Raw genomic sequence first — 288,358 nt, forward strand, 5'->3', positions numbered from 1 at the left:
TCACTGTATAAATTAAACAGTTTAATCCTTATTAAAGCAGTGAGTGATGTTTCTTTGTCTTTTGTTGTTTAACATTATGGACACAGAGGGCAGCAGGTTTATTAGGCTGCTGTCACTTTAAGAACTAATGCACGGATCCAATATACTGATACACATGCGTTTCTTTCTCAACTGTTTATTGTAGCGAAATTAACTCAAAGGGGAAATATTAATAATTATTCATAACTCATTATGATTATTAATTATGATTAATTATGAATATGTAAATCCGTTAATCGGATTAACTGGATGTAGCTACATTAAGATTAATATTACAATCAATTAACCTGTTCGTCCAGTAAACACTCAGTGTTGATTGTTTATTAATTCTAAGAAATGTTAATTTCCAGGTCATGGAAAAATAACATTCTTATTGCACCGTATCTAAATCGGGATCTAAATCACTTAAGAGGCAACTTATTAGCAGACAGAGTCAGAACCAAACATGTATCGTGCACAATTTTTATTAACTAACTCACAAACACATAACTAAACTAACAAACACATAACATAACATACACAAAGGGTCACACACATACGTAGGTCAGAATGAGTAATGATAGAGTTGAACCGGAGGAGGTACTGTTACTAGAGCTATAGGAAAAGTCAAAGACAATCTGGAAAAGAATCATCAGTTTCCTCAGTAATAAAACACCTTTGCTGACAAAGGTAAGTTTTAAACATCAATACTAAATTGCTATTTAGTGTTCAAATGTACGATACTTGCAAGATGCCTTTAGGCTGAGGAGCATCGGCTCTGCCATCTGAGGAGAGATCTTGAGGATTCAGTCCAAAGTTGTTGCCAGTCTTTTCTATGTTGGATGATGAGCACATGGCTGGGTTGTAGGCCGAGGGCGGCCTAGGCCTGCGGCAAAAAGGGTTCAGTTTAGTCGTCCAAAACGCAAGGAAAGAGAGGGAGTGGCATTGCTGTCTAGCTTTTAACCTCTGGTCAAAGTCCAACCTCTAAAGGTTGATGCAGCCAATGAAGGTGCTGTATTTCCGGGTGACCACGCACCCCTCCTGTCAGGGCTTTTACGACCAAGAAAGATTAACAAGTTGAGTTTTTTTAATAAGAACTATTAAAGATTCTTGTAATACTGATGTGTTGCGCAGGTATGGACAAACCGCATACCCAAGCATTTAAATCTTCCCGCTACAAACGCATAGACACTAAACATGGCATGATTGAAGTTACCTTAAATGCATCATAAACATACACATAAATACGTGAATACAATGATTGTAATACAGCAACAGTAATAATGGATAATATTTCATTTCCTGGGATTGTGCCTGTTCATTCATAGAACAGTCTGTCTATACATTAATGCAAGAGAGTCTGTGTTATGTGTGGATAATGCAGGAAAAATGCACATTTTTGTGTGTCTCTTCTCTGCTCTCCATGGGGCATTTATTGGTGCAATAAAATTGGTAACTGAGAACTTCTCGGGGGATGGGGACAGTCGGATCCCAGAGTGAGCTTAAAACTATTGGTGAACTAACAAATAATTGTGTCTGATTTGTCTCAGTCATTACATTATGTTCACTTAAGACATAACTGAATATGTTTATGAAGATACTCACCAATACAGGCATTTTCAAGTGTAAGAAAAGACGTGAAAGAGCTCAGTTCAGTATTTGTGTGCTGTCTGTGTCTCAGTTCCCGTCTGCTATGGACTCCATTTCCCATAATCCTCCCTGGCCCACACCTACACTCGCTCCTCCACTCTGTGCTCACACACACCTGTCACCTATCATCATCCACTCATCACCACAGCCCTAATTAAGCACTCCACTCACCTCAGTTCACTCTCCGTTCTCGTTTGTACAAAGGACTTTCCATGTTTGTTCCCAAGACTTCCAAGTTGTTCTACTCCAGCGTGTTTACCCAGTGTCCGTGTGATATCTTCTATGTGTGAGTTCACCTACCATCTCCTACTGTCTCTCCAGCCTACCAAACTGCAACCATCCACTTTCCACGAACCTGTATTCCTGTGTCTACCCTGCTGTTTGTCAATAAACCTCCATCTGTTTGCATCCCTGTTGTCTCCTACCTTTCTGTCTGTAACAGTCTGAGACACAGATTTCTGAGACACAGATTTCTGAGACACAGATTTCTGAGACACAGATTTCTTCGCATCTTCTTGCTTGAACATTTCAATTGGTAAGGCTTAAACTTTCGTGACGATGCAGCGCTCATGTCCCTAAGTGACCAGTGACCTCTGAGTCTCCAGCCTGGCTTCTTAAACCAGCACCACCCTGGTTCCCTAAACTGCCGGCACCTCCCTGGGCTCCTGAGCCGCCTGTACTGCCATGGGGCCCTGCACTACCGTTACCATCATCATGGCTTCCTGAACAGCCATTACCTTCCTGTGTTACCGGTGCCATCCTGGAGGTATCTCAAGTCAACCACCTGTCACTTATCCAGGACACCCACTCTGACTGGAATCCCTTTTTGCATGAGGTCGCGCCTTCTGGGAGGGGAGAATAATGTCACCAGCTCCATTCACCATGCCTGCCTCCTCAGCATTACACTTCCCAAAATCCTCCCTGCTCACCACCTGCGAACACTCCTCCATCACCCATACCTGCCAGCAATTACCCTCGTTATCTCACCCTATATTAGCAGTCACCATATATGCCACAGTTGTCTGTTCTGCGGATACCTTTAAGGAGATTGTGGGCAAAATCTGCTCCAGATCTGTTCTGCACCTGCTCCAGTACCATGCCAGATCTGGGCCAGCTCCGGAACAGATGCAGATTCCTTTAAGGTGATTTGGCCCAAATATGGGCCAAATATGGTCTAGATCTGTTCTGGATCTGCTCCAGAACTGTGCCGGATCTGGGCCAGCTCATTTTGTACACAAAAAAAACCACACACACACACACACACACACATGTACACACACAAAGAAGTATACAAATCTAAATTTAAAGTATCTGCTATTTTTACATGAAACATTTTTACAAGTGGAGTTTTGTAGCTCCACCCCTGTTGGCTTTATTCTCGAGGGAATAAAAGTCTAAACGCAAGGCTCGGATCTCACGCTTGCCGAAGCAGCACGTGGATTGAGTTTTCATTAAAGAATATAGTTCGGATCTTGCGTTGCCGAGGCAACGCGTAGATTAAGTTTGCAAGAATGAATATACGGCTCGGGTCTCGCATTTGCCGAGGCTGTGCATAGATCACGTGTCCGTAATTATATATATATATATATATGTATTTATATATTGAGGGATCTTAGTAGACGGGAGTTTCCCTTTCTCTCTTTCCCTAAAATACCTTGCGAATTATTACCAGCTATAATTCTTTTTTGTATTCTAAATACATTCAGCCTGTTCAAAAAAAAAAAAAAATATATATATATATATATATATATATATATAAGAACTGGCTGCATTTAATTTGAGGATTAAATGAAATATTGAATACATTAAATTCTGAGGAATTTAAAAGAAAATAAAGGAGACCGTTAAAGAGCCAACCCCGCCACCTCGTGTGCTTCAGGGCGCAGTGGCTTCCAGTGTTCCTCCAAGAAAGAGGAGGGTTGTAGAGCAGTCAGTTCAGATGTTCCCTACCGGTTCGCCATTTCAGGGCACTGGTCTGACCGTTCATCCAAAGAAAGTGTCGCCACCCGTGCTCCCCCGCAGAAGGCTTGGGGACAGGGACAGGCGACACAGCTGAAGTCTTTGTGGGGTAAGACCGATCTGCGGACTGTTATTATCACCAAGAAGGCTTCGAGGAGGTCCTGACGCCAGTGGCGCGGGACATTGGAGGGCAGCCCCCTCCAGAGAGAGTTGGGTATTAAAATACTTGGTACCCATCTCTCTTTGGCGCCCTCAGGGGGCCGTTCTGCTAACCCTGCCACCCAGTGTGCTTCAGGGCGCAGCGGTCTCCACCGACCCTCCGAGGAGGGCCGGTCATCACTTGATTCGGCTGTTCCTTACCGGTTCGCCGCTTCAGGGCACCGAGTCAAGTGCTCAAAAAACACCAGAGGCCAGTCTCGAGAGACTGGTTCCCTTAGTAAATTTTCTGGCAGAATGGAAACTTCTCCCAAATATTTCAAAATGGGTGCTGCTCACAATAGAAAAGGGTTACAAAATCAGGTCTCACCTGCCCCAGTTTAATGGGGTCCTTCCAACAGTGGTGGCCCCCGAGCAGTCTCTGGTAATGGAACAGGAGTTTATGACGCTCTTGCAAAAAGGAGCTATATAAGGGGTTCTCCTACCAGCAAGCTGTCAGAGTTTTACAACCAATGCTTCATTGTTCCAAAGAAGGATGGAGGGTTATCCAACAGATCAGGTCCGAGGACTGGTTTGTTGTGATAGACCTGAAAGATGCTTACTTTCATGTATCCATCCATCCTCAACACGGGAAGTTCCTCAGGTTTGCATTCGGGGGCAAAGCTTACCTGTACAGGGTTCTTCCCTTCCGACTTATCACCCTGCACATTTACGAAATGCGTGGATGCAGCTCTGGCTCCACTGAGACTCCAGGGCATCTGCGTACTGAACTATATCGACGACTGGTTGATTATAGCTTAAACAGAACATCTGGCAGTTCAACATCGAGATGCTGTTCTGTCACACATGAAGAGGCTTGTGCTGAGGCTCAATGCCAAGAAAAGTGTGCTGGTTCCAGCTCAAATTACCATCTACTTAGGGGTAGTTTGGGACTCCACCACGATGCAGGCACATCTGTCTCCTGCTCGTGTGAGTTCCATTCTCAATGCCGTGAATGGGGTGAAACTAGGCCATTCACTCACTGTCAAACAGTTTCAAAGACTGTTGGGTCTCATGGCAGCTGCGTCCAATGTGATAACCTTTGGCCTTCTGCACATGAGACCCTTACAGTGGTTATAGGACCAAGGGGTTTTCTCAGAGGGGAAATCCTTTTCGCATGATCAAAGTCACGTGTTGATGCCTTCATGCTCTGGTCATGTGGAAAAAGCCTTCGTTCCTGTCCCAGGACCCGTGTTGGGGACTTCTCATCGTCGCGTAATGCTTATGACGGATGCTTCCCTCACGGGCTGGGGGGCGATCATGAGTGGTCGCTCAGCTCAGGGTCTCTAGGAGGACCATCAGAGTTCCTGGCACATAAATTGGCTGGAAATGATGGCTGTATTTCTTGCAGTAAAATACTTCCTCCCAGACCTGAGGGCATCAAAGTGTGGGAGCAGACGCCCTGTCGAGGCAGGGGCCGAGGCCCGGGGAATGGAGACTCCACCCTGAGGTGGTGGAGCTCACTTTGGAAAACTTCGGTCGAGCTGAAATCGACCTATTTGCTTCAGGGGAATCAACCCAGTGTCCACTGTGGTTCTCTCTATCTCATCCAGCACCATTGGGTCTGGATGCCGTGGTACAGACTTGGCCGAGTTCTGGAGAAAGTACGCCAGGAAGGGGTCAGTCTAATATTGATAGCCCTGTACTGGCCAACCAAAATATGGTTCTCAGACCTAGTGTCACTTCTAGATGGCTCCCTGATGGAGCTTCCTCTCAGGCAGGACCTCCTGTCTCAAGCGGGTGGCATGAATAATTCATCCACGCCCAAAACTATGGAGACTGTGGGCCTGGCCTCTGAGGGGGCCAGGCTCATAGATGCTGGTCTCCCAACTGAGGTTGTGGGGACCATACTCCACTCCAGAAGCTGTATGCAGCCATTTCAGCCATGCTCCTCTGGGGGATTCCTCGGTAGGTCGAGAATCCTTTTTATATTGCTTCCTCCGTGGTACTCTGAGGCTGAGGCCTGGGACTTGGCCGCGGTATTAGAAAGGTTGGTCCCACTTTATATTAAGTGGCCTTAACTACTATGTACTTACATCAAAAAATAAGTACAATGTACTTATTGGGTTCATATTGAATTGCAAAACACTTCGCTGCTACTGAGGTGTGATATGGGTAAGGTTAGGGGAAGCTCTGGTGGTATGGGTAGGTTTAAGGGTAGGGGTAAGGGTTAAGGGATGGGTCAACAGTGTAATTATAAATGTAATTACAGAAATTAATTACAGATGTAATTACATGCAGGTGTTTTTAAAATATAAGTAACAATGTAGAAACATGTATGTACACAATAAGTGCATTGTATCAAATGATTAATTTAAATGTAAGTACATAGTAGTTAAGGCCACGTAATATAAAGTGGGACTGAAAGGTTAGCTAAGGCTCCCTTCAAACCACTAGAGGAAGTTTCAGAGAAATTCCTCACCCTTAAAGACACCATATTTCTACTGGCTATTTCATCTCTTAAAAGAATAGGAGATCTTCAAGCACTTTCAGTTGCTCCTTTGTGTTTGGAATTAGCACCTGGAATGGTCAAAGCGTTCCTGCACACTAGACCAGGCTATCTGCCTAAGGTCCCCACCAACGTCCCAAGTCCCAATTGTACTTGAGGCCTTCTATCTTTCTCCATTTACAACTTCGGATCAGGAGAAACTCAATCCGCTCTGCCCAGTGAGGACTTTAGATGCATATGTCCACAGAGCTGCCCTGTGGGGGAAAAGAGATCAATTGTTTGTGTGTTACGGGTCTCCTAAGAAAGGAGGCCCAGCATCTAAGCAGAGAATGAGCAAGTGGGTAGTCGAGGCTATCTCACTTGCTTATGAGGCGGCCGGACAGCCATCTCCATTAGCTGTCCGTGCCCACTCTCCTAGGGGTATGGCAGCTTCAAAGGCCTTAATGTCAGGAGTATACATTAATGACATATGTGGTTCAGCTGGATGGTCATCCCAGCACACATTTATTAGGTTTTACAACCTGGACGTAGGCAGACATTTTTGATTTAGTGTTAGTCTTTAGCTTAAGAAGAAAATGCTCCTTAGTCTTAGTCACATTTTAGTCATTTTAGTCATTTCGTATTTTAGTGTAGTTTTAGTCGACGAAAAGTCATCAAATTTTTGTCAAGTCTTAGTCAGTACTTTTAGTCAAACTACAGTTACCAACATTAATTTTGATAGCTATTTTATATGTAGTCTTTAGACAAAATAGTCATAATTTTTCTCTTTAGACCAATTCATTTAAGATTATGAAAAATTTGAATTAAGGTAAGAGACTGCACTGACATTGCACTCATTAGCAGTAGCACTTGTGCAAATGTACATATCCTCATTCAGTGGTTCTCAAACTTTCTAGTGTCGTAACCCCTGAGGGATTTAAAGGTGCCCAAGAATGCTTTTTCACAAGATGAAATATAAGTCTAAGGTGTCCCCTGAATGTGTCTGTGAAGTTTCAGCTCAAAATACCCCATAGATTTTTTTAAATAAATTTTTTTAACTGCCTATTTTGGGGCATCATTAACTATGCACTGATTTTTACAGCGCGCCGGCCCTTAAATTCGCGTGCTCCCTGCCACACGAGCTCTCGATTATATTACAGCACATTTACAAAGTTCACACAGCTAATATAACCCTCAGATGATAATTACAAGATGTTCGTCATGCATGCTGTATGCATGCTTCGAATTATCTACATTCAGTCTATGTCTATATTTGTTCTTCATGCTAGTAAGTGCCAAATCCCCACTTTCATAAAGGTAACGTTATATTGTCGAGAACAGCACATATGTAGTGCGATGCTGGCTTGTGTGGGTGCAGTCAGTTTTGACCGTGAAAGATGAGGCAATTTGATTGAATGTCGTGTATATACGACATTTTACCTGCTAGAAATACATGTTCAGTTTTCATGTTATTTTAAGATGGAGTAGATTAAAATGAACGGCACTTTTCGCGTATGTCAGTTTGAGAGCCACTGCTGGATATCAGCCTGCACTTTGGTCCCAGATTTAGTCAGTAAACAAGCAGCGCAATATAGACACTTTAATTAACGTAGAAAATCTCAAATGAAGAGCGCTGAACTCCAGCTTACTTGTGTTTTCAGATCATCCGCGCTTCAGTGTAGAGAAGGCTCGTGTGTGGGGTTGCCAGATAACAAAGATTAAGTAAAACGTGTTCTTTTAACAGAAAAGCTCTGATAGGGGTTTAAATTCTGGAAATCTGGCAACCTTAAGCATGACTGCTGGTGAAGGCAGTCTGTAATGTTTTGTCTCTTTTATTCGACAAAAACAAAAAGTGATTCCAAAAGAGTGATTTTGGTCAAGTGTTTAGTCTTTTAGTCACATTTCAGTCTCGTCTTTTTTTGTCAACAATATTGCACGTGTAGTTTTAGACACGTTATTGTTAAATTAAATCGGTGTCGTCTCTCATCGTCTCGTCTTAAGCCACGGTCACACTAGACTTTGAACGTGCGAAATTTTTTCGGATGCTGTAACGGTCGTGATATGACGTCACGGTATACAGCGTCTTTTTTATAAACATGAACACATAACTTAAAGTAATACATTTAAATGTAAAAATATAGAACCTACTCGACTTTACTGCAAAAATATAATTCTTTTCATTCAGCCAAGAGGTCATGCTGTGACGAATCGATCTTCTACTGGTCGCACGTCTTCACGTGATGCGAATTCGCAGGTCAGAGTTCACCAAACTTGAACTTTGGAACGCAGCGAAATGCGAAATTTTTCCGCACGAGCTTGCGTTTCCGGTCTGACGCATTCGCATGCGTTTGAATGGAAGTCAATGAAACGAAAAGTGCAGTGTGACCGCACCTTTAGTCATGGAAAAAAAGGTCGTCAACGAACATTTTTCGTCATAGTTTTCGTTAACGAAATTAACACTGCTCAGTTCTGTCTACAAGATAACAGACAGGTCCTTGGTTCTACGGCATAGTTGGGGCAGCGTTCCCATAACGTCATATGACGTAGCGTCGACAGTTCCCATGAAAGGGAACGTCTCGGGTTACTTGCGTAACCCTGGTTCCCTGAATAAGGGAACGAGATGCTACGTCACGTTGCCGTACCCCCAGCATACCTGTGAGCGTCTTGCTTCGGCCATAATCCAGAAGCTAGTGTTCTTTGTTCTGGGTATGCTTTATAGTTTCCTGGTCCGTGACGTCACTTGCCTCTGACGTCTCGTCACATTATTGGTTAGATACAAGAGTGCTTCACGACGCAATCACGCAGAGGGTTCCAATAAGGTCATATGACGTAGCGTCTCTTTCCCTTATTCAGGGAACCAGGGTTACACAAGTAACTGGGGTGACATCTGGCGAAAGCAGGGGCGCCGTGTAAAAAAATCCTTCAAACATTTTTAGATTGCTAAAATGTCTACAAATTATTATTTATTATATACCATCAATCACTGATTTGCAGTTTGGCGGTTTGACATGCGAATCATGATGCGACACAAAAGATTCGTAACGCTCCGAAGCTTCCTGAAGCAGTGTTTTGAAATTGGCCATCACTATATAAGTCGTTATTTTGTTTCTTTGGCACACCAAAAATATTCTCATGGCTTTATAATATTATTATTGAACCACTGTACTCACATGAACTGATTTAAATATGTTTTTAGTACATTAATGCTATGCAGGCCTCACTGAGCCATCGGATTTCAACTAAAATATCTTAATTTGCGTTCCGAAGATTAACAAAGGTCTTACGGGTGTGGAACGACATGAGGGTGAGTAATAAATGACATTATTTTCATTTTTGGGTGAACTAACCCTTTTACATCACTCTGCACACTATGTAATAGCGTACCTCCAGCATGCAAACAATTTCAAAAATGCAGTTTAGTATGTGAGGATGCCAAGAAATAATTCTGAGTGGAAAAATAGGTTACATCAAATAATTATTACAATAAGTTAGGCTCCATTGTGTAACAAGCAAATTAAAATGTTACACATTTATTATTCACAACATGGAAAAAGGAAATAAAACATAGTTAAGAGTCATAGTTGTCATTAAGAGCATGACTCAAACATGAACTTATTGTTTTTATTCTGTTTTTGCCATATTTCAGACACACACACACACACACACACACACACACACACACACACACACACACAAAAAAACAATGCTCTCATTGTGTCATGGCGCCATCATGTGGTCAACATGTGAAAATTATGTAATGAGTGGAACTTCACTAAGGTAGTCATATGAGCAGTGCCTGGGGCATAAAACGGCTTGGATAGTGCTGCTTAATGTCATTAACTAGCATGATGTAGCATTTTAAAATCTAAATTAATTTGTATGTGCACAAATTAATGCTTTACCATAAGTGATAGAGCATTTTTACGTTATTTTTCATTCATTCGATCAGCAGAATTGTCTTGAAAGCTTGAGCTGTAGAAAACTGATCCAGGAAATGGTGTAATTATGTGTTACTTATACCTCAAAAGGAGGTTATTGATATCAGCATTTGTGTAAATGTGCGTTTTCCCGCGGTGGGTGAAAGTTTGTGCCCTTTGTCTCGATCATGCCCATTTAACACCACCCACGAATTACGCAATAGTCAACATAAAAACCCCTGCATAGTTCACACACCACACACTGTCTGCTGCACAGCAAAGAGTTTAGAAGTGTCACTTTATTTAGTGAAAATGTCTGGGAAAGTTGTGTTGCATTACTTCAATGGAAGAGGGAAAATGGAGTCGATCCGATGGCTTTTGGCCACAGCTGGAGTCGAGGTTTGTTGCATGTCTAGAAAAGATTTACATCATGTCTATGCAAAAAAAAAAAAAAAAAAAAAAAAAAAAATAAATTTTCCGAAGGATGTGTAAAAAAAAGGATGTTTGTATGCATATGACAAACTATCAACCAGATCAACACGTTTTTTTCGCATTGACTTTATTTTGGTGTTGTGTTCACAGTTTGAGGAGGTGTTTTTGACCAAAAGGGAGCATTATGATAAACTGCTGAATGGTATGTTGACTATTCAGTAAATTCATCATCAATCCTCTCTTCTTGTTTTCTGAACCTATATATTAATGTAATCCCTGTGTTTATTGCAGATGGAGCCCTGATGTTTCAGCAGCTGCCTTTGGTTGAAATAGATGGGATGCAGCTTGTCCAGACAAAGGCTATCTTGAATTACATCGCTGGAAAATACAACCTCTATGGAAAAGACCTGAAAGAACGGGCTTTGTAAGTATCAACTTTTAATGAATTTCTTTTGTAACCTATGAAACTAGACTCCAGTAATCAGTTATTTTAAATAAGATTCCAAGTAGCCTTGTTTTTCCACCACACCTAATTAATTATCACTGTATTTTGTCCTGAAGGATTGACATGTATTCAGAGGGTATGATCGATCTAATGGAACTTATCTTGCTGTTGGCTATTGCGCCACCTGAAGACAAGCAGAAACAGCTCAGTAATATAGAGCAAAAGGCAAAAGAGCGCTTCATGCCTGTGTTTGAAAAGGTACTGATAGCTCTGACTTTTCATTCCTCCCATTATGAAGCATGATTCTCCACATTGGATAAATGAAATCATGCAATTTCTGGTATGACTCTTTTTAGGGTCTTGCAAACTCTGATTTCCTGGTGGGAAACCAGTTGAGCCGCGCTGACGTTCACCTTCTGGAGACCACTCTGATGCTGCAGGAGTTATTCCCTACAATACTGTCAACCTTTCCCAAAATCCAGGTGCTGTTCCACATTTTCCCACACAGACCATCAACCCCAAAACTGGACTTAACTTGCTTAATACTTTACAGTTTTTGGTCACACTTAAGAGGTCAACAGTGTCATTATTGATGTAATCACAGAAATTACTTACAGCTGTAAATATAGCTGTGAGCAGCAATAGGCTACATGCACGGTTACTCCTGGTTGTGGTTAAGCCAGCTCGGGCATTTCCGGTGAACTGTTAGCTGTTCATTCTGTAGTCGCTGTACATCGACACAAAACCATCAATGGTTGAATTTTAATGTTGTATTCATATTTTAATGCAGTTATCACATTTTCCTAATTTGCCAATAAACCAGTTTTATTGATTGCAATAAAGACGAAGCTATTGGGACCGTTTAAAAACGCTGTCTGTAATTAGACACATGCACGCATTTTCTTCAATTGTTATTTTTAATGCGATGACCACAAACATTACTTGTTCATACTTCTGAGATTGTCCCCATTGTAAAACCAAACATTTAAAAATGTAGGAAATTCGACATTTGATAGAAAACACTTATTTAAAAATAAAAAGACAATAATTACCACTTTAACCAGCAGGTGGCAGCAAAATAGCATTTATTCGTTAATTGTTAATCTTTTTTCACTTCCTTTTTGACTAAATATTAAACATTATAAAATAACTAGATTTAAAAATACATTTTGTCAATGTGAAGTATGAAGTACTCAAAAAATCTCATGAAAAACAATAACTTTTCTTGTGAATGAATGACACAGAAAGCGATCACAGCAGCTGTCAGTCAGTGCAGCACAAGATCAATGATTTCAGCACACTTGTGAAAACACACATTTTATTCAATTAATATAACTAAAGTGCACAATAAATATTTTATTTTGGAAGCTTTTTTTCCCACATAAAAGTGTGAAAACTGATTCTCGAATTGAATTTAGCTGAGAAGGAACACTGAGGTACGTCTTTATTTATTTATTTTTTATGCTGTCTTACGTTTGAATACGTAAATTAATGCTATGCCTGACTATTTAAGTGACTATATTCTGATTATAAACTATTACACTACTAACGTTCCGTGCATATAGTCCATTATCGGGGTTCAAGCACTTTAAGGCTTTTAAGCACGTAAAAAAGGTATTATATTTTATTTAGCAAGCATGTAAGCACTTAGATCATAGTTGGAAAAGACAATTTACAGCCAATACAGGCAATTTACTAAGGAAAAATGTTTTTTTTAAAGGTTTTTTGACAGTTATAGCACCACCTATTGCCCAATCTCCACCAGTGTTTTGGGGTGTCCTCAGAGTGTGTCCATACATATGTGTGTCAAATTTAGTGAAAATATCTCATTCTGTTTTGAATTTATAGAGACTTATATATATGAGAGCATAAAAAATTACCCATGAGCGACTTTGATTGGATTTTTTTGCCACTTCCTATCAAAATTTTGACATTTAGGCAATGACATTGTTAACGAGCTATGGTTCCGTATTTCCTACGTTGGTATTGTCTTGATCAAACTAACGGTTTCAAAGATATTCGCAAACATTTTTTTAAGCGCTAAATCACAGTTGCACAAACCATAAACTGAAACCTAGCATGTTTGGTATCGTTGGACTCAGCAAGTATTCAAGTGTCTAAGGACATGACTCCTGTGAAAATAAGTCGACCACACCAAAAGTTATAAGCATTTGAAAATTTTATTTTACTACTAGGTGGCACTGGCTCGAAACTTCTTGTTCCGAAACTTTTTGTTCCGATCGGCCTCTGTTAACCTTGTCTAATAGGTGCTCAAACTTCACCAAGTGCTCAATCGGTGCAAAGATTGAGCCCATACACATGTATACCAAGTTTGGTGAAAATATCTCATTCCATTCAAGAGTTATAGCCTTTTTAGTAAAAGTGTCCCTTCCCATTTTGAACGTTTTGATGCCCATTAGCGACTGAGAATCAAAATTTCACCTTTTTTTTTTTTTTTTTTTTTTTTTTTTTAATAATTATTGATATTCAGAGTCCAGAGAACATTTCTGTATTTCTGCACTGGGTTTTGACTGGGTGAAAAACCTAGGACTAGTTTGTAAAAGTAGGTATTGGACATAATCATGAATATTTAATGAACTATTTGATTGACAGCAGTTGTTCAGTATGAGGAGATCTATCAAATGATATGCATATTGTGTGGAAGTGTGAAACACCACATGGCGCCATCTAGTAGATGATTTCTTTCAAAATTCTTACAGACCTCTGGGCCCATGTGCCGAACATGCCCAACGAGTTTTGTTTTCCGATCGGCCTCCGTTAACCTTGTCTAATTGGTGCTCAAGATTCTTTGGCCAATGGTGGCCATATTTTTCGAGATACGCCAATGTCCTCAGAGACAGTAATGGCTCCTTGGATCAAGACACTGCATGCCAATTTTCACATCAATCGGACTAACGGTCACATAGTTATAGTGTTATAGTACCACCAAGTGTCCAATCGGCACAGTTTTTTTTACTGTGACCAAAGATTGAGAACATTTCTACACAGGCTTGGTTCAGATTGGGCAAAAAAGTTTCAAGTCTCTAGGCCTTACGGTTTGGTCTGCACAACCAGTTTTAAGGCAGAAGAAAAATAATAAATTTATCATGGAAATTTTGTGGTTTTTTTCACCTTTAAATCAGCGCCACCAATGGCCCGATGTCCATAAAGTTTCACACTTCTTTAGAATCATGTGACCCATGTGCACACCCGATCTTGCGAAGTTGGACGCAAATCATGCAGGAAGAGGGCTACTTTCAGTAATTCCTCTGCTACGCACTTGAACCCCTTTTAGTAGGCTATTACAATTTATTACAAAAACTCTTTAAACATTGGTGTACAAACAAACAGTCAGAATAGAGTGATATTAAGTTTCATTAAACATTCAAACTCATATTCAATACAAATAAAAACACAGTTCTGATTGTCGGATATACAGTAGGGAGTGAGAGAGTAATCTGGTTCAGTTTAGTGAAGCTGTGTGTTGTCTGAGCAATTCGGTCCATGAATCAAACCGATAATTCCTGTGACAGTCTCTATTTGAGCATCATGATTATGAATTTTTTCACAGGCGTTTCAGGAAAGAATGAAGGCCTTACCAAGAATCAGCAAGTTCCTGCAGCCCGGCAGTGCAAGAAAACCTCCGACTGATGAGAATTTGATAAAAACCTTGAAGGAAGTGTTGAGCCACCTCTTTAAGTAGAAGGACCATGGAAAACCAATTCTTCAAAACATTTCAATTATGTTAATCACTAATTAATTTACAAGTGTCCTTATTAAAACTAAAATTGGCAGATTTATTTGGAACGTACAAGATGCAGTTTGAATAAAGTGACAATATTGTGATATGAAGATTGCAGCTGTTCAGTACATGTTGTCAGGAAGTGTTTGTCTGTCCATGATCTCTCAAAATCAAACATCTCAGAACCATCATGAGGTTCTGAAATAAGAACACAGTCAGATTGACCATCAGAATAAACTCTCAGACAGATTATCATCATCATGCCACATCTGCACCTGTCAATCTGATTTAACATAGAGTCATGGTCAAAATCAGAACTTAAAACTAACTTTTTGCCACACCTGCCAATGGCCGATGACTTTACCATTTAAAATTTACCAGCCATGAAACTGCTACTAATAAAGTAATCAAATGTAAAATAACACTGCACAGTCTTCACTGTATAAATTAAACAGTTTAATCCTTATTAAAGTTACAAAGTTATTCAATCAAAATAAGTGAATGATTTTTATTTGTCTTTTGTTGTTTGATTAATATTAAGGACACAGATGGCAGCAGGTTTTTTAGGCTGCTGTCACTTTACAGGGTATCCGCGGGTCCTTAAAAAGTCTTAAAAAGTCTTAAATATATTTTTCCTAATAAAAGGCCTTAAAAAGTCTTAAAATGTCTTAAATTCAGATTGGATAGGTCTTAAATATTTTTCGTTGCATTACCGCAAAAATGTTTTATGTACAGTATGTTTTATGTTTTCTAATACGTCCCCGACGGAATGGGCCAGAGCTGGAGAGCGCAGCTCATGGTTGCTTAGTAACGGAAGACGCTACCGCAGCGCCCGAGCGCTTTGGAAAGGAGAAAGCGGCGCCGACGCGTTTTCCATGCGTTTTTAGACGCGACATATGAACGGTTCCTAAAAGAGTTCAAATGGGTCAACGTGTCAAATGCGAGTAGAATCAGCGCTGAAATGTGTTCGGTAACTTTTTATGAATGGTGGTGGGAATTTAATATAGGCCTATAATTTGCAACGGCTGTGATGTAATTATATAAATAATAGTCTGAAGGTGCTGCATGTTTGCTGTAGCAGTGGTGTTTTCATTTTCGATTCACTGTAAATGCTACTTTGTTTGTGACGTTTAAATTTGCATTTGGGAATGCAATATTAGTCATTAAAATCGTTTATAATTCTGTTGTTGTTTAAGAGAAGTTTCAGTGTCACATGATTCTTCAGAAATGCTGATTTGCTGCTCAAGAAACATTCACTATTTATATTATTAAGGTTAAAATGCAGTTTTTGCTGCTTAAAATTGTTGTGGAAATCCAATTTAAACATTTGTGGTAAGATTTAAAAAATAGAAAAATTAATACTTTATTTCATCATACTTTAAAGTGATAAAGTGAGTGAAGAGCGAAGACATTTAAAATGTTACAGAATATTTCTATTTAATAAATACTTTAATAAATAATATATTTGATAAATACATGTAATATAATTTCAAATAAATGCTGTTCATTGAACTTCCTATTTTTCAAACAAATATCACCATTTCCACAAAAATATGAAGCAGCACAACTGTTTTCAACATTGATAATCAGAAATGTTTCTTGAGCATCAAATCAAATTGTAATAATTTCTGAAGGATCATGTGACACTGAAGACTGGAGAAATGATGTTGAAAATGATCACAGGAATAAATTACATTTTATAAAATATTTTTTATAAAATATAGAAAACGTTTTTTATTTGTAAGAATATTTCACAATGTTGCTGTTTTTACTGTATTTTGATCAAATAAATGCAGCCCTGATGAGCAGAAGGGACTTATTTTAACATCAATAATTGTTTCCAAACATTTCGCAGGTACTTTAATAATAACAATTCTATTAATACATTTAATATATATGTATTAATGTACAATAATTATTTAATATACACGTGTGTATATATATATATATATATATATATATGTGTGTGTGTGTGTGTGTGTGTGCGTGCGTGCGCGCACGCGCGTTTCCATCGCATGTTTGGTCTTAAATTTCATGTAAGGTGGTATTAAAAAGGTCTTAAAAAGTCTTAAATTTAACTTGTTCATATCTGCAGATACCCTGCTTTAAGAACTAATGCACGGATCCAATATACACATATGTTTTCTTTCTCAGCTGTTTATGTTCACTTAAGACATAACTGAATATGTTTATGAAGATACTCAACAATACGAGCATTTTTTTAAGTGCAAGAAGACGTGAAAGAGCTCAATTCAGTATTTGCGTGCTGTCTGAGACATGGATTTCTGGGCGCATGCTTCAGATGTTTGCGCACAGAAAACTTCCCACACAGTGATTAACGAATTAAGTTCCCTTTCGCATCTTCTTGTGCTTGAATATTTCAATTGGCAATGCTTAAACTTTTGAGACGATGCAGCGCTGGCCTGTTAACTGTCCCAAGTGTCGTTCATGTTCACGTTCTCACAACATTGCATTTTTAAAATTCATAAAAATGTTAGCAGTCAGCTGGCCAGCCAGAAATTTCTTTATGAAGTAAATGTTTTTCACTAAGGGTGTACTCACACTAGGCAGGAGCAAGTTTGACACCTCAAAGCCCGGTTTGTTTGACAATTTTGAGTGCTCCGTTCTGGTGCCCTGGTTCGATTCGTTTAGCCGGCCCTGGCCCACTTGGAAGAGGTGGGCCAGAGCATGGTTCGGTTGGGCTCGAGCACGGCTTGCATGTAGTGTGAGCGCAAACCGTGCCTGAGCACGGAACGGCTACTACTTTTGTGTGCGCAACTGTCGTCATTACGACGGCAAATGTCTTTATTACTAATCTGATAGTACACTGATAGTACTAATACTATTGATTCATGTAATTAATTCGAGTGTGTTCGAGTTTCGGGATCGCGCTCGGGATCGGTTCAAGGCAACTGTGCCTAGTGTGAGTACACCCTAATACATGTTGGCCACAATTAATGGCACTGTAACGAAGTTCGTAAATGTGGGAAGAAGGAGGCGGGAACCGGCGAACATTCAACGTAACTTTAATGTACTCCTCCCCTTCATGGCAGACGGCAGCAGGCTCCGGCCCACGGCAGACGGCGGCGACTCCTCCGCAGGAGCACAGCATCCGGGTCTCCGTCCCACCTTTCACAAGGCTCCAGCACCACCGCCTCGGGCAGCCTCTCGCGGTCTACACACACTCCCGCGCTGCCCGAACTCCGCAGCACCGCGATCCCCCTCAGTAGCGAGGGCTCTTCGACAGCATGTCCCTCCTTCCTCCCGGGTTTCGGCACCAATGTGTTCCCTTTCGTGGGAACTATCGACGCTACGTCGAATGACGTGATGGGAACCCTCTGTATTTTGTGTTCGTGAAGCACCTCTGTATCCAACCAATGAGAAAGACGTGACGTCACGGATCAGGAAGCTATAAAGCATACCCAGAACAAAGCACGCTAGCTTCTGTTGTCTTCAGCAAGCGCTATCTGTATCTTGTCTGTCTTATTTACTGTTGTATTGTCTATACACACACTGTGGTCTCTTCGTCCGAGGACAAGAGTTCCCAAACACGATAAGACACACATATATTCACAAAATGGCGGAAAAGCAGCAATTTAAGAAGTGTACTCCTCCCTGCCCACGTTTCATTGTGACAGGAGATACACACGAAATGTGCGTGAAATGCCTGGGGGTTGAGCATGCACAGGCGGCTCTCGAGGGAGCTGTCTGTGTACACTGCGATTGGCTCACCCTCAGAGTGCTGCGATCTCGCCGGGCGCTCTTTGAGGAGGGTGTTCCCCGCGGGTCTGGTCCCGCTGCTGCCTAGGCACAGCGAAGGCTGCACTCGTGGGGTTCACAGATGGATCTAGCAGAGGGGGAAGAGACGGGCGCTGCCCTATCGCTTCCCTTACCTGCTAGACCCAGTGTCTCTCCTTTGGTGGCGGAAGCACGCGTAGCGGTTTCTTCCCCCCGAAGGGAGGCACCGATGCTCAACATATCTTCCTCCGAGGAGGTTGATGTGGAGAGCGTCGATGAGGAACCGCCATCCTCATCCCCTGCATATGAGGAGCTATTAGAGGTAGTGACCAGGGCAGTAGAAAAGTTAAATATTGACTGGCCCGCAGAGAAAGCTGAAAATAAACCTAAGAGCAAGCTTGATGAGAGGTTTCTTCCCGCGCGGTCACTGCCTCAGCGTCGGGGTCTGCCGTTTTTTCCCGACCTCCACACTGAGGTGTCGAGGTCGTGGAAGAGACCAGTACAATACAGACTGTACAGCCCGCAGACATCACTATATAGCAATATAGTTGGGCTGAAACGTCACGGCTATGGGGCGATGCCTCGGGTCGAAGAGACGCTTGCGAGCCATCTCTCACCCGAGTCTACATCATCCCTTAAGACCCCGACGCTGCCCACCAAGCTCCTAAAGACAACTTCCAGCTTGGTGGGCAAGGCTTATTTGGCGCAGTGTCAACTGTCGTTGACAGGTTTCAGGAGACACGAAAGCAGACAGCGGCATTCTCTAAGATCATTCCCCGCCGCTCTCATCCCCCAGCAGCCTCGGCCGACAGTCAGCTCCTCAGCACACAGGGTGCAACAGAAAGCCAGTGTTGCCTCCCGTGCTCCCCCACAAAGATCTGGGGGACCGGGGCGGGTGACACAGGCGAAGCCTTCCGGAGGTAGGACGGATCTGAGGACGTCATTATCTCCCGGAAGGCTTCAAAGAAGAGGTCCTGACATCTATAGTGCAGGATCTCGTGAGGGCAGCCCCCTACGGGGGGATTCAGATATCGGTGCCCTCAGGGGACCGTCCTGTCAACCCTGCCACCCAGCGTGCGTCAGGGCACAGCGGTCTCCGCCGATCCTCCGAGGAGGGTCGGTCAGCACGTGATTCGTTTGTCTGCCGGTGCGCCGCGTCAGATAGACGAGCCAAGTGCTCAAAAAACACCAGAGACCAATCTCGAGAGACTGGTTCCCTTAGTAGAATATTTGGAAGAATGGAAAAGTCTCCCGAACATTTCGAAGTGGGTGCTGCTCATGATAGAACAAGGTTACAGAATTCAGTTCGGTTCTCCACCGCCCAAGTTCAATGGGGTGCTTCCCACAGTGGTACCCCCAGAGCAGTCTCTGGTGATGGAACAGGAGGTTACGACGCTTTTGCAAAAAGGGGCTATAGAAAGGGTTTCCCCTCCCAGCAAAATGTCGGGCTTTTACAGCTGCTACTTCATTGTTCCAAAGAAGGATGGAGGGTTGCGTCCGATCATAGATTTACGTGTGTTAAATCGATCTGTAAGGAAGTTGAAGTTCAAAATGCTTACACTCAGACAGATCATCCCTCAGATCAGGTCCGAGGACTGGTTTGTAGCAATAGATCTGAAAGACGCATACTTTCATGTATCCATCCATCCTTCTCACAGGAAGTTCCTCAGGTTTGCTTTCGGGGCTTACCAATACAGGGTTCTTCCTTTCGGCCTATCCCTCTCACCCCGCACGTTCACGAAGTGCGTGGATGCAGCGCTGGCTCCGCTGAGACTCCAGGGCATCCGCGTGCTGAACTATATCGACGATTGGTTGATACTAGCTCAAACAGAACAATTGGCAGTTCAACATCGAGATGTTGTTCTGTCGCACATGAAGAGGCTTGGGCTGAGGCTCAATGCCAAAAAGAGTGTGCTGGTCCGGTTGCAAACTACTTCGGTGTAATCTGGGATTCCACCACGATGCAGGCGCAGTTGTCCCCTGCTCGTGTGAGTTCCATTCTCGGGGCCGTGAAAGGGGTGAAATTAGACCAGTCACTCACTGTAAAACAGTTTCAGAGACTGTTGGGTCTGATGGCAGCTGCGTCCAACGTCATTACTTTTGGCCTCCTGCACATGAGACCCTTACAGTGGTGGCTCAGGACCAAGGGGTTTTCCCCGAGGGGAAATCCTTTTTGCATGATCAAAGTCACGCGGCGATGCCTTCGTGCTCTGGTCATGTGGAAGAAGCCTTGGTTCCTTTCCCAGGGACCCATGTTGGGGACTTCTCGTCGTCGCGTAATGCTTACGACAGATGCTTCTCTCACGGGCTGGGGGGCGATCATGAGTGGTCGCTCGGCTCAGGGTCTTTGGGAGGACCATCAGCTCTCCTGGCACATAAATCGGCTGGAGATGATGGCGGTGTTTCTTGCACTGAAAAACTTCCTCCCAGACCTGAGAGATCACCATGTGTTGGTCCGTACGGACAACACTGCGGTGGTCTCGTACATCAACCTTCAGGGGGGGCTTGCGGTCTCGCCTATTATCAAAATTGGCCAGTCGCATACTCCTCTGGTCCCAGGGAAAGCTCCTCTCGCTGAGAGCAGCTTACATTCCCGGGCAGTTGAATGTGGGAGCGGACGCCCTGTCGAGGCAGGGCGCGAGACCGGGGGAATGGAAACTCCACACCGAGGTGGTGGAGTTGATATGGAAAACTTTCGGTCGAGCTCAAGTCGATCTATTCGCCACAGAGGAGTCAGCTCAGTGCCCTCTGTGGTACTCACTTCAGCACCCAGCACCTCTAGGGCTGGATGCCATGCTACAGACGTTCATGCGTTCCCCCCAGTCTCAATGCTCCCGGGAGTTCTGGAGAAGGTTCACCAGGAGAAGGTCGACCTAATATTGGTGGCCCCTTACTGGCCGACCAGAATATGGTTTTCGGACATAATGTCACTACTTCACGGCTCTCCTTTGGAGCTTCCCCTCAGGCAGGATCTCCTGTCTCAAGCGGGTGGCACGATTCTCCATCTCCGCCCAGAAATGTGGAAACTGTGGGCCTGGCCTCTGAGGGGGCAAGGCTCATAGAATCTGGTCTCCCAACCGAGGTTGTGGAGACCATCCTTCACTCCAGAGCTCCCTCTATGAGGAAGCTGTATTCATATAAATGGAAACTGTTCACTACATGGTGTGGACAACGTAATTTGGACCCTGTCCAGTCTCCTATCAGCTATGTGCTACAGTTCCTTCAAGAAAATTTTTCAGAAGGTTTAACCCCTTCAACACTGAAGGTTTATATTGCGGCCATTTCGGCTTATCATAATCCTGTAGGGGGCTCTTCGGTGGGCCGAGACCCCCTAGTTATACGCTTCCTCCATGGTGCACTCAGGTTGAGACCTGCGGTGCGCACAAAAACCCCGACCTGGGATCTGACTATTGTGCTTCAAGGGTTAGCCGAGGCTCCCTTTGAGCCAATAGAAGAAGTGTCAGATAAATTCCTGACATTAAACCATCTTTCTACTGGCCGTTTCTTCCCTAAAAAGGATCGGCGATCTACAAGCGCTGTCAGTCGCTCCATCATGTCTAGAATTCGCACCTGGTATGATTAAGGCCTTCCTACACACTAGACAGGGCTATGTTCCAAAGGTGCCATCGAGGGTCCCAGGTCCCATCATACTTGAGGCGTTCTGCCCGCCTCCATTCACAAATCCAGATCAGGAAAAGAAAAATCTGCTTTGCCCTGTGAGGGCACTGGATGCTTACGTCCACAGAGCTGCCCTGTGGAGGAAAACAGACCAATTGTTTGTGTGTTATGGGTCCCCCAAAAGAGGGGGCCCAGCATCCAAGCAGAGGATGAGTAAGTGGGTGGTTGAGGCCATCTCACTAGCATATGAGACTGTGGGACGCCCATGTCCCTTAATAGTGCGCGCTCATTCCACGAGAGGTATGGCTGCATCTAAAGCTCTCTTGTCAGGAGTCTCTCTGGACGACATATGCGGTGCGGCTGGATGGTCATCCCAGCACACCTTCATTAGATTTTATAATCTCAACCTGAATGTTACTCCGGGTGCCAGAGTTCTACAAGATAACAGCCAGGCACTCGGAGACACGGCGTAGTTGGGATAGCGTTCCCATCACGTCATTCGACGTAGCGTCGATAGTTCCCACGAAAGGGAACGTCTCGGGTTACGAGTGTAACCCCTGTTCCCTGAGTAAGGGAACGAGACGCTACGTCACGTTGCCGTACCTCCTACATACCTGGGGCGCTTGCTTCAGACATATTACAGAAGCTAGCGTGCTTTGTTCTGGGTATGCTTTATAGCTTCCTTATCCGTGACGTCACCCGCCTCTGACGTCACGTCTTTCTCATTGGTTGGATACAGAGGTGCTTCACGAACACAAAATACAAAGGGTTCCCATCACGTCATTCGACGTAGCGTCTCGTTCCCTTACTCAGGGAACAGGGTTTACACTCGTAACCCGAGACGTTTTCTTTAGGGTTCAGGTCAGGGACTGGGTTGGTAATGGCAGAAGATTAATTTTATGCTCAGTGACCCATTTTTGTGTTGATTTTGATGTTTGCTTTGGATCATTGTCCTGATGGAAGATCCAACCATGCCCCATTATAAGATTTCTAGCAGAGACGGTCAGGTTTTGATTTTTTTTTTTTTTTTTTTTTTTTATCTGATAGAATCCATGATGCCATGTATCTGAACATGATGTCCAGGACCTCTGGCAGAAAAATAGGCCCATAATTTCAAAGATCCAGCAGTATGGTGTACTTTTTATCCCTGTGTGCACCAAACCCATCTGGTGGGTTTGCTGCCAAGAAGCTCTTTTTTTAGTTTCATCTGACCACAAAACCCATGTTTCTCCATGTTTTTTCATTGTTTGTTCTACAACCTGGAATCCACCTGAAAGACACAAATTCTCAGTTTACCGTTATATCTCATTTGCATATGCATCTGATACTCATCTGTTGTGCTTTCCCCCTGCATATCGCTCAAAAATGGTTAAATTGCCATCTGCTTCTCTCTCTCAAGTCTAGTTCCATTACAGAGGACTAGATCATAACATCTGCGAGTAAAGATGAGCACAACAAACACAGATCTGTTCCAGGAGATTGTGGACTCCCTCCACCGTATGCTCACATTGCCAGCCGTCATGCCCATTGCCACACCATTCACCTCTTCATCACCGCCTGTCATCGCCAGTCCCATGGTCCCAGCAGTGCCTGGTTCAGCGGAGGATTGCAGTGGATTATACTCCAATACTCCAGAACCAGTAGAAGAACATCTGCAAGTGCAACAAGAAACAAGATTTCAAACAGAAACAAGATTATTTTTCTTTCCCCATTGGCAGATAATTTTGCTCATTTTAATCAAAAACTTACTTCATTTTGATTTTTTTTCTTCCAGAAAACAAGAAAAAATATCTGTCATTTTACTTATCTAGTAATCTGGATTTAAGAATTGTTAGATATTTAAACTGGAAACAAGACAAAAATATTAAATAAGAAAAGCATTTTTTGCAGTGTACAAATATTTTCGATAGTTACAGCTGTATTTTTACGAGTCAGAGTTATAAGTTAGAAAACTGGCTTGCGATAGTACTGTTTAATGTCATAAACTAGGATGACGTAGCATTTTTTAAAATCTAAATTAGTCTATACATGCACAAATGAACGTTTTTCGGTGCTCAAGATTTTTACTTTATTTTTCATTCATTCGATCAGCAGACGCTTGTCTGAAAAGCTTAAGCTGTAGAAAACTGTTCCAGGAAACGGTGTAATAATATATTTACTCAATAACTCGAGTGGGATTATTGATATCAGCATTTGTATTCACAAGATTATTTGTGTAGATGAGTGTGTTAGCAGGACGGTAGGTGAAAGTTTGTGCCTTTTGTCCTGATGCCCATTTAGCACCACCCACGAAGTACAAAACACCCTGAATAGTCAATACAAAACACACTACACAGTGCACACACTGTTGCATAACAAAGAGTTTTGAAGTGTCACTTTATTTAGTGAAAATGTCTGGGAAAGTTGTGTTGCATTACTTCATTGGAAGAGGGAAAATGGAGTCGATCCAATGGCTTTTGGCTGCAGCTGGAGTCGAGGTTTGTTGCATAAAGTCTAGAAAAGTTTTCCGAATCTACACAAAAAAGAAAAAGAACAAAAGTGAGAAGGAATTTACTCTTCACATACATGTAACTTTTCCTGAGAATGTGTAAAAAAAAATTTTTGTATATTGATATGACAAGCACAAAACTTTAAGAAATTGAATGTGTGCATTGTAATGTGATCAACACGTTTTTTCGCATTGACTTTATTTTGCTGTTTTGTTCACAGTTTGAGGAGGTGTTTATGACCAAAAAGGAGCATTTGATTGAATAAACTGCTGAATGGTATGTTGACTATTCAGTAAATACATCATCAGTCATCTCTTCTTGTTTTCTGAATCTATATATTAATGTGATTCCTATGTTTATTGCAGATTTGGTTGAAATAGATCGGATGCAGATTGTGCAGACAAAGGCTATCTTGAATTACATCGCTGGAAAGTACAACCTAAGATCTTAAAGAACGGGCTTTGTAAGAACAAACTTTTGATGAATTTCTTCAGTAACTGTTGTGAAACTAGACTCCAGTAATCACTTATTTTAAATACGATTCCAGTGAACAAGTAGCCTTGTGTTTCCACCACACCTAATTAATTATCACTGTATTTTGTCCTGAAGGATTGACATGTATGCAGAGAGTACCCTCGATCTAATGGATCTTATCATGGGGTTAGCTATGGCGCCACCTGAAGACAAGCAGAAACAGCTCACTAATATAGAGCAAAAGGCAAAAGAGCGCTTCCTTCCTGTGTATGAAAAGGTACTGATAGCGCTGACTTTTCATTCCTCCCATTATGAAGCATGATTCTCCATATTGGATAAATGAAATCATGCAATTTCTGATATGACTCTTTTAAGGTCTTGCAAACTCTCATTTCCTGGTGGGAAACCAGTTGAGCCACGCTGACGTTCACCTTCTGGAAGCCACTCTGATGCTGCAGGAGTTATTCCCTACAATACTTGCAACCTTTCCCAAAATCCAGGTGCTGTTCCACGCTTTCCCACACAGACCATCAACCCCAAAATAGGATTTACCTTGCTTAATACTTTACCGTTTTTGGTCTCACTTTATATGTCTTTAACTACTATGATCTTACATCAAAAAAGTACCCTCGTTATGCGGAGGGCTCACGGCCGGCCGCACACCCTGGCCGCGTGCAGCCCAAATTTCAAGACCGCGCGGACAGTCCGTGTGCAACAGCGCATGCGCAAGCAGTATAGAAGAGTCCACTAGGTGGCAATACGCACAGTATTGAGCACAGTGTTCAGCCATCGAAGAAGAGCGGTTTAAAAACAACACGCTTGAAAAAACAGAAAAACACGACAATGGATGGCGAACTTGACCAGCGTTTGTGCGAAGAGATTAGAAATACCCACATTTGTACAATTCATGTTTGAAAGAGTACAAAGACGTGTTTAGGGCGGCAAATTCATAGAGGAAGATAAGTAAAAAATATGGGAAAGGATGCACTACTTTTCTTCTCCGATCACGCCCAGTGAATGTCCCGTTGATGACACGACTAGTGCTGCCCTCCGATGTCTGGTAGAGCATAGAAAAAAACTGTACTGTGCATGTGTCGAACGCGGTCATCCGCGCACATCCGTTGTGCAGTATACTTTGAAAGTATCGCGGACACGACTGCGCGCTCGACGCGTCTGGGTGCGGAAAGTGAAGTATACCCAGGGCTTCAGGCTTAGCAGGTATGATGTGAACAGTCACTTTCTTGGCAGGCATGACGTGAACAGGCTCTGGTTTGGCAGGCCTGACCTGGACAGGCGTGGCATGAATAACTCCAGACATGACAGTAGAGGCATGGAGATTCTCTGATGTGGCAGACGTGACAAGACTTTGGCGTGACAGACATGATGGTTGAGGGCTTTGGTTTGGTAGAGACTGGGGAATTGCAGGATTTCTCTTCCACTTTCCCCACAGTAAAAGTGGATCCACTTAACAACAAGGCATAGTCAATATATTCCTCCAGGGACCAGTGTATTTTCCCCCTGTAAGCCATAAACAAACAGGTTCATTCAAACCCACATGAAAAATGTCCTTGACGGCTATATCATTAAAGCCCACTAGATCACAAAGTCCACAAAAAGTCCTCCACATAATCCTCGAAAGCCTGGTCGCCTTGACGGAGACACAAAAGACAAGAAAATGCTGGGTTCATATTCTAGGTCTAACTTTCTGAAACATGGTCCACTGGGGCAAGCGTAGTGAGAACCCAAGTGCAGTTTATTTAATCCAAGATGTGAACAAAATGCAAAATAAACAAAGACTTGACTAAAAATTACTTGACTTGACTTGACTTGACATTACATAAACTAACACTCACGAAACAGCAGGTTACACAAACATCAAAGCTAGACAAGAGAACAATGAAAAACAAGGGCTATTTAAACAGACAGACTGATGACAAAACAAGGAGCACACGTGAACAATCAAGACAACGACCCAATCACAAAACAGAAAACTAAATCAACCAATGGCAACATGACACATTCACAAGGGGAGCACATGGCAGGACCTAAAACTTTTTGTCACACCTGCCAATGACCGGCGACTTAAGAAAATTTACCGGCCATAAACATTTTTTACCAGCTATAAAACTGGTACAGAAATTAGAAATAAAGTAATAAAATGTAAAATAATACTGCATAGTCTTTACTGTATCAATTAAACAGTTTAAAGGGGGACTCAGTAGTATTTCAAAAACACTGTTTAGAAGTTGTTGGGCCAATACCAACAACAAACGTGTAACCAATCAGCATTAGGGGGCGTATGACAGTCGATGAGAGAGAATGAGCAAGATCTGTCTGGAGGAGGCATAAAGGGGCACTTACTGAGGAAGTGATTGTCCGATCTGTGAGCCTCTTTACAAAGTGGGCAGGACTTCCCAGTGATGCCAGCTTCTGTCTGTTAGACATGGCTGAGCGCATAGCTTTGATGACTTTAGCGAACGCCAGAGGGCCTGATTGTAAAGCTTTGCTTTACAAGCTTTGGCAAATCGCTGTGTATAAGGTGAAGCCAAGTGAGAACGATGAAGTTTTCTAGCGCAGGGGAGAGCTCCTCATTCTCTACAATGTGTTCACCTCTGTGAGTAATGCCAGAGTGTCTGGGTAGTAGATTATCTTCAACAAAAGCCAATAATCTCTGGTACAAATACTCTGGTCCTTAATTAGACTCAAGTTTCTTAGCAGGAAAGTCAATGAAATGTGCACCAGTCAACTGGAATCCATAATGACTGGGCAGTGGTTAGCGATTTGCCCCAGCATATACTCAAGCATGCTGACCTTTTATTGGCATGTGTTCCGTTGCACCGTGGGAGCATCCACGTCATCATCGGTAAAACCTCTGAATGGTGAAGCCCTCGTCTTTTTTTCCCAGTGCACAGCATCAACTAGAAAGGGAGCAAACTCAGTGTCCAAAGATTAAAGGTTCTGATCTCGAATGAATTCACAGTCCCAACTTTTGTGAGACACCATTGTATCGGTACTCTGTATGTATTTGCCATGGTTTAAGTCTCAAGTTTCATCAGCGGAAGCGTGAACTGATCTCACATGAGCTCACCGGACAGTTTGGGAAGTGAATGTGATAATGCTGCCACCACGCCAGTGTGTAGATGAGGCAATGAATCACTGATACAAGATGACACAGTTTAGTCAAGCATTTAATGGCGACCAAATACACAACAACAAACCATAGCACAGCCGCATGCTCTGCCCAGGTCTGCAGGTCCAACATGAAGAACCACGTCACGATCCACATACTGGTGCTGGGCGATATAACAAAATATGTTATATTTTGGATCAGGTGGTATAAATTATATAAATGATACACTGTTAGAGATTTAGCTATAGCCTATTTTATTTAATTTATCCAGCTGATAAGTCAGTACCATGTTTTGTAAGCAGGACTGCATGAAATTACTGGCATTGCAAAGGAGATTTATTTTCTATAGGCTGGTAGCAGACTATATTTTCCGCATGTCATGCAGGGGTCCGTAATAGTACATCATTTATTTAGGCTTCTTTATTTTTCCATTAGGATCGGTGGATAAGCACAGACTCAGGATTTTATAGAAATGATGACAATTCACTGTATTTCAGTAAGGCATTCGATAAACCCCGAAAGTGTGTATGATTTTACATTTTAAAGTAAAACCACAGTGACAATTAATCAGACAATAATAGGCTTTCAAAAGCTATAGCAAAAATGTATATTTAAGAAATAAAATTTCATATCACTTCTCTGCTGGGTAGCCTATTTTAAAGGTCCCGTTCTTCGTGATCCCATGTTTCAAACTTTAGTTAGTGTGTAATGTTGTTGTTAGAGTATAAATAAAATCTGTAAAATTTTAAAGCTCAAAGTTCAATGCCAAGCGAGATATTTTATTTTCGCCTACATCGAACGGCCAGTTTGGACTACATCCCTCTACTTCCTTCTTTAATGACTTCACTAAAACTTAAAACTTCACTAAAACAGTTTTTTGACTAACCTCCGCCCACAGGAATACACAAGAGTTGCGTTTGTAGAGTGTGTTTGTCGCCATGTTGTCGAAACGCTGTTATTTTCATCCCGCAGTCCAATCACCGGGTCTGATTCCGGCTCAAATTGATAGGGTAAAATTAAAGACATGTTTACAATAACACTGAGCGCGTGCATCTCCACGTTATGGTAAGAGGCGTGACCTTTCCGGGCACGGTGCGCTCAGAGCTGTCAAATCACAACACAGGAACCGCTGGCACAATCAGAACTCGTTACATATTTTTGAAGGAGGGACTTCATAGAACAAGGAAGTCATCAGCCCGTTTTTATGACAGTGGAAACAGCGGTATACAGATAAGTAAATTATGTGAAAAATACTGTTTTTTTACACGCGAAACATGAACACATGTTATATTGCACACTATAAACACAATCAAAGCTTCAAAAAACCACGAAAAACGGGACCTTTAAATATATTTTTCAGGTCCAGGCGTTATATAGCACAGATTTACAGCTCCACCTGATTTTTAAGTTATGCAGCTATACAGTGATTGTTAATATTTGAAACTATTTTCATCCTGTATATGCAGATTATGACATGCACACACAATGCAGGGGTGGATAAATAAATAATAGGCCTCCCTGATGTCACAGTCACAGATAGCCGTGCATGCTAACCCGTTGACATTTATTTAGCCCTACTATAAAATAGGAACCTTTAAAAACTATAACATAGGCATAGAGACCCAATATATAGGCCTACATATTTTATTAACAGGTAAACAAGGAAACATGAGTTTACCATTAAACATTTTATTAGCACTTTACCATGATGGCAGGCCTACTTAAAAACATAGGCTATGGAAATATGAAGAAGTCAAATGAATGAAGTGCTAATGTAAAACAGCCTGAAGTACCCACATGAAAAAAAATACTATAGTATTTACTATAGTAAAATATATAAAATGTAGTACACTGTATTATATTATTTACAACACTGTTAATGAATGCTACAGCATACTGTAGTATTAACTATAGTGAACTGATCAACTGTAATGTACTGTAGTATTTTAGTTTTTACTGCAGTAAACTGTGTATTCATAGTAGCCTATAGTTGTAGAAAACTTAGTATAGCTATTGGGTAAAGTAATTTGTTTACATTACTTTAGTTGGTATATTACCACAACAAATTAATTCAAGTATTTTACTATAGTATGGTTCAAAAACACTGTAATATTTACTACTATTAAATTACTATAGTATTTTCTCATGTGGGTACCCAGAGGTGCTGCCACCAAGCGTTCGTTTATAAACAATAACTTATCCATTCTGTGTCTTAAGTACAATAAAACAATAGTCAATATATCCTACTAAAATACCTAACAGATAATAAAATACGATTTCTGTGATAAGGCCAAATCATTCACAAAATCATACATAAAGGAATGCGCATGCTCAGAGCGGTTAACCAATGAAATTGGAAGTGTGCCGCCCCGCCCCATATCCTCCACTGTGGGACAGTGTTGCCAAGTTGCCCCAAGTTGAAGCGACTCCAAATAACATCATATTTACCCCCTGGAATGCGAATTTTACCTGGGAAAACGTGGATTTTTATCCCCCCGGAAACGCGATTTTTACCAGAGAAAACGTGGACCCGCGATATGGGGTAGTTTTGAGTAGCACTTGGGCGGAATTTATTGTGAAAATCTGGCAACCCCGGTGTACTAGGAAATGTGGGCAAATATTCTTTCGTTTCTTTTTATAAATTAAAGTTATAAGTTATAAATTAAACAATTTGTGCACATATTTTCATAAAGCTTCGGTTTTACAATACAAATTATATTTTAGATAGTTACAATTGTATTTTGAAGAGTCACGATTATAATTTGACTAGTCAAATGAAAAGTGAAGCATAGTTATAAAACGGCTTGCGATAGTACTTGGGCCATAATTTAAACTAGCATTTTTCATCTAAACGTGCACAAATGAACCTTTTACCATCCGTGCTTTTTACTTTATTTTTCATTCATTCGATCAGCAGACGCTTGTCTGAAAACCTTGAGCTGTTGAAAACTGATCCATGAAACGGAGTAATTGTGTTTGTTTACTAAATACCTCGATATCAGCATTATGTGTTCACAGACATATGAGTGTTAGATTGTGCATTTTGTCCCGATGCAGGCAGCGCCTCCCACGAATACTGCGTAACACCCTGAACAGTCAGCATAACACACACACACACTGCTGCACAGCAAAGAGCTTGCTTTATTCTGTTACATTTTATTTTTGAAGTGTCGCTTCATTTAGTGAAAATGTCTGGGAAAGTTGTGTTGCATTACTTCAATGGAAGAGGGAAAATGGAGTCGATCCGATGGCTTTTGGCCGCAGCTGGAGTCGAGGTTTGTTGCATAAAGTCTATGCAAAATAAAATGCAATTGCAAAAAGAGGAAAGAGATTGGCACTTTACATATATGTAACTTTTTTCTAAGGATGTGCAATAAAAATAGCTTGTATGCATATGACAAACAATCACAAAACTTTAGAAACTGAATGTGTGCATTTTGATCAAGTGTTTTTTTCACCTTGACTTTATTTTGGTGTTGTGTTCACAGTTTGAGGAGGTGTTTTTGACCAAAAGGGAGCATTATGATAAACTGCTGAATGGTATGTTGACTATTCATCATCTCTTCTTGTTTTATGAACCTATAAGCAGAGCTACATGCATGTTACCAGATTCCAAAAATTAAGTACTTGTAATTAGATTTCAAAATACTCGTAATTAGACTACTGATTATGTTATTCTCAATATTTCAGTAAATTATTCATAATTCAATGATTCTACTTCTTTGTTATACTATTAAAATTTCTTTTCTATAAAAGTCTACTGCTTATATAAGTTCATAAGTTTTTTCAGGTTTGTGTAACACAGACCAGCCACTAGTCATGTGACTGTCACAGAAAACTGAAACCCACAGCTTTCTGTTTGATCACTGGATTTACAGAAACCATTTCACTCAACACTGCATATCTGATCAACTCCTGACGAACACATTAATTATTATTTGAATCATCACTCAGTGAATCACTTAACCACGTATTAGTGTCTTTGGGAGGCTTTTTTGTCTTTCAAACACATTAAAATGTACAAATTTACAGCATTTCATATTTACATGCAATGCAGGGATTCCCCAACTTTTGTGTCAGCTGGACCTCTTTGACCTTATATATTTAGTTAATGTAACACCTGAGACTTTAAGTTAATAAGTTAGGTCAATAATAAAATTAAGTTATTACTTTAATTTGATTGCTTAATAGCTGTCTTTCATGAATCCCTGCAGTTTCATCGTGAACCCGTCTGGGAAACCCTGACATAATGTAATATTTAATGCACTTTATGTTGTTGATAACAAAGACTGCAATATATTTTCTTTCTCTTTGTATTTTTATGGCAATATTTTGTCATGTAATTTGGAAGAAGTAATCTATGCAGCACTGATTATAACAATGTGATTCCTATGTTTACTGCAGATGGAGCCCTGATGTTTCAGCAGGTGCCTTTGGTTGAAATAGATGGGATGCAGCTTGTGCAAACAAAGGCTATCTTGAATTACATCGCTGGAAAATACAACCTCTATGGAAAAGACCTGAAAGAACGGGCTTTGTAAGTATCAACTTTTAATGCAAGTTGTTTCTCAATTTTTAAATAAGATTCCAGTGAACAAGTAGCCTTCTTTTTCCACCACACCTAAGCAATTATCACTGTATTTTGTCCTGAAGGATTGACATGTATGCAGAGGGAACCAGCGATCTAATGGATCTTATCATAATGTCTGTTTTCGCGCCACCCGAAAACAAGCAGAAACAGCTCAGTAATATAGAGCAAAAGGCAAAAGAGCGCTTCCTTCCTGTGTTTGAAAAGGTACTGATAGCTCTGACTTTTCATTCCTCCCATTTTTAAGTATGATTCTCCATATTGGATAAATGAAATCATGCAATTTCTGATATGACTCTTTTAGGGTCTTGCAAACTCTCATTTCCTGGTGGGAAACCAGTTGAGCCGCGCTGACGTTCACCTTCTGGAAGCCACTCTGATGCTGCAGGAGTTATTCCCTACAATACTGTCAACCTTTCCCAAAATCCAGGTGCTGTTCCACACTTTCCCACACAGACCAGAAAACTCTTTTTGTGAACATGTCCGTATCTTTAAGCATCGGTGTATGAACAAACAGTCAGAATAGAGTGATATTAAGTTTCATTAAACATTCAAATTTATATTCAGTACAAATAAAAACACAGTTCTGATTGTCGGATATACAGTAGGGAGTGAGAGAGTAATCTGGTTCAGTTTAGTGAAGCTGTGTGTTGTCTGACCAATTCAGTCCATGAATCAAACCGATAATTCCTGTGACAGTCTCTATTTTAGCATCATGATTATGAATTTTTTCACAGGCGTTTCAGGAAAGAATGAAGGCCTTACCAAGAATCAGCAAGTTCCTGCAGCCCGGCAGTGCAAGAAAATCTCCGCCTGATGAGGTGTACGTGAAAACCGTGAAGGAAGTGTTGAGCCACCTCTTTAAGTAGAAGAACCACAGAAAACCAGTTCTTCAAAACATTTAGATGATGTTAATCATTAATACATTTACAAGTGTCCTTATTAAAACTAAAATTGGCAGATTTATTTGGAATGTACAAGATACAGTTTGGATAAAGTGATAATATTGTGATATGAAGATTGCAGCTGTTCAGTACATGTTGTCAGGAAGTGTGTGTGTGTCTGACAGAAACTCTCAGACAGATCATCATCATCATGCCACATCTGCACCTGTCAGTCTGATTTAACATAGAGTCATGGTCAGAATCATGTCCTAAAACAAATTTTTTTGTCACACCTGCCAATGGCCAATGACTTTAACTGCCATAAATATTTTTTACCAGCCATGAAACTGATACAAAAATTTAATAAAGTAATCAAATGTAAAATAACACTGCATAGTCTTCACTGTATAAATTAAACAGTTTAATCCTTATTAAAGTTACAAAAGTTATTCAGTCAATAGCAGTGAGTGATGTTTCTTTGTCTTTTGTTGTTTACAGTTTTTTACAGACGCTAGGACACATTTCTCAATACTTAGGTCACTTTTGCAAAACTCTTCACACAGTGAGCACAACAGAAGTCTATGTGGGCTAAACTGAGGATCAATTATCATTGCTTTGGCACAAAATGCATTCAATGACTACATCTCTTTCATTCATTTCATGAATTCTTTTCTCACTCAGACACAACAACTGCCAAAACTCTTTGTACGTACAGGCCAATTTGCACATGCTTACATACTGTTTTCAAAACTGTTAAACTTATGTTCAAAACAATAACATAATACAAAACTGAATGAGACAGCAATTTGCTACATTTCTACAGTAATACTGTAATGAAATATATGCTGAATCTAAAAAATTAAATACTATCAAAGCAATTAGATGAAACTGAACACCTACACATGCATTCGTTTTTCAATTTCATTATCATCCATTCAAAGAGGAAAACTTCGGAATACTTTTGTTCTGTTATGTAAACAAGGTTCATGTAACAAACTGCAGTGAATTATAAACAATAGACGGTGTTATTCTTGTTTTGTTAAGAAATTTTACAAAAGAAAACATTGTACAATGATACCTGATGTTAGTGTTTTTAGGTCAGTATTTTATGACTGACAAAGTGTGTTTGCTGGGTGAAAACCTTTGCTAGTGTTCTGGAAAAATGAGTTGATTTGAGACATGAATGAAGTGTTTTGGTAGATTTAGTGCATTTTGAATGTGAAATTAACTGCTGTGCCAAGATGAAAGTTGGTTAGGAGAACTGTGTGAAGAGTTTTGAAAAAGTGGCCTTAGTATTGAGAAATGTGTCCTAACGATTATAAAAAAAAACTAACATTATGGACACGGAGGGCAGCAGGTTTATTAGGCTGCTGTCACTTTAAGAACTGCACGGATCCAATATACTGATACACATGCGTTTTCTCTCTCAGCTGTCTTTCGTTATGATGCAGCACTGGCCTGTTAACTGTCCTGAGTGTCATTCATGTTGATTCACGTTCATGTTCTCAGAACATTGCATTGATAGAATTCATAAAAATGTTAACAGCCAGGTGGCACCATTTCATATACTAGCTAACACCAATTTTTACTCATATTTGGCACCTGGTGAGTCTCATTTTAGGCCCTGGTCAGAATTATTGGCAACCTTGTTAAATATGAACAAAGAAGCCTGTGAAAATAAATCTGCACTGTTAATCCATATGATCTTTTATTTAAAAAAATTACAAAAATCTAACCTTTCATTGAAGTAAAAAAATTGAAAATGGAGGGAAATATCTTTATGAAATAAATGTTTTTCTCTAATACATGGCCATAATTAATGTCACTCTTCTATTCAAGATATTATACGTGCGCTTGTCTCAAAAGAGAGCTTACAATGAGATACAAAGATACATAACAGCTACGACTGTATACACTACTCTATATAGGATAAATCACTATACAGGATTTACCCTATTATACATTATCGACACAAATTGATGGGTGAAACAACAAACAGCCACCCACAAATAGTCTATAAACAAAACATCAGGCTGTCTTTGAGTTCACATGAACAACGGTTAAAGTTAATCGTCAGGCTACAGAAGAATACCAGAATTCCTCCGTTCATTTAGGTCTAATACATCGAGAGTCACGGAGACCTATAACAATCCAGCCACAACACATAATTGTGAATAACGTGCCTCACCTTAACACAGGCCTGGGGTTAGCTTCCTTTGCTGTTCGAGTTAACGTGTACTAAACATGAGTGGAATTTGAACCGCAGCACCCCCACACCTTGATGCTCATGACAAGAATATCATGTATAGTTATCTTTATTGAAGTCAAGTCAAGTCACCTTTATTTATATAGCGCTTTTTACAATGCAGATTGTGTCAAAGCAGCTTTACATTGATAACTGGTAGATAATTTGGCTGCACAGCAGCTCTTAAATAATAGTGTCAATGCAGGCAGATCAGAAGCACTGTTGAATAAATGTCAAGAATACTATTGAATATCAAATGTCAAGTGTCCCCAACTAAGCAACAGCGGCAAGGAACCCAAACTCCATCAGGTGACATCAGGTGGCAAACAAGTGGCAAATAGGTGTTAAAATGGAGAAAAAAAAAAACCTTGGGAGAAACCAGGCTTAGTCGGGGGGCAGTTCTCCTCTGGCGAACAGTGCTTTGTTACAATCAGGTTGCTACCATGAATCTGATAGGATCGCAACAATCAAAGTATTTATTTCAGTTCCATCCAGTTGAGGATCGTATTCATCACGCCGGTATGGACGGTCTGTTGAGGAACTGTGCTACTGGCTGTCGTGTCGATGATGTCTTCACAATGGATGATCTAGTTGACTCGATCTCTGCTGATACTTCAGGGCTGCGTTGTGGTCGTGTCAAGGCACCGGTCCTCGGTCTCATCTGGATACGGCCCGGATCCGGTTGACTACGGTAAACCTCGGCATAAACAGAAAGACTAATATTAGCGTAGATGCCATTCTTCTTCTGATGTAACGAGTACATCTGGTGTTATAGGAAGTGTTCCCGGTTCTGGCTGACCTAATTTATGCAGCCTAATAATCCTTTAACGGATTTGAAAATATAAATTGATAATGTGTTATGTGTATGCCAGGTTAAAGAGATGTGTTTTTAGTCTAGATTTAAACTGAGAGTGTGTCTGCTTCCTGAACAATGCTAGGAAGATTGTTCCAGAGTTTAGGTGCCAAATAGGAGAAGGATCTACCGCCTGCGGTTGATTTTGATATTCTAGGTATTATCATCTGGCCTGAATTCTGAGATCGCAATAAACGTGAAGGACTATAATGATTGAAGAGCTCGCTCAGGTACTGGGGAGCTAAACCATTTAGTGCTTTGTAAGTAATTAGCAAGATTTTAAAATCTATATGATGTTTAACAGGAAGCCAATGCAGTGATGACAGAACTGGGCTAATTTGGTCATACTTCCTAGTTCTAGTAAGAACTCTAGCTGCTGCATTTTGTATGAGCTGTAGTTTATTTATCAAGCGAGAAGAACAACCACCCAGTAGAGCGTTACAGTAGTCTAACCTTGAGGTCATGAACGCATGAACTAACTGTTCTGCATTCTTCATTGAGAGCATATGTCGTAGTTTAGATATATTTTTCAGATGGAAGAATGCAGTTTTACAAATGCTAGTAACATGACCTTCAAATGAAAGATTGGTATCAAAGAGCACACCCAGGTTCCTAACTGACGACGAAGACTTAACAGAGCAGCCATCAAGCGTGAAGAAGTTTTCGGTCCAAAAATTAGAATCTCTGTTTTTCCTGAATTTAGTAGTAGGAAATTACTGGTCATCCAGTTTTTTATATCAGCTATACATTCTGTTAATTTAGCGAATTGGTGATTTTTGTCAGGGCGCGAAGAAATATAGAGCTGAGTATCATCAGCGTAACAATGAAAACTAACGCCATGCTTCCTAATGATATCTCCCAAGGGTAGCATGTACAGAGTAAAAAGCAACGGTCCTAGTACTGAGCCTTGCGGTACTCCATATTTAACTTGTGATTGATATGACATCTCATCGTTTACTACTACAAACTGATAACGGTCAGATAAGTATGATTTGAACCATGCCAATGCAATTCCACTAATGCCAACATACATTTCGAGTCTGTTTAGAAGATTATTGTGATCGATAGTGTCAAATGCAGCACTAAGATCCAGTAACACTAATAGAGAGATACAACCACGATCTGATGATAAGAGCAAATCATTACTAACTCTAATGAGAGCAGTCTCAGTACTATGGTACGGTCTAAATCCTGACTGGAAATCCTCACAGATACTATTACTTTCTAAAAAGGAACATAGTTGTGATGAAACTGCCTTTTCTAGTATTTTTGACAGAAAAGTGAGATTTGAGATCGACCTGTAATTGACTAATTCTCTAGGATCAAGTTGTGTTTTTTTAATAAGAGGTTTAGTAACAGCCAGGAGGGAGGGTCTAGCTAGCCTCTGTTTTGTTTGACAACACTTCGAACATCAACAGAAAGTTACTCCGCCCAGGATCACTTAGAGCACCTTTAAGGGGAGCCGAGCTTCCCCTAGCTCCCACATAGTTCGCACCTTGATTGTCCTGATTGAAGATCCAAGATTTTTTTATCTCTGTGTGCACCAAACCCATCTTAAGTGTTTGCTGCCGGACTTCCGGTGACGTCACGGAGATGGCAAACGCTTGAAAGTTAAACTCCGTCGGATTGTTGTAATAAATCCCGATTTACATAATCAATTCAGGTATAATCAGAGTTTTTAGAAATGAGTACGACTACAAGACACAAGAATGCTTCTAAAAATGAAAATTCGAGAGAAAGAGACGATAAAAAACGATCACCTAGCCCTAACAGACATGCTAAAGCTAGCCCGCGTGCTCCTGAACTTTCTGAAGTGATGGAAGAACTGAAATCGTTAAGAAAAGAAAATCAAGAGGGGCATAAACAAACGAAAATATCACTGACAAAATTAGAAACCTCGGTTGAGGACTTAAAAGGCCAAATAAATAGTTTGGAGAGCAGAATCGGGGAGACGGAGGAACGGATAAATGTTGCTGAGGAAACTGAAATGAGGCACGAAAGAGCGCTCCGATATCTCCTGGAACGTGAGGCGGATCTTACAGGTAGATGCGAAGACCTGCAAAATAGACTTCGTCGGAATAATCTGCGAATATATCAAGTTCCCGAGGGCAGCGAAGGAGAAAACACAGCGGAATTTGTTATGGAGTTGCTCACCACAGTTCTACAGCTACCTCCGGATATGGATATAAAGATTGAAAGAGCACACAGGGCCCTCGCAGCCAAACCAAAAGACTCTAACGCACCTCCGAGATCGATAATAGTGAGATTCCTAGACTATGCGGTTAAGGACGCAATTTTAAGGCAAGCCTGGTCACAAAAGGAGGTCCTGTATAACACAAAACGGATAGATGGATTCCACGGGGAATTTTATAAGGTATTTGTGAATGAATTGGCTCCTAATTTATGTAAGGTGTTTAACTATGTATTACAAAACGAAGACCCCCCGCACTCATGGTCTGATGCAATTATCACTGTAATTCATAAAACTGGAAAAGACCCTACGCAATGTATGTCTTATAGACCAATAAGTTTGCTTTGTCAGGATATGAAAATTTTAACTTCAATACTAGCAAACAGAATTCAAAAACATATTAAAAAATTGGTTAAACCAGATCAGACTGGATTTATTAATGGACGTTATGGCACAAATAATATAAGAAAAGCTTTAAATCTACAGCAAATTGGAAAAAACAGTAAAACACCCTCAATGCTTCTCAGCTTAGATGCCGAGAAAGCGTTTGACAGAGTGGATTGGGTGTTTCTGGAGCAGACTCTTAATTATATGGGATTTCATGACATTTTTGTTAAATGGGTAAAGACTTTTTACAAAAATCCTTTTTTTAAAAAATCCAGAGTTTTTTAATTTAGGTAGGGGAACTCATCAGGGAGATGCAATGTCTCCAGTCTTATTTGCTCTTAGCATTGAGCCACTAGCGGGGTTAATAAGGAGCAACCCCAGAATACAGGGGATAATAGATAAAGGAGGAAAAGTCCATAAGATATTGCTATACGCAGATGATGTATTATTATTTATTGAAAACCCCCTTTCATCAATCCCAGCCCTTTTGGAGTGCCTTAGAGACTATGGCTCAGTTTCCGGATACAAGGTAAATTCTGAGAAATCTGAGGCAATGATGATTTCAGGACATTGGCCCACTCAGTTAGATAATGAGGTATCTTTTCGATGGTCTAGTCAGGGCTTCAGATATTTGGGTGTCATTCTTACACCTATGGCATCACGTTTATATCTAGCTAACTATACACGGCTTTTTGAGATGATAAAAAAGGACTTGGCAGGATGGGCAGTACTACCTCTCTCCATGTTTCCTAATCTTAGATATTATTATTGGGCTGCTCAGCTGAGAGCTATGGCTGCTTGGCTTGGTATTGATAAGGAGGCAGAATGGGTTAATATTGAACAGAATTCACTTCCTGGAGTTTCTCTGACAGTTCTGCCATTTATGGATTTATACACAAGAAAAAAGTGAAAATAACAAATGTATGGATACAGCATACTGTTAAAGTTTGGTCCACCATACAAAAGAAGTTTAGAGGAATAATAGCCTTATCACGTGCAATACCTATTAAAGGTAACCCAGGTTTTCTTCCTTCTATATGGGATGGTGTCTTTAGTAGATGGGAAGAGAATGGTTTAAAGATAGTTAATCAAATTTTTGATGGTGAAACCATAAGACCCTTTTCTCAATTATGTGATAGGTTTTCGTTGAAATCTAATGATCTCTTTAGATATTTACAATTACAACATTATATCACAAATTATAAACATTGGGACATAATCAAAAGAACTCCAACAAATGTTGAAAAATATTTTATTAATATTATTGAACATGGTTTACCTACTAAAAATCATATTGCACATATTTATAGGAAGTTAATGCAGGACCAATCTGATGACACATCTCATATCAAAAGAAATTGGGAATTGGAGTTAAATACAGTAATAGAGGATGAGATGTGGATAAATATATGCGCTGGCTGTCATAAAGGTATAAGTAGTCAAATGTGGAAGGAGTTTGATTGGAAAATGAAGATGAGATTTTTCAGAGCCTCATTAGTGGTTGCCAAATTTGACGGTACATCGCCATTATCACAGTGTTGGAGAGAATGTGGAATGGTGGGGGACTATGTGCATATATTCTGGGAATGTCCCAAAGTATTATTGTATTGGCAGGGGGTTAAAAGGGAAATTAGTAAAATGTTAGGAAGAGATATACCAATGCTCCCAGTTTTTTTTTTGCTTGATGGTTTCCCCTTGGATCAGTTCAGTAAATCCCAGTTATTTGCATTACATATATTATTAATGGCAGCCAGGAAGATAATAACTGTAAACTGGATGAAGGTGCACGAACCTACTGTGACAGAGTGGACGCAAAGACTGAAACAGATATACATATTTGAGAAAATGACTGCGGACTTGCAGGTCAAATCTGACTTTTTTCGACAGAAGTGGGCACTTATTGAAACGTATTTGCTGGAAGGAAATAGTTCTAACATATATTAATGTATGAATCATGCAGGTAATATACTGAAGGTTATTTACTAAATTGCTGTCAGTTTTTTTTTTTTTTTTAATTATTATTATTTATTTTTTATCCCTCAATGTTTGTTTATTTATTCATGTATTTGTCAAGTATTGAGTTGTACTCTGTTTTTTTTCTTTTTTTCTTTTTTAAAGTTTAATAAAGACACAGTTCAAAAAAAAGTGTTTGCTGCCAAAAAGCACTTTTTTTTTTTTTGTTAAATCTGACCATAGAAGCCATCTGATCATTTCCAGTCCCAGTTCCAGTAGTGTTTTTCAACTGAATATGCTGAATATATGGTTGTTTTTGGATAATAGCAGAGGATTTTTTCTTGAAATCTTCCCAAACAACATGTGGTGATGTAGGTGCTGTTGTGAATATATTTTTAGGCTTTCTGACCTCAAGACTATTTTCTGCAATTCTCCAGCTGTGATCCTTGTCTTTGGCCACTCAAACTCTCCTCCTCACTGTACGTTCTTAATTTGCGATAAATTCAGTTAATTAATCGACACTGTCATAGATAGACTGGGCTCCACCGTCACTCCCTCACAATGCTCACTATCTCCAGAATTCTAATCACCATCACCTGATACTCTTCTGCAAGCTCATCACCACTGTATATAAGCACACACCCCAGTCACACAGTCACAATCTCCTGGAATCCTCCTGAAAGACATAAACGCTCTATTATCAATTTCAGCTCCAACCTTCTGAAAGGCAGGCCAAAGTCTCTGTCCTGGACTACCGAAGCCATGGAACGGCTTATGAAGGCCTTCACCAGTGCACCATTCCTTGTCCATCCAGATCCAGAGAAACCCTTCATTGTGGAAGTGGACTCCTCCACCACTGGGTTAGGAGTGGTGCTCTCTCCACAGCAGGGTACACCACCAAAACTCCATTCTTGTGCTTTCTTTTCCAAAAAACTCACCCCAGCAGATAGAAATTATGATATCAGAAATCGGTCCGGCCATCAAACTCGCCTTAGAAGAAAGGAGACATTGGTTAGACCATTTACTGGTCACAAGAATCTTGAATACCTCCAGGAAGCCAAGAGACTTAATCCCCGATAAGCCTGGTGGGCCTTATTTTTCACCAGATTCAATTTCGCCATATCCTATCGCCCTGGTTCCAAAAACACAAAGGCTGACACCCTATCTCAAATGTTCTCTCCCGGTGAATTTCCAGAGTCTGCCAAACCAATCTCTAGCCTTATTGTCAGCCCATTCCAGGACACCACAACACCTACTCCTCTCGCTGCCCTTAATTCAACATCCTTAGTCACACCTAGGAGTGGACTTCATCACTGATCTACCCCCCACCGAAGGTAATACCTGCATACTACTAATTGGTCACCGAACCTTCTGTCATGGTCAAGGTCAAGGTATCTGTAGAAGAGGAAAGTCAACTGCGCCATCTTCTGGACACTTTTAGGCATTCAGGTTAACAAGCATCCAGGCCACCATAGTTATCATGCACTGATCACGCAAAGGGACAGCCGATCAAATCACCGCATTGTAGGGTGACTGTTAAATAGAATCGTAAGTTTCGTTTTTGCTTAGTCAGAAAGAGATGGTTCGTGTGTTGTTTTTCTGCCGATTCCTGTCGAAGTTGTGTGCGTTAATGACCAAAAGTAAGTGTATTCATCTTGTACAGTGTTGTTAATGTTGATTAAGATTATTTGTCGAGTTGTTTATAAAAGTAGACGGATGCGCAGAAGACCCGCGGTCTGCATTAGCGATCGTTTATGTAAACATTAAGCAGACATGGCCATTCTACATGTATGTAGAATGATAATAATTCAAGTCATTAATGCGATTGTGAGATATTTCCGCCTAATTTAGAGAGTAGTTAGTTCAGAGGTGTGGTTAATTTGTCAAATTTATACTTAATGTATACATACTTTCATTTATGCTGTTCAGTTTCTAAAGCTTATATGTTTAATGATGCACATTATATATGTATATATATTGCATTACAGTACTGCTTACAGTTTACATCCAATGATGTTATCTGATAGTTTACACATGATAATCTTATCCTGTTTGTTCCAAATCACTTAATTTATGTAATTTTATTTTTCCTTTCCTTTGTTTAGACCACACTTAAAACTATACACAACCATGCTCAAGACTGTATACCAATGTAACCTATGAAGAACATTAAAGTAACCTAACTGGACTTCCTGTCTCCGTGTCCTTACCGACACCCCATGGCGATGACCAAGTTAACCTAAGAACTAGCACACCTTCCCTACAATATTGGTCCTTCGAGCCGGATACAGGTCATTACCATGGCAACTCCAGAGTCTGAAATCTCCAAATCAGCCCCTGCCTCATCCCAACGTCCACGCAGAGCAATCCAGAGGCCTGGCTACCTAGACGACTACGTGGTCAACTATGCTGGGAACCCAACAGGACAGGCTTTTAAACCAAAAGAGAAGGTAATGGTGACTTCGACCCCCATCTCCACTCACCACCCATTTGGAACAGCTGGTTCATCAGAGGACTTTATGCTGCAGATAATGGAAATTACAAAGCAACAGAGCGAGACTGCTAGACGCCAAACAGAACTTTTAGAGAAAGTCCTGCTACACAGCACTCCCCAATCATCTGCCCACTCCTCACGAGCATCATCCCGGCATCAGACACCTAGGACCCAGATCCTGAAATCAGTGGAGAAGGGACAGCTGAAATCTGATGCCAGCCCTGATGATGTTACCCCAGATCATCATCCTTGGCCACAGACTATTAAACACGAACCCACCTTTGTTGAGGAGCTTTCACAAGTGCTGAGAAAAACCCAAATCAGAGACGCTCATTTCCAGTCACCACCTCCAGTGAGCAGAGAGACTAGCCTGTCGACACACCATTACGCATCACCATGCTGCAGCCAATTATCTGATCCAACTAGAACCCATGTGCATACCAGTGCAGAGCCCTGGATGAAACCATTACCTCCTCTCCCTGAACAGAGAAAAAGCCAAACCACTCAGCTCCCTTTCTATCAAGTATTACCCCCGGAGCCTTATCCAGCCCACAGTCAGTATGCTCCAGAGACAATGCCAAGAACTTCACAACCAGTTACAACATTTCAGCTTAGGGCTGATGCTGTGCCCTACACCCCCCATCACTCATCATACTGGCTTCCAACCGTAGAAGGTCCCACCATCCCAGATTTCATTAAAGAGGACAGAGCCCAATACGTGGAACTTAGGATTGCTCTGGATAACCTACTCCACCCCCAATTACCAGAGCATTATAAGTACTCCATCCTTCTTAAGCATGTGAAAGTCCCTAATGCTCACAGACTGGTGTTGGCACATGCAGAGTCAGTTATGCCATACACTAATTCCCTGCAAGCCCTTGATAGAAGGTATGGTCGGCCCTACCAGTTTGTTCTGAAGGAAATAGAGGCTTTAGAGAACCTGCCACCTATCCGTGCTGGTGATGAGCGAGCATTCGATGACTTTTCCATCCGAGTTCAAGCTATAGTCGGTATGCTCAAAGCCCTAAAGGGGGATGGGATTGAAGAACTGCACAGTGGGTCAAATGTAAAATGCCTTCTTAACCGTCTTCCTCGTTCACAACAGACCCAATTCAGGAGGCATCACCTCAAGAGAAACCCAGATAAGACAAAGTTCTCACTCCTCGAGTTTGCGGAATGGCTGCAGCTAGAAGCCAACTGTATGGAATTTGACCCAATTGATGAGACAAGAACCACAAAGCGAGATCCAAGGGTGGCAATTCGTGGACAAAGTAAACAAACCACCATACTGCATGGCGTGGAACAAAGACAGGTCATGGAATCACTTACCAAAACCAAGGCAGTACATCCTAAAGTACATCCAAAGCCGAAAGCCATCTGTCCATACTGCAGTGCAGAACATTACCTCAGCCAGTGTACAGCATTTACAGCATTAACCAAAGAGCAAATGGTTGGTTGGATCAAAGATAATAAACGGTGCTGGAAATGTGCATGTTCCCACATGGCCAAAGACTGTGACCTAAAAAGGCCTTGCCACCTTTGCCAAGCCAAACACCTGTCCATACTCCATGACATCAACCAAAGAAAAGGTGAGGTTACCAGTGAGAGCAATAGCCTTTACAACTCTACTACAGAAACTCTTTACTTAGACCAACCTCGCTGTGGTGGGAAAGTGTTCCTGAAAGTTGTGAAGGTTACCATCCATCACCAACACAAAGCTTTGGAAACATTTGCTGTACTTGATGATGGCTCAGAGCGCACCATATTGCTCGCCACAGCTGCACAACACCTCGGATTAAAGGGCAAACCAGAACAACTGAATTTACGAACGGTGCATCAAGACATCAGGACACTGCATGGCACTTCTGTGAACTTCAGCTTATCCACCCCAAGTAACCCCAGGAAAAGGTTTAACATTCAGGGGGCCTTTACAGCAGATCAATTTGGACTAGCAGAATACACCTACCCACTGAGTACCCTGCAAGAAAAGTACAGACACCTCAGAGGGATACCAATCCCACCTTTGCTTAAAGCTTGTCCCTTACTGCTTATTGGTTCAGATCACACTGAGCTCATCACCCCAATTGAACCAGTGCGACTGGGTCCACCTGGGGGTCCATCTGCTGTCAGAACTCGTCTTGGCTGGACCTTACAAGGGCCTTCCAAACATCTGCAGGATCAACTCTCAGTCTCGCAGTGTTTGTTAACGTCTAACTGCTCCCCATCTGCAGAACTATTTCGTCAAGTTGAAAAGTTATGGCAGATGGACATCCTGCCTTACCGCAGTGAAAAGACGGTGATAAGGTCACAACAAGACCAAGAAGCACTGAATATGCTGGAGACACAGACAGTGAGAGTGGAAGTAGATGGAGTTGAACGATATGCCACCCCGCTTTTGAGAGTTAAAACCATGCCTTTGTTACATGCTCCAAAGGATGCTGTGATGTGTCACCTTCGTAACACTGAACGACAGTTAGCCAAGGACCTGCAGTTAGCTAACAGGTACCAAGAAGAGATCGAAAAACTGGAGAAAGCAGGTTATGCCACTAAAATACCACCTCAAGAAGCAGGTTTGTCTACAGAGTCATGGTATCTTCCCCACCATATTGTGACACACAATGGGAAACACAGAGTGGTGTTCAATTGTTCATACACCTACAATGGGGAAAACCTAAACAAGCAGCTGTTACCTGGACCTACGCTGGGACCCTCTCTCCTTGGAGTGTTAATCCGCTTCAGAGAACATCGAGTAGCCATCAGTGGAGACATAAAAGGGATGTTCCATCAGGTCCGCCTGCTCCCTAAAGACAGACCCCTTCTAAGGTTCTTGTGGCGGGACCTAAATCCTGGAAACCCACCTGACGTTTACGAGTGGCAGGTCCTTCCATTCGGCACGACCTGTAGCCCCTGTTGTGCGACATTCGCAGTACAGCGACATGTTTTCACCCATTGCCAGCAGGGTGATAAGTTACGACAGTCAGTTGAACGCTGCTTTTATGTCGACAACTGTTTACAGAGCATTGCCTCCTCGGTTGAAGCCCGTGAGCTAATTGATGGATTAAGGTCTCTACTGGCTTCAGGTGGGTTTGAAATCCGTCAGTGGGCGAGCAATGAGACCTCAGTGGTTGGTCATCTTCCCAAAGAGGCTAGATCAGAGAACACTGAGTTGTGGATTTCCCGCAGTCAATCAGACCCTCAAGAAATGACATTGGGATTAAACTGGCATTGCGTACCAGATACCCTCCATTACCGCCATCGATTGCTATCCTACCATGAGGTAACAATGCGAAACATCTACCGGATCCTCGCCAGCCAGTACGACCCCTTGGGTTACATAATACCTTTCACAACCAGGGCTAAGATCCTAGTAAGACAACTGTGGGTGAAGGAACGAGAATGGGATGACCCCCTTCTTCCTTCTGAACTGCTGACAGCCTGGCAAACATGGGAAGCAGAATTGGAACATCTACCCCTGATCAACCTACCCCGATGTTATGTGTCAGTAAAATTAGATGTCCCAGAGGTGGAGCGAGAACTTCACATCTTCTGTGATGCCTCTGAGGCAGCCTATGGGTCAGTAGCATACCTCCGTACTGAACACCAAGGTCAAGTTGAGCTTTCATTTGTCCATGCCAGGTCTAGAGTATCTCCAAAAAGGCAACAATCAATGCCTAGGCTTGAACTATGCGCCGCTCTCACTGGAGCACAGTTATCCAAGCTACTCCATAATGAGCTCTCACTGGAGATCAGAAACACATTCTTGTGGAGTGACTCAACAACAGTACTCACCTGGCTGAAATCAGAGTCCTGCAGATTCAAAGTTTTTGTAGGAACCAGAGTAACTGAGATACAAGAACTTACTGAAGGTCATTACTGGCGCTATGTAGATTCAGAAAACAACGCTGCAGATGACATCACACGTGGCAAAACCCTTCTTGAATTATCCCAACCCAATCGATGGTGTAACGGACCGGACTTCCTCTACCTACCACCTGAATCATGGCCAGAGAGTCCTGCCATTGTACTGAATGAGGACCCAACTGAGCTTCGTAAAGCAAAGTTTTGTGGCCTCACTTTGACTGATCCTGGATCACCAATGCCAGACGCTACCCAGTTCTCAACCTTTGAGGAACTTTTGGAAGCTACTTGCAGATCCATGCATGGGGCGGCGGGAGAAACAGGTGACCCAGGAGCACTGGAGTACCAGCAGGCAGAAACCAGTTTATTGAGGCACGCCCAATTAGATAGTTTCCCCACTGAATATCAGGCTCTTACAACTGGTAAGCCGATACTTTCATCCAGCCGTTTGCTCACATTGTCACCAGAAATGGATGAAACGACTGCACTCATCCGTGTAGGAGGACGACTACGCCAAGCGTCCCACTTGAGTTACAGTACTGCACATCCCATAGTTTTGGACCCAAAACACCCTATTACCCGCCTCCTCATAAAGCAATACGATACCAAACTCTGCCATCCTGGGCCAGAAAGGGTCTTTGCAGAAATTCGAAGATATTATTGGATCCTCAGAGGGAGAGATGCAATACGGCGCCATCAACATTCCTGTGTCGAATGCCGAAGGTGGAGAGCAAAACCTAACATTCCAAAAATGGCAGAACTTCCCCCCACCAGACTTCGCCTAATGAAACCAGCCTTCTATTCCACAGGGGTAGATTGTTTTGGCCCATTCCTGGTAAAACGAGGAAGAAGAGATGAAAAGAGGTGGGGAATAATTTTTAAGTGCATGACTACCCGCTGTGTCCACTTAGATCTACTGAGTAACATGGATACAGACTCCTTTTTGATGGCTCTTAGGCGCATGGTTGCTCGACGTGGAACTCCTTTTGAAATCCTAGCTGATCAGGGCACCAATTTCTGAGGGGGTGATAAAGAACTACAGACAGCTTTCACTTCCATGAGTCCACATCTTCAAACCCAATTAGCAAAACAAAAGATACAGTTCAGTTACAACCCCCCAAATGCCCCACATTTCGGAGGTATGTGGGAGCGTGAAATCCGCTCAGTTAAAACTGCCCTGCATACCATAGTAGGATCTCAGACCCTGACAGAAGAAGTCCTCAGAACACTCCTTATAGAAGTTGAGGCTATACTTAATGCAAAACCACTGGGGTATGTCTCTTCTGATGTAGCGGATCTAGATCCGGTGACACCAAACTACCTGCTGATGGGGCGGCCAGATGCATCACTACCGCAAGTGATTTACCCAGAATCCGAAATTCTTAGTCGGAAAAGATGGCGGCACTCACAAGTATTGGCAGATCAGTTTTGGACAAGTTTTATTAAGAATTACTTGCCAACCCTGCAACCACGTCAAAAATGGATGCGTGACACCAGCAACCTCACACCTGGGACTGTTGTGATGATAATTGACCACCAACTTCCCAGAGCACTTTGGCCCGTCGGCAAAGTAGTAACCATATACCCTGGATCAGATGGGCGTGTCCGTTCTGCAGAGATTGAAGTGAAGAACAAGCACTACCATCGACCAGTGTCTCGTCTCATAACACTACCCGCCATCTCAGATTATGACCATGCAGCAGACTAAACAAGGAGGATAAAAAGTACATTTGCATAGCAAATGTAGGGGCGGCTGTAGAAGAGGAAAGTCAACTGTGCCATCTTCTGGACACTTTTAGGCATTCAGGTTAACAAGCATCCAGGCCACCATAGTTATCATGCACTGATCACACGAAGGGACAGCCAATCAAATCACCGCATTGTAGGGTGACTGTTAAATAGAACCGTAAGTTTCGTTTTTGCTTAGTCAGAAAGAGATGGTTCGTGTGTTGTTTTTCTGCCGATTCCTGTCGAAGTTGTGTGCGTTAATGACCAAAAGTAAGTGTATTCATCTTGTACAGTGTTGTTAATGTTGATTAAGATTATTTGTTGAGTTGTTTATAAAAGTAGACGGATGCGCAGAAGACCCGCGGTCTGCATTAGCGATCGTTTATGTAAACATTAAGCACTCTAAACCAAATACATGTATGTAGAATGATAATAATTCAAGTCATTAATGCGATTGTGAGATATTTCCACCTAATTTAGAGAGTAGTTAGTTCAGAGGTGTGGTTAATTTGTCAAACTTATACTTAATGTATACATACTTTCATTTATGCTGTTCAGTTTCTAAAGCTTATATGTTTAATGATGCACATTATATATGTATATATATTGCATTACAGTACTGCTTACAGTTTACATCTAATGATGTTATCTGATAGTTTACACGTGATAATCTTATCCTGTTTGTTCCAAATCACTTAATTTATGTAATTTTATTTTTCCTTTCCTTTGTTTAGACCACACTTAAAACTATACACAACCATGCTCAAGATTGTATACCAATGTAACCTATGAAGAACATTAAAGTAACCTAACTGGACTTCCTGTCTCCGTGTCCTTACCGACACCCCATGGCGATGACCAAGTTAACCTAAGAACTAGCACACCTTCCCTACAGTATCTTTATTAGTACCCGAAGGTAAATTTGTTGTGCAGACAGGAGATTCAGCAATCCATCCTTAAGACAATCCATGATGGTGCGTTCACACCGGACGCGAATGAAGCAGTAAGCGCGAGTGATTTACATGTTAAGTCAATGCAAAGACGCGAATTGACATCCTCCGGCGCGATTCGCGCGAATGACGCGGCGCGAATTGAGCGATTCGGTCGTTTGATGCGTGATTCGCGCGAATTGCGCAAGTTGAAAAATCTGAACTTTGGCGAATTTCCGCTCCGCGTTAACCAATCAGGAGCTTGCTCTAGTAGTGACATAGCGAGCTGAGGCAGAAATTCGAAACAACAATGGAGGACAAAATCATTGTCGCTGTACATCTTCATACATTTATAGAAACAGAAATAAAAAGGATCGTGTTTGAAAGAAAGTGAGTGAGGAGGTCGGATAATCTGTATATATATATATATATATATATATATATATATATACAAGCCAACTAAAAACGACCAATTGAGCTTATTCGCTGTAATTTACAATTATTTCCCCACTGACAAGTTGTGTTTATTCAGAGGAAGTGTGCAGAAAGCAGTGGGAGAGTCTGGGACATATAAAGGAGCGGGAGAGCCCCTCTCATGATGCGAATTCGCGTCTGTTGTGAAGGGATTTTCACGCGCGAATGAAGCGAGTAAACTCAAAATGTTCAAGCGTCCAACTACGTGCGAATAGCGCGATTTATTCGCGCAAGTCACGTCTGGTGTGAACGCAGCATGAGACATCAAAACATACAATAACTATAAAATCTAAAAATAAATAAATAAATAAGTCATGACAATGTGCTACTACACACACCCTTGACACCTGCCTAAAATACAAAATGGCCACCAGAACTCCTGGAGCCGGTAACTTGCCTGGGCCGAGTACGCTCAGAAGTCCCTCCGACAGCCCTGGCAAAAGGTGTGGCTCTCCTTTAGAAACATCAATTTGCATAGGGACATCAAGTTCCTCAGGACAACCTGGTCTGTTTTGAACTGTAACTTTCCACAGAGCTTGGTCCAGTGGAGGAACCCCACCCCCAAACCCGTGGAGGAACAGGCAGATGGAGAGGAAGATACAAGAGATTGGTCAAGCTCAGTATTGGCCGGCTAGCCCTTTAATGTTATGAAGCGACAAGAATACTTTTTGTGCGCAAACAAAAAACAAAAATAATGACTTTATTCAACACCGGCTCAGTATTGGCCGAGCACGTATCAAACTGCCAAAGTCTCCCAGTGGTGAACCATTGAAATTTCGAAATGCTTATGACGTAACAAAGCCTTGTTTACTGAAATCACGTGACTCTGGCAGTTCGCAAAGCTTCAAAGCTTTTGAAATCGCTCATCACTAGATATTGTCGAATAAAGTCATTATTTTGTTTTTGTTGGCGCACAAAAAGTATTCTCGTCGCTTCATAACATTAAGGTTGAACCACTGTAGTCACATGAACTGTTTTAAATACATCTTTAGTAGCTTTCTGGGCATTGCAAGTGTTAATTGTCTTGCTGATAATGCAGGCCTCACTGAGCCATCGCATTTCATCAAAATATGTTAATGTGTGTTCTGCAGATCAACAAAGGTCTTACGGGTGTGGAACGACATGAGGGTGAGTAATTAATGACAGAAATTTCATTCTGGGGTGAACTAACCCTTTAAAGAGTTTTAGAGTTATCCTCAGATTTGAAATAAATCATAGTCAGAACAAAATTAAAGGATTAGTCCACTTTTAAATAAATTTTTCCTGATAATTTACTCACCCCCATGTCATCCAAGATGTCCACGTCTTTCTTTCTTCAGTCGAAAAGAAATTAAAGTTTTTGATGAAAACATTCCAGGATTTTTCTCCTTATAATTGACTTCAATGGGCACCAAACAGCTGAAGGTCAAAATTAGTTTCACTGCAGTTTCAAATTGTTCAACATGATCCCAGATGAGAAATAAGGGTCTTATCTAGTGAAACCATCACTCATTTTCTGAAAAAAATTGAAAATTATATAAGTTTTAACCAGAAATGCTCATCTTGAACTAGCTCTCTTCTTCTTCTACTCTATTAGAATTCCAGCAGTGTAGACGCTGCTAAGCCTAATACTGCCCTCCACAGGTCAAAGTTTGAACTAATTTTTATATGCAATATGCTAGTTCAATAGTATATAACAATTAGTTAGTTCAATTGCCCATGACTTGAACGTTAAACTTAGCCGCTCTCTGTAAAGGGTGGGCCCATTGTGGCCTCTGCTTTTAAAAAATCCTAGATCTGCCAATGATTAGAAGAACTGTTGAGGTAATAATAATACAACTGTTCCGTGAAACTGAGAATCTCTAACTACAAACTAAGCTTAAAGGTGCTGTAAGTGATGTCACGCGTTTTTAGGCCAAAACATTTTTTGTCACATACAGCAAACATCTCCTCACTATCCGCTAGCCGCCTGTCCCCTGAACACACTGTAAAAAACGCGGTCTCTGTAGTCGCCACAAGCTCTGAAAACAGACACAAAAACAAACGGGTGCAGCCTGGACCACGAATCATAATAAACATGCTCCAGCCAATAACCGACAAGAATTATTTTAAATGTGCGTTCATGACTGTTTCAGGAAGCACGGAGGGGAGGGGGAGGAGGAGGAGGAGGAGGGAGGGTCTAGCTAGCCTCTGTTTTGTTTGACAACACTTTGAACATCAACAGAAAGTTACTCCACCCAGGATCACTTAGAGCACCTTTAATAATTGTTCACAGTATAAAGTGTGTAGTTTGGGTGAAATAACTTTGATCAATAAAATGTGCATCATAATTATGTAAATGCATGTACGTTTTTCAGAACGTACTACTACAGATTTGCTGCACTCAAGGAGACACACACTGATTTTCACTTGTTCTCAGGGGCTAAGCCCCTAAGACTCAAATATCTGTGAGCCTCACCTCTTCAGTCCTGTCATGGTTTCCCTCGTGTGGATCTCACTACTCACCGGCAACTGAGGTGTGTGCACTCCATCTCCCTTGGCTATCTCTCATCAAAATCTCCTGGAATCCTCCTGAAAGACACAAAGACTCAGTTACCCATTATATCTCTTTCCATTGTGTTTGCATCTGCATCTGATTCAAATATGAAATTTAATCGCAAGCTTAGCAAACAGTTTTGGAGAATTTGATGTTTCCCCATTCAAAGAGATAGGAACTGCACTTGCATGCCCGAGAGGTGTTTCAAAGATGGTCGCCAAGTGAAATGACTTGTCCTAAAGTCCCCCTGAAATCAAAATGTAAGTTTTTAGCTTTTTCCATGAATATGTTAGCCTTAAAGTTATGAATAAGCTAGTGTGTTCCAAAGCAATGACATAATTCACATTTAGGAGATATGAGCATTAAACATTTACAGTCTCTCATTTCCACTAAAATGGATCAAGGATTTTCATGAATTCACTGCGGACATCAGCTTCTCATCAGATTTTCTGTCTAATCAGATGCTCTCTAGAATCTAAAGCATCCTGCCCCCTACATTATAAATAGAAGCGGCTGAAATCAGTCACTTGTTCACACATTTAATATTTTCTACATGGAGAATGGGTACCCTTTATAGGATACAGGGAACGATTAAGACAGTGTAAATATGCTTTCCATTGAGGCGAATGAAGTCTGGTTTCACATTATTGTCACATGAAACGCAGCACACGCAGTCCAGAGACACAATAGCACAGAGCGGATCATATGCGCAAGACCAAAAATGCTGAATTCTGCACAGTATACTATATTTTACAACGATATGGAGGAGAAACTGAGGTTTTACAGAGCTCAGCGGGTCTGGCCGAGCTGTGATATAAATAAAACACTATTGGCTATTTTTTATTATTTATTTTTTTTAAAGAGGAGGAGCTGATCAATATGTCCCGCCCTGTCTTCCCGTTTCAGTTGAAATTGCATCAACACATTGAATAATGCTGCACGTTCCAAGGCACTTCAGTGGGCCTTTGATATCACTCAATAAACCATCGCTCAGCTAACTTACCATCTGCTTCTCTCTCTCAAGTCTGATTCTGTTACAGACACATCATGTAATTAATTAGAAAAATATGTAATTGCTTGACTGCACTACTTTAAAGTTACAATGAATTTTTTAATTCATTTTTTAATAAAGTTTTCATTTTTATATTTTCCATTTTCATTTTAATATTAGTAAAAGTTTTAGTAATGTTTTTTATATTTAATATTTTTTTGTTTTTTAAATATGTCTACATAGCTTTTATATTTTAGTTTTAAATAAGTTTTTTAAGTCAAGTTAGTTTTTTTTTTTTTTTTTTAACTCAAAAGAAAGGCAGACTGCCACATGCAGTGCCTCATTTGGATGTGCTTGAAGTCTTGGAGCTCGACTTCCCTACGTTTCTCCTACAAATGGGCCTTGAGCTTGTTTGGAGGTTCTAGCAGGGGAGTGCAGCTACTTCTATACCAACGATGCTCGTCCGCCGGGGGAACTCGTCCTCTTCAACCGAGCGCGGAGCTTCGGGAGGGACACACATGGAGCGGTGAGGGAGGAAGGGGACACCCGCCTAGCCAGCCAGATCAGCCGAATCAACCCTAGCGATCAATGGGGTGACAGATGTCGCAGCCAGATCGCCCTCACATCCGATAGCAAGTGTGCGTTCACATAGTATATATACCTCAGACTCGACCGTTGCTTCTCTTTGACGGTAACAACAAATTTAAGATGCGATCTTAACAACTTTGATATACTTACGCGATCAAATATAGATGTATGAAACACGATACGAATATAAATTCTACGTTTATTTGTTTATTAGATTCTTTTAAATCCAAAACAGTCGGCATTTCCCAGAATGCTTTGCTGCTATGCAAATACACAGCGCTGCTATTGGCGTACGTAATGATTGCGTAAACTGAAAGTCACGATTACTAAGCGGAAGAAGATTCATTTGGCCTCTGTGAATTTAGTTTATAAGTTAAAGAATTTGTGAACATATTTTAGCACGCGTAATTTTCATTTAAACCTTTTGGTTTGACAAAACAAATTATATTTTAGATAGTTACAACTGTATTTTGACGAGTCACAATTATTTTGATGACTAACCTTAGTCATATAGTCCAAAACTCATAAAGTTATAAAACGGCTTGCGATAGTACTATTTCATGTCATAAATAAGCATGATGCAGCATTTTTAAATCTAAATTACGTGCGCAAATGAACGTTTTACTATCACTGGTCGAGCTTTTCATTATTTTAATTGCTTTTTTATATACTTTATTATGTTTTTTGTTTTAATTCAAACACAAATAATAATCCAATTATACAAATGAACATTTCCTTTTGACATATTTTTTTTAACAATAGTTATTCCTTATTTTTCATTCTACTTTCTCTTTCATTCTACTTTCTCTCTCTATTTTTCATTCTACTTTCTCTCCTTTTCTCTTTTTTTTTTTCCTTTTGTGGTAATACCACCACCAACACATAAAGTAAAAAATAAATAAATAATAATTAGAACAATAACCAATACATACATAGCCTAATTAAACACTTTTACGTGTGAAAAATACAGAAAAAAGAAAATAAAAAGGAAAAAATCATACACAAAAAAGAAAAACATCCATATATATCAGACTATGATGACACTTAATTCCTTATAAGTAATTCCAATAATAATAATAAGTAAATAAATAAAATAATAAATAATTTAAAAGGGAGGCAGGGTATAAAAAGGTAATTAATATGATCTGTATTCCTTTATTTTATAGTATACTTTGGTGTTAGAGGTGCATATCTTTTCAAAATGTATGCCTTTTTGCTCTTAATTTCATATGTTATCCCCTCCATAGAATTTACTAACTAAATTTAAAACTGGGGACTCTTGCCTTCTCCAAGATATTGTTATTGCTTTAAAAGCTGTAATTTTAAGTATTCTAAATAAATATAACTCATCTTAGTAACATAGGTCCAAACATCCATTTTCCCACATCCTAAAAAATTATATTTGGAATATATTTCTGGTGTTATAAAATATCACATTTTAATTTTCCAAGCATATTCTTACCAATATGGAGATTATGTAGTTCTTAATTTTTTTTAAAACTTTGTTTCAAATCTCCTGTTATTTTATTCAATTTCCAATTTTGTTTTAATATTATTTAAACCCGTATCTTTAACTATTTATTCATCCTATCAAGTTATCTACTCTATTAATTTTACTAACTTTAATCATAAAGTGCAACAGAGTATAAATATTATCTAAACTTTGTATTTAAATCCTCAGACTCGACCTTTGCTTCTCTTTGACGGTAACAATAATTTTAAGATGCGATCTTAACAAGTTTGATATACTTACGCGATCAAATATAGATGTATGAAACACGATACGAATATAAATTCTACGTTTATTTGTTTATTAGACTCTTTTAAATCCAAAACAGTCGGTATTTCCCAGAATGCTTTGCTGCTATGCAAATACACAGCGTACGTAATGATTACGTAAACTGAAAGTCACAAATACTAAGCGGAAGAAGATTCATTTTGCCTCTGTGAAGTTAGTTTATAAGTTAAAGAATTTGTGAACATATTTTAGCACGCGTAATTTTCATTTAAACCTTTTGGTTTGACAAAACAAATTATATTTTAGATAGTTACAACTGTATTTTGACGAGTCACAATTATTTTTGATGACTAACCTTAGTCATATAGTCCAAAACTCATAAAGTTATAAAACGGCTTGCGATAGTACTATTTCATGTCATAAATAAGCATGATGCAGCATTTTTAAATCTAAATTACGTGCGCAAATGAACTTTTTATCATCACTGGTCGAGCTTTTCATTATTTTAATTGCTTTTTTATTTACTTTATTATGTTTTTTGTTTTGTTTTTTTAATTCAAACACATTTAATCCAATTATACAAATGAACATTTCCTTTTGACATATTTTTTTTTTTAACAATAGTTATTCCTTATTTTTCATTCTACTTTCTCTCCTTTTCTCTTTTTTTTTCCTTTTGTGGTAATACCACCACCAACACATAAAGTAAAAAATAAATAAATAATAATTAGAGCAATAACCAATACATACATAGCCTAATTAAACACTTTTACATGTGAAAAATACAGAGAAAAGACAATAAAAATGAAAAAAATCATACACAAAAAAGAAAAACATTCATATATTCATATCAGACTATGATGACACTTAATTCCTTATAAGTAATTCCAATAATAATAATAAGTAAATAAATAAAATAATAAATTTTATAAATGAATAATGAAAAAAAATAAATGCATAAAGTGCATCGTAAAGTGTGAATATCATCTAAAGTTTGTATTTAAATCTCATCCTTTAAATAACTTCTTATTTGAAGATAATTGTAAAATAATTTCCTAGACAATGCATAGATTTTCCCTATTCACTGCAGATGATTCTTCTCCAACATTTAAATGTTTCACCTATAATAACTAGTGTTCACCTTTTTCTTTCTCCCACAAAATATGAATGTACTAATTGCATCAAGTGACCCAGTTTCCATACATTTCCACTTTGATATATTATCCGCTTGCACCCAACTCAAAATTGGCTTAATCTGGGCTGTGTAATAGTAATACTCCAAATTTGGCAATGATAAACCCCCCATTTCTTTACTATTTTGTAAAACCTTAAGTTTTACTCTTGGTTTCCCCTCATCCCGGATAAATTTTCTAAAAATACTTTGCCACTTTTTTAAAATTACTATGGTGTATATAAACAGGGAGATTTTGAAACGGACAATCTTGGGAGTATAATAATTTTAATAGTACTTATTTTTTCAAACAAAGATACCGATAATATTTACATGATGACTCAAGTGATGTCAGCATTTGTATTCACCATCAATTTTTATGTAGGTGTGCATGTTAGTGGGACGGTGGGTGTGTAAGATTGTGTCGTTTGTGCCGATGCAGCAACACCCACAAATTACGCAACACCCTGAATAGCCAACATAAAGCACCCTGCACAGTGCACACACACACACACTGTCTGCTGCACAGCAAAGAGTTTAGAAGTGTCGATTCATTTAGTGAAAATGTCTGGGAAAGTTGTGCTGTATTACGTGAATGGAAGAGGGAGAATGGAGTCGGCCCGATGGCTTTTGGCCGCAGCTGGAGTCGAGGTTTGTTGCATAAAGTCTAGAAAAATTCTGGAGATTTTTTTTTCTAAGGATGTGTAATAAAAATAGCTAGTATGACAAACAATCCCAAAACAGACACTTTAAAATTATATGTGTGTTGCAATGTGTTCAGTAGGCTACGTTTCTTCGCCTTAACTTTATTTTGGTGTTGTGTTCACAGTTTGAGGAGGTGTTTTTGACCAAAAGAGAGCAATATGATAAACTGCAGAATGGTATGTTGACTATTCATTAAATTCATCATCAGTCATCTCTTCTTGTTTTATGAATCTATATATTAATGTGATTCCTATGTTTACTGTAGATGGAGCCCTGATGTTTCAGCAGCTGCCTTTGGTTGAAATAGATGGGATGCAGCTTGTCCAGACAAAGGCTATCTTGAATTACATCGCTGGAAAATACAACCTCTATGGAAAAGACCTTAAAGAACGGGCTTTGTAAGTATCAACTTTTAATTGATTATTTTAAATAAGATTCCTTGTTTTTCCACTACACCTAAGCAATTATCACTGTATTTCCTGAAGGATTGACATGTATGCAGAGGGAACCCTCGATCTAATGGATCTTATCATAATGTCTATTTTCACACCACCTGAAAACAAAGAGAAATATTTCAGTGATATAGAGCAAAAGGCAAAAGAGCGCTTCCTTCCTGTGTATGAAAAGGTACTGATAGCTCTGACTTTTCATTCCTCCCATTTTGAAGCATGATTCTCCACATTGAATAAATAAAATCATGCAATTTCTGGTATGACTTTTTTAGGGTCTTGCCAACTCTGATTTCCTGGTGGGAAACCAGTTGAGCCGCGCTGACGTTCACCTTCTGGAAGCCACTCTGATGCTGCAGGAGATATTCCCTACAATACTGTCAACCTTTCCCAAAATCCAGGTGCTGTTCCACACTTTCCCACACAGACCATCAACCTCAAAACTGGACTTAAATTGCTTAAAACTATTTTTGGTCACACTTTATATTACTTATTTCGTTAAAGTACAACACCTGGAAATGGCAAAAACTGCTAAAATTTTGCAAAAGAAAACTCAAAATATCTCACTTCCTGTTGATTTTCAGATTTAGCTCCAAGAGACTTTTTTGTAGGTATTGCGCTGTTACATGCGTGTACCTGTACGTGAAACGTAGCGCGAGGGGCACTTCGTTTAATTATTGTAGGTGGCACTGTTGAGCCGTTTTGCCACTCCTATTTCTGAAACCCATGTCAGACGTAAATTTTCACCACTTCTGATGCATGTGCAAAGTTTCATGAGTTTTTCAGCATGTTTAGGCCCTCAGAAATGTGATTCATTTTGGAGAATAATAATAATTGACAGAGCATTTACAATAGATTCCTCACAGCATCGGTGCTCGGGCCCTAAATATCCTGGCTCTTCCAAGCTTCATAATGGGAGCGAATACTAACTGAGATTTTGAATCCCAAAAAAGTGCATCCATCGATTACTTTTATGATGGATGGATGCACTTTTTCCAAAATCAGGAGCGTCATTCACTACCATTAAAGCTTGGAAGAGCTATGATATTTTTTAATATAACTGTGCTTATGTTCATCAGAAAGAAGATGTTCATCATATACACCTCTATTTCTAATTCACAACATGAATAATATGTAAGGATTATTCAAATCAATTTGATGGAATTTTATTATACTATCTTAAAAAAAGGCTTAATTTTTTTGAGTGTACAATGCAAAAACATGGAAGCATGCAATAAATGCATTGCATCAAATTATTAATTTTAATATTATAGTAGTTAAAGACACTTAATATAAAGTGGGACCACATTTTTGATGATGTTTAGTATTACAATTTATTACAAAATAAGTCTTTGCTAATATGTCAGTATCTTTAAACGCTGACATATGAACAGTTAGAATAGAGTTTTATTAAATTTATATTTAATACAAACAGACAAAACAGTACTAGCTGTTGGATATACAGTGATAAACAAGAATATCCAAGCGGATAATTCCTGTGACTGGTTCGGTCTCTCTAATAAATTTTATATAACCTTTCTTCACAGGCGTTTCAGGGAAGAATGAAGGCCTTACCAAGAATCAACAAGTTCCTTCAGCCCGGCAGTGCAAGAAAACCTCCGATTGATGAGGCGTATCTGAAAACCGTGAAGGAAGTGTTTAGCCACCTCTTTAAGTAGAAGGACCGACATTTAGATGATGTTAATCACTAATTCATTTACAAGCTTCATTATTAAAACTGAGACGCTAAAATGGACAGATTTATTTGGAATGTGCAAGATACAGTGATAATATTGGGATATGAACACTGCAGCTGTTCAGTGCTTGTTGTCAGGAAGTGTGTGTGTCCATGAGCTCTTAGAAGATCAGAATCCGGAAAACCATCAGGAGGCTGAAATAAGAACATGAATAAACTCTCAGACAGATCATCATGTTATATTGATGTTTATTACTATTAATGGATCTATTGGAGCATATAAATAAAAGAAAATATTCAATATCATTCTTCTTTGTGTTCATTAGTAAAAAGCAGCAATGTGGGGAAAACATGATATTGATATTTATATACAACAAGCTAGATTTTCACTGCATTTTACATCTTGCATTAAACACAACTGCGTTGTTCCAGAGCAAATACACTACACAAATATTAAATATCATCATGGGTGAGAAAACACTGCCATGTAATTGTTTTACAACTGTAAGGCATTAACAACGGAAACAACTTTACAAACACTTTTACCTCAGTCCTGCCATGATGCCGGCAGGCATTAACTTTCCTGATTTCCTGAATCTCATTCCCATCACAACTGCCAGTACACCAGCAGACACTAGAGTAAAAAGAAACAGCGATAAAAGAGAAAGTTCAAAACTGACATATGCCGAGTATTTCTAAAGTATTTTTATACTTACTCAGAGAGGTCCAGTAATCCTGTGGGTCATTTGATATTCGAAACGCTCCGTATGCAGACACACTTCCAAAGAAGAGTCCAGCGATCAGTGACACCACACTTCCTGCAGAGGTCAAGCGTTTAAAGCATTTAAATCTAGATAGTATGGTTTTGCAATTGCAGTACTGTAAATGGCCAAAAAAAATAGTATTACCTGGTAATATAATAGTGCTATTTTGTTAGTGATACTGTCAAATGTGTCCAAAAATGGTATTACCATGGTAAAATGTTCAAAAAACATGGTACAATCATAGTGGTATTGTGACAGCAATGCAATACAACTGTCAAAGGTGTCCAAAAACTATATTATCATGGTGTAATGTTCTCAAAAACATGGTAAAAATTATATTTGCATTTTGTTAGTGATGCGATACTACTGTCAAAGGTGTCCAGAAATGGTATTACCATAGTATAATGTTCAAAAACATGGTAAAATCATAGTGCTATCAGAAAATGGTATTACCATGGTATAATGTTCTCAAAAACAAGGTAAAAATTATATTTGCATTTTGTTAGTGATGCAATACAACTGTCAAAGGTGTCAAAAAATGGTATTACCATGGTATAATGTTCAAAAACATGGTAAAATCATAGTGCTTTCAGAAAATGGTATTACCATGGTATAATGTTCTCAAAAACAAGGTAAAAATTAAATTTGCATTTTGTTAGTGATGCGATACTACTGTCAAAGGTGTCCAGAAATGGTATTACCATAGTATAATGTTCAAAAACATGGTAAAATCATAGTGCTATCAGAAAATGGTATTACCATGGTATAATGTTCTCAAAAACAAGGTAAAAATTATATTTGCATTTTGTTAGTGATGCAATACAACTGTCAAAGGTGTCAAAAAATGGTATTACCATGGTATAATGTTCAAAAACATGGTAAAATCATAGTGCTATCAGAAAATGGTATTACCATGGTATAATGTTCTCAAAAACAAGGTAAAAATTATATTTGCATTTTGTTAGTGATGCGATACTACTGTCAAAGGTGTCCAGAAATGGTATTACCATAGTATAATGTTCAAAAACATGGTAAAATCAGTGCTATTCCGTTAGAAATGCAAAACAACTGTCAAATGTGTCCAAAAATGGTATTACCATGATATAATGTTCAAAAACATGGTACAATCATAGTGGTATTGTGATAGCAATGCAATACAACTGTCAAAGGTGTCCAAAAACTATATTATCATGGTATAATGTTCAAAAACATGGTAAAATCATAGTGCTATTCCGTTAGAGATGCAATACAACTGTCAAAGGTGTCAAAAAATGGTATTACCATGGTATAATGTTCAAAAACATGGTAAAATCCAAGTGCTATCAGAAAATGGTATTACCATGGTATAATGTTCTCAAAAACAAGGTAAAAATTATATTTGCATTTTGTTAGTGATGCAATACAACTGTCAAAGGTGTCAAAAAATGGTATTACCATGGTATAATGTTCAAAAACATGGTAAAATCATAGTGCTATCAGAAAATGGTATTACCATGGTATAATGTTCTCAAAAACAAGGTAAAAATTATATTTGCATTTTGTTAGTGATGCGATACTACTGTCAAAGGTGTCCAGAAATGGTATTACCATAGTATAATGTTCAAAAACATGGTAAAATCAGTGCTATTCCGTTAGAAATGCAAAACAACTGTCAAATGTGTCCAAAAATGGTATTACCATGATATAATGTTCAAAAACATGGTACAATCATAGTGGTATTGTGATAGCAATGCAATACAACTGTCAAAGGTGTCCAAAAACTATATTATCATGGTATAATGTTCAAAAACATGGTAAAATCATAGTGCTATTCCGTTAGAGATGCAATACAACTGTCAAAGGTGTCAAAAAATGGTATTACCATGGTATAATGTTCAAAAACATGGTAAAATCCAAGTGCTATCAGAAAATGGTATTACCATGGTATAATGTTCTCAAAAACAAGGTAAAAATTATATTTGCATTTTGTTAGTGATGCAATACAACTGTCAAAGGTGTCAAAAAATGGTATTACCATGGTATAATGTTCAAAAACATGGTAAAATCATAGTGCTATCAGAAAATGGTATTACCATGGTATAATGTTCTCAAAAACAAGGTAAAAATTATATTTGCATTTTGTTAGTGATGCGATACTACTGTCAAAGGTGTCCAGAAATGGTATTACCATAGTATAATGTTCAAAAACATGGTAAAATCATAGTGCTATTCCGTTATAAATGCAAAACAACTGTCAAATGTGTCCAAAAATGGTATTACCATGATATAATGTTCAAAGAACATGGTACAATCATAGTGGTATTGTGATAGCAATGCAATACAACTGTCAAAGGTTCAAAAACATGGTAAAATCATAGTGCTATTCCGTTAGAGATGCAATACAACTGTCAAAGGTGTCAAAAAATGGTATTACCATGGTATAATGTTCTCAAAAACAAGGTAAAAATCATATTTGCATTTTGTTAGTGATGCGATACTACTGTCAAAGGTGTCCAGAAATGGTATTACCATACCATGTCCAAAAACTATATTATCATGGTATAATGTTCAAAAACATGGTAAAATCATAAATCATGCTATTCTGTTAGTGATACAATACAAAGGTGAAAGGTAAGACAACAATAAACATACATTTTAGATTTAGAAAGTTATCAGAAGTTATATTTTATAAAACAATTATTAAGTGAATATGGGTTTCTATTAGATCCATTTAAAAGGTGCATGAAAACAGCAGCTCAATTCACACCTTTTCTTTTATATCCCATAAATCCTCCCAGAGCCAGAGCTGCAGCATAGGCAAAGCCCCACCAGTCCACTGCCATCTTGAGCTAGAAAACTGAGCATTCACACAATGCCTGAATAATAACATATTTCTACAAACATAAGAACACATCACATTAAAATGAAGCTGCATGACAAATCAGAAACACAGACAGCAATACATTACCAAATATCGCGGGTGAACTGCAGGAATGTGTGATTCAATAGCTGGAAGTTAGCGTGCAAAAGTTGTGCATGTAGTGCAGGGCTGCTGTATTGATAATCAGCAGTCTGAAATCTATGCTGAAGTCCATAACAAGGAACTGACGTCATGATGACGCGAGGACGAGGAAGTGAGTCAAGCTCTGTGGCGCCAAATCAGACAGCGTGAGCGTATAACACCGAGATATATTTTAAACAACATATTAATCCTTACAAAATCCTTTACATATAAAGATATATTCATCAAAACAAACCGTTTTCTTCTGCACTGAACTGCGTGCGTGTGTTAATGCTGCCCTGGTCATATGTTTTTTGTGTTGTTGATACAGCATTTTTGGGGAAAAACGACAACATCAAATGAAAAAAGGTGCTTATCAGTATATGGATCATTCTACAGAACTGGTTCAAAGTCAGAGTTGTAAACATCTTGAAAAAAAGGTGTCTTTTTCCACAATTTTTGTATGTGTAAATTGTATAATATATCCAAGGTACACATTTCTAGTAACTGTGCAGTTAATTCTCATATTGTATTTTCAGAAAGTTTTGGAATATGTTTCCTCTCCCCAAATTTGTCACTACCGAAACACAATCATAAATAATTTAATAAGAAGGGTCACATTGACCTATTATGATTTTGTTTACATCTACCTTGTAAATATATTTTTTGCTATTTTCTAAAAATGTTTTCACATGTAAATCAATAACAATTACAATTTTAACAATATTTCTAGTGTAATTTATGAGATTCTTTTTTTTATTTTTATTTTTTTTATATCCAATCTTTCTTTGTAAAAGACTTGGGTAAAGTTGGTTTTATATTCGCACATTCGCACATCCATATTCAATAGCCTTGTTAATCACACTACATTGGACATTCAGTGGACATTCACAAGTAAATGTGCCATTAAAACAATACTTGCCTATTTTGATCAACTATGAAAAATGTTGTAAGTTGACAATCGTCGGTTGTCAATATCATGTCGCTGCTTAAAATTCGCAAACATTAATTTATTGCACATTTATTGGAAAGTCTGAATTTATCAGAAGTCCAAATGTGCGAATATAAAACCAACTTTACCCAAGTTTGTAAAAGGCATAACGTTTATCACACTGATTTCAAAGTGAAGGATTCATTAGTTTGAATAAACATTGAACCAAACACTATCATAACATCTTAGTTGATCATTCAATATACTTTATTTTTAACAAAACGTCCCATGTTTCGGTCATGACTGCACATTTCCAGTAGTGACAGTAATGTGTTGGTAATGACCACAGAACATTACAGGATTTTAACTCTCATACTAAAACATACTAAAACATATTAAAATACTAATGATTTGCATAACTACCTAAACACTGATGTCACTACCGAAACTTCACCATATGTTTCGGTAGTGACAATTTTCGATATTTTTGAGCTCAAAGATGATAATCAGCACATGGTTATCTCGCACAGTTCTGAACAGTTTTACACGCATAAAAACTACATTTTATGGAATAACACTCAAAAAAGTTTGCTTAATTGCAGAAAAAGGTGAAAGTGAAGGATTCATTAGTTTGAATAAACATTGAACCAAAAACTATAATAACATCTTAGTTGATCATTCAATATACTTGATTTTTGACGAAACATCCCATGTTTCGTCGTGACTGCACAATTTTGCTAGTGACAGTAATGTGTTGGTAGTGACCACATCACATTACAGGATTTGATCTCATACTAAAAAAATAAAACATATTAAAATACTAATGACTTGCATAACTGTACTATTTTTTTTTTATTATTATTTCCCCCAAATAAATGATTATATGTTCCCTTTTGTCACTACCAAAACAATGATGTCATTACCGAAACAGTCACGACCGAAACATGTGGTGTCTGTTTCGGTAGTGAAACTTTTCAGTACTTTTGAGCCGCTCAAAGATGATAATCAGCACATGGTTATCTAGCACAGTTCTGAACAGTTTTTCACAGAAAAAACGAAATTTTATGGAATAACACCCAATAAAATTTTGATTAATTGCAGAAAAATGTGTTTGGTAGTGACGTTCCTGAAAGTTACACACAGATTTTCAGACATTTGAACACATTTAACTCGATGATCGATATGATGATCTATCTACTGTGAAAGAGAGGCTGTGAGAGGGAGGAACACAGGAATATTTCCTGATCAAAACTGTAGAAGTGTGTTAAAATCAGTGTCGGACAATGCACTAAAACACACACTGTTTCGGTAGTGACGTGAACATGCGGGACACATTTTTTTACATAAAAGTTTCATGATTTAAAAATAGAAATTTTAAATATTTTTTTAGCTTCACTTTTTAAAAAAATTCAAAATCTAAATATATTTTTAAAAACACGATGGGAAAAATTGCAAAAATTATTTTAATATCATTTTCACAAGTTGAAATATAAGGGTTCAGGACAGACACCTCCCAACTGAAAGTACCCAATAAATGATGATTTTATATATATTAAGTTTACTGATATTTTAAATATTATTGTGGGATTCAATAGATAATAGAAGGATCTTAGTAAACATCTAACATTTGAATACTTAAACACTTTTTAAATGTGTTTTGTTGGTTGTGGGACAGCAGTTTGCACCAATTCTGTAGAATAGCCCATATACAACAAAAACTTAAAATCACCATGAAATGGTATTGTAGTATTTATTATGAATAATTTATCCATGCACAGCATTGTTTTTTTGTTTTTTTAATTCATGTTCCTCATAATCTTGAATCAGAATATCTTCTCCCTCTTGCAGCATCTCTTCTCTTCTCTGATCACGAGGGCGGGGCAACCTGTCACTCACATGAGATCCACCAATAGCAAACCACAACCATCCAATCAATTCCCCACAGACAAAATCAAGCCCCGCCCTACATTTGTTCTTGTTCCAGAAGCGTTCCACTCAGATATTTAGGTCTAGTAGACTCTAAATGAACATTGAAACTCATGTTGACTACATCAAAAAGAAATGCAGTAAAACTATGAGATGTACAAACAATCAATGATCGCCATATACTGTACTCTTCTTCAGTCTGTTGTAGACTATATGGATGCATATATGGATATATGGATCTGCATCACTTAAAAAGTCAGATACAGGTGCGATTAAAACGACTGCAATCTCAGCAATGCAAGTTGAGCCAGGAGAGTCTCCATCAGACGTCTAAAATTATCTGTAGCTAACTGGATCAATTTACAAGTGCATAAAACAGAACAATAATAGTGGAGAGTTGAGAGATGACATTGTGGATTGTGTTTATAATAGCAAAATATGTGGGAGAGCATTGCTATAGTGTGACAGTATTGTATTACAATAGGTAGCACATTAATACCTAATCAAAAAAACCCAGGACACTTAAACTGAGCAGTTTAATTTAGGAGACTCAAGGACTTGGCCTCATCCAGCATACAAACTGAAATCACCTCACACGCACAGGAGGGGGCGGTATATGCGCCTAAAGGCTGGTGTGCGACCCGCCAATAAACCCACAGAAGAAGAAGCCGTTCTGTTCCTTTACAAAAATACTCGATTCCTGCAAGGATTTCTGTAAGGGTTCATAGCGACATATCATTTACCAGTTAATTTACTTTATAGAGCTTTGATTAAAAAAAAAAAGCGTGTTTTTTTCTACCCCAACCACTGGGTTACACATATTGGGTCATTGCTGGGTTATTTTTACATTGTTGGGTTATTTTTAGTAATAACCCAGCTGTTGAGTTAAATGCGACGGAAAACATTTTAACGGTCCAGCAGAAGCCTGAGTATAAGGTAAGTCGTATCGTTTTATGGTGTATATAACTCTTAAAACATTAAGTATTGTGTACGGAAACATTTCATATCTCTGATTCTTGAGTTAAGGGACAAACATTTCCTACACACAAATGTTAAAAATAAATAAATCCATCTAAATAAAAAAAATAAAAAAAACTATATCTAAATGACTTCTGGATACTTCATTGCTTTTATGTTTAAATAGTTTTTTAAGTATAATTTTAAATACATGCTCTATATTTGGAAAATACATGTAATTTAGCCTGTCCTCAGCATGAGGTCACGATGTAAAATCGTCAAAAAAGTGTTTAAAATGCAACAAATTAAAAAAAATAAATATATACATTTAATTTGATCTATAATATATCAAACAATACAAAAAGTAAGTTTTGAATTATATTTTCCTTAAAAAAAAGCCTATCAAAGTTGTGTCCTGACTGCATCAATTCCATCATTTTTTTTTTTTTTTTTTTTAATAATAATCCTGAATAATCAGGCAATGTCATGGTCATCTTGAGGACCCCTTTCCTTTTTTCCTGCTCATTGTGGATCTCACAGTAGGACACATAGTCCTGGAAGTTTTATATATTTTTATATTTTATATAAACAATGTTAAAGTCTCTGCGGTCACAGCTTTAACATGTCAACTCCATCATCCTGGTGTAATAGTTTCTGTAAATAGGTGTGGGATAAATCTTGGCATTTCAACTGAGAAAGAAAATGTGGTTAAGGTGGAAAAAGATTCAGTTAGATTCAGATTCAGAAACCAGACTCTGTCAGGTTTTATAGTTGACTTGTAAGCTGATGGAGTTGACAAGTGCTAACAAAAACTCTTATATATATATATATATATATATATATATATATATATATATATAATTTGCAAATGGGGAATTATTCTAATGTTGTTTCATGATTTTATTTACATTTGGCCTGATTTACTGATTTACATGCCTTATATACATAGCATCTTTACATCTACTGTCACCATGAAATCAAAATCGATTCTTATTTATGGAATATTGCATTTCTTATAAATAAATTATTTGTACACATCTTTTTTTTTTTTTTTTAACCTGTGACTCGCATGAGATCACAGCAATAGCAAATCCTGATGTAATGGACTTCATAGAGGGCGAACATGCCAGTTTCCCACTACTTAAGATGCAGTTCAGGCACAATTGAAATGTACGTAATTGATGCCGTTTAAAGGTGCCCAAGAACGTTCTTTCACAATATGTAATATAAGTCTAAGGTGTCTCCTGAATGTGTCTGTGAAGTTTCAGCTCAAAATACCCCATAGATTTTTTTAAATTATTTTTTTTAACTGCCTATTTTGGGGCATCATTAACAATGCACTGATTTATACTCGGCGCCGCCCCCTTAAATCGCGTGCTCCCTGCCACACCAGCTGTCGACTATATTACAGCGCATTTACAAAGTTCACACAGCTAATATAACCCTCAAATGGAGCTTTACAAGATGTTCGTCATGCATGCTGCATGCATGCTTCGAATTATGTGAGTAAAGTATTTATTTGGATGTTAAAGTTTTATTCTGAGTGAATTTGAGGCTGTCCTCCGTGGCTAACGGCTATTGCTACACTGTTGGAGAGATTTATAAAGAATGAAGTTGTGTTTATGCATTATACAGACTGCAAGTGTTTAAAAAATGAAAATAGCGACGGCTCTTGTCTCCGTGAATACAGTAACGATGGTAACTTTAACCTCATTTAACAGTACATTAGCAACATGCTAACGAAACTTTTAGAAAGACAATTTACAAATATCAGTAAAAATATCATGCTATCATGGATTATGTCAGTTATTATTGCTCCATCTGCCATTTTTCGCTGTTGTTCTTGCTTGCCTAGTCTGATGATTCGGCTGTGTGCAGCTCCAGACGTTAACTGGCTGCCCTTGTCTAATGCCTTTTATAATGTTGGGAACATGAGCTGGCATTATGCAAATATTGGGACGTACACCCCGACTGTTACGTAACAGTCGGTGTTATGTTGAGATTCGCCTGTTCTTCGGAGGTCGTTTAAACAAATGAGATTTATATAAGAAGGAGGAAACAATGGGGTTTGAGACTCACTGTATGTCTTTTCCATGTACTGAACTCTTGTTATTTAACTATGCCAAGGTAAATTCAATTTTTGAATCAAGGGCACCTTTAAAGAAACGCTTCAGATCTTTTGGATTCACATTAGGAAAATATTTCTGTTGCTGCTACAGGGCAGCACATAATGACCCAGAATGAGATGTACTGTATCGCTAAAAGGAGACACTGTCAGTATTTGTCAACTCCATCAATATTTTTCAACTCCATCAGTAATTTTCAACTCCGTCGGTATTTGTCAACTCCGTCGATTTTTGTCTACACTGTCAGTTTTTGTCTACACCATCGGTTTTTGTCAACTCCGTCGTCAACTCTGTCAGTATTGGTCAACCTCGTCGGTTTTTGTCAACTCCGTCGTCAACTCTGTCAGTATTGGTCAACTCCGTCGGTTTTTGTCAACTCCGTCAGTTTTTCTCAACTCTGTCGGTTTTTGTCAACTCCGTCAGTATTTGTCAACTCCGTCAGTTTTTGTCAACTCCGTTGTCAACTCTGTCAGTATTTGTCAACTCCGTCGGTTTTTGTCAACTCCGTCGGTTTTTGTCAACTCCGTCGTCAAATGTGTCAGTATTTGTCAACTCCATCAGTAATTTGTCAACTTCGTCAGTATTTTTGTCAACTCTGTCTGTATTTGTCAACACCATCAGTTTTTGTCAGCACCATTGGTATTTGTCAACTCCGTCGGTATTTGTCAACTCCATCGGTTTTTGTCAACTCCGACAGTATTTGTCAACTCTGTCTGTATTTGTCAACTCCGTCGGTTTTTGTCAACTCCATTGGTATTTGTCAACAGCATTGGTATTTGTCAACTCCGTCAGTTCTTTGTCAACACCGTCAGTTTTTGTCAAATCCGTTGGTATTTGTCAACTCCGTCGTCAGGTCTGTCAGTATTTGTCAACTCCGTCGGTTTTTGTCAACTCCGTCGGTTTTTGTCAACTCCATTGGTATTTGTCAACACCATTGGTATTTGTCAACTCCATCAGTTTTTGTCAACACCGTCAGTTTTTGTCAATTCTGTCTGTATTTGTCAACTCCGTCAGTTTTTGTCAAATCCGTTGGTATTTGTCAACTCTGTCGGTATTTGTCAACTCCGTAGGTATTTGTCAACTCCATCGGTATTTGTCAACTCCGTCGTCAACTCTGTTGGTATTTGTCAACACCGTCGTTTTTTGTCAACACCGTCAGTGTTTGTCAGCTCCGTCAGTTTTTGTCAACTCTGTCTGTATTTGTCAACACCGTCCTTTTTTTTTTAACTCTGTATTTGTCAACTCCATCAGTATTTGTCAACTTCGTCAGTATTTTTGTCAACTCTGTCTGTATTTGTCAGCACTGTTGGTTTTTGTCAACTCCGTCGTCAACTCTGTCAGTATTTGTCAACTCTGTCAGTTTTTGTCAACACCATTGGTATTTGTCAACTCCTTCATCAGCTCTGTCAGTATTTGTCAGCTCCGACAGTATTTGTCAACACTGTCAGTATTTGTCAACTTCGTTGGTTTTTGTCAGCACTGTCGGGTTTTGTCAACTCCGTCGTCAACTCTGTCAGTATTTGTCAGCACCGTCAGTATTTGTCAACTCCGTCAGTTTTTGTCAACTCCGTCAGTATGTGTCAACTCCGTCGTCAACTCTGTCGGTATTTGTTAACTCCGTCGTCAACTCTGTCGGTATTTGTCAACTCCGTCAGTATTTGTCAATTCTGTCTGTATTTGTCAACTCTGTTGTCAACTCTGTCGGTATTTGTCAACTCCGTCAGTTTTTGTCAACTCCATTGGTATTTGTCAACTCCATCAGTATTTGTCAACTCCGTCGTCAACTCTGTTGGTATTTGTCAACACCGTCGTTTTTTGTCAACTCCGTCAGTTTTTGTCAACACCGTCAGTTTTTGTCAACTCCATCAGTATTTATCAACTTCGTCGTCAACTCTGTCGGTATTTGTCAACACCGTCAGTTTTTGTCAACTCCATCGGTATTTGTCAACTCCGTCGTCAACTCTGTCGGTATTTGTCAACACCGTCGGTTTTTGTCAACTCCGTCAGTATTTGTCAACTCCGTTAGTATTTGTCAACTCCGTCAGTATTTGTCAACTCCGCCGTTAACTCTGTCGGTATTTGTCAACACCGTCAGTTTTTGTCAACTCCGTAGGTATTTGTCAACTCCGTCGTCAACTCTGTCGGTATTTGTCAACACCGGTTTTTGTCAACACCGTCAGTGTTTGTCAGCTCCGTCAGTTTTTGTCAACTCTGTCTGTATTTGTCAACATCGTCGGTTTTTTCAACTCTGTCTGTATTTGTCAACTCCATCAGTATTTGTCAACTTCGTCAGTATTTTTGTCAACTCTGTCTGTATTTGTCAACACCATTGGTATTTGTCAACTCCTTCGTCAGCTCTGTCAGTATTTGTCAGCTCTGTCAGTATTTGTCAGCTCTGTCAGTATTTGTCAGCTCCGTCGGTTTTTGTCAACACCGTCAGTATTTAACAAAGTCAGATGAAGGGTTTTGTTAATTTTGAAAGAAATATTTTATTCCTTTTTTCATTTATTGTGCTAAAATATTAAAACATCAACTGAATTACATGATATCACATGTGATTTGCATAAGAACATTGGTTATATATATATCAGCCTTACTAGCAGAGGAAACACAGTTAAAAGGAGAATTGTTTAAAATACTAGTGTGTTGGGTTTAAAATGGAGACAAGAAAACAGCGAATATCAAAAAAACAAATATGTATTTACACCAATAGAAATGACAGCGAACTAAAACAAGATATATAAAAGAGTCCTTAGACTGGTAAAAGCATAGAGTTCATCAGTTCCATACCCTAAAACAGTCCATAGGAAGCTCTGTGTGTTGATAGTCCAATGTGTCCACCCGTGTATATACAATCCAATGTGCAATAATCCAATGTGCAAGTCTAAGAATGAAGTCCTGGAGTAGCGAGTGTTCTCAAAAAGGTGCTCCACAAACCAGGCAACGTTTTGACCTAAGTGATTTCAGGCCTCCATCTTAGGCCATACTGCTCCTTTTATAGTGAGAGGCTACTTCCTACTACCTGTCAGGTGATTGGTCACATGACAGGTGAAGTCTCAGTTCCTAAAGACAAGCACACACATTTTTAAGAGGAGTAAAATGGACAATGAAACATGTAAAACCTATTAAAACTCTGATACACAAATATACAGTTATATACAGAGTTAAAACATGTTCATTATGTGGCAGTGTCACAATATATGTTTAATATTAAAAAGGAGGTTAGAGAATTAAGGAATTTAGGAACTGGATTGTTCATAATAACTCTAACCCAAGAAAAAAAAAATAGAGAATTAATTTGTTTCACTTATCTCCTTTACTGAACACCATTATTACATAATTGAAGACTTTTTTTGAATGAATCAAATTATAATATGCTTTTTAATGCATCTGACAGAGTTGACACAAATTAAGTTCAGAAGTGAATAAATGTATCAGTTATAAATATATCAGTTTAAAATGTATTATTAAATAATAAAAACTAACTTCTAAAACATGTTTTGTCCCTTATCTCAAGAATCAGTGATATATTCTAAAACTAAATTTTTTTTTTTTTTTAATTAAATTGTAAGTCAGTATTGTTGTCGTCTATCGATTGTAAATGAATACTAGCTATCCCAGTAATAATAGAGTAATTAATTAGTAAAAAAAAAAAAAAAGACCAGCGAAACATTTTAGATATTAACTAACATTAATAATAATAATGCCTGTTTACATGTATAGCGATAGACTAAGTTAATAATATTATTATCTAGCATTCTGCCTGTTTTACGGTGTTTGAGTTTTCATTTGCATTTTCTCAAGGCTCCGGACTGCTATTTCTTTCATGCTGGTGCGATTACAGAGTTGCAAGTGTGAAACATGAAACGTCAAACACAATCATCTACATTTATCTTGATTTACTGTAGTAAAACTAACTGTAACTGGTATTTTGGCAGGAATGTGGTATATTAAAATCAGATGTTGTTATATGAATATAGTCATGCATGTAATCTATTAAATGTTATAGTCTCTAATTATAGTTATTTTTTATAAAGCTATGGCAGTTTTTGCATTTATATTAAACGTTTTGTAATAATTGTATGTTTGTTTTAGAGAAATGGATTCATTTGTTAAGGAACGACTAGAAGAGTGGAACCTCAGCCATTTAATTGAAACATTTCAAGGTAAGCCATTTAAATTAGTGATACATACAAGTTGAGTTGAGACTTGTGTAATGCTTCTTTTTCTCATTCATTTTAACACAGAGGAAGGAGTGGATGAAGAAAGTTTTATGCTGCTGGATGATGCCAGCATTGCTGCTCTAATACCAAGAATTGGTGTCAGGGTTAAATTCAAGAAATATCATTCGGAACTTTTGGAAGTAAGTTTACTCTGACTAAACAATGATAGCTTTTAATCACATGTTTCAAGTCAGTTTCAGGGGAAACAAAATAATTTTTGCACATTCAAGTTTGATGGCATTAACACTTCAGATTGTTGTAAATATAGCTATAACAGAACATTCAATTAATTAAATGGTGAAGTAAACAACTACTTTGATCACTGATATTGTAATTAGCTTGCAGACCACGACAGTGGCTCTTTTGCATCGACTTGGTCACTCAGATCACCCTGATGATCATTTTGAGAGAGCAGCTGAACCATTGATGGACTTAAATTCCTAAAACAGGGATTTTCATTAACCCAGAGACTTTGCAGTGTCCAGGCTTGTCAAATGTCCAGCGTTTGGATGCATTTACGGGTAGTGTGAGACAGATGGCAGTCCAGGACACCTTTCAATATGTTCCATTTCAGCATGTTACAAAAAATACCAGAAAGTCCTGGTGCCATTGAAAAACATCCTTGCTCACAAGCAAAATGAAGATCATGACCTTGTTGATTACATGAGCTCTACAAAACCAGCCCCCTGTTTTCTAAAGAACTCTCCATTCCACTTGTCCTGTATAATAATTATTGTAAAATTGTAAATCCTGTTGGTTCCAAGACTACAATTCACAGCCTGATCCTAATGTACTTCCAGATTTGATGTTTACCGTCTGAGCTGCTGTCTTCCTTGTCAGCATGCTTTCTGTTGGCTGTGTAAGTCAGATGATGTTAAAGGGATAGTTCACCCAAAAATGAAAATTATCCCATGATTTACTCACTCTCAAGCCATCCTAGGTGTACATGACTGTCTTCTTTCAGACAAACACAATCAGAGATATATTTAATATCCTGGCTCTTCCCAGCTTTATAATCGGAGTGAATGGGGGCGTGTTTTGAAGCCTCCCAAAAATGTATCCATCCATCAAAAATACAGCTCCATAGTACAGCTCCAGGGAGTTAATAAAGGCCTTCTGAAGAGAAACAATGTCTTTTTGTAGGAAAAAAATATTCATATTTAAAACTTTATTAACTATAATAACTAGCTTCCTGCAGTCAGCCGTACGCATCGTTTCGCAGCAAAAGCGTAACCCTTATACTGATACATGACGTAATGATGAACGCGGAAGCGCAGAGGAGAGAGTTGAGATTTGCTGTTGTTCCTGACCAAGTTTTGGAAGCACTCAGTGTCAGTGAACTGTATATTCTCACACTATGGGTAGAGTAGGGTAAGAAAATACAGGTGTGATAATTGGAAAGAGTGAGACCAATTTTGCATTGCTACACTGAAGAATCTTTATTATATCTACATATAATTGTCGTAATTATTATTTTAGTGCTTTTTTTTTCCTTACAGTCTCTGGGCCATAACCCCGTCAACAATCAGTCATGTCCCAGTCAATCACCAATAAGAAATGACCCACCGACCCCAACTGAGTCAGCAGAGGAAAGCTGCCCAACCAGAACAACAAGCGACTCAACCTTTGTAATGGCATTCTTTTGATACACTTAAACTTGAATTTTAGGCTGTTATTTTATTAAATTCATAAACGAATTGAAAGGAAAGTTTTTAGTCCATGCATTCTTCTTTTCACAGGATATACGAGAAATACTCCAAAATTCTGGAGGATCAGCGTTAATAACATCTTTAGACACAGACATGCATCTAAGCCTCAAGGAGCGACATAAGATGGTGCGGTTGTTGGTTTCTCATTTAATGGAAAGGTTTGGGGAAAAGTGAGTAGAAGCATTAAACGATAATGAATTAATAAAATGAATTAATAAACTGGCCTATATGAATGAGTCAATTGCTTGTTTCTTTCTGTAGCCCGACAGCTGAGATCAAAAAGGAGATGGCTTTGGCAATAATTGACCAGTTTCCTTGTCTGAAAAGCAATGAGGGACACGGATATGTAAGTTGTGCTGACACATTAAGGGATGATAAAGTGAATCAGTCACCACTTTATTTTGACAGTGATTTCTTTATATTATTATATTTTTTGTTGCAGGAGGTATGGTATACACCTTGTCGTTCTCGTCACCCTGCGACTGGGTATCTAGAAGAAAGACTCCGCAACGTGAGGAAACGTCTTAGAGCCCCACAGAAACGGCACAGCTATTCACACCCATTTCTTCTGCCAGGTTAGATCTAGGGATGGATATATGTATATGATCAGTATCACACGAGTAGCCACGCGACATTGCTGTATATCAGTACGGCTGTGGCCGAGTGCCGTAGGCAATCACAGTGTGCTGATATACAGCCATATTGCATGGCTATGAGTGTGATATTGCGTTTATACAACAGTTCGACGGCACAGACTCAAATCTCAGGCTGACAGTTTAACAGTTGAGCCCAAGCCTCCGTTATTAATTCTAAAACGTCACTTTAGAACTTGTAACGAAGGAACGTTGAGTCGCTTCAATGAAACTCACTGTAATATGTAGAGTATTATGAGAGAGTGAGTGTATTACCTGCATCTAGCTGATATTCTTCAGGTCAATCTTATATTCATAATCACAAAATCAGTTTGAATGTCCGTTGAGGAAAGCGATATCTTTGTCCTTTTAGTATTTAAGACATTTCCATGACAGCGCTAGTCAATGCATTAGTCAGTTGCGTCTCGTAAGAGCCGGTGGCAAATTCCAAAAGAATTGGCCAAGAGGAAGCTGTTCTCTGCGGGTACATGAGCGCTGAACGGTCACTGACGGCCTGGAGCTCACATCTCCGAAAGCGTCTACACAAATTTTCAAATACGCACTATGTTTACAACATTTAAATCGCATATCTGAGGTCCAAACAACTATATCCTCGCCTAAAAAACTCTTAAAGCTAGGGCTGGGCGATATATCGCATGCGATTCTCACGCGCATTTCGTCAGTAAAGCCGGTTCCCTGATTACCGCTAAATCGCCATCACCTGCTTTCAAATGGTGCGGCATTTAATAGACAGAGCCGTAGTTCACTGATAAGCCACGCAAATATCGCGTTCTTTATCGAAGGCGATTCATCTGCGATATGAACGTGGCTTATCAGTGAACTACGGCTCTGGCTATTAAATGGCGCTCCGTTTGAAAGCAGGTGATGGCGATTTAGCGGTAATCAGGGAACCGGCTTTACTGACGAAATGCGCGTGAGAATCGCATGCGATATATCGCCCAGCCCTACTTAAAGCTACATTCAGTTAACAGTAGTATCTATAAAAATATCGCTGTGAGAATACTGACAGCGGAGTGATTCAAACAGAGAAACTGTTCCCGTGGCGGTACTGGTAGAATATTGCATGGCTGGAAAGACCTCTCAGCCAATCAGATTTGAGAACCAGAAAGAACTGTTGAATAAATATATATATAATGATGACTGAGGAAACTAAGGGCTTAAATAAACAGACAATACAATCAACAGAACAAGGAGCAGGTGCAAGACATAGAAACTATGGTAACAAACAGTGAACTAGAACTCAGGCAAAAGAGTGACACAGAAAGTGAAACTAAGCAGGACATGGAATAACAGTTTTTAAATAATGGATTAAAAGTATAATTTTTCCAATAAATATTTTTACATTTTAATAAGTAATTCTTTTTGGATTGGGAACTCGGAATTCCCGACATCAGAGTACAAATGGGGAACACACCATAACAAGCTGATAAGTTGAATCAGGTGTGTTTGATTTGATTAGAGACGTGTGCAGTGCAGTGGAACTCCAGAGCCAGGTGCAGGGCTCAACGCTAAGGACTTTTTCTACTGGCCCGTTGGGCCAATGGTTCAAATTTTTACTTGACCCGCCAAAATTTTCACTTGCCCCACAACAAAAAAAGAAAATGGGCCTACAAAATAAGCCAAGTTATTGCTTTCGTTGTTTTTGATACATGTAACCTACCAAAAGCTACTAGATTAACTCACTTAAATTTTAAATATTGTTAGATAAATAAACAGCAAGTAATAAAATGGTAATAAATAATCAAATTACGAGTACTAGCACAAATGAAGACAACAGAACAAACATATAAATGAAATAAACAATGCTTTTCATGTTTTTCATGTAGGTTTAAACAGGAGATTTTCAGGTACAGAAATTGTAATATCTATAACTATATAATTATAGATATATAATATAACTATATAACTTTAGATTAAACTTTATTAATCACTCGAGAGCAGTTACAGATGCATAAATAATGTTTTGAAATGTTGAAAATATAAAACGTTAAATACTGTTATTTGAAATTATTTTAAAAATGAAAAGACACTTTAAACCTGAAATTAAACCCGCCAGTAGGAGGCAGTGTTAATTTCGTTGACGAATAATTTTCGTCATAATTTTCGTCAAAAAGACATTTTTTCACGGACGAAAACGAGACGATGACTAAATAAAAATGCGTTTTGAATGACTAAAACTATGACTAAAATCTACTCTAATTTTCGTCAACGAATAAAAACGAGACGAAAATGAAAGAGAGGGACGATTTGGGAAGATATCCAGTCAGAACTGCTGTCCTGTGTGGAAGATGCGCACATTTGAATTGTAATGTGCTGATCTAACCGTGGGAAAGGCGGCGCTGTTACGCGCTCTACAGGCCTGTGCAGCAGCAGCACTTTAGACTGCTTCACAATTAATGAATAGCGCACATTTATGCCAAGCGATTGCTTATAAGCTAATGTTGATAAATTACGACAATGTTTACTACACGATGTTTATATGGTAATATGTTTTAGACGGTTGTAAGAATGCATATTTATCTCCCTCATGAGCAGCCTGCTACAGTGCAGACTGCAGACATTTCAGAATAAGAGTCACGGTGTATTTCGGGATGGTTTATAATTATTATTTTTTCCTGGACATTATTGTTATTTTGTTTAAACAATAAACTGTATTTAATTTAATTTCTGTTTAATTCATAGTAAACTACTGTATCTTCTGTCACACAGGAAGGAAAGACTAAGAACATTATTTGACACATTATTCAATATATTTTACAAGTATAAGGGTTATTATTGTTAACTAAACCTAAAACCAAAGAAATCTTCATTACTTGAAATAAACATTAACTGAAATAAAAGATAAATATGTAAAAATGTAAACTTATAAAAATGTAAACTTAATAGTTTCTACGCTTTAGCTTAACCTGAGGTATTAAAATAAACAAAAAATAAAAAGTTATAGACATTTAAAAGCAAAAAACTAAAAGACATAAACACAAAAAATTATTAAAACTTTTAACTAAAATTACAATGAAAGCAGGAAAAACTAAAAATCAAATCTAATAAAATTTTTGAAATGAAATCTATAATAGTAGCCTACCTCAATGATGTCAATCCCTGAAAAGTACTGAATTTTGCTCTTTCACGTGTTTTTGCACTTGAAAGGTCAAAAACCGTCCGCTTTGGTGAGCAAAGTACAGTTGGGTGAACATAAACAGTTTGGGGAATATCAGATGTACCTATATCAGTGTATTGGATCTGTGGAAGCATTTTTATTGGAAATGCTTAATGCTTACAATTTAACTAAATTAGATTTTAGTCGACTAATTCTACTGTAGATTTAGTCGACTAAAATCTTATGATATTTAGTCGACTAAAACTAGACTAAAACTAAAACAATTTCCGATGACTAAAATATGGCTAAAACTAAATGGCATTTTAGTCAAAAGACTATGACTAAAACTAAATTAAAATTTGCTGTCAAAATTAACACTGGTAGGTGGCAGCAAGTCCCTGCTAATGAGCGAGTCATTAAGATTTAACCGGATTCAACCGATTCATTCAAACGGCTGATTCATTCAGGAAGTGTTGCTCAGAGACACAAAACAATTCTGTGGACTTTGTTGGTTAACTATATTAAATGATATAAATATAAAAGATATACTGGGGCATTTTTGCCCCTTATCTTGAATTCTGGGACATTCTAAAGGCATTTTAATAAAGTAAATCGCGCGCAGTGAAAGCATACGCGCACAAGTCTAACTGTTACTAGACTACGTCACGTAGTGCATGCGTGCACTCAATGCGTGTGTTTTTGTTTGGTTTTGTAAATTGAGGGACATACTCGATAATTTCAGATCGTTAAATCAACAGTTAGGATATCATAGACATAGACGATATATATCGCACACCCTACAGCACTGGCCCGATCGGGCAAGTGACCGTTCCATCTACTGTCCCGAGCGTCGTTCACACTGGCCCCGGGCAATCGGGCAGTCCTTATTGTCGAGCCCTGAGGTGTGGGAAACACTGAGGTAGAGTTTATGTTTTTTGTTTTGTTGTTGTTGTTGTCTTCACTCATTTTAATGTTTTAACTTCACTAGAGTCTGAGTTGTCTTCGACTGACATTCAAACAATGCTTGAGTGGCTAAAGAACAATAGAAGTACTCACAGCCAAGTCCAGGAGTTCATGAGTCATCCAGCACCTCCTCAAGGAACCTCTGGAACAAAAACTATTGAAGAAATCAATGGAGAATATCCTAGATTTATCGACTTTTCTGGAATGGTGAGTATAATAATGTGTGAGAAAGGGTTGTCCTGGCCTGTTGTAGTAATCCTAAAATGCTTCAGCTTATTCTATTGTTATTTTCAATCCAGTAGCGGCCTTTGCTGTGTTTCACACAGAGGGGGCCTACATTTGCGCTTGAAAAAGAGCCCCGCCCCCCAACATCACAGCGCACACACACCTGGAGCAGAAATTAACTGGGGGTTTAGGGCAAAAATACCACCAAAATTAATAAAAATGCCCCCAAAATTCAAGATGTAATGCAAAAAAATGTCTCAACAGTTCAGTAAACAAGACTAGGTTAGTATTAGGTGACTTATTTTAAATGCCTTCCACATTACCAACACATTTAGTCTTAACTGGTCTTGTTGGCAAGTTATGTATTGCTCAAGATGTGGCGGCAGCAAAAAGACTGGGTCATTGGCAGAATTGCACAATGCACTGTTTTAGCTAGTAGGTATTCATTCAGCAGCAAGAGCAAAATTTGGCCCTGGCGCGTAAACTAGGATAACTGTTATCTGTCTAAATTCCCATGGCAAATAGTATGGTCTGCAATTCATAATGAATTGAGCAGTGTGTTTCACGCACTGTGATATTCTTTGCCCACTTGCTTTTGACAAGCATGCACAGTCTTCCTCTGATAGTTTTGGTTGACTTGGCACTGTCACAGTCCAAGCGGATTACTGAGTATCCGTCCAAGTTTATGTTGTCAATCGCCTCCGTCAGCCGTGTTTCTGTAATGCAGATCAGGTCAGATCTTTTGAAGTCTCTTGTTATATTTTTCCAGTGCTGTAATTTTGGAGGGAACCGACTGCTGCGATTATTTAAGTCTGTTTTAGTGTTCCATGCTCTAAAATCGATGTATTCAGTTTCTCTTTAGGCTTCCTTTCAAAATTCCGAGACTGTGCATGCAAACATACATCTCAGTACATACAGTTCTCACACTATGGGTAGAGTAGGGTAAGAAAACACACACGTATGATAATTGGAAAGGGTGAGACCAATGCTGCATAGCTACACTGAAGAATCTATTACATCTACACATAATTGTCCCTGTATTGATGATAATGTGATATTTACTTTATTTTTTACTTTCTTTCAAACAGTATCTGGGCCAAAGCCCCGTCAACAATCAGTCATGTCCCAGTCAATCACCGATAAGGAATGACCCACCGACCCCAACAGAGACAGTAGTGGAAAGCTGCCCAACCAGAACAACAATCAACGTAGCCTTTGTAATAGCACGTCTTTTGATACACTTGAACTTACATTTTGGCAGTTGTTTTATTTAAGAACAAATTGAATGGAATGTTTTTAGTCCATGCATTCTTCTTTTCACAGGATATACGAGAAATACTCCAAAATTCTGGAGGATCCGCGATAATAACATCTTTAGACAGAGACAGGCACCTAAGCCTCAAGGAGCGACGTCAGATGGTGCAGTTGTTGGTTTATCATTTAATGGAAAGGTTTGGAGAAAAGTGAGTAGAAGCATTAAACGATAATGAATTAATAAACTGAATTAATAAACTGGCCTATATGAATGATTCAAATGCTTGTTTCTTTCTGTAGCCCGACAGCTGAGATCAAAAAGGAGATGGCTTTGGCAATAACTGCCCAGTTTCCTTGTCTGAAAAGCAATGAGGGACACGGATATGTAAGTTGTGCTGACACATTCTGATTAAAAGATAATCAAGGGATGATAAAATGAATCGGTCCCCACTTTTTCAAGACACTAATTTCTTTATATTGTTTTGTTGCAGGAGGTATGGTACACACCTTGTCGTTATCGTCACCCTGCTACCGGGTATCTAGAAGAAAGACTCCGCAACGTGAGGAAGCGTCTTAGAGCCCCACTTAGACGACACAGCCAACCACAGCCATCCCAGAATTCCTCTTCCCGATCCAGTTTTCCACTGCCAGGTTCGAGCTAGGTTGATGCATATGAATTTAGAAGTGCAACCTGCAAAGGGTTTTACACCAATCAGGCATGACATTATGAGCACTGACAGGTGAAGTGAATAACACTGATTATCTCTTCATCACGGCACCTGTTAGTGGGTGGATATATTAGGCAGCAAGTGAATAATTTGTCCTCAAAGTTGTCAGAAGCAGGAAAAATGGACAAGCGTAAGGATTTGAGCGAGTTTGACAAGAACCAAATTGTGATGGCTAGACGACTGGGTCAGAGCATCTCCAAAACTGCAGCTCTTGTGGGGTGTTCCCGGTCTGCAGTGGTCAGTATCTATCAAAAGTGTCCAAGGAAGGAACAGTGATGAACCGGCGACAGGGTCATGGGCGGTGTCAGATACCACAGCACACCTTCAGGGGTCTAGAGGAGTCTATGCCTCGACGGGTCAGGGCTGTTTTGACAGCAAAATGGGGACCAACACAATATTAGGAAGGTGGTCATAATGTTATGCCTGATCGGTGTATTTCTTTAGTGATTAGAAATATGATTTATTGCATTGCTCATCTGAAGCGCATACGTGCTGGAACGGCACTCTTCAAAGAGAGAGCACAAACATCATTTAAATCACCATATCACATTTAGTTTTAGTAGTATGATTATTCAAAGCATTTTAGATGGTTTATTCTTATTAATCTTGTACATGTAGAGCAGAGGCGGCATAACGAGCACCAGGAGAGTGGAGAATGTGTGTGTGGCTTGTCTGTGTAAGAGATCAAACGAATGCCTGCATTGAAAGAGTTTCAGTGACATTACTACACTAAACTTCTATATATAATGTTGAATATTATGTATAATAATGCAATTGGGGAATATTGGAGGGTCCTGGTAATGACAAACATCTGATTTTACCAGTAAAAAGGGCCTACATTATTTATATGTAGTCAGTGAGAGATTGCAAGCATATGTGTGTAACATAATTCTGGATTTTCAGCTTCAGAATCATGGATATTTTTATTCTGGTGTCAGAATTGCCCTGTGCATTGGGGACCAGGACCAAGTCCAAGCCAATTCAAGTCCACCACCACAAATTTCAGCATTTAAATCAACTGTACATTTTTATTAACTATTTACCATATGTCTCTAAAGTAATTATAAATAATAATAATAATAAAAAACCTCTTATTTATTTTGGCTTAAAATATTGCAATAATATCGTATTATGAATTGTATCGAATTGTGATGTGAGTGTATTGTTACACCCCTATTGGTTTTATAAAACAGTTACTATGTATTCCTGGCAAAATTTCATAAAATATTATTATTATTATTATTAAGCAACAAAAAATTTATAATTTATTGATAATAAATAATAATCCTTCCGCCAAGCAATGCAATTAAGCAGAATGGTTTCCAAGCAACACAAAGACACAGTGGTGCAGTAATACTGATGTAATGAGGTCACAGGTGTGTGTTTATAGAGTATTTTACAATGGCTTCATACATAGCTTAGCCAATCATAATCAAAGGCTTTATAATGTGGCTTGAAACACGACATGTCCACAAATAGAGGTTGGATAGTACTGTGTGCACCACTGAGTTTGAGACAGACAAACAGAAGTGCTAATGAACAATATATAACTACTGTTTCACTACTGTTGATGCTCTGAGCATCTCATGGTTGTTCCAGTTCCTTGTAGATTCCCAGTCGGAATTCCGACTTGAGGGGATGTTCCAGTTAAAAGTTCCTAATGGGTACTCAGAGTTTCCCACTTCAGAGTACACACTATAACAAGCTGGTATTCAGGTGAATCAGGTGTATTAAATAGAGAGACAACATGTTATGTTGGGTGAACTTCATAACCAGGTTTGGGAAACGCAGAGATAAAAGTTTTTTTTTATAGTTATCCTCTCTCATTTTAATATGTTTTAACTCCTGTAGAGTCTGATTTGTCTTCGGCTGTCATTCACAAAATGATTGAGTGGCTAAAGGACAATGAAAGCCCTCACAGCCAAGTCCAGGAGTTCATGAGATATACAGCACCTCATCGAGCTGCATGGATTCGATCCACTGGAACCAAAACTATTGAAGAAATCAATAGAGAATATCCTAGACTAAACGTTCCTGGAATGGTGAGTAAACGATGGAATTTTCTGAAGGGTTGTCTTGGCCTATAGTAGAAATCCTACATTAATTTAGAAAACTAAAATGCTTCATCATTCTATTGTTACTTGCAATCTAGCATATATTAGCAAATTAATAATGTTTTTTTTTTTTTTATTATTTAGATATTACAGGACTTTGAAGTTATATTCCCTGACCATGCTGACCGCCTTTATGAATTTTGGGCTCCTGTCTTTACTGACCGGATTTTACTTTTTGCAAAAAAAGAACCCAAAGCTTCTGATGTCCTTCCAGAGAATCTGGAAACACTGCCAATAGGTAGGACATCCTGTTAAAAATCACACACAGAACACCACATGTTTACTGCAGCACCCTAAAAGGCATTGTTCTGACTGGTTGACTGAGGTCCTAATCAGGGCTTAAAAACGGAAAAAAAATTCAATCGTTCCACTCCGAGCAGAATCGGTATTTTAACGTTTCTGTTCCAGCGTTCCTTCCTATTATAAACGTTCCGAAACTGGTTTGATAAGAAAAAATAACGGTTAATAACGTTATTTTTATTTATTTTATTTTTTTCTGCGTGTAGTCTACTTAATAATAATAATAATAATAATAATAATACGTACTGCATTTTATTTATTAAAAAACAAAGATAGTGTATTTGCCGTCGTAGGCCTACAATTATCTTTTATAACAAGATTCTGTCCAAATGTAAACCTATGGTTTATAAATTAAAGTATTTTTTCAAGATGTTTTAATGTTTAAAATGTTGCTGGTTTAATGTTTAATGTTGCTGGTTATAAATACCGACGCTATTCCTGAGAGGAAAAAAGTTGCATAGGCTGCATTTTATTATATTACATTATTAGCCTACACCTTTTATAATGTTTGTAAACATAAATTATGAACAAAACTGCCCTATATTATTTATGTACTCCACAACAAAACCTCTAAAATTAACAGTTGGACTATTCAGGCTAGGCTATATAAACGTCAAGCAAAAACAAATTAACAAAAAAATTATATTTACTTTTTTAACGCCATTCCAGCTTCTATTGCTATATTCAAGGCGGGAAACAGGTTTATTTATTGGAAATAAAACTAAATATGATGCAAAACGAATTCATTTAAAGTGAATGTAGCCTACCTTTCTCATTCGGCATGAATCCAACTGTTTTCATTTTCGAGACGAATGCTAAACTATTATTTATTAGATGAGCTTTGTACTTCACTCACATTATCGGTGTAAAACATCATTCTTCACATATAACAGCACAGTCAGGCGGTGGTCACGGGTGCTAAACGGCAGATTATATTACAGAATTGAATTGAGCAGTGTAACGTTTGGTTGATTATTTTATTTTAATATTCAACAGCTGCGATATCAAGTAAGCAATGCAAAAATTAGTGTGCGCGCGCGTGAGGCGCCGGCGCGAGCACTGGATTTGTTTTCCTTCTATAAGACAGTAAACTGTAGGTCTACTGCGTAATTAATGGTCATACAGGTAAAAGCAAGACATAATTCATACATTTACAAAAGACACAAATAACGAAAACAAGCAGAATGTCTGTTTCCTTTTCTAGATCTTTGGAGTGCGCCACAAATAACCACTTTCGCTTTGTTAATCTGTAGACCTAATTATTTAAGTGAAATATTTCGCGTAGCCTATAGGCTTAAATATTCCCTTTTATTTTATGTGTGTTATATAGGTAGGCCTATAGTTTTCTCCGTTCACAGAAGCGCTGCGGATCATGATGTGACGTTGAAAATTGTACTCGCTGGTACAACAAGCTGCATATTCCTTGACATTAATTTTTACTTAATGTAGGCCTAATACTTGACGGTTGGTGACATATATCATTGGAAAAACTAATGCCAGCATTGCCATTGTGACTTACCTAACCAATGATGACTTGACAGCTGAGCCTGAGCGCGTCAGCGCGGGTATCTCACTGTAGAGCATGAGCGCAGGCATTTCACACACTTTGGATGCGTCAGCATCACGTTTGCACAGGCTGTACTATTTGAATTCGTGATTGGTTGACTGCCAAATCAAAATATTAAACGGAACGATAAAATAACGTTATTAACCGGTTAATGGGCATTTCAAATTACCGTTTCTGTTCAGAACGATTAAATTTGATTTCGTTTCCGTTTCTGGTTACGTTCCAGTCAAAATTTCGTTCGTTTCCGGTTTTCATTTTCGTTCCTTAAACCGGTTCAGAGCCCTGGTCCTAATGGCTCTTTTCCAATGAGCAGTGCAGTACGGTACGCAATTATTTCTTTTGATTTTCAGAAGTTGTGAATGGTACCAAAATACCGAACCGTACCATACCGCATTTTTGGGACCCTTTCGTTGAGGTACCTAGCACAGCCTTGAGGCCCATTTACACCAAGAACGATAAGTATAAAGATAACGATAAAGTTTTATTTAAAATTCTAAAAAAAATATAGAAGAATACCACTGTCCTCACCACAGCAATAACGATAACGATGTAGAGAAGTTAATCGCCGAGGTCCATAAAAATCCACCACTGTTTGACAAGTCAAACCCCCTTTTCAAGGATACTTTAATGAAAATGGATCGGTCATACCTTCGGAATAAATGGTGAGAAGTATTAACGATGAGATCATTATGTCAGGTTAGCAAACAGTGTAAAATAAAATGACCTCACATATCCAGCGCTAGTTTCAACAACATTGTCTTGCTTCCTTTGAAGTTGCAGTGAAAAAGACTAGGTGTTGTTTTTATTCCACTATATTGACTTCGTCAGCTAAATTCACTGTTAGATTAGATCGATTACACTAGCTATACACTCGAAACATAGCATGCTGAGGACATCTGCTGGTTAAAGCCTTGTAAATGCAACAAGAACAGCAAAAATATGTGGTACACACTTTGAAACCGCAGGGCGTGAGCTTAGAATAGACAGACCGTTATCATTCATTAGTGTGGAAGCAAATATAGTTATCGTTCTTGGTGGGAACAGGCCTACCACAGCCAAAAAAGTTTACCAAGTAAATAAGCATGACTAATTAGATAAAATTTATTGAATTACTTTTAAGATCTACAGGGAGTGCAGAATTATTAGGCAAGTTGATTTTCTGATCATATTTTTTTCCCAAGCACATTTTACCAATTCCAATCCACATCAATCTTAATAACTACTATTAATATTGTTTTTAATCATTTATAAGTGATATATAATTGTTCATGAAGGCTGGAAATGAAAAATGCCTTATATTCAGGTGTGCAGAATTATTAGGCAGGTTTTCTTTTACAGGCAAAATGAGCCAAAAAAGAGATTTAACTCAGACTGAAAAGTCAAAAATTATTAAATACTCATGAGAAGGACGCAATACTAATGCAATACTAGAAATTGCAAAGTTAAAGCATGACCAAGGGACAGCAAAATGCTCATTGGGTCAGCGGGGTCAGACAAAAACAGGTGGAAAAGAAAAGACACATGTTAACTGCAAAATAATTAAGAATTATGTGTGAAACCATCAGGAACCCTTTAGTCTCCAGCGCCACCATTTTCCAGAACTGCAACCTACCTGGAGTCTCCAGAAGTGCAAGGTCTCAGGATCTCAGAGACTTAGGTTAGCTAAAGAATCCTAAAAAATGACCTGCACTTGATAAGAATCACAAGCTGAAGTGTTATAAAATACATGAAGACTGGGTTTTAATAGGCCTTATAAACAGACAGCTTGAGAGTGACTCCTGAAGGACCAGCACCACATCCTCTTGTACCACTGTTTGAAGAATTTATCTTCCAGAATCTGGCAGTAAGTTTTGGAAGATCATTTTTAGTCCATCTCTGCAAGACAGACATTTCAGGATAAGAGATGGACTAAAAGTGAACTCAAACACCTTACTGCCAGATTCTGGATAAATTCTTCAAACAGTGGTACAAGAGGATGTGGTGCTGGTCCTTCAGGAGTCACTCTCAAGCTGTCTGTCTATAAGGCCTATAAAAACCCAGTCTTCATGTATTTTATAACACTTCAGCTTGTGATTCTTATCAAGTGCAGGTCATTTTTAGGATTCTTTAGCTAACCTAAGTCTCTGAGATCCTGATACCTTGCACTTCTGGAGACTCCAGGTAGGTTGCAGTTCTGGAAAATGGTGGCGCTGGAGACTAAAGGGTTCCTGATGGTTTCACACATAATTCTTAATTATTTTGCAGTTAACATGTGTCTTTTCTTTTCCACCTGTTTTTGTCTGACCCCGCTGACCCAATGAGCATTTTGCTGTCCCTTGGTCATGCTTTAACTTTGCAATTTCTAGTATTGCATTAGTATTGCGTCCTTCTCATGAGTATTTAATAATTTTTGACTTTTCAGTCTGAGTTAAATCTCTTTTTTGGCTCATTTTGCCTGTAAAAGAAAACTTGCCTAATAATTCTGCACACCTGAATATAAGGCATTTTTCATTTCCAGCCTTCATGAACAATTATATATCACTTATAAATGATTAAAAACAATATTAATAGTAGTTATTAAGATTGATGTGGATTGGAATTGGTAAAATGTGCTTGAGAAAAAAATATGATCAGAAAATCAACTTGCCTAATAATTCTGCACTCCCTGTATGAAAAGCACACCCTTTCTCATACGTTGTTGAAACAATAATATAGTACATTCTTTCAGGAATACAGTACAGGCAAAGCCCAAAAATATATGGCTAATCAAACAAGAAACGGATGTGGGTTGGGACTTGATTTTATCCACTGGTTGTTGATTGGACTGTGTAAAGTGGGTGTTCTATACCAGAATGGAGAAAGATCTGAAACAAATTTGCAGTTAATTGGCTTAAACTGTAGTGCATTCTTTCAAAAAATTAAGCATTTACATTTATTCATTTAGCAGAAGCTTTTATCCAAAGTGACTTACAAAAGAGGAAGAACAGTTGAAGCAGTTCATCCAACAAAAGGGCAACAATATATGTGCACAGTGCATGCAGCAAGGATTTAAATTGTTTTATTATTATTATTATTATTAATTTAAGAAGGTGAAGGTAAGGTGTTAGTGTTAATGGGTAAAATGTTCACAAAAGAGATGTCTTCTTTCTTGAAAACGGCTGTTCAGATGGAATTAGGCAGGTCATTGAGCAGGGAAAAGTGCAGGTAAAGGTCCATGACAACGACTTTGTGCCGCTTGGGAATGGCGTCATGTGGTTCCGTTCACACAGAGAATGCACGCTTCTGGAAGGCACATAAGCCTGAAGTAATGAGTTTAGATATTGGGGTGCAGAGCCATTGGCAGCCAGTTCAGTTTGGTGAATAGAGTTGTGACATGCACTCTCTTTGGCTTGTTAACCCTCAGGGGTCTGAGGATTTTTGGGACCCTGGAGAAGTTTTGACATGCCCTGACATTTGTGCTTTTTTCAGTTGTTCATAAACATATTAATGGAAAAAGTGTCATTACACTGTATTCAGCACAAACTAGGCTACCATAATATGTGAGGAACATGTATGTACATGTTTGTGTTTTTGAAGGAATGACGTTTATGCGTGGTTATTGAAAAAACAAAAAACTTAAGTCACTGAAATAAAGCCAAAAAATATATATTAAATCTTTGTTCACAAGACTTCTGGGTATTTGAGGTTGTAGACTAGAGTTTTTGCTTCAAAATGAGGTAAAAAATTATGCTGCCTGCTTGTTCATATAAAACAATAGATTTAAATTTTCTAAAACATCTTTGGTCAAGAAACACAGTATGCGTGGAGGTGTGAATAATCATGAATAATGGGTGATTCTCACCTGAGAAGACAAAAGAATCGCATAAAGAGCTCTAATGAGCTGCATAAATAATGAGCTCTTTCAGTCATGCAGAGGAAGAGAGGTACATGAGCCCATTAAATTTAAGTCATTTGTTAGCTTGGTATTCTGTTTTGCCGATTTTGTCACCCAATTTTCCACAAATTTAACAATATTTCATAGCAGAGCAGATGCTTTGAGTTTATAATTGTAGTATCCGTTATTCAACTGAACGAAATGGGGTTTTATTTCTCTTAAAAAGCAAAAAGACAATAGGGCAGTGCCATGATGGGCAAGTAATGTAGGGTAGGGCAGAACACTGTAACACCAGCAGCACTAACTACCGCAGCAAGCCTAATGCATGCATGGATGAATCATTCACAATAAGACCAGTGACATGAATTAAGAAAATAAATGGGGTCTGTTTTGATTTCATACAGACTTCAACAGATGCCTGGCTGACTGTTTTTTTGCAAAAATGGTCTAGGCTGTTTCTAAGTGCATATGAAAGTAGGTCCACACACATGTTGAAGGGATGACACAACTGTAAGCTTAACTTAACTGACATGTTTGCTCTGTAAACTTGTCGTTCAAAGAGGTTCGTGGAGAAATTGCCTTGAAAACCCTTCCTGTCATCCTGCCATCATCACCATACCGCACAAATGGGAAAGTTGTGCGTCCGACATATGGTGAAATGAAGCGCGGCTTCATTGACATTCAACCTGTAAGTAAAAGCAACACTGCAAAATTGGCTGTTAAATTACATACATATGGATCCATTCTTCCTCTTTCCTTCAGTGATTGCCTGTTAACAGCAGGTGTCATGACTAATGTTCAGTCATCACTTTTAGAGTGAATCTGTTTTATTTAATTCTACAGCACTGCTTGTTTTACTTTTACACTGTAATGTAACACTGCTGACTTTGCTTCGATTCATATATTGTATCCATGGGATGTCGTCACAATGTATGCCAACTGAACTCTATTTATTCTTTTAAGGTTGGAACGAATGTGGTAGATTACCTGAGCAGTGACACGAGCCAGGATCCACATGTCTTGGTGCTTGGGGACAAAGAGAACTCCTCCCAAGTGTTTGTCATTTTCAATGGAGAGGCAGTTGAGCAGGAGACCTTAATTCAAGCAGTGGATTTATGTTTCAAAATGTTTTATGTCTATGACATAACCTACCCAAAGCCCTCTGCTCCTATTTGGGAGTTTTTGCAGCATGCAATCTTTAAAATTCCTGGAGGAGTTCCTTCAGCACACTGCTGCCTCCTTAAAAACTTTGTTTTTAGTGTTATTGACCATTAGTAGGTCCAGTAGTCAACAGATGTATTTGTAGTTTTATTACTTTATTACTACTATATATTTACAGCTCAATGCATACGGTGTACAGTGTAGCTTTTTTAATTAGATCCTGTAAACTGAAAACTACATTATCTACTAGAGCCCCTCAGTGTTCATCCTTTATCCTTTGAAATATACAATGAAGATCCTGTAAATAACCAAAAAGTAATCTTGGGAATTCTGTATTTATCTGTAAATGAGGTGAACAACATTAAACAAATAAATTCAGCTTAATCTGTGTTCTTAATTTTTTCTAAAATGCATATTTATGGGTGTGGCGTCGTCAGACAACCCCCCCCCCCCAAATTCATTCAGAATCAGAAGTAAACAATATAACAGTATACTATACTCACATAATCCGATGCATGCATGATGAACACTTTGTAAAGATCAATTTGAGGGTTATATTAGCTGTGTGAACTTTGTTTATGCACTGTTCAAGGCGAGCTGCGTGGGCGGGGAGCACGAGATTTAAAGGGCCAGTAGCCCTGAATCGGCGCATTTCTAATTATGCCCCAAAATAGGCAGTTAAAAAAATGAATTTAAAAAAATCTATGGGGTATTTTGAGCTGAAACTTCACAGACACATTCAGGGGACACCTTAGACTTATATTACATCTTTTAAAAAAAAGTTCTAGGGCACCTTTAACATGCATAAGCAAATAAAGTGGTCATCATATGGAATCCATATTAACAACATAAACATGACAATCCCTACATTTATCCAAGACAGCACATATTTATAAATGACTTTAGGTAATATTTTATTTGCTTGATTAACTTTTCAAAACCATTTTAATACATACGTTTTGAAAGTCTCGGAAATGAAATAAAATACTGTATAAAAAAATACTACAGGTCTAAAAAGTCAAATGAATTTGTAGCGATTCTTGTGTTTCGTTCAAAATCAGTTTTCCTGTCTCTTGTGCTAAAAGAAGGAAACGACACGCAGACAGACACAAGACAGAAAAGAGTGACTGAATTTGATTTATGATTACATTTTAAGGGTGTGTATGTGCAAATAAACATGGAAGTACCCCATATGTCATTGGCTGAGAAAAATTCATGTCTGTGAGTATATTGGTAGTGATTTACAGTATCTTTGGATGGATGTCTTTCAGAGAACCGTCTAAAACATGAACATGCATGTGCACCTGCACACACACAGACAAATATTACTTTTGAACAATCATTTAGAACACAATCACGTAAAATGATGAAAAAACATTGTAAATAAAAAAAAAATGCAAGTATTGATCCTGTCTATAAATTCGTCTATATCTTAATGACATTCAAAGTTCTTTTGTAGTCTTTTCTGCCAAGGAGCAGATAAAGTTTGCATCCTCTATGCAAAAGATTATAAAACACAAATTTGTCAGTCCAAAAAGCACACTTTTGAAACATATAGAAACATATTAAATAAAATGTTGCATCCATGTTCACTGAGATGTCTGTGTTTGCCAAAGATAATGTGCGACGGCATAAACTTTTCCCTTTCACCATCAGCTGTCAAATTCATATTAGCTCTATAGGAGTTGTAAAGTAAAAACTCTGAGAGACTTCTTTCCTTTCTTGTTCTCTCATTCTTCAGTGATGCTTTTTCATCATTGCAAAGTTCCCAGCAACACAAACGGCAAAAAAGTCAGAATTTGTCATCATTCATCAGTTGCTCTTCATTCCCCTTCTTCTTACACAAGAAAATGCCAAATGTTCATCTTTCCATCACTTATGGATCATTTTTGGACATTTTCCGAACATCTTCAAGTGAGAATCTTCCTGTTCTTTCATCCATTCCAATGTGCTGAAATTAAATGTTGAAGAAAACGTTTTCTTCGCTGCATCACTGTTTAAGATATGATGACTGTTTTTCCACAGTTTCCCAGTTTTTGTTATGTTGCATGAGGTCTTATGTTTGTGCTAGAACTTAAAAGTGAAAGCAGGTCCTGTAAGGACCAGGAATAACAGAATCACACATAATACTCCTTGTTTTTGTTTTTCTTGCTCTTACTGACACAACTGGTACCGTCCATGGGTTTCTCCTTTACCACCGATCCATTTGACTGGGCTGAATTGCAAATGTAGTTGCGGCTCTCATCCACGTGGTACGATCCCTCGTCACGGTTGCGGTATTTGTACATGGCATAGAGAAGAATGAGGATGCAAAGTGCGGCAGCGACCACGATGCCGACCACCATGCCTGTGGTACTGCTGGACTCACGGAAAACATCTGACTGACCAGGATAGCTCTTCACCACGGGGCCTGTAGGGTTAGCTGAAGAATAAAAAACACCAAGGGTCAGTTATCCCCAATAACCCAACTATTACACTAACAGCTGTTTTTGAAAGAAAAGAGACAAGCAAATCCCTGCCTTTGCCAATGACTTGAGTTTTCCATATTTGTTTAACAGCAAAATTAAATTCAGGAAAGTCTGGCGGTCTGTTGTGGTATCTTCAAGTATATATACAGTGTTAAAGTCAAGCACCCTCTAACTAACTCTCACTTAAGATAATATTGTCTGCAATGAGTTGTATCACCAAGCTGGCATCAACACTAACTCATTGTGTACTGCACTTCTCATTTTCCTCTACCCTGTAACGTTTCCAGTCCTTCTAACAAAAAAATGTTCCCATTTTTGGCTTTTATTGTTCCTGGCCTTTTGGTTGTTGGAGTTCACCCTGAGACTTGGAAGTCTGCTGACTTTTAATAAAGTTTGGGGCCTGACACATTTTGGCACAAATCTTGTTGGCCTCCATTACAAAGGTGAAGATGAAGAGGAATTTCATTTTTCGACAAGAAAGAATAACGCCAAACACAAAACTAAGTCAACAAAGGAATGACTTCAGTAGAACAAGAAAGTGTTGGAATGGCCCAGTCAGATCCCAGACCTAAATCCAATCAAAAACATGTGGAATGACTTGAAAAGGGTTTTTTTTTTTAAGAAAATGAGCCATGGTTTCTCTAGATAAGACTCTTATTCCTCGTCTGGGATCATGTAGAGCTCTTTGAAGCTGCACTGAAACTGACATTTGGACCTTCAACCCGTTGAACCCCAGTGAAGTCCACTATATGGAGAAAAATCCTGGAATGTTTTCCTCAAAATCCTTCATTTCTTTTCCGCTGAAGAAAGAAAGACATGAACATCTTGGATGACATGGAGGTGAGTAAATTATCAGGACATTTTAATTCTGAAGTGAACTAATCCTTTAATAACAAAAGGTGCTTCAACCAAGTATTAGTTGAGGGGTGTGAACACTTGTGCAGTCGGGTTATTTTGGTATTTTTGTCCCTTGAATTTTGTATATTTCGATTTAAAACTAAATCAGGGTTTAAAAATCCTCTGAAAATGATGTCTTGTCAAGAATAATTGGCTGCTGACACACATTACATCATCAAGCTCTTCACTAGTGGCTATTCTCTCACTTGTCAATTTGTACAAAAAACACAATCATCCACTAAATGTGCCTTAGAGTAAATTGCCACTGCATGATACAGCATATAAACAGAAGCAAAAATAAACATTCAAAATCCCATGTTATAAAAGCAGAATAGAGTTAAAGTAGTGTTTGAAAGTCCTTTACAGTGGTAACAACAGAGATTGCTGTGTTTTAATGAAGGAGCTCTGGAGGAAGGTTCTTCAAAGAAACATGCACATTTACAAAGCTCCACAGATGCAGTGGGTCTTCAGCTGATCACATGCTTCAATTAACAGCTGTTACAAGTAACAGTCACTAGACCTTGTGTAAAACATTAAATGGAGCTCAACATTCTCGGGGGCAGCAAAACTAAAACCACTGAGGTGAAAGTGAGGACACAGAAAGAAAAGGAATAATAAAGAGATGACTAACCTAACCCACCTGAGCTCGGCTCGCACGGGTCAATGTCCTCATCGTCGCTCGGGCACTCGGCAGATGCCACCAACAAGTCATCGGTAGTCTGGGAAACAGATGATAAAGGAAAGAGGCTGAAAAATATAAAATGAATCATTCCCTCACTGCCAGATCTAACACTAAATTCAGCTGTGAAGGAACAACAAGGCGCCGCTCGTTCAGTGACCTAAACCGGCGGTAGGAATTAGACGCTTAACAGCTTCACTTAATTGCTTATTATGAAACAAATCAGAAACCTGTGTAAAAATCAACCTTGTCCGTCCCAAAAGATGAAACTGGTGCCATGCATATAAGAGTGTTTTTTATTCATTAATCAAGAATTAAAGATTTATTTTCTCATTCATAAAAGCATTTACTCAATAATTTGTAGTCTTTTAGCAACAATAACAGCCTTGAATATTCTTGATAACATCATTCTAATCAGATTTGATTCCACCACCCCCTAAATTTGACATTTGTTTTGTATTAGAATGAACGGATCATGAAAGCCCAATGGAAATCTAGACAGTCTGAGAATCCTTTCCTCTTTGGCAAAGGAAATGTAAGGCCAGAGAAACCATGCAGCTCATTGCTTTGCTGTTTTGAGGGCTTTCAACTGTTCAAAGTCATCAAGGGTAACATTTTGATAATGAATTTAGGAAATATTTCTAATTTAAATGATTGATAAGCCAGATTTTACTAAAAGGTTATATACCAATCATTTTGAGTGATTTTGTCATAGCTCTGGAGTTTAGTCCAAAAACAATTACATGTTTTCAGAAACAATGTCAAGTCAAGTCAAATCACCTTTATTTATATAGAGCTTTTTACAATGCAGATTGTATCAAAGCAGCTTTACATTGATAACTGGTACATAGTTTTTGCTGCACAGCAGCTCTTCAAGAATAGTGTCAATGCAGGCAGATCAAAGCACTGTTGAATAAATGTCAAGAATTCTGTTGAATGTCAAGTCAAATGTCAAGTGTCCCCAACTAAGCAAGCCAAAGGCGACAGCGGCAAGGAACCCAAACTCCATCAGGTGACATCAGGTGGCAAACAAGTGGCAAATAGGTGTTAAAATGGAGAAAAAAAAAACCTTGGGAGAAACCAGGCTTAGTCGGGGGGGCAGTTCTCCTCTGGCAAACAGTGCTTTGTTACGATTCAGGTTGCTACCATGAATCTGATAGGATCGCAACATTCAAAGTATTTATTTCAGTTCCATCCAGTTGAGGATCGTATTCATCACGCCGGTATGGACGGCGTACACAGGAATGTGATGCACGACTCAAAGAATGTGAAGCAAGGAAGGCTATTTTGAATGAGTGTGTATTCTTCAAATGAAGAGTCAAATAGGGCTTTTCACTATTACATTTTCTACAAATTGAACTTTCTCTGTTTGAAGAAGCGATGTTTGTAATTTATTAACAATCAAACAAGCTGAAAATCATATCACAAGTTGAAAACTGCATAATATCAGAATTAAATAGAACCCATTATAATGAGTTATACCGGATGCAGCACACTTCAACAATGGACCCGCTTGTTTAGGGGTTCAAGAGCAAAGCACATGCGTCAGAGTCATCGGCCCTGGCATAAGATAGGACATGGGTGTGGCAGAAGAGAAAACAGCTGGGGTCAGTAAGTTTTACCTACAATCACCAAACTCTGTACAGATATTGTTCTCATCAAGTCAGAAAACTTTCCAAATTACAGTCATTAGCTCCGACCAACAGGAAGTCAGTCATTTTAATGTGGATTTTTTTTTAAAATAGCAAAGTCTGAATTTTAAATACCCCTCCTAGGGGATTCGCGTGATTCTCAGCAAACCTGCACTCTAAAAAATGCTGGGTTAAAAACAACCCAAGTTGGGTTGAAAATGGACAAACCCAGCGATTGGGTTGTTTTAACCCAGCAGTTGGGTTAAATGTTTGCCCAACCTGCTGGGTTGTTTTATTTAAACCAACTATTGTTTAAAAATTGCTATATGGCTAGTTTAAAATGAACCCAAAATAGTTGGGAAATTAAAAAACAGATGCAATTAGAGGCAACAATAATAGACAAAAGGTGAATGTTTATTAATAAGCTTTAATATTTTATTAATATAAATTTAATAGTTTATTAATATAAATTTATTAATAAGCAATTTAATAAATGTTTACTGTTTAATAATTATTCATTGAACATTAATAAATGTTCATTTCCAACATACTTTGGGTTAATTTTAATTAAGCAATACAGTAATTTTTAAACAATAGTTGAGTTAAATAAAACTACCCAGCAGGTTGGGCAAACATTTAACCCTACCGCTGGGTTAAAACAACCCAATTGCTGGGTTTGTCCATTTTCAACCCAACTTGGGTTGTTTTTAACCCAGCATTTTTTAGAGTGTGGTCAACATTATATGGTTCAATGGAATAACACCCAAAAAAGTTTGATTACAGAAACAGGTGTTTGGTAATGACATTCCTTAAAGTTACACACAGATTTTCAGACTTTTGAACACATTTAACTCAGAATGATGATCTATCTGCTGTGAAAGAGAGGCTGTGAGAGGAGGAACACAGGAATATTTCCTGATCAGAAATGTAGAAGTGTTAAAATCAGTCTCAGACAATGGACTCAAATACACACTGTTTCGGTAGTGACATGAACATGCAGGACACATTTTTTTTACATAAAGTTTCATGATTTAAAAATTAAAATATAAAATGAATATATTTTTTAACTTCACTTAAAAAAACAGCAATGGGAAAAAATGCAAAAATTATTTCAATATCATTTTCACAAGTTGAAATTTAGGGGTTAGGGTTCAGGACAGACTCCTCCCAATTGAAAGTACCCAATAAATGACAATTATATATATATTGAACTTGCTGATATTTTAAATATTGTTGTGGGATTCAATAGATAATAGAAGGATCTTAGTAAACATTTAAGATTTGAATACTTAAATGCTTTTTAAATGTGTGTGTTGTTTGTGGGACAGCAGTTTGCACCAGTTCTGTAGAATGGCCCATATAATCAGTGCCACTGAGTCCAGTGAAATCCCGATGGGATGGGTAGAACAAATAAATGGGAAAGAAAGGATGGAGGTCAGCTAGGGGAAGGAGTAGAGTTTTCTGACCTGCTGGGGTTCTCCTGGTGTGGTGTGTTTCATCTGGAGCTTGGAGGTGGTTGTGGTGATGATCTCCATAACTGAGGTAGAGGTCTCAGAGCGATGGACCGTAGCGCTGGACTGTGGAGTTACGGAGGAAGACTGCGCCTCCCCAACCAGCCTCACGCTGCCTTCGATGCGGATGTTGGGATCTCCTTCCACAGCCATGTTAAAAACTTTCAAGCCATTGTAATAGAAACCAGACATTTGGCCCTGGAAGGCACGGCTGTGGTCTCTTTCCCAACCGCCGATCTGGATGGTCATCTGGCTGTTGAAGATCGTGAGCTGGCGGCCTGCGGGAGAACAAAGTTACTGCGATACAACAAAACTTAGTGCAGATTGAAGAGACAAACAATGGAGCAATGGAAAATAATCACGCCTGAGGAAAAGACGGATTATTCAGGTATTGGCCGATGTTTTTATCATCGCCGGTATGAAGGGGTGCTTATGAGACACAAATAAAACAACAGAACAAAACATTGGTAATGCATTTGCTAAAAGGCTCTTTAATAAATACAATCTGTTGGTTTAGTTCCAAGTGATATTTTGTAAAGCTCAGTACTGTACAGATTCAGCTCTCAGAAATCCTAGAGGAAAACAGGGGAAAGAGATTATTTATTGGCTTCTGTCATCATGGAGATGAAAATATATCCATGGCAGATGTTTACAGCTAACAGAAGGCAACGTGTTGACGTTGTTGTTGTGTAGGTGTGCGAACACAATAGTAATATTTACAAATGAACAACTACGTCTGCCTTTTAGCAAGAGGAGTTGGATTGGATGCAAAGGTATGGTCATGAAACAGAAGAAGAATGAAGAATAATTCAATTAAAATCAACAAGGAAAAAACAAAAACAGTGGCACATTTCATACAAAAAATCAAATGATTATACATGCACATCAAAATGATTTTATTTCAATTGATATTTTGTCATTTTCTTAACTGCATGTAAAATTTTGTTAAAGGGACTCATGCTAATTCATATTTTATAATTATTATCTAAATACTATCTATTTATTTTTTATTACTAAATATTATCTAATTACTGTGCCTGTCTATTTATTCATCATGACAAACGTGTACACATATACACATGCTACAATTAAAAAATATAGTTATACAATCAAAATAGAGTCCCTTTAACTGAAAGTTATGACATTAACTAGTTAATACAGACTAATACATTAATGCAGTGTCCAATTATTGCAAGTTACATTTATCTATTTAAACTGCTTTAATTTAATGTTTAAATGAATGGTTTATTTTACATACAAAATACGACTTTAAGTTTTATCAGTGTTTTTACCTTTGTCGAGTAGCCATTCGTCAACTACTCGACCGAGTCGATATGGAATTCGCTGTCTAGCGATCGCCAGCCGTTCGCTATCAATGTTTCCTTTAAAGTTTAAAGAGACATTTCATTGGTTACAATCCAGGATCAAAGGTTAATTTAAAACTTATTATTTGAGATCTTCAAATAAAAAGATTTTAAATCTTAAGTTTAAAGTTGAGATATTATATTTTACACTCAATTTTAGTTTATATACTGTGTATTTATACAGTTGACTGCATGTGTGTTTATAAACCCCATGCAGAATTTATACAAACATAAGAGATATACATTAAGATCTTATTTTTTTTTATTTAGTATTGCCCTTCAGAAGCTGCATAAGATATTTTCATGTTTTCTACATGACAAAATAATTACAATTTACACCAATCATCCTGTTTGCATTGCCTCGGCTCCTAATGTAGCATTGTTGCCTTCCTTTTCATCAATTAATGTTTGCACATTTTATAATAGCTCGCTGAGACCCTCAACTGTCCTTAATCATTGAGAAAGCCACACACTATAATAAAAACAAAGGGGGTGAAAACTTTTGAACAGGGTAATGTGTGTAAATTCAGTTATTTTGTCATACGATACACAGTATTACCGGTATGTATGAAACAGCTTAATCAGGGCAGTACTACATATAAAATGCAGTTTTATATACTCTATTTTTAAAAAAAAAAATGATAAACAACTACTGTACATACACACACTGTTTACATTAATGTTATACATTATAACACCTAAAGATTAATTTGCAGCATGTGAAAATAGGTTAGTGAAACCAACCAATATGCACAATTAAATGTTGCACTCCAACATGAAATTGTGTATGTGCTTTGTTTCTTTTGTTTTCTCTTTTACTTTAAGTTAATCTTTTTTTGCACATTTAAAAAAAAAATTATTATACTCTACATACGCTAAAGTTTATTTTAGTGATCATTATTTTAACAAATTAACAGATTCCCATTACCATTTTTCGAACACAAAAAGTCACATTATGCTACTAAAATATCAGAGACCATCAAGAATAGTAGTATTTTTTCACTGGTTCACCTGACGGTGTGTCTGTAGCCGACACTTTGACCCAAGAGCATCTGATTGCCTGAAGCCCGTATAGCAGGGGTCGGCAACCTTTATGGCACGGAGGGATAATCACAGGCGTGTGACTGGATGGTTTGTCAGCGGGGGCGTGTTTAGGTTATTGGGGGCCCTAAGCAAATCTCCGGGAGGGGGCCCCGTGATCGTATTAGTCTAGTCTAGTTTTTTGTAGTGAGTGTACTGTGATTTTTTCCTCCCAGCCTCATACTCACCAGTCCCAGAGCGACACTCCATTAGCACCACCACCACACTCACTATTGCATATAGTATGCATCTGATCTAGGCTACATGTAATTGAGAGCATTCTGAAACAATGCGTATGTGTTCTTTATCAAAACGTCAATTTATTATAAGCAGCACAAGACTTTAACAGCCAATGACATTTACAGCAGAAGAGACTGGACTGATTTTCTACTGTTTATTGTCAATCACCATCTAACTCAGCCTACATGTAGCCTTAGATGTTATATGAATATGGTCCCTGGAGCATAAGTTTTATCAGCTGGCAATTTTCAATGCACATTTAAGAGTGAAAGTTGCAACTATTATTAACAATAATGGAAAGATGAGGCACAATATCACACTGTTTGGACTTTGTTTTTCCTGCCCGTTCGTCATCATAGCTATGCATTTTGATTCACAAGTTTGCAATTCAATTCGATATCAGTTATTTTGGATACTGTATATCAGGTACAATACATGGCAAATTTTACTAATGCTGTATAATATACATGGGAATCAGTTCGTACTACATTAATATTTAAGGTTAAAATGAACTGATTTCTATACAAACTTAAAATCGCTGGGGCCCCCCATGCCCTTGGGGCTCTACGCAATTGCGTGCTTTGCGTGGTGGGTAAACACGCTACTGTTTGTCAGTTAGAATAGTTTTTATAGCTCCCAACTTAATAAAACAAGCTGACTATGAGGAATGATTACCTCAAAATATATGCAAGTTTGAAGCACTTTATTTAAATGAAATACATACACCTCTTTAGCTAATGTCAGTGATTATCCCTCCGCAAGCCGATGTTGGCAGATTTCTCTTCTTCAGGAAGACAGTTTATCTGTCTGTGCTTTATTTGGGTTAAATTATTGCATTCATTGTGTTTCAGTGACCCAAATTAAGTGGAATTATTATTATTTAGGGTGGAAAATGATGGCTTTTTGGAAGTGTTCTTAAGAGTGAGGACATGCATGGTAAATTCGGCATGTACAAGGTGCACTTGAATGGACTCATTGAACCGTCCACAAGAATCATCTTCTTTTCAAAGGAAGAAGGGCAATCAGCTGTCCCCTGTCGCTCTACTTCTGCTTTTGACAAAGTGCCGCATGAGCTAGAGTTTTGGGGATCCGATGTTAAACTCGAGGCTTTGGAAAGTGAGCAGACTGCATGCCATGTTTCAGATGACAACAGTAAAACTGTGAATTTTGGATTCGCTCATGCTCTACACAATTATGCGCTTGAAGCACGACCACACCATGATTACAACAGGATGTGCCCTATGGTGCATGTTGGGCCCCTGGCCCCCTCATGTTGAATTAGGCTATTCATTGTACCATTTTGGGTCGAGCTAATGTCCCAAACAAAGAATCATGCCAGACCTTTTAAGTGGATCTGCCTTGCTTTCCTTGGGATTCTGCTTTGTCAGTTCTGCTGCGTTCTGTGTTTCAGACTACAATAGCTTATCTGTGGGGTTTTGAAGAGCAGTCTTCTCACACATGCACTGCACAATAATGCCCTTGGAGCACAGGAGTTGTACACAACCATAATGTCAGGGTTATGACAAAGTGTGCCTCCATGGTGCATGCTGGGCCTCTTATATTGAGTTAGGTGACACAGGTGTTAGGAATTAGGAAGAGTTAAAAAATGTCTACTGATGGCGTGACTTCAAGAACAGGAGAAATGAGTAGGCTATTATCTGAATCACTGCTCTAGATAGTAGTGAAAACAGACCAGAATAGCATGAAGAATAGCCTCCAGTCTATAGAATCGAATAAATGTGTGCTGACTGCTGTGCCAATTTCTTGCATAGAAATGCCTCTAAATAGTGCCCAGGATGTAGCCATATATCTCTAGTAGAATGAGCTTGCAGTCCTCCTGGGGGCTCTAAATTCATGTTATTGTAACATAACACAACAGCCTACAACACTTAGTGGGAAAGGCATTGACGGGTTTCCCTTGTTTGAGTCAGCCCAAGAGACAAATAGGTGGTTGCTCTTACGAAGTGTGCGGGTTCTTTGTACATATGTACGCAGAGGACGAACCAGACATGTACAGTGTAACCACTCATCCTCTGGAGATAAAGATGGTGGATGAAAAGCTAGCAGATCCACTGATGGAGCTGAACCAGCGTGATCACATATTTTAGGCACAAATGCTGAGTTAGTTCTAAAAGTTACTTTTTGAGTGAACTGATAAAGCACACAGTTCGCCCACCCTTTTTGCTGTAGTGAGAGCAAGAAACAGAGCTGCCTTTAAAGAAAGCAGCTTTAAGGCAATGTTATCAATGGGCTCGAAAGGGGCTTCAGAGAGTGTGTTCAGGACCACGGACAAATCCCAAGATGGGACGGGGCTCTTTTGATACTGGTTGTAGCCTTTGTGCTTCTCTCAAAAATGGACAGATGAGAGGGTGTTGGCACTTGAGTCAAGACTTATATGACATGCTGAAAAGGCTCTACCCTTATCCACAAGATCTTGCAGGAAACATAGCACATCCAAAACCGAACACAAGTATTGGATGATGTTGCTATCTACCCATCCATCCTTCCGCTCCCTGTTTGAGATTATATAAAGAAAGTTTAGAGGCAGCCCTCGCATTCTGAATTGTCTCAATCACTTTCGGAGGTAATCCAGCTGCATTCAGATTCAACCTCTCATAGGCCATGTCCAGAGAAACAGTTTCTGATGGAAGGGGTGTAATATTTCTCCGAGCTTGTGAAAGGAGACCTTTTCACAACCCCCAGTCTCCCCGGCCAGTATGGTGTGATCAGAATCATTACATGTCTGCATTCTCAAACCCTCCATAATGTCTGCTCAATTAGGCTCAACTAAGGTAACGTGTAAAGTAACAAGTCTGGCCCACCCACCAGAGAGAAAAAACAGGGATATTACACATTTTCGTGCAATGCAAAGAGATCTATGGCAGCCTGAGGATCACTGGGGGTGGAATCTCCATTCCCCATACAGAGGATTCCCTCTGGACAGTAGATCCGCTCCCTTGTTCATTATTCCTGGATCATGCATCACATGCAATGACAGGAGGTTCCTGCTCCCCCACATAATTAGTTTCTTTGCTAACAAGTGAAGCTTGTGAGAACGTACTCCTAAATGCCGATTTATGTAAGCACACCATTGTATTGTCCATCCTGACCAAATATATGATGAATCCTGAGAAAATGGACAAAATGTCTCAGAGCTAAAAACACTGTCAGCAGCTCAGGAAAAATGATGTGATTCTCTCTCAGTGCAGGAGACCAAACTCCGCTCACTGTTCTGCCCTCGAACACTGCTCCCCAGCCCGTGAGAGATGCGTCTGTCATCACCACTTTTCTCAACAAAACAGGACCCAGAGGGCAACCTGTCCCGAGAAAAGACGGGGCTGAGACACACACTCTGTGGCTGAGATGGCTCTTGGGGCGAATGCCCTGTGGCACTGTCCATTTCTGAAATCCCCTCATCCGCAATAGTCCCAGAGGATCCACTGACAATGTTGAAGCCATCAGACTGAGTAACTGATGAGACATCTTAAGAGAGACTGATCTCTCTTGTTGAAAAAGGGAGAGGCAGCTGTGAAATGTTTTGATGTGTTCCTCTGATAGGAAAGCTTGAAACATCACTGAATTCAACCTGAGACCCAGGCAGACTATCTCCTGTGACGGAGTCAGACAACACTTTGTCTGGTTTAATTTGAAACCTAATCTCTCCATTGGAATTACTCTTATCACTGCTTTTCTCATTAAGGAGGATATTTTTTCCAAAGCCTGAGCGGATTCCCCTTGGACTACTGATATTACCACTCCATTCAAAACAGGGAGCTTTACAGCAAATTGAAATCTGTATCCACTGTCTTTAGTGGTTAAAACCCAGGGATGAATTGCGCAAATGTGCCAGTTCACTGCCTGAGCAACATGTGGGCTCTTCCTGTCTTCACTCAGTACTGCTGGAGAAGGGGGAATACAGCTCTACACTGCGTTCCAAATTATTATGCAAGAGCCAAATCAGTAAGATTTCTGTACAATAAACATTCAGATTTTAGTTTTTCTAAGAAAATGTTTGTTCGTTTATTTATCCATGTCTTTTTAGATAACTGGTATCAATCTCAGACAAAATAATTTGCCAGATCTATGGAAACCCTACTCAGAGGTCGTTCCACATTATTAAGCAAGTCACAGTTCTCATGCAATATGGGGAGGAAGAAAGATCTTTCTGAAGATAAAAAGCATGAAATGGTGCAATGTTGTGCAAAAGGCATGAAAACAACTAATATTGTGTGAAACTGAATGGAGATTATCGAATTATCATAAGATTTGTGAGTGATTTAGAGCACAGCAGAACACGGTCAGATAAAGGCTTATTCAGGAAAGTTCCTGTCAAAAACATTAATTGTCTTAGAAGGGCAGTTATAAGTAAACGGGTATTTGAAGCTGCTGGTGCCTCTGGAGTCTCAAGAAGCTCTCCATGCAGGCTGGCAGTTGTGTGTAAAGATGCATTTCAACCACTCCAAACCAAACCTCACAAAGAGAAACATTTACAGTGGGTGTAGAAATACATGAAGACTCATTTTTAAATAGTTTTATTCACTGACTAATGCAATGGATGGTCTAAATGGATGGATTTCTGGATGGTTGGTGAATGACCACCACGTTCCAACAAGACTGCGACGTCAGCAAGGAGCTGGCGGGTGATGATTTGGGCTGGAATACTGGGAAGTGAGATGGAGGGAATTAAAATGACTTTTGCAAGATATGTGGAGTTCATAACTGGCCATTTTCAGCTATGGTATAAAAAGGAGGATAGTGCATAGTACAACGCACTATCCCATGCTGCAAAAAAAACACGACAGCTGTTTGAAAATGTATTTCTACACCCACTGTAAATGTTTCTCTTTGTTAGGTTTGGTTAGTGGTGTCTAAAATGCATCTTTACACACAACTGCCAGCCTGCATGGTGAGGCTCTCAAGACTCCAGAGACACCAGCAGCTTCAAATACCTGTTTGCTGCTCAACACTGGCTTTTTTTATAGCTGCCCTTTTAATACAACACATTTTTTTGATAGGAACTTTTCTCAATAAGCCTTTATCTGACCGAGTTCTGCTGTGCTCTAAATCACTCACAAATCTCATGATAATTTGATAATCTCCATTCAGTTTCACACAATATTAGTTGTTTTCATGCCTTTTGCACAACATTGCACCATTTCATGCTTTTCATCTTCAGAAAGATCTTTCTTCCTCTCCCTATTGCATGAGAACTGTGACTTGCTTAATAATGTGGAACAACCTCTAAGTAGAGTTTCCATAGATCTGGAAAATTATTTTGTCTGAGATTGATACCAGTTATCTAAAAAGACATGGATAAATAAACAAACAAACATTTTCTTAGAAAAACTGAAATCTGAATGTTTATTGTACTGAAATCTTACTGATATGTCAATTGCATAATAATTTGGAATGCAGTGTAGTACAGGAGTCAGATTCTTTTTTATTTGTGATTGTTTTAATGTTTTGTGATCTTTTTCTTCTTTTATCCCACTCTGCACCCTCAGCCCTCGGCCTGGATGCATCAGAGAAAGCTTTTTTTTGGGGGGGATGCTTGTGTACTTTTGACTTTCCTCCCTCAGAACAAACCTTGTAGAAGGAGAAGGGGGAGATAACTCTTTGGGGGGCACCTGAAGAACATGGGCCATACTGAACTTTGAACTTTTGAACACATTTAAATTCCTTTTCTTTTTCCCTGCAGGAGGGAGAGAGGAATCGTTCTGAAGGGATGGGACAGTGAAACTCTGAGTGCTGACTCCAAACCCTTCCTGATGCCAAACTGATGTCTCTGGTCGACCGCCTCTTCTTGTTTCCCTGAGGGGTTGTCTGTGTTTCCGACCATGAAAGACTGTTTTGGTTTTACAACACAGGGCTTTGGCTGTGGTGCCACCTTTCCCGACTGTTGTAATGGAGTGGGATGGGTAGGCCAATAATCCGAATGTCCCCCCAATTAAATTCGGCCAGCTTTCTGGGGAGACAGACCTTGAATGCCTTTCCTTCCTTTTTCTGCAGGTGGCCGAAAATGGCCTTTGGCCTTCAATGGGGGCATTCAAAAACTCAACCTTTTCTTTGTCAGACAGTCCTGACAAACTCAACCACAGCAATCTTTCTCATACAACTGCTAAATCCATAATTTGTCCACAACTTTGAACTGCTCCGTGAGACATGCACGGGTTTAAATCTGCAATTAAACATTTCTCCTCCCTGAGCACTGGGTTGGGTGATCCTGAGTCTAGTTGATGACCCATCTTCTCTAGTTAGTTTACTTGATAGGCCGTAAGGAGGGATGTTGCGTTCAAAGCATGAACGGCCAATGCTGAAGATTTATAAATCTTTTGAAAAACAGAGGTGGTGAAGTACTCTCTTTTCCTTGGCAGCGAGGCTTCGATTGAAGAAAGAGCTGCCCTGTGGCCGGGGTGCCAGAGATGAATCCACAGTGGGAGGATCCATTATCCCTAAATCCTGCATTCCCTGAATATCCAGCCTCAATAAGCCCTTGACGGGCACTCAATGGGAAATTTCAATGGGAACTTGTCCCAAAACCTCTACATTTCAGCCACACAGCTTGAATTGATCTCATACAGACACTTTTTCTGCTGGTTGGGATGGCCAGTTGATTGACAACCTAGCCATGGCTCTATGTGTAGATTTGTGTCTATCTGTACTGGGGTGAAACGGTTCTCAAACTGTACCGTTCTCCACACCCAGTTCGGCACGCACTTGTACCGCAGTTCATCAATATCTGACGACGCATATGCATCTATAATATGGTTTGCAGAAAATAAATAAAACAGACAGACAGAGTTAGGCTAATGTTTGTTTCTGTCGATGGATACGCATTCTGGCTTCCCCTAAACTTTGTTTAACGCGAGTGCCGTATGCTCTATATAACCAGTCATTTACGCCGTCATCACCCTTTTTAACATTCGAGTGCATAGTATGACTGAATAGTAACTTAATAATTAATAATGATTGGTCTTATCATGATTGAATTTATACAGTGAAGATTACATGCAATGTTGTTTTACATTTTATTAGCTACTTTATTCAAATTCTGTACCTGAAAACTGGATACATGAAAAACCCGAAAAGCTTTATTTATCTTTGCTTTACTGTATTTATTTGTGCCATTTGCTTATTTGTTCTTATTTTCTTTATTTTTATTTGACAGTAGTAATTTTTTACCTGAACATAGCACATACCGAACCGTACCGAAACCTTGAGCCTAAAACTGTGATACAAACCGAACCGTTAGTAATCTGTACCGTTGCACCCCTAATCTGTACAGGGGAGGGTGAGCTCTTAATAATTAAATATGACACTACCCTGACTAAGGTCTACGAATCAAGTACTGTGGTGTTATAAATATTGTGTAAATATAATGTAAGTGTACAACCTAGTCTCATGACGAAAACATACCCGTGGGCACGTTTTCGCGAGTCGTGAAATACGTACCAATATCAATACCATTATCGCTGCAGTTTCGATGCGAAATGTCCACTGAGCAGCGCTAAAAGCATGTTCCGGAGCTCATAATAGGTTGAATGCGGTAAGTTTTTATGACGTTGCTATTTAGACGAATCGCCGCGGTTCTTGATTTGACATTTGGGCTCTGTTGCGTTTTAAAATAACATCCCACCAACACTACGCCTAAACCTACCCGACAGCTTCCGCATTCGTATACCGTTTTTTCAGCTCGTTTAGATCTCTCTTTGAGCTCTCTTTTTTACCGTCACTCGCCTTTTGCGGGATTTGTACCCAGGCGGGGGGGAGTCGACTCCTCGTTGTAAGTCCAGCTGAGCTACCGAGCAAGCTTGGTTACAGCCAAAAAACGTGAAACGCATAGAGCCAGTCAAGTGACGCAAAGTCCAAAGTATGTTCGTTTACAAATCGGGCACTCTGGTAAGAAGAGTTGAAGTCGTAACATAATATTGCGTGAGGAGACGTCAAAATGAGTCTTTATGAATCCATAATCCAACCCCGGCCATCATCGAAACCATGTGTGAAAACTAGCAAAAGCGCTTATTGATGTTTTACCGCCTCTAGCGTTCGTTTCTGTCGGAAACTGCAGCGAAACGTACGCATCGGTACGTAATTTTGTGTCTCGTGAAAACGTGCCCACGGGTACGTCTCTCCCATGAGACCAGGTTGTAAGTGTAGGATGTTTATGATTGCTAAGTAACATCGCATCTTGGTGCATTAATACAGAATTCAACTGTGCAGTCACTATGGGGCAGTCGTGGACTAATGGTTAGAGAGTCAGACTTGTAACCAGAAAGTTGCGGGTTTGATTCTCAATACTGGCAGAAAATGTATGTGTGTCCGGGTATATGTGTGTTCATGGTTTGCAGTGTGTGTGTGTTCACTACTAACTGCTCCTAATGTGCTCCTAACATGGATGGGTTAAATGCAGAGGACAAATTAGTATGGGTTACCATTCTTGGCCTTCACGTCACGTCACATGTCAATAATGAATGTGTACAGTATATGGGCTATAGTGGTATACAGTATAATATGAACAGTGATGACCAGAATACTGATAATCTGTACTCAAGAAAGGTATTGATACTGTTTACTCAAGTAGATTAATAAGTAGTTTGCTGAAATTACTCTGAAGTAGTTACTTCACAAGTTACTTTAGTACACCAGTATTAAAATAGTGGTGGCATAAATGCATTTACACAATTACAGTTGCATACATTATGTTTTAAATGTTTTAAATATAAAATTATGAAAATATTTCTCAAGCTAAATTTAAAATGGTTCTACATTATTATTAAAATATTACTAATGAATACAGAATTTATGTGATGATTAATTTATTACTAACCATGTGTTCAAGACTATAACTCATGAGAATTTAACACTGGCTTTAAATTTAATTTAGGAATTTAATTTCCAATAAATAGTTGTTTCCTAAAATAATGTTAATGGAAGGACTGACAATTAAAGAGAACACAAAGTAAAAGTTGGCAACAGCTTTTCATTTTTTAAGTGCTTATTTAGACATATCTTGCTAACACAAAAGCCATCTGTATTGTATAATGACCCATACAATTCCCTGAATATTTACATAACATTCCCTGAATATGTATTGATTTTTAAACAGCTGTGTAAAGGCTGTTTGACTTGTTAAAAGTGAGTGATACTTGAAATTCATGATTGAATCTTAATTAAAAATATCTTTCTCATTACACCAGTTATGCAACACAAACATACTGATGACACACATCTTTAGAAATAAACAAACAAACAAAAAACAAAAACACATCATTTCATAATTTGGGTGTTGCCTGAATAGATATGGGACTGATTAAGTCCATCTTTCCATTTAATTTTGAGCATTATAAGTTAACTGAATGACAATTCCAAAATATTAGTGCTGAATTCAACATTTCTGTTGTTAAAACATTCTAGCTTGTTAAATGGCAAAAATTACCTAATGAGCATTCACCCAATTAACTAAGAGGTGAAAAAAAATCTGATTTCGTGTTCAGAAAAGATGGAATTCAATGTAAACACAAACTTGAAGTATTTACAAAATAAAAATCATCCAGTGAATCTTGTCAGCTCAGGCAGGTGTTGTTGAGGTGTGTTCTCACCTGTGGGGTATCGCTCAATAACAGGCAGATCGTCCACCTGCAGTGTGGCATTGCCGCCACTCCTCGTAAACTTCACTATGTGGTACTTTCCATCATTTACAAACTTTGATTTCTCCTCGATGTTGATGTCATCTGTGCCCACATTAAATATAGCTGTAACGTAGCCTTTTACCTGGAGAAAAACAGAGAGAAACAGGTTGTTGCATTAGTGACATTATAATCTAGGCCCTCTGTTATATAACTAATGACTGGAGCAGGTCTGGAATATTTGTTTGAATTTAACAATCAATATACAAAATGAAATCATTTTAATCACATGCTAATAAAATACAATTAATTGCATCGATGACTCATAAAATGTGGTCTGATCCTCATCAAGTCACATTTATAGACAAACACAATCTGACTGACACAAAAGCAAGAGCAACTGACAGTGCATGCTGGAAAAGCATGTGAACTGAATTTAGAGCAACAAGCTCTACCAAATGTTGGATGAATTTTGGATCATTCCTCCCTACAAATCCGTTTACACATTTCAGCGCTGTCTCAGTTGCACAACACTCTTCAAGTCATGCCACAGCATCTCAATGGGGTTAAGGCCAGGGCTTTTAATTGGCCATTCCAGAACATTAACCTTCTTCTTTTTAAGCCATTATTTTGTTGATTTGGATCATCGTGTTGTTGCATCACTCAACCTCTGTTAAGCTTAAGGTCATGCGCTGCCCTGGGGCCGTTTGCACAAGCTGGATGTAAAAATAAGTGTAAGTCCTGCATTGGGCTTAGTTACATCCAGACTTACAATAAATATTTACACCTGTTACAATATCTAAACAACAGCCTTCCTGCCATTAATGTATTTCATAATACTACTATAATTACCTTCAGATTGTCATCTACATCTCATTTCAACCACTGAAGGGCACTTCACTGGCTATGCTTACACTGCTGCTCAGTTATTATCACTTATTACTGCTGCTTATCTTGTTTGGCCATAATTAAGAATTATGGATGCAACTGTGCTCTTGGGAACCTTTAATGCAACAGATTTGTTTGTAGTCTTTCTCAGATCTGTGCCTCCACACAATCCGCTCTCTGAGCTCTGCGGGCCGTTCCTTTGACCTCATGGTTTGTTTTTGTATAGGGTTGGTTTATTATATAGACAGGTGTGTGGCTTTCCAAATCAAATCCAATCAACTGAATTTACAGCAGATGGACTCCAGTAAAAGTGCAGAAACATTTCAAAGATGATCCAGAGAAATGGGGCGCACCTGAGCTACATTTCAAGTGTCACAGCAAAGGATTTGAATACTTATGTAATGTGATGTTTCCAGGAACCATATTGCATTTTAATTACATTCACTCCATCTTTACCTCAGAAACTGAGTTTGTGAATGATATGGAGATATCTAATTTTCTCTCGCTCAAAGATCAGTCACTTTTTTGCGTAAAAAGCAACAAATGGGTAATGTTACAATAAACTTGGAATAATTTATGCATTTTCGTTTTTAATATATCATGCCCAGATGTTTGTGATATTAGAGTGAAGTGATAGATGAGGGGAAATTTGGTGAGAACATGAAGCATTTTTTTTTTTTTTTGACAGAAAGTGTTTATTTGAATGATTGATAAACTTGAATAAAATGCATTTCTAAAAACAGATAAATTGAGAGACTGCTCACTGCAATTAAAGGGTTAGTTCACCCACAAATGAAAATTCTGTCATTAATTACTCACCCTCATGTCGTTCCACATCCGTAAGACCTTTGTTAATCTTCGGAACGCAAATTAAGATATTTTTGTTGAAATCCGATGGCTCAGTGAGGCCTCCATAGCCAGCAATGACATTTCCTCTCTCAAGATCCATTAATGTACTAAAAACATATTTAAATCAGTTCATGTGAGTACAGTGGTTCAATATTAATATTATAAAGCCACGAGAATATTTTTGGTGCACCAATAAAAAAACAAAATAACGAAATAGTGATGGCCGATTTCAAAACACTGCTTCAGGAAGCTTCAGAGCGTTATGAATCGTTTGTGTCAAATCATGATTCAGATCGCGTGTCAACCACCAAACTGCCGAAATCACGTGACTTTGGTGCTCCGAACCGCTGATTTAACACACTGATTCATTTGTGCTCCGAAGCTTCATGAAGCAGTGTTTAGAAATCATCCATCACTAAATAAGTCATTATTTTGTTTTTTGTTTTTTGGCGCACCAAAAATATTCTCGTGGCTTTATAATATTAATATTGAAACACTGTACTCATATGAACTGATTTAAATATGTTTTTAGTACATTAATGGATCTTGAGAGAGGAAATGTCATTGCTGGCTATGCAGGCCTCACTGAGCCATCAGATTTCATCAAAAATATCTTAATTTGTGTTCCGAAGATGAACGAAGGTCTTACGGGTGTCGAACGGCATGAGGGTGAGTAATAAATGACAAAATTTTCATTTTTGGGTGAACTAACCCTTTAATGGATGGAGCTTGACGTCTAGCTCCCCCTCTCTGGATATAGTGGGAGGAGCTTAAAGGTCTAGCCACACCATAACGCTACCCATAAACCTATCCCTAAACCTCAAGCTCCACCCATTACCTCCAGAGAGGGGAAGCTGGACGTAATTTCGCTCTGTAGTGAGCACCACTTGGATATTTTGGGAATTAAACATAAAAACACAGTTATTTGTATGTGTGTGTACAAACCTGATTCCAAAAAAGTTGGGACACTGTACAAATTGTGAATAAAAACAGAATGCAATGATGTAGAAGTTTCAAATTTCAATATTTTATTCAGAATACAACATAGATAACATATCAAATGTTTAAACTGAGAAAATTTATAATTTTAAGGGAAAAATAAGTTGATTTTAAATTTCATGGCATCAACACGTCTCAAAAAAGTTGGGACAAGGCCATGTTTACCACTGTGTGGCATCCCCTCTTCTTTTTAAAACAGTCTGCAAACATCTGGGGACTGAGGAGACAAGTTGCTCAAGTTTAGGAATAGGAATGTTGTCCCATTCTTGTCTAATACAGGCTTCTAGTTGCTCAACTGTCTTAGGTCTTCTTTGTCGCATCTTCCTCTTTATGATGCTCCAAATGTTTTCTATGGGTGAAAGATCTGGACTGCAGGCTGGCCATTTCAGTACCCGGATCCTTCTTCTACGCAGCCATGATGTTGTAATTGATGCAGTATGTGGTCTGGCATTGTCATGTTGGAAAATGCAAGGTCTTCCCTGAAAGAGACGGCATCTGGATGGGAGCATATGTTGTTCTAGAACTTGGATATACCTTTCAGCATTGATGGTGCCTTTCCAGATGTGTAAGCTGCCCATGCCACACGCACTCATGCAACCCCATACCATCAGAGATGCAGGCTTCTGAACTGAGTGCTGATAACAGCTTGGGTTGTCCTTGTCCTCTTTAGTCCGGATGATATGGCGTCCCAGTTTTCTAAAAAGAAATTCAAATTTTGATTCGTCTGACCACAAAACAGTTTTCCACTTTGCCATAGTCCATTTTAAATGAGCCTTGGCCCAGAGAAAACGCCTGCGCTTCTGGATCATGTTTAGATATGGCTTCTTTTTTGACCTATAGAGTTTTAGCCATCAACGGCGAATGGCACGGTGGATTGTGTTCACCGACAATGTTTTCTGGAAGTATTCCTGAGCCCATGTTGTGATTTCCATTACAGTAGCATTCCTGTATGTGATGCAGTGCCGTCTAAGGGCCCGAAGATCACGGGCATCCAGTATGGTTTTCCGGCCTTGACCCTTACGCACAGAGATTGTTCCAGATTCTCTGAATCTTTGGATGATATTATGCACTGTAGATGATGATAACTTCAAACTCTTTGCAATTTTTCTCAGAGAAACTCCTTTCTGATATTGCTCCACTATTTTTCGCTGCAGCATTGGGGGAATTTGTGATCCTCTGCCCATCTTGACTTCTGAGAGACACTTCCACTCTGAGAGGCTCTTTTTATACCCAATCATGTTGCCAGTTGACCTAATAAGCTGCAAATTGGTCCTCCAGCTTTTCCTTATATGTACATTTAACTTTTCCGGCCTCTTATTGCTACCTGTCCCAATTTTTTTGGAATGTGTAGCTCTCATGAAATCCAAAATGAGCCAATATTTGGCATGACATTTCAAAATGTCTCACTTTCAACATTTGATATGTTATCTATATTCTATTGTGAATAAAATATAAGTTTATGAGATTTGTAAATTATTGCATTCCTTTTTTATTCACAATTTGTACAGTGTCCCAACTTTTTGGAATCAGGTTTGTACTTGTACAGATATCTTTGTGATGAACGGTTTGAATTTTAAACCTTTGGAGTGAGGACTAAGAGAGTAAAGTGAGGACATTTTGGCCAGTCTTCACTTTCTGAGATCTCTTTAACGGCCTGTTTAAGGGTCAAGATTTGGTTTTAGGGATCAGGTGATAATTAAGTTAAGGGTAGGTTTAGGGCATTCACATGGGGCGTTGGCGTTAATGCTTCCCGTTTACTTTGAATGGGTGACATCATGCGTTATCAAACTGAATTGTGGGTTCTGTCGCATTGCTTTGCTTCACTCGCATTGCAAGCAGCAGAAGTTGAAGATTTCTCAACTTTTCAAGCGCCAACACAGGCGCCAGCTAATCAGATCGCCTTATGCACTCATTCTAGAGCAGTTGCTAGCCAGTTGCATCATGCAACAAAGTAATGTGATTGGCTGTTATCACCAAAATGGTCACGTCAACACAAGCTTCAGACACGCCCTCCATCAAGCATTAACGCCGACGCACCGTGTGAATGCAGCGTAAGGATTCAGGTTAGGCACTTATGGCCAGATTTACTAAACAGGGCAATTTAGCATGAAAGCACAATTCCACAAATGCGCCAGTGGCAAGTTTTGCGTGTGATCTACTGCTGATGTGCAAATTAAAGAACACAGACGCTGTCAAATCATTTACATAATGACCAACTCAATCTACCAAGAGCAGGGCAAATTACCGTTGGGTCACAAATTAGCTGATGCACATCAGGTGAGGGTCGACACAGGCGCAACTTGTTACATGTAATATATAGATAAAATCTTCCTCTGGCATTCCAAAGAAATTAATACGAGTGGAAAATATTTCCTCCCTTCTACCACGTGCTTTCTGTTCTCTGCGGTGTCTCCTCCTAGCAGCAACAATTATAGCCATGTCACAAACTGGGTTAAGACATGCTTTTTTTTAATGGCGCAAATTCCAGTAAATTGACGAGCGCAAACATTAATAAATCATGTTGCATGATTCATTTAAATATGCTCCTCCCATAAATTTTGCGTCTGAAAGGGAAACTCCTACAAATGCATATGCAATAAAATCAGCCGCAAAAACAACTCGGTCCATTCCTTTTCAGCGCTAATTTTGCACTGCGTGTCTTTAGGTCTTTAGTAAATCCTGAAAGTAGTTTTTTAACGCCAGAAGAGGGTTTGCGCTGGTGTACGCTGTTAGTAAATCTGGCCCTTAGTTGTGACGGGTAGGGTTAGGGTAACTGTGTCACTCAATGTCTTCACAAAGATAGATGTACAAAAATGTGTGTGTGTGTGTGTGTGTGTGTGTGTGTGTGTGTGTGTGTGTGTGTGTGTGTGTGTTTTGGTTCAGGTATGCCCTGCGATATGGAGACAAAATGTCATGTGTTGGTCCCCATGAGAAAACATCTTATAAATCATACTAAATGATGTTTTTTAAAAATGTAAAAATGCAGACAGTTTTCTGTGATGGGTAGGTTTAGGGGTAGGGTGAGTATAGAGGGATAGAATATACAGTTTGTACAGTATAAAAATCATTATGTCTATGGAAATTCCCCATAAAACATGGAAACCCAATTTTTGAACTTGTGGGGATTTTTTTTCTTCTAGTTCCTATGGGTGTTATTTTTTAAACATGCATGTGAGTGTAGGCTACCTGAGAATTAATTTGATCCTGCGAGACTGTTGGAATTTTGCAGTAATACCTAGTGAGCTGTTATGATACAAGTTTATTCTTTAGGATACAGAGTGTAAACCATACAGGTGTAAACCACTGATACAACATCTAAAAAGCAATTTTGAGAACAGACTTGCACGGTTACTATGGAAACAGCAGTGACAGTGATGAGAGGAACGAGATGCTCTAACAGTGAAAGCACACTCACCCCTCAAAAACACATCACACACACACATGCTTAATAATGTCGTCTGTATGTATGATGGCATCATTGCTGTATCTCTCCAGCCCAGACTAAACTCATTGTCATGAGAGGGTCGAACGAGGCAGAATCGCGTGCCAGAGTCGCAGTGCTGCTTTGGGAGCTTGGGTCTGTGTGCGTGTCTATGACATGCACAGCAGCAGGTCTAATCTGGGAGTGTAATGTGATCTGTGTAAGTTCGTGTCAATGGGCAGGTGTTTAATTGGTGAGCTGGGAATTGCGTGCGACAGACTTCCCAGCGGAGCCACAGCAAGAATAAACATACACGCAGCATGCTCTGGAAAAACAATGATGGCAAGGAGCCTGTGAAAGAGCTTTCAGATGAATTATCAATCACAGATGAGCATAACACTCTAAAATAAAAAGATGCAATAGTTTCATATTGGAATTTAATGATTTATAGCTACTGCAAACTTTTTTTTTTTTTAAGAGATGTGTGCAGTTACAGGACAGAAAGCAAAATGCATTCACCCTGTCATAATCCAGACTTGAAAACACGCTCTTCAGTGCTCCTGAGGGATGAGAATGGGTACTCACCGTCATTCAATATGAACCTATTGAACAAATCTGCTCCTGCACTGAAATCTGTGAACAAGTTAGCATTCATCATTGAGGAATTTTTTTTATAGATTGACTGCCATTTCAAATTGAATAAATTGGGTCATTTTCTTTGATCTGTAAAAATCTAAGCCATTTTGAATTTAAGGTTCAGGAATGTGTCTATAGCTTGTTGGTCAGTCTACACTTTACACTGTGTTCTCACATCATAACACCCGAGACAGACACAATTATGATTTCTATCACTGGCTCATTTCCTTGTCTTGCTCTTCATCTGAATTCCCTACTTATTCTCTTTCAGCACACTTCACCATTTTCCTAACCATACTCAAACACACAGCTGCTGCTGCACATGTCATAGACACACACATAGACCCAAGCTCCCAAATGCCCTAAAGGACGATCTCCTCACAGCTGACTGATCTGCTCCAGAATAACTTCACACCTGACGTCTCGCTCACCTCTGGATGAGGCACATGGGTCTTCTAACAGCACTCATACACTGTACCTGTCCCTCCACTGGGGCAAGCACCATTTAATTCCCCAGCAATAGAGATGGGAATCATTCTTAATTTAAAGGGGTGGTTGATTATGATTTGACTTTTTTAACTTTAGTTAGTGTAATGTTGCTGTTTTGATCATAAACAACACCTGCAAAGTTCAATGCAAAGGGAGATTTTTTTGTTTTTTAAAGAATTCTCTGTTTAAGGACTACAACAAACGGCTGGTAGGGACTACAACGAGCTTCTTCCTGGGTTGGTGACATCACTAACCCTAAAATTTACATAATCCCCGCCCCCGAGAACATGCAACAAAGGGGGTGAGGCAATGTTGTCGTTGCCATGCCGCCATTTTACGCCGGACTGCTTCACAAACGAGGGTCAATTCAACACAAAAGATGAACATGACGACACATGCTAGTCGATGAGTTGAATCAACTCCACAGCAACTACATCAATTTATCCACTAACCATCAGAAACGTCCAGTTTCATTCTAAAAGTTGTAACTTCTTCCTGAGTCTCTCCATTAGTGTCGACTCCGGTTTGAACAATGTAAGGCTGAACACCGTTACTGACAATCCTCATTTTGTCTGCGTGAGATTCTCCAGCTTTGTTGTTGTTGAGCTGTTAAAGCTCCGCCCTCTTCTGGAAAGGGGGCGGGAGCAGCAGCTCATTTGCATTTAAAGGGACACACACAAAAACAGCGTGTTTTTGCTCACACCCAAATAGGGGAAAATTTGACAAGCTACAATAAATGATCTGTGGGGGATTTTGAGCTGAAACTTCACAGACACATTCTGGAGACACCAGAGACTGATATTACATCTTGTGAAAGGGGCATTATAGGACACATTTAACATTTCTTGTTCTTATTCCATAACAATTCTTTAAAGGAAAAGTTCACCCAGAAATTAAAATTCTGTCATTATTATTCATCCTCCTGCTGTTCAACAACTTTTTCTTTGGAACACAAAAGGTGAATTTCAGAAGAATATTTTGGACACTGTTTTCGATATAATAAAACTGAAGCTGTGTTGTGAAAGTGGCTAGAGGCGCTCAGTGTAAATGTGTAGATCCTGAACCAGACACAGCAAATTAACATCTTGTTGTTCCCGAGATAGGGGAGAAAATCAGATGTTACATCCTCTGCCCTGAATGAAGGATATGAACTCCTAACATCCGTTGGAAATCTGATAATGAGATAATACTTGCAAATAGAGCAGGCAGCTATCAGAGCATGATGAGCTACAATAGCTGCGACATAAACCTTGAGTGTTGACAGTGTACAGCCATCATCTAAACACTCTTGAAATAAAGCAAGAATAACTGATACTGAGGTCCTCACTGTGCACCAGTTGTAAAACACAGTCCACTTCAGAGAACAGAGGAGCCTGCAGAAGGGGCTCCAAAATAGCATTTAAAACATATAGTGATATCCCTTCTGTGAGCTCATGCAAGTCCAGACATACAGGCTGAAGATGTCAGACTGCTCGTAAAACAGCAACATCCATCACAGAAGACGATGCAATCTTATTAACCTGCTTCCAGTCTGCACCTCTTCAAGTGCACTTCTCCCTTTTCTTTTGGGGCTCTGAAATTGCCAGTCAGCTATAAACAAAACAGGCATATTCTGGCCTTTGCTGCCTACTCAGGTCAAAGTATCTTGAGATTGACAGAGACTTGAATTCGACCCCTGCTTCTCTCTCTGACAGCTTCTCATTGGGGAGCGGTGGGGGTACAGATCAGTTCATTTGATACAGCTGGAAATATTCACCTCACTCTTCTCTGTGCAACAATAATTCATTTCCGTTTCCTGCAATTAGTCACACTTCCTATGAAACCCCATGTTGTCATAATCGCCCCACAGGTCTGCTGGGGAACTTTCTAGAGGAGCTGGATGTGCTGCTGTCCTGTTTCCCTAAAGCCCCGGGTATACTTCGGTCGTCCGCGTTCGTGCTCTGTACCTCCCCTGTCCACGTGCAGCCCAAATTTTGAGACGATGCGCATGCAACAGCACATGCGCAAGCAGGACAAAAGAGTCCACTAGGTGTCAATACACACAGTACTGAGCACAATGTGCAGTCGTCGAAGAAGAGTGTGTGAAGAGCAATTCAAAAACAAGACGAGTAAACTCAGAAGCATGCCTTCTCCATCGTTTTTGATTCCTGTTCTCTTGGAGTATCTTCTGAACTATGTTGCAATGGTGGATGCACTATTTTTCTTCTCCGATCCTGCCCAGCGAGTGTCCCGTTGATGACACGATGTCTGGTAAAAGTATAGAAAAAACTGTACTGTGCATGTGTCGAACTCGGTCATCCACGCGCATCCTTGGTTTAGTATACTTTGAAAGATGCGGGGACGCGACTGTGCGCGAGATGAGTCAGTGTACCCGGGGCCTAAGAATGGCAGCCTACTTGCAGTCTTTGGAGACTTCAAAATCTACCTGGAGAAGCTGCAGATTTCCACTCTCTCCTAGCCTCATTTGATCTTCAGTGGCTGAGGTACTTACAAATTAGGCACCCAGCTAGAACTCCTCTACATTTGTGATGTAGTGTGATCTTGTGATGTACTTTCTGATAATTTCTTTATGATATTTATTTTACAACTCCCTTCTTGTGTACTGTCAACCATTCTAAATTCAGATGAAACTTTTACGGTCACTTTCCCCCTTCCACCTTTCCTGTTCTGTCATCCTCTCTTCTCTCCCTCACCAAATTCACATCACTAACCATAGACACCTTATGCTCCACATTAAAATCCTGTCTATAGACAATATTTGTCCTCTCTCCTCTAGGCCAGAGTGTGCTACTCCTTCCAGCCCCTGGTTATCCAATGTTCTTCATGAATCCCCCATTCCTTCACACCTTCTACAAGCAATTCCCCTCACACTTCTACTGGCAATCACACACATAATCAACACATCTCAACACATCTCTCCTCACAGGTACTTTCCCCACCATATTCAAGCATAACGAGTTTGTTTGCCCATATAATCTTTAGGGTATTAGGTTAGCTAATTTGACTTGCTGTCCACTGAGGAGGGGCTCGATGAAGCATCTTCAACTCAAGCATAGGATTTGATTACATAGGGCAAGGTACCTGAGATGAAGGTGGAGTTTGGGGAGGTGGAGGGATGCTGGAACAGCTGAGACTGAAGAGAGGTAAGCAGCTGCTTATATACTCTGGCTGTTGATTGGAAGATTAGATGGGCTCGCTCCTCCCTAAATTACGTTTAGGAACTTCACTAATTACTTAAATTGTAAAAAGTTGTCTATCTCCTCCAGTACAGAAAACAACTCGTTCATCATTCCTTTCACAGAACAACCAGCTAGACAACAACCAGTCAGGATTTAAAAGTGTCCACTCAACAAAGCCTGCCTTGTTATCAGTCACTGAAGCATCGTCATTTCTCATTCTGCTAGATCGAATAACAACCAGGTAATTTTGTCCACACTCTCATCACTGGGCATCACTGGAACTCCTCTTTGCTGGTTTGAATCTTACCTCACAGGTAGGTTTTTCAAGGTTATCTGGAGGGAGAAGGTATCCAAAGTATATAAGCTGGTCACAGGGGTACCTCAAGGTTCAGTTCTGGGACCCCTCCTCTTTTCCATATATACACTACATCGTTGGGACCCATCACACAGGAGAATGGTTTTTGGAATACAGGAACCATTGCTTTGCTGATGACACACAGCTTTACTTTTCATTTCAGCCACACAATCCCAAAATAGCAGCACAGATCTCAGACTGGCAGACATCTCAGCATGGGTGAAAGAACATCACCTGCAACTCAATCTAGCAAAAACAGAGCTTCTCGTCTTCCCCGATACTGTGACGATACAGCACAATTTCACTATCCAGATAGGATCACCTACAATAGTCCCAAGCAGATAATCTTTGATGACCTGCTGAGCTTCAAAGACCACATTGCAAAGACGGCACGGTTGTGCAGGTCTGTATTGCACAATAGCAGGAAGATCAAGCCCCTCCAAATTGTCCAGGCCCTTGTCATTTCTAGACTCAACTATTGTGATGTCTTCTGGCTGAACTTCCAACATAGAGGTGCAATCAAACCTCTACAAATGATCCAGAAGCAGCATGACTGGTCTTCAAAGAACCAAAATGAGCCTACATTACACCTCTCTATATCTGTCTGCATTAGCTACTGGTTGCTGCTTGCATTAAGTTCAAGACATCGATGCTTGCCTACAGGACGGCCACAGGCTCCGCACTATTCTACCTCCACTCACTCTCCAGAGTCTACAACCCCTTCAGAAGACCGTGGAGCAAGCGGTGTCTCGTGGTATCATCACAGTGCAGAGTAAAATCACTACCAAGAATGATTTCATTTACTGTTCATTGCTGGTGGAATGATCTTCCCAACCCTATCTGGACAGCCGAATCCCTGACAATATTCAAGAAAGCACTTAAATGTATCCTGCTAAACTAAACTGAGCTGAATAATGACACTTTTGTTTTCTGTAGAGCTGCTTTACTGCTTTTTAAATTAAATTTGTTTTCATAAGTGATGAATTTTACAACTGTTTTCCTGTTTATTAATGTGAAGCTGCTTTGAAACAGTCTATTATTGTATAAAGCACTATATAAATAAATGTGATTTGACTGTTCTAGCATGTACTATTCTAGAAAATGTTGCATTGTTAGCATTTCTTTTGTTATTGCCTCCTTAAGATGAATCGCTTGTTGCTCTAAACAACAGCACCTGCTAAACAAATAAATGTAAATGTTGTAAATGTTGCTTCTTTTGCAGAATTGAACTCTGTTTGCATCTCTGATCAGTATTTTCCAGTTTATCACTGTAAATCTGCTTTGAACCAATCTGTATTGTAGTACAAAGCATTATATGAATAAAGGTGACCTGACCTTTTTTGTCTTTGTTTTGTATAAATAAACCTGTCTCACTTTTCTTGCAGTGTAAGAACAGTCATATGTGTTCAGTGTCCTTAGTCTGCATTTGTGCTGCTGTATTTGTTTGTGGCATTGTGTTCAAAAAGTGTGTTATTTAGTGCATGTTTTCATATGTGCCGCTCGTGTGTGGTGAGTTTATAATTCTATGGCCACTTTTGCCACCTGATACATAGCAGAGGTGAAACTCTCGAAACCCATATTCACCCACGGGCCATAGTTGACCTGACAGCCTGACGCTGCAACAGTAACACCAAAGAGCAATGACATATTACAAGTGCACATGCATGTCATTGTGTGTATGAATACTTTTTCCTGCAGTAACAAGTGTTGATATGAATATGTTTCTGTGTACCCTTATGTAAGAAAAATATATGGGAATATACAGCAAAATATAATGCGCTATATTACATAATACATATATGGGAAACTAGTGCTTATATTTTTCAATATACAGCAATATATATTGATACACATAAAAATATTTAGAAATGAAGACAAAAATAGCATTACATGTAATATTCATTAAGTTTTATCCTTTATTGTGTACATATATTGCACATACATGTATATATATATATATATATATATATATATATATATATATATATACACACACACACACACATTCACGTAATGAGTGTAAATGTTAAAATGAAGCGTTATTTCATGTGTTTTGCTCAATATTAATATAGGGGGAGATCTGTAAGTGTTTGATGTTATTATTTTGGAATTTAAAAGAGTTTCTGGTATGTGTGAGTTTTTGGGTTACCATTGTGCTGAAGAGTAGAGCTTGTGGTTAGGTTGACGATTGGCTGAACACTATTAAGACTATATATTATATTATATATTTCTGTATATGTGTGTGTATACTGCATGAGTAAATATATGTTCAATATATTTATACACATGCAGTACCATATCTTATCATATGTACATCTATATGTTATGAAGTTTACTACTGAATACAAAATTATGATACATTATGATATATATAAGCAAATATATTGTAACATATTTTTCAATATATGAAAGCAGTAATTCCTTATGTATTATTCAACTTATGAACAATATCACACTCGTAGCCGTGCGATATGGCTGTATATCAGCACGGCTGTGATTCGGCTATAGTTAATCACAGTGTGCTGATATACAGCCATATCGCACGGCTACAAGTGTGATATTGCGTTTATACAACAGTTCAACGGCACGAGTGTGTAAATAAATAAAAAGAACAATGGAGTGTCTTTAAAACCCTCTTTTGTGTGGAAATACTTCCTTTCGCCACGGATTCAAATCTCAAGTTGACAGTTTAACAGTTGAGCAAAAGCTTCTGTTACTAATTCTAAAATGTCACTTTATAATTGTGGCCAACGTGTTTTGGAGAAAAACATTTATTTCATAATGTGATTTTTCCCCCATTTTCAATTCTTTTCCTTCAATGAAAGGTTAGAATTTTGTGAATTTTTGAATGAAAGATCAAACGGATTAAAAAAAAGCAGATTTATTTTCACAGCCTCCTTTGCTCATATTTACCAAGGGTGGCAATATTTGTGGATGGCACTGTATGAGAGAGTGAGTGTATTACCTGCTTCTAGCTGATATTCTTCAGGTCAATCTTATATTCATAATCACAAAATCAGTTTCAATGTCCGCTGAGGACATTGTAAAAAAGGACGTCTTTTTAACATTTAAGACATTTCCATGACAGCGCTAGTCAATGCATTAGTCAGTTGCATCTCGTAAGATGTTTAAAGTAAAAACAATGTCCTTGTTTCCTTGTTTCAGTCCATTTCAATATATTTGAAATAGACTGAATAGACTTTGATATAGTGTATTAATGTAACTTTCTCTGAAGTCGAAATCACTAATGGACTCTTTCTCAGTACCAAAAAATATGGCATGTTATTTATATAAAATATTATTTCTTAAACAATAATATTTAAATGAACAACAATAGCCATTATAACAATATAAGAAGTAAAATAGGAAATAAACACAAGCAAACAGTTCAGTCAAATGTACAAAAGCAGCGCTTTAAGCGCAGGATTTAATTTCAATGTAAATATAAAGTTATGAAACTTAATATAGCCATTAAAGCAAATCTGTAAGCTCTGGAACAAGTAATAGATTAATAAGACCAAAGATTGCCCGTTTGATATACCCAAAACGAATTATACCTCGTGTTTAAACACTATCTACATAAGAGCCAGCGGCAGATTCCCGAAGGACTGTCCGAGATGAAGCTGTTCTCGGCGGGTACACGAGCTCTGAACGGCCACTGACAGCCTGGAGCTCACATCTCCGAAAGCGTCTAAACACGTTTTTAAAATAGACGCTATGTTTATATATAAATCACATATCTGAGGTCTAAACAACTATATCCTCGCCAAAAAAAACCCCTTAAAACTACATTCCATTACAAAATAACAGTAGTATCTATAAAAATATGCGGGGTTTTCTCATCCGCCATGACATTCGCTGTGAGAATGCTGACAGCGGAGTGATTCAGACGGAGAAACTGTTCCTGTGGTGACAATGGTAGAATATCACATGAGTGAAAAGACCTCTCAGGTCTTTAAACTTTCATTCAAATCTGTAGACCAGTAAATGGCACAAGTTTATGGAGTCAAATTAATGCCTTAAAGTTTTGCAAAACACAAAAAAGAATTGAGCAATAAAAAAATGTTTTGCAAACAAAAATAAAGAATTGCAAAGGAAAAATAAAGTATTGAGCAGAAAAAAAAAAAAGTTTTGCAAACAAAAATAATAAATTGCTAAATAAAATAAAGTAGTGCAAACACAAAAATATAATCAATTACAAAAATAGTAATCCTATTTTATCTTTGCCACATATTTTTCATGCTCAAACCTACTAAATCATTTGCAACGCTCGTTTTATTCTGCGTTTCAGTCAAGCGTGCGCTCACGATACCGGTTTTCCTTTGCGCTGCACTTTTCTGTGCGGTTGTCTTTATGGCACTGGTTTGACGTGGGGATTGACTGAAACGCAGAATAAAATGAGCGTTGCAAATGATTTAGTAGGTTTGAGCATGAAAAATATGATTACAGCTGTCATTGATTTTTGTAATTGATTATATTTTTATTTTTGCACTGTTATTTTATTTTGCAATTTATTATATTTGCTTGCAAAACTTATTTTTTTCTGCTCAATACTTTATTTTTCCTTTGCAATTCTTTATTTTTGTTTGCAAAACTTTTTTTTTTGCTCAATTCTTTTTTTTTTTTTTTTTTTTGCAAAACTTTATTTTTGTGCAAAACTTTAAGGCATTAATTTGACTCCATACAAGTTGCTCTCTTGTGTATCACATTAATAAATGGATCTATAAATAATTTTTAAGGTAATATTGGAATATACTTTTTTATTTTCTATAGAAAATTCTGTTAAATAGAGAAATGGTCCACTTACAATGTGTAGTTTGAGATAGTCACCTAACCCAGAGGAGCTGTTCACTCGCACCAGGATCGCTTCTTTGAGCTGGGTGCTGAATCCCATCGCCAGCCGGTCCGCTCGAGTGCTGGGCCGCTCATTCGGCGGCCACGTGTATGTGATCAGACCACCATCTCTCCCAAATATATACGTGGTGCCAGCTGCAGGAGACACAGGTGTGCAAACAGAGAGAGATTAGTCAAAATATATGAGCGATTGAAAAACAAACAGTTTGGTTTTGTTTGATCAGGTTCTTCTCCTCAGCATCTGTTCTTCTGAGCAGTAAGTAGTGAATGATTCTCTGTTCAATGGCCAAGCACTGAAGGGGGAACACAGATGGAGGACACCTCTTGTGGATTACTACGATCGTAATTGTCAGCCTTCTGTGGGATTGATCTCCTGTTATTGTCTCCACTCCTCAGCTCCCCAGAGGTGTGGACAGGGTGTTGAGTAAATATCAAAGAAGTTGACGTCCAAAAAGGTCTTATCGTAGCGGACACAACAAGAGATTAATCGAGATGCGAGTTCATCTGTAAAATCGTAACACCATTTATTTTTTATTTTTTTAACAATATATGGACAGCTGAGCTTGTAAGTCATGAGTAGACCACAAAACCAACTCCAGTGGAATATCTAAAATCTTCAGATGACAGCTCAAATATCCATCTCTTTCACTCATGAGGATCACTTTTGTGATAAAGATAGAAAATGATAATGATACAAAGAAAAAAGCAATTTAGAACAAAACATATTGAGCCTTTTATAAATATAAAATTGTCACAAAACACAAAATATGAAATGTGAAGTATTACTGACAAAAAAAGTGAAGAATTAATAGGAAATGCATACAGGTCATTTTGACCATCTTTACAAAGATTTGGGGTAGTAATACAAAAAAAAAAAAAAAAAAATGGAACCTGTGACCAATAAATATGTAAATAACATTACTAGGTTCACATGCAAGATTTATAAGAATACATGGAATATGTGAGGAATAATTGACAACAGGCTGTTGAATTATACACACACGAGGTGATGGTGATGTTGCATTTTATTTCAAGATCATTACCTGAATTTGGTCTATAAAATACTCTTGTGTGTAGAACTACTTTCTTATGCATCAAACGGAGGCTTTAGCCATTACAATGGAGCAACGGAAGAAAGAGAAAGCGAGATCAAGAGAGATGTGAATTGCGGAGTCTCAGCAGTCTTGGGCAGTAGCGTCTCTCTGCTAATAGCAAAGCTGTAAGTTTAACAATGCTTCCACCTCACTGCCACTGCCAAGACCTGTCAAGTACTTTTTCAGTCGATAAAGTCACAAGACAGCACTGAGTTTTTATGTGCATAATTGTCTCTCTCTCTGGAAGAGTTTGGTTCGTGTTGTTGATGTCAAGAAGACTATGTTTTCTGCTGCCAAAGCAAATCCACTTTGATGAGATTGATACAGTAAAACTGACGCCATCGTTACTGTTCGTATCACTGTGAATCAAGAGCTGAGATTCAGATATGATAATGAGCGTTTGGTTTCTGATCAACCACAAGAGACTGAGCAATCTGACCAATCAGAGCAGAGCAGGCTATGAGAAAATTAAAGTGTTTTTTGACCTTGGATGCATGTAAATTTGTTGTAGGAGACTCGAAACAAAATTAGAAGCATATAATATAGGCACTTTAATTGAGAAAATAATCCAAAATTCACATCCTGCCGGGTCATTTATTCTACCCAGTATGTCATTCTAACCTGTTAAAAAAAGCTCTTTCACTCTGTATTTTGTCTGATAAGCATTTTTAATGCAAATATCAAAACCTTGTGGCTTTTTTCATTTATGTTCTCTTCTCTTTTCGCCCCCACAACAGCAGTATCAATCGCTCCAGATGAGCACAGAGAGAGGAAGGAATAATCAACAGAAGGAGTGAGAAGAGAGAAGGCAAGGCCCTGCATTTCGAGAAAACCGGGTTGAAAAATAGATTGTACAGATCAATCCTGCTATTATTAACAGAAGAATGCACAACATAAATCAAAAGATAACAGATGTGTCCCCATTTTTATATATACGTGTGTAGGATTGAAAGTAAAGTATTTTGTTTCTTTATTATAACCTTCACTTCCTTACCAAAAATGCCACGTTAGTCTGCAATTTGCGCAGTGAGTGCAGCTATAGTCAGGTGATTGGTCAGATTGATTTGGTCATGTGGTCTTCTAAAAGAAGATTATAGTAAAGCTTTTCTCTTTTCTCAGAGCTCTGCATTTCGATTCTCCTTTTGTGCCTTCTGAGCAACTAGGTTAAAGACCTAAATCTTTGTAATCTCTCTCTCCATATATATACATTTAATATGGTTTTGACTATCAGCTTTTTCCAATGAACACAAGACCGTGCCGTAATCTCAGACTCCATACATCCATTTATTCATGTTTCATGGGCATGCTGGAGCTGATCCCAGCGCCTCGGGCCGTAGGCAGGGAAACACCCTGGATAGACAGCCTAACCCAAGGGCTGGTAAATATAGGACAGAACACATGTTGGGTTCATTTTACCCAGCAAATGGGTTGGTTCATTTTTAGTATAATACTAGGTTTTTTTTCTTCTTTTACTTCATACATGAATTAATGTTTACGGATTAATTTAAATCCTCTAAACTTTTTTTAAATACTCCACACAACCACTGGTTTGCATGATAATTCCTTTATTTTTGATCATATTTTATAGTATAGCATATTTTATATTGTTTTTTTTTAAAACATATTGCCTACATTTAAGCTCGTTACAATATTAGAAGTAAAAATGAAACATTTAGAAATAATTCAAGTGTAATGGATCAGTCTCTGTTGTCTGTTTCCACCGTAACAGCGCTGGATCTCGTGCCTCGTTCGGCGGGGGAACTGATAACTTCAGACCGCCACCTGCGTTTCACTCGTAGCCGAAAAATGCTGTGACTGACTCCATAACCTTTCCATAAATAATCAGTGTACAATTCTGACAACATATTTTAACATCATAAGTATTTATATTCTGTATCTTTTTTAATAAAATCATACAATTTTATGCCAGGCGCTTCCATCATGTGAAAAGACAGATGCGACCGTTTAGGTGGCCCAAATCACACCCCTGTATGTTCACTGTAAAAAAAAATCCCATTAAACTTTACCGTAAAAAATACAGTAGCAACGTAAAAAAAAATCTGTTAAATTTACGGTAAAATAACATATTTCATTAACTGATATAATGTTAATTTACCAACCTAATGAAGTACTAATATCTGTTTTGTATCTTTATAATACACTGACAGTCACCAAACACAGTGGTGATGAGAGTCACATGATGAATCAAAGCAGATTTTCCACAAGTTGAGAAGGACAACACTAACATATAGAAGGTGCACACAGTGTCATTCACACACACACTAAACACCATCATGGTAACATGCATGACATTTTAAAAATGCAATAAACATTAATTTAACAACATTAGATGTAACATAAAACCCTAATGTACATAACTGATTAGAAAAAAATGAGAAAAACTAAGAAGAAACAGAGTTATTTCAACGAAAATATATCAAATGTGAAGTGTCACGCAGGGAATTGTGGGAATGTCAATTTACGGTTTTTCACAGTAAATTTTACAATGAATTGTTATTTTTCACTTCCAAAAACTGTACGGTATTTTACCGTAAAATTACATTAAATGAACCGTTAGATCTATTACAGTTATTCACCGTATATAGTACGGAAACTTTCTGTAAACCAATTAACAGTTTTTCACCGCAGCATTTTTACAGTCTTTTACTGTTAAAATCACGGTAATTTTTTACAGTTTTGCTTTGCATAAAATTAAGCGATATACAGAACAATAACGAATTTTTAGATAAAATGCTGCACTGCTCTCTCCTGAAGAGGTCGCAAAAAGCCTGCGATAAATAACTCAAACGCTGGGTTGTTTTGTCTGACCCAGGAGCTGGGTGACACAAAAACTCCCCCCCCAAAAATGCTCAAGCCAGGACTTGGGTAGAAAAAAATTGGGTAACACTTCAGTATAGGTAACATGTATTCACTATTAACTACCACATTTCCCTCAATAAACTCAATAAATTAATAGTTAGTCAGGTAGTTGTTAAGTTCAGGTATTGGGTAGGATTAAGAATGTAGAATATGGTCATGCAGAATAAGGCATTAATATGTGCTTAATAACTAATAAACAGCCAATATTCTAGTAATATGCATGCTAATAAGCAACCAGTTAAAACACCCTAAAATAAAGTGTTACTGAAAAAATAACCCAAGATTTTTAGAGTGTGGCCAGGCCTTTGACAGAACAGAGAAACGGTCCACGCTGCAGCTTATTCTGGACAAGAACTGACCACTTATGCTCAGTACACATTGTGTGAGTTTGGACTGTCCCAGACGAAAGATGACCAATCGTGGCAATTTCTGTGGTTGTGGCTCCTAAATGGTGGTCCAACATCGTACAGTGAGAGAGGTTCAAAGACAGCCGTTGTCATGTGTCTTGCGACCAAAGATCATTTTCTGACAGTGTCATGATCATCTCACAGTGTGTTTGATGCTACCACTTTAGTCTACTGACCAGCCAATAAAAATGCAACATGAAATGACGTATTGTTCAATGCGACATGGAGCTAAAACTGCGTCCATATTCTCCTCTTTCGCTTCCTCCTTTTTTTTTCAGCGCAAATTGCCAAAGTACGATTCATCTTGCTCTACTTGTTTACCACTAGAGCATGCTGATGACGTTTTATTCTTCTATACTTGCGTCGTAGCCTATGATTCAATAGGTGTCATCATCGTACACTCTACATACATGTACCCAAGTCTATTAGATCCATGTCGTCGTACAATGTGATTTGTAATGATCTTATAGGATTGCTGAAATGACAGTCTGTAGCAGGACACAGACAGGAAGAGACTATCATACAGACATGAGGGCTGGTGTCATAAAAGCTCTGCTCTCTTTTGTCACATCGTCTTTATTTTTCATATTGTTTGCTCGTAATTTCACTGGCTTCCATGTCAGATCACACTATAAATAAATGCATAATCGCTTACTTTAATGCCCTCCGTGTTTCCAGGTTGTTTTGCAACTCCGTGGGTTGAAGCGACTTTTGCGCGTCCAGGTCAGTTCAGAACCATGATCTGTTCACACTGGAAATCTGATATTGGCCACATTTAAAACAACAATGTGAACAGCTATACAAAGATCTGAGCAAAAATCAGAATTGAGCATTAAGGCTCACAGTGTGAACGCAACCGTTGTTATCTCCATTCACACATCAGTGTTGATCCAGGATTCAACAACCTGACCCAACCAAATGAATGATTGCAAGTTGCAAGTTTGTGAACCATTTAGAATGACATGCATTGATTGCATAAATCTGATCTTCATCTAAGCCACAATTGGGTGCATCTTGGAAAAGTTGTCAAATCTTCTGAAGCCTTTCAAGCCAACAATCCATTATACAAGTTTGACTTTAAAATAAAAGGAGAACCACCGTATTGCACCAATAACACAACATCTTTAACTAAAGACACTGAACAATTATTCACAGTGCAGGCTGGAAAAGTAAGTGAATCTTTGAATTTAGTGAATTTAGCAGCTTATAAGATCTGCAAAAAGTTAAGGAAGAATTTTTTTTGCCCCTACATTTTGTGGCATAGATTGAGGAACACCCAGTTCTTTCGCGATGCCTTTACCAGCTACTGCATCTCTAAAATGCATCTTCTGAGGTCCTGTGAAAGTTGTTGGGAGCGAGGCATGGTTCACACTAATCAATCTCCCTTGAGCAAAACAGATTTGTCAGTAACCAGAAATAAACACATCACCCACAACAGAGGAGGAAATATGTAGATTTAGGAGAGATGTAGTTGGCGTTTATACGACTAAAGTCATAAATATTGCTCAGTTTTGGGGGTGTTTTTGACATGTGTATATTTTATCGGTGTTTGCCAGCAGTTTTGAAGGCTTGAAGACATGTGTTGAGGAGACTGGGGGTGGGTGAATCTACTCAATCCTATTAGTGTGGATTAGAGTTGGGCTTTCTCACGCACCGCTGCACTGCTCAAGGTGCCGGATTGTGCATCAGCAGAAAAAAAGAGCAGTGGCATTGCTGACTTCTTTTTTCTTTGCTTTTCGCTAATGGATAATGCTGTCTCACAGAGGATTTATTAGCTTGTAAACCTTTCGAGCTGTGTCTTAGCATATCCTTCTGACGGATCCAAACATAAGAAACCAGTGACAAGTTTATTTTTAACAGTGTACTTTTACATTTTAATCTGCGCATTTCAGCGCCAGTTGTTTCATGCATCTGTCACAATGACTGGGTTTACTTGTGCACCAATAATGTGATTATTTCCAGCGGTAAGATGTTTACATGATGTAATTCCCGTTTTCATTATTTTGATTATTCGCTATGATATGCGTTTTTTTTTTTTTTATTGCCATTATTCACAAATGCGCAGCACAGATGATGAACTCACATACAATAAGTGTATTAGTGGCCATTGTTTTAATCTACTTATAAACACATTTCTATGGACATGCTTAAAAGGGTCTTTTTTGACCATCAATATACTGCATTATATTCATTTCATGCAACACTGTCAACAAGAACACAGTTTCTTCAGCAGCCCAAAAATGTGACACCCTCTTTACCGCTATGTTTATGAACCTGTGCATGAAAACGCCATCCGTGTTCGTCACAAACACACGTGCACTTAGGCCAGTATATATATTCCAGAATAGATGCCATAAAAGTCTTTAAATGCCTGTTTATTGTGATTAAAGTTGGCATATGCCACATATTTTCCTATGATTATGAGCTTAAATGCATCAATATGATCAAAGTACTGTGTTTACATGAGGTAAAGTTTAATCGCATTGTTGGCTAAAGGCCTTTGAACACACTTTTGCACGTTAAAAAATAAATACGACCTCACGTTGTGTCAATCACATTTACACACTGCCTCCGGAACTTTCGTCCGTCATAAAAAAATTCGGATCAGGTTCAATTTTCTGAATTTTTCGCATCCGTTTTGACAATTCAGAGCTACCATACAAGCGGACGCCAAAATCCCCAATGCCATCTGACAATGCACTGTATGACAAAGTGTGGAAAGAGTCAGATTGTGCCAGTATCGCTAGCAAAGCATCAAACTGAGCCACTGACATCCCGAAGTAAACTTTGAAACACTCGGGATAGTCACGCAGCTCCTTGATGAGGACTCTCCTTCCTTTCTATGCAATCTTGGGATTGGATGGACCCAATATTTCCTCTTTCTTTTTGTCTTTTTAAGAAGAGAGAAGACATGCTCACTGCTTCAAGTCTTCATTTTGTATTGTTTTGCAATTTTTTTCGCAATGGATTCATTAATACGCATCGGACTCAGTGTGCAAGGTCTCTGTGCGCGACGAATTTTTAGGATCACGAATACGAAAAAATACATACGAAAATTTCGGACTCAGTGTGCAAAGGCCTTAAATCTCATTATAATCACATTATGAGGGTGCAGGTAAATGTAGTCACTGACTATGTTTACATGGACAGCAGTAATCTAAATACTGACCTTATTCTGAATAAGACAATATTCTGATTAAGGTGTTTACATGAGTTGCTTTTAGAATACTCCTTTCATGTTCCCATTTTACATGTTATAGAACATAGATTGATTATTGGCACATCAATATGTCCCAATGCCATGCCGTCCAACGTTCCCTCCAGAATTTCATGCATCAACATACAGATCGTCTTCATTACGGCAGCATATACAGTTTTGGGTGTTTCATTTTGTCATGATCACAAGTTGGAGTGCCCTAGTTAGCCACTAGAGGGCACTCCAACCCGGACTATTGCTTCACCACTTTTGGACTTCATTTCCCATAAACCACTTCCCGGACTCATTATCCCGTCATTGCATTCAGCTGTTTTGTGTTTGATCATTTGTGTCTGTCTATTTATACCCTGTTTGTTTCTGCTTTTGTTATTGAGGTTTCATTTACGGTCACTGGTTTCTCTGTTCTGTTTTCTTTGTTTTGTATGGACTGTTCTTTGGATTTTGACCCTGCCTGTTTGGATTACGAGTTTGGATTACCCCATTAAAGCTGCATATGGATCTTACCCTCTTGTTTCTGTGCCAACGTGACACATTTTTAATTTTATGAAAGCTTCAAGTGCAGTTCATTATTCGTCATGCTATATGTGCAAATAGACGACAGCGGATACAAATTCTCCAGCAACAGTCATTTCGTACTTTCATTCGGCAACATTTCATTCATGCCACCGTGACAAACTCGGAGGTACTGGATGAGAGATGAGATGAGGTGAGATGAGGTAAGAGGAATATGATTTGTGCCTTCTTGCTTGAAGCCATGCTCTCTTGTTTGCTGTCAAACAGTTGAACATTGGCATGTGTATGCGGCGAGAAATCCCAACTGACGTTTATAGTGTGATTTAAGGTGTGTACATGTCTAAAATGCCCTTCGATAATGTGACTAAAATAGGAATACTCCACATGTTTTAATTCAATTTGTGTTTACTTCAAGTATGACTTTAGCTGGAATAAGGTAATCAGAAATCGCTATTTACATGGTAGTTTCTTAATCAGAATTTTGTCTTAATCGGGTTAATACTGGAATATTTTTGTCCATGTAAACATACTGAATGTGATGCAAAAAGTATGTTATTGAAGGATGAAATATCAGCATTAGTTCACCCAAAAATGACATTTCTGTCCTTAATCATTCTCCCTCATGTCGTTCCACACCCGTAAGACCTTCGTTCATCTTCAGAACACAAATTAAGATATTTTTGATGAAATCTGATGACTCAGTGAGGCCTCCATTGACTTTCAGTGCCCAGAAAGCTACTAGAGATGTATTTAAAACAGTCATGTGACTACAGTGGTTCAACCTTAATGTTATGAAGCAACGAGAATACTTTTTGTGTGCCAAAAAATAACTTAATTTAACAATATCTAGTGATGGCCGATTTCAAAACACTGCTTCATGAAGCTTCGAAGCTTTACGAATCTTTTGTTTCAGTGGTTCAGAGTGTGAATCAAACTGCCAAAGTCACATGATTTCAATAAATGAGGCTTTGTTACATCGTAACGTAAGTCATCGTAAATTTCAATGGTTCACTTGACTTTGGTAGTTTGATTCACGCTCCGAACCACTGATTCAAAACAAATGATTCGTAAAGCTTCGAAGCTTCATGAAGCAGTGTTTTGAAATTGCCCATCACTCGATATTGTTGAATAAAGTTGTGTTTTTTTGCCGCACAAAATTTTCGTTGCTTCATAACATTAAGGTTGAACCACATGTAGTCACATGACCTGTTTTAATTACGTCTTTCTGGACATTGAAAAAGGAAATAATCTTGCTGAGCCATCAGATTTTATCAAAAATATCTTAATTTGTGCTCTGAAGATGAATGAAGGTCTTACGGGTGTGGAACGACACGAAGGGTGAGTAATTAATGACTGTGAATGAATGAATGAATGAACTTAATGAATGAATTTACATTTTGGGGTGAACTGCTCATTTTAAAGGTAAAGAGATCAGCCATTCATTGAGCATTTACAAAAATGTCTACAGTTCAGTTCTAAAGAGGCACAAGAACACCGCTGACACTGATACTGATGTTCAACCTCCTCAAGAACCGTAATCAGTAATGTCTTACCCATCCTACATATACCTCACCAGAGCATATGCGCTGATTTTATACTGCCTCAGTCATATGTCCTCCATAGATCAAAACGTCCCAGCACAGACAGATGCACATAATCATATTTGACATCTTTGTTCAACTTACTGAAAACAACAGCGGTAGGCGCTTCATAGTGACAGATAGCAGAAAGTATGCGCTCAGTGTCTACAAGATAATGTGGATAAATCACTTCAGGTAAACATTTGATGTCCTTGGAGAGAAGGTTTGGGTAGGTAATGACACTTCTTCATCTTGTTTTGACTGTTCTGGGATATAACAATCATATGTGCTTCAAGACCAGACGTGCACAGTGGAGTTGTAATTCTTTTCTTATTGCTTTCTATAACGGGTCTATAATAGGAACTGTTATGAATGAGTGTTGCTCTGCTGAGCCAGATCAGCACCACACAAATGGTACATGCTTTGTATGAATAACGTGTTTTATGTTGTTACAAAAAGAAGCTGCTAGGTTTCTATGTTTAGGATGGGTTAGAGTATAAAAGTATAAAAACCATTATGTTAAACAGACTCCATTGAAGTGACTCAATTGGTTGTTTTGCCATTTCAGCAGGACTGTAAAAACACTTCCTTCCAATCAGATTACAGCATGTCTAATCCACCCGACACCCAAGCATAACATGTCACTCAGAGATGTGTGCGAGTATCAGTCTGTGTAAACAGGAAAATTAGGACACACGTCTTCTGATAGTCACAATCAAATCATACACTGGAGTTATAATGCATGAAAACATCTTCCCAGCACATGCTGAACCACTTCCACTGCATTCATCCTCTATGTATAATTTATGATATGTCCATAATTAATGTGACAAACTATAGGGAATCTGTATGAACTGTATGAATGAACGTCAAATCTCCGTTAAAATTCCCTTTGACACCAGCTGCTTATGAATAAATGCAAACAAAGCTCAGAATTTAGTTTTGAGAAAAGCTCATGCCACACATCTAATGCAAGAGAAATCAAAACATCAAAACAGCGCAAATGCTCCTTTAACTTATTCTCATCTTGCATCGTGTGACTCTCTAGATGTGTCATAATCTGCTCCAGAGAGAAATGTGCTGATGCAGACACTGAGAGATGAGGCTAATCTCAATGAGATCAAGGGTGGGAGATGCTGAATGCGAAACAAATACAGCATCGCAAAAGCCTTTCCATGAATTTGAGTTTCACCGCACTGCATTGTATGTTTGTGCTCTATAATGCTGCCACCCACCGTGTCCTGCCCGCAGAGACCCAGGTGATCTGTTAATAGTGAGAGGCACAGTGTGCTGGTTCCTTCCTCCATGGCTGAAGTGAGTTTGATGTGTCCTCGTGAGGGTGTCCGATCCAGCTGTGATGCCCAGTGAGAGAGCTGTAAGGTACAGGGCGAGGCAGGTAACGGAGGCCAGAGCCCGGATGAGGGTCTCTGAGCAGAGCTGCCAGTCCACCAGCCTCCAGCCGCCCAACATCTTCCCGGAACGAGAGAACGCAAAAACGCACGGACGCTTCAGCGCACCTGCCTGCCCATACTCCTCACTTACACACACCTTCTTCAAGAAGAAGCACAAGGAGAAAGTACACCCAATCCTCGTCTCTCAGTCCTCGGTGGTTATATCTTAAATCCAAGCCGTTTTAGATAAAATCCAACTTTCAATAAAGCAGGAAAGAGTGTTTTCAATCAAATCAGAATAAGTCAAATCACCAGTTACTTCATGTAGCCAAAAATCACGAAAATGACCAAATATCCTGGGAAAAACCGGCAGATATCAACACGTGCAAGGAATCGGGCATTTTCTGAATTCGAAGGCGTTTTCTGAAATCAGAATTTCTGCTGTTTTTTGGCTGAACGTTGTCTTCAGGAGGAGAAATCCCCAGAAATCCATCCACAGCTGGCTGAGAGCCTCCAACAGATGGAGAGAGCTTCATTTACACTCTTTCCTGAGGACAATGTTAACTGTTCTCCATGGAGAGAGAGAGATCTCCCCACACACCTGCGCAAGCTGCGTTTCCAGCCACAAGACATCCACAGAGCAGCTCCGGAGGCTGTGCGGGAGAGAGAGAGAGAGAGAGAGAGAGAGAGAGATAGCAGGCGGTCTGAGAAAAAAAAAAAAGGAGGAAGAGAAGAAAAGAGAGGGAGGGGGAGCTCTAGCAGTGGAATCAGGGCGCGAGAGCACTGCAAATGTTCAGCCTAAACAAAGCAACTCAAGGCAGAGAAACACACTGCATAGATGGAGATGTGTGCTTTGTTTTTTTTCTTTTCTGATGAAAACCATAAATATCCTACTTTCATCTGCCACCTTCAATTAAAGGTTTCCGAGTGGGATTCATCCCTCTCTGTTCCTGAAAGTAGAGCGAGGATTTTCCGTGGAGGCTCCAACTTGAAAGTTGACTGCCATACGTCAACTCTCTCTCCAGATGCTCCATCTGCTGCCCGACACCAGGTGACGTCAGTCGCAGCGAAGCGCTGCATCTGCACCGCACATAAAGAGCCGTCTGTGCCGCCGGAGCAGCCAGGCGGACTTGGCCCTCGGCTGTCGTCCTTTGGGAGGAAGTTGCTCTTTCAACCACCACAAAAAAGAAGCACACACAAAGAAAAGGGCTGATAAATGTGTATCTGTGTGCAAGCATGTCTCGCTGTGCAGATGTGACCGGTGCTGATGAAAGCAAAGCTCACAGATGCAGTTAATACGTATGTATTTATGTGTGTATTTATTTGCATACATACATACATACTGGAGCCCTGAATGTAACTGCATTCTGCAGCAAAGAGAATGTTGCTTTGGGAACTGAAAACTGGTTCATTCAGATCCAGATTATTATTATTTTTTTTACAAATATTGGAATCAAATATTTGATTCTGTTACATCTACTTTCACACAATCATAAGAAGCATGTAAACGTATGGCACTGCGCACGTGCAGTGTACTTTTTGAATCCGACTGATTTAGTGGTTTACATGGCAAACTTTTTTTTTCTCTTTTAATCAGATTTTTTAAAATTCAATCAAGATACTTCAATCGGATAAAAATGTTATTGCGATGAAGATCAGTTGGACTGATTGAGGTGTTTATATGTCGGCTTTTCAGTCTGATTGAGCCATTTGTTTGGTTGCATGTAAAAATAGTTAGTGTGAGGGACTCTATTGGGCTTTTCACACTGCGCTTAACCCTGGGTTAACATCATTCTAAACCCTGCATTTAACCCTGGGTACAGGAATGTTTCGCACTTTCACTGAAGCGGGGTTAGCACTGTGTTTTACTCTGGGTTATAAATTCCTGCTCTCAAACAGGATTAGAAATGCTTTTACTCTGTTAACCCCGCATCGCTGTGCTAAACTTGCAGTGTTGTTACGACTAGATGCTTACCATCCAACAGCCAATCAGCCAATGTGCCTTGTATTCACATTCTTTTGACAGTCATGGAAATACCGCACGTTGCAAACAGTAAAACTACAAACAGTAGTTTCAGCGTTTCAGCTGTGACAGATAATGCAACAATTTCAGTGAATTTCATTCTTACCTTTTATAGTCCATTCAGGACAAACTTGATAGGACAATAGGTAATATACAAACCCAATTCCAAAAAACTTAGGACACTGTACAAATTGTGAATAAAAAAGGAATGCAATAATTTACAAATCTCATAAACTTAGATTTTATTCACAATAGAATATAGATAACATATCAAATGTTGAAAGTGAGACATTTTGAAATGTCATGCCAAATATTGGCTCATTTTGGATTTCATGAGAGCTACACATTCCAAAAAAGTTGGGACAGGTAGCAATAAGAGGCCGGAAAAGTTAAATGTACATATAAGGAACAGCTGGAGGACCAATTTGCAACTTATTAGGTCAATTGGCAACTTGATTGGGTATAAAAAGAGCCTCTCAGAGTGGCAGTGTCTCTCAGAAGTCAAGATGGGCAGAGGATCACCAATTCCCCCAATGCTGCAGCGAAAAATAGTGGAGCAATATCAGAAAGGAGTTTCTCAGAGAAAAATTGCAAAGAGTTTGAAGTTATCATCATCTACAGTGCATAATATCATCCAAAGATTCAGAGAATCTGGAATAATCTCTGTGCGTAAGGTCAAGGCCGGAAAACCATACTGGATGCCTGTGATCTTTGGGCCCTTAGACGGCACTGCATCACATACAGGAATGCTACTGTAATGGAAATCACAACATGGGCTCAGGAATACTTCCAGAAAACATTGTCGGTGAACACAATCCATCAGGTTGCCGGCTAAAACTCTATAGGTCAAAAAAGAAGCCATATCTAAACATGATCCAGAGTGCATGAGTGCGTGTGGCATGGGCAGCTTACACATCTGGAAAGGCACCATCAATGCTGAAAGGTATATCCAAGTTCTAAAACAACATATGCTCCCATCCAGACGTCGTCTCTTTCAGGGAAGACCTTGCATTTTCCAACATGACAATGCCAGACCACATACTGCATCATTACAACATCATGGCTGCGTAGAAGAAGGATCCGGGTACTGAAATGGCCAGCCTGCAGTCCTGATCTTTCACCCATAGAAAACATTTGGCGCATCATAAAGAGGAAGATGTGACAAAGAAGACCTAAGACAGTTGAGCAACTAGAAGCCTGTATTAGGCAAGAATGGGACAACATTTCTATTCCTAAACTTGAGCAACTTGTCTCCTCAGTCCCCAGATGTTTGCAGACTGTTATAAAAAGAAGAGGGGATGCCACACAGTGGTAAACATGGCCTTGTCCCAACTTTTTTGAGATGTGTTGATGCCATGAAATTTAAAATCAACTTATTTTTCCCTTAAAATTATAAATTTTCTCAGTTTAAACATTTGATATGTCATCTATGTTGTATTCTGAATAAAATATTGAAATTTGAAACTTCCACATCATTGCATTCTGTTTTTATTCACAGTTTGTACAGTGTCCCAACTTTTTTGGAATCGGGTTTGTATATAATATGAGGAAGTGCAATGCTGGAGCATTTAGGCTTGTTCGAGATGCATCGGCGCTGCGCAGACCGATCGGCGTATGACATCAAAGTACCGTGAGAGCGATTCAAAAGCACAAGGAGATGTCTCCTCTATTGAATCACTCTTGCATTACTTTGATGCCATACGCTGATCAGTCTGCACAGCGCCAATGCAACAGGGATGAAGCAAGATAACCCAGGATTACTTTTACCGGGGGTTTAGAAACACCCAGGTTATGAAGAACTCTCACCCTTCCTGAATGTGATGAACATGATTCTCTCTTCTATGAACACATTCTCCAGTACAGTTCATAACTATTGAAAGTGATCTTGATCTACCTCTGATTAGTTGCATTTCCACAATGCTGGTCATTTCCCATGTTTTCATATTGGCTACCAGCTCAAATCAACATTTAAGACATTTAAATCTATTTTCTCAGCTCAAAACTGACTTTCAAACATCAGCGAGTATAAGATCCCTGCATGAAGGCTGCAGAGAAACATGCTGTCAGTTTCACAAGATGGTCTGAATCAGAAAGTGTTGTTTGTGCTTCATGTGAGTGCCCTCGAGTGGTGACAGGAAATATCACACTGGGACCAGCAGAAACTCCATCTGTCCTGAAGTACAGTCAGTTTACTGTATTAAATGTAACCATTTTCCTCCCATAGAAAAGACTCTATACAATCTAAACTGCAAACAATCTTTGGTCCTCTAGGGAATAGTGTGTCAGAAATATACTATAAAGAAAATATTATTTATTTATTTCAGAAACACTGCACATTTTGTTTTGTGATTTCCCTGTTTTGAGCAGGTACATTAGCTAAATGGAGATGGAATAGATCAAACCAAAACCAGACTGGAAAATACAACAAACATGCTTCCAGTTATTTTATAGTGGAACATTTTGTGCCGTAGAATTTCCAAGAAAAGAGGCCTCCTAAAAGTCACATCATGACTGATTAGGACAGCACCAATGACAGCCATGTTTATTTATATCACTGTGTTTGTCAAATGTCTGTTTAATGCCAACACATTCCTATTACAAATAAAGATTTCATGCATACACACACACACACACACACACACACACACACACACACACACACACACACACACACACACACACACACACACACACACACACACACACACACACACACACACACACACACACACACACACACTCCATATATCAAGCTCAGCACACATACAAATATTCTAGCAGCAATCGTACAGACACACTCATTCAGTAAAGTTATAGTTTGTACTGAAGTGCTGATTAGAAGTAAATAAATGTTATCTACAATTTGAATAAGTCGGCAGCACATCAAATAACTAATCTAAAATGCAAAGTGGTGTACACCTAAGGATGAAATTAAGCAACGTTTAGAGCTAATAAAGGTTGATCTAGGTTTATTTTCATTTAAGCTGTTGCACCAATTGTTTAAAATTTGGTGCATCTAAATTACTACTGTATATACACTTTGATTTAATCAAGATTTAAAGGGTTAGTTCACCTAAAAATTTAATTTCTGTCATTAATTACTCACCCTCATGTCGTTCCACACCCATAATTAATGAAATCAGAGAGATTTCTGTCCCTCCATTGACAGTCCACACAACTACCACTTTCAAGCCCCAGAAATGTAGTAAAGACATTATAAAGTAATCCATGTGACTCCAGTGGTTTAATTTCAATTTTATGAAGTACTTTGTTTGCGCAAAACAACAAAAAAATGACCACTTTATTTGCATAATATTATTCTCCAATGCATGTTCACTCAACTGCTCTCGAGTCAACACGTGATGCTTTCATTAACATGCATTGGAGATTCATATTTTGTAAATAAAGTGGTAAATTATGTTTGTTTGTTTTTTTGTTTTGTTTTGTTTTGTTTTTTGTGCAAAGAAAGCACTCACAACACTTCATAAAATTGAAGTTAAACCACTGGAGTCACATGGATTTACTTTATGATGTCTTTACTACATTTCTGGGGCTTGAAAGTGGTAGTTGCGTAGCTGTCAATGGAGGGACAGAAATCTCTCAGATTTCATTAAAAAGATCTTCATTTGTGTTCTTAAGATGAATGAAAGTCTTACGGAACGGGTGAGTAAATGATGACAGTAATTTCATTTTTGGGTGAACTAACTCTTTAAGCTTAATCCTTATTGGTGCATCCCGCCCTCAGGATCAGTTCACACAGAACACATTTTTGTGCATTTTTATTGTTTTTGTAAAATTGGTAAATACATTTTTATAGGTAATATTGTGAAATCCATGTTGAATATAAGCACATAATTTTTACAGGTTCATAAATTGTAACTGGATGACATGCACTATTATAAACATAATTATGCTACTTCTTTTAAAACAGCAGTGTCCAGCAGTGCTTACCCTGGGGAACTGCTATTGTTAAATATGATAACACCACATATTAAGCATCTGCTGCACTTTTTAAAATAGGATGCAAAAATTCTCACTTACCATCATTACACAGAGGTCCTCCGTATGTGGTCATACTGCAGTCGCAGGTGAAGCCCTCCCACTGCTGGAGACAAACGCCCTGATTCGCACAAGAATCCTCCTGACAGGTCGTGCTGGGCCCTACAGGAACACCATCATCATCAGAGAAAGATCAGGCACCACAGATGTTTTAACAGCTGAGTTATAGTAATACTATGGCTTATTATGTATAAATTATGTTATTATGTGATGCTTTGTTATTAACACATTAACTCAATAAACCCAAACGTGGTTCCACTTTATACTGAGAGATTGTACATTTAAATGAATCATTTGATACGATGCATCAATATAAAAACTAAATAAATATTAAGTACGTAAATATGTACATAGAGACAACACAATATTCATGTGGAAGAATTGTATGTCTCACACAGAGAAAAAGAGTGAAAGTTTGAGAAATATTTTCTGCAAACTACTCGCTAATCACAATTATACCTGTAGTTCAAAGGTGTCGTGTAGATTAACACGCACTAAATCCCAGTTAAATAATGACTCTTTTAATGTGAACACATTGAAGAAATCGGAATAGCAACTACACTTAACATAAACAATACCAGATGAAGAACTGAGGAAACACAGCGCTTATAAACATGAGGAAACGTAATCAGGATGAAACAGAACAGGTGTGTGGGACTAATTATCAAACGAGGAAACTAACTAGGAAATCAGGCAAACAGGAACAGATCCAACAGAGTGAAAATTAAACTAGAACAGAACATTCATGTTACAAAAGGGTTCATGAACCATATATTTAAAAAGTAATTTTCAGTGGAGTACAACGGCCCTATCACACACCCGCTGCAATGTGACGCCAGGCGCGACGCAGGTGTTTTTGCTAGTTTCAGCCCAAAGCAGTTATCATTTTCTTGTCCTGCATCACATTCTTTAAATAGCAAATGCACTTGCACCCATCTGTTCACCCATGGGCGTGCTGGTCTGAAAACGAGGTGTGTTCAGGTGCATTGTTGGCGTGTTGCTATTTTGAGGAACTGAAAACGACTGCGCCATTGACCAACAAAAACCTGCTCTAAAGTCCATGACGCAATATTTGTTTTGTTATTTAAAGAGCGTGTTCGTAATATGTGCCTACATGCGGGTGCACAACACACGTATACTCTGCTTATTACACACACAGGGACACACAGCAGCATACAAACATGCCAGATATTAAAAATAAAAGGATGACAATGTAAAATATTATTATTGTGTGCATAAAGATAAAAATGCTTTGGTGGAATCCGGCTTGTCCCATAGATGGTCCGCTTTAACCTCGCACATGAGCAGATCCATTTCCTCGCTAGAGAAGCGTTCAGTTTTTCCGCTTGCAAATTCCGTCATGTAAATAGCAAATCCGACGCGGAACAAGCGCAATTGGTTTTTAAATGGAATGGGAGATGAGACTCTGATTGGTTTATTGCACGTTACACCCAAAACACACCCATGACTCATTAAGAGAATAGGGACAACTATTTTAGATCATGTACCAGGTGCGCCGACCATTTTTCCTGTTGTTAATCTAGCAAAAGTGGATTCGGACACGCCCTAAGTGCACTTGCGCTGTGCTCTTTAGTCCATGTGCTTAGATCGTTAAAGTAGGGCCCCAAGTCTTCACTGCCATTTTCAGGGTGTTAGCAACACAAATGCTCTGAAATGTGTACAGGTGCTGGTCATATAATTAGAATATCGTGAAAAAGTTCATTTTTTTATTGTAAATTATTTTTAAAAATGAAACTTTCATATATTCTAGATTCCCTACATGTAAAGTAAAACATTTCAAAAGTTTTTTTTTTTTTTTTTTTGATGATTAGAGTGTACAGCTCATGAAAGTCCAAAATATGTTCATTTGTACACTCAATACTTGGTCGGCAGCACATATTACAGCAAATGACTTGCTCCTAGCACAAATTACAGCATCAGTGAAGTGTGGCATGGAAGTGATCAGCCTGTGGCACTGCTGAGGCACTATTGAGCCTTCAGATCATCTGATTATTGTTGGATCGACTGTTTCTCATCTTTCTCTTGAAAATATCCAATAGATTCAGGGGTCAGGCATGTTGGCTGGCCAATAAAACACAGTAATATCATGGTCAGCAAACCACTTGGAAGTGGTTTTTGCACTGTGGGCAGGTGCTAAAGTCCTGCTGGAAAAGGAAATCAGCATCTCCATAAAGCTTGTCAGCAGATGGAAGCATAAAGTGCTCCAAAATCTCCTGGAAGATGGCTGCATTGACTTTGCACTTGATAAAACACAATGGACCAACACCAGCAGACGTCACGGCCCCCCAAATCATTACTAACTTCAGAAACTTCCGACTAGACTTCAAGCAGCTTGGATTCTGTGCCTCTCCAGTCTTCCTTCAGACTCTGGGACCATGATTTCAACATGAAATGCAAAATTTACTTCTATCTGAAAAGAGGACCTTCGACCACTGTTCACTGTCCAGTTCTTTTTCTCCTTAGCCCAGGTAAGATGCTTCTGACATTGTTTCTGTTTCAGAAGTGGCTTGGTAGTCCTTTTCCTGAAGATGTCTGAGTGTGGTGGCTCTTGATGCGCTGACTCCGGCTTCATTCAACTCATTGTGAAGCTCTCCCAAGTGTTTGAATCGGCTTTACTTGACAGTATTCTCAAGCTTGTGGTCATCCCTGTTGCTTGTGCACCTTTGCCTACCCAATTTCTTCCTTCTAGTCAACTTTGCATTTAATATGCTTTGATACATCACTCTGTAAACAGCCACCACATTTAGTAATGACCATCTGTGACTTACTCTCTTTGTGGAGGGTGTCAATGATTGTCTCCTGGACCATTGCCAAGTCAGCAGTCTTCCCCATTAGTGTGGTTTCAAAGAACAAGAGATACCCAGAATTTATACTGTAGGGATGGTCATTTAATGAAACTCAAATGTAAATATTCTAATATTTTGAGATACTGGATTTTGGACTTTCATTAGCTGTACGCTCTAATCAACAAATAAAAAAAAAAAAAAAACTAAAAAAAAAAAAAACTTTTGAAATGTTTTACTTTACATGTAGGGAATCTAGTATAAATGAAAGTTTCATTTTTTAAAATAATTTACAATAAAAAAATGAACTTTTCACGATATTCTAATTATATGACCAGCACCTGTATTGTCCGGTTAACAAGCGTAACCTCGGTTCTCTAAGGGAAAGGAGTGAGACACAGACCACTCTATGGGAGTTGTGCCCTTGAGTGAAGCTCTGATTGATTGACTCACTATAAGACCAGCCAGCAGCCCACTGATCCATAGGACCTGTTTACACCTGGTCACTTCACGTATTACTGATCCGATAGCTATCTGATTTGTTAAAACAGTTCCATTTACACTTGCCCACATTAATGTGTCTCTGCAAAACAGATATAAATCCAATATTCAATTCCCAAGCTATATGCAAATTTAACAGAGTTCATTACTTTTAATAAAGATGATTATGTGTCAGTTTCATTTGCGTCAGTTTGCATGTCGGTGTGCTGAAGAGGTTCTCAGCTGCTCATCTGCAGGTGTTCGTGTTGCAGTAGCGCAGTCATATCTGGCTATAACACACTCTCACGCGCTTGTTTTGGGAGGAGTAAAATTGACATATGTGTTTTCAACAACCAGATGTATTTTCACGTCGGTTTCCTCCTGAAGTGGTTTGAGTTCGATTTTAAATCCGTCTCAAAAGCGTTTCGGGGAGTAGTCTTTTCACGATCTGAGATGCAGGAGAAGGCGGCAAAATGCATAGTGTTACTTGCCTCACTTTTATTATTTCCAAAGCATCAGCACATAACGGCACTTGTATTTATCTGATGTGAATGTACTGCAAATGTTTCACAGAGTCCATTTGTGCTGAAGGCAAGCAGAAATAAGATATACATTCTCTCTACTTTCAGTCCGTCAGTCACGCTTGCCAGGAAAGCGAGTGAGACGCACAAACACATAGTTTTATCTAATCATACCTCATCAATTGTGCTTCACTTTCATGATTTAGTACAACTGAGTCCTAGAGAGACTGCATGGCTGATCCGAAAACCCTGCATCCAGAAACAACAGGCGACCCTTACCCATAGTCCTAGATAAGTTTAGCCATAATGCCTTTGTGCAGCTACCGTCAGCCCAGTTCTCATGACAAACTCCACTGCTGTGCACATCTCAATCTTTCTTCAAACTCAATCTTTTCCTCAATAGCTGTGCCCACCTGAGCCTGGAGTTCAGTCATGTAAGCCAACAAAAGCAAGGCTTTATAGACTTTATCCAAAAGCTGCGCCGATCCTCTTGTGCGGCAGCTGTGGCGTGGAGTTTGATAACACAGTCGTCCGGTGATCGGTGCGCAGCCAAAGACTGTGGGACCTTCCACAAAACCTCTCTCTGTCACCCCATCCATCACCAAAAACACATTGAATCCCAAAATTGGGACGTCTGCCAAGAATGTCTTTTCCTAGGTTTTGGTCACATCAAAGATGCAACCCTTGAATGCTGGAATCGCGAACAGGATTTTTGTGGCAGGAAGTTCCAATCCAGTCATTTAATGGTGCAACTGTCTCAAGCAATGCTCTAAGATTTGTTGGTATTAACCTATAAAATTTAGCAAACCCAATTATTATTTCATCCTCAGAAGCCCTCAGCTTGGCTCCTTGTGTCCAGATGGACCAATAAAAACACTTGTGCTCTTACTTATGGAGAGTTTCTCAACACCCTAAAGAAATTTCACATTAATATCTTGATCCCTTGTGTGCAACTCATGCCACTTTGCAAGAGAGGATTTTCCAAAATATTTTAAACATTTTTCTTTGATTCCTCCACCTTGTTTCCTTTCCTTACATGCTGCCCTTGAATGTTAAGAGAGAGGAGCAAGGACGCAAGGAAAGGAAATGAGAATGCATCAATAATGAATTGTGAAACACCCAAATACCGTACGAGGACAAAGCAGCTGCCAAGAAAAAGGTCAATGTGTCTTTTATGTAAAGCAGGGATATAATGAAAACAGAATGGAATATTTATGTTGTTTGTGGTAAAACAGTGTGTATGAAAAGTAGATTTCAAGCAGCAACGCAGCAGAAATTATTCTATCCATTTCAGAGTGTCAGAGTGCGAGACACAATAAACCTCTACAGCATGACAGATACATGAAAAAAACAGCAATAATACTGAGAGTGTAATATGATTACTGAGGTAAACTGAGAAAATAATGATAAACTGAGATGCTGACAGTGTAGAAGAACATGCATGTGCAATGCTATCATATTTCACAAACTGTAAGGTTAGGGTTAGTAGAGTAAGTTGATATATACTTGCAAAGTTACTTATAGTCAGTAGAAAGTCTGTTGGTGAGCATCAAAATAAAATGTTAGCAGATAATAAAACAATTTGAATGTTTGTTCAATTTGAATATTATTGTAGTTAAATTTATAGGTAATAAGCCTTGCGTAAATTGAAAACAATTATGTATTTAAGATATAATCTAGAGTCAGCAGGTCATTGTTGCAAAATAAACCCTGAGAGGGCGATCAGATCTTGTAACTTCAATAATTATTACATTATTCCACTTATTACACAGAAAGAAAAAAGATGTTGTCACCTTCACATCCTCTCTCAATCTGTCCAACACAGGCCAGCGCTTCTGACATCAGGTCTGGCAAACGGCCGTTCAGATCCACAGACGCCAAACAGCCTTGAAATCCTTCTTTTGCGTGAACTAACTTGGGTAAATCTTTGTACATCTCCTCGGAAACACCACCAATATAAAGATCACCTGCAAAGAGAGAGCATAATGTTCATAAGGATATAGTTAAATATCATATATATTGTTAACATCCCTCTCTTTCTCTAAACTGTAAAATGAGATCAGTTCACACAGGAACATAATATATTATGCATTTATTATTGTATACAATTCATTTGTGGATCTAAAACATTTTTATTTAATTTTTTTATCAAAACTGTAATTATCATGGTCACAACAGCTGTACGTTAAAATCACATGAAATCTACCTTTTAAGTCCAGGTTTTTGGCCCCCACAGTGGTCTGGGTGGTGATTTTGCTGTCAATTTTGACGGTGTGCAGGTTATTTGTGTCTTTGGAGATAATGACATTGTGCCAGTGGTTGTCATTGAGAGGTTTGTTTGAGTTTCCTTTGATGAGATGAGCACCGTTTCCCAGATCTGAGACGTAATGCAGGTAACTGAACAAAGATATAATGAAATTAAAACAACACACATGCAACTGCAGAACAGTCAGATAATGACTAATGATTTGTGATCATAACTGTAATCAAAACTGTATTGTAAAAAGCTGTACAAAATTGTCCATTATCAGGTGCAAGCTGAATAGTTTACCCATATGGAAAAAATCACAAACAAGATCTTTCTAATATCTTGATTGCTTTTCTCAGATAGAGATGTGATTACATGGAGACATTTTGCTGAAGAAAAGTTGTACTCTTGAGAAAAAAACCTTAAACTGACATGATTCAGAAGAAATCTAAATATCCCTCAAGTTGTCTGCAATGAAAAAATCTATATGAAATTTCTTATCAAAGTCTTCCAGGATTAAAATATTTGAGCTATGCAATCAACTTTCTTTTATATGCTTTTACATTTGTAATGCACCTTATAATGCATTGTATGGTCTCATGAATATTTGTAACCACAGTTATAATAATCATCTATTGATTGTTACACCTTTAGAAATTATAATGCATTAAAGCATGACAAACAACCAATTTCAGATGCAACAAGGAATCTGCAAATATTATAATGCATTTTAACTTTAGTTACAGTTATTTATGAAAAGATATAATGCTTTATAACATACATTATGAATATCTTTATAATGTGTTATACATAAAGTCTTTAAGTAAGTGTTTTTCTGTCAGTTCAATATCTCCGTCTCAATGCCTCCTTTATGTTTTCTGACCTGTTGAACGGCAAACCTGAGCAATAAAATCACTGGGTAGGGATGAATAGTTTCATTTCCGATAGCACCTCGATTGTCAATAATATGGATGATTTTAAAGATCTAAATGTAAATATGTCTAATAGAATAAAAGTAATAGTAATAAATATAGCTGCGAGCATCAGTTATGGAGGTTCAAGCATTTTAAGGCCTTTAAACACATGCGTAAAAAGATATTAAGTTTTATTTAGCAAGCATGTTACCACTTTATAGAAGGAAACGACCATTTACAGTACAGCCATTATAGGCAACTTACCACAGGAATTATGTTTTTTTAAGTTTGAGTTTTTGTTTAGGATTTATAGGCTTTTGAGTATATTTTGCCACGCCTTTTTCTAAATTACCCTCTTTTAGACCTAGCTATCCAAAGGGTAAAGTTCAACATTTTTTGAAAATTATTTATCTAGAGAGTCCAGAGAATTGTACTGCATTGGTTTGGTTCTGATCGGTCAAAAAAACCTGGACTAGTTTGCAAAAGTAGGTTTTTTACATATTCTGAATATTTAATGAACAATTTGATTGACAGCTGTGGTTCTTGAGGCAATTTTTTTTAGTGTGAAGAGATCTAATAAATGATATGAATATTTTGTATATGTGTGAAACACCACGTGACTACAGAGCTGTAAATATTGTTAGCGCCAACTAGTGGCCAATTTCTCTCAAAATTCTTACAGACCTCTAGGACCATGAGTCGAACATGCCCATTGAGTTTCGTTCCGATCAGACTCTGTTAACCTGGTCTGATAGCTGCTCAAAATTCAGTGGCCAATAGTGGACATGTTTTTCAAGATACATTAATGTCCTCATAGACAATCATGGCACCTCAGAAGACACTGCATGCCAATTTTCAAGTTTCGAAGTTTTTTTTCCTGTTATAGCGCCACTAAGTGGCCAGTTGCCACGTCCTTTTTCACCTGACCACAGAATGAGCTCTTGCATATGTGTGCTGAGTTTGGTGAAAATATCTCATTCCGTTCACGAGTTATAGCCATTTCAGTAAAAGTGGCTCCGCCCACTTCAAACATTTTGGCAACCCTTTGGGACCGTAAATTGGAATTTCAACGTTTTTTGATAAACTTTTGATTTTTTGATAACTATTGACAATCAAACTCCAGAGAATCTTGCTGCACTGGTTTGGTCCCGATCAGGTCAAAAACCTAGGACTAGTTCGCAAAAAATCCAAAATACCCCAAAATTTAGCTGAATTCTCTTCTGAATTACATCTTGTCCATCTTGAGCCAAGGATTCCAATAATATAAGAGACTTGAGCCTACGCCTAACGGTTTAGGAGTTATAAACAATTTCATACTTAGCACAGGCTACATGCTTGAACCAGTAATAATTGCAATGATCTACTTATATTCCATACTAACCTGTGCACATTGATAAAAATCTTCATTTTTTTCATTTGCAGGGATTATAAAATACAAACCCGATTCCAAAAAAGTTGGGACACTGTACAAATTGTGAATAAAAAAGGAATGCAATAATTTACAAATCTCATAAACTTATATTTTATTCACAATAGAATATAGATAACATATCAAATGTTGAAAGTGAGACATTTTGAAATGTCATGCCAAATATTGGCTCATTTTGGATTTCATGAGAGCTACACATTCCAAAAAAGTTGGGACAGGTAGCAATAAGAGGCCGGAAAAGTTAAATGTACATATAAGGAACAGCTGGAGGACCAATTTGCAACTTATTAGGTCAATTGGCAACATGATTGGGTATAAAAAGAGCCTCTCAGAGTGGCAGTGTCTCTCAGAAGTCAAGATGGGCAGAGGATCACAAATTCCCCCAATGCTGCGGCGAAAAATAGTGGAGCAATATCAGAAAGGAGTTTCTCTGAGAAAAATTGCAGAGAGTTTGAAGTTATCATCATCTACAGTGCATAATATCATCCAAAGATTCAGAGAATCTGGAACAATCTCTGTGCGTAAGGGTCAAGGCCGGAAAACCATATTGGATGCCTGTGATCTTTGGACCCTTAGACGGCACTGCATCACATACAGGAATGCTACTGTAATGGAAATCACAACATGGGCTCAGGAATACTTCCAGAAAACATTGTCGGTGAACACAATCCACCGTGCCATTCGCCGTTGCCGGCTAAAACTCTATAGGTCAAAAAAGAAGCCATATCTAAACATGATCCAGAAGCGCAGGCGTTTTCTCTGGGCCAAGGCTCATTTAAAATGGACTGTGGCAAAGTGGAAAACTGTTCTGTGGTCAGACGAATCAAAATTTGAAGTTCTTTTTGGAAAACTGGGACGCCATGTCATCCGGACTAAAGAGGACAAGGACAACCCAAGTTGTTATCAGCGCTCAGTTCAGAAGCCTGCATCTCTGATGGTATGGGGTTGCATGAGTGCGTGTGGCATGGGCAGCTTACACATCTGGAAAGGCACCATCAATGCTGAAAGGTATATCCAAGTTCTAGAACAACATATGCTCCCATCCAGACGTCGTCTCTTTCAGGGAAGACCTTGCATTTTCCAACATGACAATGCCAGACCACATACTGCATCAATTACAACATCATGGCTGCGTAGAAGAAGGATCCGGGTACTGAAATGGCCAGCCTGCAGTCCAGATCTTTCACCCATAGAAAACATTTGGCGCATCATAAAGAGGAAGATGCGACAAAGAAGACCTAAGACAGTTGAGCAACTAGAAGCCTGTATTAGACAAGAATGGGACAACATTCCTATTCCTAAACTTGAGCAACTTGTCTCCTCAGTCCCCAGACGTTTGCAGACTGTTATAAAAAGAAGAGGGGGATGCCACACAGTGGTAAACATGGCCTTGTCCCAACTTTTTTGAGATGTGTTGATGCCATGAAATTTAACTTATTTTCCCTTAAAATGATACATTTTCTCAGTTTAAACATTTGATATGTTATCTATGTTGTATTCTGAATAAAATATTGAAATTTGAAACTTCCACATCATTGCATTCTGTTTTTATTCACAATTTGTACAGTGTCCCAACTTTTTTGGAATCGGGTTTGTATTTTAGAGGGAAATTAAGGTGTTGAATGAATGGATTAATGAATAAATAAATTATTAATGCACACATTCACATTTAAACCATGTACAGCAATAAGAGCATCTAACTGTAATGCTCATGTCTGTCTCTCCACAGCGTACCCTTTAACCAGCTCTACAGCTATGAAGTCATTCCCATCTCCACTGTTGAACAGGATGAGTCCATCGGATGAGGTGGTCTTGAACTGGAAGAACAGGTGCATGGAGTAGTACGCCTGCAGTGTGCTCAGAGTCATATAGCTTGAGCAGGACTTGAAGGTCACTGGATCCGCAATGATGTTCTTGAAACCGATCACGGCGTTGACTTCACAGTAGTCGATGTCTCCGTTCTTGCAGAGGTCGATGTACGGCTTGCCGTTAAATGTCAGACTCTGGAGATGCCCAATGAAGTTGGAGGGCATGATGGGCAGGTAGCGTTTCTCTGTAATGATTCCCGTCTCTATGTTATGAAACTCCAGCTGTGTGTGGTCACCTGGTATCTCTCCTGTTTCATGGCAGAGTGTTGAGAAAGGTTTATTTCATGTGGATCATAAAAACACAACAAACTTCTAAATTACAATTGTGAAATGTTCCTTTACCCAGGGTTGAAAGTGGGGTTTGGAACGAACGATAACCGGGGTTAAAGGATTAGTTCACTTCAGAATTAAAATGTCCTGATAATTTACTCACCCCCATGTCATCCAAGATGTTCATGTCTTTCTTTCTTCAGTGGAAAAGAAATTAAGGTTTTTGAGGAAAACATTCCAGGATTTTTCTCCATATAGTGGACTTCACTGGTGTTCAACGGGTTGAAGGTCCAAATGTCAGTTTCAGTGCAGCTTCAAAGAGCTCTACATGATCCCAGATGAGGAATAAGAGTCTTATCTAGAGAAACCACCGTTCATTTTTTAAAAGAAATAAAAATGATAAACTTTTTAACCACAAATGCTCATCTTGCACTTCTCTGTGATGCTCCACACATTACGTAATCATGTTGGAAAGGTCATGCGTGACGTAGGTGGAAGTACTGATCCAGTGTCTACAAAGCAAACATTCAAAGACTAAGTCAAACGACCTTTACAAAAAAAAGGTAAAACAACTATTTAGGACGATTTTGAAGTTGGAGGAGAAAATGAGATGGAGTTTTTCGCCCTACAGCGGTACTTCCACCGCTGCACTTTAGTTACACCAGCGGTACTTACACCAGTGCAAGACGAGCGTTGGTGGTTAAAAAGTATGTTGTTTTTATTTTTTTTTTAGAAAATGAGCGATGGTTTCTCTAGATCAGACTCTTATTCCTCGTCTGGGATCATGTAGAGCTCTTTGAAGCTGCACTGAAACTGACATTTGGACCTTCAACCCGTTGAACCCCAGTGAAGTCCACTATATGGAGAAAAATCCTGGAATGTTTTCCTCAAAAACCTTAATTTCTTTTAGATTGAAGAAAGACACAAACATCTTGGATGTGAGTAAATTATCAGTAAATTTTAATTCTGAAGTGAATTAATCCTTTAAGTGCAGTGCGAAAGTGCTAATGTTTTACTCAACACTAATAGATATTTTAAAATGTGTTTTCCAGCTAGAAATTTTGGATGAATAAGTCAAAAAATGGATTTGGTTTCAATGCCACATTCCATGCACAGCATCATGAGACAATTAAGCAAATTGTTAATTAAACTGTTCACAAAAATATGGCAAGGAAAGAATAACACTGCTAGGTTATTAATCATGTATGGCCATGTTTTTCAGATAATCCAATCATAATATTGGGCAGTGCCTTGGGATGACACGAATGCACAAGAGAACTTGCACAAATAAACTAAATAGTCAGAATGTGTAACTCCCGTTGTAACAACGTAAAGCAAAAGAACAGAAACCAGAGGAAACAGAATAGGATACCTTCCACAGTGGGCAGATCATCCACAGACAGCTTCAGACTCTTTCCTCTCCTGTTCACTCGCACCGTGTGCCATTCATTATCATTCAGATTCTGACCAGCAAACAGGGTCTCAGGTCCCTTGCCTGTGGGACAGCCCAGATCACAGTTAAACATGCACCCAAAAAGCAATGGAAAAAAGAAAATATGTTCTAAACAGTGACATTTCGTAATAATGATATCACCTTAGTAAAAATGCCCCCAAAATATAAAACATTTAAGTTAATAACACACATAAGTCACACATCTCTGCAATCTTCTTCCTTAATGATGATGAAGAAATAAATCCACATATTAAAAAGAGATCTAGATTTTGAATAGATCTAGAACAAAGGACATTGTGTATTTAAAATGTGTGCCATCAGTATAAATTTCCCTTTCTTCCTTTCTCCTTTTTAAGTCCCAATCACTCAAGGACGCTGACTCAATCTTGAGTGTTTAACTCTTTAGTGTAACATTTTTAGTGTAACAGATTTAAAATCCTTTATCAATGTAACAGCACATATTTACAGTGCATTCGAGGTATAGTGGAAAATAGGATAAGAGGCACATATAAGCCATCTTGCACAACTTTCTGGGATATGTAAGCAATAAGGTGTGAGACTGTATTCACATACAGCACACCTGGAGTACCTTATTGCTTCTATAAAATGGGTAGAGAATATTAAAGCAAAAATACTTAATATGTTAATCATTAAATGCCATCCCTACTAGGGGTGTGCACAAATAGTCGAATATTTGAAAAATAAAAATACTATTTGAATTTTATTATGTTGTTTTGCTGGCCTAAAGGCAGGAACACACCAAGCCGATGCCGACGAACTAGTGGCGTCGAAAGCAGACTGCAGGGTTGGCTCAAGTCGGCAGTGTCTGTGTCCAAAGGTGCCCTGACACACCAAACCGACGCTCGACAGCTGACGGCCAAGTAGCATGTCCATTCTGCGCCTGCGTAAGATAAAATGCATTTCCGAACCAGCAGGTGGCAGTAGCAGAACAGCCAATCAGAGTGATCAGATGGCCCGACAGACCGATGAGCTCCGACGCCGATTCAACATGTCGAATCAGCCGAAAAAAAGCCGTCGAGGACCAACTTCAGCCGATGGTGCGGAACACACTGAGAAAACTTGGTCGGCTTGGTGTGTTCCTGCCTTTAAATGCAGTGAATCCATGATAAATCCTTAGCACTAAAACTCACAGTTATAACTAAATGCACTGGGTGGCGCTGTGGAGCATGTTTAACAAGTTTATTTTATTTAATTGTTACATAATGTTGTTGTCTGCCTCACGAGGTTTGGAATTACTTGGATGAAAATTGATCTTACAAAATGGAATTACTTTTGATCAAATTAATTAATGAAACGAGTTATCATAATATTACCACCATATTGAGAAAGCACATGAAATCAAAACACCAGTCGAATGAGGAAAGACAGCTGTCCATCACTGCATTCACGACAGGTAAGTGCAGCTGTACCCTGAGTGAGCCAAGAAGATACCTTATCTGATAGCAAAATGATCTTGAGACATATTCTTCCTTAAAGTTTCGTTGAGGGAGACATATTTACGAACAGAAAACACAAAGTGCTGCTGTTAGAAACTTTGCTTAGCACACTTTTATCTTTGTCTCTGCAATGTCTGTCAGTACGTTTTGTCACCCAAGCATGTGAATATTACTGTTTTTCTCAACATGAACATGTGAAACAATATGAACACGATAACTATATATTGACTTGAGTGTATTATGTACGTTCTGCACGATAACTGCCGCTGTCTGCTTTATTAGCATTTTTTCCGTTTGTGCTGCTTGAGCTTAAATGCTTTTGTTCTTTAAATTTGTTTGCACATATTGTTTAGTGCTTTGCACTAAAAGAAAACCTTAAGATATAATGTAAACTTGTTGTGTATATTGCCTAATTGTAAGCTTGTTCAGAAATGGTTTCAAAATATTGATGAATTTGATGAAAAAAAAAAATAATAACGCCTTTCCCATTTAACGTCATTTAAATAAATAAACGAAAATTCGAATATTAGTTTTTTACGAGCTCAAATATTCAAATACATTATTTTGGAAAAATTCCCATTCCTAAACCCTATGCTAGAAAAGTGTCACGGTTCACTAATCCGCTGTCTCATACTGTTGTCTGTGTGTAGGTTTTGGGATGTGTCACTTGATTGTTCTGTGTGGGCGTCGCCGCTGATTGCTGATCAGCGGCAGCTGTGGATCATTACACCTGCCTATTTAACGCCTTGTCTTTCGTCTCATGTTTGTCAGATCGTTTGTTGAAGTCCTGGTGTTGTCCCGTTGTTTCTCGTGTTTCTTGTTCCTGGACTGGATTCTCGTCGCTGTTCCCTGTTACCTGTCTGTCTCGTTGGATTACTCGTTCTGGATTTCATTCACGGATACTCACACGGACACACGGACTCACCATTCAGGACCATCATACATCACGGACACTTCATCGCCCATCGAAGTCCCTGTGTTACCCCTCTCCTGCTGTCTGTGTTGCTGCTGTGTGTTTTGTGGTCTACTTACCTGGCGTGAAGCTCTATTAAAGAGATATTAACTTGCAATTGTATCCAGTCTTCTTTTCCGTGACAGAACGATCTGACACCAACCATGGATGCAGCAAGTTCAGCAGCTATCACGGAGTTCATTAACCACAGTATTTCTCGCATGGATCAGCAGCAGGAGAGCATCTCTTCCACCGGACGCGCTGTTCAGGCATTGGTAACACAGGTGTCCGAGCTCTCCCAGCAGCTGCAACAACTTCGCGCTCCCACTGCGCCAGCCCCGCCGCCTGTTCCCCCACCATCACCGGAGCAGAGAGACCTGCCTGAGCCCCGCCTTCCCGTCCCACAGAGCTATGCTGGTGAGCCAGATTTTTGTCGAGCGTTTCTTAACAAGTGTTCTCTTCACTTTGCTCTGCAGCCACGCACCTTCGAGAAGGAAGAATCTAAGGTAGCGTTTGTTCTAACCCTCCTGACCGGAAAGGCGGCACTCTGGGGAACGGCGGTGTGGGAAAATCAAGATCAATGCTGCTCCTCGTTCCCGGCACTCTCCGCCGAGATGAGGAGGGTGTTCGACCGTGCGGTGGCAGGAAAGGAGGCCGCCCATCAACTCACCGCCCTGAAACAGGGCAACCGCACGGTCGCCGACTATACCATTCAGTTCCGCACCCTCGCGGCGGAGTGCCGGTGGAACGAGGAGGCGCAGTGGGATGTGTTCCTGCATGGGCTGGCCGATCGTATCCACCGTGAAATCTACACACTGGACCTACCTAAGACCTTCAATGGACTGGTTGAACTCGCTCTACGTGTGGACTCTCGGTTAAAGAGGTTAGAGCTTTTAGAAGAATCTGGAGAGAAACACAGCGGAGGCGGCAGTCGTTTTTCCTCCGTGGTGGATACGGTCGGTCCTGTTTCCGATCCTGAGCCCATGCAGGTGGGGAGAGCTCGGCTTTCCCGGGAGGAGAGAGAGAGGCGGAGGTCCCAGGGTCTCTGTCTGTACTGCGGGGCGTCAGGACATATCATCAGGACCTGCCCGGTAAAAGACCAAGCCCGATAGTAAATTCGAGGCTACTATCGGGCGGGATCTCCGCCGAGAAGTCCTCGCCAGCCACCCTCCTCCCGGTAAGACTGAGATGGGCAACGCATAACATCACCTGCGACGCACTTCTGGACTCTGGGGCGGAGGGCAACTTCATGGACATTTCTTTCGCACGACAACACGGTTTACCCACATCACCTCTGACGCACTCCATATCAGTCAACGCTCTCAATGGACAGTCTCTTCCCAGTGTTTCCCATACTACGGACTTCATCACCCTCGTCACATCTGGTAATCACACTGACAAGTCCCAATTTCTGCTCATGGACTCACCTCATGCACCTGTTGTTCTTGGACATCCCTGGCTCACTAAACACAATCCCCGCATCGACTGGCAACAAGGAACCATCACTGAGTGGAGCACCCAGTGTCACAAGTCTTGTCTTTTGTCTGCTTGTCCCACGGTGTCTGTTTCTGTTTTGCAGGAGGAGGCGGAGGATTTGTCTAACGTGCCCATGGAGTACATCGATCTGAAGGAAGTGTTCAGTAAGTCCCGGGCTGCTTCTCTTCCTCCTCATCGTCCCTATGACTGTGCGATAGATTTAGTTCCCGGTAAGTCTCCGCCTAAAGGCAAACTTTACTCTCTGTCTGTTCCCGAGAGGGAGGCCATGGAGAAATATATTTCTGATTCTCTAGCGGCTAAGTTCATCCGCCCTTCCTCATCTCCAGCGGGGCGGGGTTCTTTTTTGTGGGGAAGAAGGACGGATCTTTGCGACCTTGTATTGATTACCGAGGGCTGAACAACATCACGGTAAAGAATACCTACCCTTTGCCGTTGATGTCTTCAGCCTTCGAGAGGTTGCAAGGAGCGTCCGTTTTCACTAAATTGGACTTAAGGAACGCTTATCATTTGGTTCGCATCAGGAAGGGGGATGAGTGGAAGACCGCTTTTAACACCCCCAGAGGGCACTTTGAATACTTGGTCATGCCCTTCGGGCTGTCCAACTCGCCTGCGGTCTTCCAGGCACTCGTCAATGACGTGTTGAGAGACATGGTTGACCAGTTCATATATGTCTACCTGGACGACATATTGATTTTTTCGTCGTCTCTCCAGGAGCACGTTCAACACGTCAGACGAGTGCTTCAGCGGCTGCTAGAGAATGGGCTTTTTGTCAAGGCGGAGAAATGCGAATTTCATGCACAGTCTGTTTCTTTTCTAGGGTACATCGTCTCGTCTGAGGGAATTCGCATGGATCCTGACAAGGTTAAGGCTGTGGTGGATTGGCCAAACCCAGATTCCCGTAAGGCCCTACAGCGGTTTCTGGGTTTCGCTAATTTTTACCGGCGTTTTATTCGCAATTTCAGCCAACTAGCCGCGCCTCTGACCGCCTTGACCTCCCCCAGAACGACCTTCAGGTGGTCAGATGCAGCCCACGCTGCATTTGCCAAACTGAAGAGCCGCTTCGTTTCGGCTCCCATTTTGATTGCCCCTGATCCTTCGCGTCAGTTCGTGGTGGAGGTCGATGCGTCAGAGGTGGGGGTAGGTGCAGTTCTTTCCCAGCGATCTCCCTCAGACGACAAGATGCATCCATGCGCGTATTTTTCGCATCGTTTATCTCCCGCCGAACGCAATTACGACATTGGTAACAGAGAGTTGTTGGCAGTCAAATTAGCGTTGGAAGAATGGCGTCACTGGTTAGAGGGATCGGGGGTTCCCTTTATTGTTTGGACTGATCACAAGAATTTAGAGTATATACGATCGGCTAAAAGGCTCAACTCTAGGCAGGCTCGGTGGGCACTTTTTTTCGGACGTTTTGACTTTACTCTATCGTACCGCCCGGGCTCCAAAAACATCAAGCCCGATTCTCTTTCTCGTATTTTTGACCCTTCCGAACGCCCGTCCACTCCCGAGTGTATTCTTCCCGAGACGTTAGTGGTCTCCACTCTTACATGGGAGGTCGAATCGAAGGTCCTAGCGGCCTTAAAAGGGGTAACGCCTCCGCCCGTATGCCCACCGAACCGTTTGTTTGTGCCGGAGGGGCTAAGGTCCTGCGTTATCAAGTGGGGTCATTGTTCCAACGTGGCTTGCCATCCAGGGGTTAATCGAACTAGATTTTTGGTCAAGCAACGATTCTGGTGGCCAGCTATGGCTCGTGATATTCGCAGTTTTGTTTTGGCTTGTTCAGTTTGTGCCACTGGTAAGACTTCCAACCGACCTCCAGATGGGTTACTCCAACCTCTGTCTGTCCCTTCGAGACCCTGGTCCCATATCGCACTAGATTTTGTTACCGCCCTCCCACCCTCCCACCCTCCCAAGGGTATACGGTTGTTTTGACCGTGGTGGACCGATTCTCGAAGGCGACCCATTTTATACCCTTAGCCAAATTACCCTCTGCTAAGGAGACAGCGGTTGCGGTCATTGATCACATCTTCCGGTTACATGGCCTCCCGGTGGATGTGGTTTCTGACAGGGGTCCCCAATTTGTGTCCAAATTCTGGCAGGAGTTTTGTAAGTTACTGGGGGCGACGGCTAGTCTTTCCTCTGGGTTCCATCCCCAGAACAATGGTCAGACTGAGAGGGCCAACCAAGATTTAGAGCGAATGTTGCGATGTTTGGCGTCCAAGAATCCTTCCTCCTGGAGTCAACAACTCTCTATGATTGAGTACGCTCACAATTCATTGCCAGTGTCTTCTACGGGCCTTTCTCCATTTGAATGTAGTCTAGGTTACCAGCCACCTGTGTTTCCCAGTCTGGAGTCCGAGGTCGCGGTCCCTCCGCTCACGCCTTCGTCCAGAGGTGCCGCCACACTTGGAACAGAGCCCGCGAGACTCTGCTGCAAGTGAGGGCGCGTACCAAGGCTAAGACCGACCGCCACCGGTCGAAGCCTCCCGTATACGTCGTGGGTCAAAAAGTGTGGCTTTCTACTAAGAACATTCCGCTCCACTCCGTTGCCAATAAGCTTGCTCCCAAATTCATTGGCCCGTTTACTGTCACTAAAATTATTAGTCCAGTGGCAGTCCGCCTCAAATTGCCTCCGGCGTACAGGAGGATTCATCCCGCCTTTCATGTGTCCAAAATTAAACCTGTTTACCGTTCTCATCTTAATCCGCCTACTCCGGTTCCTCCTCCGCCGCGACTCGTAGACGGGGAACCAACCTATTCGGTTAATCGTATTCTGGACTCTAGGCGGAGGGGACGCGGATTCCAGTACTTGGTGGACTGGGAAGGTTACGGTCCGGAGGAGAGAAGTTGGGTTCCTGCTAGGGACATTCTGGATCACTCCCTTATTGATGATTACAATCAACAGGTAAGGAGTTCTGGGAACGCCGTGAGGCGTTCCTAGGAGGGAGGGTACTGTCACGGTTCACTAATCCGCTGTCTCATACTGTTGTCTGTGTGTAGGTTTTGGGATGTGTCACTTGATTGTTCTGTGTGGGCGTCGCCGCTGATTGCTGATCAGCGGCAGCTGTGGATCATTACACCTGCCTATTTAACGCCTTGTCTTTCGTCTCATGTTTGTCAGATCGTTTGTTGAAGTCCTGGTGTTGTCCCGTTGTTTCTCGTGTTTCTTGTTCCTGGACTGGATTCTCGTCGCTGTTCCCTGTTACCTGTCTGTCTCGTTGGATTACTCGTTCTGGATTTCATTCACGGATACTCACACGGACACACGGACTCACCATTCAGGACCATCATACATCACGGACACTTCATCGCCCATCGAAGTCCCTGTGTTACCCCTCTCCTGCTGTCTGTGTTGCTGCTGTGTGTTTTGTGGTCTACTTACCTGGCGTGAAGCTCTATTAAAGAGAAATTAACTTGCAATTGTATCCAGTCTTCTTTTCCGTGACAAAAAGTCCTTGTCCTTGACAGTTAACAGCTACAAAGTGTTACAGGCATCATCTGATGGAGCTCAAATAAAAACTAGGATCTTGTCACAGCTGGTTCAAGAAGAGGTGGATCTTGATGCAGCTTTTCACTTTATTGAAAAAAAAAAAAACCATACAAAAGCACAGGCAGAAAACAAACACATAGTAAAAACAAATGCAACTGCTTTGCACACATTACAGAGACAATACAGAAAAAGGACTGAACTAAACTCAGGGCTTAAAGTCACAAGATAATGAGCAACTCAACTAGAAACAGGTGATGAACATAATCAGTAACTATGGAAACAAATGAGTGGGCACATGGGAAACAAATGAAACAGGAACAGAACATATGAAAACAAGGTGATACAAACCATATCCGTTATCTGCATTTACACTACAGCATACACTTGGCGAAACAACCCGAGATAGATGTACTGACCCAGAAAAGAGTAGGCAGAAAAAGAAGTAAAACGGCACGATTTGCAATCGACGCAGACGAAATGATAATACAAGATTTTGCTTTCCGCACCATATTTAAAGGCCAGCAAAACACTGGATTGATTCTTCGTCCTCCATTGCACCATTGAAAAAAGTCATGTGATCATGGTTGGTGTCCACCTGAGTTGATGTCATTCACCACCGTGGCTTTTTCAATGATGTATGACTCCCATTGACAGGGGTATATCCAATCTGTCCGCTTACATGGAAGACACAAATGCACGTATCTGATTCATATCAGATTTACTTCCACATATGAATCCTGAAACCCATCTGAGAATATCAGAATCCATGTCCCTGCTTTCACGTTCATTGGTCATACCCGATCTGTGCCACATGAGAGGAAAAAAAAAAATAGAATTGGGTCATTATTTATTTAATGAAATATGAGTGACCCCTGCTGGAGTTATGTGTGCACCATTCAACTTTAATTTTAAGGCCACACTCAAACAATGCAATACGTTGATGTGTGCATGTGTGTGGAAGCCCACAGTTTCCGAAGTACAGAGGGAATATTATTTAAAGTTTTCTGTTTCAGGCACTGTATGTTCATTGAGTTATACTGTTTAATGATGCTTCTTAGGCACTTTGCTGCATCTCGTTCCCACCTTTTCAGGGAACAGGGTTACAGTAAAGTAACCCGAGACATTTCCTATCAAAAGCTACTCTCAATGCTGCACTATGCACTGCGGGAACGAGAATACCAACACCGCCGCGCTGAAAAGTGTCTGGACCCCTCAAGGTTGTGTAGTGTGTGCACACAAACACAAGAAAAGTCTCAGACATGAGCTTGGGATGTTGACTCAAGGACGTGTGAGCCCGGAGTAACATGAACATCCAAACTATAAAATCTGATAAATGTGTGTGGAGAGGACCAGCCTGCCACATCACATACTTGCTGCAAGGGGGAGCCTCTTGCTAAAGCCCTGGAAGATGCAACCCCCTGGTGGAATAAGCCCTACAACCTAGAGGTCAAGCTTGACCGTGTGCCTCATAGGCTAGAGCAGCACTTCTCAAAGTCCGGACTCCGGTCCGGATCCGGACCCGGAGGGAATTCAATCCGGACCCGCCTCCATTTCGTATTTCAACAGCAGTAATTGTGTGTAAGGGATTAAAAATCTGGATTTCCTACTTTGATAAACGCATGTCAAAATCATTTGTTTAGTGTTTTATGTCTTTTTGGAGATGGTCCGAAATTAAAGCGAAGGCGAGATATTTAAAGTTTTCCTCCGTGATTCAGTTGCCATGACATCCAGTGAGTGTATACTTTTGATGTAATTGGACACAAGTCACGCGACGCAGCGTTTGAATGGGTGTGGAGCAGTGGTTCTCAACCTTCGGCCCGTCACAAATGTAAATGCGGCCCGCGATATGCCGACCACAATAATAATAATAATAATAAAAAATAGTATACAATTTATTTTTGTTTTAAAATTTAAATTAAAGTGAATTAAATAAATATAAATGAGCTATAATGCTTTATTTGTCATATAAAATAATTTTGGTGAGCATTTATTATTTTCAGACATCAGGCAATGTAGGCTAATGACGCAATCACTCAGTTAACGAAACAAACACAAGTGCGCGCTTAGGAAGAATTCAAACAGTAGCCATTAATTTTGTAAATTTAAGCCTCAAAATGGTCAAATTTGTTATTAAAGGAGAAAAGCTAAATGTGGACGATAAAATGAAGGAACACGTGCATGCAAACATGAAGAATCGCAGCATCAGCAGTAAAGGTAAGAAGAATGGAAGAATCAGTTTGCTGTTAGGCCTAATGAGCGAGATGGGCAGCCTTCCTGTTTGCTTTGTAGTAAAGTACTTGACAAGCAAAACCTACAATTTCAAAAGACTGAACTGTGAATTCGATGTGTTTGTTTGATGTAGCTATTTTAAATCAGTAAAAATAACCGCATCATCGCACCCGCGGCTGGAATGAGCCCAACTCTGCGAGGGATTGCGACATGACAGAATGCTTGACATCGTCAGAGATTGTAATTAGCCTACAGCGCGCTCAGTGTTGTTTGTAAAAAGAGCTGAGTAACATTTGCTTATTAAGGCGTTTATGTGATTGTTTGGTGACTACTGCGATGCTGTTGAAGAGAGTCATACAGTCATACAGAATTAAATAGCAACTTAAAGTGATGTATATACAGTTTGTGTGTTCATTGAGCATTACTGATTATTATTGTAAGGCTAATGTCAGTAAGTTAGTTTTTATTTGTTATTTATTGTGTGCAACATCTTGGTATAATAATAGTATTATCTGCTAATACCATAACATTAAATCTGATTGGTTTGCATTGGTGACGTCATATGTAAATTATATGCGGACCGTGAGACTTGCACTTGGACCATTGTGTGGCCCACTGGGAAAAAAGTTTGAGAACCACTGGGCTAGAGCGATGACATACCTCACCAAATTTAACAATGTTTACTTGGTGGCTGCCACCCCCTGGTTGTGGCCCCCATAGCAGATGAAAAGTTGCTCTGACTTACACCACTGGCTAGTGCGGTGGACTTAAGTCTGAAGAGCACAAACTGGGCACAATTAGTGAAGTTTCTCCTGCACCAGTGTGGTGAACAGGGGGAGGACAGAAGGCTTCAAGAACGACCAAATGCACGGTTGAGAATAGAATTTTAGGAAGATAGTCAGGCTGAGGGTGCGAAATAGCTTTGACCAGACGAGGGGCAAGCAGGATGGCGAAATCGACAGAGCCTGCAAATCCCCAATTCTCTTTAGCAAAATAATGGCCATAAGAAAATCTGTCTTTACAGTCAGAAGCTTGTCAGGCACTGACTCTAGTGGTTCAAAAGGGATCTCGACTAGCGGGAGGCCTCAGCTGCCTCACTCCACGGATGAAGCGGGTGATCAGAGGGTGCTTCCCGACTGGAGCCCCATCAATCAGGGCATGGCAAGCCGATATGGTGGCCAGAAATACCCTGAGAATAGGGGGGCATGTGCCTGCTGATAATTTTTCCTGCAGAAACTACAGCACTGAAACATTCTGGCAGTGAACTGGGTCTACATGATGTGCAGTACACCACCTTTCAAAGACACCCCATTTAAAGGGGTGATGAACTGAGAAATCAAATTTTCCTTGAGCTTTTGACATATAAGAGGTCATCATACTATAAGAGTATCCTGTAAGTTTTTAGAGCTGAAAACTTCCTTATTAGTCCAATATAACCTTAATTGACACCAGACCCAGCAAACGAAAGGATTTTCAAAGTGGGGATCTATGACGTCAAAGGGCAGCAAGCACCGCCTCCGCAGAAGAAGATCAACGCCTACTTCATCCCTGCCTGTTTAGCCCCGCACATGACATGCAATAGAATAGGTAGCCTAAGTAACATAGGCCTGAGTGATGCTAAACCAGATCGAGCTACCAAGCATTAAACATGCCATTGAGGATTACAAAATATTGTGCAGTGCCTAGACTCAACAATAATGCAACAACATGTGAGTAACTGTGTTAATTCTAATGCCTGATCTGATATGTAATGATTCATGTACAGTCAGATGTTCTTTGTCTGTGTGTGTCACTAAATCAAACCAGTGACTAAACGCTCAACTTCACCTCATTTCTCTTAGTAGGAAGAAAATAATCTGTTATTTAACGTGATTAAATTATATAAAGAAAGCTCAAAGAAAGCTCCCTTTGCAATCGCTGGAGCAGCGCACAATGAAACTGTCAATCAAACAGCGCGAGTTTATCGTGACTGACGCGCAAAATGCGTTTGCACTGTTAGTGAAGATGAAAGCATTTGTTAGTGTACAGAAATTGAGTTGCAATGACGAGATCACTGCTTTCATAAGCTCAACATGTCTGTGATCGGCTACAATGTTCATCAATGCAACCGTTCATGCCACGATCTAAATATAATGCCATAGATCTAAATGTAATACAACACTTTTCACGATTAGTTAACTTTGAGAGCTGTAATAAAACAGCGCAGTTCATGACCACTTTAAAGGCATAGATCCTTCTTGTGGAAGGAGCCCTAGCAGTAGCACCCTCAGGGGCCAAACAGAAAGTTTCTAAAGCTCAGGCCAGGGATGAAATGTGTGTCTGAGACAGAAGGTCCCTCCTGTTTGGAATTGCCCAGGACAAGATGTTGAGAAGGGATATTATTTTTGAGAACCAAATTCTGGTTGGAACAATGAGGCGCCATCAATAAGAGGCAAGACCCTTGTTAACGGACTTTGGCCAGAACTCCCAGGAGCAGAGTGATTGGTGGAAACATATACAGGCGCAGCTTGGGCCACGTATGCTCCATGGCATTCAGACCCAGTGGGGGCTGGGTGACTCAGAGAGAAGTGGAGGGGACATTGTTGGGGTGAAGAGGTTCAACTCTGCTTTGTAGTGGTGTAAATCACCCTTAGTGACAGGAACTTGTCCTGGGCTCAAAGCAGAACCTGCTGCACTAGCCTGTTCAGACGGTGCAAACGCATTCCACCTTGGCACTTTATGCCAGCAACTACCATTGTGTTGTCCACCCACACTAGGACATGCCCCTTAACTGCTGGAAGAAGTACTTCAGGGTCAGAAATACAGCCATCAATTCTAGGCAATTGATGTGCCAATCAAGATGACAACCTCTTCAGATCCATTGGGCTGAACAGCCATCTATGACCACACCCCAGTCCATGCAGGAAGCATCTGTCATTAGCATCGACAACAACACATGCCTAAAGTGGGACCCAAGATGAGGAACCGGGGTCTGAGTGACATAGAAAAGGTACAAAGCTTGCAGCGTGTAACCCTTACCATAAGCATGGATTTTAGAAAGGGCATGAAGCACTTGGCATGTGTCCTTACCCTTATTTGCCTCTGGGGATTGGCTTTCATTTGCGGAAGGCCCAAAGGTATCACTGTGGGCACAGCTGCCATGAGACCTAGAATTCTTTGAAAGTGATGGAAATTAATTTCCTGACCTAGCCTAGACCTCACTCAGGTTGTTTAAGATGGACTCAACATGTGCGGGGGACAGCCGTGCCTGCATGGTGACCGAGTCCCATACAACCCCTAAATACATTGTCCTCTGGGCAGGAGAGAGAACTCTTTCTTAGAGTTGAGTCTCAACCCCAGAGATACAAGGTGAGGACAACATCCCGATGTCAAAGCGCAAGCTCTTGAGACTAGGCCACAATCAGCCCATCTATGTAATTTAAAATGCAGATGCCCTGGAGTCGCAACGGCATTCATACATTTTGTCTAAGTGTAGGGTGACTAGGCTAGGCTGAATAGAAGAAACCGATATTGGTATGCTTCACCCCTGAAAGCAAACCTCAGGAACTTCCTGCATTGTGGCAGAATATTTATATGAAAATATGCATTCTTGAGATCAATTGTGACAAACCAATATTTGTGTTGGATCTGAGGCACAATCATCTTGATCGTAAGTAAGCATCTAGATCTTGAATGTTCTTAGAGAATGGTTCAGACCACAGAGATCTAAAATTGGATGCAATCCCCTCATTTTTCTTTGGGAACCAGAAACTACTGACTGTGAAAGCCTGACTCCCTCTCTTTGCCCAGAAGAGTTTGCAGCTCTTGTGACAGCAAATACACCCGCTCCGCTTCATGTAGTGGGGACAGCGCCATTGAAACATGGAGGGCGGTGTGCAAACTGTATTCTGTAACCCCTTTCTACTGTCATTAAGATCCAAGGAGAGATACTTGGCAGTAGTTTCCACACTGCCAACTTCTCTGAAAGGGGCACCAATTTCGTTACCTCGTCTTGTTGGGGGGATGTTAATTTCGATACCTCGTCTTGTTGGGGGGATGTTAAATGTTCTGTGTCCTGGAAGATAGCAGGAAGCAACAGAAAATTCAAAATTTTGCTGTAAACCATTGTCATGAGAAAACCATTGTCACGGAACAGTGTTGTCATGAGGGTGTTGAGAATGAGCTACTTAATAAATTTTAATGCACGCCGTCTCGTACCAGATCAGAACCATTGACCGAAACACCTTCCCTGCCAGCATGGATGTTGTTCTGCACGGCTTGGTGGGGAGTGCTAACTTTTTTAAGTGGTGAAGACCTCCCAGATTGAATCGCAAACCCCATAATCTGAAAATTTGGAGACGAGCGCGAAGCACTTTAATGGAGAACAACTCACAGTGCTCGCACTCACCATGCTGGAACGTATGGGCAGCATGCTCTTCCCCAAAGCACTCAAAGCAGAACTCACATGTATCATCATCAGGGATGGGCAGTGAACATGGCTGCACGCATCTCTTGATTGTTTGCGACATGATGTTCTCTTTTTTTTCTTTCACACTGAAAAATTTCTGCACACTGACAACTGGAACTCTAACTCCTAACAAAGTGGACAGATGGAGAGTGTAGCACACACACACACAAAGCGGTTTCTGAAGACAAATAAACCTGAAGGCGCACCTGTTTCACGTCTATTTTTAGTTTCTCACGAGTAAGCATTCCAATGACGTCATTGTCAGAGGTTTTTTAAGCCAAGATCTTGGCACACATACTTCACAACGAGTCAAACAAAGATGTTTTCCCATAGCGCAGCATTAAAGGTGCCCTAGATTCAAAATTTGAATTTACCTTGGCATAGTTGAATAACAAGAGTTCAGTACATGGAAAAGATATACATTGAGTTTCAAACTCCATTGCTTTCTCTTTCTAATGTAAATCTCATTTGTTTAAAATACTTCCGGAAAACACGCGGATCTCAACATAACACCGACTGTTACATAACAGTCGGGGTGTGCGCCCCAATATTTGCATATGCCAGCCCATGTTCCCAACATTATGAAAGGCATTAGACAAGGGCAGCCAGTAACGTCTGGATCTGCACAGGTGAATCAACAGACTAGGTAAGCAAGCAAGAACAACAGCGAAAATGGCAGATGGAGCAATAATAACTGATATGATCCATGATATCATGATATTTTTAGTGATATTTGTAAATTGTCTATCTAAATGTTTCGTTAGCATGTTGCTAATGTACTGTTAAATGTGGTTAAAGTTACCATCGTTTCTTACTGTATTCAGGGAGACAAGAGCCATCGCTATTTTCATTTTTAAACACTTGCAGTCTGTATAATTCATAAACACAACTTCATTCTTTATAAATCTCTCCAACAGTGTAGCATTAGCCGTTAGCCACAGAGCACAGCCTCAAACTCATAGAAAATCAAATATAAACATCAAAATAAATACTTTACTCACATAATTCGAAGCATGCATACAGCATGCATGACGAACATCTTGTAAAGATCCATTTGAGGGTTATATTAGCTGTGTGAACTTTGTAAATGTGCTGTAATATAATCGAGAGCTCGTGTGGCAGGGAGCACGCAAATTAAAGGGGTGGCGCGCTGAAAAAATCAGTGCATAGTTCATGATGCCCTAAAATAGGCAGTTAAAAAAATTAATTTAAAAAAATCTATGGGGTATTTTGAGCTGAAACTTCACAGACACATTCAGGGGACACCTTAGACTTATATAACATCTTGTGAAAAAGCATTCTTGGGCACCTTTAAGAGTTACTTTTGAGAGGGAACAGGTCTGGTTTAAACTATAAGATGGAAAACTCATGCTGAGAGATAAGCATATATATGTGTGAGGAAATTTGGGCCAGATTTACTAACAGCTTGCGCCAGCGCAAAACCTCTTTTGGCAAAATTAGCACTGAAAAGTAGTGGACTGAGTTGTTTTTGCAGTTTCCTTTTCAGACGCAAAATTTATGGGAGGAGAGTATTTAAATGAATCAAGCAACACGATTTATTAATGTTTGCGCTCTTCAATTTACTGGGATTTGTGCCATTAAAAAAAACATGTCTTAACCCATTTTGTGACATGGCTGCAATTGTTGCTGCTAGGAGGAGACACCGCAGAGAACAGACAGCACGTGGTAGAAGGGAGAAGGGAGAAAATATTTTCCACTTGATAAAATTTCTTTGGAATGCCAGAGGAAGACGTTATCCATATATTACATGTAACAAGTTGCGCCTGTGTTGACCCTGATGAGCATCAGCTCTGTTTATTTGCGACCCAACGCTAATTTGCCCTGCTCTTGGTAGATTGTGTTGGTCATTATGTAAATGATTTGACTGCGTCTGTGTTCTTTAATTTGCACGTCAGCAGTAAATCACACGCAAAACTTGCCACTCCCATTGGCGCATTTGTGGAATTGCGCTTTCATGCTAATTTGCCCTGTTTAGTAAATCTAATTGTGTTTTTTAAACCCATTGTGTTAAAAAAAATAAATTACACTGTGCATGAAAACAGTTCCTAGTCTAGAAACATTCTCTTGCCGTTTACTGTCACTGTCAGGGACCATTTTTCTGATGTAAAGATGGAATTTAAAGACTTTACTTTAAAAAAGTAACATAGTAATACATATATTTTAGTCTTTTCTGTCATGACAACTCTAAGAGTGTTTGACATGGTAATGGATATTACAATGCTCATATGTTTGGTCTTGGCAGAATTGATTGGTTACGTTGCTGCTGCTGTTGGTTATTGCTGATGCTGCTGCAGAGAAAGTACGGGACTTGCTACTGCCAATACATACACAACACATAACTCTGAGCAAGTAAGACATACTGCTGCTGCACAATATAGCTACATGAATCACCCATAGCAGATCTATACAGGTGGAGCTGGGGAAGGTGCTGACCAATTATTTGAAGGTTGAGCAGTCAGTTCATTGGCTACTGATACAGCAGGATCAGTTGTGCCCTATAGAGAATTATGTGATTGCAAGCAGTTAAGGACCTATCAGTCTGCGCCATCTAGATTTTTATGACAGAATTCTGTATTAGTATTGTGTGGCAACTCTGCTTTGCGTCGTGCCTAACAATGGCGTTCAGCTGTTACTGTATTCACAATACAGCACGGCCTCTTGTACCTAATTGCTTTACTTAACCAGCTTGTACTTAAGGTTACAGTTAAATTAGCCCTCACAGATGCCAGCCAAAAAGTTTGGGGGGGGGGGGGGGGTGTCTGGAGGCAGACAGGCATGAAGAAGAACTTGGAGAAGTAAGTCCAGTCCCAGCATATCAATTACCTGGATCTGAATGTGGTGTTATTTCAGATCAGCTGGAACACAAATATGTGCTGATACATTTTGACAATATGTCTGTCATTTTCAACATCAATTACCAGGGTGGCACACGATCGCTGAAGCTCCTTAAAGTTGTGCATGAACTATGGTCATAGGCCTACCTACGTTTTTTTTTTTTTTTTTTGACCTCAGAATTAACCAGGTAGTAATGGTTAACCAAATCTGTAAGAATTTCATGTTGTATTGTTGAGGATACAGTGGAAAGAAAAAGTATGTGAACCACTTGCAGAATCTGTGAAAATGTAAATAATTTTAATAAAATAAGAGAGATCATACAAAATGCATGTTATTTTTGATTTAGTACTGTCCTGAGTAAGATATTTTACATCAAAGTTAATATAAAACTATTAAAAAAGGTCCAAACATTCACTGATGCTCCAGAAGGAAACACGATGCATTAAGAGCTGAGGGATGAAAACTTTTGAATTCAAATATCAAGGAAAATTGTACTTAATTTTTTTCCAGGAAACATGCAAGTATCTTCTGTTGGTTCCGAAGGGCAGTACTAAATGAAAAACAATGATATTTAAACAAAATAAGAAAAATCTTCATCCTGTTCAAAAGTTTTCACCCCCCTTACTGCATCGTGTTTCCTTCTGGAGCATCAGTGAATGTTTGAACCTTTTTTAATAGTTGTGTTTGAGTCCCTCAGTTGTCCTCAGTGTGAAAAGATGAATCTCAAAATCATTCAGTCACTGCTGGAAAGGGTTCAAATATGCAAAAATGCTTGAAAATGGAAGAATCTGCAGGAGCTGGAGGATTTTTCTGAAGAACAGAGCTCAGTTTAACTGCTCACAACAAACAAGAGACTCATGAACAACCATCACAAAACACAAAAACAGTCGTGGATCATCAGGTAACCACACACAGTATTGAGAATCAATAGTTCACATACTTATGAATGGGGTTATTTTAATAAATTCAGCTATTGTTTTGTCTTATGGATTATATGTAACGTACTCGGTTACTAACGTAACCTCGGTTCCCTGAGATACGGAACGAGTACTGCGTATAGGGAAAGGTCTCCTTTTTCCCCGTTACTGAAGCCTTTTTCAATAACGCAGTGTAACTGCATCGTCATTGGTTCACTCATAGACAAGTTGTTAAACCAATGACGGCGCGGCATAGCTGCGCGACCTATGGCGACAGAGCGCGCGAATATTCCCGCCGAAATGGGCGGGGTTTAGGGCTATATAGGTCATTAGGTTTAGGTCATTCGACTGAAGCGACGACACTGAAGCCGCAGCCTCGTGGCACGGCATGTAACGCAGTACTCGTTCCTTATCTCAGGGAACCGAGGTTACGTTAGTAACCGAGTACGTTCCCTTTCGATACTTCACTCGTACTGCGTATGGGGAACGAATTCAACTGCGCCGTGCCACGGCAGGGAACGACTGGATTTGTCTTGGGCACCGTGAGGGAACCAGAGGACAAGTGAGAAGGCCGGAGCCGTCGAACCCTCGTTACACTACAAAAAGGGAGTTAACTCCCAGAGTGGCATGAAGCGGAGCTCGATAGAGGCCGCTGGATCATACCGAGAGGACCCGAGCTTGTAAGGTCGGGACGTCCAAATGATAAAATCTGACAAAAGTGGACGGCGAGGACCAGCTGGCCGCCTCACAGATGTCTTTAATCGAAACTCCACTAGACCAGGCCCAAGAGGAAGCCATTCCTCTAGTAGAGTGAGCTCTAACTCCTATGGGGCAGTCGAGGCCCATAGAGGAGTAACAAAGAGCAATAGCGTCGACTATCCAACGCGAAAGACGTTGCTTTGAGACCGAAGACCCCTTGGTGTGGCCACCAAAGCAGATAAAGAGCTGATCAGATTGCCGAAAAGGCTGTGATCGATCAACGTAGGTCCTTAATGCCCTGACAGGGCAGAGTAGTTCCAACTCTCGCTCGTCCGACGAGGGAGGAAGCGCTGAGAGGGAAATAACCTGTGCTCTGAATGGAGTCGAGAGCACCTTAGGGATGTAGCCATGCCTAGGTTTCAAAACGACTTTGGAGTCGTTGGGCCCGAACTCAAGGCATGCAGGGCTCACGGAGAGGGCCTGCAAGTCACCAACTCGTTTAACCGATGCTAGTGCAAGTAGCAGAGCGGTGTCAGGGGCCTGAGGTCAGCTGAACGCAGTGGCTCAAAGGGAGGCCCTTTAAGAGCTCTGAGGACCAAAGAGAGGTCCCAGGTGGGAACAGTGAGAGGACGAGGAGGATTTAATCGCCTAGAACCTCTCAAGAAACGCACCACGAGGTTGTTTCGTCCCACTGACTGGCCAGCGATAGGAGCGTGAAACGCTGCAATGGCTGCTACGTAAACTTTGAGCGTTGAAGGGGTGCGACCCAGATTCAAACGCTCCTGGAGAAAAGACAGTATCGGAGATACGTCACACTCCATTGGGTCTATGTTGCGTGTAGAACACCAGTCAACAAAGACCGACCATTTCTGGGCGTAGAGGCGTCTCGTGGACGGAGCTCTTGCCTGAGAAATGGTATTCAGCACATCCCCGGGGAGGTTAGCAGGCTCCCGTCGAGGGACCAGAGGTGCAGAGCCCAGAGTTCTGGCTGGGGATGCCAAATCGTCCTGTTCGCCTGAGAGAGGAGGTCCCGTCTCAGGGGGATCGGCCACGGAGCTTTTGTGGAAAGCCTGAACAGCTCTGAGGACCAAACTTGGCTCCTCCAGAGCGGGGCCACCAGGAGGACTCTGTGCTTGTCTTCCCTGATTCGTCTGATGACCTGTGGGATCAGAGCGATCGGGGGAAAAGCGTAAAGGAGGGTGCTGGGCCAGACATGGGCCAGCGCATCTTCCTCCTTTGAGAAATAAATTGGGCAGTGAGAGTTGCCTTCTGAAGCAAAGAGGTCTACCTCTGCCTTTCCGAAGAACTCCCAGATCATGAGAACCGTCTGGGGGTGGAGCATCCACTCGTCTGAGGGGACATTGCTCCGAGATAGCATGTCTGCTCCCAAGTTTGTTTCCCGGGTATGTGAGTCACCCTGAGCGACTGAAACCTCGGTGATGCCCATTCCAGAAGACGCTTCGCCAGAGCGCATAAGCGGCTGGACGAAAGACCGCCCTGGTGATTTATGTATGACACCACTGTCATGCTGTCCGACTGGACTAAGACTGGACTAAGGAACGCATGAAGGGCTTGAATCACTGCCAACATCTCGAGGCAGTTGATGTGCAGATGGCATTCCTCGTGAGACCACGAGCCGAAGGCCGGTCTGCCCTCGCAAAGAGCGCCCCAACCTGTGTTGGACGCATCCGTTGAGAGCACCGTCCTTCTGGACACCGCCTGTAGGGGTACCCCTTGGCTGAACCATACAGGGTTCATCCAGGGTTTCAGAGCTGCCAAACAGGCCTGATTGACCCTGAGACGCAGGCGGCCGTGCCGCCAGGCGTGAGGAGGGACCCGGAACTTCAACCAGTACTGCAGAGGCCGCATCCGAAGAAGGCCGAGCTGCAGAACCGGGGAGGCGGAAGCCATCAGCCCTAGCATTCTCTGGAAAAACTTCAGAGGGAAATAGGCTCTGTTCCTGACCGATGCCGCGAGCTGCTGAATGGCCAGAGCGCGCTCTGGAGATACTACAGCCGTCATACGGACTGAGTCGAAAACTGCACCCAGGAACGTTATACGCTGGCTGGGGAGCAGTGAGCTCTTGGCAAAGTTGACCCTGAGACCCAGGCACTCCAAGTGGCTGAGTAACACGGATCTGTGATGCTCCAGCTCGGCTCGTGACTGGGCTAGGATGAGCCAGTCGTCGAGGTAATTGAGAACCCGGATTCCCATCTGTCTCAGTGGGGAAAGCGCCGCGTTCATGCACTTGGTAAAAGTGCGAGGAGCTAGGGACAGTCCGAATGGAAGGACCGTATATTGGTAAGCCACACCCTCGAACGCGAATCTCAAGAATCGCCTGTGATGGGGGGCTATCTGGATGTGAAAATATGCATCTTTCAGGTCCAGCGAGCAGAACCAGTCCCCGGGGCAAACCTGCGCGAGGATCTGCTTCAGCGTTAGCATCTTGAACTTCCGTCTCATGAGGGAGAGGTTCAAGAGCCTGAGATCTAAGATGGGTCTGAGACCGCCATCTTTTTTGGGAACTAGAAAATAACGGCTGTAGAACCCCGAATTGCTCTCTGAGGGGGAGACTATTTCTATAGCTCCTTTCCTCAGAAGAGACGTGACTTCGGCTCGGAGGACATGAACGTCGTCCGTGTTGATTGAAGTCTGAAGCACCCCGCTGAAGCGTGGGGGCCTTCGGGCGAACTGAAGTGAGTAGCCTCGACTTATGGTTCCCAGAACCCAGCTTGACACTCCGGGGATGGCCCGCCAGGCCTCGGCCCGCGTGACAAGGGGCTGAATGGTATCGGGTGACGGGCCGCCAATCGGGGGCCCATGCACCAGAGAGAGTGGAAGAGGAACATTCGCTTTTTCTTAGAGAAGGTAGAATATTCATAGCGTTCGCCATAAGAATAGCGTTTTGCATGGACGCAGCACTGGGCCCAGTTAGTACAACACTGAACATATCTCCCACGCCTGGAGCTGAACGAGGCGGAGGGGGGTGGAACGAAAGAGCTTTTGGGGTGGTCCGGCCGTGGCGAGACTTTGCCCCATCCTCTTCCTTCCTGAAATATCAGGAGGGCTTAGGAGGCGTCGGGTCCAGCGTAATCTTAGGCCGGGGTCCCTGACGTTGCCTCGGGAAGGAGGAGCGCTTACGATGGCGCTGTTCCTTGGGTGGTGCTGCCTGAGAGGTAGAGGGGGCAGTTTTGTTCTGCTGAGCCGGCGCAGACTTGGGGCGGCTGGAAGCAGACGTGGAGCTAGGGCGTTTAGGCAGGAAGTGTCGCATAGCCTGAGACGACTTTTGTGCTGCAGTAAAATGCTCCGTAAAGCCCTCTACTGCTGGCCCGAAGAGACCAGAAGGAGAGACCGGGGCATCCAAAAAGGCCGTCTTGTCCATCTCCTTAATCTCGGTCAGGTTGAGCCACAAATGGCGCTCAAGCACGACCAGGCTGGCCATGGATCGTCCAATGGCCTGAGCTGTGGCCTTTGTGGCACGCAGGGCTAAGTCAGTGGCGCTGCGGAGGTCACGGAAGGCAGGTGCATCGACGCCGGACTCATCCAGAGAACGGAGGAGCTTCGCTTGAAACACCTGGAGAATAGCCATGGTGTGCAGCGCTGAGGCAGCCTGGCCCGTGGACGTATATGCTCTGCCAGCCAGGGCAGAAGTGGTCCTGCAGGGCTTGGATGGAAGGGCCCTCTTAGTTTTCCAACCCACAGCCGTGGGGGGACAGAGGTGAGCCGCCACCGCTTCGTCCAGGGGCGGTAGATGCTCGTAACCCTTCTCTTCAGAGCCATCCACAGAGGTGAGAGCTGAATAATGCGTAGTACATAGGCGGGCAGAATACGGGGCGCGCCATGACTTCGTCAGCTCGTTGTGAACCTCTGGGAAAAACGGTGCGGCGCGTTGACAAGGGGCCTGGCGGGAACCCGGCAGGAACCACTCATCGAGCCTGCTCCGTGATGGCTCCTCTGGCGGAGCCCATTCCAGGTCCAAAACCTCTACTGCTTTCGAAAGGATGCGGAAGAGCTCGGCATCCATACCCGGCTTGCAGTCAATGGGCTCCAGCGAGGGAAGGCGGGCGGGGTCAGAATCACCGGCCCAACCTTCGGATTCAGAGGCCGCGAGAGACATGACGTCATCAAGCGGCTCGTCCTCAGAACCGCCAAAAGAGATGAGGTCGCTCGCATCTGCCGAGGGACGCAGCTCAGGGCGGGAGAACAGGACGGGGTACTGCTCTCTCGGGGGAGAGGTTGAGGCACGCGGGGAAGCCGGCGTGACGTCATCCAACTCCGTGCGCTGGGCCGCTCTACCCCGCCGTCTCTTCCTAGCCGGCTCGCGGGAGGAAGAAGACGGGAGGGCGCGAGCGGCGAGATCGCCTTCACTGAAGAAGGCGATCCGCGAGCGCAGAGAGGCGAGACTCATGTTCTCACAGTGAGAACACGAGGTCCCGGTGAGCGCGGCCTCTGCATGGGGTCTGCCCAGGCAGCCGACGCACTCACCGTGACCGTCGTCGTCATGCAGAGGGGCTCTGCATGTGCCACACGAGTGGCGTGGCATTTGTAACAACGCCGCCGCCGTGAAAACGGCGTTTGAGGGGCTCTTTTAGAGCGGCGAGGGCCGCTAGAGCAGTGAAAACCGCTGTTAGAAAGCTCTTTTAGAGCGGCAATAAACCGTGGGAAAATCGCTCTTTTAGGCGCGCCGGATGGCGGCAGGAGACGGGCTGGCAGGCGGCCGGAAGCGGGAAGTGGGCGGCTCGAGACGGCACTCGAGGCGGCAGTCGACGAGGGCGCCGGCGCTTCTTCCTCGGCGAGCTCAGCAGTCCGCTGCGGGAGCCTCTTCGACGGCGGCAAGAGCTTCTTTCCAGGCGAGCTTCTTCCAGGCAGCAAAGGCTTCAGCCGGAGATCAGCGAGGAGCGATGTGAAGTCGTCGCTGAAGGAGAGAGAACTGAAATCCTATGGCGAAACGCCCGCTTATATAGCCCTAAACCCCGCCCATTTCGGCGGGAATATTTGCGCGCTCTGTCGCCATAGGTCGCGCAGCTATGCCGCGCCGTCATTGATTCAACAACTTGTCTATGAGTGAACCAATGACGATGCAGTTACACTGCGTTATTGAAAAAGGCTTCAGTAACGGGGAAAAAGGAGACCTTTCCCCATACGCAGTACGAGTGAAGTATCGAAAGGGAAACATCTTTTATGTAAAACATCTTACTCAGGACAGTACTTAATAAAAAAAAAATAACATGCATTTTTGTTAAAATTATTCACATTTTCACAGATTCTGCAAGTGTTTTTTCTTGCCACTGTATGTAGATGTGGATTAGGCGTTTTGTCACATGATTGAACCAGCCTTGTTAAAGCAACACAAAACCTTTCATATCCCAAGGTCAAAACTCTTTTGGCCCTTTGTGTTGGTGCAAACCAACTCGGCTAATAAGAGAGTGATAAAATTGTCGATTGACGTGAGGGGAGGATGATAACAGAGTTACACCCCAAACTAAAGATGATATCTGACTGATGAAAACACAGTTGAAGTATGGTCAATCAGAAAGGCTTAAAAACCCATGAAACAAACAAATTACAAAGCCTACTCATCACTCAATTCATTGGCTTCCCAAGACGTGACTCCAGACTCGACCAGATCCCCGTGAATTCAACAAAAACCGGAAATTCCTGTCCTGAAAATGTACACACCAGGGAATCCCCATTTAAGAAACATGTGGGTTAAATTCATGATTGATGGTTCAATCAGGGGGATTTCATTCACTTTCTATTTCAAAACCATTCTTTATTTACCAACCTGTGTATGTCTATAGCCCTATTCAGATGGTAATTGTATTTTCAACATTTAAGAGGCAGAAACAAGCAATAAAAGCATTGCTGATGCACATGTAAAATGACCCGATCATCAAACATTAAACAGCATATAAATCAAAACTGCCTAACATTACTAAATGAAATGTTGTTGAACCCAGGATGAGGGATACGACTGTGAAGCTTTGGGGGTTTTGATGGACTCATTCTTCTCAGCTTTTTGTTCAAAGTGTTTTTAAGTGTTGATAAAAAAAAGAATGCATGAAGCTAGAATAAACTGTTTTTTTTAAGCAGAGGCTCTGTTCTTTCTTTTGATATATTGTATTTTGGGATATTCATACAAGAAAATATTCCAGGTGCCATTTTTGTGAAAATGATAAAAAACAAATGCTGGCAGTAATTTAAAAAACACTGGCGAGGAAAGAGTTAAAGATAATGCTGCAATTGACACAATAATAGATGTTCTAAACATAAGTCATTTGTCATGTCAAGCATTAGTTAGTCAAACATTAAGCTAGAAAACATCTTTCACTAGGAATCTCCCATTGCGCAAGTTAAAAAAAAAATTCTCTGGTAAATGGAAGATATGAAAGAAGAGAAAGTGTCACTTACTCGTGGTACAGTTTATCCTCTCACAGTCTAGATGGGGAAGAATAAATGACATGTAAATTCTGCCTTCAAAGTAACATCTGCAGACACTGAAGCACATAACCCACTTCTCTGGGGACAGACACAAGAATACCAATGACCTTGATGCTCACGCATGCCATTCACCCTTGTTCATTTCAGAAATTATATATGTACAGAATTTTACTGCTAATGGAAATGTATTTGACTATGAATGGAAATGCAATTGCAATCTTACATTTTTTCCCCCTATGGCATTTCTTAGCTGTAATGTGTGTAATTTTACTGTGGTTCTTAAAAACACACGTGGCATGTTTTATAGAGCATCATACCATTGGTCAGGCTGTGACAACTGGATGGTAAACTGCTTGCCAGGGCTAAAATAGTACATTGGATTGTGGCTTTTTGGACTGAAATAAAGATCAGATAAATGTTTATTGATTTCCCTGAATAAAAGGTCAGGAGGAATGTTTCTTAAATTTCCACTGAAATCAGTATGTCTGTTTTTAGGAAGTGATTTAATGAGATATGAAGTTCACCAGAAGCAGGTCTCAGCCTGTAGTGTACCATCAACCTCAGCAGAGAAGTGGCTGCACACAGTCAAAGACCAGAGCTGGCTCATCATGTCAGGAAATGCTCTAAACTGACATTGTAAAATCATTGAATCATTTAATTTAATACTCAAACTCAATTCATTGTAGACTCTGTTTAAATATCAGGGAGAGTTCACACAAATTCTCTCATCATTTACTTACCCTCATGCCATCCCCTTTATACAGTGCTGGGGTCTCATTTCTAAAGCGTGCGTACGCACAAAACGGGGCTGGAAACGTGCGCACGCCAGTTCCCACGCAAAGGTTGTGATCTATAAAAATAAACTTGACGGGAGAATGTGCGCACCTTTAAGTAAACTTTGAGCCGTGCGTATGAACATTTTGGAGACAGAGCAGTTTGGCGACACTGATGGTGAGCTGAGGGACTGACGGCAGATGAAGGAAAACCACTTTAAATCCTCATTCTGAGTCATAATCATAAATACAGTTCATGTCCACAATAACAGTTTAAATGAAATAAAAGCATTATTTAAAATCGCGTGGAAACACGTTTTCATTTGATAAACATTTACATTAATATTACACTTCACTATTGCCGATAAGCACTGAAATTACATTACGCAGAAGTTAAACAAAAGTGATATGAATTCAGATAGTAGATGTGCTACTTTCGATCACTTTTCCTGTGACACACTGTTTTAATGACAGCGAGGAGCGCTGGGAGCACAATAATTCCTCTTTAAACTAAACTGCAGATGGTATGACAAAATATTTTAGCGAGAACGATGATCAATGCACACTTAACTTCGATATAATGGAAGACACTGCTGGTCGAACGGTCCGTTGTCCAGTTTGAATAGGTCCAATAAGGTGTTGATGTCGTGTGAAGGATCTTCAAACAATTACCATTTGAAGGATATAATATGAGGAAAACGGTAAGATTTGCATGTTTTCTTTTTAAAATACTTTGTCAGTGACGCACCGAGACAGACGACTGCAATAAATAAGTAGGCCTATCTGTTTCCACTAAAAATAGCCTATAAACTTCCTAAAAGATGTGTTCACCTTATCAGCAAAACTATATAAATTTGATTTGAATTGTTTAAAACTATTAAAATACTATTTGGCCAGTGGAAATGAATGAATCAGCTCTATTCTAAAACCTTTATCTTAAGTATTTTATATAATTTTGTTTTTATTGATATTTTGATATATTTATTCTAAAACATTAAGAGGATATTGGATGATCTTTATCAATATAATGTGTGGCACAAATTGCATTTATAATCCATATCTAATATTTTCCATTGTCTTGTACCTTTGATGGCGTGGTGTCACGTGGATGGGAATATGTATGGAAATGATATGCAGATGAGGTTATGCATAGTAAAACTAGGCGTCGTAAGCTCCATATATGGTGATTTCCGGGAGGAGACACGGTGGAGATGCACGTACGCACAATCTTCCGCTGACTGGGATTTATAAAAGGATTTGTGCGCAGGTTCTGGCGTACGCATGGTTTTATGAATCTGATTTTTTTTTTGGGTGTACGCAAAATCTAGCTTTTGCGTGTACGTACACTTTTAGGATGAAATCTACGCAAAGTTTTATAAATGAGACCCCTGGTCAGTATTAGTATTGGCTCCCTTGGTAAAAGTTCAGGAGAGTGTATCAACATGGAGCTGGGAATACAATCACGTGGTTCTGATGATGCGCAAAATTGAGCTGGAGGGCAGGAAGTAAAGAAACAGAATGGAAGACATAGAGGAAAGTCCGTATTGTAGCGGTTTAGACACTATTTCAAAAGAGAGATACAGTATAAACAAAAAATCTCTACATACAGAATGTTATGAAGACGATTTTTCTACTGAATTGAAAGACTTGCCTGCCATCGAGGCAGTGGATATAAGAGAATGTGAAGCTGCCGTCATGCTATGTTGAGTTCTAGTCTGGTTTGTTGTGATGAAAAATGTCGCCATTGTAGGTCATTCATGCTGAATCGAGAATTGCAATAGGAACTCAAATCATTGTTCAGGTAAAAAACTGGATGGTGTAAAAATACTAAGGGAAGCAGGTTGAGGAGGTGAGGGGAAGACGCCGTATAGCAAATCTAATAATTTCACTGATTGAACCTACTCCCTGTCACTCAATAAAATAATCACATTGTTGAGTGTTTTTTAAAGTTTTGTATTCTGTTTTGGTTTAATAATTAACATTACATTTGCGAGTATGACTCACACTCAGCTTGTGAATGAGCATAACTTGCACGCGCAGCCACTTCAAAACTGTCCACAAGCTTCTATGGGTTTGATTTTGGTTGTCATTTGTTGAAATAGAAAAAAATACAGTGTGCCAGTGTCTGTCCACTGAATGTGACCCTCCGATTCTCCTCCGTGTTCATATGGGAAAGTGAATATTTACAAAGACAACATTTAAACTACAGTTACATTTACACCCTTCCAGCAAAGAAATGGATCGATTTCTGTCAGCTTGCTGAGCATATTTTTTTATTTGGACATTTTCTACCATTTGATGGCTGAAGCAGCAGCACGTGACACTGTTTCCATGGTAACCAGATCAACATTGTGAACAGAATTCTACAAAAACTTGAACCAAATGATCATGCAATGGGATAAAATAGCTTCTCTTCCCTGCAAACGATAGCATGAAGAATCAGCAGACGCAAAACGCTATTGAAGGCACCAACTTTTAACATTAAAAAACAAGTTACATAAACGATAAAAGCTCCTTTTGGTTTCTCGGTTTGATCGATTTGAGCAACCATAAACGATGCAAAACATACGAATTTTGAGTTTGTGATAGCGATTCCTAAAATAAGAATTTTCAAAAGGCCACTTCCTGCCCTCAAGCCGCAGCAATGACGTCACGTGCAAACAACTATTTGAAGGATCTGGAGAGGTTCTGCATGGAGGAACAATCACTGATCTCTTGTCAGTTGTTCTCCAAACTCATCAGACGTTATACGAGCTAATCTGAGCTGTTATTTTGGTAAAAGGCGGTTGCAGAAAGTATGAAATAAAAGGGTGCCATTAATTGTGGGCAATGTGTATTAGAGAAAAACATTTATTTAATAATGTGATTTCCCCATTTTTAATTGTTTTTCTTCAATGAGAGGTTAGATTTTTGAGATGTTTTGTTTTTTTAAATAAAAGGTCAAAAGGATTAACAATGCAGATTTACTTTCACAGGCTTCTTTGTTCATATTTACCAAGGGTGCCAATAATTCTGACCAGGGCTGTATATCTTGAAATTCTGACCTTTTCTTCCACAGAATTGTGAGATATAAACTCTGAATTTGCAAGAAAGAAAGTCAGAATTGTGAGACAAAAATGGAGAGAAAAGATTGTAAACATGATCTAATAACTGGCTCAGTTATGGCCTAATAACTGACACCTCAGTACAGAACTATGAACACAAACAGTCATGTAGGTCACAGCATAGGTTTAAATCAGCCTTTAGACATGGCTAAATCATGTGGATAACTTTTGATTTCTAAAGTGCACAGCATTCCCCTGTGTATATATTACTCAAAGTAAGGAATAAGGGCATGGAGTCTTCATGCTCTGAGAAACGGGTGGTTTTCTGATTGGAAAGGCAAAATAGAGGGCTGCTATTCAACACAGAGCATTCTCCTTTAACACCGAGCACAGCTGAGGTGTTTGAGTGTGTACAGAGCTGCAGACTCTGAGCATTGAAGGACTCTGAGCATGTCCACCGTAAAAGACAACAGTGTGTGTGTGGTTGTGATTCTGCATGTCATGTGTGTGCAACAGTTTGTGTGTATTTGGTCACAGTTGTGTGATAGGATGCGTTTAGCATTGATACCTAGATTAACCGTGAGCCGGACACGACTCGTCTCCAGCTCCAGACGCAGGGTGTCGGCAGAGTCTCGAGAAGTGGTTGCCATGAGAACACCATATGCCCGCTGGGATCGGAAGCGTAGTGACACATCTTCAGCCTCTGTATGCATAGCTACAGATAACTGGACCTTCATGAACTTACTGCCATCGTAACTGAGGATGGTGGCATCTGTGGATGAGAAGCAATTGATCATAAGTAGTTTTCAGGACATATGTCTCTAAAGTATTTCCTACTGAAGAGGTCCGTAATGTTTATCATCAATTCACAACAATATAGAAATTGCCTGCATTTACACAGTGCTGACATATTGCCAGAAATATTGGTAACACTTTGCAATAAGGTCTCATTTGTTAACATTATTTAATTCAAACTATTTTTACAGCATTTATTAGTTTTGTACATGTTAGTCAATAAAACGTTCATGTTCATGACAGTTCACAGTGCATTAACTAATGTTAACAGATAAAACTTATGATCTTAAAAATGTATCAGTAAGTGCTGAGATTCACAATAAGTAACAATGGTTGATGGGGACTAGGACAGTTTACATGGGAAAACAAACTTGGTGGCACAGAATAGGATTAGATTAGTCTCAAAACTTCTCACAATTCCATGATATTGGTAAATGTTGCAAGTGAATCTTCAACTTGTGAAGTTCACAACGTAATTTCGGGAGGAGTGAACCCATCTAATCTTTCAATTAGTGAAATTAAACATAATCTCAAGAGGAGGGAACCCTAATCTTTCAATTACGACCAGCGCATATAAGAAGCTACTCACCCTGCTCTGGCATCAGTTGTTTCGATATCCCTCCACCTCCCCAACTCCACCACATAATTTAGGCATGTCATCTATCGTACTCCTCTTCCAGGCACTAGTAGTCCCTGGGGGGTATATCCAAGCTCGAGTTGAAGCTGCTTCCTCGAGCCACTCCACAGCGGACAGCAAGCCAAATACGCTTAACCTTATTAGCTTAAAGATTTTATGAGGAAACGAACTCTGTAAGATTTGGTACATTCTGCTTCATGTCGTGGCCACATTAACACCTCAGGTTTTTCTGTAAATTATTCACAAATTATGATACACTAATACAAAAGAAAATATTTGTATTTACGAATATGTCTCTATTTATACAAACTGCTGCACATTGATTTAATTCTGAATGTCATAGACAGGGAAAGGCATTTGATTGTGGATAGTAAGGTACTTTCAGGGTTCTGTTTAGTTCTGTTTAGTTTTGGTTTGGTTTTGTTCTGTTCCTGTTTGCCTGTGTTCCCAGTCATTGTTAGTTTCCATGGTTACTGATTATGTTACGCACCTGTTTCTAGTTCAGTTGATTATCCACCCTGTGTATTTAAGCCCTTAGTTCCCTTTGTTCAGTGTTTGATGTCATCTATGTTTTATGTGGTTGTGCTAAACTTATTCCTGTGATCTTCTGCATGTTCTTTGTTGCAGTTTGAATTTATTAAATGACTGTTTCATTCTCCTGCGTCATTAGATTTACTGCAACCACCCGTGACAGAACAACAAACCCTAAAATGAAATGGACTTACCAGCTGTCCGCCTGCTCTGCTTGGAGCAGGAGCATCAAACCCTTGAGGACCACACAAGTGACTTTTTAAATCTGACATACTTTACACACTTTCCTGTTTGCTCCCTGCGTTTTATTTTTTTTCAAGGCAGCGTGAATGAGAGAACAAAGGCACACCTGCCCGGTGATGGTCCTCGATGGTCCTCAGACATTTGCTGAGTTTGTGGAGTGGGTGCTGGTCAACTGTGGGTCCCCGTTTACCATCAGACTCACGGAGAAGGCCAGTGCCAGCCCAACTCCGGACTCAGACCAGCCAGACCTTAGTCATGCCCATCACATACATAGAGACTGAGCCCACCACAGACGTGGAGTCCGAGCCCACAACGATGTCAGTGCCAGAGCCGACGCCTGAGCACAGCATCACTACAAAGCTTGATCCCAAAAGTAAGTCTGACCAGATGCATTAGCAGGCAACAACATCCTGTGATGAGGGCATTTTAGATGAGTATGAGGGCAGTGGATGGACCTCGCCCATACTCCCACTGCTGAGTGTGAGCTGTGCCTGGTCCCTATAAAATAACTTGAGGAATTGGAAGAGGTAATCCCCCAAGGTCTCCTGTCACTGCCATCCAGCCTCCCTCTCCCGCCTCCTCTGCCTAAGACATCCAGTTCCTCTGCCCCATCTCCCTTCAGTCCCTCGGCTCCTCCTCAGTTGACTTCACTCTGCTGTGCTGATCTCGGGCTGTCCCGGAAGTCCAGAAGTGGGTTCCCATCATTCCACCTCTGACTGTCAACCAGTTGACTCCACCTTGGCTCCTCGCCCCCTCGGCTCCACCTCGTACTGTTGTCCTAACCACTCCACCACGCTCCCTCGTCCCTCCGGCTTCGTCTTGGTCAGTCATCGCTCTGCTTACGCCATGGACTTCCGGGACAGTCCGAGGCGGAGCCAGGGGATCCACTTGCCAAGGCGGAGGTGGAGACCGGAAGACCTGAGGCAGATCAGCACAGCAGAGTGAAGTCAACTGAGGAGGAGCCGAGGGACTGAAGGGAGCCCATCATTCCACCTCTGACTGTCAACCAGTTGACTCCACCTTGGCTCCTCGCCCCCTCGGCTCCACCTCGTACTGTTGTCCTAACCACTCCACCAGGCTCCCTCGTCCCTCCAGCTTCGTCTTGGTCAGTCATCGCTCTGCTTACGCCATGGACTTCCGGGCTTTCAGCTTCACCTCATCCCTACACTACTTCAGCTCTGTTGAGCTCTTCCTTCCCTCCGGCTCTGCCTTGTTTCTCAGTACCATCGGCATCCGCTTGTCACTGCAGTTCGGCTTGGTTTTTGTTTGGATCTGTTCTTGTTTGCCTGTGTTTCCGGTCATTGTTAGTTTCTGTGGCTACTGGTTATGTTAAGCACCTGTTTCTAGTTCTGTTGATTATCCACCCTGTGTATTTAAGCCTTTTGTTCCCTTTGTTCAATGTTTGTTGTCATCTATGCTTTACATGGTTGTGCTAAGCTTATTCCTGTGATCGTCTGCATGTTCTTTGTTGGATTTTGGATTAAAGACTGTTTTTGTTTCATTATCATGAGTCATGGGATTTACTGCAACCACTTGTAACAGGTACATTTTCAACATTTATCAAGTTCATGGTAATTGTGCAAGCATTTGTTAATAATTTTGAGACTAATTTCATCCCATAGGCATAGTGGCTTCAATGACACAAGAGAGATAAAAGTGTACGGAGCATGGATGTCAGGATCCGGACATAGAAAATCAAAAACTTGACAGGAACACACAAAACTTCCTGTCCCAAGTAAACATGACCAAAGTAATCGGATACTGACTGTGACATCCTCAGCAATCTAGATCTTTTTTACAGATACGTGGTTCCAAATGCTGAAAAAGTGTAATTTAATTAAGGACGGAATACCAACTGCATATAATTCAAAATAAAATGTTGGAAAAGGAAAATGAAGACAAACTCTGATAAGATAAACACACATAAACAGCAACAACAATGTAACAAGAAACCTCTATCTAATGAAATTACATTATAATACAAAGTTTCTTCAATATATAATAAGAAACATGATGCATTAGGCATTTAAAACAGGTGCCAGCCTTACCTCTCTCACAGGAGCGACCAAGATAGCCCGTCCCAGAGCAGTCACACACATAACGGTTCCATCCTTCCCTGCAGATTCCATTGTTTTGGCAGGGGTTACTGAGACACTGCTTCGGTGCCTCTTTACTGCAGGAGGGCTTTACACCTGCTGCTTTCTGCACCTCAGCTATGCGGCGGATATCTTTGCTCTGACCATTGATGAACAGGTCACGAATGCAGCCTACGAAACCATAATTGAGCAGAGCGGTCCACACCTCAGTAGGAAACACCACATCAGCTTTATTTTCCGGCAGTCCTCCTAGATACAGGTTATCATCCAGATCTAGAATCTCACTTTCTCCTGGGGCTTGGTATGGTGTGCGAATTGTGTTGATAGAGATAGTACCTGCAATTCAACAAAGTCAGGGAAAAATGTGAGAATGATTTAAAGCGTCTGGTGACACTTCCTCTGAATACATCTTTATACACTTTTCGTTACATGCGATTATAGCTTTTGTTACAATTCACGCATGTACAGTAAGATAATTAAAGCATCTTCTGAAGTTTAAGTCTGGACAAGAATTCTTTTTTTTTTTTTAATTTGATGAATTGACTTGAGTGCTTTGTTTGCACAAAAACATAGAATTCACCAGTTTATTTACACAATATTAATCTCCAACACGAGTTCACACAACAGCGTCTGCTCTTGCGTCAACACAACACGCATGCATCGTGGTGCTCTCGAAAACATGAATAGAGATTAATATTTTGTAAATTAAGTGATTAATTATGTTTTTTGTGCAAACAAAGCATTTGTGTCTCTTCATAAAATTGAGGTTAAACCACTGGAGGCACATGGATTACTTTTATAATGTCTTTACTACCTTTCTGGGGCTTGAAACTGGTAGTTGCACAGGCTGTCAATGGAGGGACAGAAAGCTCTCAGATTTCATTAAAAATATCTTCATTTGTGTTCCGAAGATGAACGAAAGTTTAACAGGTTTGGAATGACACAAGGGTGAGTAAATGATGACAGAATTTTGGGGTGAACTAACCCTTTAAGAATGCATCTGAATATCACTTAAGTGATTGTTTTCGTGCCCTGTAATGGAATGACCATCTGTCCAGATGACCATCTGTCTGTAAAATTATTGTGGCCGTTCAAAATCATACCCCAAGATTTAATTTCATGACAATAGAATTCCCTTGCCCTTCGTGTCAGTGTATGGACGCCAAAGGTTTCTCACTGAAAGCAATGGAGTTGCTAGTTCTTTGATAGAGAAGGGGAGGGAAAATTCATAGCTAGAGACTTTTCCCTCCGTTGGTAAAAAAAATAACCAATCACCATTGAGTATTTCACTTTCAGCAGTTACAGTGTTGAGAAAAAATTCATTGCAGAGGAGGCTAGCCTCTCTTGGTATATCAACCAATCATCGCAGAGACAAGAGACATAAATTATGTGATATTAGTTTGAACTTCTACCGCTGATAATGTACCATCTACGAAGAGTACAGATATTGAATATTATTATTATTTTATATCACCAACAAATTTACCAGGCCAACACTAGAACAGCAGCTACAAATTAAAGAAGAAGGAAGACCCTACACCATCAGCTTCGCTAAACAGCTGAACATGCTCTTTCAACACAGACATTTAAAAGGACAGAAGGATGGATTTTTTGCTTCAAGTGAAATTATGTTTATATGGTCTGGCAGTGTCATTTTCTTTAAATTGCATGTCCAAAAATGGCATTTTAAAGCAGTTAAGCAGAATAAATCCTCATGAGGGGATCCCCAGACCTCTAGAATTTACATGATCATCCTATATACACATGATTACAGTTGGAAAGATGCAATCTCTGTTTCTGAATGCCCAATGTCAATTTAATGTTACACTTTTATTAGCCCAGCCAGCCTATTCACAATGAAAGCCTCCAAACTGCCATTTTTAACTCTTGCAATAACAATTGCAAAGTGTCCAATATACAGTATAAACAATATGATTTATGCACTAAATCCAGCAGAAACTCCTGCACAATTTGCATATTGCCCATGACAAATGTCACAACCTGCACCTCACAATGATTGGCTGCTGTCTGGTGTTTTTCTCTTGACATTGAGCATTTCTGAACTTTTCAACGCTCTCAACATTTTCTTCACTCTGCTGTCAGTCTCACACGCCACAGCGCAAGAATGTTGCTCAGCTCCACTAGGAATTGATTAACGTAGCGCAATCTCTGCGCAGTGATATGGTATATTATTTTAATAAACTTTTGTAAACCCAGCCAGTCAATTCACAATGAAAGCTTCCAAACTGCCATTTAACATATACAGTAACAATTGAAGTGTCCAATATGTGAACATTATGATTTATGCACTAAATCCAGAAGAAAGTCTTGCAAATGTTTAAATAATGACAAAAAACACAGTGTAACTCATATTTCTCTCACAGTGTGAGGCCAGAGTAACAAAACAGGTTATGTAATTACCAGCTCTCAAGATGGAGTGGTAAACACAGCTGGAGGCCCAATCTAATTTTCAACATGACATCACAAGGCACTTTGGCCTTCTTCCAAGTTCTTTCATGTTTTTCTTTTAAAGCAGTATTTTTTCTTGTGCTTTTTATGGTCTGCATTCTAAAAAAAGTTGTTCAATGATGGAATTTCCTATTTGATGAATATAAAGTAAAAATGAGTCATTTGTAGATTTGTAAAGCTTCGAAGCTTCATGAAGCAGTGTTCTGAAATCGCCCATCACTAGATATTGTGGAATAAAGTCACTATTTTGTTATTTTTGGCACACAAAACGTATTCTTGTCGCTTTATAATATTAAGGTTGACACACTGTAGTCACATGAACAGTTTTAAATATGCTTTTAGTAGCTTTCTGGGCATTGAAAAAGGGAGTGTTATTGCTGGAAATGCACTGAGCCATCGGATTTCATCAAAAATATCTTAATTTGTGTTCTGAAGAAGAAGGAAGGTCTTACGGGTGTGGAACGACATGAGGATGAGTAATTATGACAGAAATTTCATTTTTGGGTGAACTAACCCTTTAAGCAGTCATTTGATCACATAAACAAATGTTACCTGATTTTCCATCCCTCTGGAAATCCACATGATACCACTCTCCATCATTCACTTTTTTGTTCACTGCCAGTGTCTTGGTTGTGCCTGATCCCATATCCAGAAGCAGGTACAAAAGACCATCCAGCATCTCAATGGCAAAGAAGTCCACCTTCAGTGTGAGGGGGCTCTTGGTCTCTTTGGTCTGTTGCTTCGGTTTCCCGTGGTTAAAGAGCAGAAGTCCATTGGGTTCAGTGGTGCGGAAGTCAAAGGAAATAGAACCGGTCTTCTTAGTGTTCCATTTAAGAAGTGTGATGAAGGATTCAGGTGTCTCAAACGTGATGGGATCGAATGTGGCAACATTCTCACACTTGAAGGCAACAACTCCATGGATCTTCATTCTGGGGTCGCCTTTAAAGGCCAGTCTGGACAGCTCCAGCCGAACGTCATTGTTTTTATACACAACCTATAAATATATAACAATGTTAGTTGAACAGAAATAATTTGAGAAACTTCTAATCTAAACTGTGTTTGCAGAACTCTTACATGAACTGGTGGAAAGATTGATTGATTTGTAGCACATAGTGTCTTTTTCACTAAAATGAAATCAGAACAATTGTGTTCAAATGTATAATTGTAAAGTAAGTCCATAGCCACATATTTAGGATTGTTGGGAAAAGATGGAACAGCCATGCTTCAATCACTACTCTAGAAATAATGGGACAAGCCTTTTTATTGAGGAAAGCTGTGATTTTATTGTTGTTAAAGGTGCCCAAGAATGCTTTTCACAAGATGTAATATAAGTCTAAGGTGTCCCCTGAATGTGTCTGTGAAGTTTCAGCTCAAAATACCCCATAGATTTTTTTAAATTCATTTTTTTAACTGCCTATTTTGGGGCATCATTAACTATGCACTGATTTTTTCAGCGCGCCGCCCCTTTAATTCGCGTGCTCCCTGCCACACGAGCTCTCGATTATATTACAGCACATTTACAAAGTTCACACAGCTAATATAACCCTCAAATGGATCTTTACAAGATGTTTGTCATGCATGCTGTATGCATGCTTCGAATCATGTGAGTAAAGTATGTATTTTGATGTTTATATTTGATTCTGAATGAGTTTGAGGCTGTGCTCCGTGGCTAACGGCTAATGCTACACTGTTGGAGAGATTTATAAAGAATGAAGATGTGTTTGTGAATTATACAGACTGCAAGTGTTTAAAAATGAAAATAGCGACGGCTCTTGTCTCCGTGAATACAGTAAGAAACGATGGTAACTTTAACCTCATTTAACAGTACATTAGCAACATGCTAACGAAACATTTAGAAAGACAATTTACAAATATCACTAAAAATATCATGCTATCATGGATCATGTCAGTTATTATTGCTCCATCTGCCATTTTTCGCTGTTGTTCTTGCTTGCTTACCTAGTCTGATGATTCAGCTGTGCACAGATCCAGACTTTACTGGCTGCCCTTGTCTAATGCCTTTCATAATGTTGGGAACATGGGCTGGCATATGCAAATATTGGGGCGTACACCCCCACTGTTACGTAACAGTCGGTGTTATGTTGAGATCCGCGTGTTTTCCGGAAGTATTTTAAACAAATGAGATTTACATAAGAAAGAGAAAGCAATGGAGTTTGAAACTCAATGTATATCTTTTCCATGTACTGAACTCTTGTTATTCAACTATGCCAAGGTAAATTCAAATTTTGAATCTAGGGCACCTTTAAATATGATATTATGGTAAGCTTGTATTTTTAGTATTTCAACCACAAATGACCCACAATATTGTGTTTGAATACTGGCATAATGGGCACAAATAAACAATACAATACACAATGACATCACATGCATGCATGCAATCTGCTAACATATTTAGTTTATGACCTCCACTTTAGGATATATGAATATAGGCAGAGAACTATCTAACTGTCCCATAAAGAGAAGCTTTAACATAATTTAGTGCGTTGCGTTTATATTCTGGGCTCATCTGCTTGGTTGTATATATTATGCATAATTTTTATTTATGCAAAATTTATATCACTGTATTAGTCCATTAAGTTACTTGAAGCATTTCCTTTATAACAGTTTTCTATGGAGGAGAAAACACTTAATTTAAAAACAGTGAGGAGAACCTCAGTGCTCCTCCTACAGTGAATTCCATTCTAACCCATAATGAGCACTGTAGTTAAGGTCAATTGCTAACAAAAACATTTAATGGTTAATTACAGGCTCTTTGAACCTGTTAATAACAATAATAATTCCAGGGCTCAAGGGCACTTTACAAGGAAGGAATAACACTAGTAGAGCAGACAATCATGACAAACAATAGTTAGTAGAAACAGTAAAGGAACATTATATGGACAGGGCAGCGTACAGCAGAACAGAATCAAGCACAACGAAATACAAAACAGAACTTAAGGATGATAACATTCAGAGGAAAAGTGAGTTTTGAGTAATAATTAAAATTCAGAAATATTATTTACACAACAGAGTGAGCGGGGGAGAGAATTCCAGAGTTTGGAAGCAACACTGAATGATCTGCCCCCCATTGAAGAGAGGCGATGCCGAGGGACAACAAGAAGATCAGAGTCAGAGGAACGCAGTGAGCGAGTCGGGGTGAAGGGGAGGAGCAGGTTACAAAGATAAGGGGGAGCCAAGCCATGCAAAGATTTAAAAGCAAGCAGGAGAATTTTGAATTCAATACGATAAGCAACTGGAAGCCAGTGGTGGAGATCGAAACAAAATTGGGGTGATATGAGCAGAATGCTTGGTATGGGCTAGTATTCTAGCAGCAGAGCTCTAAATGTTTTGTAATCTGGAAATGGATCTGGAAATGGAAATTTTTCGTTCTGCAACACATGATTTAGGCTATTTCTCTCTTGAAAATGAATTGATCTATCTATCAGCATAACAGAAACAGAAGCTTCTATAAAGCTTGCTCTGCACTGATATCTTGTAGTAGGTACTTTACCTCCCTCAGGCAACCCATAAAGTTGTTGCTAACAGGTGATCCAGGCAGGTCAGCTGTACTAGGACTTCCTCCAACATAGAAAAAGTCATCAGATCCGAGCATGGTGTAGTCCTCTTGAGTATATCCTGTGGTGGTCAGTATCCCGTCCACAGATATTGTTACCTAAAGAACAAGCCACAGGAAAATTATATACTGGTACCACTTTGCTACTGTCTGGATTTCTGTTTCTTCAGTCACTAAAGATGCAGTGAACGCTGCATAATGACACAATGGAGAACACAACAGTGGTCACAAGTTCTGAAGCTCTACAGAATCACACCAATTCATTGGCTGATGGTGCCATAAGGAACTGCATAACATCCATGTTGGAAGGATCTGGATTTCCAAACTTGTTTGTGTCAGATTGTTGCTGCATTTGATGGAGATGGTCATGTACCCCCCATTCAAGCCTCTTTCATTTGTATCAGACAAGTTCTTTCTCTGCTGTTAGCTTTGGCCTTGTTTGAGAGAGCTATTTTTTCATGCATTATCATTAGTTCTATGTGTATGGATTTGTCAAAAGTTATTTCACTGCAGTCCTTTTCTCTTCCCCTGTCAGAGGAACAGGAAAGACTCTCCAGTTATCTCTCCTATGTTGATTGGATGGGTCAATGGCGTAAAGCCCTGGGTATACTTCATTTTTTTACACGTACGCTAGTGTACGTCCACAGTCGAACACACAGCCTTGCAAAGTATACTTCATTTGACTCGTACGCATACACAGGTGTTCAACACATGCACAGTTTTGAGCAATCTCTCGCCACGAGTTACAACCCATGTAAACATCTTTGTACTCTTTCATGCTAGAGTTGTACAAATGATGGTACTTTCTAACCCTGTCGCACAATCTCTCGTCTATGTAGGCCTCCGTTGTCGCTGTAGCTTGCATGTGTTCTGCTCTGTTCTGATAATGCAGTTTTTCTTTGACTACCTTGTGAAGCGATGCCCTCAGGGCATGGTTTCCACCTTGTGGACGAACTAATTACTGCAAAAGAAATTAAATGCACGTGCAACCTGTGCGTACAAGTATGTGTGGTTACAAAAATCCAGTGGTGTGCATACAGTACGCGCATACTCTTCTGATGATGAAATTCACATCATGCACACTGTACGCTGACCCTTGTGTTTGAGCAGCTTCTTGGTGCTCCTAATAGAGGAGCCACAGTCAATAAGCAGAGACTTTCACATTGGCTATTGGATGCTATTTCCAAAGCTTATGAGGTGTAAGGACTGCTTTCATTTCTGGGTATTCAGGTACATTCTTCTGAGTGTGGGCCCTTGCTAAAGCCTCTATTTTCAGGACTTTTGTATGGCATCAGTTTGGTCTTCTCTTCACACTTTTGTCAGGTTTTTATATGGCTCCCTCTGCACACGCTTTGTCTTTCTGAGAAGTATTTGTGTGTTGCCTGTTAGTTTGCAGCATCTTCTTACCACACAGACTGAGTATTTACATCTACAGTTTGCATGGTGTGATGGTGGATCATTGCATCATTATGCAGCGTTGAGTTCCTAAAAAGGGAACATCAAGGTTACTGAATGTAACCCTGGTTCCGTGAGTGGGAACAAGACACTGCATGCTGGTCGTATTGCATAGGTTGCTGCTGCATAGGTTTTTGGCGATAGACCCAAGTATGCACTTAAAAGGATGCTGTTATGTAACTCCCTATGGGAGGAGCTTCAGTGCCATCAGCCAATGATTCTATAGGGCTTCTGACCTTGTGACCACTGACATGTTCTCCATTGTGTCATTACACAGCATCTCGTTCACACTCTGGGAACCAGGGTTAAATTCAGGAACCTTGACCTTTTTCTTTTATTTCCTTTAGACTAAAACCCATTTTTATGTCTTTTTTCTTTAATTTATTGCATGATATGTTTGAATTCTTAATTTACTTGAATAACTTGATACTTAGGTGTTGGTTTATTAAACAATCAATAGCGTTAGTATTGCCCCATAGCAACTTAAAATTGTTTGACAGACACAAAAATGGTGTTAGTAACTATAGTCTTGTTAGTATATGAAATTGTAAGTAAATTATATAAAACAAAAACATGCAACATGGATAAAACTGAAAGCGCACTATTTTTAGAAGTGCCACAATTTGGTCAGGAAATCAAAATCTCATGCAATTTTCCTTTTTGTGCATTTACATAAAAATAAAGTCAGAAATTATGTGAATTTATATGTATACAGAGCATATATTAAAATATGACAACTAAACATTTTAAAAAAGTGGCACATGGAGGGGCTAGAGTAAAAAAAAAAGAGAGCCAAAGACAAATAGCTTATGGGTGAATATATTAGTACAGCATTTTCAATGCAGATCATGCAGAATGAGAGGGAATAGAGCTGACTGTGGCTGTCAGGACATGTTTCAAACCACTGCTGTGTGAAATGTTTAGGATGATCCTTCTAATGGTGGTAATTTGAAAGTGAACTGGACAAGGAAATAGGAGAAAAGACTGCTGGGCAAAAAACTAAATGAAGATTGAATAGAAAAATAGAAAAAGCCAAAGATTTTCAGTTTTCCCAGGTTTTTTTTTTTTTTTTTTTTGCAAATGATGTTTACAAATAAAGGAAAGAAAAAGAAAACTTATGGCACACCCAAAATAACAAACAATTTGAATAATATCTACAGAACAATGTAGTTTGTTTACCATAGCATGTCCAATGCCTGAGTGCTTTGTGGAATAAGAGGGGAAAGGAAATAAAACTGTGAACAAAATAACGACTGATACTCAAAAAATAAACATATGATGGTTATCAATGTTGGAAATTAGTTTGTTAAACATTAAAAAACGGTTAGTAGAATGACACATTCCATGATTGACGTTAGTTTTACAAAGCATATTAGTAGCTGCATAAAATCAAACAAAATAATTGCTATGATACTTTAGACATTCTATTATAAGTAACTTTGCACTACATGTCAACTAGCAGTCATTAGAGTATTAATAGACTGTCTGCTTAATATTTGCAAACACTTTATTTTGAAGCTCCCAAAAGGACATTCTACTGACTATAAGTAACTTTGCAAGTACATGTCAACTTACTCTACTAACCCGAACCTAACCTACTCTAATGAGAGTTAGTTGACATGTGGTTGCAAAGTTACTTACAGTTAGTAGAATATCTAAAGTGGACCACTGAAATAAAGTGTATCCATTATTTCTATGGTAATGTCATTTTGTATGATGAGATCTTGACCGAATCATTGTTCTTCTCCTTCTTAGCTCCTGTAGCTCTATTACCTGACGCAAATTCCGCGTTACTTTCACATCATGCCATTCATTGTCATTAAATTTCCCATTGACTGGCTCCACCAGAGCTTCAAACGCCCCGGAACCCAAATTTATGACGAGAGACACCGCCCCGTTTTTCAGCGCCAGGTTGACATAGTCAGCAGATTTTCCCGTGTGGAGCATCAGTCCGTTTCTCTGAAGCGTTTTGAAGGACAGAGTGATTTCATCGCTGCTGCTTTGGATCGGGTTCAGAGAAAGGTCATAGCAGAAGTATTCTGAACCTTTGAATGTTGCCACATATTCTTCTTCTATTCCTAAAAATAAAGAAAAAAACGATAGGTTAAAAAGGTCCACAAGCCAGGACTCGAACTCGGAACTCAAACTCGGGACTTGTCGGAGCACTGCCCATGAGGCTATTGGCTCCAACACCAAGCAACATTCAAAGTTTGTTTTGACTAAATTTCCTGATTTCATAATACTTCTCCAGTATCCCATGATTCTCATCCATCAGCCATTACACAACAGTACAGTGACGAGACATTTTAGAAAAATATAAAGCATAGCCTCTATATTAGCTTTCACATTGGGTCACTGAACTGTTTTTAAACAATGGAAAGCATGGGTTGCACCCAAATCACGCTCAGGTTGGTTCTCTAGGTGAGGTCCACCAATCAGAGAAGTTGCTCTTACCACAATGCTTTATATACACCAATCAGGCATAACATCATGATCATTGACAGGTGAAGTGAATAACACTGACTATCATCACGGCACCTGTTAGTGGGTGGATATATTAGGCAGCAAGTGAACGTTTTGTCCTCAAAGTTTATGTGTTAGAAGCAGGAAAAATGGGCAAGCGTAAGGATTTGAGCGAGTTTGACAAGGACCAGATTGTGATGGCTAGATGACTGGGTCAGAGCATCTCCAAACTGCAGCTCTTGTGGGGTGTTCCCGGTCTGCAGTGGTCAGTATCTATCAAAAGTGCTCCAAAGAAGGAACAGTGGTGAACCGGCGACAGGGTCATGGGCGGCTAAAACTCATTGATGCACGTGAGGAGCGAAGGCTGGCCCGTGTGGTCCGATCCAACAGACGAGCTACTGTAGCTCAAACTGCTCCAGAAGTTAATGCTGGTTCTGATAGAAAGGTGTCAGAATACACAGTGCATCACAGTTTGTTATGTATGGAGCTGCATAGCTGCAGGCCAGTCAGGGTGCCATGCTGACCCCTGTCCACCACCGAAAGAGCCAACAGTGGACATGTGAGCATCAGAACTGGACCACGGAGCAATGGAAGAAGGTGCCCTGGTCTGATGAATCACGTTTTCTTCTACATCACGTGGATGGCCGGGTGTGTGTGCGTCTCTTACCTGGGGAACACATGGCACCAGGATGCACAATGGGAAGAAGGCAAGCCAGCGGAGGCAGTGTGATGCTTTGGGCAATGTTCTGCTGGGAAACCTTGGGTCCTGCCATCCATGTGGATGTTACTTTGACACGTACCACCTACCTAAGCATTGTTGAGACCATGTACACCCTTTCATGGAAACGGTATTCCCTGGTGGCTGTGGTCTCTTTCAGCAGGATAATGCTCCTGCCACAAAGCAGAAATGGTTCAGGAATGGTTTGAGGAGCACAACAACGAGTTTGAGGTGTTGACTTGGCCTCCAAATTCCCCAGATCTCAATCCAAACCCAACTTACAGGACTTAAAGGATCTGCTGGTAACATCTTGGTGTCAGATACCACAGCACACCTTCAGGGGTCTAGAGGAGTCCATGCCTCGATGGGTCAGGGCTGTTTTGGCAGCAAAATTGGGACCAACACAATATTAGGAAGGTGGTCATAGTGTTATGCCTGATTGGTGTATGTTTGCAGTCATTCCCATGTAATTGGTAATTGGAGGGATTATGGGTATTGCACTTTTTATTTTTCCCAAAATTTAAATCAGACTTTCTAATGGCTGCTTTTTACTTCCTCACTGAACTGCTTGTTAAGATAGCAAATTAAGGTATGTTTTACATTTTTGTGTGTTTTGTTTGTGCATAACATACTGCCATTAAATTGGAGTTGGATTGAGAATTGTTTCCAAAGATTTTTGGAAAACATATTCTTTTGTATGCACAGAAATGTTGACTTTACAACACTGCCCAGCAATAGCCGCTAATAAATGTTCTTTTGTTGTTAAATAATGTTAGTAAAGAGCCTACAAACATTAATACATTGACTAATAGTGAAATATAAGTAGGAAGCCAATTCAGAAATGATAATTACCTAACATGTATTAAATCTCTGAGTGAGCGATGCATACCTGACAGCAGACCCTCTCCTTCACTCTCACCTCTCTGTTGGTTTGTCTGTGTGTCAGTCAGTGTTGTTACCTTAATTCTGATCACGAGCTAATGCAATCTCTGTGCCCAGTTCGCTGCTCTTTGGTTTACCCTGCCTGGTTTGTTCCTATGCTCCATTCAGAATATCGGCTGTGGATTTGTTTGCACTGTCAGTGACTGACTTCACCTCTGCCTCCCCTCTGGTATCTTTGCTAGATTGAGACTGTCTTCCTAGCTTTGACCAATGCCTCTTTTGATCATTCTTATGTTCCTCTGCCAGGGTGTCAGTCCAAGAGACGCGATCACCATCATTCTGAGCTTTCTGAGTTCCCTAAACACTTCCCTTCAGGGGAATCCCTGCTGCCATTCTGAAGTGCGTTCAACTTCATCAAGTGGACGAGGGAAGTTTATTTGGACAGACCCTTGACCCCTCGATTTTGACTGAGCGAGCGAGTATTATCATATGTACACTTCAGGCAGCTCCATATACCACAACGCAACACGAATTGTACTAAATTTACACATAAGTGATCAAGAGAGACTGTACTTGCTGCAGCCCGTAGCATGACGTACTGAATTAAATCCGATATGTAGTGGACATTTGATTTTTTTTCTCCCAAACCAGTTCAGCGCAAACTTGCTCCACAGCCGATTCAAAAGATTTAATTACTGATGTCAATCACAGTGCTGATTGCTAGCACAACACTACAAAAAAATACTGACCCCTAAAACCTACCCTACAACCTTGACCTGGTTTCGTAAAAAATCATGGGTCCACTATTTATTGGATTTAATCCAGTACATTAGCGCGATACAGGCTACAGTGGGGACATCTTGGATCAAGGGTTTAGGGCGTTCCATTTTAACCCATTGCAAGGGTTTTGCCAGTAGTGGGCAATGACGTACATCTGGGTGAATGAGATGGAGGTAAGTTAGTGAGGGCTTAAATACACAGACACTTAAACGGGTAACAAGACATAGGTTCGAACAATCAAGGGGCAATGAAGTAGTCACAGGAAACAGGAACTTAACTAGACTACAAACTAAAATTCCATCAAGGAACACAAACACACAACATGACAAAAATACTCAAAGTGAACTAATCCCACACTGCTTGAAAAAAGGTCTATTGGGTTTGATGCAGATTAAACACACAGTGACAGGTACACTAACAGTCTCCAGTGTTTCCCACAAGATTCTGTGAGACTATTGCGAGTGGACCTTGGTCTCTCTGGGGAGGTCTGATCGGAATTTCATAAAGTGTATTATTTTACTTTACGCTAAAATAGGGAAATTACAATACTTTGCCCTAATTTCTACACTTGCAAGAGATTAACACTTGAGCTTTTATTTTGATAGAAACTGCAGTTGAGCTTTTATTTTGGCTGTGAAACAGCTTTACAAATATGTCTCATTACAAATCTAGTGAAATGCTGTAATCATCTTCCCTAAAAAATGTTGGAAATTATGCAAATGTGAAAATAACTGTTCTCAAATGCACGCTAAACTCATAGCACATGCAGAAAAGTAGATACTTCGCTTTGAAATGCACATTGCAAGCAGACTATCTACTTATTTAAAGGGTTAGTTCAACCAAAAATGAACATTATGCCATTAATTTCTCACCGTCATGTTTTTCCAAACTTGTAAGACTTTAGTTCAATCTTCAGAACACAAATGAAAATCTTTTTGATGAAAAAGGAAGCTCAAATGTATTACCAATAAGGTTCATTCTTGTGTGTTACGCAGCATGTTTGAGCTTCCGGAAGAGGTTTGTTCTTGTGCATCAATTGTTCCCTGATCAATGTTTACATGTGAGTAAAAGCCTAAATTAAATCTGTTCATCAAGTCTGTTCAGAAAATTTTGACTAAACCACTCAATTCATATGGATTAGTTTTCCGATCTCTTTATGAACTTTCTGAAGTGTCAAAGTGCAAGTTGCAAAGGCAGTCAATGGGAGGGACAGACATATCTCAGATTTCATCAAAAAGATCTTAATTTGTGTTCTAGAGATGAGTGAAAGTCTTATAGGTTTAGAATAACGAGAGGGTGTGTAATTAATGACAGAATTTTCATTTTGGGGTGAACTAACCCTTTAATTAAATAACAGTCTTTTGGAATTTGACAAGGGCACAAAGCCATATTGCACGAATTTAGTTCATTTGACAGATACTTTGCCAAAGCAATGGCACAAAACAGCTGTAGAGACATTTTACGTTATTATGAGAAGTTTTAAAATATTTTCTTTTCATTATTATGAAACCGTGAAGGCACGGATTAGACTACGATGGTCTGCCAGAGTCTAGGTAATTTCTAGACCTGGCGTGCCTCACCAGCTTCCCGAACCGATCACTGAGCATCTTCTTCCATGAAAGCCTGCCGCAAGGAATGAGCTGGAGCCAACAAAAACGACCGAGCTCGACATGGCCCCAGAGCCCTCTGCCCAGTCGCCGGTGTCTTCCGTCAGCCCCTCGGTTCCTCCTCTACCATCCCTCTGTGGTGTGGATCCACCTCAGGCCAGCCATTCACCACCACTGTCTGGATGTATGTCCGGCTCCACCCTTCCTCTGGCTCTACCTTGAGTCTTTTATAGTTCAGGTAATGTGTGGCAGCTGGGTGTGGTGATTAGTGTAGTGATTGGTGGAGTGAGTGCAGGTGATTAGCAGAGAGGATTATGGGGAATGAAGTCCGGGAAGTGACAGGAACAGACGTGATCATGACAGCTGAATTCATTTTGGAGCGACGGCTGAATGTATTTTTAGTAAAATACCTGTATATAAGATAAATATTGGCAAAGTTTAGACTCTGTCATATATGTGAATCAACATACTTTGTTGTGTATTTTCAATTTGAAAAATAACTTTTATATTGATGGATTAATTGCATTTTGGGAAAGAAATGTGTCATGGATTTATTGCATTATGGGGAAAAAATAATACGTTTTTATAATAAACTTTTTCAAATGAAAATGTAGATTTGAATTTTAAATGTTTTTATAACCAAAAGATGCTATGTGAAAGTTTGAAACAGAAAATAGTGTTTTTCATCTTGCCACTTTCTTGGTAAAGAAAACACATTTTTACTCAAATTAATCAAAATGGAGTTATTGTGTTTTGGAACCAAACTCTTCATATATATATATATATATATATATATATATATATATATATATATATATATATAAACGGATAGAGGGGATATATATATATATATATATATATATATATATATATATATATATATATATAGAAACAATTTATTTTCAATTTATTGCAAAATATGCATATATTACACATATATATATATATATATATATACAAATATTTAAGTATTTTGAGAGCGTAGAAAGATCGACTTGATAACGTCATTCAAAGGGCCTCATGGGAGTGGTCAGAGCTAAAGAGATCTTTTGGCACGTTTTGCTTCTTTCGACTCTCTATGGCCATGTTCACACAGCAACAGAATATAGATGTCAGTCTGTATTTTAGTCCTTAATACGGTTAGGTTTACACACATTTATTTGCGGGAGTGACGACCGCATTCTAACAGAACTCACATCTGTACATTTTCAGGTCTCTCGCACTCTTGGAAAACGCGCCGCTGTGTGAACGGAATCGGACTAGACTAATTGTTTGTCTCGTCATACAGTGTGAGAGAGCTGCACAAACGTGTGTCTACCGTATGTTACGTGTTTTCATGAGTGGTTTCGGTAACTTACAGCAACTGAGATACGAGCTGTGTGTCATCTGAAGTTTTTACCATTGGAGCTGCTCTCGTCAGTTTTGTGTTCTACGCTTGACTCAAATGTTTTGCTCTCTCCACCCAGGTATAAAAGCTGCTGTCAGTTAATGGAGAATTGACGGATGAACTTGCGGCTTGATTGGACTCTTGGTGTTTCAAAAGTGATATGACTTCAGTTTTATGGTCGTTGCCATCTTTGATATTACTTTGGTCACTGTCGGTATGGTTGCTGGAAAGAGAATACAAGTTTGACTCCATCATACAGAGAGTTTTCAAGACATTACTGTAAGTTGCTGTGTGAACTGGACATTTCGAGACTCACGCCTGTAAGTAAATGCAGTTGTCAATCCCAAAATTTGACAGTGTGAACATAGCCTAATTGGTGAAATTTTCTGTACAGCATTTCTGTATAGCATCAAAACACTGTAGGATTCTTCCAGATGATTAGTTTAAACAAAATTTCACGCAAAAACTCAACACTCCAGACTCCAAATCAAAACAATCTAGGACCATAAATGAAGTGGGCTGCAGCCCGTCTGAACTAACTAATGACCCGCACAACCAAAAAAAAAGCCACCTCTGAAACAAAGACCAAATACGTAATTGGTCGGAACTCCTCAAAGAAGTTGAACAAACACCTCCGTTTAAAAATTCAGGACACGGACAAAGAATCCGAGTAGATCAAGACAAAGAAGATTGAGGCAGATCAAGATCAGATGAAAATGGGTTAAGAACAAACAGATTCATTTAAGCCATCCAACTACTCTCATCTCACTTACTTTCTTTCTTTTAGTTAGTTTCCTTTCTTTTCAGTGAAAGTCTTGTGTTCCAAGGTAAGTTTTGCTGCAAAGTTTAATCAATGGATCTTTGCCCGCCTCAAAACTTCAAACTTCAGCCACGAGGGAGACTCCATTCATCCACCAGCACACCAGAACGTGATTGGTTTCCCACAACGAACCTGGGAAAACATTCTCCAAGCCAAAGACGCCGACAAAGGGAATCCCCATTTAAAGACACAAACGACAGATGCAAGCATACAACTTCAGATTCTAGCTGGTGCATTGATATTCAGTCTAATAACCCCCCTAAGAAGTGATAGAAGGGTTACATTAATGACTGATGGTTCATTCAGATCAGGTTTTATGAAGTGCATATATTGTTAGAAACTTGGGATTTCATCATTTAACTACAAACCCGATTCCAAAAAAGTTGGGACACTGTACAAATTGTGAATAAAAACAGAATGCAATGATGTGGAAGTTTCAAATTTCAATATTTTATTCAGAATACAACATAGATGACATATCAAATGTTTAAACTGAGAAAATGTATCATTTTAAGGGGAAAATAAGTTGATTTTAAATTTCATGGCATCAACACATCTCAAAAAAGTTGGGACAAGGCCATGTTTACCACTGTGTGGCATCCCCTCTTCTTTTTATAACAGTCTGCAAACATCTGGGGACTGAGGAGACAAGTTGCTCAAGTTTAGGAATAGGAATGTTGTCCCATTCTTGTCTAATACAGGCTTCTAGTTGCTCAACTGTCTTAGGTCTTCTTTGTCACATCTTCCTCTTTATGATGCGCCAAATGTTTTCTATGGGTGAAAGATCTGGACTGCAGGCTGGCCATTTCAGTACCCGGATCCTTCTTCTACGCAGCCATGATGTTGTAATTGATGCAGTATGTGGTCTGGCATTGTCATGTTGGAAAATGCATGGTCTTCCCTGAAAGAGACGACGTCTGGATGGGAGCATATGTTGTTCTAGAACTTGGATATACCTTTCAGCATTGATGGTGCCTTTCCAGATGTGTAAGCTGCCCATGCCACACGCTCTCATGCAACCCCATACCATCAGAGATGCAGGCTTCTGAACTGAGCGCTGATAACAGCTTGGGTTGTCCTTGTCCTCTTTAGTCCGGATGACATGGCATCCCAGTTTTCCAAAAAGAACTTCAAATTTTGATTCGTCTGACCACAGAACAGTTTTCCACTTTGCCACAGTCCATTTTAAATGAGCCTTGGCCCAGAGAAAACACCTGCGCTTCTGGATCATGTTTAGATATGGCTTCTTTTTTGACCTATAGAGTTTTAGCCGGCAACGGCGAATGGCGCGGTGGATTGTGTTCACCGACAATGTTTTCTGGAAGTATTCCTGAGCCCATGTTGTGATTTCCATTACAGTAGCATTCCTGTATGTGATGCAGTGCCGTCTAAGGGCCCGAAGATCACGGGCATCCAGTATGGTTTTCCGGCCTTGACCTTTACGCACAGAGATTGTTCCAGATTCTCTGAATCTTTGGATGATATTATGCACTGTAGATGATGATAACTTCAAACTCTTTGCAATTTTTCTCTGAGAAACTCCTTTCTGATATTGCTCCACTATTTTTCGCAGCATTGGGGGAATTTGTGATCCTTTGCCCATCTTGACTTCTGAGAGACACTGCCACTCTGAGAGGCTCTTTTTATACCCAATCATGTTGCCAATTGACCTAATAAGCTGCAAATTGGTCCTCCAGCTGTTCCTTATATGTACATTTAACTTTTCTGGCCTCTTATTGCTACCTGCCTCAACTTTTTTGGAATGTGTAGCTCTCATCAAATCCAAAATGAGCCAATATTTGGCATGACATTTCAAAATGTCTCACTTTCAACATTTGATATGTTATCTATATTCTATTGTGTAAGTTTATGAGATTTGTAAATTATTGCATAACTTTTTTATTCACAATTTGTACAGTGTCCCAACTTTTTTGTAATCGGGTTTGTATCTTAAAACTCATTCTTTCCTCACTTCCTTTCTTTTTGCAACGTGTGTGAATGTGTATATTTGTGTTAGATTTTAATTTGTGTGTTAGAATCAATAAAGTCTCATTTATATTTTTAAAGAGTGTTATGTGTTATTATGTCTTGTTATGTGCTTACGAATTTAATGTCTTTAACTGCCGATCTACAGTACAGTCCAAAAGTTTGGAACCACTAAGATTTTTAATGTTTTTAAAAGAAGTTTCGTCTGCTCACCAAGGCTACATTTATTTAATTAAAAATACAGTAAAAAACAGTAATATTGTGAAATATTATTACAATTTAAAATAACTGTGTACTATTTAAATATATTTGACAAAGTAATTTATTCCTGTGATGCAAAGCTGAATTTTCAGCATCGTTACTCCAGTCTTCAGTGTCACATGATCCTTCAGAAATCATTCTAATATGCTGATTTGCTGCTCAATAAACATTTATGATTATTTTCAATGTTGAAAACAGTTGTGTACTTTTTTTTTCAGGATTCCTTGATGAATAGAAAGTTCAAAAGAACAGCATTTATCTGAAATACAAAGCTTCTGTAGCATTATACACTACCGTTCAAAAGTTTGGGGTCAGTAAGAATTTTTATTTTTATTTTTTTTTAAAGAAATTAAAGAAATTAATACTTTTATTCAGCAAGGATGCATTAAATCAATCAAAAGTGGCAGTAAAGACATTTATAATGTTACAAAAGATTAGATTTCAGATAAACACTGTTCTTTTGAACTTTCTATTCATCAAATAATCCTGAAAAAAAATATTGTACACAAATATTTTGTACAATTGTACACATTAAATGTTTCTTGAGCAGCAGATCAGCATATTAGAATGATTTCTGAAGGATCATGTGACACTGAAGACTGGAGTAATGATGCTGAAAATTCAGCTTTGCCATCACAGGAATAAATTACTTTGTGAAATATATTCAAATAGAAAACAGTTATTTTAAATTGTAATAATATTTCACAATATTACTGTTTTTTACTGTATTTTTAATTAAATAAATGTAGCCTGGGTGAGCAGACGAAACTTCTTTTAAAAACATTAAAAATCTTAGTGGTTCCAAACTTTTGGACTGTACTGTATGTTACCTTGCTGATAAATAGTGTTGTTTCACTATAGTTTGAATATTCATATCTGCTACAGAGCTGTTCCCTTTCAGTCAGTCACGTTCGACATATGTATCCGTTCCCTCCTTCAGGGAATGAGGGATACATACATAACCGAGATGATTTTACGGCACGTTTAAATGAACGCTGGATGATTCATTTGCTCGGCCATAAAATAAGTGACTCTTTTAAAATTCCCTATAAATTAATTAATAATTTTCTTTGAGCTAAATTGACCTGTGTCCCTTACAGCATGATTATTTTAAAACTAATTTGAAATAACACGGGCTGACAGCTTCAGCAGAAGCAAACAGTGTCGATTAACATCCTCGTAGCCACAGTAGGTCTGTCTTTAAACTTTTACAAGTTATCATTAAAAATCAATTTCCCTATGGAGAAAATAAATGGAGATTTTACTTCCAGAACCCGAGTGCTGCGCTATATTGTGTAGTTATTTCTGAGGAATATTCCAACCTCAGAAGATATTTGCCCCTTATGGAAAAGAAACATGCCTGTTCAGAGGAGAAAGTTGTAGTTCACATTACAAATCCCACATTACAAGGATAGAAGTGTGGAAAGAAGCAGAGGCCATACCTTGATCGCCCATCATCAGGTGTGCCAGACCTTAAAGGAAAACAAGAGTACAGTCAGCAAAGAATATGAGCAGGAGTAAACTGGGACTGCGTCATCAACAATGCTTGAGGATGTGACTGAGACAAAAGGAGAGGCAATGAATGGCTTGAACACAAGAGGCACAATTTGAGTTTTATACAAAGCAATAAGCCACTCGAGGATGATCATTATAGTGTAATGTGATGCAGGAATCCCTTATCCATGGTATGACCTCAAGTGGCTAAATGCTTTTAAAAAATGTGGGCAAGAGCAATATGCAAAAAGACACAATGCTCAATGCAAAAATTTCTTCTGATCTTCAGGCCGTTCCTTTGACCTCATGATTCTCATTTGCCCTGACATGCACTGTGAGCTGTAAGGTCTTATATAGACAGGTGTGTGGCTTTCCTAATCAAGTCCAATCAGTATAATCAAACACAGCTGGACTCAAATGAAGGTGTAGAACCATCTCAAGGATGATCAGAAGAAATGGACAGCAACTGAGTTAAATATATGAGTGTCACAGCAAAGGGTCTGAATATTTAACACCATGTGATATTTCAGTTTTTTTTTTTTTTTAAATAAATCTGCAAAAATGTCAACAATTCTGTGTTTTTCTGTCAATATGGGGTGCTGTGTGTACATTAATGAGGAAAAAAAATGAACTTAAATGATTTAGCCAATGGCTGCAATATAACAAAGAGTGAAAAATTTAAGGGGGTCTGAATACTTTCCGTACTCACTGTATACAAACCAGGGTCCTTACTGTTGACTAAAACTATTAAACCATTTTTGTTATTTGAAATAAAGCTGAAAAAGCACAAAAATTAAGTTAAAGCACTAAAATTATAAAAATAAATTAAACCCAAATAGTAATATTAAAAAAAAAAAAAAATAAAAACAAATAAAAATGACAAAATCACATAACAAAATTTCTAAAAATTGAACTAAAATGAAAAAGAAACCTTAAAGTATAAAAATAAAATCGAATTAAATTAAATTAGATTAATTAGATTCTATTAAAGTCCCCCTGCAGTCAATAATTCAATAATTTTATCCCTTAAACTCAAAATGACATTTAAATTTCCAATGAATATGCAAATTAGCTACTACTACTACTTTATCAAACAGCTAATAACATGTTGCTAATGTTACACAAACCATGTTCCTGTTCTTCATCTCAGAGTCAGACAGCTGTCTTCTAACAATCAGTATCCTTAGAAATAATTTGAACATCATAGAAAGTCAGTGGTGGCAAGCCCCGCCCTCTCGTTGACAGGATTATGTTTGTGACGGCATGAGAGGGGAAAGTTTTAAACCGTGTTTTTTAATACTGTCTTTTAGTAGCAATGGCGTTGCCTGATGAATTTGCACATGGTTAGTCTTAAAGCATATAAACACCACATTGACATTCAAGGTACACTACGTAACTTTTGGCCCTCTAGCAGTTAAAAAACAAAACTGCATGCATTTTGCAGAAGAACATTTTTTTCACTGTGCTCTGCGTGACTGTGTGGATGAATATGAGCCTTCACAATAGATAATGCTTCACAATGAACTACATATGGCAATCTATCTGTTCAATAAAATACCTTCACCTAACTGAGTAATAAATACGCTATCTCTGCATCACCTTTACAATGTTTCTCAGTTCTTGCCATCCCTGAAAAGACAAGCCTATGTTGATTCTTGTTTTATTACGAGCTCTGTCTCGTTCTCTTTTCTCCAGCAGACTCTCCTCTGTTTGGCGTTTGTTTAAAACAGTGGTCTCAAACTGCCGGCCCGCGGGCCATTTACGGCCCGCCCTCCCCCTCTACCCGGCCCGCAACTGATCTAAAAAATAAAACATAATCCGGCCCGCTAAATTATTATTATTCCCTAGTTGCTACTTGTCTGATATGCAAAGAAAAAGTCGCCGTTCTATGGGGGCATTCACATATCGCGTCACATAAGCGGCCGCGCCGCATTCTCCTTCTTTCCAATGCGCTTTCGCTCCAGTGGCGTCTCTCATTGCTATGCAACCATGAGCCGTGCTCTCAACCGCGTCGCTTCTATTATGAGCGCGCTAGCCTAAATTACAGTAAAAGCACTCGACTTTAAGTCACGAGCATCGATTTAAAACCACCGAAACGCGTTCGATGCAACCATTAAACGTTACCAATGTTCAAACGGCATCTTGGACAAATGTGTCTCATCTACGTGAGCACAAGCGCTGCAGGTGTCTGTCAAGAAACAGAAGAGTGTACAAATGTATTCAGGGATTGTATTTGTTCAGTACAGTGTTGTTCAGTCCAAGATTTTAATGTTATTTAAGCTAACATGAAGTAAGGGAAAATACTTCCACTAAATGTTAAAAACTAATAATGTATGTAACAATGAGAGATTTTAATTTTTTTGGCAAAATAAAGTTGATATATAGCTCCAGTTTTTTTGTTTATTTCTGACCCCTCCACGCCACAAGCTGTTGCTGGTTTTGTTCCTAAATTACAATTTTTTTATTCCATGCACCTTGTTGGATGTGAGAAGTTGCACCAGACTATTGCAATTAATAGTATTATATTAGTATATTAGTAGTATTATATTAGTAATAGTATTTTATAATTATATTACACTCTGTGACAATGAGAGAGACACTGCTGTTTACATTTAGTATGGTAAATAAAATATTTATAGTATAGGTATAAAAATATTTTAGTAGGCTTAATTAATGTAAATGAGAAATAATGCAAAGGCAAGTAAATTTTCTGAAATGTTGCGCTTTCTTGCGCTTGAATGTTAATATGGCCCTCCTATGAGGTCTCAATCACAGAAACGGCCCCCCGCCAATTTGAGTTTGAGACCCCTGGTTTAAAACATGCGATTCCTTGGAGTTTGGAGATTTAGAGACTCAATGTCAACCTTTCTCTCTCGTTGTGACACCAACCTCTGCCACTCCCACACCAGACATGTGGCAAAGCAGCCGGAGCAACTTTATTCTATTTAATGATGTTTTATTAACAAAGTTCGGGAGGAACACTTTCAAATGTCAAAATGCCAATCAGCTAGAGATAAGAGATAGATATATATATATATATAGCCGACTCACCCACGTTCCTCAACAGTTTTCTGCTTCCCTCCACCACCCCGTCTCCTCACACTTACTTGGTTACTATCCTAACCAGAGATAAAGGGGGAGTACTCTGGGTTCGGGCCCTCTCCTCAGACAGCATGCCAATTTTGACTCATCAACACTCTGACTCATTAATTTGATTTTGTTAATTTTGAACAAATTTTTTTTACATAATTTACCTTTCAAAAAATATAGCCTAATAGTCTCTAAATAATACTAAAATAACACTGATACAGATGTACAAAAAGGATTTGTTTTGTACTAATGTTTATATTTTTTGTAAAAGACTGATGATTGTGGTATAATCTATGCCCGATTTTATGTTTAGTCAAAGATCTGGCCACATGACTTTTCTGATTCTTCTTCATTCTGAACTCAAAGTGTCTCTTTGGCAAAGAAAAATATAAGTTCATATTGTGTGTATATGTGTGTGTGTGTGTGGTTCATCAGCAACTCTCTTTGATAAATTGTTTCCACAGAAGACGGCGAGTCTCTTCTCAGCAGGGTTTCTGTTAATCAATGACTGTGAGGATCAGGCCAAACATTTCTGCATGAACCGCATGGCAGTTCAGGGACTTGCTTATTTATAAACTTCTATATTGGAATTCATGGCAACACATATCCATCCATCCATCCATCCATCCCCTATCCCTATTCCTATCCTATCCTATCCTCTGTAGGATCCTCCGTGGGAATGCTGGAGTCTATTCTTTTAAATGTTGCAGAAGAACTACATTGTTTGGCGAAAGAATTATTATTTGTTATCAATAAATCATTCCGTTGTTGTTTAAATTGAAAGTGCGCTCTGCTATGATGCAGAAATAGCTGTGCCAGTACAGCTGCCCTGAACTACATTCATTTAAATGAATATAGCTTCAAATAACATATACACAGCATAGAGTAAAAGATCAAATTAATCTGAAAGGGAGATGTTGAGTAAAAGTTGTCCATAATGTGAGGTTTGATATCTAGAATTACACCACAGAGCAGTGCATCAAAGTAATTATTTTAGCAAAGAGATTTGTGTGTGAGAGATGGAGACAGAGGCCCAAATCCTGTAATCCTTTCGTCTGATCAAAGTAATGAAAAAAGCTTTTAAATCATTTAATGGAAAGGTCGAATTTCAAATAATAAGCAGAATTCTGCTTTTTTTTTAATATACTTTATATATATACTAGATACAGCAGTGAGATAAACAGACAAGAAATTCATCAGCTCACTGATTTATGGTGAAAGATGTCACTATTGATCTAACTTTATAATGTATCGGTAAGTAAAATAACACATTAGATTTTCACAACATAAAAAACACACAGAATCCCAGTATTATTTCATTTGAGCTCAAATACTCTGAAGGAAAGATAGGCCTACTGTAATATAATGGAACGTGATAAAGAAATACGTTTTTTTTCCATGTAAATCTGACAGGTGACAGGACATTTTTTCAATCGCTTGGTTTGTTTCTGCATTGCTAAAATGGTAGTCTGTCAAAAACTGTTTTATTGTCACATTTGTGTTGCATGTATCATGTCACATTTGAGTCAGCTGAGGTAAACAAAGATATTCTCGGCTCTTTTTTCATTTAGAGCTGGAAAGTCTGATTCATTCTAGTGAATCAGTTCATTTGGATGGTATATATATATATATACTTCACTATTATAACAACCAGTAATTTCTGAATCTTTTATACTTACTGATCAATTACAATAACAACTAAGTTGTTACATATCACAAAATGAACACATCAGAATAATGCAGTGTTGGTACAAGCCAACTGGCAATGGGACAGCTATGACAAATGAGACATATGGTCATTTATAGTAATTGGATTTGATGCATCTAATGGCCCAAATAACTCACAAACCAACTAAACTGCTTATAAGCTGTATAATGATTGAGATCACCATAAAATCATAAAAAAGTATAAAAATAAATGATAAATAATGGCATCTTTGGCTTTTCGTAATAAAAAGTAGGGACTAAGTGTTTGCTCTGGCATCAAATTCAGTTTGATTACTGCTTTTTATTAAATTTTGCAATGATGCAAAATGATTGTTCTGCTATTATTCACTGTTAATTATTGTCATTAAAATATGGTGAAGGCACAAATTTAACTGGAGGCAGAATTAAGTGTGTCAGAGCAGAATGCAGATCTGGATTATGGATTTTTATAACCAAAAATAAATAAAGAATTGCATTTTGGAATAAAAAAAAACAATTAATGCATAGTACACTGGTCGCTGTTCTAGTAAATTGTTATCAATTATTAAATTATGTAACCTATTAATTGAGTTTTCATTGTTGTATACTAGTATGTAAGAAGTAATATAAAAAGATGCGGTAACAGTATTAATGCATCATCCTAAGGGTGTGTTTACATGACAATGATGTACTAAAAACTGAAATATTTTCCTTTGTGTTTATCACATACAGACGACAACGTTGTCAAAACCATCCCCGTTCACACGGATCAGCGAAAATGACTAAAAACACTGTATTCTGCTCCAGGCCAGTAGATGGCGAAGTCACTTTATAAATAAACACTATGCACTTATGTAATACACATGCGCATGACGTCACCGTTTTCACAAATTCGTGTTTTTCTAGTTTTCTAGTTTCTAGTTTTAAAAACTTGCACATTTTGAAAACCGTTTTAAAAAGTTTGTGTTTTCAGGCCCCAAAAATTCTATTTTTGTATAAATGAACAGCCAAAACACATGAACAGTTTCCTGATTTTAGTTTCCTGATTTTTAACAGTGCCATGTAAACAGCCCCTTATATGCTAAAATAATACAAACTCACCTGCCTGTAACTTTTTAGTGATCCTGAAGACCTCGATTAGCTTGTTCAAGTGTGTTTGATTAGGTTTTTAGGTAAAATCTGCAGGACAGTGGCCCTTGAGTGGCAGAATTGATGTTCCCTTTCAGTCGGTCGAATTGGGAATCTCGCTAGAGAGACCAGTCTACTTCGAGAGTAACTAAATGAGCCAAAGCACATCGACATGTGATATTTGCATATTCGACACTGATTGGGTGTCAAGCATGCTGAGGTGGCTTTAGTGGATGAGTCATGCACCCACTGCGGGAAGATAACCATCGCGATGTTGCGGTCGAGACTCCAGTACCTCAAATGAGGTGGAGTCCCCTCTCCTGTTCCTCGTTCTAGTTCCCTTCCTGGCCAAAACTAGGGGTGGACTACTTGGGGTATCAGCTTAGGTGACCTGAGGATTATGGTGAGGGCTTCCCAACCGAGGAACCAACCTCCCAGACTCCCTCACCCCTCTAACGCATCGCAGCCAGTTGAGCTGCCGGAGGAATCGCAATGTACGATCCGTGTACCGAAGTGTACCAGCCATTGGAGCCATTGCCTGAATTCTCCAGGGATGAGGATTCGGCTGTGTTGCCCCCTTCAGGGACGGTCGTGTTGTCCAAGTCTGACCCAGAGCTGATGGCTATGCTTTCCCGGGCCACCGAGAGGGTCGGGCTCGAGTGGAGATCTCCACGGTGTCCAGAGCCCTCAAGGATGGATGACTTCTTCCCAGAGGTGCATGAAGAGCTTACTAGGTAGTGGATGACACTTTTTACTGCCATAACAGACCTAGTAACTCTTCCCCCCTCACTACCCTTGATGGCGGGCCGGCTAAGGGTTATACGGAGATCTCCCGGTGGAGCGGTCAGTCGCGGTGCAATTGTGTCCGAGCACCACTGCCACCTGCCAGGGTAATCCTTGTCTCCCCTCCCGGGTCTGTAAGTACTCATCCAGTCTGCCCCGCATGCCATGGCGCTCCTCTAGGTCCATCAGGCCAAAGCGCTCAAAGAGCTGCACGAGGGTGGTCCTGACCCAGACATGAACTGTGCACAGCGACCGACCTCGCCCTCCGAAGCAACTAAAGTCACTGTGTGCTCCCTGTGTCGGGCGAAGTCCTCTTTGGTGGTCCAAGATACAGACAAAATCCTGTTTCTAAATTCCCCAGACTCCAGGCCAGCTCTTTCGGCGACACAGTCGAGAGCTTCGCCCAGCACTTCTCGGCTGCACAAAAGCAGATGGAGGTGATCAAACATCTTGCCCCGGCGGACAGCTGCTGCTTCCACCCGACCGCTGACTGCAGACAAGCGCTCGTCGCTGAGAGCGCCCCCTAAAGTCACTTCAATCAGCTTTCTACCCCATTCTGACGCTCAGTTTGAACCTCAGCAGATCGACTTCACCATGTCTACATGCTTAAATGCACTGAGTTGCTGTGCAGATATGTGATTAGATATTTGTGTAGCAGTTGAACAGGTGTACCTAATAAAGTGGCCGGCGAGTGTATGTATTAATCTTTTGTTTGGCAGGAAGCACTGTGTCTTTGCTCCCATTCAATTTCTTCTTTTAAGACATTGTATTTTACACTGCTCAACTGATTGTAGGTAACTAGATACTGAAATGTAATGAATCTGATATTTCATGATGAATACTTTTGTGTAATGAAATATTTTTTTATGTGCAAAGTCATCTCAAATGGCAGTGAAATGACTAACAGCAGGCAGATGTAAATGTAATCATATGACTGCATTCCCAGAAAAATACAGAAGAGGATCAAAATGGCTTGTATTACCATATACTACTCCTCTCAAAAAACAAAGCCTGAGCATCTTTTTGAAACACAATAGTTATATGTATGCTAAACCAGTTAGACTTCACTGTGTTACACAACATGATTATTAATGATGGAAAATTTACTGTAACTTTTACAGTGCTGTGCTGTTCTCGGTCTGAGCGGGAATTAAAATCACATTCTGGAATTTAACCTTCAAACTGTTTTATGGTGTTCACTAAAACTTACAATAAGGCTGCGTTCATTATCACTTTATGCATTATTTAACAAGAACTTTACCGCATTTATTAACACTTTATTTCAATGGTCCACTTTAGACATTCTGCTGGCTATAAGTAACTTTGCATACTACAATCTTAACTTATTCTACTAACCAAACAGTTAGTTGACATGTCGTTTCAAAGTTACTAACAGTTTAGTAGAATGTCTAAAGTGGACCATTGGAATAAACTGTAACCATTAACATTATCTAATGCATTAGTAAACGTGTTCAGGTGATGATCAACACACCTTTATAACATTTATTAAGTAAAATGCAAATATATTAGTCAGGAGTTTGTGCGCTTCTATAGTGTTGAGAGAGAAATATGTAAACAGGTTTGGCTTATCCATATTCTTATAAATATTGTTTTGAGGTGAGATCGGTGGGAAATAGCAATACAATACAACAAAAGTACAAATGCTAGTATATTTTCTGTTGCTTAATAGTAATAATAAAACATTTATTATTTATTTTTTAACATTAATGTAAAGTGGAATCTATGTTTGCAGGCTATGATATGGCTGGACCTTATAATGTGAAATTAAGTGCATTAAGTCATGAAAACTTCCAATGTTAAAAACTGGATATGTAAAAATGACCAAAAACAAAGATTAATTAATAGAAAAATAAATTTTAGTAAAGATGTATTGCTCATTGTTAGTTCATGTTAACTAATGCATGATCTAATGTCAATCAAGTTATACATAAATGTCATACATAATGAATTATTTTTTCTTCTTTATATTTTTATGTATTTATTTTATTTAAGCAATGATTTAAAAGAGTTTCTATAGAGTTTTTCTTTTAATAAAACCCAAAATAGTGAAATAAGAATTGAGGGTAAAATAGCAGAATACAGTTTCTTTACGCAAAATATGATATTTGTGTTGTTTTTTACAGACATCTGAATGATCAATGATTGATTATTTTTAGTCAAATATCAGTGATAAGTGTATTAATCTATAAGGAGTCTGTGTTCATCAAGACTGCTGCTGGATAATAAAAGTGTGTTGGATGCAATTTACAACAAAACAGCTGCTGCAAAACAAACACAGCTTACAGGTGTTAATATTATTCATAATGTGTGTATACTTTTGGATGACGAGTCTAAATGTCTACAGTAAAACACCTTCCAGTGACAAAGAACGCATCTCTCCTGCCTTTGAACCCACTAAATGATGCTCTGTTCAGTGTTTGTTGACACTATAGTCTGAACAGCTCATCCTGCTCAGTGGAACACGTCAATGAACTCAAAACAAGAGAAACCGTCTGTAAGAGATTCCAGCTACAGACATGATCCAACCTCATTATAACTCCTGCTGACTGATCCAATCTATAGCTATACTTGCAAAAATGACCAGACCAACATCATTATTTAATACTGTGCTACATATTTCACTTATCACTGAACGTTTATAGGGAAACAAAATACAACGTTGTAATTATGAAATGACACATCCAATTACATACACTCACTAATTAATGTACTTTAATCAAAGTCTATAATCAATGGATGTAAAACTTGATCTCATCTGTCTTCTTTTACTGTATGAAAGTAAACCATTGTGCATTGCAAATATCAAAGATCTCTGTGATTTATATATAGGATAATATTACACTGGTGGTCAAAAGTTTGGACTAATTAAGATTTGTTAAGATTTTTTTGACAGAGGTCTCTTCTGCTCACCAAGGCTGCATTTATTTGATCATACGGCCAAGCAATAATAAAAAATAAAACCATCTCGAGATTAAAGTTGTTAAATTCCGAGAAAAAACTCGTTAAATTTCGAGAAAAAAGTCAAAATAAAATGTTGAGAATAAACTCATTAAATTACGAGAAAAAACTTGTTAAATTTCAAGAAAAAAGTCGAGATAAAATGTTGAGAATAAAATCATTAAATTACGAGAAAAAAAAATGTTAAATTACGAGAACAAATTTGTTAAATTATGAGAAAAATGTCGTTAAATTTCGAGAAAAAAGTTGAGATAAAATGTTGAGAATAAAATCATTAAATTATGAGAAAAAAACTTGTTAAATTACGAGAACAAATTTGTTAAATTATGAGAAAAATGTCGTTAAATTTCGAGAAAAAAATCGAGATAAAATGTTGAGAATAAAGTCATTAAATTAACAAATTTATTCTCGTAATTTAAAAATTTGTTCTCGTAATTTAACAACTTTTGTCTCGTAATTTAATGACTTTATTCTCAACATTTTATTTTGACTTTTTTCTCGAAATTTAACAAGTTTAATCTCAAGATGGTTTTATTTTTTTTATTATTGCTTGGCCCTAATCCTCTTCTGTATGATCATAAATACAGTAAAAACAGTAAAATATTATTACAGTTTAAAAGAACTGTTTATATGTGAATATATTGTAAAATGTCATTTATTCCTGAGATCAAAGCTGAATTTTGTAACATTATAAATGTCTTTACTGTCACTTTAATTAATTTAATGCATCCTTGATGAATAAAAGTATTAATTTATATATTTTTATTGTTTTATTTTTCTAAAGATCTTACCCCAAACTTTTAAATGGTAGCGTATCATGCAGCACAACTGTTTTCAACATTGATAATCTTGAGCAGCAAATCATCATATCAGAATGATTTCTGAAGGATCATGTGACACTGAAGACTGGAGTAATGATGCTGAAAATTCAGCTTTGATCACAGGAATAAATTACACTTTACTATATATTCACATAGAAAACAGCTGATTTACATTGTAAAAATATTTCACTGTTTTTAATGTATTTTTGATCAAATAAATGCAGCTTTGGTGAGCAGAAGAGACTTCAAAAACGTAAAAAAATTTAATTATTCCAAACTTTAGACCGCCAGTACAGATGTGACTGCAGATGTTTAATAAAAAACGTCTCTTGATTTACAAATGACTCACAGCGTTATCAATCACATGTAATGTTGCTGAATTTCTCACCTTCACTGCAGTCTTTTCCCTGATAGCCGGTTTTGGAGCAGTCACATGTAGGCTCGTCGTTGACAACGCTGCACACGCCTCCGTTTAAGCACATGTGGTCTGAGCCGCAGAGGTCAGCGCTGACCCCGGCGCTGTTAATGGCGACAGGCTCAGAACGGTTCACTTTCAAGTCTGTTATCCAGCCCATAAAGGGAGTTTGATCTTTCACAGTGTCCGACGTCAGCTGTAAAGACTCCGCGGGAATCCCGCCTAAAAACAAGTGACTGAAGACAGTCATATCCCGCCGTTTGGACTTAACTTCCACCCACTTTATTTCCCTGTCGACGATGAGGGTGGTGTTTTTGAAGTTCCTCCTAATCGTGACTGAATGCCACTGGTTGTCGCTGATGAAAACATCTGAAAGCACGTCAGCCGGCTCGGCACAGAAAATAGAGAAGCTCAGTCTGAGTTTCCCCTTGTGTATGTGCAGCTCGAGGAAATCGCAGAAGCCTTCGTCGTCAAAGTACACCAGAAGTCCCTTCAAACTCTTGGTTTTCATGCTGAAGCTCATTTCGCTCTCACAGCAAGCGTTCCACGTGGGAAACGAGGCCCACTGTCCCTCAGAACCGGTGAAACTGAGCCCGGCTCCAGCGTCCACGGCACACACGACCAGCCCGATCCAGAGCAGATGAGCGCCGCGCCGCATGTGAAGAATCATGATGCAGACGGTGCTGAGTTTATAATAATCTAAGGATGCGTTCACACTTGTAGTTTGGATCTCTTGGTTTTTTTGTTCTGGACCAAAAAAGAAAATGGTCCGGTTCGCGTAGCGTTCACACTGTCATTTTTAACACCGAAACTAAAGATAAAAAAAACGGCTTTTATGACGTATATTTTGCGACAGAGGCATTTCAACCTGACATAGTCCTCATGTTATCAACCTTACTTATGTTCAGGATTTTGTTTTATTTAACTGTCTTCATGTGTTCACAGTGTTCAGTGCTATCCATCACTGTGTTCCTGAATTTGTGGGATAAATCCTGTTTCAGATGAAGCAGGCAGCAGACGTCATCTCTCAACATATGGCCGTCGACACTGGAGAAAAACAACACAACAGTTCAGCTGACAGTTTTACTGACATCTTAAGCAGTGCTTCATTTCTTAATTATGAGGTCCCCGAACAATGGGAGGCAACAGATCCGGAAAATTAGCGGAGAAAGGAAATGGAACATATCATGAAATGAATTTCAGAATGAAGAGCAACGTTTCAGATGTGATGCTTACTCTGAAGATTATTCCAGTTATGAATGAATCATTCAGTCACATATACATTTGTATTGCATATTTTTCTGCAAATGTTTCCATCACAGTTCATGTGCATTTCTTTTTGTCAAATAAACAAAATTATCCACCTCAAGCGAGTGTACGAGTTTGGAGATTTTATTCACATCTTGGCATTTACAGCTTTGTATCCTAATTTTATTTATTTTTACATTTTTTTCAGAAAACAACCAAAGTTGTTTTACAGTTTAGTAGAACAAATACTGTTCTACTTACATTATTCCAACAGCCAAATTGTATGGGTACGTTTCAGAATTTCTCTATGCTTGTCATGTGATCATAGTCAAAACATGGCATGGACCACTTTGTAGATGCATTTCCTCCACTTCTTCATATTTTTTTTTTTTATACATTTAACATGGATATAGCAAGTTATTGACAACATTATTGTTATTTGTACTTAATTTTCCTGAACATATGTACACAGGTCATAACATAAATATCTTTCCGTGGGGTATGAGATGGGGATCCACTAGGTGAGGTTCTGGTTCCGGCTTATTCTTATTCTACTTAAGCAAGAATTACAACCCGAATTCGAAAATGCGTTTTTTAAATTTGAATAAAATGAAAACTAAAAGACTTTCAAATCACATGAGCCAATATTTTATTCACAATAGAACATAGATAACAACAAATGTTTAAACTGAGAAAGTTTACAATTTTATGGACTAAATGAGCTCATTTCAAATTTGATGCCTGCTACAGGTCTCAAAATAGTTGGGAAGGGGGCATGTTTATCATGGTGTAGCATCTCCTCTTCTTTTCAAAACAGTGTGAAGACGTCTGGGCATCGAGGTTATGAGTTTCTGGAGTTTTGGTGTTGAAATTCGGTCCCATTCTTTTCTCTATAGGTGAAAGATCTGGACTGCAGGCAGGCCAATTCAACACCCGGACCCTTCTACGGGAACCATGCTGTTGTAATAGCTGCAGTATGTGGTTTTGCATTGTCCTGCTGGAATACACAAGGCCTTCTCTGAAATAGACGTCGTCTGGAGGGGAACATTTGTTGCTCTAAAACCTTTATATACCTTTCAGCATTTATAGTGCCTTCCAAAACATGCAAGCTGCCCATACTGTATGCACTTATGCACCCCTATACCATCAGAGACGCTGGCTTTTGAACTGAACGCTGATAACACGCTGGAAGGTCTCCCTCCTCTTTATCCCGGAGGACACGGCATCTGTGATTTCCAACAAGAATGTCAAATTTGGACTTGTCTGACCCACTTTGAAACAGTCCATTTTAAATGAGGCTTGGCCCACAGGACACGACGCCGCTTCTGGACCATGTTCACATATGGCTTCCTTCTTGCATGACAGAGCTTTAGTTGGCATCTGCAGATGGCACGGCGGATTTTGTTTACCGACAGTGGTTTCTGGAAGTATTTCTGGGCCCATTTAGTAATTTCATTGACACAATCAGTGTCGTCTGAGGGCCCGAAGACCTCAGGCATCCAATAAAGGTCTTCGGCCTTGTCCCTTACGCAGAGATTTCTCCAGTTTCTCTGAATCTTTTGATGTATTTGAAGTATTTCACTTTTTACGCACTCTTTCACAGCTCTGCCCATCTTTACTTCTGAGAGACTCTGCCTCTCTAAGACATCTCTTTTATAGCTAATCATGTTACAGACCTGATATCAATTAACTTAATTAGTTGCTAGATGTTCTCCCAGCTGAATCTTTTCAACATTTCTTTATTTTTCAGCCATTTGTTGCCCCCGTCCCAACTATTTTGAGCAGTTATCAAATCTGAAATGAGCTCATTTAGTGGATAAAAGTGTAAAATTTCTCAGTTTAAACATTTGTTATGTTATCTATGTTTTATTGTGAATAAAATATTGGCTCATGTGATTTGAAAGTCTTTTAGTTTTCATTTTATTCAAATTTAAAAAACATCCCAACATTTCCGGAATTCGGGCTGTAGTTGCTTACAGCAGTGTTTCCCAGTCATGTTCCCAGAGACACACCAACACATTCTCAGATGTGTATTCATTATAAAATAAAAATAACCAAATAATAAGCTTTTTTATGCTTGTTTCATCGTATTTAAAATAATTTTAAGTCATCCTGAGGCCCCTGGTTGAGAACCACTGCTGACTCTGATCTATTTCAGGTCTTGAAGTCTCTACTAATGAGCTGCTGAACTGAATTGGGGGTTTGGAATTAGGAACAGGGTTGTAAAACACTGATTAGTAGACAAACATGAGTTTTACTATTGTTTTCACTACTGCCTTCACTGAAGCTCAAGTGTTTTCAGACAAATATGGTAACACTTTACAATAAGGTCCCATTAATGCATTAGGGAAGATTAACTAACAATGAGCAATGTGTTTACTGTATAACAATATTCACTAATCTTTGTTAATATCGGTTAATAGAAATACAGCTGCTCATTTATAGTTCATGTTAGTGCTGTCAGATGCTGTGTAAGGCTGTAGTAAACGCACGATCACAAAGAATGACAAAAGGAGTCTTTAACAGTGAATTCCACTAGGAATATGTAGGAGAATGACAGGGAAGAAGGTCAGGAAATAAACACACTTAACATAAACAATACTGGACAATGAAACAAAGGAAATTGAGTAAATGCACGGGAGAGTAATCAACTAAACAGACTCAGGTGCGTAGAACTAATTAAAAACCAAGAAAAATATCTAGGGAATACAGACAGGCAAAACAGAATACAGTGAAAATGAAACCAAACTAGAATATACTTGTGACTGGTGCAGGTCTTTTAAATAATATTAACAGATACAACTTTTGATTTTAAAAGGTTCCTTTCACAAGATGTAATATAAGTCTCTGGTGTCTCCAGAATATGTGTGTGAAGTTTCAGCTCAAAATACCCCACAGATCATTTATTATAGCTTGTCAAATTTGCCCCTATTTGGGTGTGAGCAAAAACACGCCGTTTTTGTGTGTGTCCCTTTAAATGCAAATGAGCTGCTGCTCCCGCCCCCTTTCCAGAAGAGCAGCGTAAAATGACGGCATGACAACAACACTCTACTACAACAACTCTTCCTCTTCTCTAAAGCAGCCCAACATGGCCCCGCCCCCTTTGTTGTGTGCTCTTGGGGGCGGGGTTTATGTAAATTTTACGGTTTGTGATGTCACTAACCCAGGAAGAAGCTGGTTGTAGTCCTTAAAAAGCGATTTCTAAAAAAGAAAATATGTCCCTTTGCATTGAACTTTGAGCGTCGTAACTTTGCAGATGTTGTTTATGATCAAACAGCAACATTACACACTAACTAAAGTTTAAAAAGTGACATCATAATCAACCACTCCTTTAATAATGCATTAGGTAAAAGTTAACACCAAGATTAATAAATGCTTTAGAAGTATTTTTCATTGTTAGTTCATTTTAACTAACTAATGGAACCTTATAGTAAAGTGTCACCAAAAAATATAAATATCAGATCAAAGCAAGTTGTTTAAATGAGGGAAAATGGTCCTGAGAAATAGAAATAACAACAAGTATATATTTAGGGTTAGGGTTAGTTGCATGTAATTATGCATAAATTCACTGTTATTACTATAGTAAGTATATGTAACATATGTAACACGGACACTGTAAAATAAAGTGTTATCAGGTCATATTCTCGGATCACTGTCAGTAAACACCAGATGTCCACTGTGACAACATGCCCCGTGTTCAATCCTGGGCAAAAGCGGTGGGAATATCTAATAGTTTTGTAAATAAGTCTTTAATGCATGATAAAAAAAAATCCCTTTGCATATTTAAGCACGTGTATAAATCATTTTACTTATTGTCCATCAAGATTAGTTCGTATGTCTCAACGATAACATGCGTAGCCTAAATCAATAACCCGATCTGGATCGCGGGTTAAGGGCGGTGGATTTGTTATGTTTCCGTGTTCAACCTTACATACTTCATAAAGCAGCTCATCCTTTCATTTCAGATGGTTAATAATACAGAGGCGCACAGTATCCAGCTGTGTAATGTCTATTAGTCATAAACGAAGATCCAGATGCGATTAGAGCTGATAGAAACGCCCCATCCGCAAAACTCCCACATGAGCTCATGTTCTTCAAGACAACATCAGATCAAATCCATTCATGGTGCATGTTATAAATCTTTTAAAGCACACGTCATCATCACACAGCATTAATCGACCTCATCCGAATCCATTCAAGAGAGAAAACAAATAATCTATTCGTGCAAAACCGAAACTATATTAATCATGGAAGCGCATCTGTTTCTGTGAATAAATGTGTATCTATACGGAATACAGACTCATGCACGCGCAGCACACACATGAAGAGCGCATACTGTTTCAAATGACATGAAAATCGGTTTACCCGGTTCTCCGTGGCTGTCGTCGGCCGATGAAGACGGTAGTTTGGGTAAGTTATTGAGGTGAAGCTGTAAATGTGCAGCTGCTGAAGCTGTGACACACACCGGGTCACGTGACGCGGCTCTGGCTCTGCAGCACCTCGGACAGCGCGCGCGATCTCTTGAGTCAACTACTATATAAAGCCTGTGATGATGATGATGATTATGATGATGTCACCTTTGTTTATATAGCGATTTATACGGTACAGATTGTTTCGAAGCAACTTAAAATAAGTTTGCATAGGGCTGGATCAGGAGGCAAGTGTTTCTGAGTACAGGGAAAGATCAGCTTTCTGTTATGTTCACATTGTGCTGAAGAGATTGTCTTTGGCTACATTAATGAAGTTTACAAACACTACATTTGAGCAGCGAAGTGACTGAGCTCAGCTTCAGCATCTTCTTATAGTGTGCTGTAGGGGGCGGGGCGTTTAGATTCTAGAGCGCGTTTGATTGGACAGAAAGTCTGACGAGAGATGAAGTGCAGAATGATGTCATCAAAACTGCTAGAGAATGCATATATATATATATATTTTAAAATGCACATTTTGTCATTGATTTGGTACAGTACAGATAACCTTAAGGCCAACATATTCATACTAACAGTAAAAACATTTTTTTAAAATGATTTAATGGGAAAAGAACAATCAGTAACACTTTAGTTTAGGGTCCATATATTACTAGGATATTTGCTGTTTGTTAGTACTTATAAAGCAAATATTAATGCCTTTTCTGCATGATCTTATTCTACATCCCATAATCCTACCCAATACCTGAACTTAACAACTACCTTACTAACCATTAATAAGCAGTTAATTAAGAGTTTAAGAGTTTGAGAACTGGACCCTAAAGTGTGACGAATAGTCAATAAAGTAAATTTGTCATTTGACCAATCTGAAGGATTTGTGAGATACTACTTGTAGCACCTCTTACTGTATTATCAACACACACACACACACACACACACACACACACAAGTAATAAAAGTAATTTTATTAACAATAAGATAGACAAACTACACAACTACTAAATTAATACCATGGATGAATAAGGAAATAAGTGCATAAGATTGATAAATGCAAGTGAATAAGTTATGATGTCAGGCTCAGACAAAATGTAACTGGTCCAACTCATTGTATTTAATCATATGTCTCTTACATGTTATGCTCTTAAAATTAGAGCAAAAACAATCAATTGAACACACTGTCCGTTTTCATTATTTTCAAAACTTACATATGGCACAACCCATGAAGTTCCTTCCATTGGCCACCGGAGGTCACCCTTCCCCTGAGTTTTGAATCTCGGACTTAGTTTCCCAGAATCCTCATACCTGGCCTGATTGCGCATCACCTGGTAGCCATTTCACAGACTATTTATAGTTCAGCGTTTGTATAGTTCAGTTCGAAGTATTGTATTGCCACGGCCAACAATTCTGAGCGTTTTCTCGTTGTTTCTCGTTGTGTAACCTAGCTGTACCGCCCCACGCTTGTTTGTATTGATTTTGTGGTTGTTAAATAAATTGCACATGGATCTCAATCCGGGCGCTTCTGAGTCATCGTCACAGAACACTTTGCCAGCAATGGATCCAGCGGTTATCATGCAATTGTTGTCTGAGGTGTCGGCTTTGGCAAATTTGTTAGCCACGCATCAACAACAGCTAGCTAAGACACTACAGGATCTTCGTCTGCCCGCGTCGGATCCTGCGCCGCCGATTCCACTTCCAAGCCAGGTACAAAATCTCATGTCTCAGAGTAATATCACTGCTAACCCATCTCGCATTTCCTGAGAAATTCGATGGCACCCCAGCTAGATGTAAAGGATTTTTAATGTAGTGCTCCATGTTCGTAACACAACTGCCCATGATATACCCCACGGATGACAGTGAAATTACTCTAGTATGCTCGTTATTGACTGGAAAAGCCTTAGACTGGGCAACAGCTGTTTGGTCTAACCAGGCCCAGAATCTCACATCCTTTAATGCATTCATACAGTGGTTATGTGAAGTATTCGAACATCCTGAGGGAGGAAACGGTGTTGGGGATCAGTTACTCTCTCTTAGACAAGGAATAAACACAGCCGCCGAGTATGCATTAGAATTTCGTACTCTTGCCGCTCAGACGGTGTTGGTGGACATCACACTAAAGCTGTTGTTTCACAAATGCTAAAACGTCGAGGTACAATCCGAGCTAGCCTGCCTGAGATAAAGGACCAGTTCAATCGATCTAGCCATCAGAATCGACAACCTCATTCACGCTAGAAAACCCATCAGATCTACTCAGCCAATCAACCAAGTAACCCACCATTATGAACACTCAGAATCTATGCAAGTTGGAAGAACACATTTGACACCTGAGGAACGTGAACACGGAATCAGAGAACACCTGTGTCTGTACTGTGGCCAAACGGGACACCTAAAAGCAAGCTGTCCAACCTGACCTCCACAACAAGGCACTACTAGGGCAAGTACATCCCTCTTTCCCAAGTATTCCTCCTCTTGTATTGAAATACCAGTCAAGATAATCTTCTTGACGAGCACTATCGTAACTAAAGCTGCTGTAAATTGTATTGATGAAAATTTAGTACGACAATTTAACATACCCCTAATTCCCTGCAAATCTCTCTTGGCAGTGGCAGCGCTAGACGAGCACCCCCTGGGGACCGGACATGTCCTAAGTTCAACCACCAACGTCACCTTGCAAGATGGGATCCTTCACTCAGAAACCATATGCATTTTTACCATTCACTTCTCACATAATTAAGTTGTCCTTGGACTACTCTGGCTTCAAAGACACAGTCCTCTGATTTCCTGGCAGAAGAAACAAATTATTCTCTGGGGCACCTATTGTCTTTCAACATTTCTAAGACCACTGCTTCCCTTGTCTGTGGGAACCGAGCAGAGTCAAGCTCAGCCCCAAATCTACCACTTGAATACACCAACCTCATCGAAGCCTTCAGCAAATCCAAAGCCACACATTTACCCCCTCATCGAACCTACGACTGCGCCATCGAACTTTTACTAAACACAACCCCTCCACAAGGAAGTATTTTTCCATTACAGAACCAGAAGCCAAAGCTATGGAAGCATACATCAAAGAGGAGCCGGGCAATGGTTTTATCAGACCATCCACCTCTCCTGCCTCGGCAGGCTTCTTTTTTGTGGGTAAGAAAGATGGCAGCCTACACCTCTGCATTGACTATCATGCTCTCAATGACATACCTGTAAAATTCAAATATCCACTACCCTTAGTCCCTGCAGCACTCAAACAACTCAGGACAGCTAAAATTTACACAAAACTTGCCCACCGCTGCGCATACATCCTCATCCGCATCCGTGAGGGAGATGAATGGGAAACTGCATTCTCCACCACTAATGGATACTATGAATATCTTGTCATGCCTTTTGGGCTGGCCAATAGTCCCTCTGTGTTCCAGTCTTTCATCAAGGATGTGTTCAGAGATATGTCGAACTGATGTTTGATTGTTTACACAGATGATATTTTGATTTACTCTAATTCCTTGGAGGAACACTTTAACCATGTGAGAGGTGCTGAGACATCTAATTAAGCACTAACTGTATGCCAAGGCTTCCATCAGACATCCATCTCCTTCCTCTGTTACATCAGTTCTGAAGGAGTGGCCATGGATGATAGTAAGGTGTATGCTGTATTCAATTGGCCTCAACCTACCACGGTGAAAGAACTGCAACGATTCTTAGGATTCACAAACTTTTGTAGAAGATTTATCAGGAACTTCAGTTCTATTGCAGCATCACTCACCACCATTGTAAAGGCAGGACCATCCAGACCCCACAGGTCTGATGCTGCCATTCAATCCTTCAATGACCTGAAGCGTCGCTTCACTTCTGCTCCCATCTTACATTAACCACAAATGGGGTATTGGGGTCAGGATGAAGTGGATGCTTCAGACACCGGAATTGGAGCTGTCCTCTCCCAGCGCCAAGGTAACTCTCCCAAGTTATACCCCTGTGCTTTTTACTCTCTCTTTCCTTCCGAATTTCGAACAGAATTATGATGTGGGCAACCGGGAACTTCTGGCCATGAAGGCTGCTTTTGAAGAGTGGCGTCATTGGCTCAAGGGGGCAAGACATCAGATTCTGGTGTTAACTGATACCCGAAACTTGGAGTACCTACGCTCAGCCAAAAGATTAGGTCCCAGGCAGGCCAAGTGGGCACTATTCTTTACTTTACAATTTCCTTAAGGCTGACTCATTATCTCACAAGCACGACCGCAGCCATCAGAATCTTTCCGTCTCCAACTACCTACTAATTTTCGCATTTCTCCCACTTTTCATGTTTCTATCCTGAAACCTGCCGGTGGTCCATAGACCCCAATTCATTATCGTGGACGGCGAGGAGGCTTAGCAAGTGAGAGACTTTCTGGACTCTAGACGTCAGGGTTGTTTGCTGCTATAGCTGGTGGACTGGGAGGGGTATGGCCCGTAAGAAAGGTCCTGGGTCAATACGGAGGACATTCTTGACCCCAACTTCATTGCAGAGTTTCATAGGACCCACCCTGAGAGACCTACCCCTTGTCCTCGAGGCAGACCCCGCCGTTGGTTATATTCTCGTGTCAGGAGCCGCATGTCTGTATTCTGTTTTTGCCGTTGTTAAATAAACCGCACATGGATCTCAATCCAGGCGTTTCTGAGTCATTGTCACAATAGGTCTATAATCTATAGTCTATGATAACAGTGTAGTCAAACCAGTCTAGTTGACTGAAATCAAACTTTTAAAGGTGCCCTAGAATTGAAAATTGAATTTACCTTGGCATAGTTGAATAACAAGAGTTCAGTACATGGAAATGACATACAGTGAGTCTCAAACACCATTGTTTCCTCCTTCTTATGTAAATCTCATTTGTTTAAAAGACCTCCGAAGAACAGGCGAATCTCAACATAACACCGACTGTTACGCAACAGTAGGGATCATTAATATGTACAACCCCAATATTTGCATATGCCAGCCCATGTTCAAGGCATTACACAAGGGCAGCCAGTATTAACGTCTGGATCTGTGCACAGCTGAATCATCAGACGTTGTGCAGGTAAGCAAGCAAGAACAATAGAGAAAAATGGCAGATGGAGCGATAATAATTGACATGATCCATGATATCATGATATTTTTAGTGATATTTGTAAATTGTCTTTCTAAATGTTTCGTTAGCATGTTGCTAATGTACTGTTAAATGTGGTTAAAGTTACCATCATTTCTTACTGTATTCACAGAGACAAGACTGTCGTTATTTTCATTTTTAAACACTTGCAGTCTGTATAATTCATAAACACGTCTTCATTCTTTATAAATCTCTCCAACAGTGTGTAATGTTAGCTTTAGCCACGGAGCACTATCAAACTCATTCAGAATCAAATGTAAACATCCAAATAAATACTATACTCACATGATCCGAAGCATGCATGCAGCATGCATGACGAACACTTTGTAAAGATCCATTTGAGGGTTATATTAGCTCTGTGAACTTTGTTTATGCACTGTTTTATAGTCGCGAGCTCGGGGGCAAGAAGCGCGAGGATTTAAAGGGGCCGCAGCCTGAATCGGCACATATTTAATGATGCCCCAAAATAGGCAGTCAAAAAAATTAATAAAAAAAAATCTATGGGGTATTTTGAGCTGAAACTTCACAGACACATTCAGGGGACACCTTCGACTTGTATTACATCTTGTGAAAGAACGTTCTAGGGCACCTTTTGTCATGATCACGAATTGGAGTGCCCTAGCTAAACCACTATAGGGCACTCCAACACAGACTTTTGTCACTGTTTAGAACTTCATTTCCCATAACCCACTTCCCGGACTCATTATCCTTCATTGCATTCAGCTGTTTTGTGTTTGTTAATTAGTGTCTGTCTATTTATACTCAGTTGGTTCTACCTTTGTTTGTGGTTCGTTGTATTGTTACGTGCACTTTTTGTATCTCTGGCTTTTTGTTTTGTGGACTGTTTTCTGTGGAGTTTGACTTTGCCTGTCTTGGGATTTACGTTTTGGATTACCCAATAAATACTGCAACTGGATCCTAACATCTTGTCTGAGTGCATCCGTGACAGAACGAACCACCAATGCAAGGATCCAGCAGCAAGAGTGTCCGGCCACCAACTAACACCAGGGGAGGTCGGAGCAATCCCCAGGGTTTGGCTGAGCTTCGGCAGAGGGGTATGGAGGTGCGGAAATTCACCCAACGGTTTTGGTCGCGAGCAGAGAGATTTAATCTCCCCGATTTGGTCCTTAGAGACATGTTTAATCAATGTCTTGATGACCCCCTGTCGCAATGGGAGATGGAGTTTGTGGGGAATTTAAGTTTCTGGAATTTCTCTAACTACCTGTATCTGCGTAAGATTGGGCAAGTTCGATTACCTCCAGCACCCTCTCCAGTCCTTCAATCCAATTCAGAGCCCGCTCCAGCCTGTGAGCCCACTCCTGCCAGTGAGTCCACTCCAGCCAGTGAGTCCACTCCAGCCAGTGAGTCCACTCCAGCCCGGGAGTCCGCTTCAGCGCAGCCTGCTGTCCTGGTCAGTCCTGTCTTGGCCCAGAGGGCTGTGCTCACTTTTTATGTTTTGGCTGTCCTGCGTGCATGGAGGATGAACTCGAGCTCTATGGACTTTGGAGCAGTCTGCCAGCCCGAGCCTACTGTCATCCCAGAGCAGCCCGAGCAGCCTGCTGTCGTCCCAGAGCAGCCCGAGCAGCCTGCTGTCGTCCCAGAGCAGCCCAAGCAGCCTGCTGTCGTCCCAGAGCAGCCCGAGCTTCATGTCAGTTCGGTCAAGGCCTGGAGGACGGTCTTAGCCTTCTACTTCTTGGCGTTCTTGCGTGCCTGGAGGATGCACTCAAGTTGTTATGACTCTGGTCCAGTTAACCAGCTCGAGCCTGCTGCCGTCACAGAGCGGCTCGCTGCCATCCCAGAGCAGCCTGTGGCTGCCCGCTCTCCCTGATACGGCCACGGAGCACCCTTGGCCAGCCCTGCCGCCGCCGCCCAGGCCGCCAGCCCTGCCGCTGCCGCTGTCTGTCCTGCCGCCGCCATCCAAGCCTAGTGTCCTGCCGCTGCCATCCAAGCCTTCTGTCCTGCCGCTGCCATCCAAGCCTTCTGCCCTGCCGTCGTCGCCCAGGCTTTCTGCCCTGCCGCCACTGCCCAGGCCGTCTGAACCGTTGAAACCCGCCTGGTCTGTTCCTCCAGCACCGCCCTGGCAATCAGCCAGGACCCCAGATCTGCTGGAACCCGCCTGGTCAGTTCCTCCAGCACAGCCCTGGCACTCAGCCAGGAATTCAGACCTGCTAGAACCCGCCTGGTCAGTTCCTCCGGCGCCGCCCTGGCATTCAGCCAGGACCTTGACCTTTCTGGAACCCCCGTGGTCTGTTCCTCCAGCTCCCCCCTGGCCTTCTGTCGGGGGCTCTGGACCTGGCCCACCGTCCCTCCCCCTGGTCCTCCTCCAGTCCACCTCCCTCCTGAGAGTTTTGTTTTTGTGTTTGCTTCATGTCAGCGTCTGGTAGCCGCTCCGTAAGGAGGGGGTACTGTCATGATCACGAATTGGAGTGCCCTAGCTAAACCACTAGAAGGCACTCCAACACAGACTTTTGTCACTGTTTAGAACTTCATTTCCCATAACCCACTTCCTGGACTCATTATCCTTCATTGCATTCAACTGTTTTGTGTTTGTTAATTAGTGTCTGTCTATTTATACTCAGTTGGTTCTACCTTTGTTTGTGGTTCGTTGTATTGTTACGTGCACTTTTTGTATCTCTGGCTTTTTGTTTTGTGGACTGTTTTCTGTGGAGTTTGACCTTTGCCTGTCTTGGGATTTACGTTTTGGATTACCCAATAAATACTGCAACTGGATCCTAACATCTTGTCTGAGTGCATCCGTGACACCTTTAAAGTGCATGTAAATATATTTCATGATTATGTGAAAGGAAATATTTAAAGTGAAACAGAAGTTGTGCTGGTCTTTTCTTCCCTATTGTGATGTATATCCGAGTGAAACGCTTCTCAAACAAGAACAAATGTACGGCGGGGGATGGTCATGGTTTGCTATCGGTGGATCTCATGTGAGTGACAGGTTGCCCTGCCCTCATCATGAGAGAAGAGAAGAGATGCTGCAAGAGGGAGGAGAAGATATTCTGATTCAAGATTATGAGGAACATGAATTTAAAACAATAATCATGTGCACTGATAAATCATTTAGAATAAACACTGCAATATTCCATAAAAAAACAAGAAATGTCAATTTTTATTATGATTATTATGATAATTTCATTTAATTTAAACCACTATAAATGCACAGCAGGTCATTACAACAAATCGAAAGTACAGTTCTTGTGTTCCATAATATATATTACAACACCTTATCTCATACTATCACATCAGGAAATAGTTAAATTTACTTAATTACTCCATGTGCAATGAATGTCATCAGGAAAGCAACAAAGAAAAAAAAACAGATCATTTTATTTAGTTGAAATAAGAAGTCATACAGTATAAACTTTTTTTTCCATAAACAAAACACATACAAATAGTAAAAAAAAATTAAATAGTTTAATCAATGTATTTCACACTTACATCATGTGTTGGGTCTATAAGCACTTCATATAAACCAAAAACTCAAGATGAAGCTCTCATGCCATGGCTGCCTAAAGCATCATTTATTAATAAATACCTTCTTATATTATAAAATCTGAGCTCAATCTACTTGAGCACCTTCCGCAGCTCCACCAGGACCCAGATGGCGAAGGTGAGCAGTGCCACGGATCCGGACTGATGCGTCGCGGCCAGCGGTGTGGGAACATACAGAAGCAGCGTGCTGATGCCCAGAACCACCTGAGAGTTTCAGCAAAAACACATTATAATACCACCATTATATCTGAAGGTTAAAGTCACAGCTTTTAAAATGTAGCTGGTTTAATCTACCAATTCAACTGTAAAAAATGAATACATTTATGTCCAGAGATCGTGTGGCTAATAGTGTGATCAGTGACACCAGTCCAATTTATATTTATTTTTTACCACAGCTTTATGTTTCCACAGACAAGAACTGATATTTTGTGAAATGTTAACATTTAAGTAAGAGATTTCTTATTTCTCAGACCTGTCAAAGGTCATTGTGATGCACTGGAAACTAGTAAACACCATTAAGGGGTCAGAATCTCACAGACGTAATGGTTTTTACACCAAACAAACTGTATATTCTCTCCTCTTACACTAACCCTACCCCTAAACCTACCCTTCACACAAAACTTTCTGCATTTTTACATATTCAAAAGGACACAGGAAGTGTTTACGTTGTAATACCTTAAAAAGGATACTATTGTTTAGTGTTGGAAATTATTACAATATGACAATGTTCTTGTTAAGTTCATAATAATGTAATAAATTTCTCATAATGTAACAATCTTTCTTACATCATGAGTACAAGATTTTATTTCATTTTGAGAAAATGACTACATCTAATTACATGAATAATGTATTACATTATGCACAGTTATGCAATTATGAGTATGATCAAATGATTTGGGGGATCTGAAGGATTCAGAAGAAAGAAAATGATAAATCTGCTTATATTGCTACAGTGTGGCAAATTCTCACACAATTTGGTACACAGTCTCACTTTGATCTATTGTAATCTATTGAAGATTTTAATAACTGCAAATGTATTAAAAATACAAATGTGAAATAATCATTGACATAAGTATTCAGCACTCATTTGAAGCACTTTGGTCAGCGACTACAGCCTCAAGTCTTTTCGGTGTGATGCAACGAGCGCTGAACTCCTGGATTTGGGGATTTTCTGCCATTACTCTGTGCAGATCCTCTCACGCTCTGTCAGGCTGGCCACTTTCAGGTCTCTCCAGAGATGTTTCAAGATGTTCAAGTTCAAGTTCAAGTCCAGACTCTGGATTGGCTACTCAAGGACATTCATGTTTCTCGCAGTCTGAGAGTCCTTTGGGTGCTTTTTAGTTGCAAATTTAAAGTGGGTTTTCATGTGGAAAGGCTTCAGTCTGCCCACTGTGCCATGACTTTATCAATCAGCGATTGGCTCTTTCGCTTAGAAGGCGGGACTTATTCCGCCATATTGTGCATTGCAGTTTCTCCCATTCACAAGCAATAGGAGTGAACAGCCTTTCTATATCTATAGTCTTTGGCAACTCTTTGATGAATCAAGATTCAAATTAGCCTGTAACAGACATTATGCTAATTAGATTCAGTTTCCCCTAATCAATTAAACTAATGGATAGTGGATATAATTAAAACACATTTCAAACATACTGTATGCATACAGTGATTGATAATATAGAATCACCAAAGATAAGACAAAGACTAAAACTAAGAAAACACCTTCGCAACACAGGTGGTACTTTTAAAAGAGCTCATCGGTTGTGACGCGGATTGATGCTTCGGATCATTTCTGAGTTCCTCTTAGGGATTCAGGAGTCCTCAGGACGACTTCTAAGCTGTGCTGGTTTTAGGAGCTACTTTTAGCATAAAAATGATTTGTGAATTAGATACATCCCTAGTTGCTCCATATTTTCAGCACTGGGAGCAACTTTTAGACTTTTAAGATTTTATGTGAATACGGCCCCAGAAATTTTGTAGAGCTTGACTCAAGGATTCAGAGGAAAAAACATTTTGATTTTTAGCCATTATAGTTCCAGAATTCACAACTAAAATGCAAATGACCTTATTATGATGCTGCCTAAAGTTTGAAATATGTGCGTGCACCATAAATTTAGGCATCTCTGCAATGTATGACCTCTGACACATAGATACTTTCAGGGCAAATAATAATAATAATAACTAGATGAAAAAAAGTTTGTCAAGACAAACTTTAAGTTGGCTTGAAAAAGCCGGTCCAGAAAGTTTGAAGCAATTTTAAAAGTTTTCAGTTTGAAAGTTTTAGTTTAGTAGTTTAGATTCGGGGTGGTTGCTAGGGTGTTGCTATACAGTTGCTAGGGTACTCGAGGTGGTTGCTAAGGTGTTGCTATGAGGTTGCTAGGGTACTCTGGGTGGTTGCTAAGGTGTTGCTAGTGTACTCAGGGTGGTTGCTAAGGTGTTGCTAACATATTCTGGGTGGTTGCTAGGGTGTTGCTATGCAGTTGCTAGGGTACTCGGACTGGTTTCTAGGATGTTGCCAGGGTGATTTGTGTGGTTGCTAGGTGGTTGCCATGGTGTTCTGGGTGGTTGCTAAGTGGTTGCTAGGTTATTCTGGGTGCTTGCTATGAGATAGATAGATAGATAGATAGATAGATAGATAGATAGATAGATAGATAGATAGATAGATAGATAGATAGATGAGTTTGAATGAGTTTCAATGGATTAGAAATAGTACATAGAATGGGAGTTTAATTGAGTCTAATTGAGTTTTTGAGTCTAATGGGCTTCCGTAGTCTTGGCTCAACAGTCGGTCAATGAAAGTCAATGGGATTTTTCCGTGTTTTGATCGTCATTTTTAGGAAAACCGTAAGTTGGATCAGTTAGAAAAGATATAGCACACTAAGTCAGAACAGTCTGAAGGTCTGAGCTGAGTTTGGAGTTTGTAGAGTTAAAGCTCTAGGAGGAGTTAGAGTCAGAAATGTTAGTCTCAGAAGAAAATAGCATAACAGTAAGCTGGCTTTTTCAAGCCAACTTAATAATAAAGATTAAGGAAAATCCAAACAAACACAGTAGAGTTCAAGCACATTTAGTGTTTGGACTCCTTAGGAATAATAATAATAATAGTTTTTAGAAGAGGCAGAAGAAGAAAATCAGTACAAATCCAAGTGGACTGGTGCACTACAGCCCTGTGTATGGAGCAGTGTGAGGCTTGTTTACCTGTGTGTAGGCCATGGCTGTGAGACAGCCGATCGCGATCTTTGCTCTGCGGGGCAGGAGGACGCGTCTGGAGAACAGGTAGAGTCCTGTGATGGCCGTCAGTGAGCCGATGCCCTGCAGACACGACACACATCAGATAAATCACATGTGCTACAACACACTCACATTTAGCCGAGAGCTGCGGTTCTTACCAGAATGCGGTGGTCAAACTGAACCGTTGTGGGGTTTTCAAACACGTTCTTGATGGTGGGGGAAAAAGCCAGAAGATCGTCAGGGATCCAGCGCTCGCCCATCTTTGGGAAAGAGTTATAAACCAAACCTGCGTCCAGTCCAGCAACAAAAGCACCTGTGAGAGTAAAGCACATCATTACCTTCACATCAGAACAGCTGTTCCTCCTGATGTCATGATGTCACTGTTTAAAGGAAAGCACTAAGTTACATACTAATGACATAATTTCCTCCATCTAAACAGTGCTTTACTCTACAACATTAATACTACATATTTTATCATATTAAACATTATATAGGTGTCCATTAAATAAAATCTATAGCATTAAGAGTGGCAGTCTAGTTTTCTAGTACATGCATTAGTAGTTGTTTTATTATTATGAACACTTATTTAATATTTGTCACAAACAAAACATTTAAATAATTACAAACACTATGCATTTCAATAGGTACTTTGAAACAAGAAAATATTCCAAGCCATTCACATGGTTAAGCATGAAATGCCTTTAATAAACTGGACTAATTAATTAAAAAATAATGGCTCAACATCATCATTTTGGCTTGTTGGGATCATTATATATATAATGATTAATCTCGATTAAATTGCATTCAAAATAAAAGTTTGTTTTTACATATGTGTGTACTGTGTATAATTATTATGTGTATATAAATACAAACATGCAATGTTAAGAAAAAAAAAATATATAAGTGTATATAAATATACATAGTATATACAGTACAGTCCAAAAGTTTGGAACCACTAAGATTTTTAATGTTTTTAAAAGAAGTTTCGTCTGCTCACCAAGGCTACATTTATTTAATTAAAAATACAGTAAAAAAAAACAGTAATATTGTGAAATATTATTTCAATTTAAAATAACTGTGTACTATTTAAATATATTTGACAAAGTAATTTATTCCTGTGATGCAAAGCTGAATTTTCAGCATCGTTACTCCAGTCTTCAGTGTCACATGATCCTTCAGAAATCATTCTAATATGCTGATTTGCTGCTCAATAAACATTTATGATTATTTTCAATGTTGAAAACAGTTGTGTACTTTTTTTTTCAGGATTCCTTGATGAATAGAAAGTTCAAAAGAACAGCATTTATCTGAAATACAAAGCTTCTGTAGCATTATACACTACCGTTCAAAAGTTTGGGGTCAGTAAGAATTTTTATTTTTATTTTTTTTTAAAGAAATTAAAGAAATGAATACTTTTATTCAGCAAGGATGCATTAAATCAATCAAAAGTGGCAGTAAAGACATTTATAATGTTACAAAAGATTAGATTTCAGATAAACACTGTTCTTTTGAACTTTCTATTCATCAAATAATCCTGAAAAAAATATTGTACACAAATATTTTGCACAATTGTACACATTAAATGTTTCTTGAGCAGCAGATCATCATATTAGAATGATTTCTGAAGGATCATGTGACACTGAAGACTGGAGTAATGATGCTGAAAATTCAGCTTTGATCACAGGAATAAATTAGACTTTACTATATATTCACATAGAAAGCAGTTATTTTAAATTGTAATAATATTTCACAATATTACTGTTTTTTACTGTATTTTTAATTAAATAAATGTAGCCTTGGTGAGCAGACGAAACTTCTTTTAAAAACATTAAAAATCTTAGTGGTTCCAAACTTTTGGACTGTACTGTACATGCAAATATTTCCTAAATATAAACATGCATGTGTATTTATATACACATAATAATTATACACAGTACACACATATTATGTAAAAACAAACTTTTATTTTGAATGCGATTTAATCGTGATTAATCATTTGACAGCACTAATACATATACATATATATATATATATATATATATATATATATATTTAGGCTGTCAAGCAATTAAAAATTTTAATCTAATTAATTATGATATGCTGATTAATTAATCTAATCACAAATGAATCGCACATCAAATTTGGCTGAGAAATTACTCCTAAAAGATGATTTAAAGTCATTATTGTGTTAAATGAGAAAAGCATCAAAATAGACATTACAAAAAGTAGCTTTAGAGAGAAATATTTTATTTTATTAATCATAAGCATGTAGACTACGTCATTGATTATAATGGGAGTTTTGGTGAAAATGAAGCAGCTGCAGTGGATTGTTTTCTGTATGTCATTTAATTGCAATATGTGTTGCACTGCGTGAAGCGTTCATACAGACATTTGACTTCCAACAATCATTATTATAAATGCAGATTTGAGTCAAAATTTTTGCACTCCATCTGCAGTTTTTCTTTCTCTCTCATGCTTCAATCACGACACAATTCTGACATTACATTTACAAGCGAATTACAATAGAGCATTGTCATTTGATAATTGCTGCCATCATGTGAGTGAAACTCGTCTGGCCTTTGAATAACTTATTGCAAATTGGTGCACATGGTTTCAAAAAATTGATGTGCACAAATTAATCATTTATAATAAACACTGCAACAAGTGAGGTCATGTGTTTGCTCATACCTGAGAGAGCCGTGAGGAAGACCAGACCGCCTGTGACCTTGGCAAACCGCCTCAGATGAAGCAAATGTCTGCTGTCAGGAATCTGTAGAGAATGAGTGGCAGAAGTATGATCTGAAACCGTATCGCAACAGCAGGAAACCGCAGCAGGCAGAGCTGAAATCAAAGCACACCTTGTTGGCCGGCAGCATGAGCGTGAGTCCCGTCCAGAGACTGGCGCAGTACAGCAGCAGAGCCGAGCCCAGGTGAGCCGCCAGTCTGTACTGACTGACACGGGGAACGTCGTACGACTCGGGCTTCTCCTCCAGGCCGCTCTTCACCATGTACCAGCCCAGAAGACCCTGAACATGTGACCCGATCAAATGACTGAGTATGCATCCATTTCAATTTTAAGATATTTTTAAGTGCTACAGAATCATACACAATTCAATTTAAACATTTAGAGTCCATTCAGAATTGCAAATCATAATCTCAGAATAGTGAGACTAAAAGTCTGTGATGGAAATGAGCTTTCATTGACATTTCATTGCACGGCTGGTTACCTGGAAGACCACAAAGCCACAAAGACCCACAACACGAGCCTTCATGGAGCGGCTGAAGTATCCTCTCCTCCAGAAATACACCGCAGGAACGATGTAGGCTAATCCCACCAGCCGGCCCCACATGCGGTGACCCCACTCCATGTAAAAGATGAACTTAAACTCGTTCAGAGTCATGTCGTGATTCATGCTGTTAAAACAGTCAAATCAATCTGCATGTAATCAAACACACTATACATGCTGTCATTTAAGCGTCATCAGTGCGAATGTTCCTATAGAGCAGAAACATACTCACATTTTGAACTCTGGGAACTGTTGGTACTTGGAGAACTCCTCTTCCCACTCCGCTTGAGTCTGTGGCGGCTTCATCTCTTTCACCAAATGCCAGTCAACCATCGACAGACCGGACTCCGTCAATCTAAGACACACAGCCGTCTCTTAGTGAGTGTAATGTTCGTCATCAGAAACATGTGTCATGTGCGTAACGTGTGCTCTTGAGTTCCTCAAGGGGGCAGCAGAGTAACCTTCAAACGTCTGTGCCATTAAACCTGTTGTCAGCCAAGATTTAATCATGATCATCTGCAGAGGATGCACCATTTTCAGTATTCTGTTTGGGTCAACAAGTAATAATCGATCACTTGCTCATGAAAACATGGAAGAAATTCCAATTAAACACGCCCAAACACAATGTAATTATAAGTTACATATAATAAGGGTTGCAAAATTCCGGGAATTTCCAAAGCTGGAAACTTTTAATGGGAATTAACTGGAATTAATGGGGATAAACAGGGAATTTGCAAAATTGCAAGTTAGCCTATAACAGGGTGCTTAAATGTAGTTGAAAAAAGTCCATAACATGCACATTTGATCAAGAATACTGTAAAACCAGTAATATTGTGAAACATAACTACAATTTAAAATAATGGTTTTCTATTTTGATACACACAAAAATATAATTTATTTCTGTGATCAAAGCTGAATTTTCAGCATCATTACTGCAGTCTTCAGTGTCACATGATCCTTCAGAAATCATTCTAATATGATTTGATACTCAGTTATCAATGTTGGAAACAGTTGTGCTGCTTAATATTTTTCATAACCTGTAATACTTTTTTCAGGATTCTTTGATGAATACAAATTTAAATATCAGCATTTATTTAAAACAGAAATCTTTTGTAACAAAATACACTACCGTTCAAAATTTTTTTGAAAGAAATAAATACTTTTATTCAGCAAGGATGAGTGAACTTGATAAAAAAGTGATATTAAGTTGATATTGTTAGAAAAGATTTCTATTTTGAATAAATTCTGTTCTTTTTAACTTTTTATTAATCAGTGAATCCTGAAAATAGTATCACAGGTTCCAAAAAAAATATTAAGCACCACAACAGTTTCCAACAATGATAATTGAGTATCAAATCAGCATATTAGAAAGATTTCTGAAGGATCATGTGACACTGAAATAAATAACACAACAATTGCTGCAATAAAAATATATTTATTTTACATATTTACTAAATTAGAATTGAATACGAAAAATAAATAACCGTTATTTCATGTTATGACCAAACAAAATGTTTATATAGGCGTTTTATATAAATATTATAAATTTTACATAAATTTCCCAAAATTTCCTGTTAATTCCCATAAATTCTCATAAATTCCTGTTAAGTTTCCATATTGGCATATTTCCAAAATTCCCCAGGTTATGTTCCCGTGGAAAGTTTCCAGAAATGTACTGGAAACTTTCCATCCCTTTGCAACCCTACATATAAATAACCAAAAATAAATGTACATTTGATGCTAGCTTAACATAATTTACGCATAATATAACTTACCAGTCATTTCAATCATTTTTATGTTGGTTCAGTGAGAAATAAATGATATCAATCTTGTATCAATTGCATTGAGTATTTATGGCTATCCTGATGAAATGCTAAATATGGCAGAATAACAAACTTAAAATGTGTGTTCATATGCACCATATATTTTCACTCAAGTGAGAACTTCTTAATTTATTAGACAGCAGCATGATTTTTAAGAGTTAAAAGTCAAAAAAGTAAAATTATTAGCAGTGTCAGCCCTGAAATTGTTTATAAAATGTGCTTATGTTCACCAAAAGTCAGTATTCATAAATATCAGTCATCTACACAGTTGCAATGTTTTAAAAATATTAACTAAGTTGTTGGAGTCTTGATGAACGCGTGTAATCATTATACAGACTCAGTTTTGGGTCAGATCTCAAGACGTGTCCAGTCTCAGCTTTGGGAGACAATAAATGATCTCTGTTACAATCCGTGTTGTAAAGTGTTGTCAGGAGTTTGAACTTTCCAGAACAGTTTGATCCAGCTGGTTAAACACCTCTAAACTACCATTGGTCAGTGGTGATGATGTAATAAGTGGGTGTGGCCCCGAGGCTCCGCCTTCTTTGAGGTGTAAATCTTTATTTCTTCTGTTCAGTCCATCGAGGTCAGACGTGAGTAATAACATGAACACACTGGAAAGACTCTTTATATCAGAAACTGAAGCTGTGATTCTAACTGAAAGCGACACTGACACTGTTTTTCATCTTTAATACTGTAAAGCTGCTGCTTTAAATCAATCTATTGTATAAAGTGCTGTAGAAATAAACGTGATGTGACTGGAGAGCTGAAGAATACACATCGCTGTGATCAGATGCTTTCTGAACTGCTGTTTTCTCACCGCTGGCATTGTTATTGTGTGTTTATTCTGTTATTTAAAAAAAGCGCAGCACATATTTACATGTTCATCAGGATGTTGACCAACAGTATATCACTGCTCAGGTATTTCAGACTTCTTTTTACCCCTAAGCGAAGTACGAAAAAGAACTTGTGACGGTATCATATTTTCATGTTGCGATTAATTGCTGAAGCTTTTATCACGGTATAATCACGATATTGAAATAAGTTGCAAAAAAAAGTGTTGTAGTCCAGATTAAAATATAATAGCCTATTAAGTCTTTAAGTATTAAGTTTTTGGTGCTGTGATGAACAACATTGAGATTACAAAAAAAAATGAATGGCTGTTTGAGGCATTTTAAAAACTTCAGTTGCTTTGTTTGCGGGCTTTCCGGGGTAACCGCTGCATTTCTGCTGTTCCATCAGCGCCCTCTGCTGTCAGAGAGTGAATGCGCACTTTCATTCAGCGTGTCTCCTTCACTGGTTCCGCCATGTGCTTCTCGTGCACATTGGGCTTGTTTATATCTGAGCGTGTGTCTCTTTTGACACAGAATACAGCGGTGTTGTGCATTTTATATGGTTGATGGAGAAAGTATTCTTAAATGCATTATAAATATTTTAATAATTGGTAATAAATTGTTATTTACGGCATTTTGAAGTGCCCACAATAACAATATCATGCATATTCATTATCGCGATATATTGCATTACCGAATATGAAGTCTAATTCATAGTGAGAATATCGGCACCTGTAGTCTACTAAAGATTAAAAGACTACACACAAACACACTTTATCTAGTGGTGTTTGACTTTGTGCAGGCGCCTTTATAAGGTATAGTTCAGATGAGTGAATATAACATGACGTGATGTTTGTTTTGTGTTTTTACCTCGTAACTCCTCCCAGCACCACAGCGCCCAGAACCAGCCCACTGCAGCCCAGCAGCCAGCGGCCAATCACACGATTCGTCGCTGCGTTGGGGATCGACACGGATCTGGCTGACACACTTTCTGTGGTCACTGTGGTCTGTCTTCTCTTCAGCAGCCATTGTCTCAAAGGGGTTCGCTGTGAACATATTGACAATACAGACACATTTCAATGAATAAAGAGGACCTATTATGCCCTATTGTGTTTTTTGTCTCTACTAGAACAGGTTTTCCTGCTTGAATGTTGATTATTTTCCTCATATTCTCCATTGTTGCAGCTCCTCTCTTCCCAGTCTGTCAGTAACGCTCTGTTTAGTTCCTGTCTCTATGAAGCCCCTCCTTCTGAAAAGCACAATGTGCTCTGATTGGTCAGCTGGAGCAGTGTGTTGTGATTGGTGTTTGGGAAATGTCCCGCCCCTTACCATAACCACCAGTTTCAACACACTACTAACTAACTCAACCAGGCCCCGCCCCTTTATTCTGCATATGAATTATTATTGAGGAATATTGTGAAGAAAACTCAATGGAGGCGTTTCAGGAGTTCAGAAACACTGACACTGATATAGAGAAGAACTCCTGCTGGAGAGACTTTGAGACTGTCATTAAGACTCGGGTATCTATGTACAAAATTGCGGCAAACTGCAAACGAATATTTTAAATTGAAAGTTCATGCACTTGAAAATATGTATTCAGTATATACCAGAGCCAGGATTGTCTATAACAATGTTCTTCCAAACCCTGTGAAATGCATGATTTCCATAAGCATCCTTTAATTTGTGACTAAACTATTACATCGTCCACACATTTATTAAACAGGTGACTTCATTGAACATTCATATTTTTGCTATTAATCACCAGATGCACTCATGAATGACTGATTCAACTATAAAGTCGACGTGAAACGGAAATTGCGTTAAACTTTTCCTCTCTATTGTGATGTATATTCGAGTGAAACGCTTCTTGAGCAAGAACAAATGTAGGGCGGGGCTTGATTTTGTCCATGGGGATGGTTGTGGTTTGCTATTGGTGGATCTCATGTGAGTGACAGGTTGCCCCGCCCTCGTCATCAGAGAAGAGATGCTACAAGAGGGAGGGGGGGTTATTTTGATTCAAGATTAAGAGCCACATGAATTTAAAACAATAATGATGTGCGATAAATCAATAAAAATAGGAATTGTCCATTTTGATTTCATGGTGACTTTATCAGAGAGGGCGTTTTAAAGGTGCCATCGAACGTTTTTTTACAAGATGTAATATAAGTCTAAGGTGTCCCCTGAATGTGTCTGTGAAGTTTCAGCTCAAAATACCCCATAGATTTTTTTTAATTATTTTTTTTAACTGCCTATTTTAGGGCATCATTAACTATGCACCGATTCAGGCTGCGGCCCCTTTAATTTTTGTGCTCCCTGCCCATCGAGCTCGCGACTCTATAATACAGCGCATTTACAAAGTTTACACAGCTAATATAACCCTCAAATGGATCTTTACAAAGTGTTCGTCATGCATGCTGCATGCATGCTTTGGGTCATGTGAGTATGGTATTTATTTGGATGTTTACATTTGATTCTGAATGAGTTTGATAGTGCTCCGTGGCTAAAGCTAACATTACACACTGTTGGAGAGATTTATAAAGAATGAAGTTGTGTTTATGAATTATACAGACTGCAAGTAAATAGCGATGGCTCTTGTCTCCATGAATACAGTAATAAACGATGGTAACTTTAACCACATTTAACAGTACATTAGCAACATGTTAATGAAACATTTAGAAAGACAATTTACAAATATCACTAAAAATATCATGATATCATGGATCATGTCAGTTATTATTGCTCCATCTGCCATTTTTCACTATTGTTATTGCTTGCTTACCTAGTCTGATGATTCAGCTGTGCACAGATCCAGACGTTACTGGCTGCCCTTGTCTAATGCCTTTCATAATGTTGGGAACATGGGCTGGCATATGCAAATATTGGGGCGTACACCCCGATGGTTACGTAACAGTTGGTGTTATGTTGAGATCCGCGTGTTTTCCGGAAGTCTTTTAAACAAATGAGATTTACAAGAAAGAGAAAGCAATGGAGTTTGAAACTCACTGTATGTCATTTCCATGTACTGAACTCTTGTTATTCAACTATGCCAAAGGTAAATTCAATTTTTAATTCTAGGGCACCTTTAACGCAGTAAATGGAGTTTTCAGACGGTCCCTTCCGCATTTTGACATCACGTGAGAGCGATTTTGAGTAAATGTTTATGATATTTTCAATAGTTGAATATTATTATTTTCAAAAACTGTAGAAATGATCATTTCTTTTTCTTTTTTTTTTAAACAGGCGCCTCTACAAAACAGATGCAGTAAATAATATCTATAGTAATACAATGTATCTGTGCATTGAATTGAGTGTGCAAATATTAGGTATTATTCCAAATTTTTCTAAATAATCGGACATGTGTGTGATATGTACATACCGAGGCACATTTCTGAAATATGTAACTTTACAGTCTTTTAAAAAGCTTGAGTTAATATCTCCATTCAGGACAGGAAGGTCATGGACGGGAAACTGCATTAGGAAACTCCAGCGAGCACATACACACACTTACACACACATGTGTGTGCTCCTGGGGAATGATGATATATTCACTCATGCACTATCCGTGTGTCTTACTTGTGTCTGCTGGAAGTTCCTCCAGGCGGTTTGACAGCGACACGACCCGATCATCCGGAGCACCGGCAGCACCATGATCTCAGATAAACGCTTCTTCTTATCAAATTATTTATTACAAAACTAGTCACGTAACCAACACATATCGAGAACTGCTCACCCTCCTCTTCTTCAGGTTTTGTTGTCCGCTTCCTCATTGGAGGAATTACCGCCACCTACTGTATGAGAGATGAGTCTACTGTACATGATGTAATCTACATGTTTTCCTTATAGTCTTTAAGCACACGTACACACAGGTCGATAGACTGGAGGTGTAATTATGTATATTTGTGTATCTGTTATGTTTTTATGTGCTTGTTATTTTTCAGCAGAACTCTTTCCTGACATATTGTAAACAATGATTATCTAAGAATATGGTTTGATTTGCTACTTGAGAAGCTTTATAGATCTGAGTTATGTGGAAACTGAATTGTGTGTGTGTGTGTGTGTGTGTGTGTGTGTGTGTGTGTGTGTGTGTGTGTGTGTGTGTGTTACCACCCCTTTATTCAGCTCGTATCCTATTTGTTTTAACATTGTTTGCTGTTTTGGCCCGGTCTCCTCTCGGAGTTGTTTTGCTTCCTTATATTTTTCTTACAAATAAAGTTCCTGCTTTCATACTTGTACTCTGGAGAAATAAAAATAAACCTCCTCAGTCATGCCATTGTTAGGAAAGGTTCAGTGTGGTTCTGTACTCTAGGGTTCTTGACTCAGTTATTAAAGGGTTAGTTCAACCAAAAATGAAAATAATATCATTTATTACTCACTCTCATGTCGTTCCACACCCGTAAGATGTTCATTCATCTTCAGAACACAAATTAAGATATTTTTGATGAAATTCGTTGGCTCAGTGAGGCGTCCATTGACAGCAAGATAATTAACACTTTCAAGGTCCAGAAAGCTACTAAAGACATTATTAAATGTGTTCTTGTGACTGCAGTGGTTCGACGAGAATACTTTTTGTGTGCAAAAAAACAAAATAACAACTTTATTCAACATCTAGTGGTGGGCAATTTCAAAACACTGCTTCATGAAGCTTCGATGCTTTACGAATCTTTTGTTTCGAATCAGTGGTTTGAAGCACGTATCAAACCGCCAAAGTCACGCCCCCCAGTGGTGAACTATTGAAATTTCAAAACATTTCTGACATGAAGCCTCGTTTACTGAAATCATGTGACTTTGGCAGTTTGATACACGCTCCGAACCACTGATTTGAAACAAAAGATTCGTAAAGCTTCATGAAGCAATCAATTCATAACATTTAATCTAAATAGAAATGAATTAAAACAAAATGAATTAAAATGATCCCATGATGGAGGGTTCTATAGATGAAGCACCTAACAGAATCCTATAGAACCTTTTCTTCTAAGACTCTAGACTGGGAAGAAACGTGACAAAAAGGATGAACTAGCCCAAATAATTTTTCATCATAACCAGCACAAGTGCCGTTGATCGACCTCAAAGGGATAGTTCACCCAAAAATGAAAATTTGATGTTTATCTGCTTACCCCCAGCGCATCCAAGATGTAGGTGACTTTGTTTCTTCAGTAGAACACAAATGATGATTTTTAACTCCAACCGTTGCCGTCTGTCAGCCGTATAATGCATGTCAATGGGAACACTATCTATAAGAGTAAAAAAAACATGCACAGACAAATCCAAATTAAACCCTGCGGCTCGTGACGACACACTGATGTCTTAAGACACGAAACGATCGGTTTGAGCGAGAAACCGAACAGTATTTATATCATTTTTTACCTCTAATACGCCACTATGTCCAACTGCGTTCAGCACTCGGTTAGTGAGGTCTGATCGCGCTCTGACAGCGGCAGTGATGTCTCGTGCTTATACTTCAATGAGGAAATGAGCCTGTAAACTGCTCAAGGCAATTGGACATAGTGGTGTATTGGAGGTAAAAAATGATATAAATACTGTTCGGTTTCTCACTCAAACCGATCGTTTCGTGTCTTAGCACATCAGTGTGTCGTCACGAGCCGCAGGGTTTAATTTGGATTTGTCTGTGCATGTTTTTTTTACTCTTATAGATAGTGTTCCCATTGACACGCATTATACGGCTGACAGACGGCAACGGTTGGAGTTAAAAATCATCATTTGTGTTCTACTGAAGAAACAAAGTCACCTACATCTTGGATGTCCTGGGGGTAAGCAGATAAACATCAAATTTTCATTTTTGGGTGAACTATCCCTTTAACATGTCTGAACTCAGAATATGGTAATCTGATTCTCTAAACTGCTGTCTATCAAATATGTGCACTCTCTCTTTATGAAAAGAGCAAATGTGACATGGCTTATATATAAATACACAGACATACACACTCAAAAAAATAAATTGTTGAATGAACATAATTTAATCGTAGCACCCATTATGCATCTGAACACAATATACATTTGTAGTTTAAACATGATTTTAATATGTCAATGTAACTTCTTTGCAACTAGTTAAATCAAAATATTTGTATCGTGTTGGTAATGCACTTTAATTCAACAAAATTCTGCCTTGTTACACCAACTAGTTAATGCCTTGTTCAAGTATGACTGTGGTAATTTAAAGAATATCAATCTTGTTGTTTCAATTAGATTTAAATTTCCATTGATTTATGCAAATAATGATGTTCTAAGTTGACCGTAGGTCCATTATCACCAATGCAGTTAGAATCAACTTATATTTATGATGCTTTTGGGGAACACTATCCAAAACACTACCATAGAGATCTCTTCATTATTAACGTAAAATGAATTTTTGTTAGCTGGTCCTCAACCCAAGCACAAGTGCAACACTTCTCCACAATGGTAACACCCAAAGCCATTAACATAACACAAACGTTTAAATACCAACAATCGAACAGTAAACATTAAAAAGACACTCCATTTTCTCATGTTGCTAAAAACTGCTTAAAATAACACTTTATTTCAACATTTACTCTCTCAGTTCAGCCCCTTTGCAAAGCATGATGGGAAGTAAAAGTCCTGTTTGATTAACTCCTGGTTGGGTTACTTGATTGAAACATGTTATTTCAATATGAAAACATCAAGTGAAGTCAAAGAGTAATCATTAACATGAATCAATCGCATTTAAACCAGAAACCTGATACAACGGTGTTGAATCAAAATACATTGTTTAAATAAAGTGAACAGCATCAAAAATCTTTTTTTTTTTTTTTTTCTTCACAAAATGCAAAATGCAAAAGTTTATTGACACAACACAAACTCATATCAAATAACACATCAGCAAAAATAACGAAATTACATACAAACAGTAATATAAATCTTTAACATTTTATGATTTTGGTCCTCCAGACTAAATCTTTTTTAACAGTAATCCAGACGTTAAACATCATAGGCTAGAATACGTATGTTCCTCGCTTCGGATTCCAGCATCCTTCGCCATTGCATAGAAATGTCCCCGTTTGTTAAGCAATTCACTGGGCGAGTCAAACTCCACGATTTTACCGGAATCCAGGACCATTACCCTGCAGGAAAGAGAAGAGCAAAGGTCAGGATCACTTCATTTATCACAGACCTGCCTGATGAAACCAGACCTGAGAGAAGATCTCAACTCCTGCTGGAAAGATGCCGCTCTTCTTTTGAGTAATTTGGCTCATGTTGGTGGTTTGACTAATGCTGGGATCAGACTACATGATATCAGCCTGATTTTATGTTTTAAACTTACTTAACATTTTATAAATAGTGAAAAGGAAATTCTTTTTTGCTGTGGTATCAGAATGTGTAAATACCAATATTACTGGTACTGATTCCGACTGCTGATATTTTAATATTGTGACAACAGTATATATTAAGGCATTTTAAGGCAAGCTCTGAATTGAACTGGATAATGACGATCTTATTGAATTTAAGACATTATTACTGCAATACATCGCTTTGAAACAAGCTCTCCAGAAATAACTTGAAGGCTGCTCACCGTGAACTGTCCAGGATGGTGTTGAGCCGGTGTGCGATGGTGAGCACGGTACAGTGGGAAAACTCTCTGCGGATGGTGGTCTGGATGAGATCGTCCGTCTCCAGATCCACGGCTGCTGTGGCTTCATCCAGGATGAGTATGCGGGATTTCCTGAGCAAGGCCCGGGCGAGACACAGCAGCTGTCTCTGACCGAGACTAGTGGAAACACAAAAACATGTCAAGATCAGAAATCAAGATCAGACCTATTATGCCCTATTTTATTTGTGAGCTCTAGGTTTTCCTGCTTGAATGTTGATTATTTTCCTCATATTCTCCATTGTTGCAGCTCCTCTCTTCCCAGTCTGTCAGTAACGCTCTGTTTAGTTCCTGTCTCTATGAAGCCCCTCCTTCTGAAAAGCACAGTGCGCTCTGATTGGTCAGCTGGAGCAGTGTGTTGTGATTGGTGTTTGGGAAATGTCCTGCCCCTTACCATAACTGCCAGTTTCAACACGCTACTAACTAACTCAGCCAGGCCCCGCCCCTTTATTCTGCGTATGAATTATTTAAATGAGGAATATTGTGAAGAAAACTCAATGGAGTTTCAGGGAGTTCAGAAACACTAATACAGAGAGGAACTTTTTCATGCTCAAACAGCAACATTACACTAAAATCTATTATAGGATGCCCTACTTCTAATTCTAATGGCCTGACCAAAGAAATCAGAACTAAATTAAACACACTATTAGAGGAGATTAGCTATTATTGTCCTACGACTGCTGAAATCTAGACAAACTGAAAAGCACCAATATTACAAATAATCACCACAATTTTGATGCATCCCAAGATCCATTCATTTGAATTCAAGCACATCTGATCAATGCATATGAACATGTTCATGTTTATACAGCTCACGAACCTTAAATTCTCTCCCCCCTCCGACACCTCGTGTTCAAGTCCTGACGGCAAACCCCGAACATAATCTTTCAGATGAGCCAACTCCAGAACATTCCATATTTCCTCATCACTAAACTTCTGGAAAGGGTCCAGGTTCATCCGCAGAGTCCCAGAGAAGAGAACCGGGTCCTGTAATAAAGCATGCGTTTATTTATTTATTTATTTTTTTTGTCAGATGCTGCTTTTCATTAAATATATTTTTTATAACGCTTAGAAGAACCCAGGTCCGTTGTGGGGCCACATTCAATGCATTCAGTCGCTTTGTGAAATGTGACTACAGGCAGATTAATCTGGTGAAGGACGCTGAGACGATCTGTGCCTGTCCTGCACGGCCAGGTGGAAGTCTAGGACAGACTTAGTAATGTGGAGTGCACAGCAGCGTCGCACATGCCAACCCTTGGTAACAACTGTGCAAACCTTTGGTGAATGAATGTGAATGAATCTAGTGTACTCCACGCACCTGTGGAATGATGGTGAGTCGACTCCTGAGATCATGAAGCCCCAGGGTGGAGATGTCAACACCGTCAATGATGATTTGACCTTCACTAGCTTCAATGATGCGAAACAAACAGTTGGTCAGACTAGATTTGCCTGCACCAGTTCGACCAACAATGCCAATCTGGGAAAAGTCAGGAAACGGAAAAAAATACATATTCAAGTGACAATGTAGAATAATCAAATACTCAGAAAACACTGAGGTACGTGAAATAAAGGCATACTGTTACATCATATTGCTGTCTGACATGTTGACAGTGTTTAAATTAATCTTTTAATGTAAATTAATATAAATACACACATGAATACAAGCTTTAGAACATATAAAGCTTTTAAGATGAGAATGAGCCAATCAGCAGTAGGGGGCGTATCCACTAATGATGGGGGAGGAGAGAGAGCCAATCAGCAGTAGAGGGTGTGTCCACTAATGATGGGGAGGAGAGAGAGTGAGCCAATCAGCAGTAGGGGGCGTGTCCACTAATGATGGGGGAGGAGAGAGAGCCAATCAACAGTAGAGGGTGTGTCCACTCATGATGGGGGAGGAGATAGTGAGCCAATCAGTTGTAGGGGGCGTGTCCCCTCTGATGGGGAGGAGAGAGAGTGAGCCAATCAGCAGTCGGGGGTGTGTCCACTCATGATGGGGGAGGAGAGAGAGAGAGAGCCAATCAGCAGTAGGGGGTATGTCCATTCATGATGGAGGAGGAGATAGAGAGTGAGCCAATCAGCAGTAGAGGGTGTGTCCACTAAGGATGGGGGAGGAGAGAGAGCCAATCAGCAGTAGAGGGTGTGTCCACTAATGATGGGGAGGAGAGAGAGTGAGCCAATCAGCAGTAGGGGGCGTGTCCACTAATGATGGGGGAGGAGAGAGAGCCAATCAACAGTAGAGGGTGTGTCCACTCATGATGGGGGAGGAGATAGTGAGCCAATCAGTTGTAGGGGGCGTGTCCCCTCTAATGGGGAGGAGAGAGAGTGAGCCAATCAGCAGTCGGGGGTGTGTCCACTCATGATGGGGGAGGAGAGAGAGAGAGAGCCAATCAGCAGTAGGGGGTATGTCCATTCATGATGGAGGAGGAGATAGAGAGTGAGCCAATCAGCAGTAGAGGGTGTGTCCACTAAGGATGGGGGAGGAGAGAGAGCCAATCAGCAGTAGAGGGTGTGTCCACTAATGATGGGGAGGAGAGAGAGTGAGCCAATCAGCAGTAGGGGGCGTGTCCACTAATGATGGGGAGGAGAGAGAGCCAATCAACAGTAGAGGGTGTGTCCACTCATGATGGGGGAGGAGATAGAGAGTGAGCCAATCAGTTGTAGGGGGCGTGTCCCCTCTGATGGGGAGGAGAGAGAGTGAGCCAATCAGCAGTCGGGGGTGTGTCCACTCATGATGGGGGAGGAGAGAGAGAGAGAGCCAATCAGCAGTAGGGGGTATGTCCATTCATGATGGAGGAGGAGATAGAGAGTGTGCCAATCAGCAGTAGGGGGCGTGTCCATTCATGATGGGGGAGGAGATAGAGAGTGAGCCAATCAGTTGTAGGGGGCGTGTCCCCTCTGATGGGGAGGAGAGAGAGTGAGCCAATCAGCAGTCGGGGGTGTGTCCACTCATGATGGGGGAGGAGAGAGAGAGAGAGCCAATCAGCAGTAGGGGGTATGTCCATTCATGATGGAGGAGGAGATAGAGAGTGTGCCAATCAGCAGTAGGGGGCGTGTACACTCATGATGGGGGAGGAGATAGAGAGTGAGCCAATCAGTTGTAGGGGGGAGGAGATAGAGAGTGTCCACAGTGTCCACTCATGATGGGGAGGAGAGAGAGTGAGCCAATCAGCAGTCGGGGGTGTATCCACTCATCATGGGGGAGGAGAGAGAGCCAATCAGCAGTAGGGGGCGTGTCCATTCATGATGGGGGAGGAGATAGAGAGTGTGCCAATCAGCAGTCGGGGGCGTGTCCACTCATGATGGGGGAGGAGATAGAGAGTGAGCCAATCAGTTGTAGGGGGCGTGTCCACTCATGATGGGGGAGGAGAGAGAGTGAGCCAATCAGCAGTCGGGGGTGTGTCCACTCATTATGGGGGAGGAGAGAGAGCCAATCAGCAGTAGGGGGCGTGTCCATTCATGATGGGGGAGGAGATAGAGAGTGTGCCAATCAGCAGTCGGGGGCGTGTCCACTCATGATGGGGGAGGAGAGAGAGAGAGAGCCAATCAGCAGTAGGGGGTGTGTCCATTCATGATGGGGGAGGAGATAGTGTGCCAATCAGCAGTCGGGGGCGTGTCCACTCATGATGCGGGAGGAGAGAGTGAGCCAATCAGCAGTCGTGGGTGTGTCCACTCATGATGCGGGAGGAGAGAGTGAGCCAATCAGCAGTCGGGGGTGTGTCCACTCATGATGGGGGAGGAGAGAGAGCCAATCAGCAGTAGGGGGTGTGTCCATTCATGATGCGGGAGGAGAGAGAGAGAGCCAATCAGCAGTAGGGGGTGTGTCCATTCACGATGGGGGAGGAGAGAGAGTGAGCAAGAGATGGCTGAGAGACATTACAAAAGAGAAAAGCTCAGAGGAATGTCAGAAGGGTTATGATCAGGCAAGAGCTTTAGGACCCACATTAATACTAGAAAAGCTTTCCAGCGCCAAGCCCTGAAACGGACGCCGAGGTTGTGTTGTTTCACAGAACCAAGATATGCTGTTGTTGTAATGTTAGTATAACAGAGGCCAGAGGTGTGCACTAGCGCACTCGTGACTGACACTAGAGGCTGCGGTCTTTAGCATCCTTGTTAGTGTGCACACGTCCCATGCCGGATTGAATCCCACTCGGAGCAGTGTGAGTTTACATGATCTATAGGAGTATATGAGTGTCATTGTTTGTCTGGAGCTGGTGAACAAAGAACTCTTGCTTGTATATACTCTTGTGTACTGTGTGTTCATTTTTTGTTCTTCATTGTCGTTTGTTCGCCATCTTCTCTTTATTTTTCACTAAGCATTATTTTGCTTCACTTCAGCTATAGGCACTCTTCGGGGGCGGAGCAATGAAGGGAGGGGCGTGTTTGTTTGGGTTGATTTCAAATATCAACAGTGTTTTATTAGAAATCGCTTACTGCACCTTTAACTAACTCTGAATTTGAGTCATCGCTTCTTCCTAAAACCCAACTCTGTCACACATCTGAGGCAGAAACAGAACCAGAGCCCTTTAAGTCTGGTTTAATAATGATCAGTGTATAATAGTGTTTATCGCTCCATATTAGCATTTTCAATATATCATTAAGAATCTGGTGCATCTCCTCACCTTCTCAGTGCTTTTGATGTCACATGTGATTCCATGGAGAATGAGCTCCAACTCAGGCCGGTATCGAACTTTGTAGTTTTCAAAGCGAATATTCCCGGTGGAGGGCCAGTCGTCAGGAGGACGATTACTGGTGACCCACGGAGCCTGGACACACAATTAACCAAATTTCAACAATTCCATTTAAAGTTTTCAAAACCTTTGGATTTCATATGGATCTGTTCAAATATGGTAAAACTGGAGAAGAATGTCTTACAGGTATTTATGAAGTATGATTACTAAATTTCTCATGCTCTTTCAGGTGATCTAGTAATCTAGCTACAATCACAATAAAATGTTCTTACATTATTGCATATCATGGAAAATGTGATCACACTATTTATTAGGGGTATGATAATTTAAGCCATTAAGAATTGGAGATGTGTAAATGTCCATGTAAAGGTTTTGACTGCTATAGTATAACGCTGTAAGAACGTGTTTCTCTCAAGCTGTCTCTGGTTTTTGGCTCGTCTACAGTTCATAATGTTTGGGAGATTAAGAAAACCATTATTAGATCATTAGCACAAAGTTGACACCTGAAAATGCTTTAATTGTCTACCTCATTTTTGATCTCTGTGTACTCGTTCACTCTTTCCACAGCAACGATGTTGGTCTCCAGTTCTGATGTCATTCTCACGAGCCAGTTCAAAGTTTGTGTCACCTAACAAGAACACGAGTAGTGTTACTTAATGGAGAGGTTATTCAACTGCCTATCACAGGTACCTCAAAATCAAAAAAGATTTACATTTAAGGCGTATGAGATGGACAGTCCAACCAGGCCACTATTCAAAGAGTCTCGAGAGATTACAGCAAACAAAGCTGAGAAAAACACCACCAGATTCCCCAGAGACTCCAACCGCATGGCCAACCACCTGAAATCCAACAAGCAACATTATGAAGCAAACACAGATTTATCTCTTGACAAAAAGCTCGATTCACAGTACAAAATCTGACCTGTTAGAAATAATCCAAGGATAGACACTTTTGAGATTCTGATCAATGGTGTCCTCATTCCGCTTTAGGAAACGCTGCTCGTGCCCGTACGCTCTTATCACGGAGATTCCTGATACGGTTTCTCCAAAGTGTGAGTAAATGGGAGATCGAGATACAGAATCCAGTCGTCGGAGTTGCCTGGATGTAGCAACATAGAACCTCTGAAATACACAAGGCAGGTTTATACAAACTTAATGCAGAATAGATTTGAATTCTTTTCCATAATATGTATGAGAGAAACATGTTGCAAAGTGTCCACAGACTAGTACAGGTTTTTGTTTGTTTTATCAGCACTGTTAGCTGTGTTACCTGCACAAAGTAGTAGACGACAGCCATCGGTACAACAACTGCGGTGAAGATTGGAGTAGCCAGACAGATAACAAACAAGGTCCCTAGAACTCCGAGAAGACAGAGAATCCAGGATCTGAAGGACATCGGGATCATCTCATCCACAGTAAAGATATCCTAAATATAAGACAAATTGAAAACAATATTTCAGTTTTAAATGTACAGCAATCAGAGAAAAGTTTGAAAAATTGAGGTTCATTTCAGATTTCATCATTTTCACAGTCTTGGAATGTGTTGAGATTTATATGAATCTGCAAAATACTTATAATATACTTGCAATATACTTGCACCACAGCCTCTGGTGCTGCTCGAGTGGAGGTCAAAAATGACATAAAAGTTTTTAAATGTTATTTCAATGAAATGAATGTACTATATTTTAGTTCGATAAAGTTTTTTAATTAATATTTTGTATTTTTAGGGGATTTCATGGTACTAAATTATATTTATGCAGTAGTTACAATCCATTTATTACACATGCTGAAGTTTGGTCTCTTTTTAAAGAAGACAGTTGGTAAATTATTGCTGAAGTAAAAAAAGGTTAAGTGCAATGAAAAATGCACAAAAATACTATTTTCCATTTTTATATGAAATATATATTTTCCAAAATATGTTTAACTCTAAACTGGCTTGAAAATCAAAACCTAAACAAATAAATCTAAACAAGTTGAGGTTGATATCTAAAAAAATGAGCTTTCAGTAAGATTTTGTTTGGGTGCAGTAACAAATGCTTCCACTAGATGAAATTCGCTTCCCATTCGTTTCCACTGCACTCATTTTCGACAGCGAACAGTACAAGTGTGACTATTTTTTTCAGGACCATTTAACCTTTTTGAATCATGTCCATGATTTTTTGTGTGTGTTCACTTTTTTTTTTTTTTTGGTCAAAAAGGACCAAAGAGCATTAAAAATTAAGGCTTTTTATTATTATTATTATTGTCATTGATGGCTCCTTGAAGAACATTTAACATCCGCAGAATCTTTCCATTGCACAAAACCTTCTTTAGATTTTTTAAATGTTCTTTACACTAAGAAATAATGGTTCTTTTAAGAACTGTTCACTGAAAGGTGAAAAAATATGGTTCTTTTTTTGGCATCACTGTGAAAACTCTCTTTTGGAACCTTTATTTTGTACAGAATGTTAATGAACTTGTCTTTGGCCTTCATACAGGCACACTAATTATACAACTTATTGCAATTTGTAGATCTTTGATTTGTCTTTATAGCAAAAATCAATAAAATCGTGTTCAGTGTTAAAAGTGGGCCCGTCTATACCTTAGCGAAACGATTGACTACTCGTCCTGAAGGTGTGGTATCAAAGAACACCATGGGCACTCTCAGAATATTAGACAGCAGATTTGTGTGTAGAGTCCTGGACGCACTAATGGATCCATCAGCTAGGAGTATTGTGCCTAAAAACACCAGAAATCCTGGCAGAGAAAGACATACCATCAGTTAGTCATAAAGGAAAGCTCATGTACTGTGTCCACCATTTTTTCTCTGTAAATAAAAGACTGAAACTCACTTTGTCATTCACTATTTTTAGACAAAGAGCTAAAACACAGAGTGAGGCATTTTCTCATATCACTCTCCAAATACATCAGATCATTCTTTTGTATTTTAACTAGGACTAGAACAATATATCGATACATCACGATTTGTGGATCGATTCTGATATTTTCTGAATGCATCGCGATTCTCTCACGAAACGATTCTGAGGTTAGTTTTAACAGCAGATGGCGCTCTAGGCTAGTTTTTAACTGCACACTCAAATGCTCATGAAGAAGTCTGAGAATGTATTTGCACCTCAGAATGCTTTTATGACGTGAGATTAATGTAAACAGCCCACTGCAAACACTCTTGTAATTCACTTCAACCTTTTCAAACTTTATGAATGATTATTTTATAGAAGGTTGAAGTGGTGTGTGTAAGGAACTGGAAGAGAGCAGAGTACGGCTGTTTCTAAAGCACACAGATGGTGCTGTTAAAAACTAAGCTCAGATTCTGAAAATCTCAGAATCAATCCAGGATAATTTCTCGATTCACGATGCATCGATATATTGTCCCAGGCCTAATTTTAACAATGAATTCTTTTCACAATACCAAAGCATGTATTTTGGGTGTTTTTGAGGCTCTTAGAATGTTTAAAATTTCATGAAATTTGACACACAAATCAGAGTTAGACATTGGAAAAAGCTCAGAAATGGGCGTGGATTGGGAGCTCTGTAGCGCCACCTTCTGACTAAAGTGCAGGAGTTACCTACAGTCACCAAACTCAGCACACAAATTGTTCTTATCAAGCCGGACAACTTTCTAAATTACAATCATTAGCTCCGACCAACAGGAAGTCAGTCATTTTAAATTTAATGAGGATTTATTTATTTATTCATGTGATTCTCACAGACATTGGAGATGCTAAATTGCGAACAGATTTTTGATATCTCAAACACTGTTGTCAAAAAGTAAAAGTCTCATGTTTTCTGAGTGCCTTGTATGATTTAGATCAAATTAGGGCTGTATGTTTGGCTATAGGGACTGATCAAATGGACGTGACTATTGTGGTTCACGGTCACAGCGCCACCAGCTGACAGCAGGTTGTGTGGCACATACAGACTTTAAAACAGTCCTTTTCCTCTTATATTTACTCTACTTATATTGTTTTTCTAGACCAACCAGGTGGCGTTGTACTGCTTAGGGCCGTCATCGTTGCTTGCAGCTATATTGATATAATTTAAAATGTATTCCAAGACTAAACTACACTTTATACATGTATAATTAATAAATGATGCTTTTTTATGTTTTCCTTTTCCTTTAGTGTGTAATGTATCTGTTCGTGCATGTATAAAATCTGCAAAGTTACAAAGCGCATAGTCTCACACAAAGGGATTTATTGAGTCAGCTGGCCAATCAGAGCACTCTGAGCTTTTCAGAAGGCGGGGCTTTGTAGACATTAACACGAATAGAGGAGCTACAATAATGTTCAATATGTGAAAAATAATGTTTTTTTTTATTATTATTTTTAACATTAAAGCACTATTGTAGTTCACCCAATAATCAAAATAACAAACTAGCATCATATGGCTTCTTTAAAATCACAAAATATCTTGTCCTCCATTTTATTCTGTTTGTAAATGTATGTATTAAATCTCTTTCTGCTCATACCTTGTGCTAGTCCCAGGCCTCCAAAGACACCTATTCTCAGGTCTCTAATATGATTTGGGTAGGTTTCGTTGATATATTTTTCAGCATCATTAGTCCATTCACTAAGCCACAGATTTTGACCAATGACGGCCACATTCTGGATGAAGTAGAAGATGAAACTCAAGGAGACGTAACACCAGCCCATAGACCTCAGATACTGAAGATACACTGAGAACTTCACCTGGATTATGGATCAAAAAATAATTTGCACACAATTAATGAGTGGAAAATAGACAACAAAACATTGAGAACCAAAACTGCTTTAAGTACCCTTCCGGTCTCCATTGCCTCTTTCTCAATCAGTCGCTGTCCTTTCTTATCACCGGAGTCTTTTTTACTTCGAACAGAGCTGTTCTTCCTTACTCTCACACTAAAGACAAAAATATATATAGATTGGTCTTCGTGAACACAAAACTGCACTCTTGCAGTGAAGTCTGTTGTTGCATTTCAGTAGCTTTTTTTGAAAGAACATGACTATAGAGTCCTATTTTTTCCATTCATTTCTCCCATAGGGATTTAAAAACAAGTCTTGATTAAGCTTTATAAGCCATGAACGAATCCCACCAGCTCACAACACTACAAACTTTGATTTGATTTGAAGTATTTGTAAATCGGACAAAATAAAAAGATACAAGACTGTGAACTTGATGGCTTCAGTGAGTGACACAACAACAATCCCATGAAGCATTGCAAACAGCATAATTGAAATAAAAATGATGGAGAAACAAAACTTCTCATTTGTACAAAATGTTGATTATATGTATAAAATTAAATTTCATTCGCAGAGCTTCAACTTGATTATGTGATTCGTGGGAGAGGGCGGAGCTAAAAAGATCTTGGCACTTTTGATTGTGGCGACTGTGATTGGTGGAATTTTCTGTACAGCATCATGGGTAATGTAGTTTTTAAACTAAATTGAAATAATGAGAGCTGATGGCATCAACAGAAGCAAATATTATCGGATTAACATCCTGTAGCTCACAGTAGGTCCGCCGTGAAAGGTTTAGGAGTTATCGATAAGAATCTATTTTCTTTTGGAGAAAATGAATGGAGTTTTTACCTCCAGAACCAGACTCATGCACTCTATACTTGCTCAACTGGAGCAACATTCAGTTGTATCTGTGTGAAATAGTGCATGTCTGGAATAAAATCTTCTGTTCTTCTCGTGGAATGTTATTCAATGGTGTGGTAAAGGTTTACCTTCCATTTTGTCGACTGTGACGTTGGCTGCTGCGCATGCTGTTTTCTCTCTTCAGTGTGCTTGATACGATGTCCTCTGGAGAGCCGTCGGCCTGTGGCTCCAAAACCTCCGGCAGGGTATCGATCTCTTCATAGGCTCGCTCCTGAGCTGCTGCTTTTTGACCAAATTGAAAAATCAATGAGTTAATGTGCATAGAGACTTGTGCACATCTTTTGATGCAAGCAGTGCAAAAACACTGGAAAGTTCTTGCAAACTTTTAAATGGTAGTGTACGTTATTAGATATTGAAAAGAGTTTGTGCCCAAATGGTCTACTATTTCCAGTTAATTTTCAAAGTGTGGATCCCTGCAGCTTTTTGGCTAATATTGAATAAATGAAAACACAGAGGAAAGACAATTTGCACCAAGAAATAAAGCAAGCAAGAAAGAAAGAACACAAACTTTAGCAGCTGAATCTTTGAAAGCCCTGTAATCAAACTTTCAGAAGGTGTTCATATGGCCATTTTAGAATTTAGGAGAATATCTGAAGCTCAGCAGAAAATGCAAATGTTGGATGGCAGACAAACCTTTCTTGGCATCAGCTTTGTTGTTTTCCTCTTTGCCGTAAATTTCCAGGAATTCATAGAAAGCGCCTTTACTGGCCCGAAGAGCGTTGTATGATCCCACCTCAGACACAACCCCATTCACCAACACAACAATCTCATCTACATACGGCAAGAAGCTAATCCCATGTGTTACCAGGATACGAGTCTACAAAGAGAAAAAAACAGAACAGCAATGCAGAAATTTAAGTCAAGCAGAACACGTGCTTTTGACATACATATATAATAATATAGTGAGCATCTGAAGCGTTCGCCCAGAAATCTACATCTCAGAAAGCCCACAAGTACTGAATCGAGCTCTCTTTCACGTCTTCTTGCGCTTGAACAGACATATTCAAACAAATTTATGTCAAAATGTCCATCTGGACAAATATCCTGTAAACATAGTTAGTTTTGTCTTAAATGAATGTAAACAGTGGAGAAAGAAAACGCATGTGTATCAGTATATTGGATCCATGCAGCTCTTAAAGTGACAGCAGCCTAATAAACCTGCTGCTGTCTGTGATTTTAATGTTAATCAAACAACAAAAGAAAAGAAAAAAATCACTCACTGATCTTGACTTAACTTTTGTAACCTTAATAAGGATTAATCTATGTTTCATGGCTGGTAACAAAAATTTTGTTACGGTGTGGCAAAAAGTCCATTCTGAGTATTCACTTTGACATTAGTCTCCTACCTTATTTTTGAGCAGTCCTTTGGGTCCGATCACCCTTTCAAACAGATGTTTCCCCACATGTGAGTCGACAGCAGACAGCGGGTCATCCAGAAGGTAAATGTCTGCGGAGCTGTAAACCGCCCTGGCCAGACTCACCCTCTGTTTCTGTCCCCCACTCAGATTGATGCCCTGTGGCACAGCAGAGGAAAAATTAAAGATTCAAAGTCAGTGTTTCCCAACCCCATTCCTGGATACACAGCAACACTGCACGTTTGAACTCTCGAAGAGAATAAGCGGTGGAAAAATCTAAATACAGCAAGCACACACGTGAACATGCATTATTGTAGTTGCATTGTCAGGACCAACAGCCAGTGGTGTAAAGTATTCCAGTAAATGCAATTAGAAACATAACTTTTTGGCTACTTTGTAGTTTGACGGAGTATTAAAGACATTAGCAACTTTTACTATCTACATGCATTTTTGAATAAGTATATGTACTCCTCCAATGCATTTGTGATGATTTCATTCATATGGAATGTAATTGTATTTTAAATGGATTAGGAAAATAAAGTGGTTTGAATTCAAGGTCACCATATCACCATTTGTGCCTTTAAAAATGTTATATACACAAATAAAATGTTTAGGTTACAAATGCATCTATCTCTTTCTCATTTTCAAAGCTTATTTGCACATTGAATGCACATGATAAAAAGAACGCTGCACCCCTGGCCCATATTGCCCATGCCTACATCCACCATTGAATATGCCAACTGTGACTTTACGTTCACCAGTCTCAGTTTTATTATATACATAAAGATTACCAACCTCACTATGTCCTCCTTTCATTTGTCACGGCTTTGAGCCGGTCGTGACAAATGTGGGGGCTCGTCCGGGATTTAAACCTGGGAACTCTCGTGTGGAGGTCAAGGACTAAAGGATTGAAAGCACTGCTTTACCTTCTCTCCGATCTCAGTTTGATCTCTCCCAGGCAGAAGATCCAGGTCTGGCCCGAGAGCACACGCGTCCACCGCAGACAGGTAACGCTCTTCGTCCAGCTTAGAGCCGAACAGGATGTTGTCCCTGAGAGTAGCGTTCTGTATCCACGCCTGCTGCGGCACATACGCCATCGACCCCTGAGAGAGAAACACGCGTGACTAATGTCCAGCCAGCAAATAAGAGTTACGTTAATCTTTCAAGAGATCTTTTCATAATAAGATCTGTTTGATTACATTGATGTTAATGTGGCCCTTGAGGCAGTGCAGTTCTCCCAGCAGAGAGGATATCAGTGATGTCTTTCCAGAACCCACGGCTCCAACCACTGCCACCAGACGACCCGGATGAACGTCCAGAGACACACTGAACAATACAATCATTGGTTAAAAACCATAGTGAAAACTGATAGGTAGAACACACACACACTCATGCAAGCACACTAGTACTGTAATAGTGTAAAATATGACAGTGTTATGTTGTAGTGAGTGAAACGGCAAAACTCACTCTTTCAGAACTGGTTCTGTGTCTCTTTCCCAGGTGAATGTGCCATCATTTATGCTCACTGCAGCACCTAATGAATGAAGAACATTTGAGCACTTTCAGAGATTTCATACTAACCCAGCTAATGTTTTGGCAAAGTTACGAACAAACGTCTTCCAGTAACGTCAAACGAATGTCTGTTCAAAGTTATCCAGTCTTTAACAATGATCTCACAAAAATATTATGCCAACAGGTGGCGCTTTGACTGTAACTGAATATTGCCATGTAGATGTCTTCAGGCCAGGACTCTAATAAAACGTGAAGTTTGGGGCGGATCGGACATTGTATGCCTGAGTTACAACAAATTCCTCTTTCACGGTGAAACATTGAATTTTGTCACGTCGCCACGGACACGCCTTTCAGTGAAAACTCTAGATCTTTGCAATTTAATGTTTCAAAAGCCTTTAGATTAGACAGACCAAATATGATGTTGTTGATGAAGTTTGTTAAAGTACAACATGTGGAAATGGCAAAAACTGCAAAATTTTGCAGAGAAAATTCAAAATATCTCCTGTTGGAGATAAATTTCCTGTTGGATTTTCAGAATTTGCACCCAGGGACTTTTCTGTAGGTATTGGGCTGTTACATCTGTCTACCAAATTTCATACCTGTACGTGAAACATAGCGCGAAGGGCGCTTAATTGAAATTTTGTAGGTGGTGCTATTGAGCCATTTTGCCACACCTATTTCTGAAACCCATATCAGACGTACATTTTCACAACTTCTGACGCGTGTGCAAAGTTTCATGAGTTTTCAAGCATGTTTAGGCCCTCAAAAATGTGATTAATATCTGAGAAGAATAATAATTGACTGAGCAATTACAATAACGTTCCCATTAAGTCATAAAACATTATTTCTTGTTTATACAAACATTAAGGAAACATTCCATTTTATCATTCTTCAAACATTATGGGAACGTTACTTTTTGAATGTTCTCGGAAAGTTCTGAAACAAATAGTAACATTTTAAAAATGATAGACGAACTTCCATGAATGTTTCATGAACAATGTATGAATAATGTTTTTGTGCTAAGGTTTTGAGAACATTATTAAAGGCCAGATAACTTTGAAAGAATGTTCTATTAATGTTACTGGAAGAACATTTGTTCAGAACCTTCACAGAACATTAGCCAAAGTTAGAACGTTCCGTGTCACCTGGGATGTTCGTTTAACGTTTTTAAAATGTTACTACTTGTTTCAGAACATTTAGAGAACATTCAAAAGTAACATTTACATAATGTTTGCAGAATGATAAAATGGAATGTTGCCTTAATGTTATTTATACATTGTTCATGGAATGTTTATTTCTGAAGCATTTCAGTTGAACATTCGTCTAACGTTTTGTTAAATGTTACTAGTTTCGGAACGTTCAAAGAACATTACAAAGGAAACGTTCCCATAATGTTTAAAGAATGATAAAATGTAATGTTCCCCCACTTTTGCATAATTAAGATTTTTTTTTGGAACATTTAGAGAACATTCTGAAATAACATTTTCAAAACTTAATATGAACATTAGCAAAACGTTCTTAGAACATAATATGTTAGCTGGGAAACTGCTGCTGTTCCTCTGAAGTACGGTCTTTACAGAACACAACTATTCAAGAGCACACTGCAAACAGTAATGAGCACGTCAAAAAATGATTTAAGCTTTTCTAAAACAATCAGCTAAGTTTGTCTATGAATACTGAAATGAGTTCTTGACTTACTGTTGCTGTCGTCATGCTTGATAACCGTCGTGTCCACATCACTGCCACTCAGAAATTTCTCAAGTCTTTTCTTAGATACATTGGTCTGAACATTGAAACAAGTATTGAGTACTAATTTCGAACATGGTCAAAAATACTTTTATAACTGCAAACAAAGCTTATTGAAAGGTAGCAATAAAATGCTTCTGCATAAATAGCAATATAAATGTATAATAATGTATAGATTCTGTACAGTACCTGAACTATGCTAGATATCAGCTGCGGAAGCATGGCCAGCGGGAAGCGCAGGATGTTAAAGAGTGAGATGGAGGTAAAAGCTTTCCCTGCATCCAAGACGTTATCAGAATCCACAGCCACAAATACAGCAAAGGTCGCCAGAGACACCTACAGACGATAACACACGACTATAACGGGATGGTAGCTGCTTGCTTTCTGTGATTCATCCATTCAAGATTTGAATAAACAGTGTAGATTTTCAACTTTGCTGTCAATCCACTGACAGATATACTGGTGCCTTGCAATAGAACATCGTTTCACATAAACACTATTATACTCACAATAGCTGGAGCACATGAAAATATGAAGATGGAGACAGATGAGAGGTAGACGTATTTCCTCATCACCTTCAGCTCCTTTTCTCGAATTTCCTGAACCTGAGACTCAAACGATGATTCCCAGGCGTAATACTTGAGAATCTACCATACAAGTGACAAAGAAATACATGTCAACAAAACAAGATGTTATATTTTCATTTGTCCTGTAAGTGGAAATGTGATTTGAGGCATGCCAGAGGAGTGAAAGAAACCACTTACTTTGATTCCATTCAATATGTCGTTCACAATTTTCATGCGCGAGTCTTTAAATTTCATGTTTTGCACCTGAAAAGAAGCATGTTGCGCTTAGTGGATAATGATGCAGCGGACAAATTTCTTTTGTAACCAGACAAAAGCAATGCTTTATGAATCACCTGGAAGCCCCTGGATTTGGTGGCCAGCCAGCCGTTGATGGGCACCATCAGCACCATGACCAACAGGCCCGCTAGGACAGACGGACCCAGCTCAATCCAGAGGAAAGCTATGGACAGAGCGATCTGCAGTGGACACGACCATAGCAAATGAATAAAGTTGGTGACGTCGTTAAATCTCTGAGCATCCGCTGACATCAGGTTGACAATCTCTCCAGCAGTCGACTCTTTCCTAGAGTCGTTAGATACAACTAATGCCTGAAAGAAACCAGTAAATAATGAGTCAAAATCATCCACTGGCTATGACACAACTAAACGATTAGACTGTTAAAAGTGCCCCTCGTATGCTTTTTTAAAGGTTCCTAATGTTGTTTTGGAGTTTACATTCATATAAGATCAAAAACACTTTCATTTTCTCATAATATCCACTGCGGCATCAGCTGTTTTCTCTCAGTGTCTGAAATGATTCGATCAAGGATTCGGTCTCTCTAAACCCCGCCTTTCCGAGAGCTGCTCTGCTCTGATTGGTCAGACGACCCAGTCTGCTCTGATTGGTCAGAAACCAAACACTCATTATCATATCTGAATCTCAGCTCTTGATTCACAGTGATACGAACAGTAACGATGGCGTTGATCAATCTCATCAAAGTGGATTTGCTTTGGCAGCAGAAAACAGCGTCTTCTCGACACGAACAACACGAACCAAACTCTTCCAGTGTCAGATACAACTACAGTGATTGAGGGCGGGGCTGTTCTCCAGCAGCCAATGGGCTGGCATTATGCAAATTAATTACAAACATACACAGGCTCAGCAGGAATTGAGACAGGAATTACTGACGACTAGTTTCATTTCAGAATCGCCTCTTTCTTTTGGGAGACAAAAACTCTAATTATCTGCACTTTGATCTTTGAAACTGAACCTTTTACATTTACAAACAGCTCTATTACACACTGCATGAAAGGTAATATCAGAAAAAGCATAATAGGGGCACTTCAGCAGACATCTAAAACCACAAATATTGCACAAAAAAAAAGGATTACAAATTGATGCAAAGCAGAGATCTAACAGAGATGTACCTTCTTATAAACAGCTGCCATGATAGCCGTGCGCACTTTCATTCCCAGGACAAAACATTGATTAAAATACTGTTGCAGGATAACAGACTGGAAAACCGCCACCAACAGAAGCAGCACTGCGTACATGTAGCCGGTCCATGCATAACTTGTTTTGTCCTTAGTGAAGGATATCATTAACCTGTGACAAACAACATCATTTTGGTCCACCAGGTTCAGAGAGACAATGTAAAGAGGTCAGAAGATGAAAACTGCCCAAATACGTTCGAAGAATTTTTTTGCTAATCTTCCCATTAAGTTATTTAAAAAATTGTTCTCTGATAATTCAAAATGTCCAGTTTTCTTGGTTCTGTGAACATTCCATTGAATCATTCTGCAAACATTATGGGAATGTTACTTTTGAATCTTCTCTGAACGTTCTAAAAACAAGTAGTAACATTTAAAAAACACTAGATGAACATCCAGCTAAAACGTTTCAGGAATAAAACGTTCCATGAACGATGTATAAATAAAGTTTTTGCGCTAATGTTTTAAAGAACATTATTAAAGACCAGATAACTTTATACAAACATTCTATTAACGTTACTGGATGAACATTTTGTTCATAAATTTGAGAGAACATTCTGAGAACGTTTCCTGTTAGCTGGGTGAGGTTCTTTTGTAGACCATAAAGTCTTTTTGGTACAGATTCAGAAATGAAAAGAACGCAGAAGAACACTTACTTGAGAAGTTGTGGGCTTGCAAACGCTAGAAGATCTTGTATGAGTTTGAAGAAGGCTGACTTTAAAAGCACACCTTTGAAGGATTTGGTAATGGTGGGAATCAGCCAGGACTGAGGATATTCGGATTCAGAATCCTTCTTCGCCTTCTTTTTGTCTTTCTTTTTTCCTGTCTCCTCCTAATAAGAAATATTGCGAGCGCATCAGCTAGTGTTTGGTAATCACAAAACACTAATCAGTCAAACAATGAATTCATGTGTGAGAGAGAAAAGAAGGACACAATAGTGATAAAATAGGATTAAATCATATTAACACTTGAGTGTTGATGCGCAGAACACATACTGACAGCTTTACTTACTGCAGACATTATTGTGGGTTTTATTCATTTTTCTTTTCTTTCTTTCTTTCTTTCTTTCTTTCTTTCTTTCTTTCTTTCTTTCTTTTTTTGTTAGAACATAACAGAAAATATGATGCATATTTTAAAAAGACATCACAATAAACAATAGGGTCTTCTGAACTCGTCTTTATTTATATTAAGTAACCTAAACTAAATTAAACATTGACTAACAAAAACAACAAATTACGCTTGAGTTACTTAAAGAGTTTCAAAGTTACATTTTACATTTCAGAGTTACTTTCATGTTTGGGTGAACTAACCCTTTAACTGATTCATGTATTGATATACATTAAAGGGGATTTATGAAGAATTCAGAAACCCTTGTTATTAGCGACACCGATGGCCGTTAAGTGAACTACAGCTAGCAACTTACTGCTTGTGCACTCATGCGCTCGCACGAGAGACGGATCGTTGTTGTCCGACAGATGAGGTAATTAAAATGGACACTGTTATGATAGTTTGATCATAAAGTAGGCCTATATTTGAGACTATATAGATCTGACCATGTGAGACTAGTTTGAATTAATCCCATTTCTTTGCCTGACACATTAGCTGCGTCTCATTTCAGAGGCTGAATCCTTCGGAGGTCGCATTTGAAGGCTGCATACGTCATTAAGGACGTCTTATTTAAGAAAAGTAACCATGATAAAATTGATGGTTATTCGTCGTGAGGTGCAAAATGCTGTATTTTCTTTTTCTATGAAAAAAAAAAACGGAACTGGCGCCACGTTTGTTCCGTAAGTAGAATAGGGAAGGTGTAGGACATACAGCGTACGCGTTTTGAAGAGTACAGAAAGCAGAAGCATGTGCAAGACGATATTTTGTTTTTATAAAGCATATACAGTTGTATTTTTTTCGAAAATGACAGATTGTTTCTCTAGATAAGACTCTCATTTCTCGTCTGGTATCTTTTAAAGCTCTTTGAAGCTGCACTGAAACTATAATTTTGACCTTCAACCGTTTGGTGCCCATTGAAGTCCAATATATGGAGAATAATCCTGGAATGTTTTCAATGCAAAGCGCTGTGAACACGCATGTTTTCTGAATCGACAGAACTCTGTCTCTCTTACCATAACTAGAACATCCTGACTGACTCCTTTGGCCAAGCCGTTCTGACGATCATCAGTAGTCTTTCGCTTGTTTTGTTTCTTCTGTAGGGCGCTGCGAGCTTTTTTCAGCTCTTCGGCCATAATGTCTTCAAATTCCTCACAGATCACATGAGTGGAATCTTTCTCATTCAGATCCCACATGTCCTCCTGAACCAGAGGCTTCTTATAACCTTTGAACACCATACTGAGGAAACAGATTTACAAGAGTATTATGCAGAAGAAAGCCACATATATAATGTAGCCTACACAGAATTTGTGTGTCATATAGACACAACAGCGACTTGCAGAAAGTCATTAGCAGACGGTCTAATCCGTAAAGTTAACTACAAAAATGCAAGATGAGGAACACGATAAACTCATATCCACCTGTTAAACCAGTCAAAGGTGATTCTGCTGAGAAACGTTGCTTTTGCTTCGGGATTCTGTGAGGAATTAGAGAAAGTACATTGGAAAAATATACATTTGTTACAAGTGACATAACAAGTGCTATTTCTCCCACGCTTTCTGTACCTTTTGTGAAAGTCTTTTAACTTCAGGCGAAACGTCAGCGATGGCTGATAAAACCAGAGCGATCAGCTGCAGTCCGTAGCTGATGTAGAACAGGCAGAACCGAGGGACGTCAGAGACTTCATCCTGAGCAAAAACATGATTATTTCAGTAACACTTTACAATAATCACAGATTTGTGGACATATGTTGATTCTTTAGTCACACTGTGTCATCATGCATTATTAGTGAACAACAATGTTTTACAGCTTTCAGTATTAATATCAATATTAATATCAATTTAAAAAACTTGAAATCAAGTCAAGTCAATTTTGATAATATAGCTTCTTTCAGTGGCTTTACAGAAATTTTTTGAAGGCTGGACAATATGATAGTTTACATTTGATGGCAATTTATAAAAAAAATCAACCATGAGATTTCTATACAGTATTTTCTATAAAATATTGCTTTATGTGAATATATGTATGCAGGTAAAGTTGAAGTTAGTGATTCGTTTTGTGGCGATATTGACTTTATTCACTTTATAACACCTAAATACTATATACAGTACAGTCCAAAAGTTTGGAACCACTGTTTTTATGTTTTTAACAGAAGTTTCGTGCCACCAAGGCTACATTTATTTAATTAAAAATACAGAAAAAACAGTTATTGTGAAATATTATTACAATTTAAAATAACTGCTATAAAGCAAAGTAATTTATTCTAACATATTAAATAATAGTCTCATTTTTTTCTTTTTGTGTACTTTAATATTTGGAAATATTTTTTTTCAGGATTATTTGATGAATAGAAAGTTCAAAAGAACAGTTTATTGAAATCTAATCTTTTGCATTATAAATGTCTTTATGCCACTGATTGATTTAAATCCTTGCTGAATAAAAGTATTCATTTCTTTAATTTCTTTTCAAAAAAATAAAAATAAAAATTCTTACTGACCCCAAACTTTTGAACGGTAGTGTATAATGCACAGAAGCTTTGTATGTGTTTTATTTCTATTCATCAAGTTGAAAAAAAAGTACACAACTGTTTTCATATTTAAATGCTCCATCAAGAATGATTTCTGAAGGATTTATGGCTGGAGTAATGATGCATATTTGCATCACAGTAAATTACTGATATATTTAAATAGTACACAGTTATTTTAAATTGAAAATATTTCACAATATTACTGTTTTTTTACTGTATTTTTAATTAAATAAATGTAGCCTTGGTGAGCAGACGAAACTTCTGTTAAAAACGTTAAAAATCTTAGTGGTTCCAAACTTTTGAACTGTACTGTATATGTGCCATGATTAACCCTATAAAGCCTAACATATGAAATAATAGTCTGAATTTTTTCTTTTTCTTTAATGGAACCATTTATTGAGCCTTTATTGAAAAAGATTTCGCACATGTGTTTTATGTTGAGTATCATATTTGCTACATCAAGCTTTTGTGGCTCATATAGTCTGATATAGTGAGAAAATACAGCTCAGTTTTATTCAGAGGCTCAAACTGAGCAAAAACATGCAATTTGGTGCAGATGCTGAAATTTATATGGACAAAAAGTAAGATGAAATTCTGATGCTTGTATTGTAAATCAGAGAGATCTTTACAACAGTATAGCAGATACTGACATAAAATGCATATAATATGACTTAGTAAGATGATATTTAAATGCTTAGTTTTATGATCAAAGCTGTGTAGGTTTAAAACATACAATGCAATACAATCATATTTGAGACTCGTGATTTTTCCAAAAAAAAAAAAAAAAGATGTCTGGATAAACTGAAGCTGCTTCAGTCCAGTAAGTGTTCATCTTGAAATATTACTGACAATATCAAAGTTATTCGTACATTTACTTTATAAAAATCAGTAAAGATTTCAGCACAAAAAGACAGGTGAACCACTAGTGAATTATATTAAAGTTGTTTAACATTTTTTAAATGTTACTTGTTTCAGATCAATGTTCAGAGAACATTTAAAAGTAACGTTCCCATAATGTTTGAAAAATTCTAAAATGGAATGTTTAAAAAACCAAGAAAAAAACTTTCAGAGAATCCACCTCCATATCATCCAAGATGTTCATGTCTTTCTTTCTTCAGTGGAAAAGAAATGAGGAAAACATTCCAGGATTTTTCTCCATATAGTGGACTTCACTGGGGTTCAACGGGTTGAAGGTCCAAATGTCAGTTTCAGTGCAGCTTCAAAGAGCTCTACATGATCCCAGATGAGGAATAAGAGTCTGATCTAGAGAAACCATCGGACATTTTCTAAAATAAATAAAAATTATATACTTTTTTAACTAAAAATGCTCGTCTTGCACTGCTCTGTGATGCTCCACGCATGACGTAATCATGTTGGAAAGGTCATGCGTGACATAGGTGGAAGTACCGATCCAGTGTCTACAAAGCGAACGTCAAAGACTGAGTCAAACGACCTTTACAAAAAAAGGTAAAACAACTATTTAGGACGATTTTGAAGTTGGAGGAGAAAATGAGATGGAGTTTTTCACACTGAAACTGACATTTTGACCCCAGTGAAGTCCTGGAATGTTTTCCTCAAAAACCTTCATTTATTTTCCACTGAAGAAAGAAAGACATGAACATCTTGGATGACATGGAGGTGAGTAAATTATCACAAAATTTTCATCCTGAACTGAACTAATCCTTTAACGGGAACATTAGCAAAAGGATGCCATGCATTATCCTGTAAGTACAGTATCTGTGAGTGTTTTCTGTACCTGTCCCAGCGCTTCCCTCAGTAAAGTCTGGAACTGGAAAACCGCACAGAGCACCTGAAGCAGCCAGAACAGGAAGAGGCTTCCGGAGTCCACAGATTTCACCCTGCGCCGCATGGACTCTTGGCACAACATCACAACTATCTACACAAACACAAACTGCTCATGAGCATTTCGGATTATTTATGGAGTACTCTAGTGTATTTTGCACGACTGATACACTTACCCATGACACTGCGAACAGAATAGGATTGGTGTACAACACCGCTGGGTGTTTCTGCGCGCTGGAATCACTCGATGGCCCATGATCCTCACCCAGAGTGAGCGCCAGCTCCGCTATCGCTGTCAGCAACAGGAGGCCGGACACAATCTTTTGGACGAAAATAAAATAATGTTAGAGAGAACAATGTGATGAACAGCGTGACGCCAAACACAAACCATCCACAAACCAATGCAAACATGAAATGATGAAAAATTATATTCCATCGAGGCAACCAAAAAAAAGTTTAAACAAATATCTCAAAACTTAAGGAATGAATGAGTTAATGTCCATGAATGTAATATATTTTTGTGGCTTGATATACAGTATAAACTGATTCATTTTAAATGATATTACAAAGGTCTTGATAATTATTTTAAAATGTCATAAAGATAGTTTTATTTATGATATGACTGTAATATAATGGATTGTAAAGATGCACTTTAAACACATAAACTATGTCCTTTTTATTAGTATTTGTTGTATATTAGTATGTTGACATGAGCAGGATTACTGTAATGTGCTGTCATTTAAATGAAGGAATGGCGCCTGATTATTATCGAACAGGTTTCCACACCAGTGGACACGTACTGTAAAGTTTTCACTTGTTATTTATTTGACAGTCTCTGAATAAATCATTTTTTAATGACTGTTGTTGTGAAATGAACGATATTTGACATGATTTCACCTGTTTGCAGATGTAGAGTCTCGAGGCCGGAGCTTTGGCAGATTTCTTACAGAAACTAGAGAAGTGCCACGGAGCACAAAGCCACAGGAACGCTAAAGGAAGCCAGACCAGTACTGTCCTCTCCACACACAGCGGCAGATCCGGGTCCGGACGCTGCAGGTACGAGGCATTCTGACACACACACACACACACACACACACACACACACACACACACACACGTCAGAGTAAGAAAGGCATGACATAAGTGAAATTAGACACATTGGCAGGAGTTCAACTCAGAGAAGATGTCAGCATGATATCGCTGAGTCTGTCAGACTGTCAATGATTAAAGTTATTATTGTAGTTACACAGAGATTTTATTACTACTATCACTGCCATGAACAAGCTCAGAATGTTTTTTCCAGAAATCACCTATTATCTATTTCACAAACTGCAGCTTAGGACATTATGCTCCAGACCTTGAATTCTTTTCAATGGATTTTCAACTTTTCAAAGTTATTTGTGTGTGTGTGTGTGTGTGTGTGTGTGTGTGTGTGTGTGTGTGTGTGTGTGTGTGTGTGTGTGTGTGTGTGTGTGTGTGTGTGTGTGTGTGTTGTCATTCATGAATTCGTCCAGTTCTTGTCTGTCACCCACACTTACTAACTGACCTTTATCTTTTGAACATAAAGCATAAAACTAAGGATGGGTGAGACATACTGAGCAGAGCATGTCATTATATATATATATATACACACACACATACACAATCAGAATTAGAATCAGACTATATACAGTCAAACCAAAAATTATTCAGACGTATAGTAGACACTATAGTTCATTTATGTAAGTGAGGATAGCAAAATAAAGTAAATATATGACATATTATACCCAAAATTCTTCATACAGTGGACTACCAGTAAAACTGATAACTTTGACCTGACTATGTTTTGGTTAAGCGTTATCTGACATAATTAAGGATAATTTTTTTTCTGACAGTTTAACTCTTAATCTTGTCATATTTTATTACCATTTTTTGAAACTATAGTGAATAAACTGTATTAATGAATGAAATGTTCAAGGTGTCTGAATACATTTTGGTTTGACTGTATATATATATATATATCATGTGTGAGTGGTTATAAATGAAAGCAAAATGTAAATCTAGCTATTAGTCTGTAATCTTTATTTTTTAAATAAAATCACATTCATTAAAACAACTTTAATTTGCAATAATTTTGCCTAAGACTTCATTCATTTTACATTTTCTTAAAATAACTTGCAATCAAATCCACGTACTGCTCAGAACCAGTGTTAATTTCGTTTTTATTTTAGTTTTATTAATATTTTGAATTAGCTTTTATTTTTATAGTTTTAGTTTTAGTCATTTCGTCATGTGCTTTTGTCAATTTATTATTATTTTTAAATATTTTTTAATATATTGTTACATTTTTGTTTATATTTACATTATTATTTTTTATATTTATAAATATTCTTTATATTTAGGTGTAATTTAGTTTTATTTCAGTTTTTTTTTTTTTTTTCAGTTTATTGCCTAGGCACAGCAAGTTTTACAAATTATATTTTTATTTTATTTCAACTTTATTTCAATGAACAGAAATGTTTTTTAATAGCTTTAGTTAACCAGTGTCATTTGTAATGGACAACAGAAAATCTGGTAACTACATTAGTTCACATGAACTGCATTTATACAATATTAATCTTGCTTAATGTTAATTAAAACATTTACTAATTCATTATGGAAATCAAATGTTGTATTTGTTAACATTAGTTAATGAACTAACATGAACAAACAATGAACAGCTGAATTAACCAACATGAACAAAGATTAATAAATGCTGTAATAAATGTATTGATCACTGGTAGTTCATGTTAGTTAATACATTGATGAATCTTATTGTAAAGTGTTGCTTAAAATCTTTCACAAAATGATCATAAATTTAAAAACATTTAATTCATAACATTCTGGGCTGAATTTTGAGTAGAACGCAGTGTCCCAGCAACATCATTCAACTCTGAGTGGGATAAAATAGAATTTGGTCTCTCTTTTAACGAATTTCCTACTACTTCAGCATGTTGTACTGTGGTGAACTGTAGAATCTGACTGTGTTATCATTCAAAACTCAGAAACCTGAAAATTCGATATACAAAATAAAACCATAAGACTCACCCAAAACACGGAGCCGCAGTATTTCTCTAGAGCAGCAGACATGTCTCTTCCATCACACTGACCAGCAGCAAACAGAGATGATGCTCGATTCTCTCAGCACTGAAGTTATAATGTCACATAAACCTCGAGTCAAACCTGAACTCTGGTCTTCTGAGAGATGTCAGCCGCACCGGCTCTCTCCAGCTCATTTAACTGAGTGACAGTGTGGTCTCAGAGCGTCCTGTCCGTCACATATATATGAGTTTAACCTTTCCCCACTTGTTGAAAAAGAAACAGCCCAGAGATTACTATTCAGTTTTCATTACTCACCAGTCTAAAGTCCAGATTCACCATGGTTATGTACATGTGAGGAGGGGGAGGGATGGACACTCTCTCTCTCACACACACACACACACACACACACACAGTGGGAAAGAGCTATTTTCCGTTTTCTTTTTTCTGTTGTTTTAGGTAGGGTTTCCTGCCATTATAAAATCATTAAAGAAATATAAACAAAGGATGGCTGCTCATGGCCAGTGTTATTCTACTGACACAAACCTAACAGTCTACTAATACTCTGAGTTAGTTGACATTACTTATAGTTTTCTTATATTTTTATTTAATATTACCATATTTTTATGTATATTTATTCATTTATTTATATTTAATAAGTTGTTTAGGATATTTTTAAGTCAACAAGTTAACAACGTGAACCTAAGCCTCAACCTAATCTAAGTAATTGTTAAAGCAAAAACACATAAATAAATAATTGTCAGTACATTATTGCTTTATTAGATTAGATTTATGTTGTACAAAGAAAACATCACACTAAATTTAATGTTGGTATAAAACTATTGATACCAAACATGGGTAAGGATATAAAGACAAATATATAGTATAATGTATATGCATAAAATGCAACTTAAATTCTTCAAAATACTGTAAGACAGGTGTTTTTCACCTTCTGCCTACTGATAATGTTTACAGTTAATCATTACATCCATCAGGATAAGATACAGTCTGTGCTGTGAGTCACTGAGGATTCAAGGACACATCAGTATGACAGGCAAAATGACAATTACACAGCATTTTGCTTCATGATTGTTTATCTAATAAAAAAGATGTTCCAGAACTAGATATATATTTTTTCCTACTTTTAAACAATTAGTCAGCTGCTGGTCATATAAGTGCTGTATCTGCTGAGCAAAAATGTCTAGGGTTATGTATGTAACCCTGGTTCCCTGAGAAAGGGAACAAGACACTGCGTCAGCTGTTGACGCTATGGGGGCACAACCTCGTGGAACCCGGTGTCTGAGACACGTTTACCAAACACGCCATGCAATGGTCGATGTAGTGCGATGACGTCACAAGATGTGCCTCAGCATATAAGAAAGGCGCCTAAGAACATGCCATCAGATTCATATTGTCAAAATGAAGATGCAGCATCTCGTTCCCTTTCACATACGTAACCCTAGACATTCCCTTTCGAGGGAACTTCTATGCTGTGTCTGCTGTTGACGCTATGGGGAAGCCATACCAACCAATTAGCCAAATATCAGTGGGCGAGTGGGCCTCGCAACCAAAATGGCCTGCTTTTCAGGCTACAGTAAGCATTATAGCTCACTCTTCGGGTGAGGAGTGGGCCCAACCTCAGTTTAGGTCACTCATTTTTAGGCCAATCATTTTTACACTAGTCTGAAATGTCCATTTAGTATAAACTCGATAGTACGGTCGGTAATACGAGGAAGCGCAATGTTAGAGCTTTGTAAACAGGTCATGTGCTGCGTTTATCCAATCAATGACACTGACAACGCAAATATGCAAATAAGAACATTAACACAGAGTTTAGGAATGTACAATGTGAAATGTCAGTTTATGAATACCCAGGATTAATAGGTAACCCTGGGTAAATTATATGCAGTGAAGCAAGATAACCCAGGATTCTGTTTACCCAGGGCTTAGAATGACCCAGGGTTAACTATTAAGTGTGAAAAGCCCTTAAGTTTCAGAGTATGTTTACAATTCACTTCTCTGCTGAAAATGAAGAGATTGTTATGAAAAATATCATGAAATTAAACACATTTACAAGACAGGAATAAACACTGCTGCTGCAGCGAAAGTTTGAAAAGGCAGCTGAAAGAAAAAAATATAACCATACAGTACAGTCCAAAAGTTTGGAACCACTAAGATTTTTAATGTTTTTAAAAGAAGTTTCGTCTGCTCACCAAGGCTACATTTATTTAATTAAAAAAACAGTAAAAAACAGTAATATTGTAAAATATTATTACAATTTAAAATAACTGTGTACTATTTAAATATATTTGATAAAGTAATTTATTCCTGTGATGCAAAGCTGAATTTTCAGCATCGTTACTCCAGTCTTCAGTGTCACGTGATCCTTCAGAAATCATACTAATATGCTGATTTGCTGCTCAAGAAACATTTATGATTATTTTCAGTGTTGAAAACAGTTGTGTACTTTTTTTTTCAGGATTCCTTGATGAATAGAAAGTTCAAAAGAACAGCATTTATCTGAAATACAAAGCTTCTGTAGCATTATACACTACCGTTCAAAAGTTTGGGGTCAGTAAGAATTTTTATTTTTATTTTTTTGAAAAGAAATTAAAGAAATGAATACTTTTATTCAGCAAGGATGCATTAAATCAATCAAAAGTGGCAGTAAAGACATTTATAATGTTACAAAAGATTAGATTTCAGATAAACACTGTTCTTTTGAACTTTCTATTCATCAAATAATCCTGAAAAAAAAATATTGTACACAAATATTTTGTACAATTGTACACATTAAATGTTTCTTGAGCAGCAGATTGTTACGGTACGGTGGTGTAGAGATGAGGCTGATACGGATTTCCACAATAAAGCAGAGTACTTTATTAAACAGAGACAGGGAACACCAAACATAACGTTAACACAACAGAGAACGGACGAGGAGTGAAGGGAGTGAGTGCAATATATGGGAGTGCAGACAATAGAGTCCAGGTGCAGGTGATGAGTGCTGATGAGGAGCTGACGAGGGAAGTGAGTGCAGGTGTGGAGAACAGGAGGATCTTGGGAATTGAAGTCCAGGGAAACAAGGGTTCTGTGACATTACCCCCCCTCCCGGTAGGCGCGTCCTCGCGCCGTAGATGAAACAACCGGGAGGGGGGCGGGCGCCCTGGAGACCTCAAGCTGGTGCAGGGGGAGGAGCAAACTGGAGTGGAGGTCTCCAGGGCAGGTTCAAAAGCCATGGCAGGTCAGGGGCTGAAGGCAGCCATGGCGGGTCAGGGGCTGAAGGCAGCCATGGCGGGTCAGGGGCTGAAGGCAGCCATGGCGGGTCAGGGGCTGAAGGCAGCCATGGCGGGTCAGGGGCTGAAGGCAGCCATGGCGGGTCAGGTGCAGCGGGCAGCCATGGCGGGTCAGGTGCAGCGGGCAGACATGCAGCGGGCATACATGGCGGGTCAGGTGCAGCGGGCAGCCATGGCGGGTCAGGTGCAGCGGGCAGCCATGGCGGGTCAGGAGCCGAAGCCGAATTGTCGCCGAGCCCAGGCGGCGCTGACGGACCGGCGGGAGATGGCGGAACCAGCGGCTCCGCCGACCGAAGCGCAGCCGGGGCTCCAGAAGGCCGCAGTTGAACACAGACGACAGACAACAGAGTGAACACCAGGGGGAGTGAGGAAGCCAACTGGAAACGAGGGACGGAGGGACGGAGCGGAGACGGAGGAGTGCAGTCCAGAGGGGAGGGCAGGCTGACGAGGGACCAAGGTGTGAACGGGGGCAGGATGGAGACTTGTGAGGCTGGAGGACTGATGGACAACGGTGGAGACGAGGGAGGTTGGAGCCAGGGTGAAGGTAATCGCCCAGAGGTCTGAGGTGGAGATCTGGGCGAAGGGGCTTGAGGTGGAGGTGCAGTGAGTACATTAGTGGGAGGAGGCGGGAGAGGGAGGCAGGGAGGGAAAATAGTCTTTGCAAAGTTCATAATTGGAGCAGAGGGCTCGGCGGCGGCTGGAGCTGAGGGCTCGGCGGCGGAGACTGGCGCTGCTTGCTCGGCGGCGGAGACTGGCGCTGCTTGCTCGGCGGCGGAGACTGGCGCTGCTTGCTCGGAGGCGGAGACTGGCGCTGCTTGCTCGGAGGCGGAGACTGGCGCTGCTTGCTCGGAGGCGGAGACTGGCGCTGCTTGCTCGGAGGCGGAGACTGGCGCTGCTTGCTCGGAGGCGGAGACTGGCGCTGCTTGCTCGGAGGCGGAGACTGGCGCTGCTTGCTCGGCGGCGGAGACTGGAGAACTTGGCTCTGCGGAGACTGGAGAACTTGGCTCTGCGGAGACTGGAGAACTTGGCTCGGCGGAGACTGGAGAACTTGGCTCGGCGGAGACTGGAGAACTTGGCTCGGCGGAGACTGGAGAACTTGGCTCGGCGGAGACTGGAGAACTTGGCTCGGCGGAGACTGGAGAACTTGGCTCGGCGGAGACTGGAGAACTTGGCTCTGTCCAAAAGTCTATAAGCCAGGCCACCTCACTTGGTGGCTCGCACAGGGTTGGGGCTGCAGGCTCGGAAAGGGCTGGAGCGGGCTCGTTCATCCCCTCAAATACAATTAAAATCCCCACAGGCACTGGAGCTGGCTCTGTGGGGACTGGAGCGGGCTCTGGAGAGACTGGAGCGGGCTCTGGAGAGACTGGAGCGGGCTCTGGAGAGACTGGAGCGGGCTCTGGAGAGACTGGAGCGGGCTCTGGAGAGACTGGAGCGGGCTCTGGAGAGACTGGAGCGGGCTCTGGAGAGACTGGAGCGGGCTCTGGAGAGACTGGAGCGGGCTCTGGAGATACTGGAGCGGCTTGCTTCCTCCTCCTCCGCTTACGGGACCCAGTTGAGGATTGTGGGTTTCGTGTGGGGCAGGCAGGGAGTTCGCTGGAGGGGTATGCGGAGGAAGCCGGAGGTTGACTGACTGGCCCGGCCAACCGTGTCTCTGGATGGACTGGAGACATACACTTATCCTGAACCTCATCCACGAAGAATTTGGAGCCATTTAACCACAAAATAAAATTGATTGTTTCGCTTAAGGAGAAACGATAATCAGGTTCATCAAAACGGATAGTGTTGTCGTCCAGTCCATCCAGAAACAGGGAGATTAAACATGCTTCAGGCCAGTCAGACAAGAAAGCAAGCTCAACGAACTCCTCCACATACCTTTCCAGCGAACGACCCACCTGAAGAAGCCCGATGAGCCGATCGCCAGTTGCCAGATGGGAGAGAGGCCTTGGAGGAGCAGGAGCCAGGGAGCTGGTGGAAGTCTCCATTTTTTTTCTTTTTGTGGAAAATCCAAACTGTATTGGTCCGTTCTTCTGTTACGGTACGGTGGTGTAGAGATGAGGCTGATACGGATTTCCACAATAAAGCAGAGTACTTTATTAAACAGAGACAGGGAACACCAAACATAACGTTAACACAACAGAGAACGGACGAGGAGTGAAGGGAGTGAGTGCAATATATGGGAGTGCAGACAATAGAGTCCAGGTGCAGGTGATGAGTGCTGATGAGGAGCTGACGAGGGAAGTGAGTGCAGGTGTGGAGAACAGGAGGATCTTGGGAATTGAAGTCCAGGGAAACAAGGGTTCTGTGACACAGATCAGCATATTAGAATGATTTCTGAAGGATCATGTGACACTGAAGACTGGAGTAACGATGCTGAAAATTCAGCTTTGCCATCACAGGAATAAATTACTTTGTGAAATATATTCAAATAGAAAACAGTTATTTTAAATTGTAATAATATTTCACAATATTACTGTTTTTACTGTATTTTTAATTAAATAAATGTAGCCTTGGTGAGCAGACGAAACTTCTTTTAAAAACATTAAAAATCTTAGTGGTTCCAAACTTTTGGACTGTACTGTATATCAATGCATGTGAATCAAAAAAATAGCCTAATAATTTACATAGGTTCACAAAGAGCTCAAATGAATATGTAAACTTAATCTGTTTAAAAGCTTCATATATTAATACATGCATTATATTTATATTAATTTAACAGTAAAGTTTAATATTAATTGTCAATTAATATAATAATTACTAGTAATTGGACTAGCGGGCTGGCAGAGGTGACGGCAATAGCGCGTAAGTGTTTTGCTTAATATCTGTTCTGGGTCAGTTGCTTCGTTTATTCGGATTTATTTCGTATCTGTGTTTGTCCTATTTTCTACCTTGACTATAATTGTATTTTAATTGTACTTGTTTAGAATAACAGGCGCATTTGCAGACTTTATTGGTGTTAGTACCCGCACTTAAGCTTTAGTTAGTTTCGGTTTGCAGCCATTCACGGGTTTAGGCTTTTGCAGTGCTAATTTGCAAGGCGGGCCTAGCTTGTTTCAATCACGTGTCAATAAGCAGTATATTAATTGTGTGTGCGCGCTATCGCGGAAGTGTCAGCGGAGCGTTCAGCCTCCTTGTGTGAAGACCTTCGACTCTACCTGTGCGACTCCACCGAGCAACGACACCGGTAGGCACTTAAGTTTCTTCCTTCCTTTCATACTTTTCCTTCTTCCTCAGCATGTGCTTTCAACACATTCCTGTTGTCTCTTGGCAACGCTCCACTAACCCTCGTAAAAGGCAGCGCAATGTTTCTAACCTGTGCCCTGTTTAATCCTCTTCTAACACTAATACTCCTCTCTCTGTCTTTGTGGGTCTATAGAATTGTCAGTCAGCAGTTAACAAAGCTGACTTCATTCCAGCCTTTGCTACTAATTCTTCTCTTAATATCTTGGGCTTGACTGAGACCTGGATTCGTCCAGAGGACTCAGCAAACCCTGCTGCTCTCTCTAACAACTATACTTTCTCTCATACCCTTCGCCAGTCTGGGAGGGATGGGGGCACAGGTCTTCTCATTTCTGACAATTGGAAATTCTCGACTCATTCCTCTCTTTGCAACTACAATTCATTTGAGTTTCATGCTATTACAATCTCAATTCCTGTCAAAATTCATATCGTAGTAATTTATCGCCCCCCAGGCCAACTGGGTACCTTTGTAGAGGAATTGGACATGCTGCTGTCCTCATTCCCAGAGGGAATTGTAGTTTTTGGCGATTTCAACATTCATCTAGAGAAGCCTTATGCTTCAGACTTCCTCTCTCTTGTAGCCTCATTCGATCTCAATCGGCTCATCACCACAAGTACACACAAATCTGGCAACCAGCTTGACTTCATTTACACACGCAACTGCATCACTGACAACATTCTGGTAAAACCTCTGCACATCACTGATCATTTCTTTGTTACTTTTAATCTACAACTCCCCATTTGTTCACCACCAACCCCTCTACCAGTTACCTTCAGACGAAACCTGCGCTCTCTTTCTTCTTCTCATCTTTCCTCTGTCGTGTCATCCTCCCTTCCCTCAACCACACAATTCTCATCTCTGGATGTGAATATAGCAACAGACACTTTATGTTCCACCTTAACTTCATCTCTTGATAATATCTGTCCTCTGTCATCCAGGCCTGCACATGCTACTCCCTCTAATCCCTGGTTATCCGATGTTCTTTGTGAACATCGGACCAAACTCAGGGCTGCAGAGAGGAGATGGGACAAACCAAAAGACCAATCTGACCTAAGTAGCTATCAAGCTCTGCTCTCATCCTTTTCTGCTGAAATTCATGCTGCTAAATCTTCCTATTTCCACAACAAAATCAACAGCGCCTCAAACACACGCACACTTTTCAAAACATTCAACTCTCTCCTCTGTCCCCCTCCACCTCCACCCACCTCATCTCTAACTGCTGATAATTTTGCTAACTTTTTCACTGACAAAACATCTACCATCAGCAGTCAGTTCTCCGCTCCACACACACAGGAACTCAGACCAACCACACACACAGCCACACACCTCCTCTCCTCATTCCCTCCCCTCACTGAGACAGAAGTATCTAAACCTCTTCTCTCCAGTCATCCCACCACCTGTCCTCTAGATCCCATCCCCTCACACCTTCTACAAGCCATCGCTCCTACACTTTTACCAGCACTGATACACATCATCAACACATCTCTCCACACTGGCATTTTCCCTAACACATTCAAGCAGGCTCGGGTAACCCCACTGCTTAAAAAACCCACATTAAACACGTCTCTTGTAGACAGCTACAGACCTGTTTCAGACCTGTTGAACGAGTTGTTTTCAACCAGGTGTCATCTTTCCTCTCACAGAGCAACCAATTGGATGTCAATCAATCTGGTTTCAAGAGTGGCCACTTGACTGAGACTGCACTGCTGTCGGTCACTGAATCCTTGCGGATTGCAAAGGCTGATTCCAAATCATCAGCTCTCATTCTGCTCGATCTATCTGCTGCCTTTGACACGGTGAATCATCAGATCCTCCTGTCCACCCTCTCATCACTGGGCATCACAGGTACTTCACTTCTCTGGTTTGAATCCTATCTCACTGGAAGGTCTTTCAGGGTTGCCTGGAGAGGGGAGGTATCCAAAGCTCATCAACTGACCACAGGGGTTCCTCAGGGTTCAGTTCTTGGACCCCTCCTCTTCTCCATTTACACTACATCACTTGGTCCCATCATTCAGGCACATGGTTTCTCCTACTATTGCTATGCTGATGACACACAACTCTTCCTTTCATTCCATCCAGACGATCCCACAGTAGCTGCATGAATCTCAAGCTGTCTGGCGGACATCTCGGCATGGATGAAAGAACATCATCTACAGCTCAACCTGGCTAAGACTGAGCTTCTCGTCTTCCCTGCCAATTTGACTCTAAATCACGATTTATGCATCCAGCTTGGCACATCCTCAATTACTCCATCAAATTCGGCCAGAAATCTTGGAGTAATCCTTGATGACCAACTGTCCTTCAAAGACCACATTGCAAAGACAGCTCGGTCATGCAGATTTGCACTATTCAACATCAGGAAAAGCAGGCCCTTTCTAACAGAACATGCAACACAACTTCTTGTCCAGGCTCTGGTCATTTCTAGGCTTGATTACTGCAATGCTCTTCTGGCTGGACTGCCATCATGCACAATCAAACCTCTACAAATGATTCAGAACGCTGCAGCACGTCTCGTCTTTAACGAGCCCAAAAGAGCCCACGTCACGCCTCTCTTCATCTCTCTGCACTGGGTACCACTTGCTGCTCGCATAAAATTCAAGGCGTTGACGCTTGCTTACAGATCTACCACAGGCTCAGCACCCTCATACTTCCACTCACTCTTACGAGTCTACACTCCTACCAGAAGCCTACGGTCTTCACGCGATATGATTTGATACGCTGATTCACTATGCTCCGAATCTTCCTGAAGCAGTGTTTTGAAATCGGCCATCACTAAATAAGTTGTTATTTCTTTTTTGGCGCACCAAAAATATTCTTGTGGCGTTATAATATTAATATTGAACCACTGTACTCACATGAACTGATTTAAATATGTTTTTAGTACATTAATGGATCTTGAGAGAGGAAATGTCATTGCTTCCTATGGAGGCCTCACTGAGCCATCGGATTTCAACTAAATCTTAATTTGTGTTCCGAAGATTAACGTAGGTCTTACAGGTGTGGAACGACATGAGGGTGAGTAATAAATGACAGAATTTTCATTTTTGGGTAAACTAACCCTTTAAAATATGTCAGAACAATTGTTTTGTCTCAAGATGCACACAAGTAATGTTTTTTCTAGGGTATGTTTATAAAAGCTACTTAAATACCCTAATTGAAATAAGGCCTAATCCTAGTTTAGCCAAAGCCCTGTCTGTGAAACCGGCCCTATATGATTCAGGCTATACATTATTATAATTCATATAATATAAATATAATAAATAATTGACAGCAAAAGATTAGCAATTTTGTCTCTAAAATTCTTACTTTAATTTGCAATTAGATATATAGGGGGATTGGCTTTACTGCATCAGATACATGTCCCTTTACTCACAGCTGATTGGTCCAGTTTTGTTCTCCAATCTCTAACCCAGAATTAGGGCTGGGCGATATATCGCATGCGATTGTCACGCGCATTTCGTCAGTAAAGCCGGTTCCCTGATTGCCGCTAAATCGCCATCACCTGCTTTCAAATGGAGCGGCATTTAATAGACAGAGCCGTAGATCACTGATAAGCTACGCAATATCGCGTTCATTATTGAAGGCGATTCATCTGCGATAATGAACGTGATATTGCGTAGCTTATCAGTGAACTACGGCTCTGTCTCTGTTTTAAATGCCGCTCCATTTAAAAGCAGGTGATGGCGATTTAGCGGTAATCAGGGAACCGGCTTTACTGACGAAATGCGCGTGACAATTGCATGCGATATATCGCCCAGCCCTGCCCAGAATAAAACAAGTTACCATGGTGATGAACACAGCTAAAAACCAATCCACCTTCTTGAGCCCGAAAAAAACAGTGTTTGCTCAAGCTAATCTCGAACTTACCTGGGAAACAACTTAAACTGGCTTCTTGCAACAGGCCACTGGAGAAATATGAATAAATCCAAATAACAGATGATGAGGCCAACTGGAGTAAGACGATGAAATTGAACAGGAAGTAATCAATCGGACAGTCCAATCTGTATAATCCAGGCAGGTTAGTGATCAACAGGAAATCCAACGTGGAACAAAATTGAAGCACAAAGAGACGGGGGCAACAACAATAAACTCTAGATGAGAGAACAGTGAGACAACAGCAATGAACTGTCAAGAAATTAACGCTCACACTGAGATATACATGGGTGGAAAATCAGCAAAAGGTGAGAACAGGCTTGATAAGACTCTTCAGCTGATAAGTTGCTTTGATGTCAAATGGTGACAGACACGATAGGAAGACATTAGCAATGAAAATACAGACCTGAACCATGGCAATCATAGGGCATTTTAACTGTTGAATCATCTATCAGAGCATGATCCAATTTGTCTTTCACAGGACCAAACTCCTCTGGACCATAACCTTCCAAATCCACCAAATACTGGAAATCGTATCCTCTCCGCCTTGAGTCTAGAATACAAAGAACCGAATATACTGGTACCCCATCTACAAGACGCAGCAGTGGAGGAACTGGAGCAAGCGGATTGAGGGGAGAATGAAAAACAGGCTTTATTTGGAGACATGAAAAGTGGGATGAATTCTTCTGTATGCTGGAGGAAGTTTTACTACTGGACTAATAATCTTGGTGATGGGAAATGGGCCAATGAATTTGTAAGCTAATTTCTTACAAACGGAGAAGAGAGAAATGTCACTGGAAGAAAGCCAAACTTTTTGACCAACAACGTATACAGGAGGTTTTGACCGGTGGCGATCGGTCTTAACCTTGGTGCATGCACCCACTCAGAGAAGTGTTTGTCTGGCCCTTCTCCATGTACGTCAACACCTTTGGTCAAAGGCTTGAGCAGAGAGGACATTACATCCATTTTTAGTGATTGA

The 288,358-nt window shown here is 39.6% G+C and overlaps 9 protein-coding genes and 2 pseudogenes across 27 annotated transcripts in view; 7 read left to right on the forward strand and 4 right to left on the reverse strand.

Moving 5' to 3' along the window:
• LOC125277531 overlaps positions 1–36 on the forward strand; it is a 2,075-nt pseudogene extending 2,039 nt beyond the window's left edge.
• Positions 1–24,524, forward strand: part of LOC125277527 (glutathione S-transferase A2-like) — an 88,199-nt gene extending 63,675 nt beyond the window's left edge. Inside the window, exon 7 of one of the 2 annotated variants that reach the window (XR_007186914.1) lies at positions 23,542–24,524. The gene's annotated coding sequence lies outside the window, so the exon portion shown is untranslated. The remainder of the gene's footprint in view (positions 1–23,541) is intronic. The other variant, XR_007186915.1, reaches the window with a different exon arrangement.
• LOC125277528 (glutathione S-transferase A1-like) lies at positions 10,408–15,280 on the forward strand. Its single transcript, XM_048205951.1, has 6 exons — positions 10,408–10,566; positions 10,750–10,801; positions 10,891–11,023; positions 11,161–11,302; positions 11,401–11,526; positions 14,616–15,280. The coding sequence occupies exons 1-6, from the start codon at positions 10,480–10,482 to the stop codon at positions 14,745–14,747; spliced, it is 672 nt and encodes a 223-aa protein (XP_048061908.1). The 5' UTR covers positions 10,408–10,479; the 3' UTR covers positions 14,748–15,280.
• Positions 24,525–24,530: 6 nt separating the features above from the next.
• On the forward strand, positions 24,531–25,519 carry LOC125276393 (annotated as a pseudogene).
• A 3,956-nt stretch (positions 25,520–29,475) lies between these two features.
• On the forward strand, positions 29,476–34,160 carry LOC125277529 (glutathione S-transferase 3-like). Its single transcript, XM_048205952.1, has 6 exons — positions 29,476–31,510; positions 31,724–31,775; positions 32,640–32,772; positions 32,889–33,030; positions 33,128–33,253; positions 33,561–34,160. The coding sequence occupies exons 1-6, from the start codon at positions 31,424–31,426 to the stop codon at positions 33,690–33,692; spliced, it is 672 nt and encodes a 223-aa protein (XP_048061909.1). The 5' UTR covers positions 29,476–31,423; the 3' UTR covers positions 33,693–34,160.
• A 24,116-nt stretch (positions 34,161–58,276) lies between these two features.
• On the forward strand, positions 58,277–60,978 carry LOC125277530 (glutathione S-transferase-like). The gene is made up of 6 exons (XM_048205953.1): positions 58,277–58,473; positions 58,652–58,703; positions 58,793–58,925; positions 59,013–59,154; positions 59,252–59,377; positions 60,524–60,978. The coding sequence occupies exons 1-6, from the start codon at positions 58,387–58,389 to the stop codon at positions 60,653–60,655; spliced, it is 672 nt and encodes a 223-aa protein (XP_048061910.1). The 5' UTR covers positions 58,277–58,386; the 3' UTR covers positions 60,656–60,978.
• Positions 60,724–64,544, reverse strand: tmem14a (transmembrane protein 14A). Its single transcript, XM_048205955.1, has 5 exons — positions 64,384–64,544; positions 64,183–64,272; positions 61,389–61,490; positions 61,219–61,306; positions 60,724–60,867 (listed from the first exon to the last, which is right to left on the reverse strand). The coding sequence occupies exons 2-5, from the start codon at positions 64,256–64,258 to the stop codon at positions 60,834–60,836; spliced, it is 300 nt and encodes a 99-aa protein (XP_048061912.1). The 5' UTR covers positions 64,259–64,272; positions 64,384–64,544; the 3' UTR covers positions 60,724–60,833.
• Positions 64,545–67,915: 3,371 nt separating this feature from the next.
• si:dkey-286j15.1 (uncharacterized protein LOC796378 homolog) lies at positions 67,916–92,587 on the forward strand. The gene is made up of 16 exons (XM_048205940.1): positions 67,916–68,209; positions 74,452–74,522; positions 74,604–74,719; positions 76,079–76,207; positions 76,319–76,458; positions 76,550–76,634; positions 76,731–76,863; positions 81,027–81,208; positions 82,315–82,443; positions 82,550–82,689; positions 82,781–82,865; positions 82,972–83,131; positions 85,060–85,250; positions 85,407–85,560; positions 91,603–91,730; positions 92,006–92,587. The coding sequence occupies exons 2-16, from the start codon at positions 74,456–74,458 to the stop codon at positions 92,315–92,317; spliced, it is 2,151 nt and encodes a 716-aa protein (XP_048061897.1). The 5' UTR covers positions 67,916–68,209; positions 74,452–74,455; the 3' UTR covers positions 92,318–92,587.
• A 619-nt stretch (positions 92,588–93,206) lies between these two features.
• On the reverse strand, positions 93,207–226,193 carry nrxn1b (neurexin 1b). Of its 17 annotated transcripts, none has more exons than XM_048205957.1 (21): positions 226,036–226,193; positions 220,396–221,469; positions 209,469–209,498; positions 198,896–199,200; positions 198,302–198,325; positions 195,605–195,766; positions 192,646–193,087; positions 189,577–189,960; positions 185,891–186,094; positions 181,476–181,502; positions 156,440–156,562; positions 154,664–155,045; positions 150,545–150,735; positions 150,132–150,305; positions 144,516–144,635; positions 127,323–127,504; positions 111,673–111,844; positions 100,682–100,771; positions 99,345–99,667; positions 96,209–96,287; positions 93,207–94,625 (listed from the first exon to the last, which is right to left on the reverse strand). In XM_048205957.1, the coding sequence occupies exons 2-21, from the start codon at positions 221,090–221,092 to the stop codon at positions 94,321–94,323; spliced, it is 4,416 nt and encodes a 1,471-aa protein (XP_048061914.1). In that variant the 5' UTR covers positions 221,093–221,469; positions 226,036–226,193; the 3' UTR covers positions 93,207–94,320. The 17 variants fall into 17 exon arrangements, with proteins under 17 accessions (XP_048061914.1, XP_048061913.1, XP_048061916.1 ...); XM_048205956.1 differs by having other exon boundaries at positions 96,200–96,287; XM_048205959.1 differs by lacking the exon at positions 198,302–198,325.
• Positions 226,194–234,291: 8,098 nt separating this feature from the next.
• LOC125277535 (cytochrome c oxidase assembly protein COX15 homolog) lies at positions 234,292–247,633 on the reverse strand. The gene is made up of 9 exons (XM_048205974.1): positions 247,442–247,633; positions 244,739–244,914; positions 241,448–241,570; positions 241,156–241,342; positions 240,787–240,954; positions 240,617–240,698; positions 238,087–238,241; positions 237,896–238,009; positions 234,292–234,907 (listed from the first exon to the last, which is right to left on the reverse strand). The coding sequence occupies exons 1-9, from the start codon at positions 247,514–247,516 to the stop codon at positions 234,776–234,778; spliced, it is 1,212 nt and encodes a 403-aa protein (XP_048061931.1). The 5' UTR covers positions 247,517–247,633; the 3' UTR covers positions 234,292–234,775.
• Positions 247,634–250,659: 3,026 nt separating this feature from the next.
• abcc2 (ATP-binding cassette, sub-family C (CFTR/MRP), member 2) lies at positions 250,660–277,274 on the reverse strand. Of its 2 annotated transcripts, none has more exons than XM_048205976.1 (32): positions 276,985–277,274; positions 274,816–274,986; positions 274,095–274,238; positions 273,872–274,012; positions 271,154–271,276; positions 271,010–271,065; positions 270,605–270,827; positions 269,141–269,316; positions 268,422–268,599; positions 267,348–267,602; positions 267,193–267,258; positions 266,938–267,075; positions 266,618–266,764; positions 266,381–266,465; positions 264,638–264,704; positions 264,370–264,496; positions 264,097–264,273; positions 263,162–263,329; positions 262,449–262,632; positions 261,884–262,034; positions 260,954–261,053; positions 260,645–260,864; positions 258,758–258,912; positions 257,447–257,602; positions 257,099–257,298; positions 256,890–257,016; positions 256,704–256,805; positions 256,109–256,252; positions 252,808–252,966; positions 252,310–252,476; positions 251,415–251,609; positions 250,660–250,965 (listed from the first exon to the last, which is right to left on the reverse strand). In XM_048205976.1, exons 1-32 carry the CDS (start codon positions 277,024–277,026, stop codon positions 250,830–250,832), a joined length of 4,680 nt encoding a protein of 1,559 aa, XP_048061933.1. In that variant the 5' UTR covers positions 277,027–277,274; the 3' UTR covers positions 250,660–250,829. The 2 variants fall into 2 exon arrangements, with proteins under 2 accessions (XP_048061933.1, XP_048061932.1); XM_048205975.1 differs by having other exon boundaries at positions 261,884–262,037.
• Between the last annotated feature and the right edge of the window lie 11,084 nt (positions 277,275–288,358).

The sequence above is a fragment of the Megalobrama amblycephala genome, linkage group LG10 (assembly GCF_018812025.1).
Source record: "Megalobrama amblycephala isolate DHTTF-2021 linkage group LG10, ASM1881202v1, whole genome shotgun sequence".
Lineage (NCBI taxonomy): Eukaryota > Metazoa > Chordata > Actinopteri > Cypriniformes > Xenocyprididae > Megalobrama > Megalobrama amblycephala.

Coding starts and splice junctions, on each gene's coding strand:
- LOC125277528 (XM_048205951.1), top strand. CDS start 10,480: ATGTCTGGGAAAGTTGTGTTGCATTACTTCAATGGAAGAGGGAAAATG. Junction 10,567..10,749: donor TGGCCACAGCTGGAGTCGAG/GTTTGTTGCATG, acceptor TTGTGTTCACAG/TTTGAGGAGGTGTTTTTGAC. Junction 11,024..11,160: donor GACCTGAAAGAACGGGCTTT/GTAAGTATCAAC, acceptor TTTGTCCTGAAG/GATTGACATGTATTCAGAGG.
- LOC125277529 (XM_048205952.1), top strand. CDS start 31,424: ATGTCTGGGAAAGTTGTGTTGCATTACTTCAATGGAAGAGGGAAAATG. Junction 31,776..32,639: donor TTATGATAAACTGCTGAATG/GTATGTTGACTA, acceptor TGTTTACTGCAG/ATGGAGCCCTGATGTTTCAG. Junction 32,773..32,888: donor GACCTGAAAGAACGGGCTTT/GTAAGTATCAAC, acceptor TTTGTCCTGAAG/GATTGACATGTATGCAGAGG.
- LOC125277530 (XM_048205953.1), top strand. CDS start 58,387: ATGTCTGGGAAAGTTGTGCTGTATTACGTGAATGGAAGAGGGAGAATG. Junction 58,926..59,012: donor GACCTTAAAGAACGGGCTTT/GTAAGTATCAAC, acceptor TATTTCCTGAAG/GATTGACATGTATGCAGAGG. Junction 59,378..60,523: donor CAACCTTTCCCAAAATCCAG/GTGCTGTTCCAC, acceptor CTTTCTTCACAG/GCGTTTCAGGGAAGAATGAA.
- tmem14a (XM_048205955.1), bottom strand. CDS start 64,258: ATGGCAGTGGACTGGTGGGGCTTTGCCTATGCTGCAGCTCTGGCTCTG. Junction 61,491..64,182: donor TATGGGATATAAAAGAAAAG/GTGTGAATTGAG, acceptor TGACCTCTGCAG/GAAGTGTGGTGTCACTGATC. Junction 61,307..61,388: donor GGATTACTGGACCTCTCTGA/GTAAGTATAAAA, acceptor TTTTTACTCTAG/TGTCTGCTGGTGTACTGGCA.
- si:dkey-286j15.1 (XM_048205940.1), top strand. CDS start 74,456: ATGGATTCATTTGTTAAGGAACGACTAGAAGAGTGGAACCTCAGCCAT. Junction 74,720..76,078: donor ATCATTCGGAACTTTTGGAA/GTAAGTTTACTC, acceptor TTTTCCTTACAG/TCTCTGGGCCATAACCCCGT. Junction 76,459..76,549: donor ATGGAAAGGTTTGGGGAAAA/GTGAGTAGAAGC, acceptor TTCTTTCTGTAG/CCCGACAGCTGAGATCAAAA.
- nrxn1b (XM_048205956.1), bottom strand. CDS start 221,092: ATGATTCTTCACATGCGGCGCGGCGCTCATCTGCTCTGGATCGGGCTG. Junction 144,636..150,131: donor GATTGAGAGAGGATGTGAAG/GTGACAACATCT, acceptor GTGTTCCTGTAG/GGCCCAGCACGACCTGTCAG. Junction 111,845..127,322: donor ACTATCTCAAACTACACATT/GTAAGTGGACCA, acceptor GTTTTTCTCCAG/GTAAAAGGCTACGTTACAGC.
- LOC125277535 (XM_048205974.1), bottom strand. CDS start 247,516: ATGGTGCTGCCGGTGCTCCGGATGATCGGGTCGTGTCGCTGTCAAACC. Junction 241,343..241,447: donor CAGTTCCCAGAGTTCAAAAT/GTGAGTATGTTT, acceptor CTGTTTTAACAG/CATGAATCACGACATGACTC. Junction 240,955..241,155: donor GTGGCTTTGTGGTCTTCCAG/GTAACCAGCCGT, acceptor TCACATGTTCAG/GGTCTTCTGGGCTGGTACAT.
- abcc2 (XM_048205975.1), bottom strand. CDS start 277,026: ATGTCTGCTGCTCTAGAGAAATACTGCGGCTCCGTGTTTTGG. Junction 274,987..276,984: donor ACTGCGGCTCCGTGTTTTGG/GTGAGTCTTATG, acceptor TGTGTGTGTCAG/AATGCCTCGTACCTGCAGCG. Junction 264,705..266,380: donor CAAGCATGACGACAGCAACA/GTAAGTCAAGAA, acceptor TTCATTCATTAG/GTGCTGCAGTGAGCATAAAT.